This window comes from Apus apus, chromosome Z (genome assembly GCF_020740795.1).
Source record: "Apus apus isolate bApuApu2 chromosome Z, bApuApu2.pri.cur, whole genome shotgun sequence".
Taxonomy (NCBI): domain Eukaryota; kingdom Metazoa; phylum Chordata; class Aves; order Apodiformes; family Apodidae; genus Apus; species Apus apus.
Window position 1 is genome coordinate 38,292,851 of NC_067312.1, and position 288,358 is coordinate 38,581,208.

The window sequence follows — 288,358 nt, forward strand, 5'->3', positions numbered from 1 at the left end:
TTGTTTCTTTATTTTTTTATATTCTAAGCTATAATTTCCACTCTTATTAGTATATCTAAGAATTATTGCATTGATATCAATATAAAAAGCATCCAGACCACCCAAGTGATACTTGAATCTATCTTTTCCCCACATCAATTACATAGCAAATTAATGTCTCCTAGAATATATTTAATTTTTTATTTAATATGATAGTTATTGGATAGTAAACTCAAAAGTTTTGAGATCTAACAGGGAAATAGGAATGCAGGGACTCAATCAACCCCTCTGCTAGCCCTTGAAAAGCTTTCCAGTTGTTTGTGATTTACATATTTCATGTGTTCTGTTTTAAAATTCATCTGAAATTCTCATTGCTGTGGGTGGGAAGAACAGATATATGTCATTAGTAAGACTAAGTAAGCTCATGCATTCCATGCATTGCGTACTTCACAGGACTTTTTGTGTATAAATGCGTCTAGGCTGAATACTGACACTATAGACTCTCAACTTAAAGAATTGGTTTTGGATCCTTAGAAGGACAGGTTTTCTTGACTTGAGACTTTTTACAATCTCTCCACAGTTCCAAGATTGCTGTTCCCTCAACCCATTCACTGTTGTGTCTGCCTTTTCCACCTAAATGTTTAAAATTAGTTTTGACTTACTTTTAAAGGTAAGGAAGTGTGTAAAAGAATTGATTGCCATAAGTGCTCGGTTTAAAATAATAGTTCTGGTTAGGGTATATTATCACAACTTCTTGTCCTTTTTCTGTTTGATATTTGTTCTGTATATGAGGATACTTGAACATATTAAAACATTAGTGTGCTTCTACTGTGCTTTCTTTTGCTTTCTAATAGTAAGAACAGAAAGAATAGGCAAATAAATTGAATAACTCAATAACTGATAAATTAGTAGAGCAAACCTTACTTTTCTGAAACATAAGCATACCTGCTCAGTTATGTCATTGATAGTGGAAACAAACTGCTCATTTGTCAACATAACTTCACCACTGTGACTTTTTTGGCCTTCATGTAGCACAATCAGATAATCATTAGTATCTCAAATGCCATTCTACAAAGCAATGTGAATTATTTGTGTACTCTTCAGAATTTAAGTTGGGAAGGAGATACAAAATTTTCACATTAAGCAGGAGACAATACGTATTTCAACACCCTAACTCCACAACTGTTTGATAAACTGAAGGACAAAAAATAAAAGGAACAAGTTGTAATATTTTGTAATTTGAAATCAAGGTGTTCTTGAAGAATTAAGAACAAATGTTCTCGTCTGATCACAGGAGATAAAGTGTTCCTGAATACAAATCCCAGTTTATTGAGAGGAAGATGATGAAAAGCAGGGAAAAGTTCTACAGCATTGATACAGCTGAGGATCTACGTGATCTTGTGGCTAACTTGAAGGACTGCGGGGAAGTCCCTGTCCTTTTGTTTGTACCTTTTTTCAGAACATAGTTTACAGGTGGAACTTGCTAAACATTCGGTGAGGAAGCAAGCAATATAAAAGCTGTCCACTGTGTCTGAAAGGTCCCTAAGTATTCTCTGAACATTCCAAGTTCTTGTAGCAGACAAGCATGTAAGTTTTTTATCTGCTCTTGATGATAACTTTCTCAGGGCATTTTTTGCAATCTCCCTGTGGACATTCCATCCTTCTCCATATTTCTTATTGGAAGTCATACATCCATCATTTTCAAAACAAAGTTATAAAGATCTAATCTGCCAACAGATTACTCTCCTTGTATTTCTAAAGCCTGCTTAAATTTATCAATGCCAAGCAGAACTACCACTGGCGTGGATCCCAGATTTGTTTGAAATGTGTCTCCATATTTCTCTCTTAATTTTGTTAATATTATATTATGATCTTCTCCAAGTTGCAGCAATTTTCCAGAAATAGGCCAAAGAGTTGGACACAGAAGCCTCTTAATACATTTCTTATGTGTTGTCTTCTACTTTATAGGAACAAAGAGACCTTCAAATACAAGCAGCCTACCATCTTATAGCATAGCAATGCTCTGAATATTTCTGTGTATGACAGATCCTGAAATTTAAAGTGTTCAACAGTGTGTGCCATAACACATACAGACCAACTAAGCACACATGCTCCTATGAGAAGTTAGAGAAAAACCTAGTTACTTGTTATAACTCTACTTACACTTTATAAAACTCTTCTGAGCATGAAGTGCTTGAAACCCCCTTTACTTTCTACATTGCTAAGAAGCTAAGAATCTACAGTCTTCATTGAGCCCTAAATAAAAATCCAATAAAGTTCTTTAATACAAGGTTTGTGGATCACTGGAACAGGTTGTCAAGGGGGGTGGTGGAGGCCCCATCACTGAAGACATTCAAGGTCAGGCTTTATGGGGCTCTGAGCAATCTGGTCTAGCAGGACGTGTCCTTGTTTATTGTAGGGGAGTTGGACTAGATGACCTTTAGAGGCCCCTTCCAACTCAAAACATTCTATGATTCTGTAGCATCTAAACAGTCCCTCAGTCTGCATGCAGTTCTGCCTGAACAGGTATTTTTACTTCTTGACACTGAACTTGGGGCAATTTTAAATTGATCACAAGTGAAATTTATGCTTGTAGTTTACCCTTATGGCAGAAATCAGAGTCTAAGCAAAACAAAATAAAAAACCACCTTCAAAAGCCTCTGGTAGATCTCTGTGTGCCTCTTCCTTCTTGAATCACCCGGTGTGTGTCCAGCTACAGTAACATCTATGTTCAGAAGGGCTATGGCTATGGCTCTTTTTATGCTTCATTGGAAAGTAACAGGTATTGTGTATCTTCACATTTTAACCACTTGAGTTTGAAAAGAAGTACAATCACCCAGTGTTTGTGTACAAGCATTCTACTAAGCACCAAAACATTTACTTTAAAACAAAACAAACAAACAAAACCAAAACAAAACCAAAACCAAGCCAAAACAAAAGAAAAACAAGCATAACATGTTACCCACTTTGATTAATCACTTGAGGGAAAAACCTGCCATAGATTACATTCCTGAAATCAAGAGGTGCTTTCAAGCTGTTCCAGTTTGAAGAAAGCTATTGCAACTGTGATGGTACACTTGGGCCTAAAGATCCACCATTAGCACTTATAATTAGAGCCATTTATACTGCTACTGAAAATCAACAGAGACCCCAAAGTGGAGCCCCTCTGGCTGTATAGCATATATATGTCTCCACAAGGGGAGTCTGGGCTTTTCTGGTTTGAATCCCTCCTCAGTTTTATTTTTTTCAGGTGTTTGTAAATAAAGAAGAGTCTTCCATGAAAAATCACTGATGAGATAATAGGAACAAACTTTGATCAGACTGCAGATTTGATCATACAATCTACTGTCAACCACAGCTGAAACCTTCCAACTCTTTTAAGTCCAAACCATGGTGTAAAACCAAGTTATATCACTGAATTATTACATCCAAAAGACATCTGGAACTGTGTGAATGGGACAGCATTCAGTCTCATGACTTAACACTAACAGCACCATTTATAATCTGGCTTACCAACGCCAAGGTTTGCACACCAAATAAACCCATTTTTTGAATGAGAGACATTCTCACATTAAAGTCACTTGTCATAACAAAGCAGCCTGGCTTTCTCACTTTTGCACCAAGTGTCATTGAGAGAAGAGAAAGGCTGGAAAAAGGACAGCAATTTCATCTAGCCAAGTCCTGGCTAATCACAAACATTAAAGTATAATGACATAAGAACCAAGCCTTGAAGTCCTTGAGTGGTGAGTTCAGCTGACACACCCTTTCATGCCTGTAGCTGTTCCTTCCTGCATAAGTAGGCATGACAGTTTGGAACTTCTGACTTCTGACCTCTTGTCTGCCAGTTTATCTGCTATGAACACGTTACAACTCACCCCAGAGCAGCAAGGTACTTAAAGGTTGGAGCACCTGACCCATGAGGAGATACTAAGATAATGTTAGGGAGAGGTCTTCCTGGTGCCTTTAGCTATCTGATGGGATGTCATACGGAATATGGAGCCAGACTCATCTCAGAGGTGCAGAGCAAGAAGATGAGAGGGAACAGAAGCACAGGAACTTTCTGTTATATTTCAGGCCAACAAAATTTCACAGCAGGATGGTCAGTGACCAGGCTCCTGCAGGTGCTGTGCAATTTCTATGCTTGGAGATATTCAGAACTTAGCCAGACAGGGCCTGTCTACCTTGGTGGGTCCTCCTGTAGGTGAAGGTTGAGCTCAACCTCCAGAAGCGTCTTTAAATGGAAGTTGCTCTGCAATTTTCTGCTTGCAACAGAAATTCCACCAGACACAACTAAATCCAGTATGGTCACATACAACTATTTAAAATCCTGAAGGCAAACCTCCCAAAAAATCTGAAGCATTCAAACAAAACAAAACAAAACAAAACAAAACTCCAAAAATCGTTTTTACTGGAAGTTTTGGTCTATTTTTCATGAACTTTTGCAAGTTCTATTTTGTAAGCTTTCTTTGCATTTTTGATACATTTAAAATGCATTAATATTTTCTGATTACAACATTTTATAAATACCAGGTCATCAGATAAGATTATTCAGTCAACAAAGTCCATTGCAATCTAAGGTAAAAAACAAAAATCAGTAGAAGTGATAGCACTGAGTAAGAATATGGGATGGGACTTTTGAAAGTCTGCATTGAACAGGTCCCTGAATAGCTGAATGAAATGCAGACTAAGTAAATCCCAAGTCCTAGTTGGCATAGTGCATAACATTTAACCATGTAATAATTATTAGTTGCAAATAAAAGGTCATTACTTAAATTCAGGGTGTAATATAAATAGAAATTCTGGTTTTAGAGGCTCCCTACACATAACCAGAATAAGTTTCTACGGTCCAGAATCCCGTATGTGTGTATCTAAGTGTATGTCCCAGGTATCTCTGCTTCCTTTGCTTTCTGAAGTGCACAGTTGGCCTTTGCAATGGCAGAATGTTTCATTAATCATTCTTGCATGTAGAACTTACCCGCAGTTCAAATAATATTTCTTCAATTTAATAACTTAATTTTTTTTTTTTTTTTCATTTAGTTAATGTCTGGGGTCTATTCTGTATTTGTTATACTGGAACACATCCCCTTTTGTAGGATAGAAAACCTAAAATTAATTTATTTGAAAAAAAATATTCTGTAAAAAAGTATGAAAAAATGTTACTGCATCTTTTTTTTCTTTCATTTTTAGTTACTTTTCCAAGTAACAATATTTAGCAATAACAAAAGAGCAATAATCTGGTAGACCATTTTCTGAATTCTTTATTTGTTTCTCTGCCCATGGAACTCACTTTCACATAATTAAGTTTCTATAAATGCAGAGCTTGATTTAATAAAATCTTAATAAATTATTTTAAAAGTAGAGATTTCACCTGGTTTATACCTGTAGTGATGAAAAAAAGCAGACCATAAGGAGATTACTCAAAAGAAGAATATATTACAGATTTTAAAAACTCTCTATATATTTGGATACACACAAGATCTCAAATGGAGGCAATCCTCTTGAAGAAGAGTCTGACACCAAAGCAGTTGTCACAGTCTTGAGTGGAATAACCAAACAGAGAAAAGAAACACACAGATAAAATTGTTGTGATCTTCCTATCTGCTCCCAAACACAGGAAACATAAAAATGGAGCTTCAAAGTTCCTAAAACGTCTTTGGCTTTTTGTTAATAACTCTTTAAAGCAACAGCAGTTTCTTTTCTTTTAAGTGTTCAAAAGGGTCTTGGGGGCTTAGTTGGTTGGGTTTTGTTTTGCTTTGTTTTGTGGTTTTTTTTTCTGATAAATTTGCAGATCTTTGATATTTATCTTTGCAAACTATCTCTCAACTCAAAGATGCTTCCTTGCAACACCAGGGAAACACATACTTGGTATGCTGAATAATGCTCAGATTCCACACCCCACTGGAAGGACACAAACCGTCTGGAAGCTTTTTGTAGTATCTTTGCTTTGTTCACAGCTTGGAAGGTGAAACAGTAGCAAAAACATGACTGTATGGAATATAATCTGTAAAGGAGAGCAAGGTACAGTTAGTACTCAATCCTTGAGGATCCTGTAGATAATATGCAGCCCAAATGTAATCTTAAACACCCTATGGCTGTCAGCATAGTAGAAATATCCTGTAGCAGAAGGTCTAAAGTAAGAAAGTATTTGAAAGCAGAGGAAAACAGAATCAGAACAACAAACCGCAAACAAAGAAACAAAAAGAAACCCTTAGCGTATTGCCCTTGAAGTGAGTCAATAGTAGGCAGAATAGAGGTGTGGGCAGCTTTTGGGTCATCATTTTATTTAGCAGTGAGAATATTTGACTGTTTGTTTTGACAGATTCACACTGATGAAAAGCATAACTCCTTTACCCAAATTCCTATACAAATAGCCAATACATTATAGACCACTATTTAATGTAATTTTTGCAGTATTTTCCCTTAGTATCCTGTGCACGAATCCAGAACAAGAAATAAATCTCCCAAGAAATGCATTTGGGGCTTTATTTCTTGTGTAATTTTTCGAATGTATTCAAAATAATTACCTGCCTTGACTCAATTTCGGGGGGGAAAAAAAAAGTCCTTTCAAGGACTTATCATTTATTTTGTACACCAGAAGGAGGTGCAATTGATCTTTTAGTGTTCTCTTTCTTGGTTTGGTTTGGGTTTTGTTTTGCTTGTTGTTTGGTTGGTCTTGGTTTCGTTTTGTTTAAAATTTAACCTTCCACACTTTGAGTGCCAATAATGTTCCATGGACTTTGATGTTTTTCGTTGGCAATTGATTTTTGGCCTTAGATTCAAACAGTCAATATTCCTTATATTTTCCTCTTAGCTAAGATAATTCTTACCTGTTTTTTAGATAGACAAACTGCATTCTTTTCTCATCAATGTTTCATTTTAATTGCTAACCTTACATCCCATGTGCTACTTGTGCCAATGCAGAGAGAAAAACAGGTAATGAGAAAATCCCCAAGCCACTTTCACAATACTAAGATTTTTTTTCCTTGTGAAAAGTATGGAAATCTCATTATATTAGAATGGCAATAATAAAGGGTGAAGTTAATGAGATAATTCTGCACTGTAAGAAAGGAGTACTATTTCAGTGTGAAGACCATTTCTTACTGCCAGTTATCTCAAAGTTATTGATAAAAACCTGCATTATGTATTTTGGACTAGTTATCACCCATCTTGCTCTTTGATATGACAGATAAAAAATACTTTCCTTTTGTCCTTGGTAGGGTTTATCATCCACAATATGTAAGTGCAAACCACTAGTCTGATTGAGGAAGTTTAAACAGTATTTATATGCTAAAGTACTGTTATAAACCACTCAGCAAAACCAGTTGCATTTTTATTTAACCGTATTTCTATAATACATCTTATGTGGTAGGAATGAAATAAACTTATTTCATTTCCTGAATTTTGTCTAACATTCACTATTTTATGGAAAAACACTATTCCACAAAGTGTTATGTCCTAAAACATCTGCTGCTGGTAGTAACAATGGTAAGAGTAAAACAAAGAACACAAAACAGTTTAGAGACTCAAAACACGTCAGAGCTTTCTGTGACACTACAGACAAACAACTTTTCTTATTTATGTATAGTTGCTGTTTCTTCAGTTCCCATATGCTGACTGCCAAGAATCTTGAATGTTAAACTCCCTGTTTTTTATGTGAAAAAAGTATTGCCTCTTTTCAATCTGATCAGTTACCTAATCCTCAGGATGCGGCAATTATTTTCTATCTCACTTGTGTTTTCCAGTAGGTGGAAAACCTGAAGACAAAAGCAGGACTTCTACTATACCATTCCTTGAACATATCTACAACAGCTCCAAGGTTGTGCTGTTCCACCTAAAATGTAAGCAATTTGAGTTCTTCTGCTTACAATCTCTTGATTCTTTTAGTCAGCATTTCATTCTGAATCTCTTCCTTAGCTCTTCCTTTGAAAGACACACTAACAAGACTAATCTGAGTGAGATGGTAATATCTTTGCCCCAAAGCTCCCTTAAATGGTGCCTTGCTATCACATTTTTGTCTCAGTGTTTAGGCCACTTTACTCAGTTTCCTCTCACACCTCTGTGTGTGTTTGAAGTGTGTTGGCTTTCATTGTTTCAGCTATCTGGTCTTGCAATTGACCTTTATTATTTCTTCTGTTTACTCTGTGTGAAAAGGCATGGTTACACTGCCTTGTAAATTTTCATTCAGCCTTTCTATACAATAAAATTATATTTTTTTGTTCCTCATATCTGTCCCAATTTACTTATTAATATCTTTCCTGAGGTTAATAAACTCTACTAACTCATCCTCCTGTGATGCGAAAAAATCTGCAGTATTCTGTTGCTTTAAAGTTTTATATTGTTGGTTTTTTTGTGGCATTTTCAGTTGTTTGTTTTTCATTTTTTTTAACACACAAATAATTAAAAAAACAAACCAACAAAACAAAACAAAAAAACGACCCACAAACCGTAAGAAAGGCTCATTGCATTTTTAATTTTCTTATCTTCAAAAGACAAAAATATATTTAGAAGAAATGTGAATTCTTATTTGTATTTTTAAGGAGTAGGTAATGATTCTGAACATAACAACAACAATGAAAAAATCATGTATCTGGTAAAGATAGGACATGAACTGAAGTCCTAATCCTTTGTTGATGTAGAATTGTGCTCCCTGTCCCTCCATGATAGATGCCACTCAAAAGTCTTCTCTTTTGTATAACATTTATTTATTCCATAGTGAGGCAGTAATGCTGGATCCATCCTTATTTCCTGCATTTGTTTTGCTACATGTTGTAGCTGATTAATCTGTTTTAAAAGTCAGTGCAAGCCTTAACTGCTCCCTAATGGTGACACTGGCTAATCATTCCAGTGAACACTTTGTCCTCCTGAGAAAGGCCATTTCAACAGCTCCACATCTGCATTCATTTCCTACCCCAAAATGATAATAACATGTTCGCAGAAAGGTCAAGATTAGTTGGTGCGTATACTCTGTGCCTCAGCTTTAAAACCATTGGATCACCACAACAAAGCAGAACCCCTTCCACTTTCAGGGATCTGCTTGCACTTCCCTCACTGAAAAATGAACACCAAAAGCACTGCATGAGTGAGACATGTAGCACATCCAGCCCACTAACCTGTCCCAGTGGTAATGTTCACTGGATGCCAATTCAGTGTTATCTCTGCATAGAGACAGAAGCTGAAACTACTAGCTGCTGGTGGCTCCCATCACTGTTCATGCAAGCATATTCAGTTAAAAACTTTCCTAGTTGCAGCTATTAAATAGTCCTCGCAGTTGCAATGTGATCAATTTTCAGCTTGTTCAAATAGGTGCTAATTCATGTTTCTCATTGGAAGTTAAATGAATGGGTGTCAATCAGTTCTTCAAAAGATTGTGGACGATGAGAAACCAGACAAATTAACTATTTCATGAAACATCCCATCCTCAAAGTTAAATAATTCTGAGGCAAGAGATTAATATTTGGAAATAAGTACCTCCATGTCATATGAAAAAGCTTTGTTGAAAAGCCTGCAATTAAGTATGAATCATGTGAATGCCTTATTAAAATAAATTCCATTTGGGAATGTAGGTGGTCCAGAAGCAATCTCTTTGGCCACAACTGCAGTGAAAAGAGCTCTGTGATTTTCTGGGAGATCCTACACCACTTCACTTGTTAGTTTGTTTTATTTCTCTTCCAAAGCAAACTACTGAGTTGCGTCTGACACAAAATGCAGGTGGGGTCTGGAGTGTGTCCTTCAAGGAAAAACCTCATAATATTGTGAAGAAACTGCACTTTCACACCATCTTAGCAGGCTTCATTCTTTCATGTCATCCATCTCTGCCACCAGTACTCCTGAGGATGAGGAGAACAGCTTCACATTCTTTCAAGAAGTTTGGACTGAAGCTGCATACATAGAAAATGGCATCTTTAGGGCATGGGAGAGCCACAGTGTGGCTGAAGACACTCTGCACTTCAAAGGCTAGTCTTAAGCAGCGTGGACAAAATTCACTCTGTTTCATGCAATCCCAGGGGCCAAGGTAGATGACTTAGGAGGTCATGACATAGCATGTTAGGAAGAGGAAGTTTGAGTTTTGTATTCTAAACACTCCAGGAAGCCAGCAGTTAGGACTCCAGGCGGTGTTTTCTTCTTACCTTTGCCTTGGTAAAGAAGCATTTTTACTGACATTCTCTCTTCTGCCAAAAAATTATTATTAGGTCAGTGTAGTGCTGTAGGGAGAAATCTCCAACAGGAATTTTGACTCAGGCTAAGGTCAACCTTACACTGATTTTGAGTCTGCAAAAGTACTACCTTGTGAGTTTAAATCAGTGCAAAACTTTATAATTCTTAGTTACATAACAAAAAGTAGATGCAGGAGACAGTCCAGCAAGGCAAGTAAGTCATTAGCGGTCCATGAACATGAAATTACTTTATGAGACAATTAAGGAACTCCCAGATATTGTTCAAATAAAACAACAATACCATTTTATGCTTAGCAGATAAAGAAGCAAGTTCATTCTTACTTAGATTAGCACCTGAATTTAAGTTGCATGTAAAATCTTCACACCACCACTACACCTGTATCCCTTCACTGGTGTATTATTTATGTGAAAATCTGGCTAAGAGCAAGATTTCCAGATGTCACTCCTGAATATAAGCACTGTTTAAGCTACATATCAACACAGAGAGGCAGCTTTACAGTTGTGCTCTGTCTGTATAGTCTTGAAAAAGTTCTAGACATATCCCAAGCTGGTATAATAGAGAAAAGCACAGTGAGCAACTATGAATGAGCAAAGAAAAACATTCAGGTGAAATCTTAGGATAAATTAGTAAAATTGTTAAAAATAGTAAAATTGTAAAATAAAAATATTATAGTGTGTAAAAATAGTAAAATTGACACTTTCACAGAAAGGACATAAATATTTTCAATAGCTGCCACCTGATTAATCTGATTCATCTCCATTTTGAATGTCTAGAAAAGTATGTTCCAGAACCCAGAAATTCACTGTCATTAAAAGTAGCAAAATTGAGCTCATGAGGATTCCACAGTCAGACTTGTCCTCTAGAACATCCTCCATCTGATGCCCATGATTTCAGAACCTAAACTAAACTCTTCCTTGAAAGTGGTATCTCTTCATTGCTTCCTTCATGGTCTCTTCTGCCATGTTTCTTTAAAGGTGAGGACCTTATCATGATGAAAAACTGGCAGTTCTAAACAAAATTTAAAACATTAGCACAGATATAGGAATTTTTATCAATGATGGGACAGTTCCACTTCCTGCTTCTCTCTGTTACTGAATTCCAGAAGCCAACAATATTTAGAAGAATTGCTGCAAACAGATGATAGATGCATGATAGGAGCATTTTAGACTGGAAAAATACTAAACTGTACAAACAGCTATAATGTGTAATCCCCGATTTTTCATTTATCATGTTTGATGGCAGATACTGATTTATCACATTTAATTTTAATCTCCCATGTTGAGTAGAGAATGATTGTTTGAAAAGCTAAACAATAATATTTTCAAATAAGGGCAATAAAAAGTATAGTAACCTAAGTATGAATAACCTTCAGGGATTTATGAAACATCTTTCAGTAGCAGTAGGCTGAGAGTGGGGAAGAACAGGACACCCATTCAAGTGTTTCACAAGGAGTTAGAATGTCCTGGTTTGAGCTAAGATTAAGCCAATTTTTCTTTTTACTGATTTTTTTTTTTTCCTTCAGTAAATTTTCTTTTAACTAGTCACAGAACCTTCCAACTAGGGCTGATAAGAGAGGAATGTTTTTCTAACTGCTAGGTCTTCAAAGTCACACCTTTACTCTGCCGGTTCAGACACTACAGGGAGATCTATGACCCCCCCATAGGAGGCTGAGTTAGACAGCAAAACTGTCCAGAGATATTCCATTCCATATCTCTACGTAAGCTCAGAGGAAGGTCAGAGATCACAGAAGACAACTTCCTTCCTGCTTCTTCTTCCCTTCTCTTCCATCCACAGCTGGTGTCCGGGGAGGACTCCATCCATCCATCACCGTCGACCCTCAGGCTCGAGCTCTCCTGACCCTCATCACTCTGTGCTTTCTCCAGCAGGGGCTTCGGGATTTCTTGGGACTGTTCCAGCTCAGGAGATGCTGTGGGAGTTGCTGGGGGTGGGGGATGTGAGAGGCTTTTGCACATACCTGAACTTATTTGTATATAATTGTATATATTTTCTTTTATCATCAGTGTTTAATTAAAGCTGTGTAGTTTAGTTTTCAATCCAGCCAAGTCCCTCTCTTCATCTCTCTCTCTTTCTCTACCAGGATGGGAGGGTAGGGGATCAAGAGTGTTGTTGAACCTGAGTCAAATGGTGACATAGAAGAAGACAGAATATTTTATTCTTCAGGTTATAACAACGGCTGGGGGATTGGAAATGGAATGTAGGAAGCAGGTCCGTATTATCTGTATCACTTAATTACCCTGTATTCTGGCCCTTAGTCAGGTAAACCAATAGCACCATTCTATTTACATATACTTAGAAAACCTGAACTTTAAGTCTAAATTAATGTTACCTTTATTTTTTTAATGGGCTTGAAAGTCTATGGGTTATAATGTATTACATGCTCCAGTAATAAGTCAGTTTACTAACTATGGTCTACTGGCAAATAAAGCTGCCTGTGAAATCCCGTCTTTTTATTTTTAATTCCTTTGTTGGTTGTGGTGGTGGTTTTGTTGGGTTTGGTTTTGGGGTTTTGGGGTGGGGGGTTGGGTTTTTTTGTTTGTTTGTTTCTAGTAAGATTTTCCCCTTGATGTAATGTTGATATTTACCCTTCATTCTTTAGCTGTCTTCTTCAACCAAATGTTTTCTAGGCATTTTGGAAAAAAACCCAACATTTTACCTTTTTAACTACAATGATGCATGAATAAAAGCTGCTAGGTTACTTGACACTCAAACTTTTGTTCCTTATGGGAGCATGTACTTGAATATCTACACAAGAATTAGTGTTAAGCAGTTTAAGCAGTCCTCTTGGTTTGTTTTTAGTTTGTTTTTTGTTGTTTTGTTTGTTTATTAGTTTTACTAAGGAGGGTTACAGTGTTTTTCAATTTATTTTTTTTTTCTTTTTGAACCAGTGCTCATTCAGAAATCACTCAGTCCTGCTATTGTATGTAGAGAAGAGAAACTTGTCTGTGGTCAGGTTGTGCATATGCAAACTGATTTACTAAAATATAGTTAATTTCTACTGTGCTATGTGGTTTTGATTCTATTTCACATTAACAATTCCACAACAGCTGCTTGGTTATTTTGATTTTATTTTTTAATGCTTAGTGAGTCTGAAAGTTCCTTGGTCAACCACCAATGTAAGAAGTGCACGCACAGGCACATCTTTGCTGCATCTGTGACAGCATGAAGGGTACAACTGTAATTGAAGTCTAGTCCTTTTTTGGTAAATATATGTTAGCTCAGAGCTTAATACTTTTAAGTATCCCACATTTTGATTCTGGCACTTTTCTCACTTACACCTCTTATTTACAACTGTTTAAGACCTGATTTACAATACTAAAATGGAGGGTTAGACAATAAAAGAAGTAAAAATGCTGCACACACCTTTTGCTCCTCCAACTCCCACCCTTCATTTTTTTGTCTGTTGGAGATGGCAAAAGGTAACCAGGAATAATGGCTGACCTTTCTTTGCCTGACCTACAGTTAGAATATCTGGAGTGTTAATGACAGTAACAACCTAGATGTATGAAAATAGAAGTATTTTAGGAAAGACAGATTTAACCTCAGAAGAAAAACTGTTACAACTATTGAGCATAGTCCTCTGTAAAATGAATAGCGATTGTATCCATTGGATTGAGATGTCACTTCAGATAACATTTTGAAAGTGTTACCAATAACTATTAAGAGAAAACTAAAATGCAGGAAGAATGGCAAGCAACAGCAAAAAAACCCTAACTTATTTTTGACAGTTGGGAATGTGACCAAGGCAGTTTAGATAATATAACAAAAAATCCAACCTCATCTGCTTTCATGACCACAAAGCCTAGAGGCTTAATCCTGATTATAAAAGCTATAAATGGAAATAATTCCACTGTTAATCTGGATCTCTTAGGCATGGATGTAAATTAAATGAGAACTGAGCCCTAAATTATTTTGTTTTTCTTTAATCTGAGAGAGACTCTTTACAGCTCCTGCCCTGGCAAATCCTGATCACATGCATAGCATTTCAAATGGTCTAAGTGCACTATGAACAGCAACGAATTGGCAATATCAAACTATTTATTACTGCAGTCTTTCAATTAACTTGAGCAGATTTGAGGCAATTAAGGAAACTGAGGCAATCTGGAACTTAGGTCTTGTATTTATCAATGGAAATAGTGAATAGGTAAGAAGGAAAGGACTTGAACTTTTTCTAAACATTTTCTAATAATCTGTTATGTAATTTTTATAGAAGATCCTGTATTCTTTTATCATTTTTTTCAGGAATAAACACATTTATATCCAAGATAGGCTGCATGATAATTAATTTTAACAATTTATTAATCTAGTTTTGAAGGAGTTTAGGAATGTCATTTGAAAGAAAATATAATGCAAGAAGTACTGAGTATTAATCTTGCATATGCCAAAAAGCTGCTGTCGATACCTCAGTAATTAATAAAGCAATGTAACGGAATCTCTACAGTACTTTTAAAAATTACATTTAATCATGATGAACAACATATTAAAATTCCAACTATAAAGCAATGTATGTCAGCTGACTACATAGTCTTAAAAAATCTTTGGGACACTGTGAATATTACTTCAGTCCACGTGCCACCTGGGACCAGTAAGTCTTTCAAGGCAGAAGACATTTTAATACAGAAAATAGCTGATTTTAGCAGTCATACTCAAGTGACATTTTTCTGATAAAGCAGATGTCGTAAGGAAAGTCTAAAACCCAGTGAAACATGAGACTTCCTATAGGTGATAAAAACCAACCTCAAGGAATGACTAAACAGACAGCTCTCTATCCAGTAAAAGCTCTTCTTCAGTTTTATTCCAGGTAGTCATTCAGAGACAAAAAGAGCAGCAGAAGTGCTTTTAATTCAGACACACTGCTGTCTTCAAAGACAGCAAGAATTGAAAAGAGAACTTTTGAAAAATCAGGGTTCATTTGTATGAAGAAATAAATAAAAAAAAAATCTTCGTGTGGCAGGCTCCTTAAATAGCTCCAATTCAACAAAGCTCACCATGAGAAGGTGCAAACAGATCCCCTCACAGCTAACTTCTTTTCTTCTTAACAAAAAGTCGTAAACAACAAACTCCAAGACAGTACTTTAAGCCAGTAATTAACATGAACATTTCAGTTTGAAGTACAGGCAGATCCCACCTACCCCGAGCAACTCCAATTGTCCTGTTTGGGGTGTCCTAGTGAATCATTCACTTCAGAGCCAACCTGTCAGCTCATGTATGGGCACAGCCTGTACAGTGCTGCACTCCAGGAGCCTCACTCCTCTGTTCCTTCCATATCTGACACTTTGTAACTCAGATGTTTTCCTGACTGCTCTGGTGCTGTTATTTCTAGTTGCAAGGGCACACATTGTAAAAAGTAGGACAATAACTAAAGCATTTTCTGTAGAATTGTCTTCTGTACTGATTTTCCAGCATCTGTCAAAAACTCATCCACTACTTTTGTTCGGAGGGACAATTTTCTAGTTGAATTATTTTAAGGGAACATGGCTGAGTTTTTAGCTAGAGATTTGTTTCTTTGATATGAGTCATTATTTGAAATAAGTAAGATTTTTGGGAAAAAATCATACTTGGGAGAAAAAAAATCTCAGAAGAAAAGAGAACATAAGGGACACACAGAATAAAAACTGTGCCTAGAAAACAGTGAGGTAGTAAGAACTGGACAAAATCAGATTCCAGTTAGAGAAAAACACTTGCTAAGTAGTCAACAGCATGGCCCTGAGGCAGGCCTCCAGGACACGTGAAAGACAGATTAAAGGGTTGGAAAGGAGCAGTCACCACAACTTTTCTTAGTTACTGCTTTGAGCACTCAGGGGAAAAATACTGAGTAAGTGACATAACCATATTAATATATTAATGAGCCATTAGCATACTAAAATTCACAACCACAGGCTAGAGGGTCTTCTGCTAACAAGTCCTGCACTCTTCAAGCAGGAATAGTGAAAATCTTGAGCATTGCCACTTCAAATGGAAGTAAGGAATGAGTTGACCAATAGCATGTGGCAGTGATAGAATAAAGTTAGAGATTAAGATTTTTCTCATGTTTTTGGGTATAAAAGTAGCACTTGTGTTTTAGGAAGATGAGCATACTTTATGGAACACCCTCTGCTCCCTGTTCTGTGCAGACCTGAATATTAAAGCAAACAACTCAACACTGTGTGTGGATTGGCTTCTCGCAGACCAGGTAACAGACTCTGCTTTGGGGACAACAACTTAGCAAAAAATTCAGCAGTGTTGTGCCTAGAATTTTCCTACACAACTTTTTCCCAGAAACAAGTGTTTGTAGAAAATTGAACATTTAAACATTTTTCTCTCTCTTACTGAAAATCTAACTTACAATTAACACAGAGCATGTGTTAAAGTTTTGTATTATTTCCCAGATAAGTAAGCATGTTAAAGATTTCCTTTAGGGTGTCAGATATTTGTTGCTTACCTTAATTTCCAATATATATCCGGACAAATTCAGCTGTAATTTTTATGCTGAATACATGAGATAAAATGTTTAACACTGAGCCGAAACCGATACACAGTTCAACTCAAGAGGCTGTTTTGTCCTAAAAAAGTATGATAATAACAACAACATCAATAATAATAACAATAATCTAAATAATAATAATAATAATAATAATAATAATAATAATAATAATAATAATAATAATAGTAATAATAGATTGTACTTCAAAATTGTTACACCTCCTCAAAAATTACATCTATTGTTTCACTGCCATAGACGTATGTATACCTAAAATTAAAAAAATAATAATAAACAACTCACTTGTAGATTCAATCATACCAGACACTGTTTAGAGGATGGACTTGTCTGAAGGTTCTTGTTAGCTTGACTTGGCAATTGCTAGTACATTTTACAGCAGAATGAAGGCCAAAACTGATGGACCAGTGTCAAACTGTCCTTCATACTCTACTGATTTGCAAATGACTGTGTCAAAAGGTTATAAATAACTTGGCCATTTTTCCATATGTTAACATACTGTTTCCGTAAGGGTGTATTACTGTCTACCAGGAGATTTAAAGAATTTTTTGAACATTATAACACCTTATTTATGTTTCTCAGGAATCCACTCTAAAACTAATGGAGGCACAAAAGCTATTGAAGTATTTGGAAATTGCGAAAACCTGTGCAATTGAAGTTGCAAAAAAATCCCATGCCTAAAATGTAAATCACTTCACATTATAAAGGCCTAACCTTGTTCCACTGCTGGAGTAGTTTAACAGTAAAGTGACTAATCTCATTGAGTGGTGCTGATGTTAAGCTGATATGACATTAGCTTTAGGCATAAATCTGCTGGGTGCTAATAAATACTTTAGAGCTTCCCATGGTCTGAGGCTAGGGGATAAAAAAAAATTTAAAAATGCTTCACCATTCATGTAAACTGCACATGTAAGAGTGGGTAATGTAGTCACAATATAAACAAGAGCTGGCATAATTTATGCAGGTTGTACAGGATTGCTAGAAGTAGCTGCTAAAATGGCTGACTTCTCTGGTGTGTTCACATCTGTTAGGTCACTAATGCCTGTACTTGACAAACCTTGGTGACAAAAAGTTCTCAAGATGTTCAGGAGGGATTGTTCTCATGTTCAAGCAAGTGACTTACACCTACCTGCCTGCTCCCCCGGGTCTGCTCCTACTCTGTTGGAGCACAATAGAGCTGCCCTTGATGACTGGCTCAAAACCTTCCTTCCCATGAATGTGGCAGTTATTTCCCTTTCACATAAATAGCACTAGGAAAATCCTAAAATCCTAAATAATAAAGCTGTTGCTTTAGGAAATTACTGCTGATAACAAGGGTAGAAAACAAAATGCCACATGTGACACCAAAATTGAAGATACTGATTTCCATGCCGTCTACATCTCAAAAAAAGAAAGTTTAGATTTGTTATCTGCAAATCCTCAGTGATTGTAAAATACTAAACTGGATAGTGCACTAGTACTTATAGTGCTCTTTTTCATGCTCTCTGAATTCTCAGTTAGGTGCCTACTCATAGAGACTCACTGGCTTCTCACATGCAAGATTTTCAGAAAAATGTTTTTTTTGGTAAAATGTAAAATCTAATGTAAATGTCATTGTTGATTAATCACAGTACCCATGGGAGTTAGCTTAGCCCACAGGAAGGTACATGTTATGTTTTCTTGTTACCATGGGGTTTTTTGATAATAAATTTCCAGGGAAACTTGTAATTCAGTTAGAGTATCCACTGCCTTGTGAAAGCAAAACCTAATTCTGAATTGTTTGGTCCAAGAAGTTTCTGACAAATATACAGGAATGATTTTTAATGGCTTGATTTCACAAGTTTCTTCTCAAAAAACAATTTTTTTAATAACTTGAAATTATTACACCAATTATTGAAAAAACTACTTTGATAAAAAAGGAGAAGAATGAGTAGTTCTATGTTATTCAGTGGAATTTATGCTGTCATTATCTTACCTTCAGATAAGTGTGACAGAAAGTTTTTAGATGTTGTAACTTCACTGATTCCAAAAGTACCAGTAATATGAATGTAGTTTCTTGTTATTTATACTGTGTGATCTAAGCCTTTCCTTTTTCCACATCAGACTTACACCAGAAATGCACATTTTTCTTTTGTTTGTTTGTTTGTTTGTTTGTTTGTTTGTTTCTGGGTGGGTTGATTTGGTTTGGTTTTTTACATGAAATGACTGTGTGTAAGATGATATTTGGGGTTTGCTTTTATGTATTCTGGAAAACTTTTTGTTTTCCAAGAAGATGATTCTTTTTCTTCTGCAATCATTCCCATTACAATGTCAGTGTGGAAAGGACAGACTAATCTAACCCTTTTAGAAAGATATTCCAGCAAGCAGACTGGCAGAATGTGCAAGTTGGGGCTGTACGCCTTCCTTATATCCTCACTACTCTTTCCTCCCTGATCTTGACCTAGAGGTTAACACACTTAGAGCCTTCCTGAGAGCTGAAGAGACCAAACACTTGATGCCTAATCCTTTGTCACTCTAGTTTCCAAAGTATCACAGCAGTTGTAAACATACATTTCTGGCAGCCTTTTGTGCCAGGATACCCATGGACAAAGCCGTTTGTTACAACTTCACTTACTCAAAGAATAGTGATACACTGGTCTGGTTTAGTGAGACAGGACTGTCTACATTAGCTTTGTTTAAATACATAACATAATCTGTGTATGTAACACGTTTAAAATCTGTTCTCTACAGAGTTTTGCCTCTGTGCGCTCATACTTCAGCCAAATTGTCATCGCTTTTTCCTTTCTCTTCTATTCTCTCATTATTATCACTTTTCAGTTTATTTACAGTTTTCACCTGGATTTATGAATGTGCATTAAATTCTCTTTGATAAGAGAGAAAAAATTCTTATACAGTGTATAAAACCCATTTCAGAAAGAGAAGATAACTTACAACTTTGTAAAACTGGTATTTCTAAATTACATGTGTGTGCACAGGTGCAATACAGAAAGGTCTAACAGTTAAAGCTGGCAAAAAAGAGACCAACTGTACTTTTTTTGTCTTTAAAAATCTCTGTGTCTTTGTAATAAATATTGGGAATCACAGATTTTTAACTTCTGTGTTTTCTAGTACAAAGATAAAGAATGCATGAGCAAGGGTGTGTTATGTTCTAGATAATCAAATACAAGAATAGTGAAACAGTCACCTTTTTGTAATCCTTCATCCAGTTCAATGCCTTTGACTCCAAGCAGCACTGTATGTTAACTGTAATATACCTCCTGTAAAATACTAATCCGTAGTGTGAGATTTACAAGTGAAATACAGCAGCTTAAACATACCTACTAAAATGTGACTATTAGATTCAAGTCAAGATGAAATCTACCCTACTCAGAAAAAATGATGTTTCGTTGATTTTGCTTTACTAAGGGCAATAAACTGCCCCTATTTACTTTTCTTTTCAGTAATATTTTTTCTTATTTCATTTTTTTTTAGGAATTTACAGTAGCATGGGAAAAAAAATTCAGCTGCCATATAGCTATATATGTATTCCTCCAGTTCTCTTTAATTGCATCTAAATCCTAGTAACAGTTTTGTAGTTTCCATGGGAAGAACTGTTCAATGGTAAATGAAATTGTTACTTTTGGTTTTTAAATTACAATTCACATTCTTCTTTTTTGTTTTCTTTGTCAAACAAGTAGACTTGGGCAGATGTTAAAGTAGAATATACCTAAGTGTAATTCAACAGCCTCTCATGTGTAAGTAAACTCTCTAGGTCATGGGGACCTGGATCTACACACACATCTACAGAAAGAACATTCCTGTAATTGTAGTAACATGTAGTCAATGGCATGTTCATTATGATCTGTTGTAGCCATATCTGTTTCCAGTGCTAAATGTTAATGTCTTCAGATGCCCAAAGGTACTTAGTGACTGCAAAAATACAGATGTTTATATACTTAGGACTCAGAGTCAGGTTCTTTTTAATTTGGCTGTGTCAATGGATGCATTTTGAGAGATATTTCATGTGTGCCTCTCATTCAGCACATACCTCCCTCCCTGCAAAAGCAGCAAAAAAAAAGCCAACAAACCAAAACACAAAACCACAACACCTCTCTGTTAGACAAAGATGTGATAATTTTTAATGTAATTTTTCCCTATGTGAAGCATATGTGTCAAAAAAATCCTTGGAAAAAAAGAAAATAAAACAAACGCCAAGAAAACCTGTTGCAAAGTTCTGAGTTCCTTTGGCTGAATTTGTAATCAAACTCGTTTTTGGGCTTAGTCTGAAACAAGGTGTTGTAGGGTCCCCCTTTCCCATCATCTCTCCCCAGCTCCTTCTCCCCTGAACCTAAGCCCGGGCTGTGTCCTGGCACCCTTTGCTTCCAGCGTCACTCCCCTTGCTCTCCCAAAACGTCCGGGGTGGTTAGGATTCATCAGGTCACACCTCAGCCTGTCAAGACACGGCGCCTCCTTTGCCCTGCTTCAGCCCGTCGCTTCATTTCATCTGCACAGAGCCTGGCGACGAGCTGGCCTCGTTAGACTCAAATAACCATGGCCAGCCAAAAAGAGCTGGCTATTTCCTTCCCACTTACCTGCTACATCCCCTCAGCTGTTATTGGACCAGCCATCACCTTTAGTAACCCCAATCCAGTCCACAGTAGAGAGGCAAGTACATACATGTGCAGGCACATGCAGCCATTGAGTCCAGTAAGAGAGAACCTCTGGTTTTGAGCTGAGGGTGAAGAGAACCAGGTTACACCCGCACCCTTTGCCTCACCTGACATCCTCCTTTCTCCCTGTCCTCTCCCAGCTCTACAGTGCCTGCAGAAACTACCCTTTCCTCTTTCCCCTCCCTTGGTCTGTTACTGTGTTTTCTTCATGACTTTTGTCTCCTTCAATCTGACTCATCCCAGCATGCCCTCCTTGCTGTCATCACCACCTCTTCCCTTCCACCTCCATGCCTCCTATTGATTCACTAGTTTTTAACACCCCTCTTTTCTCCTGCCCGGTCTGAATCTCGAGAGGAAACATGAGTTGAAGAGGTGAGGTCTCACTTCTGGCAAACCCTGCTGCCTCATTAGCAACACAGCTCCATTGTCCCCTCTGCCTCCTGCTGGCTTCTATTCCCATCTCTGCACATGGGGAGAGGACAACTCTGGCACAGAAATGTGGGATTCTTGGCCAGAGTCTTCTTCTGGGGCTAGGGCAAAAGGGTGAGCCTCTAAACATGACATTACACACAGTACATAGACAACTGAAACTCTTTATTTCATACATACTCGATATTAGAGCTGGTCACCCCTTTTTTATTATATGTTGCCCTGTCAAGCCCAGCAAATAACTTAGTGGTAACAGCAGTTTAAGAGCAGAATCAGTACAGCACTGAATGTATTTAAGATCACTAGAGAGTCAGATTTGTGTTTTTACATAGGAAATCTTCCAGAGAAAAGTCTATTAAAAATGCATTGCAATATATTCTATATAAAGTTGTCTACACACAATAATTTATAACAGTAAAAGTGAAAAGTGAAAACCTTTTGTGCACAAACATAAAATCTAGAAATTACTCTGCTCATAGCTGAGTAAATAATACATTGTTTTTACACTGAGAACATACAGTTCTACTTTCTTCTTTGTTGCATACGTGTCTATTTCTAACTTCTGCCATAAGGAAAGCAACATTTAAATTTGTTTGGTACTGTTCAACAAAACCTGACATTTTCCTGGCATTTTTGTGAGGCTTAAAAAGAACAGATTAATTTCTTCCATGGATAGTTTGAATGCTATTATGTTGGCAAAAATAACTACATCAATAAATTGTGGGTATATGCTGGAGAAAGCTGTTGATAGCAGAGCAATAGCTGGATTTTGAAATCTGAGCTGTTCTCCAGTGGGTGCTGAAGTATTTCCTAACAAGAAGCAAGAATATGACTTCAGTACAATATTGGATTGCTTATATCTCTTTGTTGTTTTTGCAAGACATCTTTGCCTTTTATTGGAAATGAACAGCAAAACTGTTCTCAGGCTCTTTTTGTCCCCTTTTCAGCATAACTATAACTGCATCTCCTCCCCTTGCCTCCTTTTTCTTTTCCTTTCTCCATCCACTTTAAGTTGTAATTTAATCTCTTCCCACTCATGATCTCTTTTCTCATTTTGGCACTCCCTCCATGTTCTTCCTCTCATTAGTTTAACTTGAGTTAATTAGGAATAGTAGGCAGCCCTCAATCTGTTATGTGTTAAAATAGAACAATCCAAAACAGAGAGGCACAGACACAACTATGTGATTTCATTGTCTACGGGAGACAGAAAAACAGTGGGGATTCTCTTATCTAGACTAACATCTTCCCAATTGTTAATCTAACTGGCTTAAAATGTTCTGCAAATGCAGATTTAGGATAACAATCTTTTCGTGTTTCCTTTACTTTTTTTTTTTTTCATCATTGGCAGGAATGAGTGAATTGGATTGACATGGAGGTGATAGAGGAAGAGAAATAGTCTACATGTCAAAATGACAATGTATATTACATGGTTAACAGAATGAGTGGTACGTGCAATGGCTACGGGTATTTTCATCTGCTGTGTTGTACAATGAGCTCCTTTTTTTTTCCCTAAATGTATCATCAAGATCACTCCCAATTCAATGCCGATTAAGTGTTTGCCTGAAGGATCTTTTTCTATAAGTAATATTACTTGATAAATGTGGAACTGAAGTAAGAATCTAAATATTCACTTGTTGCTATTACCGAATTGTAGATATACAGAGGTCATGCCTGCTACTCTGACTGTAGTGCTGATCACAGCTTTTAGGACAGAGTGTGCTGTGGAAGTGAACTATAACAGATCTAAGAAATCAAGCCCTGATTGTAAAGGTAAGGCCTTGCACTTTTAATTGACTACATGTGGTACTGTTTGAGTGAAATGCATGCTCAGGAAAGAAAAGTATAACTCTGCAAATATTACAAAAATACATACCTGTATAAAATCTATATATGCCTGTGTGTGCTTGTATGCTTCTGCATGTATATGTAACTACATAAATACATAAAGTTTAAGCCTTCAAAAAGAGCTGTGTAAGATTCATGGGCTATCAACAGCCACTTTTATGGCGATGGTTACATTAAATTGCTAATTCCATATGTAAGTGTCTGAATGCATATGAAGATGCATGGCAGTAATTAGTGTTAATAATTTATCCATTAATTAGCAATGCTAATGCAAATGTGCTTTGAAATTAAAAGAATTCCAGGGGTCTTTTTGAAATCTGATATCCAGGAAACAAATGAAAAATCTATTTGAAAAAGGGAGGAAAGAAAGACATGAAAGTACTGCAATCAAAATGTCATTATATATATTTAGAAAAATTAATTTCCTTTATGCCAAAACCCATATCTTCATGACAGGAAAAATATCACACTAATGGGGCACAAAAAGAATGTGTAGTGAAAAACAAAATACAAGCTTGATTATCAGAACATACAAGAATGTTCAAAGCACTGGAGAAGATAAAAGCCCCTAGGAAAGATGTCCTTGGCAGTTTATTTTTGGAGTGTTTGTGGGAGTTTCTAGCTGGACAGAATCAATGTGAGACCAAATAAGGAGATGTTGCACTAAGTTTAGGGGATTTTTACAGTTTACGGTTAGTATAGTGATTGCTTATTTCCCAAAATATTAGCACAATTATATGAAAATTGTACTGGAGCCAGTGAGGAGAAACAGATTTGGCCCTTGTAACGATCTTTTGTTTGATCTTTGCTTTATATAATAATGTAAAAGTGCAGTGATGGGTGTTGGTGCAGTTTACAACAAAAATGAAAAATACTTTTATTTTTCCATGTAATTAAAAGAATTTACAGTAACTATTCTGTTTCAATATTGATTATTAAGACTGCTTAATTTACACATTTTTTTTCTTTCTATAAGTCTGATAGATCACAATGTGAAAGCTGCACAAGAAAAAGTTATAAATATGTGATTGAATAAAAATCCACAACATTATAAATTTATACACTGGATGGTTAATAATTTTATAATTTTATGCAGTGTTGACTGTATCTAGTTTTACATGGATGCTGAGGCATCTTCAGGAAGCCATAAAACACCTATGAACTCACACATAGAACAATTGTTTAGTCAGAAAGTAAAATAGAAGGGAAATTAGTAAAACTAAATTAATCTAACATCTATCTAAGAGATACTACAAAGGATATAGCTGTAGAAAAGCAAAACATAACTGCCATTGTACCACACAAGGTAAACATATTGGTGATTTTTCAAGAGCAACCATATTTACCGCCCCCCCCCCATGAAGCAGATTAGAACCACAGTTTCTGTTGTTCCTCATTGCTTTCCCCATGTAAAACTGATGTGCAAACTCCTGAAAATGCTCTGTGCCTGTAACAGCAAACATTTCAGTACAACACACACAAAATCCCTGTCTTCCATCAGTATATATACTGGCATGATAAAAGTAGGACAAAGGTGGTGCTGTGGTCTGAAAAGAGCAACTTTAGTATATAATAAATTATGACTAGTATTTGCAATGACTTGAGTAGAATGACCCTAGAAGATTGTTATGCAATGCAAAGAGAAATCCATAGTCCTGAGTGTTTCCAGTTCACTACTATCTATGAAATTTAGTCCAGACAGGATTTCCACAGCAAGCTGCTGTTTTGGGTTTGAGACTTTGTCAAAGCTGTGGAATACAGGATCAGATAATAAACAACCTACAGTGCCAAGAGTAAGTAAGTCTTAAAATGCACAAATAATGCAAGGGTGTCTGTGTCCTGTGAGAGTTAGTGTCACATAGCTATGCATTCATGTGTTTATCTAACCATTTGGTTTCATTAAGATTTTGGATGATGTCTGTCTTATTTGACAGCATTGTTTTTTTTCATCTTAGTACAGCAGCCAAAAACCTATGAAGAAAATATTTTCCTATTTTATTCAGAGATACCTGAGAGGTTTTATATGTTAGTACCTGAGAAGATATCTGAAATTATTAGGAAAAAAAAATGACAGATTCTTACAGTAATGGAGTCACTCACACAAAATATCCTTTCCTTTTTTGAACCTTGACCATCCCTTTTCACAAACACTCCCTTTTAATCCACTGCATGGTATTACATAGATCAAGTGCTCACCATCAGGCATAGCACTTTCTATCATGAATGTCCATGCTGAATTTTCCATATTGGCTGTCCAGCTACAGATACAAATCTATTTGACAAAATGTCTTTACATGATACTCAGGTTAGTATCTTTTCTTTATTTTTATCATATTGTTTAAGCCTGAATTTCAGTAAACTAAAATAATTTGTCTTGCTCTCTAACTTCTATTGTAATTAATAATTATTCCAGAACTTGTAAAGACACTTTACTGCACTAAGTATAAACTTTTTAGATCTAAACAAGCACCTTTTCTTACTTTGTGGTCAGGTCAGGGGGGATACGAAGAAGAACTCAGAATTTTATTTGGAGATATTTGTGAAGTTATGGCATTGTCATGTGTTTGGAATTTTAAAACTTTTTCCAAAACAAGATCCCATTATTTATTTTAAGAAATATTCTTTGTGGTCTCTGTATAAACTGAACAATGAAATGTTTTACAGAAATATGATAATATGTTGTCAGTGTGTATTATTTAACTAGCTCTACACTGCAGTTCACTACAAAATTAAGTACTGGATAACATGCAAAAGGAATGGTTTTGCAATGCCATATTAAAACTTCTTTACTTTCAAGTTCACTCTATCAATTTCCACAGAGCCAGCATGACCAGATACCTATTCCTCTATCATAACAAAAAATCCACACAAAAATAGTAGATTTGGTTTTCACTCGCATTTAAATACACAATTTGTACAACTGCAACTACACTAAAACCAGACAAGACACTATAGCCCAATCTAATAAAATGTTAGTATTCTTTTGTATTACATGTGTTAAACAAAGAAGAGAAAGGGAAAATGCATCATGAGACTAATATTATTGTAAAAAACTTCTGCATTTTTCTTTCAGAAGTTCTTATGTTGATTATCCTTATGAACCTGTTCTCATCTTGCAATTGTTCTTCCTCTTCATTGCAAATTACAGCACTTGAATATCATGTAGTTTCCCCTCCAAGAACAGATAATCTGTACTTTTTCCAAGAATGATCCTATGTAAAAACAGTATTTTGTCCATTTTTTCTCAGAATTGTGGCAATATTCTCATCCATTATGAATTAAGTATCCTTGGCAATGGAGTCTCCTTCGCTGGAGACATTCAAAATCCACCTGGACGCATCACTGTGTGGTGTATTCTAGGTGACCCTGCTCTGGCAGGGGGTGGACTAGATGATCTTTCAATGTCCCTTCCAACCCCTAAGATTCTGTGATTCTGTAATGGAGGACACTTTACAAAGCAATGAGTTTCTGTTGCTAAGAATTTATAATGTTAAGAAGATATTCAACAAGTCTTGCACATGTACTACACAATTATTACAGGTATCTTTTTATTAATACTCTTTCATTTGATTTCTGAAATGAAATCAGGTACACGGATATGGTGATGAGCTAAAGGCAGAATAAGCTGATATTGATAAAAGACAGAAAAAAGGGAAGTGAGTCTTGTGAAAAACAGACCACAAAGTGCGAGGATTCACAGATCGTAAACTTCATCCTGATATTGCAATTGAATTAATGCTTAGAGTTACTTGTGAGAGAATAGCAAAAGGGAATATATTCTTCTGTACCGAGTATTCCAGCTGCCAGCTTTACAACTTGTAGTGTAGTGAAGTGATTTAAAACAAGGCAGAAGAAACACAGAAGTATTTCAAAAAGCCATGAAAGAGAAGGCAAGTTTCAGTGTTAGAAAAAGAGCCGGTATATGGTCACAACTATGGTAATTATTGATTAGAGTAAAATGGAAGAAAACCGATTTTTAAAATACATTTGCTGCAGTGTGAGCCCCAGCTCCCAGCAACTGGTAAGTATTACAGTGGCTTTAGGAATATTTCTCTTTGAAAGTCATATCACAGAGGTATGGGTGCTTATGCACTGAAAGAATGTAAAATGTCTGCTTGTGCTTTCACTGAGGTGCTGAAAGGGGGATTTGGCTATCATTAAACTGTAATGGGAAGTCACATTGCAAACTAAGAAACTAAAATTTCCTGCTGAAGTCTTTTTCTAACAATGCTGCTTATGTTTTGTCAGCTGGTTTAATAGTTCAAGATATTCCATTCTCTTTGATTCTGATGCATACCTTAAGCCACAGTAGCTAAGTGCTCATATAATCAAACCCATCTTTATCTTCATTAGTGTACTAAGTTTTAGCTTGTATGTAGTTTGATAATCTTTCCTTTCTCACTTGCTACTGACTCCAGTATCTTTGCTTTTTTACTTTTGGTTTCGTAGAAGTTTTCATACTTGTGTGTGCTGAATCAGTATGAAATTCAAGGTGAAACTTTGAGATAATAGAATTTTTACTTAGTCTTAAGTTGAAAGTGTGCATCTTTCCTGGTGATTATAGGAAAGTAGTTTTAAGCAAACCTTATCCTGAGTGAAACCACTGTGAATTTATGTTGGTTGTGAAAGGCTAAATACTCTCTCCCATGGCCTGCAAAACTTCTGTGTCAGTGTAGTTTGGCAAGCTAACTAAACATGAGAGTGTAGCAGTACTTTAGCTGTTCAAGCTGAATTTATAACTTTAACTGTATACACCTTGTTTTTCAGAGAAAAATTGTAAAGAATAAATAGTAACTCTACCCTCAACCGCAGTCGCCTGCCTGTGATTCATTTTTGCCTCTCTGCTTTCTCCAGAATCTGCTGATTCTCCAGGTGAATTTCAGTGTATTACTATCATTATCACCACTATAGAATAGAACTTTGGAGTATCATTCAGTTAATGCATAATTTGTAGATTTTTGAGTGCTTAGTATAAGCATACTTACTGTGCATAAAGCTTAACATTCTCACTACCAAAGAAATGTCAGTATATGTACTTGACAAGCCTCAGTTAAATGTTGAAAAATGCACTAATATGTTATAAACATGTACTGATTCACCTTGGGAATAAGAAACCTTGGTATTCTGAGCTGTTATATTCTTCCTCGCACACAGTGACAGAATCACAGTGTTTTTAATCATCCTGCTATCTAGTAGATATAGCAGTCAGACCAAAGTAGATCTCATTTTATTATAAAATTTTAAAAAGATGTTAAACTCCTCAGAGATTTGCTTTAAAGGTCTGAATTGGTTTCTTATCTTCTGATGCTTTGACAGCAGCAGCCAGTTGATGTAGCCCAAAATTGGTGTAAAAATGGAGTGTATTTCCATTGTTAATTACATAGATTACCAGTGGCCTGGATCCAGTGATGATCAGAGCAAGCAAAGTAATGTGAAATCAAACAAGACAAAAAGCAGTGTGATACTGATACTTTTCACTGCTAAATTTGTTTGTAGAAAGAAAAAAACAGCGCACACCCCACATCTCTATGACCGAAAAAATAACCCAAACCCAAAAACCAAGAACAAACCAACAAAACCAGCCAAACAAACAAACAAGGCACACACAAAAGAAAAGGCCACAAAAAAAGAGGCAGATTAGAGAGAGAAATGGTTTTGTTGCTCCTGTTTTCCTAGAAATTGTGTAACCACCTTAAAATATTCTGAGTAATTTTTTTTCTCAGAATTACGATTACAGACGACACTGTCCCCAGGTCAAACATTCTTGCTCCTTAGAGAAAGGTATAATTTTTTTTTTTTCTATTTTTCTTCTTAGAAGGGACACAAAAGGTATTTATTTAATTAGTCCCAAAAAGAAGATATAGTTTGTCAGTATCTAGAATAATCCTCATATATTTACAAATGCACATACGCATGTAACACATCCACAAATCATATTTTTAATTTTGGATGAAACCACATGCAGGAATGTGGTTTTCTTTGTATATTTGGTTCCTTCCAGTATTTATTTTTACTGTGTTCGAATTTGTAAATTTTTTGGCTAATATGTTTGTGTAACAAAGCAGGAAATTATTTCCCAGAACATGTTATTTATCTGATTTCTTTTATTAGGATGTTGTCACCTTTTTTTCATCCTGAGTTGAAGGGATCTTACAGAAATGACTAGTATCTTTTGAATTTGTCACGGAGCACATTCCTTTTTAAGTGCAGTTATTCAGTGAAATGGTACACAGGAGTTAAAACTACTCCTTCACAAGACAATGAGAAAGTTCTTGACAACATTCAGTTGAAGCTAGACTAATCACATCATGTTTCTAAAGATCATAGTCAAGTGTTTAGTTGTTAATTCTCACTTACGAGTCATGTTAATGAGAAGCATGTGTACACTAGTACAATACTTCTATTGGATTATAACAAATGCAAAGTAGAGCAAAATAGGAATTACAAATGACAAGCTAACTACAAAGAGTAGTTAGACAAATTCACTACACCTAAACTTGAAATTAAGACAAAAGCTACATGACAGAGTACAATGTCAATCTTACTAATTACCTGAAAACGAGAGTACATTCTAGCAAAAATGAAAACAGAGATTTGTCCTAATGTGCTGAAAAAGTTTTATTCTAGATTGGAAGTCAGATTCTGAGACCTGCTTCCCCAGAGCACGTGCATGCACAGATCTACAATCTGGTTAAAGTCCACTTTTCATTAGAAACACTGACCTCTGATAGTATCCATAGAAACCTTCCTGAAATTTACAAATAAAGAGAGGTCTTGCTTCATGTAAGTTGTTTGTTTGTTTAAGTTAAACTAAACAGTTTGGAAACAGGGGAGTTGGAAATCGATAAAAATCCTCCATTTCAATACAAGGAAAATACTTGATTGTCATGTTTAATTTGGCAATGCTGTATGATTAGCAATTGTGCTAAGTTATTTTTTATTCTTAGCAACGCATATTCCTACTGCAAATATGGTTCTTTCCTAGCGTTTCTCATTCCACTTCAAATGTTATAAAGTTTAGTTTTGGGCCCAAGATTGCTTGCCCATATAGGTGGTTTCTAGTCAACTCCGTAGGACCTTTCTGGTAATAGTCAGAGTAAAAACAAATTGCAACAGATGGGGAACAGGATGACATAAATGAACCGTTACTGATTTCATATTAAGTTTACACTAGTTCAGTGGTAACTTCAGTAGAAATTTTTAAATTTCTTCTGCTAATAGCACATTTTAAATCATGTTGTAGGAGTTTACAACTGTGATGTATAGAAAAATCACATTGATTCTTGGGAGAGAAAGTTTTTCTTATTTTCACTGCAGAGATCCAGTGCCTAAGACATCTTATACCAGAAGATGAAAAAACAAATCTTTCCAAAACACTGTAGTTGTGCTCACGCTGATTATCAGCATCAAATACTAACAGCAGAAATAACAAAGAGAGTTACAAGGAAATTAAGGAGAACACACTTAGAAAATTGTTTCAAAATATCAGAAAAGAGGTAGATTCAATATACCCCTGACTTTTTTTTATTTTAGCTGCACAATAATTGCTTTTAGATGATCTTGAATACTTCAAAAGTAGAAAGTTATTTTCACATGTGAGGGTTTCATAACTGAAGAACAAAATCCGAACTGAAGAACATAGCAATTATGTAAAATCTATTGAGGCTGTCTAAATCTTGGCTTTGAAACAAAGCTTCATGGAGGAAATGCTGAAAATTACTTGGCAGTAATTGTTGCTAACAATGCAGGTTAATAAATAGTGTTGGGTCTGATTCCGATCTAACCCTGACTAGTTTTGCACTTGCATGAACTCTATTGATTTTCATCAAATTGTTTATGACATTCACTGATAAGAGCTTTTATTTGCAACCTGTGGCAGAAAATCTACCCCTTATTCATAATCAATTATTTGAGTAAACTTCAAAGTTTTCCACTACTTATCATATACTCTCATTTGACCTGTATATTAAAAAATAGTTTTAAAAAAATTAATTTCATTTTTAAACAATTATCATTTCTTTTAAGAGAAAAAACAGTAACAATTATGTTGTTCTGGCACATGCAAAATGGACTTTATTTAATGTCATACTTTCAAGCATGTTCTAGAGACAAAACCAATAGTATAACAAAATTATATTCAAAACGTAGAAGTTATTCTGTGCTTTCAAGAGTGCCATGTTTGAAGCTATAGTCAATAAAACTCCACTCATTTAAGAAGAAAAGTATTGTTGTGGTAATATTTTTATCCCTTCTCATTTTTACAGACCAGATAGTCTTTCAAATTTTATCAAAGCAGTCTTGTAAAAAAGATATAAATGTTCATTAACTTTCAGCAAATAGTTAGAAAAACAATAGACCATTATTAATGTTTTAATTGCATAATATCCTGTTGACACAAAAACTACTTTAGCCTGAGTGAAAACAGCATACTTGCTGTTTGCAAGTTGCTAATTTATGAATGGACTGTTTCTATGACCTTAATTTTGTAAATGTTCAACATCATGATTGAATAATAAGGAGAACTTAATAGAATAAGAAAAATTATATTGATATAGATAAAAAATAATTGCTTATGTTGTATATTTTGGTGCAAATGCAGACATGGACTTCTATGAGCCAGCTACAGTTTTTGGTATGCTTTATCCCAGTTTTGTGAGAATTTACTTCTCCAGAAGTGCAGATCCATTTTTGATGCATCAGACTGTAATGAGTTTTTGTTGTGGTTTGGGGGGTTTTTGTGTTTTGTTTTGTTTTGTTTAAGTTGGTTAATTGGCTTCTTCACAAAAGCTGTAACTGCTTTTACTTTTGTCTGAGCTTTCTGATGATAAACAATTTTTTATGAAAAAACAACTACAAATCATTTCAATTTAAGGAAACAAAGTATATAAAAATATATTACATGTGACAAAATTCTTCCAAATTCTAAGAAATGCTGTAATGTCAAAATAACTAGTACTTGGTCTTCTAGTTTGTATTACAAAGAAAATTGTTTCCTGTGGCCAAAACAGGTTCTAGAGCTAAATATTTTCTAAAATTGTATTAATTCCTGTAATGCTACTCTCTCTCTCTCATTGCCCCTCAATATAACCAGTTCCTTTAATGTTTCCTTTATTTTTTCTTTGGTGCTTTTTAATATTGCACTTTACTCATTATTTAATATGCAAATTTCCCTATATACAAAGACAAAACATCTGTTCCCAGAATCCATATGCAGTATGAAACATGTTACAGAAAATGCAGGCCACAAAGAGCAGACATCCAGGTAGCAGAGAGATGAGTGTTCAAAAATGTATATAGACTGGTATACATGCTTCTAATAAATAATTTCACTCTAGATAAACCTAGCTAGATTTTAAAGTAAAATTCCTGTTCTCCTAGTCAATGTTTTAAAGAGCAAAGACTCTTTGGCAGAGAGGATGTGTGTATCTTCTCCTGAGGGCCTGCTATCCACAGAAGTGTACTGTCAAGATTTATTTGCACTCCAGAAGCAATACAACAGTTCATACATGGTAGTAGGAAGCCCTCTCTCTGTGGTGGTGGGAAAAATATAAAAAGTGAAAGCCCTCTCACCTGGCAGTATATATCTCCAGTAACAGGTAGATTAATTGACTTAATTTATTGCCATCAATAATAATCATACACCTATGGGATACTCTTCAGTTTACTGGGATACTGAGCAACTCCCCTGGAGTGAGAGGCCTTGTGCTGTAAAATATCCTGTTTCTTACCACTGGTTATGGAGGCTTGCTATGCCATTAGATCAGACATAGATGGCTGTTTGGGTGCAATATATATTGGCTGAAGTGTGCCATTGGACTAATCGTGATATACCATGTTGTCTCACCTCATCAAAATCTGAGATAGTGGGAACGTGGCTGTTTTTCTAAGGTGATTTTTGACTGGTTTTCTTAAGCAAACTTGATCTGCAGAGTCACTTTCAATGTGCTCTGCTCTCTCTTTCTCTGTGGTCATACTTCTCTGTCTGTACAGCTGAGCAAAGAGTGTCTGGTCTGTGTATGAAATCAGGAATTATCTCGCTCCACTAGCAGGTGGGGATGTATGTGAATGGAAAAAAAAACATCCAGTTGTGGGTGCACAAGCTTCTGTGTAGGAGCAGAGGAATGGAGGAGTGTTCCATCTGTCAGCTGTATCACTCCATGAACTTTTAGCTAACAGAAATTTTATAATGGCTAAGAAATGTTAATTGTGCTCAGAGATACCTGTATTCATATAAAAGGAATGCTTGGATTTTCAGAAATGCAGGATACAGAATGTGCTGCTAGAGCCAAAGGAATTTGCTCAGCTGCCTTGAAAATCTTATCATTTTGTACTTCAGTGCTACACAGTTGGAGTTATTAGAGCTTGTATGTCCTACCTGCCTTTGGAGTCTCCATTTGGATTTTGCTCCAGTTATGCAGGTTTCTGATGTGTTTCCCTTTCTACGTCATGCTAAACAGTGTCCACTATTTTTGTTCAACTGCCATTAATGAGATGTCATAAGAAAGATTAACAAAGTAAATAAAACATTTCAGAATGAGAGTCCAGTAATTTCATGAATCTCAGTGATTTCTGCTTTTTAAACTTAGTTTGGTGCTTTTGACATTTATGTCTTCCACTCCTAACTTGATGCCAGTTTCTCTCCATACCAGCAGGGAATATGTGTGAATCACTGATTAATTACCTTTCTTAACTCCCTATATAATCTGAGTTTGGAACATGTGGTTCAGCTGATCAGGATTTTCAGTAACAACTCTGTTGTCTCAATAGAGATTTTTGAAGTGTTTTTTTAATAAGGTTTTACAAAGTGTAAACATACTTAATCATTAAAGACTATGTCTAATTCAGCACAGATGATACAATACAGCTACCAACATGCAGAGTGCAGCAGCCTATCCAGTACATCTCCTATTCCAGGGAACTTTTCACAACAGTGCCCTAAGTTGCTATGGGAGATTACTCACCTTTGTGTAGCAATTATAACTTTTTGGAGGTTACCTAAGTTGCTATGCCACTTTTTAGAAGGCATAATTTTTTATGTTCAAGGTGTCATTCTGACAGATCATCAAGAGCCAATGATATGCTATTTAGAACATTCCCAGAGCTGTAAATAGCAAAAACCAAAAGCAGACAACATCTACTATCTATTTACCTGCAATAAAATTATTGCATTGTCCTACATTAGGGGTGGTTAGAGCTGAACATATGCAGTCTTATCTGATCTGTGTAGCTTTGACCATGTCTAGTAGAATAACTAGATTTCTTTAATGATCAAATAGATAGATTTTGAAGGGCAAAGTCTACTTTTTGATGAGACCCATGGACCTAAATGTCTTACTGCTGATTACAATCTCAGCATTATACAAAGAGTAAGTCACCTGTCCCCTATTGCTGGCAAATGGAGACACCCAGACTGTGGGAACTGGGAAGATAGTTTGGCAGTCATTCAAAGAGAAAAAAAAACAACCTGTGCCTGCTTCTGGGGAAAAAAACAAAACAAAACAAAACAAAACAACAGTTTCTGGCCTTTAGAAAAGTCAAAGTAATTTCTGTACAAGAGATAATTCTATTCTCAGAAAAATCTTCTCCTACAATGTAACATAAATATTTCTCTATTAAATGCTGGAGAGGAACTTCTATAACAAATACATAGTTTTCATACATTAGCACAGCATACACTAACATGAAAATACCAAATGGAATCATTAACATTCTGGTCAAATAATTTCCTTCAACATAGGCATGGAATGCCATTTAAGCTGCACAGGGGTTTTAAGGACACTGATACGACTTTGGCAAGGTGACATAGGATCTACAGGACTGTCCTGGACTGACATCTCAGGGAAGCTAGGGGACATCAGACTGTTTCAGACAGTACTAATACTAGTATTGTGTTTAGGGCAGTGAATCCAGCCACAGGTTACCTCTGGATGATTCTTGTGACACATTGATTTCATTAGTTGGATAGCCAGCTCTGCTTTCATCTTTGTCCTGCTGGCTATTAAATCGTATCTCATATAATATGGAGCTGAAACAAACCTCAGTAATATATGCCAAATAGTTTACATACCTAGATTACAGTGAACCCAACTAAAAAGTAACTGCTGACAATGTTGGCGATATCTCGCTGTGTGATCACATCTGAGGAGAAAGGTTACTTCTTGAACTCTGGAACACTTTGTTTGGTTAGTTATTAATTCTTTTCTTTTTTTTTTCTTTTCTTTTCTTTTTTTTTTTAATCTTTGTGAAGAAGCACATGGACAAATGATTTACACCTCCCTCCAGTACAAAACTTTCATTTAACTTACTGACATAGAATGACATGTCAGGCCTGAAGTTCATGCAGTCCTTGATCACGTGTTTTAGCACCACCAAGGCATCTCATAGCTTAGTCACCACTTGGCTGGTGAGCCACTACTGTTTGTTTGTTTCTCTTTGATCCTGTATTGATTAGGGGTACTCAACAGGTTAAAATGGGAGAAATGTTACACATTGAAGTGTAGAAAACATTATCATATAGTCACATAATAAATCATGTAGTTCTCCAAGGTGTAGAGAGTCTAAGGCACATTCCTTAGCAGTGAAAAGACAGCAACAAAATCCAATCAAATGATTGACTAAAATACATGAAAAAAACCTGGATAAAATTTAACATTTGCCAATAAAATATTAACAAAAAAACCTATGTAAACTTCCATGTACAGTATTTGTAATATCTAAGAGTTGTATAATTCATTGTCTGAAAGAACAATATAGTACACCAAAGCTATAGAGATTCAAATCTACATCTTTATTTAGGTGAAATATGTAACAGTAGTGATGCAGGATGGGGATAAAAAGTAACAGGATGAAAATAGCAGGAAGCTGTAACAAACAGAAATATGGAATTTGAGGAAAAACAAAGAATTTCTACACTAGGCTAAAAGGAATCCTGCACTGAAAGCAGATAGGAAAGTATACAATGAGAGATGACTGATTTGTCATGAACAGCTACTCTAAGCAATAGTTAGAATTTCCTAGAAAAAGGGGGGGAGAAGTCAGGCATTCATAGATACGACAACACAGACAAGTTAAAGGAATTATTGAAATTAATGGTAATGCTTGGAGCAAGTCTCAGCAGATAAGGCCTGATGATAGGACAAGCAAATTGCTCAAGACAGCAAGTAACCTTTTAAAGAGATGAGACCTTTTAAACAATATGCAGGGTTTAAAGAGAAAAGAAAGGACTCACAGAAAGCATGTTAGTGAAGGTGATTCATGCAATCCAAGATTGAAAGAAGGAAACAGAAAGGAAAAAAGAGGGTAAAGTATACATTAAATGAATGAATGGTGTAGAAAAAAATTCTATGATTAGCAGCATGTTTGAAAAAGCTGAAACTTATCACTCAAGGTAGTATCTGAAAAGCCTTTCTAAGAAGTTTTCAGGCTGTGTTTACAGACATGGGAAGAGGATAAATGTTGTCATTTTCCAAAGAAGCCATTCACTCTAGCTCAACCATAGTAAATAAATAAATAAATAAATAAATAAATAAACTATAAGTCAGGAAAATCAGAATTGCAGTGGTACCTAAATATTAAAATTTATTTAGAACACTTCTGCTCGAGAGAAAGCTTTATGTTTTGCTTGAAGCCAGACAATTCCCCTGATCTCTAGAGGTCTTACATCTCCACTTAAATCCTTTCTAAGTTAGGCAAATCTGAACACTTATCAAGAGAGTTAACTAAAGACAAACTGTCAGTTATTGGAGAAATGAGCAACAGGAAGGTTATTATAGGAGACGTTAGGTCTAAACCAGAAAATTACATGGAAATTATAAATTTTTAAAAATAGAAAACCACAAAAAATTGACATGTGAAGATAGCATTGAAAAGCTATATTCCAAATAAAAGTGAATAAACCCTATTTAGACCTTGGTTTTTTCATAGAACTCAAAGACATTCTATAAGGCAGGTAAACATTATAACCCAAAATGCTGAAGCCTGAAAGTGCTCTTCCCAAAACTTTAAAATATACCATTCTACATTGGGATATCTCAAGCCAGCTAGCTGAGGCAGAAGAGCTGAAAGATACATCCAAAAGGAAGTAACTGAGCTGGTGACCTTGGATACAGTGTTGTAGCAAAGGAAATGGGCTTCCTTCCTTCACATGACAAGCTGAATGGCTGAAAGTTGTTCCAAGTCCACACAGCTCTTTACATCTCCCTGAGAGATGACTATTGCACGAAAATAATTTTTTCTTATTCATAAATTATTTGGAATTTCCTAAGGCCGGAAAATCTTGCTCCAATGATTTGTTCAAACATCAGCAAAATCAATTACAATTATAGCATTGTCGTGAGCTGTGGGGGGAGAGAAGATGGACTGTTCCCCACAAACATGCTGTTTAATTCAGAAGGTATGTTCTGTACAAGTAATGCATTGTAAGATTAGTCTCATGATATGTCCTGGGTCATCCATCAGTTAAAAGCAACAAAGACTCCATTGCCAGATGCTTTAGGTGATACATTAATTAACGCAACTCAGTGAGTTTTTCAAGCATCTGTGTAGTCTCAGTGAAAGCAACAAGATCATTTCTCTTTATTTCTATGGCAAAGTCCATTACGCCATATCAGAAGCTTAGCGTATAGAAACAAATGTTAATTTAGTCCCTGTTTGTTCTGTTATACCACTCATAAGAAAAGGGATGTCTTAATGAAGAATTCGGCTTTATCAGAGATAGGTTTCTTATTGAATGATTAGAATTGGACATCTATGCCCTAGTGGGTTCCACTCCAGCTAGAAAAGTTCTGTCAAAGAATTTGTTTGAAAGGCACAAATTCAGATTTTCCAAAGGACACCACAGTACAAATGTCGTTCTTAAAATTGTGGTACATACCACCAAACCCCAAAAACCAAGCTTTGCTTGGTACTACCCACAGAGTATTTTTTTTCTGGATGTAACAATTTTGTCCTATCTTCACATTTCTTGATAATATGAAGGATTTTGTATCACCATATTCGTTCCTCTACAAAGCAGGTGTTAATTACAGGAATTATAATGTGCTTTGAACATATTAAAGTGTGCTTGGTTTTAGTAAATGCTTTCCAGCTCAGAGAATTATTCTTGCAACTCCCCAGTGGGAAGGGCTTAGTTTGCTTCCAGAGCTAACAAGTCTGTCTTCACATTTAGAGCTGCCTTCAAGTACATAAAGAACTTCACTTAAAATCTGAGGAACTGCCTACTGAGACAAAGCAAGTTTACAGGTAAGGCGAGGAGGCCTCAGACTGTTTTCACCCCTAAGAAAGTCATAGAATCATAGAATGATTTGGGCTGGAAGGGACCATAAAAATCATGTAGCTCCAACCCCCATGCCACAGGCAGGGACATCTCCAACTAGACCAGGGTGCTTTAAGTCCCATCCCACCTGCCCTTGGCTAAGCAGATTGTCTCAGCAGCATTTGCTTCATCACGGTCTCAACTCAGTGAAAAGGCTGTTGCTCTCGGTCTTAAAAATATGTAGTGTCATTTTCTTTTTGCAATGAATTCTTTCATCCAATCATATTCCTGTATGCAAATATACCATAGCTGGTACAGATAAAAAAGCACAAATAAAGCTAAGAGTTCAGCCAGGACAAAAATCACTGCACTTCCTTTATACCTAATTTCACCTGTGTTTCAGGAACGTCCTCAAACTCCTCAACTGAAAATATGAAGAAGCAAGGTTCAGACAGCAACCCTGCTCCAGTTCTGCCAGCTCTGCCAGAACCACTCAAAGATCTGAAAATTAAGTACACCAAGGTTAGTAATGTTTGTGTTTCTTAATTTTTTCCCAGATATTCAGCTCAGACAGTACTTCGTACTAATTTTAATCTTGTATGAACCATAGAAGAAACTGTAAATCAGTGCTTAAAATGTTTATTCTGACCTGCTTCTGATAGAATGCATATTGGTAATTAATGTTCAGTGATCCTTTTAACCTAAGTATTTCAGGAAGTGTGCAAGCATGATAGAATAATTTCTTATTTTAATTCTGGTGGGTGTTGTTTTTCTCCTGAAATAACCTTTCTGCAGTGAATTTATCAGGAAGTTTAAGTGAAGCAAAGAAGGAAAAAAATGTGTTGTTATATTACTTTTCAGAACAGCAAGAACAAATTAAAGTGTTAAAGCCTTGCATTGTATTACAATCATTTGAATAACTATACTAAATAAGCTTATGTAAAAAGTGATGTGTGAAAATGAAATTAAAATAAAATTAATTCCCCTTACATATTTTTCTTAGAGATAGTGAATCTGTTTGTCAGTTTAAACAAGTAAACAATCAGTGAAAGAGATAAAGTCTGACATCACTAATTGCTCAATATTAACATAAACTTTTTGTAATACCAAATTCTTTCCATATGCAGTTATAAATACACAGATAAAGAATGTCTTAATCCAGACTTGTTTTCCCAGCTTGAAAAGCCCCTTTGCCTGTTTTATATCATAGTACAGAGATATCTGCAAGAACTTTGAACAAACTGTTGGCAGAAAATATAGAAACTCTGCCCTCTGAAATTTTCAGGTAGAACAATTATTCAGAAAGGACCTCTTCTCTTTGAGACTCCTCCTGTTATTGTTCATTTTTCTTCTCAGTAGCATTGCAATGGAAATTAATTTCACTTTCTAAAATCACTGCTGCTTTTCCAAAGGTGAGGTGTTATGTGATTACCTAGATTAGTCCTTTTAAATTTCCTTCTGTCTTATTTTTTCTTCTTGGAAAAAAAGCCCAACCAAATTTCAATGCATTTCTTTCTTGAATAAATCACACAGGACCTTACTTTGTAAATATTTAACAGGCTATGAAAGCTCTTTTAGCTCTCTCTACTGCTCTTCCTGTCTCAAAAAAGAAAGAAAGAAAAAAAAAAAAGGTAAGTCATGGTGTTGTTCCTGGGGCTACACTGCTACGTGTTTGATTTCTCATTTTTTCCAAAGCAAAACAACAGATATGGGAAAAATATCAGGTCAGAAATATTATGTAACTGAATATTCAAGACATAAATTCCTATAAACATTTCTATTCTTCTAAAATATTTAGTTAGCAGTAGTTATTCCATTAATACAAAAAGCAATCACAAGAGAGAGAGCATGGCTGAAATAACAGTTGTGCACAATGAAGGAGATGATCACACAGCAAATGCATATTTATTTTGCCTTGACAATAGATAAAATTTCCTTAACAACTGTGTATAATGTGAAACTGTATGAAAGTGCAATGCACTTGCATGCAAAAGTGTGTACTTACCAGTGATCAAAACCAACACACCCTTGTGGAAGGTTATTTTTGCAATGTTCTCCTCCTTTCTTCAAATATTACACAGGATTGTCTGAAAGCCACAGATGTGTACTGAGGGACAGGATAATAGAAATGTCATCCCACAATGCACTAAAACCTACCCATCCTTTTCCTCTCCTATCCCATACATATTAGAATGTGGGATTGTTTTTACTAGTTACATTGGATAGATCAAGATGAGGGAAGCATTAATTACTGTTAACTTATTAGCTTTCTGTCTGAAACATCTTAGATATCAGGAGATCCCTCAGCTCTGGAAACTCAACTTTCTCTTTTTCTTCCATGGCATATCAGCAGTCCTCACACAAGTATGTGAAGAAAGGTCTGCAGAACATGTTCCAGTGACTTTCTTCTTAATACACTCTCTGTTTTATTTTCTATGAGAGGGATCACTTGGGGCCTTTTACTTCACTAAGTATTTCCATATGTCTATGGATCTATAGGTTGTTACAGCTACTTTTCAGATTATGCCTTTCACATATACCGTAAAACTAAGCACTCTTCAGGGAATTTGAATTTCAATAATTTTAAACATTTAAATTAGCTTGGATGTTAAACCACAAAGTGATCTTGGATTTGTTTCATATCTGAACCTCCTTTAAAGATACTCCAGTAAGCTGAATGAGTCTTGGTATCTGACTACAAATGTACTAGTAAATATTTTACTTAGTCAACACTGAGGAATTATACAATGATTGTTTGACAAATTATTTCTGTCATGATGTTTTCACATAGACTAAGCCCTGAGTTGGTGCTTTAATCAGAGAAACTCACACTGTTGGTGTCATTCCCTGGTTTACTGTCTGCATTAGAAAACTTATGAGCAGTCAGCTGAAATTTGGTGACTGCTTTCAGTTCTGTGAAACATGCAGCTGTTGTCAAGAAAACCTTTATTATAGCAAGAGCTGTAGGATATGTGGGGGCAGATTTATGGTGGGAAGACATCATGGTTTTTCTTGTACTGTAAGTCTGGAAGTTTCTGGTATCTAACGAGAAGATAGTGTAGACATTTCATTCCATATTGATACGGTTTGACTCAGGTTCGACAACTATTTCCCTTGATCTCCTCCCACCCAGGTAGGGAAGGAGAAAGAGAACGAGAGAGAGACTTTACTGGATTGAAAACTAAACTACATAGCCTTAATCAAACACTAATTAGATAAGAAAATATATACAATTATATACAAATATGTTCAGGTGTGTGCAAAAGCCTCTCACCTCTCCCCACCCCCGGCAACTCCCACAGCACTCTCCCTAGCTGAGAACAGTCCAGAAAAATCCCAGAGCTGCTGCTGGAGAAAGCAAAGAGTGATGAGGGTCAGGAGAGCTCAAGCCTGGGGGTAGATGGTGATGGATGGACGGAGTCCTCCCTGGACACCGGCCATGGAGGAAAGAGAAGGGAAGAAGAAGCAGGAAGGAAGTTGTCTTCTGTGATCTCTGAGCTTACGTAGATACATGGAATGGAATATCTCTGGCCAATTTTGCTGTCTGTCTAACTCAGCCTCCTACAGGGGGGTCACAGATCTCCCGATGAGCTGGCAGAGTAAGTTAGAAGACCCAGCAGTTAGAAAAACATTCCACCATTTATTATCATTCCTAGCTGGAACACTCTGCTACTAGTTATAAGAAAGCTTACTGAAGGAAAAAATAATCAGTAAAAGGAAAATTGGCTTCATCCTGGCTCAAACCAGGACACATATTTATAAAGCTACTATTAATAGCTAAGTTTAGGACAGTCCACATTTTAGATAGTTCTATTACTTGTTTTAATAACACCTCTGTAGTATGGGTTATAGTTTATAACAATTATAGTGAATTATCTAAAAATATTTCCCTGGAAAATAATAAGTTTATAGATAGAAGCTGAAGCTGAGATCACGTATAGGACCTTCACAACATCAGAAACTAACTATTTTCTAAATTACAATTTTAAGTCACCTCTACAGTACCACTGTGGCTTGAAATCTTGCACAGACTTTGCATGATATTATAGAACTTACAAAAAGAGGATCCTTGTTCTAAAGAAGATGCAGCAAGAAGTTATACTTTATAAGGTGATGACATCTAGTGTAGAGGCCCTAAAATCTATTTTATCAGAGCTATGGCATGGCCCTTCTGAGACAAAGCTGTAGAGAGTCAAACGCTTTATTTCCTCATTCAGTACAGAGACAAATATGGCACTTTCCACCCAGTAGGTACTTTCTAAAACGAACTCAGAGTCCTTTTTAAATACTCAAGTACTGAAGGGAAAAAATACACTGGGTTGACAAAAAAAGGCTAAGAGCAGATCTTGTCTCCTCATTCTCTGCTCAGGTCATTCGAGTGACCAAATCAGCCATTTAAACAATAACAGAAATAACTGTAATCTTGCAGGTAAATTCAACTCCAAATGGTGAATGTTATCAGATTATCTGAACTCTAATGAATCTTTCCAGGCAATCAAGATTTTATTGCACTTCGACACTGGTAAAAAAAGAGAGCCACAGGGCTTTTGACTGCAATAGCCTGTTACCTGGGCTTTTAAATACTAAGGTTTAGTAGTGTACAGTGTCACTTAGAAGAAATGTGTGTTTCCAATGCAAAGAAGTATGAAAGTCAATAGCTCTTTGAGTTGTTGAAATAAAATGCTACAAGTGTGGGGAAGAGTGGCTGGAAAGCTGTCCAGCTGAAAAAGACCTGGGGTTGCTGGTTGGCAGCCAGCTGAACATGACCCAGCAGTGTGCCCAGGTGGCCAAGAAGGCTGACAGCATCCTGGCCTGCATCAGGAATAGTGTGGCCAGCAGGAGGAGGGAAGTGATTGTGCCCCTGTACTGGGCACTGGTGAGGCTGCACCTTGAGTACTGTGTTCAGTTCTGGGCTGCTCACTACAAGAGCATTGAGGTGTTGGAGTGTATCCAGAGAATAGCTACTATGCTGGTGAAGGGCCTAGAGAACAATTGTGCAAGGAGCAGCTGAGGGAACTGGGGTTGTTTAGTTTGGAGAAGAGGAGGCTGTGGGGAGACCTCATTGCCCTCTACAACTACCTGAAAGGAGGTTGTAGGGAGGTAGGTGTTGGCCTCTTCTCCCAAGTAAAGAATGACAGGACCAGAGGAAATGGCCTGACATTGTGGCAGGGGAGGTTCAGATTGGGTATTAGGAAGAATTTCTATACTGAAAGAGTGGTCAGACACTGGAACAGCCTGCCCAGGGAGGTGGTTGAGTCAACATCCTTGGAGGCGTTCAAGAAATGTGTAGATGTGGCACTTCAGGGCATGCTCTAGTTTGGTTTTGTCTGGTTGGGTTGGTTTTTTTTCTGTTGGTGGTTGGACGCTGTGATCTCAGAGGTCCTTTACAACCATGACGACTCTGTGATTCTGTGATCTTCTCTCCTAAAAATGCCAATGATATAACAGTTACAAAATGCCTGTAAGACCATTTCTAAACCCTTGCAAAATCAACTTGCAGCCATCATCCTCATGGATAGGCAGGCATCACAGACAACCCCCTGCACAGCGTGTGCCACAGAATGGTAGGTCTTTTGTGTTTATGTCTGAAAAAACAGCAGAAAAAATAATCTAAGCTGCCAATAGAGTTCTGCCTGACAGACAAAACACCATAACTTATTGCAAGATGATCCCAAATGTGCTTTTTCTAGCAAAACAGGGGAGTTGTCAGAGGCTGCTGTTGGCTGGTGTTTCAACATTCCCTGGATTCAGAGCTCCACATCCCATTTGGTTGCAGCATATGCTCCACAGCATTAAATGACCATGGCTGCATGCACTTCTATGACTGCAACTACCTGCAATATATGTAACACTGCTTATAGGAAGAGTTTTGCCTTTTTCCTTCTCTTTCTTATCTTTCCTACCTGCATATGCAAGACTGCTATCAAATTCACAGAAAACATCTGGATAGTTTAGTTTTTACAGCACTGATACAATGATTTATATATATTTAATATAATGAAGTTATGTTTTAAATGGGAATGGTATTAGAAACATTAATAAGAAAGATATTCTAAACTAATATTATGGGTGATAGTTTTAAACAAATACATTTAAAACTTCCAAAAATGGCATGTTTTGCTATTATGGCTTTCACAGACAGATATGAATTTGGCATAATGTAACATCATAGCAGTGTTATGTTAATATTTACCTTTTACTTTGTCTCTTCTTGGCAATTTAGCTAGTTACTAAAGATGGCTTTTTCATATTAACCATTTAACTGCTGTCTTGCTCTTTCATAACAGTGAAACTTTAATGTGCATAATCCTATAACCACCTTCATCACGTATCTGGAATTTCCAGGAACTTAAACATTTATTTCCCTGACAGCTTTTGCTAAATCATGAGTCTGCTGATCAGTCCAGATGTCTAGAGACAGCAATGACACTCTGTATAGCGTGCCCATATATAAAGAGTCTGAAACACTGGAATATATTAGTAGCAAATTGTTAGCATATCCATTTAGGAATAACACTATTATTGGACTAAATAGTTATTACCAAACTATTTATCAATTGTTAACATCCACACAAACAGTCAGCACAAGCAATTTCAATACAATGCAAAAAATCTCTTCTCTGGAGCCTGTGGCGTTTTCATAACACATGATTATGGTGGTATGGTTTAAATCCCAAATCTGTGTGACAGAAAGAATTTATCCTGCATTTTTGGTGTCTTCACTTCGTTCTGCCCTGAGTTACCTATCCTTTACAGTGACTTGTCTATCACAAAGTATTACCTTGTTTTTTATTATCTTTTTTTTCTAATACGTTCCTGCTACATTGAGCAGCAACACTCGGTCCTTTATCCTAAAGGAAAGAAAACAGGAATCACATTTTTCTGCCAGCTGGTCTTAAAGCTAAGGTCTAGTGACTAAAGGTGAAGCAGGATGCCATAACCCTGAAGACAGATAGGCTCAGTTTCAGCACAAAATACCTGGTACTGTCAGTCAGAGCCTGCCATGGTCTTGATGATGAGCATGATCAAGATCTGCAATTCAAGAGAAGTGAGGTCACCACTCCCACCAGAAGGTCAAAGGTGGGCTCAGGCAGCCTGGGGTGGACACCCTGTTTCAGCACTGACCAGAACCCAGAGTTCACAAAGAGAGTTTTAAAAAGAGGGTGACAGGTACTGTTAACGTTGGACTGTATATATTATCACATACACTTTAAAGAACAACCTACACAGCACTTGGTAGCAAGACAGCAGGTTCTTTTCAACATCTGTGTTATGTGTCGTATCTTTCCAATGAGGTTTTCCCTTCTGTTTCAAGGCTAGCCTACCGAGTAAGAAATAAAAGTTTAAATCCCTGACAATTTCACCAGCAATTCTTCAGAGATTGGCAGGCTTTAGGGCAGTGCAGAAGTGCAGATTCTATTTTGTCTACGTTATATTTTGCACTTGTGAACAGAGACAAGTAACTAAAATTTCATCCAGAAATCCTTAGCCTTCACGCTGTTTGTCGTCTAAATTTTTACAGCTGTGTAATGCCATAAAACTTCTTAGTAATTATGGCTGAACCAGAGTACATTTTCAGTAGATTGCTTTATTCTCTGCTACTTAGCAATTGCTGAATCAAATAAATTTGTATCCTTAATGTGAAGGAAGAGAAAATTCAGAAATATTACAGTTAATTTAATAATGTTATAAAGTGCATCCTTTAAAAGGCAACATTTACCTCTTTAGGACAGCATTTACAGTGCCATATTTTCCCTTCACAGTTGAAAAATACTGATTTTTCAGGAGCAATTGCAATGGCATGTTGGTTTGTTTGTTTTTTTCAATAAAACAAAGCAGAATAATATCTACAGATTTAATCAACAGTCTAACTAATACTCAGCAACCAAAAAAAAATAGAGATGCAGAACTGCTCACTCCAGAAACTCTCTTTGGACACCAGGAATTTAAACCTCTCTGGTTTTGGTCTTCAGCACATGATACAGTTCCTGCTTCTGAAGGGTGAATCTAGTTGCCTTTCTCATATGACTTTAGGCTTTGGTGACACGATCCTTAGGTAATTGGTTTGGCTGTCATTGTTCTGTAGTCAGTATGACTGTCTTCTGTATAAGGTGATCCTAGCCATTTGTTGTTCGGTGAAAAACAGAAGAACCTCTTCTTAATCTCTAATTATCTTCTTCCTGTAACATGAAAATAGAGACATATATTTGCTTGGTTTTCACTCTGCTTAAGTGGTTCTTTCTCTGTTTCCTTCAATTGACTGTGGTGGGGCTTTTTAAGTCTTGATTTTAATTTCAGAAAAACATACCATCAGTTATTTTTTTGTTGGGATTTGTCAGGAGAGACTGAAGAGGCATCAAAGCAAATCTCAATAAAAGTGTTCTCCAATATAGTGCATGTACTATGTATATTAAATCCAAGGATTGTTTCAAGTATGTAGCAGAGATGCCTTTTATCTTCACTAACCTTGTGAGCATATGAAACCCAGGTAAGTAATTTAGGGCTTTTACATCACAGACTTCAGTTTGAAGGAGGAAGGACCCTTTTGTATCAGTACCTATTTATTATACAAAATAAATAAATAAAACAATGGAATTTAAAGAGAGAAGTTTTTACTCTCCAAAGGATGTTAATGTTAAATAAGCTGTTCCTGGTTAAGTGCATATGTGATTACTCAACTCTTCAGAATAATGCAGAAACAAGTACTCCATTTTTTAATCAGGTACCTATCAATTAGGCAGCTCTCAGCTGTGAAAGGTAGATTTACACATCAAAACAGGTAACAGACAAAAGCTATGTAGATGTTACTAATATTGCTGTGCTACTTTTTCCTCTGCAGATATTTATAAACAATGAGTGGCATGATTCAATCAGTGGTAAAAAATTTGAAGTCTTTAACCCTGCAAATGAAGAAAAAATCTGTGAGGTTGAAGAAGGTGACAAGGTAGGGTTTTTCTTGCTCTTAACTCTAGCTTTAAATGCAACATGTACCTACTTCACCCCATGTACCTTCTTCTGCAAACATAATTATTAGATTTTTTACCAAGCCTTAATGTTATGTGTCAACAGACACTGAAAAACTGCTTTACTCTTAGAATCTTGCTCATATGAAGAAAGTTCTGAATATTTTTTTTAATTTTTTGTTAATAACTGATTGTTCTTGCTATCTTTGCAAAGTGTTACCTGTCTTGCACATGAGCAATAGTGACCACACAAAGATGTCTGAGCAAGTCTGCGTGAATTTGGCTTTTCATAATTTCATATAATTAATTATGTGTTCTTCAGATGCCTTTTACTTGCTTTTCTTTAGTTTCAGTTACCTGTATATAGTGCTCAGGGTCACTGAGATTATTTCAGGCTTTATTTTGTCCCAGCCTAAGAGTTTTAGAAGTGTGTTGTTAATTTCTGAATCCTATTCCACTAAAACCATACATGCTTTTGACATAAAATGCTATTTCTTATACCTCTTCTCTACTCAGTGTTAAAAAAAAACAAGACATATTGCAAAGCTGATACTTTATCATCTTCAAATTAAATTACTCATGACCTGAAACTGCTCACTTATCATTCAGGATTTTTTTAGCTTTCATCCTTACAAGCAATCGAACAAATCATTAAATATTCCGCACACAGGTTTGCAAACTAATGTGCAATGACAAATAGTATTAGCTAAATTGCAAAGTGAAATGTACAAATCTAGTAAATTACACAGTCATTGTGAACCTAATATTCTAGAGCCTAGTCTTTAGATAATAAGCCAAGATATTTTAGGAATTTAATTTGTGTGTACAATAGGGTTGACAAAGGGTTATACACTGCCTTGCAGTGGTATTTTAAAAAGCAAGTGGAGATTACAAAACACAGACACACATGTGGGTGAGAACTGTTTTCCTTTCAGTTTGATGGCTCTTTCAAGCTACATTCACTAATCCTAAAGGCTCCTGGGAATAATAAAGCAGCTCAACAAATGGTCAGTGGGATGTAAACCAAATGTACCTTTCTAAAAAGTCTAAACTAGCTGTGAAAGGAGCTACCAGTCTTTGTACTCGTGGTATAGATTAATGTACCCAAATTAAACTTCATACAGTGGAAGACCATCTTCTTTTTCCTTACTTTTCATTCACAGCTCTACATTAACTTAGTATTTTTTTTATTGGTTTTAATTATTTCTGCACTTGTAGTTGAAAGAACACATGGCACTGTATTAAGGTTTAATTTACATAATTCACACAAGTACAGCTAATGGTTTCCCCTTTTTTCTTTTCCAGCAAAGGCAAAGGCACACATCCCAAGTGATATTTGCAAAGCTGTAGAATATTTGTGATAGAAGGTGACGAGGGGAAAAAAAAAAAAAAAAAAAAAAAATTCTTTTAATTCAGTTTTCTGGGTCACAGATGAATGATGAGGTATTTGGCAACTTTCTGACCAGTTCTGAAGAAAATTTATTCTTTTTGATCTGGTAGATTTCATCTATCTCATGTAGGTGACTGGTCAGTATTACGTTATTGTAATCACTGTGCTATTTGCAGAAATACTTCCTGTCTTTCCCCAGATGTGCTGTAAAGAACTTCGGGAAGTTTTGTGGACGTCATGCCTGGTCCAAATGACTTCCCCACTTAAGTCCTGGCTTTTAAAAATTATTTGTTGACTACAAAGATCAGTTACAGATTCAAGATCTGGTTCACATTCAGGACAATTGAGTTTGATGCTGACTTTGCTTACTTAGTTAACATTAACAGTGGTTTCCCCAGAGGATATTCTACCAATCAGCACTAAAAAATAAAAAAAAAGGTTTTAAAGAAATTCTTTAAACAAGGCATGTAAATTGTTCAAGTAAATGTGTCTCTTTTTTTTCTTGATTTTTTAAAAATGTTTTTAATTTATTTTTTTTTTAAATACCATACAATAAACCTCTATTGTTTGTAACAGTTTTCTTGGGAAAACTTTTACTAGGATTGTGAAATATAGAAGAATTCCAAGACCTAAAAGCCTTTTCTCAGGAGATTTAGAAATTGATATTTTATGTCCTGGAACACCCTTGCACAGAAAGAGTTTTATATAAGACACTAAATTTTCCAACTCTAGTGAAAGTCAAATGATAACTAAAAAATTATGCTATAAAAACATTAATGGGCAGGCAAATTAGTGTGCTTAATGCCAAGGTAATGCTTAGCTTTCAAAATATTTAAATTTAGCATTTAAAACCTGGTAAATTAGTAAATGGTTAAAATTATTTTAAATACAAATGTTCTTTAAAACTTACAAAATCAAATTCACTTATTTGTCTTACAAATTAATTTATGTTTGTTTTCTGAAATAACCTAAGGAACAGAATTTTCCTTCCTGATCTTCATCACACCATCAGACACATTTGGATAATGTGGAGCACCTAAATATTTAAACTTTCAGATTTGAGCATCTTTTGTACAAAAGGTTAAATTGGTGGATGTATCCCCACTTACAAAACTAGAAGGCATAGTGTTTGAAACTCTGAATTTTAAAAACAGAGTTCCTTAATATATTTTCATTTTAGAAACTTTGAGAACTCACGTGTTTCCCATACAACTTCACATTGCTGAAATGAAAGCAAAAATGTTTTAAAGAAAATAACCCCAAAATTACTTGTATTATTTCTGATTATATTTGGGTTGGTGTCTCTTATTTGTCTTGCAAAACACCTTGCACATTCAACAGACAATAAGATTGATGACAGAGTCAATTATTCATTATAAAAGTTTCTCTGTTTTCTCCACAGGCAGATGTAGACAAGGCTGTTAAAGCAGCTAGAAAAGCTTTTGAGCTTGGGTCACCCTGGCGTACAATGGATGCTTCAGAGCGAGGAAGGCTCTTGAATAAACTAGCTGACTTAGTTGAAAGAGATCGGCTGATTTTAGCTGTGAGTATGATACATGAACAAAAAGACTGGGAAAAAAGTCTATGTCTTGATTTTCAAAGCAAGATGCTAGCAAGTGTAACATGCTAAATACTTGGAAAATCTGACCATGTCAATACTTGTTTTTCATCTGGATTGCAAATGGCCTTCATTAAATTACTAGTAGGGCACTCTGCCCTACTAACAGTCCACATCCACAAAGTACTTGAGTATGTGATTAGCTTTAAGATGATGCTTAAGGTGCCTCCAATGGATGCAATTTCAATTGCTGATTCATAAGGACACACTAACATAGACCACTTGCTTAACACTTGCCTGAATCAAGGCCTGAATCAAGGCCCAAACTCAAAGCCTGGCTCAGCTCTTACAGGTGATACAAGTTAGAAACAAGAAAATTTTGAATGTCATGGCTATATATTTTGTTATCACTTTGGTCCTTCATTAACTTCAGTTTGCAACTGGAAATGAGTGAAAAAATCTTAAAGAGAAACAAAAGGAACAATGAATTACTTACTAGTAGGAAGAACATGGAAGGTGAGTAATTAGGTCCCATGTTTACCAAATACTGAGTGTTGGCCATTTTACCACTCTAAACAGCAGACACATAAGCTATAGCACCACCCGCTACTGATTGTGGACTAAGGCGACAAAGAACATTTGAAGGAGAAATGCACAACCAGTTCGATAAAGTGTAGTACCTCCTGCTCTTGTTTTAAACCCCACAAATGATGCTGCCATTAAGATGATCTCTTCGCTATTTCAAGCAGCTCCTGGAATTAACTTTTAAGCAGAAAAAAAATTGCCGCCTTCTGCCAACCATATAAAAAATTTAAGAGACCAGGAGGAGTATCTGACACTCAAGATCATCACTCAATCTGATTAGTCTTCATTTGAAGTGTTTAGCATGAGATACAAACATCACGACTGATAAGCTCATACAATTTTAAACCTTCAAAATATATAAAACCTGCAAAAAAATATACTGTCCATTCTATTGTCTTTATGGCTGCACTATAGGAAGAGAGTGTCCCAAGCAGGTTTTTTAAAGACAAATGTAAATTTAAAGGAACTGAGGTTATTTCCTTGGACTCCAAATTCTGCGACTGCCAAATTAACAGTTTTTTCAATCAAGCTATTTCTCTAAATGAATCTTGTCTACTTGACAGGAGAAAACTTAGGTAGCTAAAACTCACATCCTCAGAAATGCTGGATTTATTGCAGTTGAGAGAGACAAAATTTAAGAGTTACATTTTTAATAGGAAAAGCATACCCCTTGTCTGTTGAACAGTGGATGAGCTGGTATTTCCTTCTTTATTGTACAGCCTAAGGCACTACACATGCAAAGAGAAAGGGAAAACAATCTTTTTTCCACAGGAAATACGAAGCATTAAGTTAGGGGTTTTTTCCCACTTGCCATTTTTATAGTATGAAAGTACTACTTTTCTCTTTGATCCCTCCCAAATTTCTGTTTTAATGACTTAGTTTTTATTTCCTGTATCTTCTTCACATTATTGACTATTTTTTTCCTTTTAGATAAGGTGTGTTAGAACAAAGTGCTTTTCAGACTTCATCAAACTGAAGAGATATTTTCTCCCCTCACAGCTTACCTTAACTGCAGAACTAGTAATATACAATAGCAAAGAGCTTTGTAAACACTAGAGGTCAAATTAGACCTCCAAAGTTCATTGAAAATGCATTTTTCTGTGTTTGTGCATCTGACCAGGATCAAAGTTAGTCCATTTCAGTGTTTCATGTAATGGTAAGATTACTCTCCTGAAGCTCCAGAGGTTCAACAATCCTACAGGCAGGCTGCTGGAAGAATAAGGCAAAGCAGGGTACTGAAAGTGTCACTGAGAGGTTTCAGTCTCTTGGGAGCTATAGAGCTTGCAAGTTTGAGGCCAGACAAGATTTTTCTCCCATACTCAAATAGAACAACTCAGTGACAGATATATTGCCTAGAATGACAAGGGCATATCTCTTTTAATCAGTTCCTTGATGCTCAAAGTCATCAAGGATTGCTGTCTTCTCCATTTGTTCTGTACTCTTCTTGAGGATGAGATCTGCAATATGTCAAATACAACTGTGGATTTTACAGGGCAGGGGTAGTGAAACACTGCATTTGCAGAGTGAGTCTGCAGACTCAGCCTGAAATGTTAAGGAGCATACATATGGACAAACAAACTAACATATTTAGAAAAAAAAAGTATTTCTAAGACCTCACTAGATCTTGACACTATAATTAAGGGTTTTCCTACTAATCATACTAACAGGATTGCTCACAAATCTGAGGGTCCCAGTGTTTCTGTGCTGGAAAACTTGAGGAAAAAAAATCTAGCAGTGTCAAGATGATGTTGACAAAATTTCAGAACTGCACATAGCCTTTAACTAGATGTCCCAAAAATTAGGAGTATTAAAATGGCATTAATCCAAGCCACTCTCCTTAGATTTGGCTGGAAAACAAGACTATTTAGTGCCTGTGACTCTGTGGGACTGTTAAAACACTGTGGGTAGAACAGAATTGGTTAACTGAACAGCTATATATGTTGAATTAATATTTGCTGATTATTGTTTTCAAGGTTTGTATCGGCCTGGCATGGAGAACCATGGTACGGAGAGTCAGGCCTGGTTTCATACAAGGCTAGCTAGTTCACTCAGTTAGTAGTTAGCCAATCAAAGAGAGTCTCTTCTCTAGAAATATTTGTTTTTCATAGTGAATTTTTCTCAATTAAAAGTTCTTGATGGCTCGGATCTTTCCTTTGCACAACAAACACTCAAGACCATTTATTCCATGCCTTAAGTCTTCTCACTTGTGTAAGCTGTTAATCATGCATTTATTGTACACCTAGAAAGGTCTTCCCCAATAATTAAAAAGCACAGGATCCTAACTTAATGCGACAGTTATTTCCAGGAAATTACTGCCTCCCTTTGGTGTCAGTGTGAACAGGCTGAGGGTGGCCACTTACTTTATTTGCATTAGTTATTTGTGCAGTCTTCTAGCTCATCTTTTCATCTACACTTGTAGAACATTTAATATAAACCAGAAGACTGTAACTGATTCAGATGAGAGAAATGTTTGGGGATTTTCCAGAACATCTCACTATTACAAATGTGTCATGATAATGCTATCTGCGTAGCCCACTGAATAAACCATATGGAAAATTCTCATTGTTAAATTGCTGCCTTGGGTTTTTCAACTGCCAAATATCCTTCAGATTGTAATGAATGTAAATGTTTTTACTAAAGCTGAAAACCTTTGAACTAAACAACCAGAAGCTAAATGACAAAGTGCAAGTGTGAGAACCATTATCAATATTTGATATTAACCCTGTCATAACTGCTGTTGTCTGCAGACAATGGAAGCCATTGATGGTGGGAAACTCTTCTCCACTGCCTACCTAATGGATTTAGGTGCCTGTATCAAAACCTTACACTACTGTGCAGGCTGGGCTGATAAAATCCATGGGCGTACTGTTCCAATGGGTGAGTACCTTTGTGATAACAGAAGTACAGAACTGAAGCCAACGTGATCAGTTTGCTGCCTTTTTCTGAAATTCATACAAACCAAAGACTATCTCAAATAAAAAATATTTTTGATAGTTCTTATTGTGAGTTATTTCAGTTTATTACTAAACACTTTAACATTGTGATTGTTTTAAATATTTAATGCAGTTATTCACATTTATTTCTTGTTTTATACAGCACTAATAAGTAGTATTTATTGACTAAAATATTTTAGCCTGTATGTACATGTAAGAAGTCTGGTAGATTACTTTTGCATGGCACTATATAGTTCATGCAATGGTACAGTAATGAAAACCAGAAATTTGCTTATTAACATTAAGATTACCACAAACAGTAATATTTGTTTTGGTTATTGGATAATGTATTAGGAAGAGTACTAAGAGATAGGAATGAGGAAATTTTTCTTTATTTTCCTGAAATTTCATTTTGTTCTCTCTCCCATTAAGTAGTTCTATAAAAATATTGTTTCTAGCTGTCTTATCTCAGAAGGACAAAGGAAAGAATGGTAATAAAGAAGGAATTAAGGAAAACTAGAGTGATAAATGTTTCCAAATTTTTGAATCACATAGATCTCTATACTGGGCTTAAAGGAACACATGTTTATTTGAATCAAAGAGAATTTTATACTTAATGGATTTTATTTAATCTAAGATCTAATATTAAAAAATGTCTGATACGTACCTAGGATTGCAAGTAGCTTTTAAAAGAGCACTTTCAAAAAAATAAGGTGATAAAAGAAAATAGAAATGAGGAATGCAGATAGGTGTACTGCACGTACCATACTAAGAAGCAGAGTTATCAGTGCAGAAAGTTGGTCAGACTGCCAGAATCAAACCTTGGAGCTATGAAAAAAGTAGATATTGAATCCAGATGTACCTTATGGTTGGATTTTTGCAGAGTTAAGATTTTGAAAATATAATTTATCAGGAAAATTTTATCCAGCTAAGTTTGGTGTTCATCTTTATCTTATTTCTGATTTAACTATTTCTCACAAATGTTTTCTCTGAATGTCTAATATACTTCTTTTTCCCGTAGATGGAAACTTCTTTACGTTTACAAGACATGAACCTATTGGTGTGTGTGGCCAAATTATTCCTGTAAGTTGGAGTCATTTATGTAAACCACAAATATTAATGTTACAAATGGAAATGGTTTCGAATGTTTTTTTCTGTGCAAGTACATTTGTGAAACATTGTCAATTAGAAACTTTGAGGTTTTGAAAGAAAGACACTATGCTGAATACCTATCAAATTCTGCAACATGGAGTTTTTGTCAGTCTGGTCCACCCTTGTCCTTCTCCTTATATATGAAGACAAACCAAATCTCAGAAGATTGGTTGATGGATTATTTTGAAAGACAGAATTGTGTTATGTTGGTACTGAAATAATTAGAAATAAACAAGTAGGAGAGGGCAATATTTCATAGAATAATAGAATCCTGGAATCAGTCATAGAATCATAAAATCACAGAATCAAAGAATTATAGAATATATTGGGTTGGAAGGGACCTCTAAAGGTCATCTAGTCCAACCCCCCTATAATAAACCGGGACATCTCCAAGTAGAACAGATTACTTAGAGCCTCATCAAGCCTGACCTTGAATAGCTCCAGGGATGGGGCTTTCAGCACCTCTCTAGGAAACCCATTCCAGTGATTCACCACCTGCATATTAAAGAACTTTTTCCTAATGTCCAACCTAAATCTACTCTTTCCTAGCTTTAAACCATTACCTCTTGCCCTATCATTACACGCCCTAGTGAACAGGTCTTCCCCACCCTTCTTATAGGCTCCTTTCAGGTATTGGAACATCCCCCTGGATTCTTTTCTTCAGGCTGCACAACCCCAACTCCCTCAGCCTGTCTTCACAAAAGAGATGCTCCAGCCCTCTGATCATTTTCGTGGCCCTACTCTGGACACACTCCAAAAAGGTCCAACCTTCTTGTTTTGGGGCATCCAGAGCTGGACGCCGTACTTCAGGTGGGGTGTCACCAGATCAGAGTAGAGGGGCAGAATCACCTCTCTTGATCTGCTGGCCACAATTTTCTTGGTGCAGCCCAGGATGCAGTATTTACAGCTTTCAGACTGTAATATTTACAGCCTAAAAGCCATAAGCTTATTAGAACCTGCAATTTGTGTTGTGCTTTTCATAACATCCAGAAAGCTGGATCTTTATTTATGACTAAGATTCACTGACCGTGACAAATAACACAAACAGTGTGTCCAATAAGCATAGTGATACTGAACCATATGTTCTCAAGGTCCTTTTAGGAGTGTCTACATTCAGTTCTGGAGTGTCTACAAATCAGTTCTGGAGTCACTGATTTTAAATGAAGATTCAAATGATCTGCCTGAGTCTAAACATCCAAAACTCTAAGGAACTCAATGTTTAAACTTATTTGTGAGATCTACACATCTTGAATGGGTTGCAGTGAAAATGGTTTAAGCACTAGACACACCTAATCCATGCAGCTCTTTGCATGTGGTAGGTGTGGGCAGCTTGACCTGACCTGCTTGACAGTTTACCAGATTCTGAAAGAGTCAGCTTGTCTATTAGGTTTGCTCTGATATGTGGATCCCACACATGTTCCTAATGTCTTTTGACTGAGCTTGCAGATTCGTTATCACTTTAGAGTACTGGACAGATTTAGAGAACATCACTGGAACATGAACGCAACCCCTAGGAGAGCTTGGAATTTGCTGGTTTAGATCCTCTCGTAGGTCAGGCACAAAATGTTTCAAGTAAAACGCTCTGAGTCAAGATATGCTAAAGAACTAGACACACTAGATGTGGTCAGTTTAAATAAAATTGCATCTTGGAAGCATTAGCAGTTAGTACAAATATTAGCTTCCCTAATAAAATGTTCCAGGACTTCTGACTATATTCTGTTTTCTCTCAATTGAAATGTGAAACCATCAAGTTAGAGGTTTTTATATAAACCAAAAACTTTGAAGACTATGTGACTTCTACAAACACTTTTGCTAGCTCAGCATTTCCATTTCTGTTCCACTCATACACAGTTCTGCTTTCATGATGAAGATTGTTAAGCCTTACTTTGTGTTATTTGTGCTCCTGTTATTTTTGGAGGTGGGATGAAATTAACATGAAATAAGGAGACATGAGTGCTTCTAGAAGCCTTTCTGATATAATAGGTAACTGTTAACTGCTTTTTTCCTCACTTTCATAATGGTAAGACATACTGTCTTTTGTGCTGAGACTTGTGGAGTCAGTGCTATTAGAAATATATTTTGAAGGGGCTACATTTTTTTCTCCAGCCACATTGTCCCTTATACTGCTGAACATGGTGTCCAAAGGAGTAGCTGCTCTACAGTCTGGCTGGACTGACCACAATAGAGGTCAGTGAAACCTCCAGGAAAAGGGCAAGGGCAGCCTTACATGTTACTGCCTTATCTCCTTTAGAAAACAGAACTGATGATGGGTGTGATAATTTAAGATAGCAAAACTTCCAGTTTCACCACTAATCCAGAAATTTTCTGTAAGGCTTTGTTAGAGGAGTACACTTATTGCTTCTTGAGCTTTTAACTAAAACCTTGGATCCCCTGGACACATATACCAAAATCACAGGTCTTTGTATAACATGGCTCGCCAGTTGCTTTTTCAAAACATCTTCACTCTGAGAAAAAATAAACAAAGAGTTCAGCCACCCAGTTGAAAATTTGCTCTATTATCATAGAAACAGCAGAGGCATTTTCTTGATGTATTAGAAATAGGATACACCTTCTTTTCTGTCTTTCAGTGGAACTTTCCATTGGTTATGTTCATCTGGAAGATTGCCCCTGCCCTTTGTTGTGGAAACACAGTGGTTGTCAAACCAGCAGAACAAACTCCACTGACTGCACTTTACATGGGTTCCTTAATTAAAGAGGTAAGTCAGCAGCAATGGAGTTTTTTGCCCTTCTCAGAAATCTAAGAGTATACTGGAGCTGAAGTGCCACAGAGATGTTATAAGCCAGGCTGCCCTCTGCAAGCACTTCTCATTGCATGTCTAGCCTTGTACTATGGAACTTAACCTTACTGCAAACCAGTGAACCAAATCAAGGGCAAAAGCATGCATATCTTTCAACTTAGTCCACACACACAGAACACTAACAGTAGCAATCTAGTAAACTTCATTCCTTGGCAAAACATGTTTGTATTACAATAGATACCTTTGAAAGTCAAAAGCAAAGAAGGAATTAAGAGCAGAGTACTTAGAGTTGGGTGGCAATTACTTTATTAACATAGTTAGCACAGAAAAGGACCTTTTTTACAACTAATTGTTTTACATTATTTTATTTTTTTTTTGATTGAAAAACTTTTCATCCATCTGGGTTTATTATTAACTGGGAGCTGTAAAACTGAACTGGTAACTGCTGCCAAACTTGTGAACTCCCTTCACACCGAAACTGGGAGAATACACTTTGTGCTCATAAACACGAGGAGTATAGTAGTTTCTCCAGAGTCTCCAAAGTTACATTGATCTTTGTGCCCAGCCCAGCACACACCCAAAAAAGAACAGTTTAAAAGTTTAGTTATCTTGCTTCCCCATAAAATCAACAAATGTAATCTAACATGTTTTAAGAGTTGGCGCAGATGTCAATAATCATCAATGCAGTAACTTTGCAGAGCGTTAATAGAAATTACTTGGCACATTTTATTATTCTGCTTCAAAACAATGATTCAGCAGAGTATACTGACTGGTTATGCATTGATATTTCACAGAAACTAAATGACTATCAGGAAGGAACCAAGGAGCCAAGTTATTGCATCATATAGTAAATGGTATTAGATAATACTGGGAGGAATTAATTACTTCAAAAAAAAATCAGAGATGCCTTCTCTATTAATTTTTAACAATACGCAACAGAAATAATATTTCTCTGAAAAAGACAACTTTACAGGAAAAGTAACACTATTCTGCTCCTAGTCTAAAGAAATGTAGGTTTTAATATACTTATTGCCTCAAAGGAAGTCTCATAAGTGGGAATGTGATCAGTGGCCTTTTTTGTATACACACTCACAATGATTACAGAATGGTATAATAGCAGAGCACTTTTTGGAAAAAGGCAAGATTATTCTCTTTTCACCCATCCATCCCGTGTTCAACTGGAAGAGAAGCTTAAGTATAAAATTGTTACATTTGGTGTACTATCTGGTAGATTTTTGGTGGTTTTAAAAAGACAAATATTTATTTTACTAAGTCCTTTGAGATTTATTCACATAACTCTAGCAAGCTTTATTTTACACCCAGAATCACCCAAATAAAGCTGGAGCCCAAATCCCTAAAAATAATCAAAACCTCAGTGATTACTTCAGTAGCTGCTTTAGACTTGTGAAACTATCTGAAGATTGAATTTAGCTTTCTACTTCTTAAGTGTCCACATTAAAAAGAATATATTCACCATCCTTCACAAGGCTCCTTTGATAATATGTAGAGAGTAGTTTCTAATACAAACATGGAAATCAAATGCCCAAAGTAAGACAGTGTGAACTAGTCACATAAAAAATGCTCTCACTCTTCTCTACAAATTAAGTACAAAATACAACGCTAAGCAAATTTAAGGACTTTCATTATCATATCAATTCCATGGTAAATGTTAATCTTGAATATCAGACGAGCATAAAAAGCACTGATGGAACAGGTTGAGCATGACCCTTACATGACCCCATGTAAGGCACTGAAACTAGAACAAAAGTAATTGCCTGGTGTTCATAACACAGGAATGAGGTTTAGGAGCTGTAACTTACCAGCTGAAATTCATATTTTTTTTTCAAATGAAAATGGAATCTTTGCTTGTAATTCCAAAATCTCGTTTAATCCTAGACTCATTTAAGTGAAAATACAGGTGTATCTTTCTGTTCTTTTAATTCTATGCTTGCTCTGCTTTTTTTAAGTGCTGTTAAGATCACATAGTCATTTCATAAGCCAACAGAAAATCCAGCCACAATTTCACACATCTGTGGAAGTTTGCCTGGCAAGCTTTTGGAATAAAATAACCTATTTTGCTTATGAATGGAACATTTTAGGGTTAGTGAGGAAAAAAAATAAGTTTAACTTGGCCCTGAGGAAAAGCCTCTTTAAATAGAAACTTTGCTAGATACTGGAACTGTGCATCCCTCAGGTAGCCAGTTTGTTCATGTTTGGTAGCTGATCTGCCTCTTTTGTGGTAAAAGCCTTCATGTTGCCCACTTTTTACTTTCAAATTATGTCCAGAGGAAGAAACAAAGACATTAAGTTTTAAGTACTATTTCCATAATTTTTCTTAATAGAATTTCAGTGTAAGTCAGCAGATCGTTAATTAAAGTCCATCATTATAAGGGACAATGAGCTGAATTAATTAACCACACAGGATGATTCAAATAGCTTTAATGAAGGAAACACAAAATTAGGTAATAATTTTTTTTACATATCTGACTGGGGGAGAAAATAAAAATAAATTTATTCCTTGTTAATGACACTGAAAAACCACTGAAATTAAATGTAATTTTGGGGTTTTTTTGTAGAGTCAGTTTAATAGCCTAAAAGACAGGTGAGGGAAAGAGGGTTTCAATCCTGTGATAATGAACATATTTGGGGCTCTAGGGCTGGGAATAACTGTATGTCTGTGAAAAAGTGGCTGAAGAACTGAAAAGTAAGACTAAATGTGGCATTGTTCCCCAAATTTACATGGCTGTCTCTTCCAATTCAGGCAGGATTTCCACCTGGAGTTGTAAACATTGTGCCAGGCTTTGGACCAACTGCTGGAGCTGCAATTTCTCACCACATGGATGTAGATAAAGTAGCTTTCACAGGCTCTACAGAGGTACTGTAATAACTGCAAGAAAATCTAAGCAGGAATGTGCTCCTCTGATTCCCAGAAATCATGTAATATCTAACATGTGCTATGTAACTTTTTCCTTTCTTTTGGCTGCTGGCTTGTTAAACGAAGTCTGTTTAATGATTTGTTGGTTATTATTAACTTTAAACACATTTAAACAATGTTTGTTTTGCAGGAAACCCTTCAAACAAAGGCACTCCATGAGATACAATGGGTTCTAGTATAACAAGGCTATTTTAAGTCTCACCCTTTAAAAGAAAACATTTACAAAATTTTTGTTTGCTTCCTTTTTTAAGAATAATTATTTTTTTTTAATGCAAAAAGTTAATCAGGCGGTGCTCCATTGTCTTCAATTTTTATAATAACTGGATGGTAGGAAGGTAATTCAGAAACCTCATTCTGCACACACTTAGATGAGGTGTTGGCTTTTTTTGGTATTTGAATTATACTGATGATCACCTCGGTGGCTTCAGAAGTTTATTTGAATATGTATCAGTTTAATAATTGAAAGGAAGGTCTCACTGTTACTTTTTCCTAAGCTTTGCTCTGAAGAATTGTGAGAGATATGATGGAAGACTTCTCAGTATAAACATAAGTAAATTGAAGGGGTGCCAACTGGTCTCTTAACTTCTCGGATGCACACTCCAAAGTTAAATATCATTGCTTCATGTCAATGATCAACACACACTGAGTGTAAGAACTATGCTTACTCTTATAAAACTTTAGGACTAAAGTAATGGGAAAACAACCTAAAAAGCTGATATCTGAGAAATATCCCTCAGATGTTCCCAAAGGACCGTAACAACTACAATTCTCGTGTCCCTCCAAATACAGGTAGATCAGAGAGTGTGTTAATGGACTGATGACAGCCCTCTTCTTCTGAAAATGTTATTTACCAGCAACAAATGAAGGCAGAAAGGCTGGCAGAAGAAGGAATCTACCTGACTGTGCTACATTTGAACAGTTACACACCAAATCCACAAGGGCTACGAGCAGGTTTTCCTTTCACAGTTTTCCCATGACAATTCAGACTAAGTAGTTCCTTTAATTACGCCAGCATTGGAAAGAAGCAGGGTAGGGGTTCTGCTTCGCAGTGTCCATTTTCAGCTCTTCCTTCTTCTAAAGAAGAACCTGGAATAAGGAAAAGGTGGCCATGCAGGCAGTGTAGATATTTACTTTTTCTCTGATACACTTTGTACATCAAAGGGCGTCTCCATGTATAATATAGGAATTTGAACATAATTAGAGTAACTGGCAGAGTAGAAACTAGTGGCTACTTTAGGGTACAGATACAAGCAAGTAGAGTGGTGGCAATCAAAAAAGCTCCATACATCCTTGGCAGTAAACACGAGTGTGTCTATGAGAAATTGTATAAATCGTTCCTGGTTTGTAGACTGCAAGTGACCTGCACCCTGAATCTTGTTTTCAAATATTATTTTTATTTATTTATTTATTATTTCTACAATTACTGGGATAGTGGACAACTGTGAACTTAATTTCACTTTTCAGGAACTCATAAAAGTGTTATTGAGGTCATAATAAAATTTTGAGATGAAACTGTCTTCTCCCTACCTTCTAGGTTGGCAAACTGATTAAAGAGGCAGCAGGGAAGAGCAATCTGAAGAGAGTTACATTGGAACTTGGAGGAAAAAGTCCTAACATTATATTTGCCGATGCAGACCGTTAGTAGCATTTTTATCATACAAACCCAATACTTTTGCAAGTCCCATGTTCTTTTTCTTGTTTTTTGTCTATAAATTACCTGTTTAATGCAGAAGGAATTTTTAATGTTTTCTGGTCATGCCATTGTTAAGAGTTAGATTGCCATCAATAATTGGTGGCTCCTGAATGGATATGAACCTAAGACAACCTGTCCACCCTTACTTTAAGTAAGGATCACCTTAATGGAGCATGAACACAGAACCAAAAGCAAGTAGATCAAATGCATACATGTTTATTAGATTTCTAGGTGAATACACCTCTTAGTACTGTTGATAGAGCACATAATGTTGCATCAGTATTTCACATAGAACAGCTGAATGTGTGTTTTTCTAGGTGTATCTTGATACTGTGGATTGATAGCTGTGTTTTAAAGGTCCATAAAAATAAAGACTGTTAAAAAGGGAAATGAGAGGGAGTGACAAAGATTTGTAAAGAATATATGACATGAGCATTCAAGATTATGATCTGATGAGCTCCACATTTCTTTGCAGTGGACACTGCTGTGGAATTTGCACATATTGGTCTGTTTTACCACCAGGGACAGTGTTGTATAGCAGGATCTAGGATTTTTGTGGAGGAGCCTATTTATGATGAGTTTGTCCGTCGGAGCGTTGAACGAGCAAAGAAGTATACTCTTGGAAATCCTCTGTTGCCTACTGTACAGCAAGGCCCTCAAGTAAGTAATGTTATGTGTTTCCAATATACCTAAGACACATCATCAGAGTTCAATGTACTTTGAAATATATTGTTGCATTAGCATCAAGGTTAAGTACAGTTGTCTAGGGGTCAGTCTGGAAGACTGGGAGGAAGAAATTTGAGTGATGGCTATTTGTGCCACTACCACAGACTTAGGGGTGAGATTTCCTTCTCTTTTCTACTTCTTTTTATTATGGAATGGGAACAATTATTTAGAACTGAAATACTTTGGGAAAGCTTCATGCAACAGCTGTGAAAGTGCAATTACGAAAGTGCATATCAGAGACTGCTAACATTATATTCAAATAGTGCCACTGTGAGTAACTTGAGGGTTTGCTGCTATCAGTTTTAGAATATTGCAAAACAAAAATGTATAATTTTGTACTTTTTCCTGCTTATTTTAAGAGTTTATACCAAGAGCTTCCCCTTTAAAAGAATGCTAAATGCAACATTAAAAAACTCACAATGGTGTGGATTCAGTGGATCACACTAGAATATTGTTAAATTGGATTTCATCTAGATTCTTATTCCCATATCAACTTGTGCGATAGGATATACACTTTCTTGGAAGAGCAATTATGCACATATTTGTCACAGAGTAATGGAACAGTATGAGAGACAAAGCAAAAGCTAGAGACAAAGCAACACCCACACAGTTCATAATATGTAAAATGTTCTTCCTTGGTTATCAAAGCAATTTTGTGTAATCAAAGACACTAAGTACATTTGAAACCGCATTCCAAGACAAGCTTTGGAGAATTTAAAAATAGTGCAGATGCTCTTTTGATATCCAGGGTGTCTTGCTTACAAGCTAATATGTTCAGCTGAAGAATTTAAATGCCAGAGGATGGGAAGATTGAAACAAGTAACCTTCAGGGGTCTGGTGTACCACTAATATAAAATTAACAAGAATCCACTCTCATGTTATTGTGGCCTTACTGAATTTGAAATTCATGCTAACAATTCTAACATTCTCCTCAAGTCTTCTAATTTGCCTCTCTCGACCTCTTTTATTTCTTCTTAGCATGCCGAAGCACAAATCTTAACTTTTTTCCCAGGTTAGCAAAGTTTCTCCTTCTAGAACTAGTCTGATGAAAATGAGTAAAAAATTGTAGCAATACAGTTTCTTTTCAGGTAATTATGTTAAATAACTCAGTTTGTCTTCAAATTCCTTGTTGTGCTTTGACTAATTATTTCTAGAAACATAGAATGATAGCCCATATCAGAGACATTTAATGTGCTCTCCTGTCACAGAGTCTCCTCAAAAGCTCTATTTGTCCTCCAGTTCACAGGCCCTCTGGGGCAAACACCTCTCTCAGACAGCAAGTTTGGGTAATACTGCACAATGGGTATCAAAGAAGAGCAAAAGGCCCTAGAGGAATGCAAGAGATCATATATACACTGATTCACACATTATTAAGAAAAATAATGGTGATGATATTTGTAACAAAGGAACGACTGACAGCCATGCAAGCTATATCGTCTAAACCTCAACTTCAAAATGTTTATCCAGAAGACATATTTGACCACCAGGGTAGCAGAAATTTTCTGTCTTCACCATGCACAAAGGTCATTGTTTGAAAGCAAAATGACAAGAGGAGTGCAGTGAATTTAAAATAATGTGTATATAAATATCCTTATAAATCCGTACCCTTATAAATCCATATCTTTATAAATATGAGTTTTTATCACAGTTTTAGCTGAATAGTTGCTAAGTCTAATATGCATTAAGGATTGACCAGAACCTTTGCAAACATTATTGTGTTCTATGACCATGATAATACCTATTGCTTAAACTGAAATGTGACCTTTTTATTGCACAAATAAGAGAATATGATACAAACCTGCTCTGCTGACTTATGAGTATGATCACAGAGAAAAAGCTTCTCTGCCACAGTCCCTGCCTGTATCAGTAAACTCAGTATCTTCAAGAATCAGTGCTTGAATGGATGAACTCCAAAAGAGTGAAGGAAAGAATAATAGAAATGGAACAAACTAAATGGTGTTAGAGGCTGCTACCAAATGAGCTTTAACATTGAGTTTTCCTTGACATAAATGCTATCTTGTGCATAACTTCCCTTAAGGCCTGAAGTGATGACTGATTGATTTGGAGAAGGGAAGCAAGAAAAACAATGTGTGATCTGTTTCTAGTCCCCAATTACACTATTTCCTTTTATCCACTTTTTCACTGAAAACTGAAAGGGATTAGAGAAATATAAGCCACTATTGCATGGTAACTATAAACTCCTTTTCTAGCTGAAGGCCATGCATTTTCCTGTACTAAAGAGCCAAACTGCAATATGCTTGACATGTGTTGAATTTGTAGGCTTGGGTGAGTGGAGGGGAATTGATTGGCTTCATGCTGTAAACAATCTGCCATCTGTGTTTCTTAAACCACAAATGTACATGTCTGTATGCCACTGATATATCAGAATGGACTGAAACAAGCATTAGGTTTCAGTTATATTTTAATGTGGTTGCTCTTTAACTAGCTCAAGTAGTTTAGGAAAATAATATGGTCCAACTACCAAACCTAGTGAAGTGTCTTACTCACTAGAACAAGCCCTCTGTTATTTTTGCAGAATCAAGGTCAGCAATTTTTATTTTGGTGAACCATTTGCAGCTGATGAGAGTACTGGTCCAATTATGAAACATATTCATTGTATAGGTTTTTTGCTTGTTTGCTGGTTTGTTTACCTAAAGAAAAACAGGGTATCAGTCCCTCTACAGCTGATCTTCCTATGTTAAAATTTCTGATTACTGGTCTATTTGAGAAAAGCCTGCAAAGTTTTGAGAATTTAGAGACAGGAGTGTTTGCAGAGCTCTCCAGCTGTTTCACTTCAACACATGTGATTGAACAAAGCTGGAACATTGTTCAGTTTTGGCTAATGAGTTAGAAAAGCAATACTTATCAGTGTGTGGTGTTTTCATCCCAGTAACGTATTTTTCTTTAGATTGATAAGGATCAGTTTCAAAAAATCCTGGAGCTAATTGAGAGTGGGAAAAAAGAAGGAGCCAAACTGGAATGTGGAGGAGGTCCATGGGGAGACAAAGGTTACTTCATCCAGCCAACAGTTTTTTCTAATGTTACAGATGATATGCGCATCGCCAAAGAAGAGGTAAATAAACTCTTGGCAGTCTATATACTCACTGGAGATTGTCTTTTAAATGTCTGTACAAATATCCATTTAGAAGGTCAAGTGGCTACATAAAAACATTCTCAGTAAATCTGTTATTTTCTTGGTTTCTGATGCCTGTTTCAACAACTCATTGGAGGTGGGGGAGAGAAGTATGAGGCTAGCCTGCCAATAAAGGCTCCAGCTTAAGCTGACAGTAGATAAGAAATGTGAGGTTCAGACTGTACGAATCACCCCATACTGGCCACGTCTTACATAACAGTCTCGGAAACCGTAACAAAGAAGCAAACCTTGAAGGCACAGGTGTGAAGTCTTTGCACTGCTTAAGGAACCACTTATGGTGGGGGTTGGACACAATATGCACCAACCAGCTATTTTGCAGTAAGTTGAAATAGTTAGATTGTGCTACCATGGGCATTTTGCTGGTGGCAATTAACACAAAGCAGAGTTTTGCCTCTGCAGGGTTTTTTTTAACCTAGATCAGTTTGCAGAAGTGTCTACACAACACGGAAGGAGCTTTCACTGATCCAGCTGAAGTGCCAATTCCAGGGCAGCAGCCATCATCTCTAAGGAATGGGGGAGAGTTAAGAGTACAGAGACATTGAGAAAAACAGTTTTGTAAACAGAGCTTCAAAGTACAGTCAGGGTTTCTTCTCTCTGGTGTTTGTTTTGGGTTTTTTTGACATTCATCTTGATTATTAACTGCTGAAATTGTGCTGCAGTTGGTGTTCATTACACTTCTTTGCACTAAAAATCTCCTTCAAAATTGTTACAAACCTAAATATTGCTTTATATAGCAAGAGGTACTGCTTATGCCATCTGCTGAATGCACCTATTACATTCAGCAAGAGTCACCAGACTGAGTTAAAATTAATAGCAGAGCATCTTTAGTTAATTGTGAAGGGGAGAGAGCTGTAAAACAGGAGAGCTGCATGAGAAATAATTTTGATTGTTTCTGCCAGGCTGGGAGGCAGGTAGGAAATTGTAGAGAAATTTGTTTCTTCACAGTTCTATTAATTTCCATTCGGTCAGCAGTAGAAAAACTGCTTCTTTCACACTATTTTGAGTGTATTAAATAATGAAATACAAGAGACAAGGCAATTTAAAGAACACTCATGTTCTGAAACTCACAACTTGAAAAAAGAGGGAATGATCAGTGTTTTTCTGATCTATGTAAATCAATCTCTGCAACTCTAATTAGAAACTAACACTAAACACTTCCCAGCAAAATCAAGTGGAAAGCTCATGATCTCTGGGAATAGCATTAATTAAGTGTGGTAATGCCCCCGTAACCCCACAAAGCCTTGGCAGTGTATGGTAGGCATGGGAACCTCTGGCTGAGGACAAGGAGTAACAGTATTAGGAAAGCTGAGCATGAGGGACTACTATCTCATGTAACACCCTTATGGAAAGCAGAAATAGTTGTTTCATTTTGTATACATGCCCAGTTATGCAGCTACCTGCAGAGATAAATGTCTAACAGAAAGTTTAGGGCAAGGAAAAACTTAATGTGTTTCTCAACTCTAAAACCAGTGCTTATCACAAAAATACCAATTTCTTGGTAAGCCGCATAGATATGTAATATACTGTGATTCAATGCTAACTACCCTTGTGGAGGGTGTCTTTTCAGCTTTATTTATTTGTTTTCAACATTTACAGTTTTAGTTTTTTATTTATTGTTTTATGAATAATTTTACAACAAGCTGTCTTGGTTTGCTCCATACTATGAAAAACTGTTCTGAGATGTACACACTTGACTGAATGAATCCACGAATAAGGTGAGCTGACAGAAGTAAATTTTCAAAATATAAATTATTTACAATAGTAAGTGGTACTAGTCTCCTTCATATGTTTGCATGTGTCTGAAACAGATATTTGGACCTGTTCAACAAATCATGAAGTTTAAATCTGTAGATGAAGTTATCAAGAGAGCAAATAATACTACGTATGGCTTAGCAGCTGCAGTTTTTACCAAAGACATTGATAAAGCACTGACGTTTGCAGCTGCTCTTCAGGCTGGAACAGTATGGTAAGTAACGGCTTTTATAACTCTTCTTCCAAAACTGCAGGTGCCAATGGCAGTAATTGCAGAACATTTTAATACTTGTCTGAGTGGTATACTTTTATATTTAAATAATATATACTTTAAAATAATATGTACTTTAAAATATAAACACATACATTTAGATTTAATTTCCTTGTCATCTTTAGAAAGGCAGATTAATGCCATCCTCTCGTGTCTCTCTTCTCCTCACCTTCCTGTACTTAATGGGCTGAAAAATGAATGTTTCTGTAAGTCATCACACAACTGTCCTTTAAACTTAACCTGAAAAAGAAATTTGACTTGCTAAAAATTAAATAATACAAAAGGAAGTAGAGTGAGACTGCTGCTTTCCTTTCCATTCAGGATCTGGACATAGATCAATACATACTTAATTTGTGGGAATTGTTTTCTGTACTGTGTAAAAAAATTATCTGAAGTTCTGTGGCCATTAAGCTGGGCAGAACAATTACCTGTGGTGGAAAAGATTGACTAAATGTGGTTGAAAAAAAGGAAGGAAACGCAAGGGAGGAGGAACTGCTACATGGAGCTGGAAAGGCAAAGGCTGAGAGATGCAAAAGTGAAAGCTTGGAGGAACAGTAGACTGAATCTAATGATTATCACTGACAGAGACCTGCCTTTCTCTACAGTCATCTCAATACTTCAGAAAGCAAACAATCAATTTTACTTGAATGCAAAACCTTTGTCAATTTTACATTTTATCTGAAATAACTTGCAGTCAAAATTCTTGCCCAAGCATTGTGACCTAAAAACATGTACTTTCTAAAAAGAGGTTAGCAGTTTTGACTTAGGAGTTGATATTTTTTTAAGTGGAAGAAAATTGAAAATAAATGTGGAATCTTTGGGTTTTTTCTCTTACATGATTGTTGGTCTGCCTAAGAATTGTCAGTCATAAGCAGAACCTCTTATGTTGAAAATGGGTGACTGGCAGAAGGAAAAATTATAAGATGTGAAAACAAGGAATATCTGATTTTACAGTGTTGCAAGTCAAAAAGTGCTTCTCAGCTAGGGAACAGTATGCACACTCTGCCAAAACTCTTCAGACTAGAAATTCCTTTGTGAAATTCCTTTCTTCCTCTTTACTGTATTTTTGTTCTCAAACACAACACAGAATATGGTTTAACATTGAGTAGAATGTAACAAAACATCCTAAGTATATATTGAAATGATCTTGAATTTACCTATTTAAAGAGTACCTGCACAAGACCTAACTGTGACTAGTACTTAGTTTGAGAGCTTTGAGTTAGGAAGGAATTTTATCATAACTATCAGCAAAAGTCCGTCAGTCTGCTTGAAGACCCTTGACTGCCAGAACCCTGATCACAAGTGTAGTTTCTGATAATGCTTTTTTTCTCTGAATCTTGAACTAAAAATAATTTTCCAAATATATTACTCAGATTCAGTTTGTGCATATCACCACAGATGTTTGGTTTTGTGGGTTTTTTTACAAGTGACAGAAAAACATTGATTTTGCAGAATTGAAAAAAATTTTTTCACTGTCCAAAGTAATTTTCCTGTTCTTCCAGGGTTAATTGTTATAGCGCAATGTCTGCTCAGTGTCCTTTTGGAGGATTTAAGATGTCAGGAAATGGGAGAGAAATGTAAGTAAATACTTCTAAAAATGCAGACTCACAGGAACTGCAAAATGAAATGCCAAAGCCGTGCTTTAAACATTCCTAACTAGGATGCCATTTGAGATTTTGTCAGATGAGTCTAAGGAGTGTTTAGAGGCTTCATGTTGTCAGAGACAATGTCAAGCAAATAATTCCTTTATAAAACAAATAAAAAAATTACTGAGATACACACTTTTCCAAAATGACTGGTTTTAGTAACTTGCAGTCTACTGATACACAAAACTGATCATTGTGTTTACACTTTATCTATATATATAAAAAGTGCCATTGGAATGAAGATATATACATGTGTGGTTTATGGAATCTCTTTTAAATGCTACACTTCTGAAAATGAAAATCCTTAAGCTAAACAAGGGTTGTCAGTTTAAATGTCTTGTGACAACAATGTTTTTACAGTATATTTCAGCTTGCTCAAAAGTTATGAAAAAATAATCTCTGTAGCCTTCACGTTTGGTCTTTTTCCAAACTAGAAGTGGAGGAGTATACAGAAATTATAAACTAATCAAATTCTTTCAAACCGCTAAGATTTAGTCCTATTTCAGTTTGAATCCTGTCCTGTCTTAGCTTAGTAGAAAGCATGTATTTTAAAAGCAATAAGTAAAAATAAAAATATGTACATTTTTATGCAAAGTACATTTAATGGATTATGTAAATAATTAAAAATGTGCAGGTAAAGTGCTTCAGAGCTTCTTTTTCTCTCTCTTTTTTTTTTTTTTTCATTTTCTTTTTTTTTAATAGATAAAGGCTAGAGGTTTCATGATTGCTCCTAACTGGACTCAATCTTCTGCCACTGACTTCAAAGTAAACAAAGTTATGTCAGTGCTAAGAGCTTTAGAAAATGCAACAAAATATATTAAAAAAAAAACCAAACACAAACAACAACAACAAAAAATCAGGCTATTGCTCTCAAGGACTTGTATTTTCTGAGTGCCAAAAAAAGCAGATCATAACTTCTGAATTACAGACCTTTACAGAAATATTTTGGGCTTTATTTGCCACAATTAGTGGGCCAATAAAAATATTCCTGCTAAAGGGCAAGGAAGGGATTTTCACCAAATATGTCTGCCATGGAAAATGGATTTGTAAGTATGGGGCAGTCAATTTGAAGAAAGATGGTGTGACCAGCAGGACGAGGGAGGTGATCCTGCCCGTCTACTTGGCCTTGGTGAGGCCACACCTGCAGCGCTATGTGCAGGTTTGGGTGCTGCAGTATAGGAAGGACACTGAGGTGCTGTAGAGGGTGCAGAGAAGGGCAGCTCAGCTGATTAGGGGTCTGGAAAACCAGCACTATGAGGAGAGGCTGCGGGAGCTGGGGCTGTTCAGCCTGGAGAAGAGGAGGCTGAGGGGAGACCTCATCACCCTTTACAACTAACTACCTGAGAGGAGGTTGTGGTGACATGTGTGTTGGCCTCTTCTCTCTGGTGACCAGAGATAGGACAAGAGGAAATGGGGTCAAGTTGCACCTGGGGAGGTTCAGACTGGATATTAGGAAAAAATTCTTCACAGAAAGAGTCGTGAGGCATTGGAACAGGATACCCAGGGAGATGTTGGAGGCACCATCCCTGGAGATGCTCATAACAGGGGTAGATATTGTGGTTAGAGTGGTTAGAGGTTGTAGGGCATATGGTTGGACTTGATGATCTTGAAATTCTTTTCCAACCTTAATGATTCTATGATTCTATGAAATACGCAGTTGTGAAACAATTGTATTGAAATGATCAGGAATTTAGTGTGTCAATCCATTGAATTCCTAGAATCCCAGAATAAAATTGCCTGTATAATTCTTCGAATGATAGTAACATTGTGAATTATACTACTGAATGTCATGTACTAACAGAATGCGTCTTCAAAAATGAAGAGAACCAGTAAACATTTTCCCACAACATAAGAGTCCTGAGCACAGATTTCTGATTTGCGTACATAAGGTTCTTGTAAGACGGCAATGAGAACTGGATAGCATCATACTGTTGCAAACTGCTATTCTATAAAATAATCAATTATGTCTCAACCGTTTGAGTCAGATGTCAAGCACCTAGGCACACAAGCCAGATTTATCTTTTCATGTAAAACGTAAACATGGAATCATGCTTAATAACATGTCAGTAAGATTTAAGTATTTTTCATTGTCTGGGAGATTTCATAGTGGATTAATTTACTTGAAGTGAAGCATCTATTCTTTGACTCTGAAAAAAATTCTTGACATCAGAGGAAGGCATTGCCAAATAACTTAGTGAGCATGTTTCTGAAGACTTAACATGTGCATGATTTGCTGCACAGAAAACCAATTTAGAAATGCACTACATTGACTAAATGTGATTCTTTTTCACAGCTTTTCAAAAGGCTTTCAACAGCAGTCTAGCTGCATAGATGTCTTCCAAATATGTCCACTATACTTGTTATACATCTGGCCAAATTGCAAAGCACCAACAAAAATCCCATCCATGATATAACTCATATAAAAAGCATTATGACTAATATTGCTTTTGTTTTGTTGTTTGTTTTGTTTTGTTTTGTTTTGTTTTGTTTTGTTTTTCCTAGGGGAGAATATGGCCTTCATGAATACACTGAAGTTAAGACTGTCACAATCAAAATCCCACAGAAGAACTCATAATGCTGCTGGAGATGCAGAATTTAGCATCGTCAAACAAATCTAAAAAGGTTATCTGAATTCTCAAAAGTTTTATATCTCAAATTATTCATTTACCTTTTTGCTTTCTGATTGTATAAGTTACATGCTTATATTAACAATATAAAGAATAATGTAGAAAATTTTATGTGACTAACAGAGCAAAGGAAACTTTAATGTCTGGTACATAGCTAACTAATTTTGAAATTCATTGTCATAAAGAACTATTTTTTATTTTCAGTGAAAAGTCTCTCTAGTGCTATGAAAATGCTCCTTTTTCAATATATCCTACAAGTACAGCTTGAATTTATGTGCTTTTTAAAATGTTAGATGGCAAGCTCTTCTTGCATTTTCTTTTCATTGTGGTCTTAACACAAAAGCACTTACAAGTAATAGCAGGTAGATACTTTTTTGTGTCTTTCAAAAATACTATACTACTTCTATATGTATTTCTTAGACTACTGAATTTGTTCACCATACTATAAAAATGTAATCTGGTAATATTAAACAATATTCAAACCCTAATATTGTTCCATTCATTAGTCTTCTCTGTCGTACTCTTTTACCCCTGGGCACTACGTAGCACATATTTTATATCCTTAAATAGGCACTACTGTCTAATGGACTGTTTAGATAATCAAAAATACACTGTGTTTGCTATGTGGAGACTGAAGTCCCTAATTATTTGACAGTACTATAAACAAAAAATATAAACACACAGAACACTCAACAATGTGCAAAGAGCCAGCATATGGCCTTGTAGTGATAGGTATCCTAAAAGTATAAACCGAAAACAAGCAAGAAATACTGAAAGGATAGAAGAAAAGGAGAATTGAGGGAAGACAATCTCCTTTCTGATTTATACCTGCTCCTTTTTGTCCTGTACTCGTACGCTTCCATGTAACTTCCATGTTTTCCTCCCTCCTCTGGTGCATAGTTTCCATTCATTCTGTATTTTCAACCTCTCCTTTTCATTTAGTTTCTTACTCTTATAAAGGCCCTCTGCAGATATATGTGTTCCAAGCTGATCATAATCTCTAAGGCCTCTTGGTCTGCACAGCCCCAGTGTTTCACAACTGTCTGTTGGTGCTGCTACCAGCCACCAAATAAGCTCTGGGACAGTGGTCAACAAGCACCGAGCACACTTGCTACTGACAGGGCAGTACTTCCTGTGGACTGCATCCAGAGCCCAAACTAAAATTTTGCTAGAGAGGATCAGCCTCACTATGACCGTACATACACTCTCTGCCCCTTAGTAAAACAAATTTTTAAGCAGTAAGCATGGAGAATTTGCACAGTATTGAAAGGAATGAGGTTTTGTTCATTTGGATATGTTAGTCAATTTTTAATTGTATATATATTTTTATTAAGGTATTTAAAACAAGACCCAGATTAATCTTTCATCTTACGGCCTCTATACTGTCTTTTCTTCAAAAGTGTCAATTCCACATTCCCCACATTTTCCCTTTGAAAGAATTTAATTAGCAATTGATGTCAATCAAACACAACCCTGGTTCAATATCAAAAAATTATAAACAAAATAATAGAAGAAGGATAACACAGACATGTGAATCAAAAGTAAAAATGTTCTAGAGCAATAATTAGCAAACTTCCCCGCTCCTGATGGCAACAGTATTTCTGATGCAGGCCAGGATGCTGTTGGCTTTCCTGGCCACCTGGGCTCATGTTGAACCAGCTGTCAAAAAAGACCTCCAGAGCCGTTTCCTCTGGGCAGCTTTTCAGCCACTCTTCCCCATGCCGGTAGCTTTGCATGGGGTTATTGTGACACAAGTGCAGGACCCAGCACTTGGCCTTGTTGAGCCTCATTGAATCGGCCTCCGCCCCCTAATCCAGCCTGTCCAGCTCCCTCTGTAGAGCCCTCCTATCCCAAGGCAGATCAACACTCTGCAAGTTTGGTGAGGGTGCACTTCATCCCCTTGTCCAGATAGTTGGTAAAGATATTAAACAGAACCAGCCACAGCACTGAGCCCCAGAGAACACTTGGGGAGCATCTTTGTTATGTCTTTGCATCGTATCTGCACATGGGTATAGTGGCTTGAAATCACTTACTCTGAGTATGAATAAATGACGACTGAAACTCCATTGATATTACACAGGTAACCAAGAAGATCCTTTCTTTCTGGGCTTGAATCACTACCCTATAACTTCTGCTACGCGCCAAAGCAGCACCACTGAAATTTACTGGGATGAAACATGAGAGGATTAATACCTGATCTCTATATAAATATTGCTTATAAAGTCAGTGAAGCTGTAGTCATAATTTCACAGAAAATTAAAATTAACAGTAGAAGTGAACTTGCTGCATTTCCTTTCTAAAGCTCGTGAAAACTCACCGCTAACATCATCAACAATTATTAAATATATACTTTATGTTTGGAAGGAAACAGTAGTATTTTTCTTATAGTTCTCTCAGGCAGTGTGTGCCTGAGTAGAAAATCTGCAGAAAAATCCCAGCAGGTTCGAATGGGACTATGCCTTTTTCCAGTTAACTACCTTTCTATCCCCTTAATACTAGTGAATGCATACTTTAATTTTCAAGAAGGTATGACTACTGAGATATTTTTATAGACTTTTTGGAAAGTTACCTTTCAGGCAATTTTATACCATATAGAAAAGCAAGTCCTAGAAACATGGAGTAATTAAAGCCATTGTCTGGCTGTCACAGAGGCCATCCCTGCCCTGATAAACTTTTTTCTTTTTTTTTTTTTTAAGAGAAGTGAAGCTGTTGAATGGCAACAACAGGATAGAGAGACCCTTGGGCTATTTCAGTCAAAACAGTGAAGATATAAGGAATTCTTATTCTAAGTCAAGAAAGAAAATTGCTGGTAATCCTCACATGCCAGCTATCCAGGTCTTAAGACAGACAAGAGAATATATGGAAAAAATATTCAGAGCAAGAAAGGCATCTGCCTTGGATAAGGAGTGAAAATTCCCTGATGAAGTAGGTTTTAGGGAGGAATTTGAAAGATGTGAGATCGTGGCAGGCAAAGGGGCTTATGGGGAGGAGGATATTCCATCAGAGACACAAAAGATAAGTACAGAAAAGACAAATGCAAGAAAAAGAGAGAAACGTGAATGGGGCAATAGCAGAAATATGAGTGTGATGAGGAATTAAAGCAAAGCTGAAGATCACCTTGAGAGACTGTAAGATCTCATAGAATCATAGACTGGTTTGGGTTGCAAGGGACCTTAAAGATCATCTAGTTCCTGTCCCCACTGCATGGGCAGGGACATTTTGCATTAGACCAGGTTTCTCAGAGTCCATGCAGCCTGATCTTGAACAAATCCTGAGAGAGAGAATCCACAAATTCTCTGAACAACCTGCTTCAGTGTCTCACCACCCTCACAGTAAATAATTTCTTCCTACTATTAAATCAAAATCTACTGTGTTCCAGTTTAAAGTCACTACCTCTCATCCTATCACCACATGTCCTTGTAAACAGTCCCTCTCCAGTTTTCTGGTAGATCCCCTTCAGATACTGGAAGGCTGCACCTGGCCTTGTTGAATTTCATGCAGTTTGCACGGGCCCACCTGTCAAGCCTGTCAAGATCCCTCTGGATGACTTCCCTTACCTCCAGTGTGTCTACTGCACCACACAGCTTTGTGTCATCAGCAAACTTTCCAAGGGTGCACTAAATCCCATTCTCCATGTTGCTGACAAGGATGTTAAACAACACTGGTGCCAGTGCTGAACCTTGAGAAATGCCACTCATCACTGGTCTCCCCTTGGACATCAAGCTGCTGACCACAACTCTCTAGGTATGACCATCCTGCCAGTAACTATCCACCAAGTGGTCCATCTGCCAAATCCATGTCTTGTCAGTTTGGAGACCAGGATGTTGTGTGGGACAGTGTCAAGTGTTTGGTACAAGTCCAGGCAGATGACATCAGCTGCTCTTCCCTTATCCACTAATTCTGAAACTCCATCATACCAGGAGATGATAACTTGACAGAAAATTTGTCAGGCGGGATTTGTCCTCGGTGAAGGCATGTTAGCTATCACCAATCACCTCCTTATTTTCCATGGGTCTTAGCATAGTTTCCAGGAGGATCTGTGCCAGATCTGCTCCATGATCTTGCTGGGCACAGAGGTTAGACTGACTGGCCTGTAGTTCCCTGGGTCTTTGGGACCTTCACCAAACTGTCATGATTTCTCAAATCTGATGGACAGTGGCTTAGCAACTTCATCAGCCATTTTCCCCAGGACCCATGGGAGTATCATCAGGTCACATGGACTTGTGCACCTGCAGGTTCTTTAGGTGGTCTTGAACCTGATCTGCTCCTGCAGTGGGTGGTTCTTCATTCTCATAGTCCCTGTGTTTGCCTTCTGTAAACATGTCTTCTATTTCCTTCCAGAGAGGGTGCACATCTACCTTTTTCTTCCTTTTATGATTGACCTACCTGAGAAAGCTTTTCTTGTTGCCCTTGAAGTCCGTGGGCAGATTGAACTCCCTCTGGGCTTTAGCTTTCTTAATCTAGTCACTGTCTGTTTGGACAGTTTCTCTGATTCCTCCCAGGCTACCTGTGCTTGCTTCCACCCTCTGTAGACTTCCATTTTATGTCTGAATTTGTTCAGAAGCTCACCCATGCAGGTCTCCTGGCATTCTTTTTCTGCACTCCTGAGCTTGGAGGAGGTGATCCTTGAATTTCATCAGCTTCTTTTGCCTCCATGAATGTATCCCATGGTACTCTATCAGTCAAGTTCCTGAAGAGACCAAAGTCTGAAGCCCTTGACAGTGAGATTCCTGTGGGCTTTCCTTGCTGCCCTAAAGATCTTGAACTCCATCATCTCATGGTCACTGCAGCTAAGGCTGTCCATGAGCTTCATGTTCCCTACCAGCCACTCCTTTTTAGTGAATACAGATCCAATATAGAACCTCTCCTCCTTGGCTACTTTATCACTTGGAGAAGGAAGTTACCATCAACACTTTCCAGGCACCTCCAATGCAGTTTATGTTTTGCTGCATTGTTCTTCCAACAGATATCAGGGTGGTTGAAGTCCCCCATAAGGACCATGGCTTGTGAACGTGAATCTGCTTCTATGTGTCTTCCTGGTCAAGGTGCCTGTAGCAGAGCCCCAGTATAATGTTCCCTGTCCTTGTCCTCACTTTAATCCTGATCCATAAACTCTCAGTCAACTCCTCATCCATACCCAGGCAGACTTCCATGCACTCCAGCTGGTCATTGACATAGAGGGTGAAAGCTCCTCCTTGTCTCCCCTGTCTGTCCTTCCTAAAGAACCTGTAAGATATCATAATTCTGTAAGAGTTAACATGAATGGCTTTAATAGAAGTGTTCCCCCAAGACCATCCATCATCATGTTTGCTGTCAGATTGAAGTTGTCTTGCCTGTTCCTTCTGCTCTGCCTTGTCTTTTTCAAGTCATGCTCCAGTTCTCTTGGTGTTAATGTTGTCTTCCATCTATTTCCTTACTGAAAAGTGAGTTTTAAGTAACTCCTTATTAGGAAAAGTCTACTTTAAAATAACATAGCAAAAAAAAGTCTGTGAAAATTTAGGAATAATTGTTTCCTGTGAACTCAGTGGGAGGCCTTAAGAACTGAATTATAACCTTTGCTATGCTGAGAGAAAAACAGTAGTTTGATTAATATGCTGATCTGGAAACAAAAGTTAAAGATCTGGAAGAACAACATAAACAGAATCAGTTAAAAAAAATGCTGAATTGTCTTGTAGGAAGGAAATAAATCACTTATTGGATAAAAAAAATTGGACAAGCATAAAAATCTAATAAACAGAACTGACAATTGGGTGGTTTGGCTGTTGAAAAGTCAACTTGTTAAACAGTCCTCAAAGGGCAGAAACAAAGATGAGTCACAGAGGGTATAATAAAGTGGCCATGCAAGAGGAAGAGACCACAGCTGCTTTTTTACATTACTAGCAAGCATTGCAGACAGAATTGCAAGAAGTATTAACCTAAACACAATAATGTTGTCCTTGATGGCAGCAGAATAGAAGTAGATAATTCTTTCAAGAAAAATTGTTCATACTGAGGGTTATTGAGAGGCAAGAAAGCTAGAAGAGACAGCAACAAGGAGAGTGTCTGTTTTATTATTTTATATCCTCAAATTGCTTATAGTTCCTTGTGGACCATGAGATTATAACTAATAGCTTGACAATTGCAAATGTTCAATACACCTTAGTCCAAGATGGGTCTGGACATAAAGAGTGATTTGACAAATTCTGACAAGCATTTCAAGTTATTAAACAAATCACTACAACTGGACACCATCACTGACAGCATTGCAAAATCTCTTAGCCACCAGTACCTCTTTCATGGACTAGCAAGAAGCTTTGATAATGTAGCATGATCCTGGGATGGTGCAGACACCACATTCACATCAACAACAGTCAACATGTTTCTTGCTTTAATTACAAGGGTGGTGGGTGAAATACCGTTGTTTTTTCAAAATCAAGTGCAGTAGACTGAGATAACCCAGTTCTTTATGACCTTGCCTGCTGGAGCAGCGAGTTGAAATAATTGGGTACCTTCTAGTTGTAGTGAAAATATCATGACTTAGGGCAATCAGTCACTCCCTAACTGTAGCCAGACTCTGTTGTTTGCTAAACATACCTGAGAACCCTCCTGTACTGATCAGAAGCCCACTTTGAAATTTGGCAAAGATTATCTAATTCAAATCATGGGCCTTATGGAAAAATATTGACCAAAGTAAATAATCTTGAGACCTTATAAATATTGGTCCAGAAAGGGAGGCCCTTTGAAGCTCTCCAGGGTGGCACCAAGTTGCTACTTGTGTCACACAAAAGAATTTGGTCTGTCTGATGGAAAAGAATAAGTAGTCCGATACTTCTCATATATACAGCAAAAGATCTAATTATATTATTTACTATAATTTGATCTCATGGGTGAATAAATGGTATATTTCATTATAATTTTTTGTCATGCATTTTTAGGATCTTCAGGTACCAAAATTAACATCTTAACATAGATTAGCATCTATATCTGTGTGTGCATGCACAATTTAGTTGAGAAACTTAGAACTTTAATTGAACCTCTGTATTTGATTATAAAAAACTGTTTATTATTATTAAGTATTGCTAGAATATAATAAAATCCATTTTTGTTATTTGATATCATAGTGTCAATCAATCTTAATTTACTGATATTTCAAATCACACCAGACCCATAATTAACACCTAGCTACACAGGATATTGAGAAGGCTGGGGTTCTCAATTACTTCTTTGCACTAGTCTTCTCTGGCAAGTGCTCCAGCCTCATTGGAAAGGCCACAGCAGGTGAAAGCAGGGACTGGGAGAATGAAGCACTCTCCACTGTAGAAGAATAGGTTTGTGACCATCTGAAGAACCTGAAGTTGCATAAGTCTGTGTGACCTGATAGGGTCCATCCACTGGTGTTGAGGGAGCTGATGGATGCAGTTGCTAAGCCTCTGACCATCATATCTGAGAGGTCACGGAGGTCTGGTGAGGTTTCTGACAGTTCCTGGAATGTGTTTAAGGGTCATTTGCATGTGGTGTTGGTGGATATGGTTTAGGGGAGAACTTTGTAGAACAGGGATGATGGTTGGACTCAGTGATCCCAAAGGTCTTTTCCAACCTGAATAGTACTATGATTCTATGATTCTATGGTAACTGGAAAAAAAATCACGTAGCCTCTATTTTTTAAAAAAGGGAAAAAGGAAGACCCAGGTAACTACAGACAGGTCAGTTTCACCTCTGTGCCTGACAGGATTGTGGAACAGATCCTCCTGGAAAATCTGCTAAGGTACATGGAAGTGATTGGTGATAGTCAACAGGACTTCACTAAGGGAAAATCATGCCTTACCAATTTGGTGGCCTCCTATGATGGGGCTACAGAGACGGTGGAGAGTGGAAGAGCAAGTGACGTCATCTACCTGGATTTGTGCAAATCATTTGACACTGTCTCATACAACATCCTGGTCTGCAAACTGAGAAGACATGGATTTGACTAATGGACCATTTGGTGGATAAGTAATTGGCTTGATAGCTGCATGCAGAGAGTTGCAGTCAATGGTTCAGTGTCCAAATGGAGGCAAGTGATAACTGGTGTTCCTCAAGGGTCAGTACTGGGACCAGTGCTGTTTAAAAGCTTTGTTGGAGACAGGACAGTGGGATTGAGTGTATCCTCAGCAAGCTTGTTGACTACAATAACTGTGTGGTGTGATTGACACCCTAGAGGGAAGGGATGCCATCCAGAGGAACCTTGACAGGCTGAAGAGGTGGAACAATGCCAACCTCATGAAGTTCAACAAGGCCAAGTGGAAGTCTATGCAACCCGAGGCACAAAAACAGGCAGGAGGGAGAATCAGTCCCAAGGAAAAGGACTTGGGGGTGTGTCCCTAACAGAACAAGATAACAGATGAGATGTATATGCACAGATCAAGAATTATTGCATATAGCACTGGGGTCTTCAATCCTTAAAGTAGAAGACACAAGCACAGTTAAATTGTGGGGAAATTGGAACAGGAGTTGACGTTTGAATGCAAAAGGTATTTTAACAATAAATTTTACTACTTGTAGCTAGATCAAATAATAAAGATTAACTATTAAAATATTAGCACCTTACCTATTATCAAGTTTTATACTTAGAACATTAATTATAAATTTTGAAAGATCCTAAAATCTTAAAATTTAATGAGGAAAATTACTTAACATTAAGTATGCTAATAAAGGTGGTGAAGGAGTTAGTATTTCTCACCCTTGCCTGGCAGCAGCTGGGTGTCCCTGGCTGGGTCTTAATTCTCAAGAATTAATCTCTCTGGCAGGCAACCCTCCTGGAGATGAGAAGATCCAGCACACCTCCTGGGAAAGTGTAAGGGAAATCTGCCATCAAAATCTGTTAAGTCACACTTTCATAGATCGGTATTAAAGTCACCTCTTTCTGATATCTTTTTTGGTGATGCTTTTAGCGACCTGCAAGACTTTTCATTCCTGTCTATGACAGACTCATTCATCACAAATGTAGCTCTGGAAACAGATTCCTTTGTATCATCATGCCTTGCCAAATGATACAAGGTGTGAAGGCCTTACCTATGAGCTTCTTGCAGGTTTACGACTCCAGTAATATGGATTCTACATTTATTCTGAATAAAGATCCTTATTACACAGAGGGACCATGCTTAGGACCAAGGAGCACACTGTGTGGTGACATCAAGAACAAGACTGGCAAAATTTGAGCAAGATTAGAGTTTCATTGACCTTGGAAGAGAAGGATGTCTGAGAGCTAACTGAGTGAACCAAGTGAGAACAAGCAACACTGTCCAAAACTAACTATATTTAAGAACCAAGAAAGACTTTATCTGAGTGTGAAGAAACAAATGCATCACATGAACATTATACTCGGACTATAAATATGTCCCATGCATAAGCACATTAACACATATTTTAGAGCTCTTATTATGGACAAACAGCAGGTATTACTAAGCACAGTGCCTATTAGACAGTTGACTAATCACTAATCACCCATCAATATAGCACTCATTTTTTTAATGAGATGCATTTGTTATACGTTTACTTCTTACTTGCTTCATTCTTACTTTTTTTTCTGTAAATATTTTGCTTACAAAAATATTAAGGAATAGCCCTGTGCAACGGGCATACAAATATGAGTTTACATGTAAGGTATTTTATTATGGGATGTATTTACAAGAACAGAACATGAAATAGCTTCATTTTATACAAGAAGATTATGCATATTTAAAACTTTGATGCACTGGCAGGCAGGAAGAAACATACATATGCTTTCTCCTTCACACCAAACTGACCTGTCCAGATTCAAGGTCATAGCAGTTTCCCTGACTCCTTCTGTGCCTAACTTCCCTAGCACATAAGCAGCTGCCTGGGATGACAGTAGGGTGACTCAGCTTGACTTGGATTTTTGTGTGATTTTAATGTCACTAATGCATCGAGGAAGAAGAGATTCACAGCTTGTTAGAAGTTCCTTCATGTCACAGGAAGAGCTGTAGGGGAGAAGGTATCTGTGTGCTGAAGTGATCAAATCCTAACAGAGTGAAACTTTCCCTAACCATCAGATCTATCGGAGACTGACACAATTTTTGAGCTTTTAATCAAGCACTCAGCACTGTCCATGCTGGGACTGACTTGAAGACAGAGAGAAGCCTGAACAGTCTATAGCCTATACGAACATTTCGGTCCCATCCACTGAGACGTTTTAAACTGAAGATTTCTAGGGGTGTCAGCTGTCACTAGCATTCATTTGGACAGCTCCAGATATCCTTGAGATTCAGGCAAACATTTTCTCTGAGCATTGCTGTGCTCTGAATAGAAAAATCAGATATTCAGTGTGTTCTGATGCTTTACTTTTTTGCCATTACTGCTTTAACTTCCAAAATCATGCTTTATCTGAAGATGCATTTTAGCTCTTTAATTTTTAAACAAACCAAATAGACATATTTAAATCTGATCTTTCTCTTGAAAATTGCATAGCATAAATTTTTCTGAGAGTGAGATTTTTAATAATAGTATTCATTCAGGGAAATGTGTAACAAATGTGAGGACAGAAAAAACAGCACATAATTTGAGTGAATCCAGAAACAAGTTAAATATTTAAAACTAAAATTCTTATTGTATAAATAAGACACTACATGATTAAACAGAAAATATCTGTTTACTTTTTAGCCATTGTGCTCTGTGTGAGAAAACTTGCTGCTCTAAACTACTGATGCACAAAACTCTGAGTGCAAGTGGCAGTGTATGTGTGCACATGGACTACAACCACCTAGCAAAATCCATAATGCCAAGGTGAAATCTTGTTCATAACAATCAGATGAAGGCAGAGGGACTCCAGTGAATAATGTGGAAAAGATTTTATTTCCCAAAACCTCTATCAGCTTAAAAATTAAAGCTTGAAAAAATAATCAGGAGCAAAGATAGAAAGTAAATTAAGAACCTTTTCTGAGAAGGGAGACAATATACAAGCTCACAGAGAAAAAAATAACCTGTCAAAATAATACCTGCGAAGGATTTATACATTAAAAAAAAAAAGGTTCCTAACCTCAGGAAGCTGATGGCACAACATCGCTTTAACTCACCTCATCTGTCAGTGAGGCAAGGAACATATGAATGGACAATGATATAGCTACTGCAGAGCCAGGAAGGATCTGAATTTAACATAGGATTTACATATTCTTTATTCTATTATCTGCCTGACAGAAAACCATATTTTTTATGCTACAAGCCCATATATATTATGTGTAGAACTACAGTACAATTGAGTTAATTTCTTTTCTTCTGTTTTGTCTTTTTTTTTTTTTTTTCCTTTTTTTTTCTTTTTTTTTTTATTAAATTTGCATTGACATCCCTCCTAGAACACAACTGTGAACTCCTGGAAGACTGGCAAAACAACTTAAAAGTTACCCTGCTCAGGGCTGGAGTCTAACTGGAAGGCATTCTACTGTCCATTATCATTTCCAGGAGGTGCCCTGAGCTCTCAGTATCCGAGTGGGCATGTTAAGAATTTTATAGAAATGACATTTACAAAATGGCTACACATCGCAGAGACTAGAGGCCAGCTTCCTGCATTTGCAGGAAATGACCCCTATAATCACTAGGCTCTCCAGTCATTCTGGCTCAGTCTCTGGCACAAAGATGTTTTGTTGCACATGAAACAGAAGAAAAGAAGACAGTGCCATCTAGAGAGCAGGCTGCCTCATCGGCATTTCCTGAAGGGAAAAGACACAGGGACAAGTCTGGTATCAGAGATTTGAAACTGGAGTCCTGCACTAGGAAATCCATTCACCACAGAGACCCTTGGACAGAAAAGGAGAAGCACTGGCCTGGCTGCTCACACATTGTTAGTCATGCTCTGCAATGATTACACATTTAAAGCAAACATTGTGTCAGCAAACTTCTGGCATTCCCACAAATTTTCAGTTGATCTGAAACTACCAGCAGCCTTAGTTCTGTCAACTTTGCTACTGCAGTTGCTCGCGTGGACGCGAAGTATCTTATGTTGCTATGACCTCTGCTGGAGAAAAGACCAAAGCACATGTACATATTTTTTTTTTCTTAAGCATCGGGGAAGGAAAGAAAAATGGTGCTTTTTACTTTACTGTATGTTTTTAAACCATTTCTTATTATGCATTCAAGTAATAGATTAAGTCATATCTGATAAGACATATTGATGTGAAACTAATGGTTAAGTGCTCACTAAGCTAGATGTTCAGTTTACTAGTAGGGGGGAGTGAAGGGGAGGGGAGAAGTACTCTTGAAAAAAACCCAGAATACATTTGTTTCATCCATCTTGCAAACAAAAGGAAGGAAAAAAAGGTAAAGGTTTTTAACTATCAGATTTAAATTCAGCTGGCAATAAATTAATCCCATGTGTGTTACAGTGAAATCATGCTTTGTATGGACAAATCATGAGGACAAACTGTTACTTTATACATTTTAGATTGGTATAATCTCACTGGTGGTTATTGGTGTTTTGCTGAAGATTTGGCCTTCGTACTCTGAAAACCTCTGAAATATTTTTTTGCCCCGCGATTACTATATAACACTTTTTCTCATACTTCTATTAATTTTTACACCTCTTTTATAAGGCTTTTTCTAGTGGAAAAAACAAGACTCGTCCCTTCTCAGAGATGCAAATTAATGGCATTAATGGTCTCTTAGCCATATGCCTCTCTCTTGGCTAGCTCATTTCATAAATATAGCTTTTAGTTTGTGAAGTCAGTCACTTGAGGTAAGCACAGGTAGTTTTGTAGTCAGAAAGTTTGAAATTTTAAATTAATATTTTTCATTAATAGAATTTATGTTAATTGTGAACTATTTGCTTTAAGAATTATGCCATTTAAGTATCTCCAATATATTTTTTTTGTTTCCTGCTCCAGTATTTTGAGATAATGGGTTATAATTGTTATTGTGATTGGAATTTTTTTCTTCTCATCTAATTCAAAGAAAGAGAGGAAAAAAGTCTTCAGGTTCAATTTTTTTAGGAAGTTCTTTGCAATGAATTACAGATTGAAGTACTAAAATCTCTCACCACAGCAGGGAGGACCTGGCAAGGACACAGACAAAAGAGTCAAATGTTAAGCAATAAACGTAATTTACTGCAAACCTCATTCATGTATGATAGCAGTGCACATATTCTAAGAATATTCTAAGAAGCAGAAAATCAGCAAGGTTTTTAAATTCTCCTTTCTTCTGCTATTTCAAGATATACAGAACTGTGACGTTAACTGCATAGAGTTGTATGTACAAATACACAAAACATCTTCCTACAAAATATTAAGGACAACAAAAAGAAGGCTCAGATAAAGTGTGAAGTACTCCTTTTTTATTATTTTGCTAACACTTCAGCAGATGTGGTTCACAGCTTCCTGTAACTGTGAACTGCAGCTGAGATGTTACACCTGAAAGAAAAAAAAACAAGGTTGTGACACAGAACACAGGCTCCTTTCCTTAGATTTTCTTGCTAAGCAGGATAAACTAATCAGACACCTGTAGTGCAGGTCAGTATATTCAGGTAGAACAAATGTTCCCTCCCAGACATATAGGGAGCTGTTTTTTCTTCCTACACTTAATTATTATTAACATGAAACATTTTTCAGCTCTTTAAGCTAAAATCTTCTAATCATGTAGATACAAGCAAATATATACTGAGAATATTTATACCCAAAGATGATACTAGTAGTACATTAGGACCTTAACCATAGTAACATTTCTATTTGGAAGCTGTCAGCAGGATCTGTTTTAGACAGTAGGACAAAAACTTACAGTCATAAAAATATCTTGGTCTTGTGCCTTTTGTTAACAGACATATGTGAATCCTCTGAATAACTTTGCTCTTTTGGGAAAAAAGCCTCCTGTCATGTACTGAATGCATATAGGAGCTGTACATAGGATTTGGTGGCATAGGATTTGGTGGCTGCATGTGATAGAGTATGGCCATGGAGACACAGCTTCTTGCTCATGGTACTGAGTGAAAGAAGTTAAACCAAAAGGGGACAGAAAAGCAGTGGGGCAAGGCTCTGACTTTTTCCTTTGCTGAGTCGAAGAAAGAACAACTGGCTGGGCACAAGATGTGGCACCCCTCGTCAGACCCCCTCCTCCCTTCCAAAGCAGTGACTGCAGCAGCCAAAGCCCTGCAGTTTCACACAGTCCAGTTTCACCCAAGGAAATATTTCAGTGAGTAACTGGCTAGCAGCCATGATGGCATTTCAATCTCACAAACCATTACCATGTGTCCTGATCTCCTTTCCCTTATACACAGTTTTAGCATCACTGCTTGAATCAGCCATGTGAGACAGAGCTAGTTTGCACACAGCTGTGGCCAAAGGAGATGAGTTTCCCACCTCAGTGCTGCACGGCAGCATCCCTTACCTGTCAGAGGAAGCTCTGTGAGTGTCCTGTGTGGCTTGCAAACCCCGCAGCACTATGCCTCTCAGGAAGAAGCCAGCAGGCTGACCCACAGCTGGACTGACATGGAATTTCACCCTTCCATCCTGCAATTTCCTTAGATAAAACAACCTGGAAACACTTTATTTCCACCCACCAGGCAAACAAATAAAAAGTGAATGTTCCTCCCCATGGTAGCTGATTCACCAAAGGAGTGTAGCAGTGACTCTGTGGACTACCACAGCCTCCCTGCACCAGGGCAATGAGAGCTGCAGCATTTTCCTCACACTCACAGGATATGCACTGAGTGCTTATGTGTTTTATATCTCCAAACTATGCGATAGTTAGGTCCCCCTGCCATAATGTAACCACTGACCTCGATGGTAAATGCTCCTTCCCAATTACCGGGTGATAAGCAGCCTCATGAATGCATTAGAGACAGTAGCTGATCTGAAATGCATGTAAGTGGGTAGGTAACATTAGTTATGCAGCTCAGACACAGACATTTTAGTAGTCCAGTCTTTAGAAAGTGTAAAAAGCAGGTAAAGTAGAGTTGGCTATGCAGAACCTTCAGTCCCAACCTGAAGGTCATTCCTAACTTAGGGAAATACTAATTTTCATAGTTTTTTTATAAACACTGTGCATGAATGGTCCTTGGGTTATCACAATCTTTTCTATGGGATGTAAAGGAATATTGCTTGTGTCATCATACCTTTACCCGTTTTTTTGGGGGTTTTTTTCGGTCATTTAGTGATTTCAAGGAATTCATGCAGCATAAAGCTTATACTGAACTCAAATAACCTCATTTTTCAATAAAGGACAAAGAAGATGGTGCGGAGTTCATCTGTAGCCAGAATGAGTTTAACAGCATGGTTTTCCACAGAGGACTGAAAAATTACACAAGGGATTCAGCATAGATAAAAACTTCACCTAATTTACCAGCGAGCATTTTGTGTTTTATTGTGGGTTGTTTTTTTTTAAAGTAGGGTACTAAAATATTTCCTTGTTCACAGAATCATAGAGCCACAGAATGGCAGAAGCTGGAAGAACTCTGAAGTCTGAAGATCATCTAGTCCAATCCCCCTGCGATAGCAGGATCACCTACAGTAGATTACACAGGAACAGATGGATGTTATGCATGAATAAGATGTCAGGCAACTAAACAGAAGAACTAGACCAGGATGCAATGAAAGCACAGCTTCATGAAACACAGTGATGAAAGACCTTTACTTAGAAGTACCAAAGAATAAGAATAAATACTTCATTTTTGGTCAGTCTGATGCTGATCACAGGTATATCTAGTCTTGTTATTCATGTTGGCTATTACATGCTCATCTCTGCATATACAGCTGCATTCTGAGAACCCATTTATTGTTGAAAATCAATACAGCCTATAGATCTAACAGAAATTCCTCATAATAATTTCAGCTGGTGGATTCCTTGCTTGTCTCTCTCATTCATGATGTAAAGCAATTCCACAGAAGGATATACTAAGCCTGCTGGTAATGAGAAAGCTTCTCAAATCCACAGAAAATTCTCACTCCTCAAAGAACATGGAATTCTTATTAAGATCTGTGTATGTAGCATAAACCTACTTCTAGATTTTCAGGAATGAGACAGCATCAAAATCAGTTTACAGCTCAAATTTATTCCAACACACTTTGAAAAACTTACATGTATCCCCAAGCCATAAGGCGTCTTAAAATGAGTTTCTTCATCTATTTTATATATATAAAAAAATTTACTTTTTCCTAAGTAATAATCAGCATTTTCTTACTATGAAATGTTAACAAACAGTGAACTAAAACCTCCATGCAAATCAGTGTCTGATGACAGACCAATATCAGCTTGTAGGAAGAAGTTTGTCTCAAAAGCAAGAAAGCCCTAAAACCCTGGAGCCCATGCCTAGTTCAGTAAGATGACTGGCAACCTTCTAAGTTCCTGCACTAACAACATATGCAGTTTAAAAATTAATCATGTTAGAAGATTTCAAATTAAGACAGTTGGAATTACTGTACTTTTTCCATGTGTCTGAAGTCCACAAATCAGAAATCTTATCTGAGGAAGATGAAATCGCTCACATTGCACTTAGTTGTACTTCCTCTAACTTAAATTACAAACTTGCTGCACTCCAGAAGCAGACATGTCTTGGGATCCAGTCCTAACCCATTTGTCCTTTCCCTAAGTAACAATGCATTTCCAGTCTGTTTGCTAGAAAAGACTCTCCTTTGTAGTTATTGCAATACACTTATTTCTTTATTTTGTTGTCAGTGCTTGGTGTTTACATACAGAACAGCCGTGCTGGTGCTCACTAAAGGTCTGATTGACGTAATATGTTATCTCAAGGTCATAGTAGACACTTATGGAGGCAGTACAAGAGTCAAGCATAAAGTGAACAAGCATAAAGTGAACTTTCCCTGGGTTTATTTGAGCTGGAAATTGAATCTGGATAATAATGTTTTATGGGGATAATATGTTGGGGGGGTTTGTAAGGTTTTTTCAATATGTTCCACAGTTTCATTATATGGAAGTTGTTTTGTGATATCACAGACTTGTGAAATACTGAGATAGAGTTACTGTTTTTCAACTGTACAAAATGGACTTGTATGATACTGAAGGCCCCCAGTGGAACTGCATTTATTTTTTAGAAGACAGTCAGTTGACTAATTTTGTTGTAATTAATCTTGTGACCCTTAAAATAATTACCAAAGCCCAAATTCTGGACTAGGAAATAGAATCAGAACATAAATATAAAGCTGTCTCAGTAGAATAATCAACATGAGCTCACTTATGGTCTTGCATGTATCCTGTATTTCCACAAGACCTATCAGACTAAGAGCCTGTTCCACCATGGACTGTAAAGAGGGCAGTACAAGTATACAATCATAAACCCACAGAGCAGATTATACAGCACATATTCTTATGCAATAATAAGTGTCTCTGTGGCATAACAATCCTGGTGAATATTTGGAGGAAATTATTGCATAACTGTCTTACCTTTGTTTTTCAAATATGTTTTTCTGCACAGGAGACATTTCTTCACCTTTTTTTTTTTTTTTAATTTTAATCTTTCAGAACATGATAAAAACATTATTTGCTAAAAACAGTGCTATAATCATAGAAACACAGAATGGTTTGAGTTGGAAGGGACATTAAAAATAATCTAGTTCCAACCCCCTGCATGGGCAGGGATATCTTCCACTAGATCAGGTTGCTCAGAGCCCCATCCAACCTGGTCTTGAACACCTCCAGGGATGGGGCTTCCACAACAGTAAGTTAAATTTTCTTCATAGCAATAGGCAGAATATTGCTTTTCTTTTACCTTTGTAGTACTTTCACAAATACTTTAGAGGGAAACATCCAGCTTTTGAAAATATCCTAATTTTCCCATGTACAATCTGAAATTTTTGGGGAAGCATATCTGATCTGCAGAAAATGAGCAATATACAGTGTATAAATAGAACTGACTCTCACAGAGTTTATACAAAGCTGTGTTTGCAGTTTACTGTGCTTCTAAGAAACAGGAAAAGATGTTATGGACACAATTTCAAGCTTCTAAGAAAATAATCAACTGAATGCAAAATGTTTTTCATTCTTCTAATAATAATCTTCTGATAAATATCCCTAAGTTTAGTAACCTATTGACACAGGTAACTCATTTTTGCAATGCTTCTAAATGCAATAAGACATATGCAGTGGGGTTTTTTCCTAAGCCTCCCATCCTGCAAAAACTGAAGCCCGTGGGTAACTTCTATGCACTTGAAGATTTACAATGCACACAGCAGGGTTTTGCACTTGCAGGAGTGTATGTGGGGTTAGGACCATTCTTCTGTCCATCGGCAACCTTCATCAGATCACAATGTGCCTGAGGCACTTTATCTGTAGTTGGGAGGGCCCCTGGGAACTCCTGGTTGTGGCCCCGGGAAGCGTGGATTTCCGGGTGCATAGCCTGGTCCTCCATAACCTCTGGGCCCCGGTGGCCTCGTCACAGCTATGGAGGGGGGAGGAAGGTTTCCTCCTCTGCTTTGTGGGGGATAGTGGCCATTCAGGGCAGGACCTGGATGCTGGAGTGCCTGAGAGGAGCTGGTTTCTTGAGGCTGGCCTGTCTTCTTTTCCTCCTTACCATTCTGTCCTTTCTTGTCTGAAATGTGTTTGGAGAACAGAATTAAAAAATGAACATATAAACCAGACATTCCCTGTGAATGAAATCCTGCAACCACCTGTCAGCTCCAGAGTGTGGTGTAAAGTCTGGGCCCTCCCTTGCCAACATCCTGAAATCTGGGGTAATCCACCTTTAAGATTTTTGCATCCCCTTTTCCCTCCAATCCTTTCTGCAAGGCCCCAATGGAGGAAAATTAGGTCTTCTTCCCAGGTAGCTAGATGCAACTAGATATCATCTCTAAATGATAATGCAGGTGGAAATTTCAAAGTTAAGCAGGCAGGTTTTGAAGTTGCCGATATGCCTTGTACAGGTTTCTTACAAAGACAGATATCTCTAATATCAGTTTCTCTAATAGCCTTGAATCTGTACTGGCTGTTTGCATGGATGATGGGCAAACTCAAGCTGTGTCCAGGGGAAAGGAAACAGCCTGCAAAATCCTACAAGACAGATTGAAACCTGCCTGACCATGCTAGGCTTTTTGATAACAATTTCTACCTTAATATGTTCCCATATACCTTCTCCTGCTGAACCTGGCACAGAGGACAAGTGCTGTCCTGAGCAGTCTTGGATCAAAAAATTAAGATAGGAGGATGCAAGCTTTGGACCTGACTGGTTTGTGATAGGTAAGAGGGATGAATCACTAACATTCCAACCAGGGTTTAAGTGTTTGGGGTTTTTTTGCAGGGCTGAGATCTTGCAATTCGTTATAGCTCCATTATAGTTTTTTTTCACTTCAGTGTCACCTGGTGTAAAATCATGTTACAGTATTTCTTAAATAAGCCAAAGAAAGAAATATAGACTAGAGATTACTTGTGATTCAGTGTTGTAAATATCTTTCAGGAGATTATGGCAAAAGAAGCAGACAAGACAATGAGGAAGACTATGGTTAGGCATACATTAATTCCTTATCCTGAGGAGATCAAAACAGTCCTTACTTTGGTTTGGTGTGGATTCATCTTGCTTGGCTCCTTTTTCCTTTGGCTGCGATGCTTCTGTCTCAAATGGATTTTCCTCTTGTTCATTTGACTTTTGTGCCCTTTGTTTATTTCTTCTTTTATTTTCTTCTGCTTGCTAATGACGGGGAGAGAAAGAGGGCATCTTTCAGTGACCTGAACAGCTTCTCCAATATTTTGTAAAACCAAAAATCAATAATTCTCTGTTCCTTACACTTTGTAGCTTCTTCTTCAGTTCCAAGTTAGATTCCTTGTACGATTTGGATGTAGCATTGAGATAATAAATACTCAGGCTATATTTAAAGAAAAATAATATTTCTTGTTAGGTAAAAATTTAAATATAAAGACCCTTAGAAATTTCCTATAACAGGAACTACTGTTGTACTAATACAAAATCTGTACCTTTTCCTCATTTATTATGCCTAATCAGTAATAGTATTTTACAATGAAAAATGTGCTTCCTTACATTATGTAAGGAAGAAGGTTCTGTTATTTCAAGGGGAAAATAAAAAGCTAAAATAAATTATGCTGTCTATTAATAGTCTATATTCAATCTTACAGTATTTAAGGAAGATGTTCAAAAAAGTTATGCTTCACTATGAAGCGTGTTCTAAAGAATAACTTATACAACTTAATTAACTGGTATGACGCACCTTAAAAATGAGGAAGTTGTACTTACAAGAGCTTTTGAACTAATGCAATAGGCAAACTCAAGTGGTGCCATGAAAACAGCCAAAATAATAGCTTTCCATTTCGATTTTAAGTAATGATCTCCTTATTCTACTAAACAAAAACATAACTGCATACGGTAATTTTCTTTTTTCAGTGTATTGTATCACTTTTGTGGTAACTCTGTGAAATCAGTATTTCTCACCATCCTGATTTAATTAGAGAAACTCTGATATTAAGACTTCAATTGATGCAAGCAGTAAATAACTCATCTACATATGCTGTTATCTCTGCTTTTTCTGATTATGCCTTGTATTTTCCCTCTATTTTTTCTTTCTTAATTTGTAGTGTCTTTGCCTTGGACCATTCCAAGAAAGGAATGATGCTGGAAAAAAAAAAAAAAATCAGTAGCAGCTGACCACATATTTCAGAGGAAAGTCTGAATTCTTTGTTTTTCTAGCCAAAGGTTAAAATAGAATATGATGTTAAGGAACCTTGGCAAGATTTCATCTCAGAATTTCATCTGCTCATGTAAAAACCTTCTTCAATTTCTATCATTTTCTGTAATCTTCTCTATATTTATTGGCAGTGTTAAATCCAAGCTGATATCTACAAAGAATTAACTTTTAGTTCAGCAGTATGCTTAGGAATCCTAAACATGTATACAGCAGTTTAAAATGCCTTTATAGAGCAGGATTCAACACAGTTTCTGAGAAACATTATTCTGGGGTTCATTGCCAGGAACTGACTTAAAAAAAATCTCAATTAGCCCTGTTTCATGAAGTCTCCAACACCCTGTCTCACACTCCTGTCTCGTTAGCATACAGTACATTGTTTGTAAAGGAAAGGCAAAGGCACTGAAGATCAGATGCACTGCAGGTTACTGAGAAATAACAACTTCATGTTAGCCAAGTTCCTATTGGATGTGCTGTTCTGCCTCCTGGACAAGCCAATAAAAGTCACAGCAGTTCAGATACCCTAGAGGCTTTTGCATCTTAATAGCTTTGCCACTATTGCAGGAATGACATTTTTGACAAGCAACAAAAACAACAACAAAAAGACACTGAACAAAAAAAGATATATTAATACCCTTTGTGCAAATGCACTTTAATTAGGATAAAATAAAAAGCTCATTAACTCTTCAAGTTCTTCACCACAGGGCAATCAGTACTGTGTTTAATTCAATATTCAAGCAGTGACAGTTCAGAATGAAAGAAACTCAATATACCTTAGATTAGACATACTTTGAGTTAATAGTCTATACTTACACCATCAGCAATATAAAAGGTAGGACGAGTCCAGGGTTAGAGGCATAGCCAAATACTTTCCCAAACCAGGACGGGAAATCATGCTCCAGAGTTTCTGATATTACTTCAAACATTCTAGTCTTCCCACTGTTAAATAGAAAGGTTGACAATGTATCACATGCAAATATGGTAATGTCAGTTCAGTAGTAAGAACATATAAGTTAGTCACATCCCATCAAACCTGAGAAAAGGACAATAAAGTGTATGTTAACAATATTTAACACTCAATACTCTGAAAGGAACGTTGTTTAAAATACATATTTATACACTTACATATAAATATATATTTAAATATATTTAATACAAATATATATGTAAATATATCATTTATGTATTATATTTGTTATTTCATTGTATGTTATATATAATTATGTAATAATTAAATGTAAAATTATATATAATTATATAGAAAAATATACATTATTATTTATATTATATTTATGCATACTTTTATTTTATTTATATATTTATATGTATTTATATGTATTTACATGCAAGTATTTTCATTGTGTTAATAGATTTTGCCTGCAGTAACCACCAAGATTATTTCTCACAGAATCAATGTACTAACTTCTGAACTCTATACCACTAACCAAAGAGTGAAGTGCAATTTGTGCTCTATGAAGTGCTTGCAAAAAATTCAAATCCCGTCTTTTTATGGTCAATAAGCAAAAAACAGTCTGCTTGCAATTCATTTCTATTCTGCCAAATTGTCTTTTCTCTTTGCTGTGTACCAGTGCTATAAAAGTTAGTGTCTGTGTTTTAGGAGGGTTTTTTTATGTTTTTACTGTGATGTAATAATTTTCATGCATAATTGTCCTATGGCCAGCTTATCTAGGAATTTTTTTTTCTTTAGACCATTGACATGGTTTTTCTTACAGAATTATTGCAATAGATGTTCCAAAAGTCCCTTCCTGCTTGTTTTGTTAAGGAAATGGTTTCTTTTTGTTAACATAGAGCCGTACACTATCAATATTTTTCCACTGGCTGCTCAATAGTAGCATTACCTATACCCGTGTTGAAAGAATATTCATTAGTTTCAAACCTTCCTTCATTAAAAGTTACATTGAGGTTCCCATATTTTCATGAAGAACAAAGTATCTGTAGGTTTGACAGAGAAAAGGTTGCAGGCACTATTTTCTTTCTCATTTTGAAGAATTATCTTACCATTTCAGAGTAATAGCCAATTCAACAACTGCAGCTAATCAGATCTGACTCAAGATGTCTTCCTCTGTACTTTGTTTGCTATGACAAATAAAAAAAATCTTACTTGGCATCACTGGCTTTGTTGCTGTTTCTTCCATAAATTGGAGAGATTTTCTGTCTCAATGGAAAACTTGACACGTCACGTCATTCTCACTCTTAGGTGGCTGTGACTATTGCAGGTGGCTAGAAACAATTCCCAGATGTTTTACCTTTGGACAAATTTTATGTGGCAAGACTTCTGCTCCTTTACAAAGTGCACTGGGGATTATGCAGATGTCATTTTACTCACAATAGTAATGTATTATTAAAACCTTTCACTAGAATCAGCCTTTTCCTATTCTCCTACCTTACCTTACTAATACTTTGTTCAAAACCTAAGACTAAAGTCTTTTAAATATTTTCATTTCAAATATTGACTGTCATCATGTAATTGTGACTGTTGTATGTCATACTGTCTGGAAAGTAAAATTATTAAAATGGTTCTGGATTTTTCTAGTAGTGTGCACAGATAGTGTAGTAACATCTAAACTATCCTAAGTATAAGGCACATATTTGCACACACAGGGCAAGCCAGAGCTTTCAGAAGGAACGAATGAACATGGAGGACGTGCAGACTTCAGAAACAGATTGAGTTTCACAGTGGAAACAGAGATGCTTGAAATAATGTGTCAGCGAAGGGAGTCACAGCCATCACTGCACCACACCAGAGTTTCTGCTATGCCTCTCCTACAGGATGTATGTAGACACTTCGAGAGAGCCATCACTCTGAAGCCAGCAGACCAGAGGGCATAGAATCATAGAACGGTTTGGATTGGAAGGTACATTAAAGATCATCTAGATCAAATCCCCCTGCATTGGCAGGGACATCTTCCACTAGATGGAGTTGCTAAGAGCTCTGTCCAACCTGGCCTTGAACACTTAAAGGGAGAGGGCATACACAGGTACTCTGGACAACCCATTCCAGTGTCTCACCATGCTCATAGTGAAGAATTTCCTCCTAATGTCTAATCTAAATGTAGAATAGAGGGGGAGAATCACCTCCTTTGACCTGCTGACCATGCTTCTTCTGATGTGTATCAGGTCACTGCTCTTCTCTTTTAAAATAATTTCTGGGTTAATTACTGCAGTAATGACAATTTTTTTACATAACAACTGACTGAAAAAGTAGATTTTCTTTTCTACACTTCAGCTAAAACTTTCTTAAAGAATTAGTTTGATTCCAGCTTCAGAAATTATCCCCAGTGAGAAAGGTAACACAATTAAACACTCAGTCTAGAACGTGCCAACACTTACTATAGAAGCTTTTTTTCAATACTGGGTCATTCACTGTGATGTGATGAGGCATTTCATTACATCAATAACAAAAGATGGATGTAAAATGCAAAAAAATAACCTGAAAGGACCACAGTCAAAAGATGGTGGGATGGAGACAATGGTATACACAGCAGGCAGAGTGGAGAGAAAGAGAATGAAAAGCAGCATGGCCATGTAGAAGTTATTGGATCTGGAAGCCTTGAAGACCCTCTCTTGGGGGACATTGCAGCACATCACTGCCCAGCACTGCAGGTACATGGAAGTGTGGAGACGGAACACATTGATCGCTGGGAGACACGGAGCATAAAAAGATCCCATCCTAGAAAAGTAGACAAGAAAAGAATAACTACATTTATTTAGTACTTCAGCCTTCCTAAATATGCTACCCATTCCCTGTATCAATGTGCTTTGCAGCCCCACACACTGTGTACATAGAAAGCAAGCTCAAAAAATGATATTTTTTTTTTTTTTTAGTGGTCTTGTCTCTTCAGCATTACTTTAAGAAGAATTGGTGTTATACTCAGATAATTCTCCACAGGAACTTTTTATTTCAAAGTTGAAAAGCCCTCTTTCTCTGCAATTATCACCTGGTGAAACATCATCCACTTTTTTTGCCCCTTTAGTTAAAGTAGCATCTCACTTGTGTTGTATGGAAAGGATAGCCCTAAGGGTAAGTATCACCAAATTAATCTAGTTTACTCTTTCTTAGTTTTCTTAATATACTAGAACCATTTCAAGAAGTATCTTTGATGCTTTTCCACTTATAAAATAGGAAATAGATCTACATGGTAAAAAAAAAAACAACTTCCATGTACAGAAATATTATGATAGACTTGTATTAATATCTCTCCTTCTGCTTGTCATATAACCTCAATTAAAAGATGAGGGCTTGCTAGTCTGCAGTTGAAGGGAGAGAGCACTTCATGGCCCTGTTCCTTACCTTCACAAAAATCACTTGTAAAATACTCTTCAGTTTCAACAAGTTCCAAACTGTGTAACTTAGGGCTCCTATAATAATATTATATGTATTGTATATAACAAATGTATAACATTTGTTTTATGGTAGAAGAACTGTTTTACAGAGAGGACTTGAAAATTATTTGCATCCCACTTGCTTTGTGAAAATACAGAGGAAGAAAAGACAGTTTTCCTGACCACATGGTCTCCTTCGTACACAAAAATAAATTCTCTCCTACATGCCTCTTGTTCCCTTTCTAGCTCTGTGACAGCAGCAGCTCACCATCTGCATCTCAGTATTTTTATGCTATTTCAGATGAGCACAAGCATGTGCAATAGAGTTTGTAAAGCTCAGATAGAAGCAAAACCAATTTATCCTGTGTATGTACTAATGGTAAACAAGGTTTTGGCAGTGTATGTTTATTATCATTCAGTAAATCTTTTTTTAGTCTTCTGATGTATTTGCTTTAGGTTAAATCATCAGACATTATTTTGAAAAATGTTACAGTTCTAATGCCTTCCTTAGTCCTGCCAAAATCAATTAGCATGCAAATGTGGTCTCAACTCTGCAAAAAGCAGTAAGCAGAAGGATGCTGTATCTAAATAGCACCACAAAAGCACAAGCCATGATTTCTGTGCCAGAATGTGCAAATTGGGGTATGGCAGATTCAAAGAGCAGAATCCGTACATATAATGAAGTATAAAAATGATAGGTATAAAGAAGTTTTATTAGAGAGTCAACCTGCTCACCCAGTCCTCAATGTCTTTCAAATAAATAATGATTTCCAGACTATATTCCAGAGTGTTAATTACAGCAGTGGAAAGAATAAGTGCCATCAGTTGTGTATAAAATTGCAAGCAGAATTTATGCTGCAGCTTCATAATGTTGAGACTGAGAAGTGTTGCCAATCTGAAGGCAGATAGCAACATACCAGTTGCAAGCTAACCTGTGTCTCTAAAGCACAGATCACAATCTGGGTGCCTCACGTGCCAGCAGCAGAGCTGGACTCCTTCCAGCCCTACTCATATGGCATGCTGCCCCTAAGAGGCCATAGGTGGTACCATGGTCATCCCCAGCAAGATAGCCACTTTCAGAGTTAGATCATGTTGCTGCTGTCAGGGCCATCAGTGCATTCCCCCAGCAGGGTTCGTTTGCAAGGGCTGCAGAATATTTGCAGCCTCTTTCTTTGCCATATTTCTGCAGCATTTCTTTGACATTCTCATGACACAATCTTTGGGCTTTACAGAAGTGAGGGCTTTCAACAAGCAAAAATCTGATCAGCAAATTCATATGAATGGTGAAAAATTAGACCTTATCAAGAGCTAACTTTGACAAACCATCAGTGCTTGAGGAGAACAGTTCCTGAGGAAGACTGAGAATCTTGCATGAGAGCTCTACAACTCTGGTGTTCTTTACCACTTATGTAAAGTCCAAAAACAGGATGAAACATAGACTTGTTCTCTAGAGCTTAGGACTAATACTGCAGCAGTAAAATTTTATATACATTCACATGCCTGCACAGATAAGCGTACATAGATTTGTTTAAAGGCCTTTCTTCATAGGATATGTGAGAAAAGCTATTTTGAAAAGCTGATATTCAAAGCAAAACACCACAGTCCAAGTGCTTGCTCTAGCAAGCAGGCATTCAACAGAAAAGATGAACCATCTGCACAGCTTTTTAGTGGTTGATCTTACCATCTCATTGTAAAACTGTGTTGCATGTCTCCCTATAACCTTAGCCCAGAACTACTTTTGAAGTGGTCCCACTTATTTCAGTGTACTGCAGTTTGATATATATTGCATTACACTTCCATCAGACTAAAGTGATGGATTGGGATCAGCACTTCAGAAAAATCTTTCTCGGGTACAGCTAAAACCCGCAGTCCTGCAAATGCAACATGCTTTGCCACACCTACCAGATCATGCCCTGGTTAAAGATCAATCCCAGCACGTTTCCACTTATATCGAACTCAGAATATGATGGCTGAAAGAAATCATACAGATGCTTTCATTAGGTTTGCACAAAGAATTTTATGATGATTTACAGTAGATTAAAACTGTCCATTCCAACAGCAGCAGCATACTGACATAGTGTTGTAAGGCCTGTTGCTGCATCTTATCAGTGAATCATGGCCATCAGGCAGATTTTAATTCAGCTGGCTCTATTTTGCTGAAAAATATGTTGCAATTTGTTCAGAGGATGGAGAATTGAAAATAGTTATGGCTACTGAGTACATTTTAAAACAAAAAATCATAATTTTCCCACTGAAGTGGCTAGTGGTGGTCATCTAATACCAATAAAATGCAAGCCATGAGGTTGCTATGATTTAATTCCTGTTTGAACTATAACACTAGATTTTTAATTCAAGATTCAGCCATAGGGTTTCATTATCACTTTGTCTGCTGAAGCAAGGACTGTATAATAAACCTTTGTTTCCAGTATAGACACATGAATATTGTAATAAAATAATTATTTTGTCTTATAGCTCTAAACTATTCATCTGACTCAGTCTCTAACTGATAAACACTTCCATCTGCAAACATTGAATACATCACATTTGAGCAACAATTGAAATACATACATCCATAACAGTTTGGGTGCATGTGCATCGGAAAGAAACTTTCTAGTAAGAAATCATGGTTGTAAATTTTTGTTTTATACCTAAATATCTGATTTAAGCATGTTATTCTTATGATTTTGCATTGTGAAATTTTATTTAATCAGCTTTTTAATAAAAGAACTTTGCTACACCACAGTTGGTGACTTGCATATCGTTCAACATACTGGGTGGACAAAAAGTTCATTAAATGTGTACCTTCTAGATGCTAATTACATGGATGACTAACAGAGGGAGGAAAGGGCATGAGATACAAAAATAACTATTCCCTTATGGCTGAACCAAGACAAAACTGTGCTAGTAAGATCACTAAGTAAAGTCACAATTTGTAATTGTACTATGTTACACTATTATACAGTATGTTATACTGTTGGAATATTTAGAGCTCATACACACTTTCTTTGTGGTTTGCATATGTTTACAACAAACTGCTATATTTGTGTTGCATGCATTTATGAGTTTTCTTCAACACAATGAAAGATTTAATAGATTAGTAGTATTCAAAGTGGAAAGCAGTTGACTAAGGAGGAGAGCTGAATAGAGGGATAGAATATCATATGTGACAGATAAACAGCATCACACAGTACCAAATAGTGTGTAACTACTCTTCATAACATAGTCGCTAACATTAACAAATAAAATAATTTTATGTTTAATTTTAAACAAACAAAAGAAAGTGTTTTTCCACAAAACATGCAAGTTAATTCCTGGAATCCCTTGCCAAAGGATGTTTTGGTTGTAGAACACTTGGGGTATAAAAAAGCCTAAAAATTAATGGATAAAAGGTAAATCATGGCTACTAACCACAGAGACACAGGTAGAGCTACTTTCCAAGTAAGATTTTAAGCTAAGATATTTCCAGAAATTCAATTATTTCCAGTTTACACTTACACACTTGGCTGTTGTTGCAAGCAGCTTATTGAACATGAGGACTATAGTGGAAAAGATCATTATAACCATTCTTAAATACTGTCAAATAAAAATGGCAATAACAACTTGGTTTCAGCATCCCCTGTCAGTAGATGTGTTGTTAACACTTTGAGAACAAAGATAAATACCATGGAGATAAGAAGTCCCCTCACTGCTGGATACACATACCACAACTTCTCTTGATGATGTTGAAGCAATTGTGTGTGGGCTTTGAGGTTCACTCTCACTGCTTATTGTCTCTCTTTATGTTCTTTACTCTGCATGTAGATGAATGAAAGATGGTTTCTGTGCTCTTTAGTCCAGATCCTTAATTAAAACTCCTTTATAGGCCCTGTTCTATTGATTGAATTACTGTGTTAAATTCCATTAGCATCCCTGGCAGTAGCCTTCTATGAGGAAGTAACTAGGTGGATTGATGATGGTAGGGTGGTAGATGTGGTTTATCTTGATTTCAGTAAAGCATTTGACACTGTCTACCACAGCATCCTTGTAGATGAACTGAGGAAATGTGCTCTTGATGATCCGGTAGTGAGGTGGATCATGAAGCAGTTGAAAGGAAGAAGTCAGAGAGTTGTGGTCAATGGGACATAATCTAGTTGGAGGTCTGTGACTAGTGGAGTCCCTCAGCGATCGGTACTGGGACTGGTACTGTTCAATATTTTCATGAACGACCTGGATGAGGGAACAGAGTGTAATCTCAGCAAGTTTGCTGATGACACTAAACTGGGAGATGTGGCTGACACACCAGAGAGCTGTGCTGCCATTCAGTAAGACCTAGACAGGCTGGAGAGCTGGGAAGGGAGAAACTTAATGAAATTCAACAAGGGCAAGTGTAGAGTCTTGCATCTGGGGAAGAACAACCCCATGTACCAGTACAGGTTGGGGGCCGACCTGCTGGAGAGCAGTGTAGGAGAAAGGGACCTGGGGGTCCTGGTGGACAGGAGGATGACCATGAGCCAGCAGTGTGCCCTTGTAGCCAAGAAGGCCAATGACATCCTGGGGTGTATTAGAAAGGGTGTGGTAAATAGCTCAAGGGAGGTTCTCCTCTCCCTCTATTCTGCCTTGGTGAGGCTGCATCTGGAATATTGTGTCCAGTTCTGGGCCCCGCAGATCAAGAAGGACAGGGAGTTGCTTGAAAGACTCCAGTGCAGAGTCACAAAGATGATTACTGAGTGGAACATCTCCCTTATGAGGAAAGGCTGAGGGAGCTGGGTCTCCTTAGCTTGGAGAAGAAGAGACTGAGGGGCGACCTCACCAATGTTCACAAATACGCGAATGGCAAGTGTCAGGAGGATGGAGCCAGGCTTTTTACAGTGATGTCTAGTGATAGGACTAGGGCAGTGGGTGAAAATTGGAACATAGGAAGTTCCACGTAAACATCAGAAAAACCTCTTCTCACACTGTGAGAGTGCCAGAGCACTGGAACAGGCTGCCCAGAGAGGTTGTGGAGTCTCCTTCACTGGAGACATTCAAAACCCGCCTGGACACGTTCCTGTGTGATGTGCTCTAGGTGATCCTGCTCTGGCAGGGGGGTTGGACTTGATGATCTTTCGAGGTCCCTTCCAATCCCTAAGATTCTGTGATTCTGTGTAACAAAAAAACATGAGCAAAAATGAAGTATAGGTGTTTATGGATGAATGTATGCATCTTCAATTGACAACTGGCACTCCCAGTTCAAAACAAGCTGTCCTACAGTTCACTGTGTGGTTCCCAACAACAGGAGACTGCAGTCATTTCCAAAAAAAATACATCTATCCAGCTACTCTGGATAACCAAAGTCGCGAGAAAGAGAACTAGGGACCTGTGTCCGGAGAAGTCATCGAACAAAAATTCTTGCATAAAAACCAGCTGATTCAAGAGTACAAAGCAAGACAGAAGAGGCTTCAGGAAGCCCAAATGGAAGGCCAGTCATCCTAGATAAAGAGTCTGTCTAACAATCTTCAGAATGTCTTTCAGGCTTGCACTCATTCAAGCTATTTCATTAATCATGGATATTCTGAAAGGGATAAAGTACAGCCTATCATTTCAACATCTTTGGAAAAAATTCTATCTCAGCTACTTCCTGTCTGGTGTAACACCAATTACAATGATTCATGTCTTCCCCACATCCGCCCTTAGCTATTGCAATGGCTGTGGAACATCCAAAAATAAAAGGAAGCTGCAGATGCAATTTCAGTACATGAAAACACATGGTTCCACAAGTTTTCTGGTTCTTTGCCCATACTGTGTTCAGATTCTTGCATGTGATACTCATATTGCAAGTATTTTAGCTTGTTTGTCCACAACCTATCCGGTTGGTAGCCTTTGTCTCCAGCCACATACCAGGCCTATTTGACACACACCATAGAATTAGCAGGAAGAAATCTAAACCTTGCTGTAAAGGCTGAAACTTCATAGGAGCCAGCCAATAACAATGAGATTGCTGTACCGGAAAAGCATTATTTCAATAGAAGCCACCAAAACTTGATCTTTCTCTGAAAAACTATAATTTCCTAAATTGATGCTTTTAGTAAAAGAAGAAATTTTTACATATATGTTATTTCTGGGCCACTCTCTGTCATCTTTGAATGGTTACAGAGAGCAGGAGAGGTGTCTGAGAACTGGAGGAAGGCCAATATCACTACAGTCTTCAAAGAGGGCAAGAAGAAGGACCCAGGGAACTACAGGCCTGTTAATCTCACCTCTGTCCCTGGGAAGATGATGTAGCAACTCATTCTGGATGTCATCTCTAAGCATGCTGAAGAACAGGATGCTATTGGAAATGGTGAACATGAATTTACCAAGAGTAAATCATGCTTGACTGATCTGCTTGCCTTCTATGACATTGTAACTGGCTGGCTAGATGAGGAGGAGCAGTGAATGTTACCTACCTTGACTTCACCAAGGCTTTTGACACTGTTTCCTGTAACATCCTCATTAGAAATTCAGGAAGTGTGGGCTAGGTGAGTGGACAGTGAGGTGAATGGAGAGCTGGATGTGTGACAGAAGTCAGAGGATTGTGATCAATGAAGCAGGATCGAGCTGGAGGCCTGTATGTAACTGGTGGTTTCCCCCAGGGGTCAATACGCAGTCTGGTCTTGTTCAGCATATTCATCAATGATCTGGATGAGGGGACAGAGCAAGAAGTTCACTGATGACACCGAACTGTGAGGAACGGTGACACTCCAGAGGGCTGTGCTGCCATCCAGCATGACTTGGACAGGCTGGAGAGCTGGGCAGAGAGGAACCTAATGAGGCTCAACAAGAGGAATTGTAGGGTCCTGCACCTGAGGAGGCAGAACGTCATGCACCAATAAAGGTTAGGGGTAGACCTACTGGAAAGCAATTCTGAGGAAAAGGATCTGAAAGTCCTGGTAAATTATCCACAAGCCAGCAATGAGCCCTTGCCACCAAGAAGTCAAATGGAATCCTGGGGTGCATAAGGAAGTGTATGGCCAGTAGGTCGAGTGAGGTCATTCTCCCCTTCTGCTCTGTCCTGATGAGGCCACATCTGGAATTCTCCATCCGGTTCTGGGCTCCCCAGTTCAAGAGAGACAGGGAACTACTAGTGAGAGTCCAGCAGAGAGCAACAAAGATGACTGGGTGATTGGAGCATCTCTCTGATGAGGAAAGGCTGGGAGAGCTGGGTCTCTTTAGCTTGGAGAAGAGAAGACTGAGGGTAGACCTTATTAATGCCTATAAGTATCTAAAGGGTGGGTGCAAGGAGGATTGAGACAGACTTTTCAGAATTCCCAGTGACAGGGTGAGGGGCAATGGGCACAAGTTGGAACATCAGAAGTTCCATTTAAATATGAGGAAAAACTTCTTTACTGTGAGGGTGACAGCACTAGAACAAGCTGCCAGTATCCTCACTACTACTTAAGAAGTGAAAAAGAAACATCAGACTTTAGATTGTAAGCATCCTAGATGATTAATTAAACCTGGCTCATTTTTGTATAAAAGAGTGAAAGTCTCAGCTCCTAAGTGAAGAGTTCTACACCCATTTATGTTATGACACTTTCTAACTTTACTTAAGCTAAATAATTCTAGCAAAAAATATCTATAATAAGATTTCTAGAACAGGTTCTCTCGTATTTTTCTGTGCATACACTGGACGCCTCTGGATGCTAGAAGACCCTACCTGAAATCTCATAGGAATCAATGAGCTTATACTCCATGTAACAGAGGATAAGTCTTCAGATTAGAAATGTACACCCAGTTTTTTTACACAATCAAATGTAAACAACAACAACAACAACAAAAAATTCCTAAAGCTACTGAAGTCTGAAGAATAATATTAAATCTGAAGAAATATTAAGACATAAGCAAATTCTGATAAAAAAGAGCAGATTGCCATTCAGGGATTTTGGAGGTGATATGCCTAGCCAGCTTTTAATTCTGTAGGATTGAAAAGGAAATGCAATTTACTACAAAAATTTGAAGTGATAATCTGACAAAGATCTGACTTAAAATAGCAAATAAGATACTTACAAATCCATACTCCAAGTCCCAGCACCAGCAGTAATTGAAAAATCTAACAAAGACAGCTCTCAAGAAATCACCAATTAGAATTGTGATGTATGTTGTCATCGTGTCAGAGACTGTCAGCCGCACAAATTCCTGTTAAAGCAACATTTTATTTTAAGAATATATTTCATCAATTAATAATTACATTAATAATGAAACAGTGGACTTGATCCCTAATTTTGCTTATCCTGCTTTGACATCAGAAAACTGTGATCCTCCTCTACATTCACCAATTTTGAAAAATGTCAGCAGAAAACTGCCTCTTTTTTGCTAGAGGTGTCCTTTGCTCTAGTTTGTGGTCATGTTATCAGATAAGAATTCCAGGGTAAGATCAAACTGGGAAAGGCTTACAGTGAAGATTGCTGCTGTAAGATAAATCTGAGCTGATACCTTAAACTGCTTTTGATCCCTTTGACTTTGGGAAGATTGATTTCTCAAGGAGCACCAACTCCTAGTGAATATGGAGGAGAAAGAAGAAAATTCTAATGATGATCCTCTATTCTTCTGCTTTTACTTTATTAATTCCCACTAAACCCTACTGCAACAGGCCTTACCCCAATACCAAGGCTATTGGGTATATCAAGCCAAAAGGCTATTACTCTCACTGATCTGAAATTAATGAGAAAATTAGTGCAGTGATGAGCTCTTGGTGTTCTTAGCTTATTATTCAGTATCAGTGAAAGGAACAGGGGGGCTGTACGGGGACTCTCTGCTCCCTGCTGTTGATTTATTGAGTCAGAAGTGAAGATAAGCAGATGATGAGACTGTCAGAGTGAGAGAGCAATAGCAAAAGCTGTGATTTGGTGGTGAAGTCATTCTCATGCACCAAATAGCAATGGGGTATGACTAGAAGAAAGGAGGATGTTAGAAAATTCTTTCAAAATGACATTTTATATAAATAGATCAATAAGAATAAATGTTCAACTGATTTACAGTTAAACAATTATTGTTCTTTCACCAAATGTTACTTGGCTAAAGACAGAAATGCCTACTCAAAAGAACACTGTTATGAGTATTATCTTACATGTATTTATTTGTTGAGTTACTTTTTTTTCCCTCTTTTCTATAAATATGTTGTAGTCAGAAACTGATTATGCCTGATGAAAATTCTAATCAGAATTATTGCATTTATTAGGGGCTGTGATTAATCTAGCTTTTCAAAATTGCTAAACAGGTTTTGCAAGACTAAAATAGGATGAGGAAGAGGAAGGTAAATGAAGAGAATAGTGAAAAGAAGGGGGGAAATGTTTTCAGTGTTGTCAAACACCAGAAGAAAGAACTTCCTAGGTGGAGTCCAAGGAAAACCAGATAATTTTTTCTCAAATTTTGAATTCAGGAAAAAAAATCTCACATTGGCTTTTCCTGACATTTTCCCAACTTGATATCACTTCTTAGCAGAAATAAAAAGGATTTAGATACGACATCTTGTAACAGACTGAGTTTCAAATAAGAGCTAAAATCAGTTACATTACCTGTCCTACCATTGTTTCCCAACATGGCCCTCTGGGGACATCTGCGGGATCCACTTGTATTGGAGGAGCAGTTGAATTTTCTGGAATAGTACCATTATACAGACTGGCTTCCCATATTGTCATGTTATACTTGACTATCTTTTCTTCTTCCAACTAAATAAAGAAATAAATTAGAAAACAAACAAACAAACAAACATGAGCTTGTTACCAATTCTCAACCTTTTATATTCCAAGATTCCCATTACCTGCTCAGGCATGGATGTGATTTACAGTACCAAAAGAAAATAACATCTTTAACTGACATGTCTGTCACTGGCTGGAAATCCTCATCCTTTCCCAGCAACATATTAAAAATAATGAAGGGAAGTAAATAGCTTGCCTTGAGATTGATTTCATCCATTAGGGCAATAATGAAAGTGTAGAGATTGCCAAGAAAAAGAGCAAAGATTCGTCCCAGCTGCCATCTTAGAGCTATGCGAGGGTGGTAGTTTTCCAGAGAACTAATTACATCAAATAAAGTTGGGCAGAACATTCCTAAAAGTGACATAACCATGTTCACCTGAGAAGAGGGGAAAGAAAAGAAAAAGAAAAAAAATATATTTGAGGGGAAGATGTATTTCCATTACAGCTTTTTATTTGGTTTTGCTTCAAAGAAAAATAAAATCCACTCTAGGAGTCAGACAATGCTCTCATAAAGGAAGAAAGGGAGGAAAAGTCAGTTGTAATCTACTGCAGATGGATATATGAGATCTTTTTTTTTCATTTTACATTTCATTTAAATCTCCAAAATAATGAGGTTAGTTATTCTGCCTAGAACCTACGTTTTAACCTGAAGTGTACTATCAGAGAGCTTAGCAAAACCTATTTTCAGTACTGTTCTATGCTACATCTACACCACATGTTCCAAATAGACACATAGATGCATTCCTATAGAAATACTACACTAAGTTAAATTTATCTGAGATGTAGCAGAGATCTGAGATGTCACAAAATTGTAGAATATATCAAGTTGGAAATGACCCATAAGGACTGTCCAGTTCAACTCTCTGCTCCTTGCAAGACTGCCTAAAACTAAAATATATGACTAAGAGCATTGTCTAGATGCTCCTTGAACTCTGACAGTCTTGGTGTCACAGCCATTTCCCCAGGGACCATTTTCCAGTGACTGACCATCTTCTCAGTCAAAAACCTTGTCTTCTGAACTTCCTCCGAAAAAGCTTCATTTAATTTTCTCATGTTCCGTTGCTGTTCATGAGATGGAGTTGGTCAGCACCTCCTGCTCCACTGCCCTCCATGAGGGTTGTAGATTGCCATGAGATCACTCCTCACCTTTCTCTTCTCCAAGGTGAACAGATTAATGGACCTCAGCTGCTCCTCTGAAATCTTGCCCGCAAGGTCTTTTACTATCTTGGTCTCCCTCCTCTGGGCACACTCTAATAGCTTGATGTCATTCTTATACTGAGGTGCCCTCAAGGTGGGGCAGCTCCAGTGCAGTGTTAAGTGGGATAGGCACCACCATCCACGAGCCAGCAATGCTGTGCTTGATGCACTCCAGGACATGGTTTGCCCTTCTGGATGCCAGGACACACTGTTGATTCATATTCAACTTGGCATCACCCCAAGCCCCCAGATCTCTTTCTGTAGGGCAGCTCTCCAGCCTCCTGTCCCCAATTTTTTTTAATACAACCAGAATTAACCTGTCTCAGATCGAGGATCTGCCACTTGCTCTTGCCAAATTTCGTACCACTGGTGATTGCCCAACTCTCTATTCTACTTCAGAGCTCAGGTCTTCACCACAGAATAAAATTCAAATGAACCTAGCTTCCTTTTGCCTGTTTTTTTTTTTAGAAATTTCTAATAACATTAACTCGTAATCTTAGCAGTATGGAAGTGGAACAAGTTTACTGGAAGCAACCTGAGGAAAACAGGTAACTACCTTTTACAGAAAGTCTGAAGTAGTACATAGCTTATAACTTCTACAGAAAAGGGAGTCATTATACTAATGTAACATTCCCAAGTGATTGCTGATTTCTAGTCTACTTGAACCTTTGGTTATAATTCATCACATCAGCCAAAACTGAAAATAATTGAAGAAGTTTAAGAGTGCAGCTATTCAATTTCAATTTAAAATAGAATTTCATTACAAAGAGTGTGTCTTTAAGGGACTAAAAATAGTTAACAAGAAACAGAAAATATTGTCTCAGTCACAAAGGTTTTTGGAAAACAAGAAGATGATTATTTGAGATAAATCATAATTAAAAAAATAAGTTAAAATAATATACTCAGTCACTTGTTCACAGAACTCTAGTCTTCCAATTTCTCTGAAATTAACATTCTTCTGTCATGCTGGAATACATTTTGCTAGAAATATTATAAATTTTAATACATATCTATCTTCTAGCTACCCAGAGAGTTAAGATTACTTTTGCTTCTCAGGCATAATATGGCAGCAGAAGGGCCCTATGCCAACAAATAGATTCATTCACTTAAAATATATATACATTCTCACTCCTAAATAATTTCATCCATGAGACTGGTGTTCTTAATGAAAATAAATAAATTTATTTTCACTTTTTTACTAATCTTGATTTTTTTTTAATGATTTTTCATTAATTACTGGATTTTTGCATTTGTAGGCAACTGGTGGTGCATTCTGTTCAATTTTTGGCACTCTGTAGGAAGTATGTAGGTTGTTTTTTAATGATTACAGGATGTCATTGATGTATCCTATGTATTTAGATAACATTATTTGTAACTGGTATTACCTTATTAAAAGAAGTCACCATTGTCTTGTAATACCCAAAAAAGAAACCAACAACCAAAAACTTGTAGAGACCTTCTCTTGAAGTACTTGGATTTACAAGTGAAAAAGGCAGAATTTATATTTTAATCTCCTGCCACCTTTTACGTTATGATATTAACCACTGTGTTTGGTTTCATACATTAATGCTTTGAAAAAAAAAAAATATCCTTTATGAGAATCGTGGGTATTCTTATTTTTTGGTACTTCTAGAAGTCGATGAGATGTTTGTGATCAAAATATTTGATATTTTATTCATTTCAATTGCAAACTATAATTGTAAACTTTTTTATCCTAATGTCTTCAAGGTGTCTAACTTTTTATGACATATATTGTCTCAGTCACCATTAAACCAAAGAGTTTATGCCTAAACATGCCCCAAGATGACAAAGCTGCAGGAATCAACTGCAAACATACATGAACAGTAAGTCCTAGAATCCAGACAAAACTATTCAGTTTTGTTACTTGTTCAGGTAGCCCCCAGAGGGTTTCTCTTTGCCTGAGATCAGTCTTTCTTCAGACACATGCAATTTTTAATGTTCATAGCCAAATGTGGTTTCTACTCAACTCATTAGATGTACCTTTGTTCTCATACTGGAAGACACAGTGAATATGCATTTTGGAAGAAAATCTCTGTCCTCCAGGCAGTTTAAAATGTAGTACCTGCTGACTTTGTTTAAAGTTTCCTTGTTGCTGCATGTGAGAGGCAGGACAGAAGTCACTGCTTTTTGTGAAAAGATATACCAGAAGAGGAGCAGAATGCCAGCATGCATGCCTGGTACAATTAGAGTTGGTAGCCAATGTGTTCTTACATTCACTATCTGCTAAATTAATCTTGATAGCCCTCTCTGCCCAAGTGGGACAGAATTGTCTCTAAGAAAGGAACAGCAAGCAAGATTCTGGTTTGAAACCGTTTTCTGTCTGTCTGTGACATTAGTCACTCCAAATACCAGGTCTCTGCATGACAGACTGAAAGCTAGGAAATTACAAGCTTTTCCAGCTGCTGTGAATCTGGTAAGAAATCCTGTGACAGCGATCACAACTAAACACCAGCCCCCCAGCATATTAAACTGTGCCAACACAACATTAAATATTGAACATTGACTCCTTGTTGGTTAACCGATAAGTTCATTAAAAGTAAGTAGACTACCTAAAATAAATCATAGCTTCTACTGAAAATGGTTGCAATAGTCATAGGTTTAACTAGCACCTCTTGCATAAAACACCAATATTTTCCTATGAAATAAAGTGTAATTAAAAAACCAATAAAATTAGAAATTATATTTCATACTAATAAAGCTGTCTGATTATTGCTGGAATTAAATGGAGCATTAATGACATAGCTTAATAGCTTAAGTACAAATGTACTACATACCTACTACTATGAATATTGAAGTAACTAGCAGGATATTTTTGGCTAAAGCTTTATGGGGCTTCCAAGATCTGAAATGTTAAAGCTTTTTTTTTTTTTTTTCCTGGAGAAAAATTATTCTAAATCAGATAAATCAGTCTGTCTCACAGAAGCTTCCTCTGCTTTGAAGAAGCCTAATTTTTAAGCAGTACAATAATATTTTTGAGAAAACAGGGTACCTCTGCACTAGAGATGTGCTTATACTACTTTCTAGCTCTGCAAAGTATCTTCTATCAAATGAGAAAAGTCAATTTTGTTTAGCAAATTTAATTCAGTTTTAGGATTCCAAGGGAATGAGTGGCATTATTCTCTATTTTACCAAAATTTCTTCAGTTGTGAGGAAATTGTTACGTGGTGCAGAATCATTCATCCATGACCACTCACCAGGCCATAGCCATGAATGAGGAGCATCAAAGACTGGTGAGATCCTTTAATGGTCCCAGTCTGCCTGTTTCCACTGATTTTCTGCTCCCCATGACACACTAGACAATTTTCTCTGAACTATGATCTGACAGAAGTAGGTACTGCCAATACAAAGAAGGAGTCTACAAACTTACAGCATTATGACAGAGGAAGATAGAGAGAAAAAGGTCTTGCCCACAAAGTCACCAGTGGAACTTTACTAGGCTGGGAGCTTCAGGAACAGATGATAGGAAATGTATTTACCCCGGATTACTCCAAGAACACCGTAACTATTTGTAAACATTTTTTAATCCCTTAATACATCCACTGTGATGAAAATAAATTTCTTACACAAGGAGTTTAATATTTTTATAAATCATGTCAATTTTTACATACTATTGCTTGGTTTGTATGTAAGAGCTGCACTTTCATTGGGTCTGAGTAGTCCATTAAGTGTTTATAGGGGTTTTTCCTGATCAAAATCTCCATTCATTTATTAATGACATAAACAAGAAATCTTGATCTAGAGAATAAGAAAAAATTTAAATGGCTGTTACAGAGAAGTCAAATATATTTAGGGAATTAAATATTCATATCCAGTCAAGGGCAATACTTTGAACATCACACATATGTTCATTGGCTGTTATTAGGAAAAATTCTTTAGCTGACTAATGGCAGTGTTGCCTTATCTGCTCTCCTTTAGAGACATATCTGCTCCACATCTTAGTCCTGTGTCTTCTTAGCAATATTTTTTTGTAAAGCAAACAATTAATGTAAACATGCTTATGTTAAATTACTTTCCAGATGGCAGGATAAGCTAATATAGCAGATTTCAGTAATACAGTTCTTGTTAATACGAATCAGTTACCACACCTTTCAACTGAGACAATGCCAAATTCCTCCAGAATTGTCTTCATCTGTTGTCAAACTTTGAGCTCATGCTGCTTTAAGCCAAGTAGTTATTGTAGATGGCTTTTCTTTCTCATCATATCTAAATGTGCTAACTTCTATCAAGGAACTTCGCCCAGTCTTAACAGCCCCATTTCTGTGTATTCCAGACTTGGAATGCTTGAGTTTTTCAAGTTACTTTCTTGGTCAGATTTTGGTGTTGAAAATTAGGGATTTATTTCTTCATTCCATTGTAGCTAGCATCTTTTTATCTTACCTCAAATCAGGTATCTGCTTTGCACTGTAGCTGAGAAGATGAACTTTAAGTAACAAACAGCTACTTTTACAACACACACAACAGTGTTTTTGCTAAGAAATAAAACCTGCCCATGTTTTAATAAAACACAATCACTTTCACTGCATATCTCTATCATGCAAGGCTGTATCTGCTCTAGAAGAAAGCAGATTAAGCACAAAAAAATGTAACTGGGCTGTTGGACTGGGCAGTAGGAACTGAAAAGAAGGAGCTTTGACCTGTTGTTATACTGCAGAGTTGTATCCATGAAGCTCCAAATAACTTTGGGTATGCCACACACCAGTCACTTTGCTTGGGCCCATTCCAGGAGGAAAACAACAGGAGAGCAGGCTCATGGAAGAGATCTTCTGAGTCCACAGAGTGGCTGGAAAATAGCCTTAACAGCACAGAGGAGTAAAGGTAAAGGCCTTAAATGACAACTAAATACAAAAGGACATTTGAAAGAACCAGTCAAGAGATAGTAATTTTAATGACAAGGTAAGCAAAGAGAAAAGAACAGTTCTTTTGTTAGGTGTTTACCACACACACACTTAGAGTATTTAAATTCTCAGGAAAAAAAGGCAACATGCAGAGTAGAGGAACACAGCTTCAAACGACATCTATTTTAGAAATATGAAGCACGAACTTCATTTCTTTCCCACCACCCGTAGTTCTCCAGACCTTCCAGGGCAAATTTCTGAGATCTTCTGACGACAAAAAAGATGAGGTAGCCACTCCCAGCAAGTGTGCATAGGGCTAAGAAGTTAGCAAGAACCCTCAGGAATCGGGTCAAGTGAATATTTTCCTCTTTTCGGCTCTCCTGCTCCTCCAAAATTGCCTCCTGCACTTGTTAAAAAGAAAATAATTTTATGAATACTTTAATAGCCAAGACCCCACATCTCTCCCTCAGTTGCTAGAAGACAGTTAAATAATTCACAAAGATATGAATGCACACCTGGGCATCATGTTTTGAGATAAGGTTATATTGTATAATAAAATCTGTTTCACACTCTAGTATATCTTTCGAGGTCCCTTCCAACCCCTAGGATTGTGTGATTCTGTGATAGCCCAGAGTTTGCTTGCTTCCATTGTGTGTGCCCACAGTGAGTCATGTTAGATCTGCACTCACGCACCAAAGAGAAACCAGCATGTTCTGGGAGCTTCCAAGGTGCTTAGAGTTTGAGTGACTCAGAAGGATAAATGTGTAACTAGTTACAGACACAGAACTGTCACACTTTAAAGATGTGCATTTGTGAGAAAAGAGCAAAAAGTTTATTCTGGAAGTCAGAAATCCAGAAGGAATTAAGAGACAGTTTAGATACAGGAATCCCCAAAAAGGCAAACAGTGCACAGCTTCAGCCTGCAAAATAAAATCTTTGCCCCAAGTTCGCACTGTGCCAGGACTGATAGCTGTAAAGACTAGTGTAACTACAATCTCCAGCTCCTGCATTTGCCACCAGAAGGAGCTTTTGCTCTGAAGCGTCCTCATGAAAAAGGAGTTCGGTTACAGCTTCTCACTTTGGCATAGAGACAGTTGCCCAGAAAGGAATCTGCACGCTGGCATTGTAATAGTTAGTCTGCATGATTCTGCTTTTCTTATGATTTGTGTTTGTTACATAAATGAAAGGAGATTACAGCAGCTCCTGAGAAAAACTGACCTGAGTACACGGGCAGGGAAAGCTCACATAGCTTCAATGCTTTTGTTCAGTATTTCTTCAATATTTGTTTTCCTGGGGCCTTTTCTTTTTACTGAGTTGGAGTGCTTTTATCTTTTATGCTAGCAGTTTGGAGAGTGGGAAGGGTGGTGTGATGTATAGGCTATATCAGCACTGCAGAAAGGAAAGGTGTCATGTGTGATGGGATAGTGCAGTTAGTGCTTAGTCCTCCAGCTCCTGTGTCGTGTGTTGTCAGTGTGACTGCAAGCCTAGCACCTTTCTTATTATCTGCCAATAACTTGCCAGGGTATTCCCTGTACATTATAATACTGAAAATTAAATTTTCCTTTATGTGTTGCACTGGTGTGTTCCAGTGACTCCAGTGTATAAACACATTCTTTAACATTCAACAGATAGAATGTATCCCCTTCACTGTTTTCACAGCAGTGCAGTTCACATCCTGCTCCAGATTCTTCATAAAATTACTTTTGAAATCAATATACCCTATAAACTGGAAAGAGACCTATGAACACCTCGTATTGCTTTGCAAACTGGGCTATATTTCATAATTGTTTGAAAATAAAACCTTTGTACTAAACAAGGAAAGTAATCTTCCTCCCCTACTGAAAAGCAAGTATATACTCAAAATGCCGAAGCTAATTCTTCTGATATGATAGCTAGCCATTTATAGATTATTCTATTCCTTTATTTTACGGTATCTCTTCAGTATAGCAAGAGAAGATGATAATTTAAGGTTAGCAAAATATCACCAGTGTTAAAAAAAAAATGTTTTTCAGACAAGCACCACAGAAACTGTGAGCCATCAGTGGTGACAAAAAGGAAAATATTATTTTTACAGTCAAATATTTTTTCTAAAGCTAGTACTGCAGTCACAGAGAACACAAAATACAGTATCAATGTTATTCCTTCCACATTCAACAGGAAAAAAATAAGATTACAAATGACAAAACGCAGACTCAGAAGGGTACAGCTACCTAATTCTAGTTTAAGATTCTAGGCCTTATGCAGAGCGAATACTTGACTTGAGTTCCATCTGATTCGCACCAGTGTGAATGACAAATCAGGTTACCTCTCCATACTGAGCTCTATTTTACCTTAAAGCTTGTTGTGATGGAAGCAAACTTGTTATCTGCTGTCTCAGGATTGCCAATCAGGTAGTCCCAGCTTGTGAACATTTTCCAGCTGAAATTAAAACTAGTATCATCACCACCACCATCATCATTTACATTCTTTGCCATTCTACAAAAGCAAGAAGGACACAGAAAAAGTTGTTCTAAGTAGGTTCTGCTGTGTGAGCATTATTTTTAAATTATTCCTCAATTCTAACATGGTTATGAAAAAAACAGTATTATTGTTGCAGTCAATCATGTTATACTAAATCTGGAAAGTTCAGTCTGAAACAAGAGAGGATGATGGAGATCTTTATATTTAGACTATTTATGAGGTCACAACAGACATTTTGATGAGAAATAATGGATTTGTTTCATTAACACCTCAGAGGAATTCTGCAAGATAAGAAACTCCATAGGAAAACAGCATCAAGAAGACTTCTCAAATAGAAAGCTGCAGAGCATTCTGAACTGCAATAGAATTGATTAGAGACTTCACAAAGAATAAAAAACAAACAACAACCTGAAAACAAAGAAAAAACCCTCTAAAATAAAAAGCCAGAATTAAACCTGGTTATACCACACAGAAGCATAACTAAAATACAGCTATCTTCCCTTTCATCTCCTGTGCACTTATAAATGAGATTTGTAAGTGTCCACAAACATAAAATTATTTATTCAGTTATTTTACTTGATTTTGACTACTAATTTCTCTGTTTCATAAAGCTGTCATCTGCGTAAATTATTGTGGTATTGCTTCTGCATACCTTATCACTTAATTCAAACTGTTAAGCACAAGGATGGAGTAGTAGGGTACAAACCATTTAGCCTTCAGTATTGTATTGATTGCTTGGTCAGGAAAAGGCAACACCTGTTTTATATTTCATTAACACAGCTGTTATGTTATTAATAGCAACACATTCAACATACCACATTTTCAAAAGTCCAGTAAAATTTGTATTCTCAAATCTAGGAAAAGAATAGTAAGTAGATAATACAGAAAATCCTTCTGAGCTGCCATAAACTGACACCAGGGTTGAGTCTTTTTGTTATACTGCTTCTATACAGAAGGGACAGAGACCGTGAAAGGTTCTTAGAATCTGCCTTGCTGCTGGTTTCTAGACCACAATAATTCTATCTCCAGAATTCCTAAAGAAATATTGAAGAGTCTTGTGCTTGAGATATCCTTTCTCTGAGACCAGAAATGTTTCCATTTTATGTTATGTAGTGGAAAACATACAGAGAAAAGGCCTAAATATAAATATTCCTCCTAAATAGGATAATAGTGCTTATAATTCTCACTGCCTCTTTCACGTAGACAATGTCTTTATCAGATCTCGGTGGAGAGCAGAAAAATGCACCTCCTGTACCTGGAACAGGAACAATCCTGTGTGTATTTCCTTCTAGAGAAACAGCAAAATGCAGAAGATTGCAAGAACTGCTCAGAAGATTACTTACATATTGGTGAGCATTACAGTCATGTGGCCAGATGGGAAGTGAGCATGTACAAGGTATTTTTATCACAAGTACATTGCTTTGTTTGGACCAGAAACTATATGCTAGAAAGATTAGGGTTCTTAGGTCTGGGTGACATTAATTGAAATACAAGTATTTGAGACTAAGACTTTTCTGATCTTCAAAACTATATTATAAAAAATATTTTAAAATACATTTTCAACTAAACCAACTGATTTTTTTTATAGTAGTAATTTATTCCTCCTCCAAAACTACATATAGGTAACTGAAAACTTTTTATTCTGATATGCTTCTTGCTCTATGCAGAAAATAATGCAATATTTGAAAAACAGAAATGAATGAATCTAATGGTCATGTAAATGAAAAATACTAGATTCAGCACAAAAACATGGAAGAAGATTAACTGCAGTTTTCTCTGTATTCACAGCTGTCCTTGAATCTTGACCTGCAATATCTGTTTTTTTGTTTGTTTTTTTGTTTTTTGTTTTTTTTTTTGTCCTAAACATCTTTTAAAGCCACCACTATAGCTAAATATTATTGTGGGAGGTGGTCACATTGCTTGAATCAGGAATATTAAAAGTTGTATTCATTAATGTCCTGACTCCTTAGAAACTTCCAGAATTCTAACAACTTATTCCAATAGTGAATTTAACTATAAAATAATAATTTTATTTTTTTTAAATTCTGATCCTTAGACAAAATTCAGGTCCAGAATTTTAGAGCCAGAGACTAATATATCACCAGTTGTACTACCTAGTCCCTATTTCACTTAGCCTTGTGTTTTCTCCTGTTTAAACATTAAGTTTTTATGTTATATTAAGCATAGTTTTCACACTGCTGGAGATTATTTTGCATTCCACAGGACATTAAACCGTTATTATGGCCAGTAGCATTAATTCTTCTGCACCACTTGACAAATGTGATCTAACCCCTATAGATTGGCTGAGAATCATTTACTGCTGACTGTGAGTTGCACACAGAATTATTTCCCAAATGTTACTTTCTTTTTTATCTTCTCCCTTCTTAAAAGATTTTAACTCACATAAGTTATTATTAAAGGTTCAACATTTAAATTTCCTGGATGTTAGCTGATACTCCGCTAGGTGCAGGGTATTATGAGAAAATGGACTGACAGCTCTGTTCCTTGTTTTTGCATTCATTTTTCACTTTGAAGGTGCAGGAAAGATATATTTTGTTACTTCAGGAAATATTTTTCCCAATTTCACAACACTGCTGGCTAGAACCACAGACAAATACAGGCTCAAGCTATCTTACATTACTTTGACCTTGCCCTGGATCTTGCATTTTTTTGCCCTTATATCTATCATATTTTTTAAAAAGGTAGTCCCTGTGGTCAACAGTGAAACCATCTGCCTTTTTTGAATGTACTTTATTCCAGAGCCAAGGAGAACTTACGTTCGAATTACAATCATAAAGCTGTAGCCGATAGTTCCAACTCCAACAAGGAAGTATGAAAGAGGCATCCTGAACTTGAGCCATCCAATTGTCCTCTGGTTATTGTAATAACCATAGAAGAGTACAGAATACTGTGCAAAGCCCTGAAAATTCAGCAAAATTTATAATGTCACAACCATTAAATAGGTACATAATCAGAAATTGTATCAATAACAAGGTACTGAAACCCTCGTGTAAATGCGTTCAAAACAGTTGTAAGCATCAATATAATAATTCTCACAGGATGGAAAAATCCCTCTGTTTATTTAGAAAGATTATTTCATCTAAGCTTTCAAATCTTTTATCTTTAAAACTCTTCATGGGCATTCCATCTACAATTCAATGAATCAAACCTTTTTCATCCACATCTTTATTATTGAAAAAGCAGTAACAATTTGGCTTAAAAAATTTGTTTTGCAAATTACTCGCAGATAAGATGCCATATTTAAAGCTTAATTTTTGCATTTCTATCATGTCTTTTTCTAGCATATTTAATATAAAAGTGTCACATGACTTCTCAACGGTGTTGTCTGCTGTTCATTACATGATCACTCAATATATATTACCAGTAGTTAGTTGCTTTTCAAGGATTGTTATTCAGTGTGCAGGGTTTTTCAACACTTGGATTCCAAGGCTGTAAAAAATACAATATGAGTGTACCTTCTTTCTCAGCAATTCAAACTGTATCTCCTTGTCTAAAAATCTTAATGAGAATTACACTACCTTCTACAGGTCAGATAGCTGATTTTTCAAAATCACTTATTGGTACATGGTTAACTGTTAGCAATTGCTAGTATCTCATATGATCCAAATAAGTGAAGCTTCATGACAATCCTCAGGTTAGGGCAAGAACTGGCATCCTAGAAAAAGACGCTATGCAAAGCCTTTACAAGAACAGCTTAGCTCATGCAGAGAAGTGGCAAGGCTCCAGCTGGATGTAATGATTTCAAGTCAAATACAGAGTATTTGGAGTATTTGGAAATGTAATAGGTGGATAAAGCACGCATTATTTTGACACTAATACAGTAACCTGAGGGTGTTGTGAATTTTAAAAGCCATTTACTTCTGTTCTGCATTTCAGTTGCTAATTGGCTTAAAATAAATAACATCTTTCACTTATATATTGGTGCAAAACTTGCATTTATTTATTGTAGCTCTTACTCTATATGAAATTAGTCACAGTGCTATCTGGAAAACCTAATATATAATTCTAAGCTGAAAATGAAATATTTATAAATGATAAAAAGAAATTCCAGTGTCTCGATTTGGTAATCAACATATCTCATTTTTCATCTTAGCAGACTAGCTTTGAGACATGCCTACACAGAATAGATAATAGCATGTTCTTCTCTAATAAGGGGAATACTGTTATAGAATACATTTATTACTAATTAATAGTAAAATATCTACACCAGTCAGGACACATTCAAATTCCATAGCATATCTTTTGCATTTTTTTGTTCATTAAATACATCCTATAATTCTACCTTAGCCCAGGTTTCAATACAGACTAATGTGGCTCTGTAGAGCCTTTTGGATCCTTCAGATTATTGAAATTATTTTTAAGTCACTGTGTCCACAAAGTCAGACTATTCCTTCATTGTGTGCAATTCAGTATGTTGTTTCCTGGGCTTTGACTGTCGTATTTCACCATAAAACTTGAAATATTTTTAGCTGTGTAAAGGCAGGAATGCATAGAAGATCTCTTTCACTCTTTTCTGAGCCTAAGATAAAGGAGGGGTGAAATAAAAATATTGGTCAAATACTTTGGTGAAATTAGTCTCATTTTTAAAGGTCTGGCTTATTATCTGAACTGTAAAATATACAACGTTAAAACTGAAGTCCAAGTAAAATATATAAAAATCCAAACCAGTTTCACTTTGCAATGTCAGTAAAAAGAATAGAATTTCAAGTGCACAAAAGCATAAGATAGGTTTACTGTCTTAACAAATAGTGGAGTGTGGGATTTAATTTTTTTTAGGGTCCAATAAAGTTTGCTAATGTGGGTCCAATTATTTATAATTTACTTGGTAGTATAGAAGAACTGGAGCAGATGAAAGGTACTGTTTCCTGTCTCCTGTTTTCACTATCTTCAGGGAGCATTCCTCTATCTGACATGCCTCAAGAAAATTCTTTTTGTCCCTGAGTGTTTTAGGGGATCTATCCTTTTCACTGCTCTATTCTGTGTTTCTTATCTTCACATTGGCTCTTTGTGTTAACTGCTACTCTGTTTTTTACTACACTTTGTTCTTAAAAGCTGTCAGGTCCTGTCACTGTCAGTTTTATAAAATTCCCCTCTCTTTTCACCACCTGTTTTCATTCATCTTTTCTCAAATACACATATTTTTAAAACCTTATTCCCATTTGCTGTCAAAAGCTCTTCTAGTCTCTCTTCTCTTTACAATAACTCCAAGTTATGGTCATTCCTTTTTCTCCAATAGCTCACTGATGTTTTGATTTCTCATTTTACAATACTTTATCCTTATTTAACTTCCAAACTATAAGTCTAGATGTATTCTTCCTGCCACTCAGATATACAACTCGTGATGAACAAGATGTAATATTATATTATGCAGTTGTCAACACAAATGTTACATGTTTTTTTAAAAAGATATTTCTATCATATAAAGCAGAATTAGTCTATTCACATAGTTTTGTAGCCAAAAGACAGACAAGCGTTTTCATTTCTACTTATTATTTTGTTATTTTCTTTAAATTCAGTTGTCTACAGTTAATTAGCCTGAAAGATTCACTTGTTAATGAGAAAACGGGTATATCTAGTCAAGTTTCTTCCAATGTTATGTCAGTTTATAACCTGATTCTTCCTCCACTGAGAGCTGAAAATTGACAATAGACCCAAGGAAACTAAATAAAGGATCAAAATCTAGCATCATCTGAGTCTCCCCATAAAGTTATTGAGCCACAAACTAAGGGATCTATGTGTCACAAGGTTAGGAATCTCTCCACACCTTAACCATACTAAAAGATGGCAATACTAACAAGAAACACGGACCCTGTATCCTTTTTATGCTTTTTTTTCAGGAGAGATCAGAGCTGAGCTCCTTCTGGAAATGGGACAGGTATGAAAATCTGCCCGTGCCCCTCCTGGCATTGCTCCACAGCCTGCACAGTCCTCCCCACCTGTCACAGGTGGAATAAAATCATAGAATCATAGAATCAGAATCATCAAGGTTGGAAAAGACCTTCAAGATCAAGTCCAAACATCTACCCTACAACCCCTAAACACTAAACCATCTCCCAAAATACCATGTCCACTCATTTTTCGAAAACCTCGAGGGATGGTGCATCCACCACCTCCCTGGGCAGCCTGTTCCAATGACTCACGTGGTCCAAACCTACATGGAGAGGCCACTTGTAGGTGAGTCATTCTACAGACAGCTGGAGAAGCTGAGCTGTAAACTGGAGGAATCTGCACCTGAGTTTACATCTCAAAGAAATGGGTCTTCTTCCAACAACGTATTCATGCTCGCTGTTTCTGAAACAACTCAAGTGCTAAATGATACATATATGCATAACTCTTTGAAAGTCTTGGTACTTCTTATACAATGGAAAGAATGCAGCAGATTGAGGAAGAAATCACACTTAGTTCCATGGATGCTGCTTTCATTAATCTGAAGGAAAATCTTAACTAGATGATCACACTGTTTCACAGGTGAAGAGCCTCTTTATAGGCCACTGACTGCATGCTACAGAGAAACCTGACAGCCTGGTAAGCAACATTGTGTCATACCAATTTATCATCAGCTGACTTTATGCAAAGTTGCATCATCTTTATACAGAAAGGTTAACTACAGAGACATGCCAAGTGCAAAATTAGATAAAACTGTTGTTTTCAGGAAGAAAAGAAGCACTATGACATGTTTAGAAATATACCATTATCTTGTCAGTACAAGAGGTATAAATTCTCAGGCTAAATCCATCACATCAATGGTGAAGAATAATGGCATGCTTCACATGTGAGCTAAAATGCCTGTGCATTCTAAAATTCAGAACCTTAGGCATGTAAAAACAGAGGACCAAATTCTCCCATAAGAAATGGAAAGATGATAGCCAGGATGTAAATCCAGCTTTGGGGCTTTTTCCCATGTGCCTTTAGATTGCTACATACACTGAAATGTGCACATGGATATTGAGCTTCATTATAGGTTTTGACTATGCACAGAACTTGTGTAACAAACATGTAAGTTAATTCTATTACCATTTTCTTCTGAACTATTTAATATTAAATCTCTGAATATTAATTAATTAATTAAAAGCTCATAATAATCAGAGAGACATGTGAATATGTACACATTGCAAATTTATGCACTTACGCTAAAATCCCAGAGAGTAGCAAAGTTCATAGCAGTTGCTTCTTCAGCTCTTGGGACAGTTTTTCTAGGTAAAGAGCCATATGGCTTTCCCATCAAAGCCTAGGAAAAAATAATAACAAAAAAAAAAACAACTGCAATTTACATTTTAAAGCAAAATATCAAAAGGAAGGGAAAGCAATCTATCATTTCTTAGCATTACTTGTTTTATAGGCCTTAACTGCTTAGTGAGGATGACCTACTTCTGTAATTCTTTCTGAGAATACTGAATGGTGCCTTGGAGACCTGTAATATTTATTTCTATCACAATGCATGTTTTAGTCAAGACACTTCACTTGGCACCTTCTTAGTCCCAGTTCCTCTCCTTAGTTCTCCATAGAAAAAAAAAAAAAAAAAAGTAGGTAAGCACTGTCCCAGATGACAGGAAAACACTTTTAGGACACAACCTAAATACATTTTTCAGTCATGTCTGTTTCAAGACATCTCTCCATGTGGTAACAACTGTCTGCGAAAGAGTACATTTTTAAAGCCTTAGTACATCTTAATACTTGTAAATGGAGCATAAAGAGATTACAAATATTATTTAAATGTCCAGTCCTGTAAAATCTCACTAAAAAGACAGAAATTCACATAACAATTCTCAATGATAATGTAGAAGATTCCCACCTCAGGCACCATTACAAGTCCAAAGGTCAGGCCAAAGAGAATCATGTTTACTCCATACATCCAACGCAAGAATATGAAATAAGATGCCACTGATGAGCCAAAGTGACCTATAAATACACAAGATGTGAAAAAAGGGCAGATAAGTTAGTCTTCTTATGTTATTTTACCTTTAGATGAACTTGCTGAAAATTTACTTAAAATAAATAAAAACAGGGGTGTCTTTTCACTGTCTTTATTATCAGAAGTCTAATAACTTTTTTTCCAGATAATGTAGATTAGCATTCACTGACCTGGCAGAGAAAACAGAAACAAAAAATATTAAAGTATATTTTATAAAGAGTATTTAGTATCACATAAAAGTTGTGATATTTACCAGCATTAGATCCTCTAGCAGTGGGATTCAAAGCAAATCACACCTTTTATTTTTATTTGTTGTATTATGTGGATTTGTAAGCATTGTTGACATGTTAAGCTAGCACCAGCCCAGTTTTAGTAGGAAGCTGCACAGAATTAGCTAGTGTGGGTAATCTTTCAAAGGGCACAAAGTACTTAGAAGTTCTGTTTTTGGAGTGCTCACCAGAGTTGTTCACTAGAGAAGAACAACAAAATCTATAAGGGTTTGTACCCTTTCTTTCCCTTACTTAGCTATTTCTGTGTTTCACATGGAAGTAAAGACAGTCCCATCACCAGGTGCACAGATGAAGCCTTGGACTTCACCTGGTCTACACCTCTGACCTAGACCCATGCAAAGAAGAAGAGGCTGCAGGGGAAGCATCAGTCAGGCCAAATAGCAGTAAGAGGTCAAATTCAATCCCAGCTTGCTGCAGCACCACCCTGCTGAAGGCAGGACAGCTGCCAGTCATGTTCATCATATCATGGACTGCATCCAGGATGATCTTGAAGAGAAGGGGACTCCCAGATGGCTATAATTACTTCCCTTTATTGTGAAAGCTGTTTGTTCTCTTTGAGGAATAATATTTCATCCTCAAATTAGTCTCCTTTTTCAACAGCTTTGCTTGTATTCAGAATTTTTTATTCATCCCATCCCCTCACCCCAGTGAACTAGATAGCTTCTGTTGTCAACATCCATATCAGCATCCTTTTTTGCTAGATGACTATCCTATTTACACATGTGCAGATACTAATCATAGATTAAGCTAGATAGATAAAGCATCTGAAGTCAGGGCCTTCTACAAAAGCAGATATTTAATGCATAGGTGGATAACTGGTAGAGTAATTGTCTGCTGATAATCTCTGTTAGTTTGACATAATAATATAAGGCTTTATTTTAGGTTCATCCCTCTGAGATAGCAAAATACCAGATCTCATACCCATTACCAGTCCTTCACAGGTGAAAAAGTGATCTTTTAACAGTTTTCTTCACATACAGTCAGGTTAAGGGTGCACTCAGATGGCAAATATTGAGAAGCAAATCTCCCTGTTCAGAGGAGTTTACACTGTTTTCACACTGTTTACAAGCCCTGTAAGAGATTCTTCCATTCTGTAAAATAAGAGATTCTTCCATTCTGTAAAATGCTGAGACATAAATAACCACATTTTACTGTAGCAACAAATTCAGACTGAAGGACAAGGAAGCACCCAAGAGTGAATGTGTGTGAGTGAGGAGGCCAAAGGGGGACCTGTGGGCTCACTGTGAAGGGACTAGTCCAAGCTGTCAGACTCCTATTGTGTGCATGTGATTCCTTGAATGGTGTGTGGATGCTCTGAAAGACATTTGTCCCTTAACAGAACTGAGCCAGCTCATTTTGCATCATCAGATATCTAGGAGTGTTCCAAACAGCCTACATTACCTATCATAATCTGATGTCTGCTGCTGGTTTCACTGTACTGTCTCCTCCAGAAATGAGCTGTCATGTAGACAGTGCTCCCTCAGTTTCCTTTCCATAACCATATTTTGCCGCATGAGACTGCAGCTGATGGAAATTAACATGATTAAGAACTCACCACAGACAATGCTGTCCAACAACAGTATATTTTAAAATACTGGTCCTGGTGTCCAAGCCTATTGCTCAACCATTTTTTTCAGCCACTCCTCAGTGTTTTGGATGAACTGAAGGATTCCGTGGTTACATGTAACATGTTGCCTACACCGACAAGATTATCTAAGTTTTTTAATGTCCTGCATTTAACAAGTCCAATGTGAAGTCTTAAACAAAGACTTTTTTTCTGCCAAATTCTTTATAAATACTACCATGCACATCCTGTTCACAGCCTGATGCCATGTGTTTAATTCAGTAGTGTTATTGTCCTTTTTCAAGGAGCTGAACTGAGCCTCAGAAGTCAAAGTCATTTGTGCTAGCAGTCGAAGAGGATCCAGGTCCTTGTTCAGTTTAGGCCATCTGGAAACTCACTTCTCTGTGCAGAGTTGTTTCTGAGTTACTTTAACACAACTGCACATCTGAAGAGAACAATTATTAAGAACATTTTTTTTTCCCTGGAGTTCAAGCAGACAAGCTCAAAGCTGAATCTCTTAAAAAGGTGGCTGCTCCTCCTCCACTGTGTTCTGTATTTGATGTCTGATCAAATTTAGAGATTTTGATCAGCATCTCAAATAAAAAATGGTTTTACAAATTCTCTCACACTGACTCTACTAATCTAAGGTTTGGAGAATGCAGAATAATCCTTGGCTTAGCACCAACAGTTTAATGCCAAAACTCTCTCTTTTACTAAACTTGATATATGACCAATGTAGTACATGTCCTACCTATGTATAAACTCTGATTACTATTAGATTTTCTCTGCTCTTCCATTGTACACAGACTAGCTTTTTTTGCCATTTCAGTTTCCCTCCCTTCTCCTTTTTTAACATCCAAACGCCATCCACACCCTCCGCCACCTTTTTTTGTTTTTCCTGGGACTTGCCAGCTTTATCGGCATCATCATTAAAATTATCTTGGTCTTAGTTCTAAAAATTCGCTGATATGAGATACATGCTGAGAGTTACTTCTTTGGATTAAACAGAATAAAAAATTAGTGACAAACTTATTTCCCTCAGCAATATTTCTGAGCTGTTCCTTTAAAATCAAGCCTTATTCTTTACTATAGAGTTTTGGACCAAACTGTGGTTTAACTGTACTTCTTGAATTACCATCATTCAGACAGAGGATTATTTCTGTGAGTAAAAACAATTGCAGCTTGCCTTAGCAATATGCTGAACAGAACCAAAATTAATAAATAAAGAATAAATGTTACAATATTACCACTTGAGATTATGAAAGGTACTATTCCACTGTGATTTTTGGGATCTTACAGGTGACAGCAAAAAATGTTACTCATTTCAAATAACAATAATACATTAAAAAAAAAAAAAAAAAAAAAAAAAGACAGGAAAAATGACCCTGTTCTGTTTTTCCATTCTGATTTTACAAGAAAAGAGATACATCTGCTGGAAATCACTACTAGCAGAACCATTTTTGCTGGGACTACTCCTCTGCAGAAACTTGCAGAAACATGGCTCTCCCAAATCCTCAAGATGTCTCTCATGTCTCCAGACCAGCATACATCTTGCTTCTGAGTTTGATTTTAGCTACAGCTATGCAGAAGCTTTTTTATAAACTCCACTTGAAGTGAATAGATAATCTGTTCAGCAGTCTGTAGGCCGTATGTTTAAGGACATCCTCTTAAAGTGTTATTTTGCAGTCCAAACTCTACAAAATTCAAATTTTATCATTTTCCTGTTATTCTACTTCTCTGTTTATTGCTTTTTGATGCAACCCACTTCTTCTTCCAAAGGCAACTTATCTAAAATCAGTTTCCATTGCACTTTCATCTGCATTTCATCAGTGGCAAAGCTTCTGATGGTCTCTCAGATATCTATGCAGTTAAGCCAAGTTTCCTTCAAGGAGAGGGCTGCAGTTTAAATTCACCACTGGAACTGAAACACAAAACTTATTTGTGCCAAAAAACCTACTCTGAAACATACTTGGAGTACTAACTACACTGTTTTGTTTATATTTACACCTAGTATATGTGTTCATCTGACCCCACAATTGTTTTCTCTGTGTTGCCTTATGTGGTGGAAAAGTATAGAAATAACACCCAAAAATACCTCTTAAGTAAGTCTTAGGATGATGAAAATACACCTCAGAAATTATTAATATAGTATTAATAAAGAAAAAATAAAGTGAAGGTTTGCAATGGCTAAATCACAAATCCAGTTTTCCAGGATTAATTTCAACAGTGGCTCCTGAACTTTTACCTGTAGATTGAGGATTTTTGTCTTTAAGGTGACTAACATTCTCTCAAGGAAATTTTCAACTATCTATAACATCAATCTGAATAAATACTAATGAATAATAAATACTCTATGATTTTATGCTACCCATTGAATACTGACTTTTATTTCTAAAGTATCAGAAAATAATTTATCATTTTTGTATGCACCAGGAGTAGCGTACTAGATGCCATGAGTACTTACTTTCAATCTCCTTAATTTTCATTTCCCAGGGTATGCAGGCTGTCTTAAAATTCTCAAAATCTCTTTGAAATTTCATCCATTTCTGAAAAGGGTCAGAGATTAGATAGATAGATAGATAGATAGATAGACAGACAGACAGACAGACAGACAGACAGACAGACAGACAGATAATTTTAAAAACACTAAACAAAAAAACCAACAGCTACAACAAAAAAAGTCATCACAGTGCCCAGATGCTCAATTTCATCTTGATCTAATGTAAAATCTTCATTGTCCACAATATCTTTTGGCAGAGCCCACTGCAATGGAACCACTAGCTTATGAAGAACCATGCATATTATTTTGTTCTGAATATGTCTCCTACTGGCTTTCTGTGAAGCCTCTTCCACAAGAAGAATGATTAAATAATCCATTCCTATCATGCTATTCCTACATTTTTTTTAGAAGTTTTTTTCTGATAATTTAATTTGTTAATTATTTTTTAATTTGTTAACTCGGTTCTGGAACTCAAGCTGTATCATTTAATTAACTAGTCTATCCAGTAGTTTACCTGTTGGATAATTTCTGTAATTGAATTTCCTTTGCCCAGCTGAGTTTGAAAACCTAATTATTTTTTGTGAACATTAATGTTAATGAAATGTGACTACACAGCTACTTGCAGAAAATCCAGTCTAACTAAGGGCCATAGCAAGTAATCCTTTCAAATATTCTTACCATCATTCTGCATCAGCATCTTAGTTTAGGGAAAGTATGTTTTTTTAACTGAATTTCCCAAACTGTCCCAATTTACCAGACTTATATTTGCACCATTAAATAGAGTAAGGACATAAAACTGAGACAAAAGTTGTATTTGAGGAATGTACTCAAGGAGCATACTATTCCAGATTCATGGCTACCGGGTACTTAGTCCTTGGGACTAAACAGAGAATAGGGTCCTCAGCAACCACTCTTGCCTTTTGGTCCCAGTCCTACAGAGCCATATTACTTCCTATGAGATATGTGGCTGTGGAGCCTTGGCTCAGTGGGGTTTCCTCCAGTATTTGTTCTGAGTGGCAGAAAGACACTATTTAATCCTTCACATAGGACTGTCTCAAGGAAAATAATGATCTTTGTGTTTAGTCACAGAAAAACCCAATCTACACCAAGAGAAATTAACTTCCACAAGGTATTTAACTACTGCAAATTCTCCAAAACAATTTATTTTCTTCTTCATGACAAGTCTCAAACAAACTGTCAACTTGTTTTAGAAATCTTTCCATGTGAGGGCAGTGGAAATAAGAGCATTAAAGTGCAAAGAAAGACAAAGAACTGTATTTTGGCAGATGATTACTTATGACAATAATCTGCTAAAGTCTCCTAATTTGGATTACATTAAGTTAATGAAATAATAAATTTACCTTGGTCATCATCACTTTGTATGCATAGAATTTTTTTCCTTTTCCTTTTCCAAGAGCACCTTCAAACTTGTCCACAAAAACTTGAGCTTCCCTGGAAAATGAGGGCAAAAGAGAGGTATAGAGGATATTCTGATGATGATATGGCATACACAATAGCAATGTAAATTTTTTGTAATTTTTAGAAAGAAAAGCTCTAAGATTTTGTATTTCACACAAGACTAATCAACAGAACAAGCAACTTCATGAATCCAGTCTAAACCAAGTGTATTTGAGCTCCAAGATGTGCCTACATCCAGTTAATGCTATCAAATATTTTCAGTCACAGTGACTTTCTTTTGCAGTTCAGATGCTGTCTGTGCCACTTACAAACTATTATTCCTTTTGGTTCCACTTAATAAAAATTGTTGTCTAGCTGCTTAAGGAAATTTATTTTTATTTTTTATTTTGAAGATATATCTACACTGAAGCTTTGGTTCCACTGTGTCTACCTTTCTCAATACTAGATTTAATTTAGGCCTTCAGAATTTCTGCATATTTCATCTGTAACTGCACCAGTTTGAGAATAATTTCTTAGAAGTGTAGCTTCGGTGTTCACAAAAGACTAAATTTTGGTTTATAAAGATACAGAAATTAAAAAATATCCTGGTGATACAAATATGAAAATAAGATTTTAAAATTACTTTAAAAAGACATAATATCTATGGATTGAATAATAAACAGAATAGATCAAGAGCATACTAACATTTCCTCCATTTCATCTAATTTTAATTAATAAGTATGACTTTCATGTGCGTATCTATTGAGAATATATTCCCTAAAGGCTGAATGTGCTGATCTAAACCACCAGAAAACAAACTAAAAATTCTTAGTTGTCAATGTATGCCCAAGACTGTATAGCTATTTTATCATTGCACTAGATGATTGCAAAACACTGTATATTACATTATTACACTAAGCACTTAAAAAAAGGCAGACTACTTGGAAAATGTTAGTTGTGATCCACATCCCACCAGAAGTGTTCACTAAATGTAATTAATTATCACGATTCTGTCTTCTGCTTGCGTATTTTAGGTAAGCCAGCAAAAATTTTGTGTTAAAGTGCAAAATCTGCAAATGGCATTGGCAGAATAGCAGTGTAGCTGTGATAAAGAATGTCAGGAGATTTAAGTCAATCCTAACAGCAGGTGGCAGTTTCCTCATAAACTTAGCAGTCAGTGCTGGAGCCGTACCATAAAAGAAGCCAGAATCAATAAACTGGATATATACCCATCTCCCAAATCAGCATATTGTATTCTGGAAAACCTTATACCACCACATCCATCACTAGGTAATTCAAGCATTGGAGCTTTTTAATGAAAAATTACTGAAATCAAAACCTACAGAACTCTAGAATATCTGTGGGTTTATGTGCCTTTATTGTATAGAATATACACAATGCACAAAATACAAGTTTGGAGTGGTTTTTTTTATTTGTTTTGGGGGGTTTTGTGGTTTTTTTTGTTTGGTTGGTTTTTGTTGTTGTTTTCAGTGAACAAAGTTCAAAATTTAAGGGGATAATATGAGAACAATCATTAATCATAAAAAAGTATCCATGGTGGATATGAACATACTTTTGCTGTAGCTGGGTACAACAGATCTCCACAAACATATTCTGCCATAACATTAAGCTAGGTCAAAATAAAAATAAACTTTCCACAACAAAAGTAATAAAAAGATTTATTTTAAACTCTTGATCCAAACCTTCTGGTGACTTGTTTGAAATGTCATTTTACAAAGTTTCTACAAAAAATAGTCTTTCTTACCCCTGTCTGTCTCCTGGACTCTCTAAGCAATCTTTCATGTTAGAGTGTTAGCAGTATTTAAGCTTTTTCTCCAGGGCAAATAAAAACACTGCTTTTTGAAGGTGATGGTCCAGATCTCCAGGTTTAATGTTGCTGACACTCCTGAATGTTTCCCTGGGTTTGACTTTGCCAGTGGATGAGGTTTGCTTCTTCCCTGTATCTCTTCTTCCCCACTCCAGTGTGCGCTGGTTATAGAACTGTTATAAACTGTCCCTAAATGTTACTGCTTTATAATCTGTCTCTCTGAGATTTTCATTACAATAGCCTGTATTCAGCCCAAACAAACCAGAAATTTATCTGATACCAGTTAAACTCCCTCCTGTGTGGTTACGCATGCAGTTAACTGAGTTACATATGCAAGAATGAAGCACAAAATCAGTTGGATCCATGCATGTACAATATTTGTGAAGCTACTTACACGTTTTGTGAAAAAGTATGAAGAAACTCCTGTCTTTTTTTATATGTTGCTTTCCTGCATTTACAAATTTGTGGTATAAATCTTGGAAAAAATCAACTAAGACCAAATGGTGGGCTTATAGTATTATTTTAGTTTTCCCTTTACACTGTGTTTGCATTCTAGTCTAGTTTCAATACATTCTGATTTTTTTAATTAATAGGACTTTTGCCATTAATGCCATTTCACACTGACCATGAAAAGAAGATATTTCAAACATGCATTAAAAACTGTGGTTATTAATATTTTCCATCCTTGTGAAGTAATAGCCAAAATTGTCACATAGTTAATAATAATCGTATAGTTAATAGAAATTAAGCACATGTTACATGGCCCAAAGGGTTGTAGTGAGTGGAGTCAAATCCAGCTGGCAGCCAGTCATGAGAGGTGCTCTCCAAGGCTCAGTGCTACAGCCAGTTCTCTCTAATGTATTTATCAATTATCTGGATGAGGGGATTGAGTGCAACCTCAGTAAGTTTGCACATTACACCAAGTTGGATAGGAGTGTTGATCTACTTGGGGGTACAAAGGCTCTACAGAAGGACCTGGATAGCTGGATCAATGAGCCAAGGCGAATTGTGTGAGGTTCAACAAGGCTAAGTGTCGGGTCCTGCACTTGGGTCACAACACCACCATGCAGAGCTACAGGCTTGAGGAAAAGAGGCTGGAAAGACACCGAGAGGAAAAGACCCAGGGGATGTTGACCGACAGGTGGCTGAACATGAGCCAGCAGTCTGCCCAGATGGCCAAGAATGCCAACTCAGCACTGATGAGGCTGCACATCAAATACTGCATTCAGTTTGGGGCCCTTCACTACAAGGATATTGAGGTGTTGGAGCTAGTCCAGAGAAGGGCAACAAAGCTGGTGAAGAGGCCAGAGAATAAGCATTATGAGGAGTGTCTGTGGGAAATGATGTTGTCTAGCCTGGATAAAAGGAGGCTGAGGGGAGACCTTCTTGCTCCTTACAACTACCCAAAAGAAGCTGTAGTGAGGTGGGGGTGGTTTCTTCTCTCAAATAACAAGTGAGAGGATGAGAGGAAATGGCCTCAGGCTGTGCCAGGGGAGATTCAGGGTGGATATTAGGGAACATTTCTTCATTAAAAGTTGTCAAGCACTACAAAAGACTGCCCAAGGAAGTGATTGATTCACCATCTCTGGAAAAGACATATAAATGTGGTACTCAGGGACGTGGTGGACTTGACAGTGTTAGTTTAATTGTTGGACTCGATGAACTTAAGTATCCTTTCCAACCTAAAATATTCTACAATTCTATGATTGTTATGGAGTTGTAAATAATGGAATTTTTATTTATTTTTAAAATATTTTCTGAAATAAAAGAGTGAAAGTCTTCTTTCAGTTTTGGCATAAGTGAACTCAAGGTATCTCTCACTTTCTACAAGTATGTCTGCTTTTTGTTGTGTGGTGGATTTTACTATTAACACTCTGAATAACATTTTAATGCTACTTACCTAGACAAACTAGGTCTTACAAGGGAACCCACCACATTAAAATATACAGAGGAGTTATTCAGTGGCCCACAGCAACTTATCTGTTAGCTGAATCCATTAATATTTGCTTGACTTAAAGATCTTATTTAATTGGTGGTTAAATACAAATCTCAATAACAACTTGATTCTATGAAAAATCCCCACCTGAGTTCTAATGGGATATCTGAGAAGCAAACTCAGTGAGGAAGCAGAGCTTGAAAGTGGTTCTTTGAGTAATGGTGCGGAAATATGTGTGCACATATATGCAAGGAAGTAATACAGAAAACATAGCTACCAGACGATGGTCTAGCCATGAAACAAAGTACGTTTTCCTTCTCCTCCTCAGCCTTTTTCCCCTCAAGATCTCTGCAGCAGGTTAGTTCCACTGGGTTACTCCTGATCTCTGTGGATTTGTTGGTTAAGGAGACATTTGCCTGACTTCTGCTTAAGCTTTCTGGCTTCAAAAGTTCAGCAACAACTTGGCATCATTCAGTCAACGAACAGGTTTGCAATGTCGTTTTCCCATGAGTAACACACTTTTTTTGTTAAATTAAATCCAATATTTTACTTAATTCAAGTTTCTACCTTGATGTCTAAAAACTGCCTCACTCAAAGACCTCTGTGCATCCCTGCAGACTTTTGCCACACTTTGTCCTTTGCTCCAGTTCTTCCATGCTAATAATAAAATGTGAGGACAGAAATAACAACCAAGTAATAAAAAGCAGTCCTAAATGTATGCAACTCCTTTAGAAACACTAAGAAGTACCAAAACCACATACATATACATATGCATGCCTACTTGGAAGTAATGCAGCTTCACTAACATGAGGACGTGTCAAAAACAACGCAGAGTGACAAAACTGAGCTTTGTAATCACTGGTATCATGTGTTATAGGTAAATTACCTATATCACAAGGTAGGCCAAAGTGTGCCCCGTTAGCTAACTGTGAATTTAAAGAAGCTTCAGAGAAACCTTATTAATTGAATTACAGACACAAGGAACTAATAAATGTTGCATGGGACTGGGCATTATTGTCCCAGAGAAGACACAGTTAATTATTAATACTAGGTGTGGAGTTACAGCTTCCAAAGTGCTAGGTGTACAGTGCTTCGGGCACTTCAATGTTGCAGCGAGAGGATGAATTACAGCTCTCAGAGGTTCTTGCTAATTAATAGGATTCAAGTGGATTGCTCACATTTTTCAGTAACAGTTCAGGAAGGTTTCAGTCTCCAAGATCTAAAAACTCAATGAAAAGAAGTGTCATATTAATACTGATCACTCAGGACTTCTCCAAGTCTTTAAAAGTTGGCTAAAAACTAACTGCAAAACAGCCCTTGTCAGGCACAGCTCACTCAAAAAGCATTTTGGCAGTAATAAAGGGCAAATTATAGTGTTATTTAATACCCAGCTGTCTTCAAGGATGTCCAGGCTGGCCTCCAGGAGTGTCAGTATGTCCATAGTAAGAGAGATTAAATACTGATTCATTGGAGTACAGAGAGTGCATCCAAAGATGAGGAGTTTCCACCATCCTGCACATACACCTCATGTATCTCTAGATTTTGTATACTTATAAAAAAAAAAAAAAAATTCTAATTCATCTGTCTTGATTAGTAATCTAATTCCTGCAATAAAGTAAATTATAGTAAAAAAACATGAAAAATCACCACATTCTATTCTGTCCCTAGCAGACAGAATACTTTTCTTAGGAAAAATTGGAAGTTGCCATGGCTCTCTTCACAGTCTGTATAAAATTGGAAGTCCTTTAAAAAGCCTAAGCTTGACATTTTGCTGCCTTTTAAAAAAATATAATTTCATTTCACTTGTTTTAATAGTTTACTAACTGGCTTGTGAAACATCTCCCATAGAAAACACACAACAGTACCCAACAAACCATGTAAACCAGTGGAAGGCAAATGAAAAGAATGAGAAAGCTTTTGTGAAGGAGAATATTTGTCTTGGAAATGAGAAGTGTGGACTTCAGCCACATTCAGGCTCTCAACAGCACAGACTATGTCCCCAGCCTGCAGCCTAACATGTCGAATTCCTATCGCCTGGGAGAGTGGTGATGCTGTTTCCTGTATAACACTTTTCATTCCTCACTATTTTCACATCTCCAGACCTGTAAAGATGTGACCATACTGTCTCAAGGTGTAGTCAGAAACAAGTGCAGTTAGACATCTCCCATTAGACCAGGTTGCTCCCTCACACATTCAAAAATGTGAGTATATATTAGGGTTTAGTTTTTGTTTTGTTGTTTTTTTTTTAATTCCAGTTGTTTGCTGGATTTATGTGTTTTGAGTGCTGAGTTATGCATGACTGTACAGAACAATTACAATCTGAATAAGATTGCCTGTAATAAATGGTAACTATTTTTGGAATCTTGTTTGACAGAGAAACAACAATAAAAGTAATTCCTCACTCAATAGAAGTAGATTCAAAGTAAATAAGCTAATATGAAGAACTGTAATTTGCTTTTGGAAAACACTTTTTTTCTAGCGCAAATTAGCTGATAATATGCTTCCAAGCCTCCTTCATGGAGGGTTGCAGCAAAGCATAGAAAAAAAATATTGTTGCAAATTGCCATAAGAGCACATTGATATGCATTTTTTACTAAAATTAACTTTATTATGTCAGCAAACAAAACTTAATGCATGTCTAGTCTCCCAGTCTCGATTTCATAAATATAAGAATTCTAAACTTGATAAACTACTGGAATTTTAGGTAGAATTGCTGCCCATGTTGAAAGTACAAGCACCACTTCACCCTGAATATTAATAAAGAAATTATTAAGAAAGAAAGTCAGATAAAAGGGTGGGATTTTGAGAACTGAGTATTAGTTTGATTGAGAAAGCTCAGCTCGGAGAATTAAAAAAATGCAGTAATTTAACACAGTGAGGATGACTAGAAGCACTAATCCATTTACAAACATTTCATAGCAACACAGATTTTTGAGGCTGGAAAGGATTAATATTCCCATTCCTCTGCTCTCGAATGGATGGCATAGGCTGAAGATGTTCATTCAGGAGCTCCTGATTCAGCCACAACTAGTGGCTGAGCTAAAACATATGTAAATAACTGCATATCTGATTTAGAGGCTTCTGTCTGTATTAATCATCATTTACTGTCACTATCAATGTGTGTGCCAGTTGTCCTCAAATATATCTTTTTTATAGTTTAATATAAGCAGATTGAGAGAACCAGCTGATGTTAATCAGAGACTTAGAATCTTTTGGGTTGGAAGGGACCTTTAAAGTTCATCTAGTTCAACCAACATGCAATGAGCAACTTCTTCAACTAGATTAAGTCTCTCAGAGCCCCATCCAATTTGACCTCGAATGTTTCCAGGGATGGGACTTCTACCACCTCCGTGAGCGACCCATTACAGTGTTTCATGACCTCATAATAAAAAATTTCTTCCTTATATAGAATCATACAATAGTTTTGGTTGTAATGGACCTTCCAGATCATTTACTTCCAAACCCCCTACCATGAGAAAGGGACATTTCCCATTAGACCATGTTGCTCTAAGCCCCTTCCAACCTGCCTTAGAACACTTCAAGTGGTACGGCCCCCATCACTCCATTGAAGAACTTGTTCCAGTGTCTCACCAACCTCACAGTAAATAATTTATTTCTAATATATAATCTAAATCTACACTCTCTCAGTTCAAAACCATTACCACTTTGTCTTTCTGGGCTGCAAGAGCACATTGCCAGCTCATGTTGAGCTTCTCAACAAACACCTACAAGTCCTTCTCCTCAGGACTACTCTCAATCTCCCAGCCTCTATTTGTGCTTGGGATTGACCTGACCCAGATGCGGGTCCTTGCACTTGGCCTCATTAAACTTCCTAAGGTTCACACTGTCCCACTTCTCAAGCTTGTCCAGGTCTCTGGATGGCATCCTGTCCCTCAGGCACATCAACCACAACACTCAGCTTGGTGGTGTCTGCAAACCTGCAGAGGTTGCACTTGATCCCACTGTGTCATTGATGAATATATTAAATAACACTGGTCCAAATAAGAACCCCTGAAGGTCACCACTTGTCACTGATCTCCATATGAACAGTGAGCTGTTGACCACTACCCTCTGGGTGCAACCATCAAGCCACCAATTCCTTATCCACCATTCCTCATTCTACCCATCAAATCCCTCTCTCTCTCGATTTTAGAGAGAAGGATATTGTCGTGGACCATGTTAAAGGCCTTGCAGAAGTCCAGATAGATGATATCTGTAGCTCTTTCTTTGTCTATGGATGCAGTCATTACATCATAGAATGCCACTGGGCTGGTCAGGCAGGACATGCCCTTGGTCAAGCCATGTTGTTTGTCTCAAATCCATTATGCGCCCTACCATTGCTTCTAGGAGGATCTGTTCCATGATCTTCCCATGCAGAGGTGAGGCTGACAGGTCTGTAGTTCCCAGCAGCCTCCTTCCCACCTTTTAAAAAAATGGGCACAATGTTTCCCATTTTTCAGTCACCAGGGACTTCACCTGACTGCCATGACTTTTCAAAATTCAGTGAGATTGGCTTAGCAACTACATCAGCCTATTCCCTGTGGACTCTCATCAGGTCCCATAGACTTATGCATGTTCATGTTCCTCAGGTAGTCATGAATCTGACTTTGTCTTACAGTGGAAGTTGTTGAGTACCTCAGCTTTCTCCTTCTCGGTTGTTACCAGTTTAACAATTGTGTTCGTTAGGGTGGGGAATGGTTTCTTTGACCTCCCGTTTCTGGCTGATATACCTGTAGAAGCGTTTCATGTTATTCTTTGCATCCCTTGCCAGGTTCAGCTCTAGCTGCTCCTTGCCGTTTCTGAGCCCATCCCTACACAACCAGGTAGTGTCCTTGAACTCCTCCCAGCATACCTGTCCCTGCTTCAACTGCCTGCACAGTTCCTTCTTGCCTTTTAGTTTGACCAGCAGGTCCCAACTCAGCCATGCTGGTCTCTTGCCTTCTTTGTCTGATTTCTGACACCTGGAGATTGACAGTTTTTGTGCTTTTTGGAAAGCATCCTTGAAGATCTGCCAGCTCTGTGCTGCTCCCTTGTCCCTGAGGGCAGTTTCCATGGGGGTTCTATTGACAAACTCCTTCAACAACTAAAAGTTTGCTTTCCTAAAATCCAGGGTCCTGACTTTACTCTTTTCCTGTCCCACATCCCTCAGGACTGTGAACTCCACCAGTGCATTATCACTGCAGCCCAGGTTGCCTCCAATCTTGACATCACCAATTAACTCACTTGCACTGGTGACCATCAGGTCCAGTATTGCATCGCCTCTGGTAGGGCTTTCTGTTACTTGGCTGAAGAAGTTATCCTTGATGAACTCAGTCACCCGGTTTGTCTACACCTTACTATGCTACTTTTTCCAGCAGATGTCAGAGTAGTGAAATTCTCACCACAGGACAAGAGCCTGTGAGCTTGATATCTCCTGCAGCTGGAGTAAGAAGGCTTCATCACTAGGCTCCCCTTGCTTGGGTGGCCTGTACTAGACACCAACCACAAACTTCCCTTTGTTGCCTAAGTCTCTAATTCTTATGCAGAAGCTTTCAACCTGTTCGTGGCTATTCTTCAGAGACAGCTCTTCACACTCTGTTTCTTGATGTAGAGGGCAAAGCCTTCACCCCTCCTTCCTCACCTCTCCCTTCTGAACAGCCTGTAGCTGTTGATAGCCACAGCATTGATAGCCAAGTTTCAGTAATGGTAACTAGGAGATAGCTTTCTAGCTACATGGTGGCTTCCAGCTCCTCCTGCTTGCTGACCATGCTGTATGCACTGGTGTAGAGGCACTCCAGTGGGGCTGTTGTCTGTGGTACCTTCTTAGAGACACATCCCTTAACTCCTATGATATTTCACTGGTGTTTCCCTGTTGGCTCCTATTATCTCAGGAGCCCCTGTCTCAACTCCATAACACTTCAAGTGTTCTCCAGTGTATCCAGCACATTCCAGAGCAAGAGGCTAAGGGCCCTCACAAGTACTTCATCCCTCAAAACTTGGTGCATCATACCACGGCTTGTTATGAGCAAACCTGATGTTATTCTACTTCCCCTTCAAGTCTAGTTTAAAGTTCTGTCAATGAGCTCCACAAGATCTTGGGCAAAGGCCCTCTTCCTCTTTTGAAAGAGAATCTAATCTGATGCCAGAAAGCCTGGTGCAATGTAGACCATTCTGTTATGGAAAACCCCAAAATTCCATTGGTGACACCAGCCATGGAGCCATGTATTAATAGACTGGATGTGCCTGTTTCTTACAATATCACTGCCTGCAACTGGAAAGAGAGAGGAAAAAACTCCCTCTGCTCCAGACTCCCTCACCAACTGTCCCAAGGTCCTGAATTCTCTTTTGATGACCCTTGGACTATGTCTTGCATCTTCATCACCACCCATATGGAAGAGCAATAAAGGGTAACAGTCCAAGGGCTGTGCTAGGCTAGGAAGTTTCCTAGGAGCTAGGATACTAGGAAAGCTGGGATAGAAGAATGGATATAAAATAGCAGCTCTGATCATGGTAAAAACTCAACAAATTTTAACTTTATGGGCATATGTATCCTTCAACTATAGACTATGCAAAATAAAATAATTGCTTTCTGAATATCTAATGTGTTCATCTATCTTTTCTGAAACTTCTTTCACCTTCACAATTATTCCATTTTACTTCTCGCACATACTCCATTCTTTTACCCCCTTCCATGTTGCCTTCTTTCACAATATACCTTCCATGTCCTATTTGTAGCTGTACCCTTCACAAAATAACCTTACATTCTAGAAGGAAAAATATTTAGACCTTCCCCACCATATTTCATATTATCTCTCCAACCATTATATCTGTGTTTTGTAGCCATAACAAAAGCTGTCTGCAGGAGAGACCATCTTTTCTCTGTTATATGTGTCTAGCAGAACATGATCATGAATTTTGCCAGTGTTTGGGTAGTACCTCAGTGAGTGAGCTATTCAAAGCAGAATGTGCACAAAAGTTTTGACAAAATAATACATGTCTCTGTGTTTACAGAGCTTCCTGTGTTTGGTAGAAATATAACCATAAATAAAAACGTAGCTTTTAGCCTGTAGCTGTAGTGTTAAGTTTGCTAGGGCAAAACACAACATTATAAAAGACATAGATAGAAATGCATGAAAATGTGAGCTTATTTTCCAATCAGTTTTCTTTTTCACAAGTTAAAAATAAAATACCAATTTTTCTTTCAAAAAAATTAGACTAGGAAGATAAATCCTCTCTTCCCACCCCAGAAATCTTGAGGAATTCCTGAAATTATGTAATATTTCTTGAGTGAGATACTAATCTTACCAATGGAAGAGTTTACTGACATTAATCTTAATGAAGAAAATGAAAGATTTTGCAGGGGAGTGTAAAAGAAACTTAAAGAAAAATATACAGGTTTTCCATGTTTGATTTGAGATCTGCAGACACAAAAAACCACTGATCTGTAATGCCATTTACCTCCACTTTCTATGAAAGCACACCTTGTGACAGTGAGATTACAGATAGTTTGAAGTTAATAGTGTCAGCAGGTCTAAAAATAAAGTGAAAGTTCAGAAAAACAGTGTGAAATGCAAAGCAGGACGGCAGATGTTCAATGTGGAAATCAAACCATACTTCAAGACAGACAGCTTCTTTTTCATCTTCCATGGCTTGTTTCGTAGTGTGGCAATTAGTTTCTTTTTTTCTTCTACCTCTTCCTTCAGTTTAGCCAGCTCCTCCTCTGTAATCGGCTCCTCCTCAGAGTCAGAATCGGAGCTTCAAACAAAAGCAGGAAAAAAAAAGTCACCAAAACTCAGAAAGGACAAAAGTTTTCAGTGTTAATTGTATTTAACTTAGAGACTACATAAATGCTTCCACTCTTGCACAGAAAGGAGGAAACTATTCATTTAAGGTTTTTATTAATTTTAGTATGAAAGGCACAGCCTGCACATGAAGAGCAGAGCCCTAACTGAACGAGCACTACACTCAGAGGATCCCACAGAGAGTGGGCAGCTCTCCTGGGGAAGTGTCTGACAGCTATTGATGGTTCCTGCGGGAGTAACCAGCCTCCTTAGACTGCAATCCAAACTCACAATGTGCAAGTGAGGACACTATCATTGCAGCCATAAAGAATGAACTTATTCAACCACTTCAATGTGCCACAGGAGACAGAAGAGACATGATGGCCACAACAAAGCTAAGTTTAAGCACCAGAAGACAGCCCATTCACTGGTCAAGCCATTTTTCTGATTTGAATGTTTGAAAATTTATTGCAGCATTCTTGTTTTTTTTTAAATAGTTTTCTAGTTTGTTTTGGGAATGGTTCAGTCCAGCTTTATCACACAAGCTATTTTCAGGAAGTTTTGTTTATAATTCACCTTTCTGGGAGCTTGATATTCAGAATCTGATGTCAGAGCTGGATGATTCATTACCTAAGTCACCTAATTCTATAGTTTCAATCTTTTGGATAACTAAAGAATTATAAACTTTTTTTCTACCAAACCAGATAACAGCTAGTTAAAGATTATTGTGGCATGAAGGACAAAAGGGTTTATCAGCAAGAATATTTATGAAAAGTTTTTTTTTAAAAAAAAAAAGTTACAATAAAAACAAAATTGTTTTTGTAATAAAGCAAAATAAAAACTTCTCAGTGCTCATTTACCTTTAGTTTCGATGAAATACACATCATTATAGAAAAAGTTATAGAGGATCAATAAAATTTTCAGACACATACGAGTAAATTAGCAAAAGAAAGAAGGAAGTTCTCTTAGTTATCAGATGCCCTGTTGTTAAAGACTTCAATGATATTTACTGAAAATACTGTCATGTTAGAAAGCTGAATCCATCAGCCATAAAGATTCAGACTTCATGTGACAAAAAGCAATGTCAAAGAAAATATAAATCTACAGGATAAATGACTGCTATAGAACACCAGACATATTTATTGTTATTCTGTTGCAAAAAACAAGTGAAAAATTATATCAAAACTTAAGTCAAATGGATGAAGGTCACTAAACAGATTTGTGCATTAAATTGTGAGGCATTATCATGCAAAAAGAGTCCTGTCTTTACAAGAAAAGAAAGACTAAAGGAGTCTGGTTTTAGAGAGCTTAAATCCTTAGTTGTTAAAATTAGCTGGTTTGCACTATGCAAAACAAAAATAAAATGCTCAATGTAAAGGATTTCCTTTAAAAGAAGATTGCCAGGCTATGCAAAACTGAAATATGTAGTTTTACAAGACTGCAGTGGGAGAGGTGGGAAATATGAGTGGTAAGTGCTAATGAAGTGAGCTTACTGAAGAAAGGAAGCTGAGAACAACACAAGAAGTAAAGCAGGGATAATATTGGCTCTTTTCTGCATTGCCCATTACAATTTTGTCTTTGCAAACACATCTTCTCTTTTATTTTTTACTTTCTTTTAGAAACAGGAAAATACTAAGTCCAAATTTCTAAACATCCTTCAGAAATCAGCATTTTTAAGAGCATTTACACTAAGCAATCAAATTCTGTGCAGTTACAGAAGATTTATTTTTTTTTTTTAGCTTGAGTGTTTGTACGCTATGAGATTCAGGTCAGGAAATCAGAACTCTTCTGGAACCAAAACTCAGCCTTTCACGAAAGATTGTGACTCATGCGTTATAAGGCCAGAAGGGTTCACTGTGGCATTCAGGCTAAGACAGAACATAAAGCAACACAACATAATTTCAAATCAAGCAGCCATCTTCCTTGGCTCAAATTCAATGCACACAGAGCATCTTTTCCTAAGTCAGTAGAGCTGTCGAAATCAGCTGCACCTCCTTCAACTGCATACATAATGAATTTGCTCATAACGTTTATGTGTTTTCGTTTTATGCCCATACTATACACCTGTGTTTTGGCTTTAGTTTCATCTCCTCTTTGCTGCTCTAAGTGGTTTATGAAATCTACTTTTCTCATTATTTTTGTAAAAGCTGTGCTATAAAGGGAAAAATTAATATGAAAATATTTTCTTGGAGCTTCAGTGTTTTCAGGGAAAAAGCTAGCAGGACTTTAAGAGTCTAGTGTGATGAGTCAATAAATTTGGCTACATTTCTTCCTAGTTCTTTGTGAAAATTCTATTTTATTGATAATGTTATGACATTCCGTGGCACTCAGTGCTCTTGGTCAACTGTCCTGCTAGCAAAAGATGCAGTGCCTGTACTGCTTTAATACTCCATGTGTCTCTGGAATTTTGCATAACCTTTATACTCTTGACTAAGCCTACTATCATTTGATCTGCTCACATACAGACCTAAACTTCAGGAATTGCACAGACTATAAGATTCCTTCTCTGAGGATTGGTACCTCAAACGACTACATTCAGTTTCTATCTAAGACAAAACAGTCACAATTAGACAACTGAATAAAGAAGAAAACAGCTTTTGAATCTGGGAATATCACAGGTCTTCACAGTGAGACTACAAGGATCAATTTATTATATTTGGGGGATCATGCTTATCAACAGTGTAGAGCTGTTCACACCTTTATTAGCAGATAAGGATCAACCACATCAACAACCAATAGCATCTAAGACCAGAAGATGTAAAATTCAGTCAGAAATAACTCCATTCACCATGGAATTACCCTGTAAAACTCACTACCACAAATTAGCAGAGATGAAATAATCAGGTTAAATGAAAAAAAAAAAAAAAGGAAAAGGAAAACTATTAACACTGAATTAAACTAAGATTCCTCTATTTCCTCTATGCAGAACAATTAGGGCATAAAGAGGTTTCCCTAATCTAAGTGAAAAATAGGGGAGATAAAGATGGTAACAGCACCAGATTCTACTGATTTCTACTGTGACCTAGGCAAAATGGGCACTGTTTACAAATTTTAGCAAAATCCAAAATGTCAACAGCAAGTACAATATCATGACCCTACAGAATGATATCCCTTTCAATTTTACTTGTTTCTTCTTTTTTTTTTTTCCTTTTTTTTTTTTTTCCTTCTCAACTTCTTGTTTTATTCTTATCATGCTTTTTCATGCTGAAATGTTTTGGCAATTAAACAGCTACACCAGCAAGTTGTACTTTTAAAGAGTACTTAGCATTTATTTTTGATAGGTCCTCACAGATTTACTAGGCGGGCTGTATTTATAGGTTGCCACCTTTCTGTTCTGTCCTCCAGGTCCATAAATCCTTTATCGGAATTACAGCTGAACTGATAGCCAGCCTATTCACAAATGTGGTCCTCCAGGGATGGATATTTGGATCATAAGTGGCTTAGATGTTGGGATCAAGAGCACCCTAGTGAAGTTTGCTGACAGCACCAACATGAGTGGAGAGTTTGACACTACAGAAGAGAAAGACACCCTTCAGGAAGCTTATGAAGTTCAGTTGGGATAAGAGTAAATTCCACATGGTAGCACATAACCCATGAGTGCAGTTCAAAACTGGATCCACCTGGCTGGAGAGCAGCCCTGTGGAAAGAGACCTGGGGTTCTTGGTGGATAACAGGCCCAACATGAGTGAGCAGTGTGCTGCAGGGGCAAAGAAGGCCAACAGGATGCTGGGCTGCATCAACAAGAGCATCACCAGCAGAGATCAAGAAGTCATCATTCTCCTCTACTTGGTGCTTGTCAGACCACATCTGGAATATTCAATTCATTTCTTGTCCCTGCTCTACAAAAAGGATGCAGACCCTCTGGAGAGGGTCCAGAGAAGGGCCAGAAGGATGATCAGAGAACTGGAAGACCTGCTATATGAGGAGAGGCTGAGAAAACTGGGTTTTTTCAGCCTTAAGAAAAGAAGGCTTCAGGTAGACTTAATTACCATGTTACAGTATTTAAAGGGTAGCTACCAGGAAGATGGAGATTCCTTGTCTACAAAGAGTCACATGGAAAAGGGGTAATGGGCACAAGCTGATCCTTGGGAGATTCTGATTGGATACAAGAGGTAAATATTTCACCATGAGGACAGTCAAACAGTGGAATAGTCTCCCAGGGGAAGTGGGGGATTCCTCCCCCATTTAACAGTTTTAAGTCTCAGCCTGACAGGGTGCTGAGCCATCTCATATAAACTATAGTAGTACCTAGAAAGATAGAACCAGATGGTCCTTGAGGTCCCTTCCAACCTGGTATTCTATGATTCTATGGTTCTATGATTTTATTACAATAGCATGAGAAGCAACAAGGAGCAGCAGAATGCCAGCATGGCAGAAAAATAAAAAATTATTTTCTGCAGTGTCCTGTGTCAGTGATGTCTTCCAAAGACCTCAGGTTGCATTAAACACTTTGGAAATGTGAACAGTAATATTTAGAGGCAATGAGTGCAAGACAGACTAAAAAATCCCTTCTCAGTCCCTTATTCTGGGTATTTGAAATTTTGGCACTAAACTTTTATAAAAAGCTGGCTCAAACCTGACTGGGAAACAAGAACTTAATCTTGTGAAAAGTGTCAACATTTTAGTTATGTGCTGGAAATAATATCTTAATTATTATTTTTTGGCTTTTGGAGGCTTGAGGCTTGGGGGATCTTAGTTTTGGGAAAGGAAAAAACAGGAGAGATCTCACTTGTCATTACGTCCCTCTGTCATTTACTGCCTGTCTCTGTCACTTTCACTCTTTCTCTAGAGAATAGCTCATAAATTTAGGATACTAAACTACAGTAAGTACCCTGGCTTGAGTTTGGTTCTGGCTGAGCAGATTTTACCTAATCCTCAGGATATCAGCCACCCCAGAAGGGTCTGGCTGGTCATTTTGTGAGATCCAACCCTGGACCTGTGATAAACCCCTCACTTCGTTCCACCAAAGTTGATATGGCTTTGTGGAAAGTTTTCATTTCACTCAGCCAGCATTTCCTCATTGCAGGAGAAAAAAAACACAAACCAACAATCTGTAAAATTAATGCAGGTTTTATGTAAGATAATCATGGTTCTATATTAAAAACATAATTTACTGAATTACCCAGATCCTGATTTCTTTTTGTCTTTTTTCTTTTTGTTGGCCTTCTCTTTTTTTCCTTTCTTATCAGACTTTTTTTCTTGTTTCTTTTCATTTTTATCTTTCCCACTTTTACCAGGTTTCTCATCTTCCTCCTCTTCGCCATCTTCCTTGGATTTTTTATTTGCCTGGTTCTTCCTGTCTTTTCCAGGGTCCACATCAGAATCACTGCCCTCATTTCCAGCTGCTCGTCCTCGTCTACGGTTTCTGTGCCTGCGTTGCCCAGCTCTCCTGGCCTCATCTTCATCATCCTCACCCTCGTCCTCCTCACCACCATGCCTGGTTTTTCCTCTGGCATGTCCCCTTCTAGGTCTTGCTTTTGCTCTCTTTCGTCCTTTATCTAGAACACAGGAAAGGAAAACAAAACAAAACAAAACAAACAAAAAAAAAAAACCCACAACAAAACCACCACAAACCACCCTGAGAGAATGTAGCATGTCAGGAGGAGAGCTTTTAGCCTCCTTCATTCATACAGCTGATCAGAAAACATCTGAGTGTGGCTTTAAAGTAGTCCAGACTACTGACCTGTTCCTTTGAGATTTTCTTCATTCTCAACTGCACTGCCTTCTTCATTGTCAACATCACTGCCATCTGTGAAGTGAAAACAAAAGTCGGGGCATGTGAAGTGTGGATCAATCATTAGGAACATAAGGAGATTAAGAAATTCTTGGCAATTACAACTTTGTACTGACACCATTTCATCAACCTGGCTTTTTGGAACATGGCAAATAGTTCTCAAGAAATAAGATCAAGACAGAGAAAATAGTTAAATTTTTCTTCAGTACACCAAAGTGTTGCCATCAAGAACTCCCTCTCACAGAAGAAATATGTAGGACAGAGGACCCTCAAAAGAAACATGATAGCAATATCCTAAGATTTGGAAAAGAGCAATGAAGATGAAAATTCTTTTCAGATAATTCTCATGGATTTTCTTAAACCTGTAAAAGATAGGCACTGGTTGAGATAAAAAAGGTTAAAAGAATCTTTTTCTTATATGGCTGATTGGAGGGCATGAAGCTTCCTGGCTGCTTCATGACTGAAGAGCACAGTCGCAGAAGAAAGAGGAGACATACTCTCAGTTCCAGCAACAAAAACCTCCAAGCACAGTGACAAGAATTGACCCAGCTAACTCGTATGCTGTACCACAGTTCTCTTCCAGCACTCCAGAAATAATAAAAACATTGGAGACATTGGACACATTTGTTTACAGAAGCAACTAGCATTTCTGCTCAGAAAATTATTTGGCTTGGGGTGGATCTCTTGTCAAAGTTTTTCAGTATCAATATGTTCAACAAGACATGCTATCTCCACTGTCCATCAATGACCAGAAAAGTATCCAACCCGTTTGTTTGGGACACTTTGAAACTGGGATGATACATGTATATAAAAGAAAGACAAATACTCCTCTTTTTCATGTGTATTTTATACACTGTAATATTTAATTAATACACTCACTGCAATAATTGGCACTCGAGGAATTTTTGAGCTTGTGCATGTGGGATAGCACTTGAGACACATCAGCGAAATATATAGACACACATGGTAGGAGGAGATGAATGAGAAGATGAAGAAATATTATGATGAATAGACATAGACAGCTGTAATTCCAGTCCTTTATACCATGAATGTTCCAGATGTATGTTGTCTAGTTTCCCCTCTCCACAGGTAGGACAGGGCACATGTAATGATCATGCGATAATTGCATGTCTCAGGCAAGAAGAAGCTACAGTTGCCTTCCTTCTTCACTGATCTGTAAAACTTTTGAATTTTTCTCTTTATATTCTTTCTCCATCCATTCCTTAATTCTCTGGTTCCTTTTATAAATGTTATTAAGTCACTAGTGATTAACTGAAAATTTATACATAGATCAGTTTATGTAGGGACTGCTCTAGTTACTACCAGGCACAACTTCTTAGCTTTATCCAGTTTCAAAGAAAATAGTAAAATATGTAAGGCTGCAAGCAAGAAGGAATCTAGGGTCTTGTTTCACTGTGTGTGCAGTAATGAGCAAAGGGTTATTTTTGTAAAATTTGACAGGCATTTTAAAACTGTGACACATGTAGGCAGTCTGAGTTCCCTCCACAAAATACTTCATTGTAATTACATTTTCTAACCTTTCCAAATAATCTGTACAATATTTTTTTTAAGTCTATGGAAAATGGTATTGTTCAATATCATCAGTGCAATGTGAAAATAAGTGCTCCTTTGTTCTGTTTAGACATATGCCTCCTGCTGTTGACAGTAACAGGATCTCCATTTGACAAAGATCATTACGTTGCTATTGAAAGCCTGCAAAGATGAAGACAGACATCTCTAAAGAGATATTTTTCATGCAACAATAGAGCATGGTCTTTTATCACAAATAGTGTTTTTGCTGATATCCTCCAAATAAACAGCACTTCAGTGGTACAAGATTGGCCTCACTGCAGATTCTGTTAAGCACAAAGAACAAGCAAACAGCTGCAGGTTTATCATATATACTGAAACATGTATTAGCAGTGAAAGCGTATCACGCTCAGGCTGACATCATATTGGTGTAACAGTGAAAGTGATAATGGACTATGAAATGCAGAGGCTTAAGCAGGGAATGAGTCAGATCTTGGGGTTTAATTAATTCTGCTAACAGCAGAGTCACATACACACAAGTTTTAATGTAAGATATCAGATAAAAAAAAAAAAACACAAACAATCAAACAACAAACTTTTAACTAATCAGTAGAGTTCAGACTAATTGAAGAAAGTATTGAGAACACAACTAGATGAGTGTGTATCTGAATTATGACTCCTGCATGTTTATGTCTTTTTTTCATCTGAATGTTCAGGTGCACAAGTGATCAAGAAAAAGATTTTAAAGAAATTAAGAAAGAGCACAAAACCAAACGAAGTATTTATTGCCACAAAACTAGTGTAGAAAAAGTGACAATGATTACATGGAATCATGCAGCTAGAATAATGGTGGGTGCTACAAACACCATTTTAAATTATAGTTCCTGAACATTCAGAATTTCAGAACATTCCTGCCTCCACAGGTGCATGCCCATAAAGAGATTAAATGCATTGAGATGAAGAACGTTAGAGGTTTGTCTGTTTCGTTCTGCTGTATCCACAAAATAAAAGATCTCTGCTAGGTCTTGGGGTATGATGCTGAAAGCATAATGCTAGAATTTATTTTAAAAAGAAGCTGGAAGCCTAGGAGGACAGGCCAATCCTCCAGTTTTCTTACACTCTATTTTATTTCATGAGCTGTGTCACTAGCATAAAAGCTGAAGCTCAAGGTAGAACTGAAAGTTATTCCCATGCTTCAGCTGCCATGGCAGCTGGTGCTGTTTAGGAGGAAAAAAATCACTGAGGAGGGGTGATGAAGGAGCTTTACCACCCCTGCGGTCTACTCTGAACAATGTATAAGCATGCATGCATGTAAGCTACATAGCTACCCCTCACTGCACCCACATTACAGCTACCCCAGGAGACTTGTAATTCAGACAAGCTTAATAACTGTCTTCTTGTGTTTGGGGGTTTTGCATACATCATTAAAAGACCAATGTTGTTATTTGGTTGGGTATTTGAGCAATAAGAGTGATAAATATTAATTATTGCATTTAACATCATCATTATCATTATCATTATTATTAATATTGTTGATATCATTATTGTTGTTGTTATTCTTAGTAAGCTATTTCAGGTAATTAACTCTCTCACACTTTTCAAAGAGAAAAGCAAGAGGCTATGCACCTCATAACTCGGCACTTCAGCCACTTGTGGAAAGCCCCGTCCTGCTGAATTATTGGAGATGCATTTCAATGATACACAAAATACATTTTGTGGTAACACTAAATCTAAATGCAGTCTAGCACTAAAACTAAATGTTCTTTTTTAAGCCACAACATAAAGAAACAATAGAGTGCATTCCTCAGGCACTTTACTATCCTGTAGGAAAGCTCAGGAGCATTTTTGATGCTCTGGTATGTTAACATTGAAAAACATATAACCTTTGATGCAGGAACAAAATCAACACTATGTGGGATCCTATTAGGTCTACAAACTTGTCTTCTGCTTTTTTAAATGGATCTTCTTGTGATCTCATTTATCAAAAGTTCAGAGAATCCCCCACTAAATTCAACTAAGCCTGACTAAAGCCCTGTCTAGAATTACTTGTAGTTCCAGAAAAGGGTTGATAGGACCTAATTTCTTTACAATATTAATATTCATAGGGCTAATATAAGGTTATTAGGCTTTGTGTCACCTACCTCGAGTGAAACCTCAGATGTTTCATCTTCCAGAGTGCATCATCCTGCCCAAATAACACTAATATAATGAAGTTTATTTGGAGTTATAGACCATAACTCCTTATGTTCTAGGAAACCCAATCACTTTCTGATTTTTTTTCCACAGTAGTTTACAGGAAACTTTCTCATCTTTCTAGACTAAGGGCAGGGAAAGCGTAATCTGAGTAAGCTATCATTTTACTTGAAGTCTTATTTATGTTTTAGACTATAGACGCAAATGAGCCAACAAGACTAAAGGAGGGTGTCCTGAACATGGGCTCAGACTAACCTGCAAGTCAGACACTGCGGTGAAGACAGAACATCAGGTACCTCAGGCAAGAGCTCAAAATGTTACTGGTGAGGAAATTAAGGACATAAAAAATGCATAAAACTGTAGGAGTGATTGCTATACAAGTTGGCCATTTAGCCTATTGTGGGAGCTGTTACATCCTTATTTTCCCATGCTGTTTGTACAGCTCACTTATCAGAGGGTACTACTCTGATTTCATGTTTTGGGTTGTTTTTTTTTTAAATTGTTTTATACTGACAAAGTTTATTTGATCTTTCACTGTAAGTGGGACAATGATTCTTGGAGTTACCCCATAAAATATGGCACATTGTTGCAATATACTGCTCACATTACTACTCTGTAAAACTGTCTGCTGCTAAGCAATTCTGCATGCTGGTGCCATCAAAACAATTCAGTGGTACGTATGTAAAGTAATACATAATTTAAAAAATTCTATAGGACTTTTGCATGTCTTACAATATAAATTTCTACTTTCTTAATTAATTGCCAAGCTAATGAATTGTCTCATATGCAGATAGAGTCTTGCATGCAATTATTGTGTCTCCCTCTGGACTGAACCATGCTGCATTTTTTTCAGTGCTGGAAAGACATCAAACTAGATACCTAACAAACTGGGTGCCCAACGTGTAGAAATGTTAACAATGCAAGATCACATTAGAATACAAAAGTATGTAACGTATCAGTTAAAAAGAATAGGAAGAGTTGTATAATATTCAATTCTACATATTTACATACATTTCCATACTATTGTGTCTGATCATATAAATATGAGAGTGTCTCACAACTCTTCTATGAGGATAAATATTACTAGAAATAACAGCTGTGAAAAACTCCAAAAATTATATACCAAGATCTCACTGAAAGTCTATGGCAAGAGTAAATTGATGTAGACTCCAACACCCAAGATTTGAGATCTTAATACTATAAACGCCATACTCTTAATGTATTTCCAAATTTTGAGGAAAACATCTTGGTCCGCCTTGGGCACAGGAGAAGGGGACTTGAAACATAGAAATTACAAATAAAAAATGCATTTATAGATCAACCAGAAGACACAGTATTTGAGAGGGTGTTTGATTTTTCTTCTACGTTTTTCCCAGTTTGTGTTGCAATTTTTTCTTCCAGCGGGCTAAGATAAAAATCACAACCCCAGAAAATATACTGTCCAACAATGGCTATGAATATATGAAGTAAAATAACAACTCCTCCTCAGTACATCCACACTAGCAAATACTGTGCTTATTATTCTGAATTGACGAGGTTGTAAATACTAACTAGGCAGAATATTTATGCAATGTCATAAAGCCACTAGCGTCTTGGAAGATTATTAGTCTTAATGGATATGCTGTGTTTTGTAGACTTCTACACCCAAATAGTTTCCACAAGTTGTCTGAAAGGCAATAAGCTTTCTCTCTCTACAGATTGCCAGAAAAGAGAATTTACCCAGTCAGCATTTGAAATTTACAGGTGAGGACCACTGGGAAAAAAAGGAAATCAGTCAATCCACATCCATAAATTCCTCATTTATTTTCCACTGATAAGAAAAACTACAAATGTTCTACTAAAACAACCAAGTCTGAGCTTGCATAGATCAAGTTGGGACTGTGCCTGGCACTGGGCATATCATCTGATTACACTCTGCTCTTTCCATTTTCCTTCAGGACTGTATTTACACAACACAAGGTCTGTGTGTTGTCTCTCAGGTTGCAGGTCAGGCACAAACAGAAGAAAATTTCTCTTAAACGAAGTCCTCTTTCAGGGATAATTGTTTACTGAACAATCCCCGTGCAATAATTTCAGGCCAAACCTGATTTTGCTACAATAAAACTGACAGAAAGCAGAGGAGCAAAATAATTCCATGAAAAATCCCTCAGTATTTCCCCATCTTCAGGAAAGCATGGATAACAGTTTCCAGGCCACTGCTCCTTACACCTTCTGTGGATACACTCATATTTCCCTACCTGTGCCAGACAAAGACCTAACTAGGTAGTCCTTTGACCTGTACAAGACTAGAGATCTGACAGCCTTGCAGGACCCACTAATCAGAAGACAAGTCAATTCAGTCAGATATCTGCAAGTAGAAGGCAGATGACTATAGCAAACTAAGAACCTTGGTATTCTAAGAATTTGTTCATTAGAATTGCTTACAGAAATGTTTATATTCTGTGGTCATGTTTATTTTGTTTGTTATTCCGATTAAAGTTCTGCTGAAGATGGTAAGTATTTTGCCTTTGCTGTATTAAATTATGTGCTTCTCTCATGTTAAAATGAGCTCCATGAGAATGTACTGCTTAAAAATTAAATTGGTCAGTAAAGAAATTTGTAGAAAAAAACTGGAGGAGAAAAAAATAGTATTTAGGTCCTCAGACAACAAAAGGAAAGAAAAAAGGATGGGTTTTTACAAGAAATTACATATTATATTCTGCCAAAATGCTAATCAGTTCCTTCTGATGTTCTCTGTGGAAACAGAATCCATTTTATTACTATTGTGCATTACAAGTTTGGATTAAAAATATAGAAAGTACCATTTAATAGTACTTGCTCTGGTATCTAGCAAGACCTAATGAATTCGTTCAGAAACCAGTTTAGAATAAGATCTCTGGCAATTTTCTTCTATGCCGAAGAGAGAAATGCCATACCACCCTCATATGAAAAAGTCCCGTATTTTGGAAAGGGCAGTATTGCCCAGGAGAACTGAAAGCACTTCCCATAGCAAAGAGTTGACTTGCAGTTTGCCAGAATAAGCCATTAGGTGTTACCAACCTCAAGCATGTCTTACATCCAGAACTGTGCAGTCTCAGTATAGAAATATTGCTAATCTTAGTATGAAGAATGTTCGACATTTCATCTGAAACACTGAAAGCTATATGAAAAGGAGGCATTGTCTTTGTGCCACCTATAGAAGCCAGAAAATACCCTTGTGGTTTTTATTAATCTTCCCTACAAACTGTGTATGAGAGCAAGACCAGTGACAGGGCTGTGGTTGCACTCTTTTGATTTACTAAACAGTGGAAAGCCACACTGCCATGTCCCAACTATCCAACTCACAGAGCAAAGCTGCTCTCAAAAGCCAAGTAAAATACATTTCTGAACAAAAGCTAATTAATTGTGACAAGATTTTGTATTAGAAGAACAAGAAGAAAAGAAAACTTGCACTGTTGAGCTACATGCAGAAAACTAATATCTGTTTTAAATGCATAGTTATAGCTGTAATTACCATTTCCTCCAGTGGTTGGCTCTTCATGTTCAGGCATTGTGACTGTATTTCATAGGGCTGCTCCAGCTGCTACCGTTTGAAGGCTGAGTGGTTCAAGATGAAGTGTGGCACATCAGCATCGTCCTGTCTGTCACTGAACGGATGGTGCTGGTGAGGTTTCACGGACTGAAATATAAGAAGATACTAATTTCCTAACTGATAAATGTTTCATGAATGTTTAGTTTACTATTTAGGGTTGGCATGCTAGGGTCAAAAGAATTCAAGAAGTTGTTCACCTTCTTTATTATTGTCACTGAAAAAAAAAAATTAAAAAAAATTCTCCTGCAATGTATTTATGATTATGTTTAAATTCTCAAATGTCCTACTGATCAAGGATATTGCACATTTTCCAGTCAGGTACACTCTAATGCTGTATACAAGTATATAGTTCAGCATGTAGAGGATGTTAAATGGACTTTTTTCTTGTTATGAATGGCAGCTTTTACCTTAGACATATTTAAATATAATAGTTTTAACAGGCAGACACTGATTTAAAACACCCTAGCAAAAGGAGCCAGATGCAGATATAGCAGCTGGTTTATATTTGCACTTTCTTGCATTTCCATTAAGACTCCTTGCTTTTGACTTTATGCAGATATTACATCCTAACTTTACCATTTTTACCCTAATTCACCTTGTAGCTACACCACTAGTCATACTTAATGGTGAAATTAAGCAAAAATTTAATTAACAAGACAGGTCATTCTCAGAAGTAGAAGATTTGAAACAACTTGCTACAAATAAAACAGCATGTTACAAATAAAACAGCATAAAATACACTCCTTGATCTGTATTTGACTAGCTAATTCCTTCATAGCTTCCCCTGTATTCCTGATCTTGAATTATTTCAATGTAACCAAGTTTGAAAAAAGGAGTAATCATCTGCAGAATGTTCCACATTCTCACATGTTTCCTGAGTGGTTTCTACATCTTCTTACCCACATAATTATGAAAACCATTTGTTTTTCCTTGGAGCTCTCATTCAGATGTCTGAAGGAAGATTATCTGGAAGTTTATCAAGTGATACTGGCTACCTTACCTTTTCATTTTCAGATTTTACCACCAGGGTTGGTCTGTGGTTTGCTTTTTTTTTAATGTTGACAATGTTTGTGGGTGGTGTTTGGACTGACTTCAAATTCCATTTACAAAAAAAACCCCACATCTAGGTGCTTAGTCCTATTTCTGTTGGAATATTAACATCCTCTGTTTCAATATTCCCAAAGAGATTGTCTACATTTACAATTATAAGATGCCCTGTGCTTTTGTCAATATAACATGTTTTCTGAATTATTATTATTTCCTTTACTGCATTCTCATATTAGACATCATAAAACATCCTAGCTCCTGTGTTTTTATACAATTGGAAAAGACTTTGAATGCCAAAAAGAAATGCAAGAAAGCATTAAGATAATCTCTGAATATCCACAGTTAGACCACATCTAATAAGCCATGGTTTTAATAACTTAGAATAAGAATAATAATGTTCTAAAAAATCAGTTGGTAGACCTCTGTAATTTAATAATAGAAAGAAGAACACCTTGGGAGGAATGATGAGTATGGCATTCAAGTTAATAATGCTCAGGTACTTGCGAGAAGAAGCAGTTAAAGCATTGCTTTGCAGTTGCAGTGAAATCAAGACCACAGTCTTGATGGAAGTGTATATGTCTTAATCAGAAATTTAAGTTAGGAATACCTCACTTGAAGTTATTAGCCACACTGGGAAATATTTTACTGGATGTATGAAAAGGGATGTATATTGAGGGCTCATTTATTAATCTTACCAACAAAAATGACATTACATGAATACCAAAATGGCAGAGAATATTTTTATATATATATATATATATATAAATAATTAAGGTCACATATACAGTCTGAATGTAGTCTCTGGGTGAACATTAGTTATAATATAGGTGGATTGAACACTCCATTTTAGTTGTTTCTCAGGGTCTCCTGACTCAGACAGCAATGAGATTTAGTTAAATATCTTTATCATAACGCAATCTTTCAGCATAGATAAGCCTCATACAGTTTGCTTTGTGGTTTGCTTTTGTGGCTGCAGAAGTTAACAGTTTCCATGAGTTCCACCACTTGCTGCCCTCAGCAGTGTAACCACTAAGACTGTACACAGGGCTGCCCTGTAGACTGGGTCACTAATCAAAGCAAAAAATAATTTTCTTAAGTCAGCTTAGTGCAGTGATCTCATCCACAGTACAGTCCCACAAACAGTTCTAGAGGCACAGAGAGGAAGTCAAATTATGACATGACATGGGAAAGGGCAGCCAGGGTCAGGAAGCTCAGAAAGAGGATGCAGACCTTTGAAGGGAGACTTGCCCCTAGTGATAATATAGCATGGAGCTAGGTCCTGTGTTTCTGTTTACCCTTGGAGACCAATACTCGGCAGAGATTGAGAACAAATGGTGTCATTTTGACTTCATGGAATCCGACGGCTTCTCTAGCAAAGATATAAATAACTGCATAGAGAGCACAGACAGTTTTAATTTACATAAGGTTCTCTTTACAGCACATCAGTCTGTAAAAATAAAAAAAGCAAATCCAAAAAAATTAAAAAAAACCAACTCCACACAACCTTAAAATTTATTTAATAAATACTTAATAGCAAGAAAATCAGAACAACACAGAGTGGTTTTAATAAATAATAAATAATTGCCCCAGTGCAGGCAGGTGTCAAAGAACTGGGTTCATTCATAAATTAGTTTATTGAACACTGCAAATATTTCTATTATTGGCAAATATACTACATTTTTCTTTTTTGTTCAAATCTGTATCTTCTCATCAGAGACGTTTACATTCAAAGTGTTGAAGTATGCATGGCACAAAAAAGATGAGGATGGAAATTTCCTCCTGAATTATTCCTTTATCACAGTTGAAACTCATGGAAAAACATGTAAGGAAGAAGTGGAAAGTATTGGTTCACATATCCTTCCTCATACAGCTAAAGTGACAGCCAACTAGATAAATCCATCCAAGCAAATAAAGATGACACCAACAATCAATGACATAACCATGTTTAGTACAAGTATTAGTGCCTCAGGAAATCTGCAAGCACCAATTTTGCTTATAATCAGCATTTATTAGAGTGCCACAACCTATTCACAAAGAAATAACCACTAAAACTCCTTTCCTGTTACTTCTGCACATCAGTTGTGAACCCTTTCTATCACATTGAAGTGCCCACAATGTTGATTTTTCCATGTTTCAGGGTGCATTTTCCATCCATTTCTAAACATACTGCAAATCTTAGGGTAATAAATTATTTGCTGTCAAGGGAGTATTTTCAGGATAGGATTTTAAAATGCCATTTTGTTTTGAGGCATATAAAATATATACTCTGCCCTGTCGATGAACATGGTAAAATCAGGCAGCTCTGGAAGGAGATAGAAAAACCAGCTGAAGTCCTGGCACTGTAGCTTGAAAGTTAAAATGCCTTTTTCTATGTAATGTAATAAACAATGTTACTCTTTCTCTAATCTGCTGCATCCAAATGAGTCAGATGAGTCTGAACAGCATTAACTGGAAATTCTGTGCCTACCATCCTTGTTATCCCACATTATTTCTCAGATGAGTGGATGATTATGCCAGTCATGTCTGACAGCAGCGGGAGGTTGCACCAGGAGGGGGCCGAGGACAGACACAGGTCAAAACCTCTCTGAAGAACACCATCCTGCAGTAGGGCAAGTAGAGCTGGCTGGTGACAGTGGCACTGGCGGAACCCTGGCAAGGCTGGGTAGGCACAATCAGGTGCAAAGCACATTGCTTATTTTAATGCAAGAAACTTTCAAAAGCCAACTTATATCCTTCTTGAATGTTAACTTCCAAATCAACATGTCCAGCTCTTGAACACAGATGTTACATGGGAATGCAATTTAACAGAAGCACAAGTAACCTTATTCTGATGTCACAGTGGTGTTCACAGTGTAAATAGCTACAGCTTAAATTGACTTGCAGACAAAACCTTATTCAGGTACACGTCTCTGAGCACCTTATGAAAAAAAACTTATCAACTAAATTAAAAAAAAAAAAAACTACAAAGAATTCCAACAGACTGCTGCAATTATTGTTTAAAAAGCCTTTTGTAGCTTTTCTGATATTTCTGAAATACTGCATTTCAAGTTTCTCTGATATACTGAAAGTTAAATCAGAAGAAAAGCAGGATGTATTTTTCATTATATTTTGGTGCTCTTTTCCTGGTAGACCTGATCGCCAGGTTGAGAAAAAAAAAAACATTAAAAGCCTCATGAAGAAGCAATTTTTTTAAGTTTTCTAGACAATTAATGTGGATCACAAGTAATTACAGTGAGTATAGAGTATATGTGATTTATAGGAATAATACAAATTGCTCTTGATCACTGAATCTGTCCTACTCCATCATTAATCAGAATGTTTTATGAAAAGATCAAAAACATCTTTAAATTTCTAAATGTTCATTTGAATTCTGCCAAATTATCTTTATTTTTTTTTTAATTAGAAAGGGAAATAGTTAGCAGAGCTTCTCCTTACCCATATGCTCTGTACTTTAGATCACTTCTGAAAATTTGTCACTGCAAGCATTTGGGAAGTTCATCTGAAGCGACATACATATATTTCCTTTAATGGTAATGTTACTTGAAATCATGTAATTCTACTTAGAATCATATTCACGTCTTTATCCTAGCCAAAATAAATGGCTGACTAAATGGTTGTTAATGCAGCTGCTTTCTTGAGTAACATCTGATATCACACACTGCAACTATGGCTGACTGCTCTCAGCACCTGCTCAGATAATTGCATTTGCTGCTTAGCTCTGGCTGCACTCAATGGAGGAACTCCAGATTTATTTCTTGGTGCAACCCTTTATTGGTTAATTGTCCTAAAATGAGGCAAAACTCAAACACTAATTGTTACATGTTTTGCAGTATTTATTTGTATGGGAAGTGCAGCTGGAGCACTAAAGGGGTTGGATAGAAGTTTTAGCCTGCACAGGCTGGCTGAGGGAGGATGTACTCGGGAGCACCAAAATCCTGAGTCTTTACAACTCCACAGCCATCAATGCCCCATGTAAGTCACAGATCGGTTCACCCTAAATACCGTGTCCGCCTTAATGTGCTCTACTACACTAGATAATACTTGCACAAGACATAGAATCATAGAATCATAGAATCCTAGGGGTTGGAAGGGACCTCGAAAGATCATCTAGTCCAACCCCCCTGCCAGAGCAGGGTCACCTAGAGTACATCACACAGGAAGGCGTCCAGGCGGGTTTTGAATGTCTCCAGAGAAGGAGACTCCACAACCTCTCTGGCCAGCCTGTTCCAGTGCTCTGTCACTCTCACAGTAAAAAAAATTTTTCCTGATATTCATCTTAAACCTCCTATGCTCCAACTTGTATCCATTACCCCTTGTCCTATCACTGGTCTTCACTGAAAAAAGCTTAACTCCATCGTCTTGACACTCACCCTTTACATATTTGTAAACATTGATGAGGTCCCCCCTCAGTCTCCTTTTCTCCAAACTAAAGAGACCCAGCTCCCTCAGCCTTTCCTCATAAGGGAGATGTTCCACTCCCTTAATCATCCTTGTGGCTCTGCGCTGGACTCTTTCAAGCACTTCCCTATCCTTCTTGAACTGAGGGGCCCAGAACTGGACACAATATTCCAGATGTGGCCTCACCAATGCAGAATAGAGGGGGAGGAGAACCTCTCTTGACCTACTAACCACACCCTTTCTAATACACCCCAGGATGCCATTGGCCTTCTTAGCCACAAGGGCACACTGCTGACTCATGGTCATCCTCCTGTCTACCATGACCCCCAGGTCCCTTTCACCTACACTGCTCTCCAGCAGGTCAGCCCCCAACCTGTACTGGTGCATGGCGTTTTTCTTCCCCAAATGCAAAACTCTACACTTGCTCTTGTTGAACTTCATCAGGTTTTTCCCCGCCCAAGTCTCCAGCCTGTCTAAGTCTCTCTGAATGGCAGCACAGCCTTCTGGTGTGTCAGCCACTCCTCCCAGCTTGGTGTCATCAGCAAACTTGCTGAGGGTACATTCTATGCCCTCATCCAGGTCGTTGATGAAGATATTGAACAACACCGGTCCCAGTACCGACCCCTGAGGGACTCCACTAGTCACAGGCCTCCAACTAGATTCTGCCCCATTGACTACAACTCTCTGACTTCTTCCTTTCAACCAGTTCTTGATCCACCTCACTGCCTGATCATCAAACCCATACTTGATCAACTTATCTACAAGGATGCTGTGGGAGACGGTGTCAAATGCTTTACTGAAATCAAGATAGACCACATCTACCGCTCTACCATCATCTATCCACCTAGTAATTTCCTCATAGAAGGCTATGAGGTTAGTCAAACATGACTTACCCTTGGTAAAACCATGTTGACTGCTCTTGATGACCCCCATCTCCTTGATATGTCTAGAGATAGTGCCAAGGACAAGTTGTTCCATTACCTTTCCAGGGATGGAGGTGAGGCTGACCGGTCTATAGTTACCCGGGTCCTCCTTCTTGCCCTTCTTGTAGACTGGAGTGACATTTGCTATCCTCCAGTCCTCAGGCACCTCTCCAGTTACCCATGACTTACCGAAGATGATGGAGAGTGGACTAGCAATGACCTCCGCCAGCTCCCTCAGCACCCTTGGATGCATTTCATCCGGACCCATCGATTTATGGATGTCCAGATTATGCAACTGATCCCTAACCCAATCCTCATCTACTATGTCCTCACCTATCTTGACTACTTCTGGGGTTATATGAATCTGGGGCTCATGGGAAAAGCCTGCAGGAGTAAAGACAGAGGCAAAGAAGGCATTCAGCACCTCTGCCTTCTTCATATCCTCTGTCACCAGGGCACCCACCTCATTCAGCAGTGGGCCTATATTGCCTCTGGTATTAGCTTTGTTGGCTATGTATTTGAAAAAGCCCTTTCTACTGTCCTTAACCCGACTTGCAAGGTTAAGTTCCAAGGAGGCCTTAGCTTTCCTAGTTGCCTCCCTACATCCCCTGACAACATTCCTATATTCCTCCCAAGTGACCAGTCCCTCCTTCCATGATCTATAGATTTTCCTCTTCCACTTGAGTTTCCCCAGCAGTTCCTTTTTTAACCACGCTGGTCTCCTAGCTCCCTTACTAGATTTTCTACCCATTGGGACACACTGATGCTGTGCTTGCAAGAAGTGGTCCTTGAATATTGTCCAGCTATCTTGAGCCCCTTTACCTTCTAGCACTCTGTCCCATGGGACTTCCCTTAACAATTGGTTGAGGAGGCCGAAGTTTGCTCTGTAGAAGTCCAGGGTTCTGGTCCTGCTGGAAATTCTGTTCCTCCCACACAGGATCCTGAACTCCACCATCTCATGGTCGCTGCAGCCAAGGTTGCCATTGACCACCACTGCTTCAATAAGGCCCTCCTTGTTGGTGAGCACAAGATCCAGCAGCGCTCCTCTTCTAGTCGGCTCATCCACCATTTGCATTAAGAAGTTGTCATCAATGACATTATCACTCAAGGAACATAATATGACTACTTCCCACTCCAAGGCTTCATTGCATTTTTCAGGCATCCTGTTTGCAAAGGACTTCACAGGCACAGGTGGCAGCTCAAGACTCTGCTTACCACTGCACTTGTCAGAGGTTGTGGAAAGGTTGCAGTCCTCCTCAGGGGCTCATGTCTTTGGACCTTTGCATGTTCTTGGAGCAGAACTGTCTGTATCTCATGAAGGCATTAAAATCATAAGAAGCTCTGAATATTCATTCCCTAGCTAACATCTGCACCCCACTCTGGTTGGTCTGCTCCCATGGCAAGTGGCAAATGCTATAAAACCAACAAGGTCTGCTCTTTTTTATTATTTATTTATTTTATTTTTCAAAGAAGACATAGAGCAAAGAGCACCAGAACCACATTCCATCATGGTCAGGAGTTAGAAAGTAAAATCTTCAGTGTGAACCTTCAGCAAAATAACAAAACCTTGAGGTAAAAAAGGGCAAATTCTGCAGAACAACTGAGGGCATGGTGCCTTTAGCCAGAGGAAGCAGTCTATTCAGATCCCCCTGTTTACATTGCCTGTAAAATTGAATTAATACAATACGAATCAGAGGCAGGAGTCCAGGGAAGAATAGTACAACGAGTAGTCAATTCAAAGACAAATTCTTCAGCTAGTGAATAAGTGTATTAGTAACACTTCTCATAGTCCTCCAATACACTTAATCAGTGCCTGCTTCTGAAGCTTATGAGTATCCTGGAAGGTCAAGGTCAAACAAGCTAAGCACATGAGCAGTCTTTATTGCAGGACTGGAAACTCTAGTACTAGAAGAATATGGAAAAAAAAAAAAAAAAAAAAGTTTTCATGAAGGGAAAAAAAACAACACAAAAAACCCAAAAACATACTACTTAGAGTCTTTTCAACTACTCATATGGCAAATTTCCCATATAACCCATTTACATCAGGGCTATTACAGAATATGAAAATATGAGAGGGATGTTATTTTTTAACCTTCAGACACATACAGCTTTAGTTTTTTGAGCTCGTGTGCCAGGATGGATGCCAGTGTCAGTGAAAATACCAGTCTTTCATAAATGCATCTTCCTTTTTGAAACTATTGACTCATTTTCTATTGATGTCTTCAACAGCTGCTGAGCAGTGATAAGACATTTGGAAACCCTGGACAAACTCATACAAGAGCTTAAAATTTTAACAAATGAACTGCAGGCTACAGGTTTCCTAAACTACCAGTGGTCTCTTCAGACACAAATCCAGCAACTTAATTGATTAAGAAAATAAATATGCTTGTATCAAATTAACACAGACCAAACCAAGGACAAAATAAGATAAAATGTTTTGAAAACAAAATATGATGGCTCACAAAAAACCACACATGTGTACAAGTTGCAATAACCAGTAAAATACTAGTGTGCTCCAACCTTGGGCACACAAACCAAACCTTTAAATACATGCTTGAAAACATAAATTCACATTCTTATTAAAAAAATTAAAATAATAATAATAATTAAAAAAAAAAACAACTATGAAGTTTAACACCCTTGAAGGAATGATTTGCAACATAAAAAATCCTTTGAGAAAATATCACTAAATGTAGCAGAAACTAAAACTTGTCTTAAAATTACTATGACTTGGGCAAAATGCAAATCACCAGCTACTTGAACAATTACAGAAAAGTATACCATTATGACCTGCAAGGCAGCCTTGGTAGTTCCTGAAAGACAAAGGCAATTTTGCAAGATCTTTTTTAAAAATATCCTTTTCCTTGTTCCTGAACACAGTGGTATTGTATCATTGTTTATCAAGGAAAGATCCTTGGGGAAAGCACAACGTTGCATTCTTGAGCAGTGATGACTCCAGCACTGGCATGTTAAGATGCCACAACCAAACATATATTATCAGTGATAGTCCTGGCATTCCACATCCAAGCTCTCTCCTCTCCTCTCCTCTCCTCTCCTCTCCTCTCCTCTCCTCTCCTCTCCTCTCCTCTCCTCTCCTCTCCTCTCCTCTCCTCTCCTCTCCTCTCCTCTCCTCTCCTCTCCTCTCCTCTCCTCTGCTCTCTTCTGTTTCCCCCCTCTCCCCTCCCCTCCCTTCCCCCTTTCCCCTTTCCCCTTTCCTCCTAGTATTTCTTAACTCCTTGGAAGTTTCACTAAATTATGTTCATTGATTTAATTAATACTCCTAACTTCTGAAGAAGCAGAAAAAGTTTATTAGTATATTACTTCTGTCATTCTTTAACTCACACACTAGTGAAAAATGTCAGGAGAAAGACTTCATACATCTTCAAAAAACGTCACAGTTTTTAAAAATATGCAAAGCTATAAACACGGGAAGAGTTGATGGAAAATAGGTCATACCTCTAGCTGGTAGATCTATGGATAAATACATTATATGGATAGATAGATTAGACAGATAGATTAGATAGATGATAGATAGATGATAGATAGATTAGATAGATAGATAGATAGATAGATAGATAGATAGATAGATAGATAGATAGATAGATAGATAGATAGATAGATAGATAGATAGATAGACAGATAGATAAGATAGACAGACAAATAGACAGACAGACAGAGGTGTTATTAAACTATTTGGATTACAATTTGCCGTGAGAAGCTCCAGGCCGTGAAGACCTCTTCCTAGAAGATGCAGTTTCAGATGCTACCAGTAGATGGCAATGCATGTGAGTCCCTGAAGGCCACGGCTGTAGTCACACTTTTCACCGAGACTGCAGCTAACAACAGGAGATAAAGGCTCTGAAGACTTCTGATATTACACACAAAGCTCCTCTTTTTGGCTGTTGTTTCTGAGAGCAAATGGATTCTGATGTGTGCAAAATGCACCATTCAACAATCTGAACTAGGTAGAAAAGAAGAGATATATGTTTTATACCATCTCTTCTTCCATCTGGGTGGAAAAGCAGGTTCATACTCAGAAGACACATGAATAAATAACCCAAATGTGGCTGTAAGTCTTGACCAGTTTGGGAAACTGTTCTTACAGAAACAATATATACCAACAATCTGATACAGAAAAGACAGACAAAAATACAGAGACAGGCAGTTGAACAGGAGTAAGTATTTTCAAATATACTGACCTTACCATCCACCTCCTCCTCCACCGTCCCCTCCTCTTAAACAAAGTTTTCAAATAAAGTCCAGTTTTCTTCTAATAGTCAATCACATACATTTATTTACCTGTATCATCCCCCTCAAATCTGACTATTACTCCCATCCTCATCATCACATTTGAAGTTTTCTACTAAAGTGTATAAAGATACATAAGGAATAAGCAAGAGAAGCTTACAAGCTCTCACCCAGTCCCAGAGATACAACATCATTGGCATAAGCAGCAGCTGGTGGGATGAGCCCTGCAACTGGTGTGCCGTGAGGGAGAGTTACAGGTTCTGTGGGAGAGACAGGCAGGGCAGGTGAGGAGGGAAGGGGGTGACACTCTGTGGAAGAGATGGGGTGGGTCCTATGGCACTAGCAGCTGGTGATGACACAGTGGAGAGCCTCTGGGTAAGGATGAAGGGGAAAGAAATCAAAGTAAATGTGGTTGCTGGAGTCTACTGCCAACCACCCAGCCAGGATGACAACACCAATGAATTATTCTACAAGGAATTAAGGGATATCACTAGATCAACTAGATTTTAACTTCCTAGACATCAACTTGGAATATCATATGGCAGACACAAACAGGACCTGGAAATTTCTGAAGCAAGCTGAAGATAACTTCTTGGTGCAAGTACTAAAGGAGCCAACTAGGAAAGGTGTCCTCCTAGATTTGTTGTTTATAAACAGAGAAGAACTCATGGAGAAAGGGAGATGGGGATCCTAGTGGACAACAAGCTCAACAGGCTTGAACAGTGTGCTGCTGCAGTGGCAAAGGAAACCAACAGGATGCTGGGCTTCATCAACAAGGGCACCACCAGCAAGGATTAAAAGTCATCATCCTACGCTGCTCAGCATGTGACAAAACACCCCTGGAATACTGTATTCAGTTCTGGTCCCCATTACATGAAAAAACCTGGACAGGCTGGAGAGGATCCAGGGAAGGGCTGTAAATACGATCAAAGGACTGGGAAGCTTGCCATAGGAGGAGAGGCTGAGAGGGTTGGGTTAGTTCAGCCTGGAGAAAAGAAGGCTTAGGGGAGACCTCATCACTACATTCCAGTACTGAAAGAGTGGATATCAAGAAGATGAAGACTCCAATTTTAAATGAAAAGATGAGTGGTAACGGGTACAAGTTACTCCTAGGGAGATCCTGATTGAACTTGAGAAGAAAAGTTTTCATTATGAGAACAGGCAGGCATTGGAATGATGTTCAGAGGGAAGTGATGGCTTCCCTCAACACTGGACACTTGTAAGACACAGCTTGATAAGGTGCTGGGCTGTCTCATCTAAACTGTGCTCCTACTTAAAAAGGCTGGACCAGATGATCCTTGAAGTCTGTTCCAACCTTGCATTCTATAATTCTATTATTCATGGGCAAATTGGTGGTTGGTGGTTGTCTTGCTCATAGTGACCACAGTGTAGCTGACTTTCAAATCATTGACAACAGAAGAAAAACTGCCAGTAAAACTTTGACTCTGGGTATGGGGAGAGCAGACTTCAGAGGGAGTCTGAAGGTGCTAGTAAGGAAGGTCCCTTGGGAATCTGCTTTTGAAGGTACTGGGGTCCATGAATGCTGGCCCTTTTTTAAGAGCCATCTCTTAAAAGCACAGGAGCAGGCAATTTCAAAGGCTCAGAAGTCAAGCAAGTAGGGCAGAAGGTCAGCTGGGCTGAGCAGGGAACTTTTTCTAGAACTTAAGCAGTAAAGGAAAGTGTATGGACATTGAAAGCAAGGACTGGTGACACAGAACAACAGAGATACTGTTCAGTACTGTAGAAAGAAAATACATATGGCCAAAGATTAACTGTAGTTCAAGATGGCTAGAATTGTGAAGGATACCAAAAAGACTTTTTTTAAATATGTCAATAGCAAAAGAAGAATCAGAGATAACATTGGTCTATAGCTTGATGAGGTCAGTCACCTCAAAAATAGGGAAATAGCCACAACAAGCACATTAAATGCTTTCTTTGATTCTGTCTTCAAAACCAACTTATTCTTGAAGTTTCACAATATTGAACTATGTTCTAGCTTCTCTTTCAAAAGAATAGCTCTCATAGTAATCCCATAAATATGTTTTTAAAACTACAATTGCAAGAAGGTATATGTAAACATTCTATATGTTGCTATTTAGGCTTTTAAGTTCCAAACAACTGTGTCTGGCACATATGAATGAGGTGCTGATGCTTATTTTTATTTGAACGCACATTGGACCCGGACTTGAAGAATTCTAGGTGCATCTAAGTTATCAGTTTTGCATTTTTTATTTTTTTTCAGCTTGCTGCTGCTCACTGCTGCTTCTTCTTTTTTCTCATCTAGGCGGTAATCCTGCTCAATATTTCATTTGTCTAGACACACCCCTGAAGGTGTTTTAGAGTGATTCTGCCTAGCTGCATGGAAAAGGAACTGCTACTGCTTGGGAGTTGGATCCAATAGCTGAATACTGGGTGACTTTAGGCAGAGCACCTCATCTCTCCATGCTCTTGCTTCCTCATCTGCCACCAGAAGATATCACCTAGCAATATAAAACTGTATCAGAAGAAACTAGAATCAGAGAATCATAGAATCCTAGGGGTTGGAAAGGACATCGAAAGATCATCTAGTCCAACCCCCCTGCCAAAGCAGGGTCACCTAGAGTACATCACACAGGAAGGTGTCCAGGCGGGCTTTGAATATCTCCAGTGAAGGAGACTCCACAACCTCTCTGGGCAGCCTGTTCCAGTGCTCTGTCACTCTTACAGTAAAAAAAAATTTTCTGATATTCACCTTAACCTCCTATGCTCTAAATTGCATCCATTACTTCTTGTCCTGTCACTGGTCATCACTGAAAAAAGCTTAACTCCATCTTCTTGACACTCACCCTTTACGTATTTGTAAACATTGATGAGGTCACCCCTCAGTCTCCTCTTCTCCAAGCTAAGGAGACCCAGCTCCCTCAGCCTTTCCTCATAAGGGAGATGTTCCACTCCCTTAATCATTTTTGTGGCTCTGCGCTGGACTCTTTCCAGCAGTTCCCTATCCTTCTTGAACTGAGGGGCCCAGAACTGGACACAATACTCCAGATGCGGCCTCACCAATGCAGAATAGAGAGGGAGGAGAACCTCTCTTGACCTACTAACCACACGCTTTCTAATGCACCCCAGGATGCCATTGGCCTTCTTAGCCACAAGGGCACACTGCTGGCTCATGGTCATCCTCCTGTCCACCAGGACCCCCAAGTCCCTTTCCCCTACACTGCTCTCCAGCAGGTCAGCCCCCAACCTGTACTGGTACATGGCGTTTTTCTTCCCCAAATGCAAAACTCTACATTTGCCCTTGTTGAACTTCATCAGGTTTTTCCCCGCCCAAGTCTCCAGCCTGTCTAGGTCTCTCTGAATGGCAGCACAGCCTTCTGGTGTGTCAGCTACTCCTCCTAGCTTGGTGTCATCAGCAAACTTGTTGAGGGTACATTCTGTACCCTCACCCAGGTCACTGATGAAGATGTTGAACAACACTGGTCCCAGTACCGACCCCTGAGGGACTCCACTAGTCACAGGCCTCCAACTAGATTCTGCCCCATTTTGACTACAACTCTCTGACTTCTTCCTTTTAACCAGTTCTTGATCCACCTCACTGCCTCATCATCAAACCCATACTTGATCAACTTACCTACAAGGATGCTGTGGGAGACAGTGTCAAATGCTTTACTGAAACCAAGATAACTAGGTTGCAGTAAGGAAGAGATAGCCAGCATTACTCCTCCAGAGAATTTGCAGCCTGGCTACATTGGTGCAGTGTGAATAAGAGGATACTGTAATCCTTTTGTTTCTTCTTTTATTTCTGCTTCTGCATTTTCTATTTATATTTCACAGTGCTTCTTTAGGAATTAGCTCAAACATACAGTAATGGCTGGGGTTTTTGTTTGTTTGTTTGTTGGTTGGTTGTTGTTTTTTTGAGAGTCTGCGAGCATGAAATAAAACCTTCAGAAAGTGTAATAACCTTCTCACGGGCTACAAAGAGCCATTGTCAACTAGAGCCAGCAGAGTGCAGTAGAGGTTCCCCTTATAGCTAGAAGAAATCCTTGTTCAGGTGGACATCAAAGCACATGCTTACCCTGAAACATGTGAGCAGTCTCATGCACAAAAACGATTAGCCATTAGAGGTTTAAGCGACTAATCTTGTTCCTACTTACGAAATGGCATAAGCATGAGGTGTTTGATCCTCAGCAAAGCCAATGGTGAACATCACATGAAGAACAGACCATGTCAAGGTCAGTGACGAGAGATCATCCTGACGACATACTGCAAAGAGTGACCGAATCAGAGGTAGAGATTTGCAGGAGTGTTCCCACAGATGGCAGGGCATCGTTGCAATTCACCATTTCACTATTCTGGTTTTGGACATATAACTCCACTGAAAACCAGTTTCAAACATATAGAAGTAATTTAATTATGAAGTGAGCAAATCTCAAATACTTTGTGGGAATTATTTTTTCCTTGTCTTTCCTTACCCTTATCCATTTTGCTTCATTAGAACTGATGATGAACCTTTTTTTTTTTTTCTCTTACCTTCTTTTGAGCTTATTATCTTATAAGAAAGTGGTCTCTCCTTTGCTCCTTTTGTTTTCACTCCTTCTTCTTGCTCTCATAATTCAATTTTTTAAAATACTACATGGATCACATATTTTCAACCAAAAAGATTGATTTTGATAAGATGAAATGTGAATAGATTTCATTATTGAAAGATCTGAAGAATTTGTACAGTAGGGCCTGTTCAATCATAAAATGCACCAGGGGAATCTTGCAAAATTACAGTGCTAAATTTTATGTATAACACCTACTGCATTTGCTCAGGCAGGACACAGACAGACAGACAAAAAAAGAAAAAAAAAAAAAAAGGAATATCAGTATTAGATTATTTTCACAGCTAGGATTTTAAATTGAGCCAGACTAAAACAAAAACTACTTTTGTGCTAACATGCTATTATTTCACTGGATTTACTTTGTAAACTCAAAACTTCATTGCCATAATTATATAACACAGAAGACAAAAAAAAATAATAATAAAAACAAAAACAAAATCCCAGTTCTGCAGATGAAAATGTACATATATTATGGATATATATTTAATGAAAATATCAGTATCTATATTATTGAATTAACAAGATCAGTTTACCTCCCTCAGTTCTTCCTGAAGGAAAGAGAACAGAGATGGTCCTCCACAACGAGAAGCCTAATTGGTGTGCTTTGAATTGGTCAGATTTAGTATAACTATTGGTGACTGTTTCTCTATTACTTTGTTTTACACCAACCTTTTGTATTGGGTTTGTGTGGCATGGTTTTCGTAGTGTGGGGGCTATGGGGTGGCATTTGTGAGAAGATGCTGGACCCATGTCCAAGAGAGCCAGTTCCAGCTGGCTCCAAGACAGACCCACTGCTGGTCAAGCCTGAGCTCTTCAGTGACAGTGGTAGCACCTCTGTGATGACATTTTAAGAAGGGGGGAAAAGTGCTGAGTAACAGCAGCTAAGGGAGAGAAGTGAGCATATGTGAGAGGAACAGCCCTGCAGACACCAAGATCAGTGAGGGAGAGGGAGGAGGTGCTCCAGATGCCAAGCAGAGATTCCCCTGCAGCCCCTAGTGAAGACCATAGTGAGGCAGGCTGTCCTCCTGCAGCCCATGGACATCCACAGTGGAGCAGATATCCACTTTGAGCCCCTGGACGACCCCACACTAGAGCAGGTGGGAGCAGATGAAGGACGCTGGGACCCAGTGGAGAGCCTGTACTGGAGCAGACTCCTAGCAGGACATGTGGAATCGTGGAGAGAAGAGGCCACATTGGAGCAGGTTTGCTGGCAGGACTTCTGACTCCATGGGGGACCTGGATTCAAGCGGTCTGTTTGTGAAGTTCTGCACCCTGTGGGAAGGACCCACGCTGGAGAAGTTCATGGAGGGCTGTCTCCTGTGGGAGAGACCCTGCACTGGAGCAGAGGAAGAGTGTGAGGAGGAAGGAGAGGCAGAGACAATGTGTGACAAACAGACCACAATGCCAATTACCCATCTCCCTGCACCACTGAGGGGGAGAAGGTAAAGAAATCAGGAGTGAAGTTGAGTCTAGGAAGAAGGGAGTAGAAGCGGAAAGATGTTTAAAGATTTAGGGTTTATTTTCTCATTGTTCTGCTCTGACTTTGATAGGTTGTCCTGGTCTGAGCCAGGATGAAGCCAGTTTTTCTTTCGCTGATCCTTTTTTTATTTCAGTGAGCTTTCTTCAACTAACAACTGCGTGTTCTGCTAGGTTGATAAGACACTGGAATGTTTTTGTAATTGCTGGGCTCTCAAGGTCGTGCCTTCACTCTGCCGGCTCAGACACTACGGGGGGATTTGTGCCCCCCCCTCCCGTGGGAGGCTGGGTTAGACGAATAGCAAAACTGGCCAGAGATATTCAAAAATATGTCGTGGCTTTCTCATTATTTGTGCTGATTTATGTTGAGTCGATATAAAGAGCAGAGCTATGATAAAATGTTTTTCAGGTTGATTACCACCTTGTGACATTATGCCAATTACATCAATTAACTATACTGATCAGTGCTAGCTATAAAAAGCTCACATGTGCTACTGTTTATACAATGCTCTACGATTTAAAAATCAAAGTCATCCTTCCGGGTTTTAAGCACACTGCTCTGTCACGTGAGGGCTGTGCCACTCTTGTAGAGGATGCCAAGTCTAGCTAGGTTACTCATTGCCTCATGAGCTAAGAAAACATTGTGCTGGATTAAAAACTAAATCAATTTTTGGTAAACAAAGTTATCAGGTTCTTCAAAGGGCAATTATCATAGCACAGGTATGTGTGAGGGCAAATAAAGTCCTGTAGACATATTTGCTTATCCCGAGGAGAGAATATAGAGCACAAAGAAAGATATTCACTCAAATGCACAAGATTCACAAAGGATGTTTATGTAGTTGGGCACTTAACACCCACTGAAGTTAGAAAGAATGAGTCAGTCAGAGGCAGTTCCCAATGATATCTTCATTTAAGCACCCAAACACTGTGCCACACTAAATCAGTGAGCTCTCATGAAAGTACTAGCACTAACAATATCAGCCTCAATGGTGAGTCATTTGTACTGAAATGTGTGGCAACACATGTTGCAAAGGCAGAGACCGCTTCTGGAAACCATTCTAGGTACATTTTGTATAGTTATTTCCTTCTAACTCATGGACTTCCTAAAAAAACTGTATGGCCAGACACTTAGGTCTTATGCTAAAAACCTATTAAAAAATGGTGAGTTAAAAGGTTTGCCCATGACATAGGCCAATCTCTATTTTTGATGGACATCCCAGCAATGTCATTACTCTTCATTTACATATGAACATTTTAGAAACATTTTATAAAAGTGGGCAAGAGAGCAATATTTTTAAAAACCATAAGGAAAATCAAGATCCTCTGTCATTTTTGTCATCTTCAAAAATATTCTTAGGGCATTTTTCAAAGTAATGCTCCATTCTTTCAATGGCTTGTTATTTCAAAATTGGTTGTGTACTTTTTGCACATATAGAAATCAGAATAGATTCTCTGGGCCAGACCAAAGGTCCATCCTGCCTGCAACAGTGGCTGTAAGCACAAGCTCCAGAAGACAGGTATCTCTGACTCTTCCTTCTAGTGCCCTCCTCACAGCCTCTCACCTTCTTCAGTTCCTCCTGAGCCTGACATGGTTTCTGTGCATTAGCCTACTCTCAGGGAACTTCTCTTCCATTAATTTGTCCCTCAGTCCGAGCATTATTTTGGTACCCTTCCACACCCTGACCACTATTAGCCTGAGGAACCACCACCTCTGCAGCACTGTGACCTGAGGACAAGCCAGATTGCCCTGACATCATCAGATGTGGCTAGCCTCTGCCAAGTCCTGCCCCATGCTGTGCCACGCTTGGGCCAGCTGAAGCTCTGCCATTGAGTTGCTACAGAACTCAGTGGCAACACAGGCACAGCAGGGTGTTTTTCTGCACTTTTTGTGAACATAAGCTTCCAAAAAGTCTTTTCTAAGTAGCTTTTTTATCTGCTTGTCAAACTGGCAAGAACTAGATAATAGCCATCCGCATATATGTGAAAAAATTTCAAATGCTTTATTTTTGAAAGATTCAATTTGAGCTAATTTTGTGTGCTGGGTAGTGAATCAACAAAATTATTACATATCAATAGAAGAAATATTCTAAATCCAGAATTTTGATGGGACTGATGCCACTGACATAATGGCATGGTATAAGGACAAAGGAACTATGGCTAGTTTTTCCTGAGGCAGTAACAGTGAGAACCTGTGGGGACACACGTGAGTCATCACGAGTTACAGTTAGAGATGACTACTGAGAAGTGAAGCAGAGGCTATGTGAACCCTTGGGATCTCTGTACAGAAGCAAGCACAATTCCCAGAACAAAAGTCACATATTGCCATTGGGAATTAAAAGGCTGGGTCTTGTTTGTTTGTTTGTTTGTTCACTCTTGCTGCCTTTTTTTCTTTCACTGATTGCTAAAAAGAGAAGAGAAAAAAACAGCATCTACCGAGCCTAATGAACAATGTTTTCTTCTACAAGGAGTGATGGGGGAGTTTGGCTTTTTACATGCCAAAAAAATTACTAGAGCAATCTGCTTCACACTATGATGTTCTTGTGTGCTGGGAACATGATTTTTCAGTGCTCATTTCTAACACCCTGAGCTGGAGTGTGGACACCAGTCCTGCTGATTGGGCCTCTGTTTGCAGTCCCCCACCGTTTCTCCTCCTGTTCCCATCCCTCTCTCTTGACCTTGGGTGGTCTCACTGGCTGAGATTCTGGCACAGGTACAGAGACTCAGGATTAGTTAAGCATTTTTTGAAGTTTTGTTTATTCCAAGGAGCAGAACAGGTATCTTTAGCTGAGACTCACTGGACGGGGCTGAGTCAAGCATCGCCCATCCCTGTCGTATCATATCCCAAAACTCCTAACTGTGGTATAATGGTGCTCATGCTATGCATGCTGCAGAAATTAATGCCCTTACACAAATGATGTTACTGAAATATAGCTTCATCCTATATCTCCTCTTGGTCTTGGCTCTCTCCCCTTTTCAATTACCCTGTAGCACATGACTAAAACTTTTCCTACCCTTTTGCCCCACCTCACTTCTGTTCCTCTCTTCTTTCTTTACCTTGCAAAAAGCAATTCCTCCGACACAGAGCTCTGATCTGCACATCTCTCCAGCAAGACTTTGTCGTTCTTTTGTGTTCAGCTAGCTAGTGTTTTGTGGGGTTTTTTTGTAATTGTCACAGGTCGGTTCGGGGACAGAGGCAGGAGACACTGGAATTTCTCAGTTCACTCAAGGAACCCCTGTGATTACTTTCTTTAAGCAGCCCCTATGGGACAACTGAATTCTTCAGTTCAAGGTCTGAGAAAATTTACTCACTCTCTGACTGCAGATCACAAAACCTTCCAAGACACAGTCCTGCAAGCAGAAAGCAGAACGGTACAGTTTTAAGCAAGGTCCCTATACCCTTTAAGCACATTCACCCATCCATGGTAAAGGTAGCCTGGAGCAGCCACGATTCATAATGCTGCAGCATGCACCAGATGGATGTTCACTGACATGAAAGGAGCCTACAAGAAGGCTGGGGAAGAACTGTTCACAGGAGCATGTAACAAAAGGATAAGGGATAATGCTTTTAAGCTAGAAAAGGGTATATTTAGGTTCGGCATTAGGAAAAAGTTCTTTAATATGAGGGTGGTTGATCACTGGAACAGGTTGCCTAGACAGGTGGTGGAGGCCCCATTCCTGGACACATTCAAGGTCAGGCTTGATGGGGCTCTGAGAAATCTGGTCTAGTTGGAGATGTTCCTGATCATTGTAGGGTGACTGGACTAGATAATGTTTAGTGGTCCCTGCCAACCCAAGACATTCTATGATTCTATGACCTTTCTAAAGAAAACTATAGCTCCTGGTTTGGGTAATTAGAATGTACCACTTCACTGCAAGACTAATAAAGGCAATCTAGTGACTACTTTTTTTTTTTTTCTTGTGGGGTCAGCTAGATTTTGCCAACGAGGTAGAAACTGTGTTACCACATGAGCCTCCATCCTCATCAGGGGCAGTCTTAGGAAACCACAGCATTTGCCTCAGCTGTCCTAAACAGCCACTCTTCTGCAGGAAGACGTAGGCCCAGCAAATTTAACAACAAATCAAACCCTGTTGTGTTACTAATGGTCACAGACACCTGCCTTTCCTCTAATCCCCTTCCCTCAGGCTACTGAAAAGAGGGTGGTGGCAGCTGTCCCTGGTCCCCACTCCTCAGATGCCAAACAGCTGCGAGGGTTGTCCTGATCTGAACAAGTTCACTAACATCCTGTTGCTTTCACATCCACCATCTGGTGTCACCTGCTTGTAGTGCAGGCAGGGGGGACAGACAGGGGAAGTAATCTGAGATGGAGTAGTCAGTTCCAAGAAAGCTCAGAAGACAGGGAGAAAAAGGATAGCCCTACTCTGCAGACTTTCAAATCATCTTTTGTTTGGTGCAGCTCTGTTTTTATTACGGTCTTTGTGCACAGTAGCTTGAATTCTCTTCCTTTTCCTGCTATGTAGAAGGTTGGTGGGTAACCCTGAGGACTTGGGGTTTGAAACTTTGCAGGCCTTCAAAAATCACTTATGAGTACCTAATGATTTTAAGAAACCCCTTGTTTCAATTGCATGAGTAGGTACTCAGACAAAAACAACTTTCCTGTCTGTTTGTAGGCATGGATGGTGTAGCTCAGTGTGCCTGGAGGCCACAAAACTCTTCTTCTTGAGTCTTTAGCCAGAGCATCACTCCAGTGGCAGTCACCACGGTAACAGTAACCTTTGGGCCACCCAGAGATTAACCCTACTCTCAGATACACAGAAGTGTGTTCCTGTTGCCCGTTGTAACTTCTTAAACCAAGAGTTCAACAGTTCTGCATCTGTTTTCAAAACTAAGTCATCATTGAAGAAAAAGTAAACTGGTGCTCAAATCTGCATCAGAATTTCAAAACAAATATTGTGCAATGTAAGAAATTACTCATTTGTGTTATTACAGGGTTTTTCACTGGTGGAGCTGGATGAATTGAACTAAAATAGAAACAACCATCAGCCACTTTTGAACAACTTTTTCAACCCAGTGACAACAGGAGTGTCTGCTGAGTCACCCCCGAAACTGTCATCAAAGCCACACCTCACAGTTTCTCCCCAGCCAGTAGGAAACAATAGTCTTCAAAAAGTCACTTCCCCTCTCTGGTCTGGATTACCCAAGAAATGAATCAGATGCTTGCATGCAAAACCTGAGAGTCATTTGTTCTTGTGAAATAAAAAGAAAAAAAGAAAAAAAAAAAAAAAAAGGCAGAAAGCTGAAACCAGTAAATTAATTTAGCAGAGTAATGGTGTCTGTTTTCCATGCTGCTGCTCTGGCTTTAAATGTATTGCCTAACAGTCAAAGCATTCCTATTTGCCATCCAAAAAAGGCACATTATGTGTAGTAGGCTGCTTCATCTCAGTGTGGCTGCCTCAGTTTCTGTTTGTGATTCAATTTCTGTCTCTGTTTTACAGCCCCTGGCCCGGAGTGGAAGGATTCCCATGGGAAAGGAATGGGCCTCACAAATGCTGAACTGGTAACAACCTTGAAATTACCAGTAGAAGGCCAAGTAGATATCTGTAATCCCAGCTGCTCTCCTGTGTTGAAGAACACAGAGCCCAGCTTAGTCAAAGCAGGGCCAAAATGAGACAAAACAAGAATGAACAGATAAACAAAATGGTTTGTTTGGAGAGAAAAGGGTCTTCTTGGTTTTTTCTACTGTTTTGCTTTTGTTCTTCAATAAGGATTTTGGAGATATGGATATATGATATATATGGATATATGGATCTGAATATCAGCTTCCGTAATTGACATCTTTAGATAACTTTTGCTTTAAGAGTGGAATCAATTCCATCCATGAACTGGTTTTCAACTACTCTACAGTCTTTAGAATTGCTACACAATTGTAATTGTAAGAATCTGATCACAGTTTCCTGAACAAGGACACAGACTGATTCAGACTACTTGTAGCACTTTTATTCCTGGATGTTTACAAACTTTCATCTTACAAAATGTTCTCTCACTTATGTGTTAGGAAACAGCAGATGTCGTATTTCAGATTTCTTTTCTTTTCATCTGACACATCTGCTGAGAGGTGAAGTAAGTTAATTTAAAGTAGAATCAGAAATATTTGATAAATGCTGTCCAAGCAGGTCATAGAAAGAAAACCACAGAAGCAAGTGAACTGCTACAAGACAAAGTATAAAGTTACAACTTCTGAAGATTAACTATTGACTGGGTAATAGCTACCAAAAAAAACAAAAAACAAAAAAACAACAACAAAAAAATCACAAAAAAAAACCCACAAAAAACCCCACAAAACCAACCAAACAAACAAAAAAAACCCCACAACTCTCAAAAGCCTGTTTGTTCAGATTTGTCCAGAAAAACACTGCTGGTTGGTTCCCACAGTTTCTTCAACACTGTCAGGTTGGGGTTTTTAGCACAGCCAGTTCCCACACTTTTTGAATCCTGCCCAAAATCTGGAGTGGTCAAATCCTGCCCAAAGAGAGACTGTTGCAAACAAGGCTGAAATGTGTCTCAAATAACTTTGTATACTCAGTTGCAAACAGTTTTGTACATGTATCTCTGTTTTAGCTAACTCCATATTCTGTTTGAAACCTGAAAGAAGGGGTAGGCATCACTCACTGAAGTGCCTGCTTCAGGTAGACAGGAAGCACAGTAAGAAACTTTTCATTTGAAACTAGATCTCACTCAGCAAATCCTTAGTCTCTGCTGTGTTCAGAGGTCTCACCATCTGCTAATGTGGTATGACTCTGAGATGAAAGTTTGAGGCAACTTCCCTTGATAGACCCCTCAGGACTTTCTCTGAATCCCAGAATGATTTCTGGTTATAATGGCTGAAATCATTTAGCCATCAAATTACTAAAAACACAGATACAGATTTGCTCATCTCTCCCAGCATGCAATAAATTGAGTAAAAAATTTTCTCACAGAGTTGTATACTGTGTCATATGCAATGATCTCACAATCAAATCTGAATACATCCAGACTAAATGTAATGCTGCATGACATTGTGGGCCTGCCAAAATAGACTTACTAATCATGGAACAGAAGAATTCTTGTTAGGGTTTCAAAGCCACTTCAGAAGTTTATTAGAATGAGAAGTTAAGTCATGGAAGGGGGAAAAAGTCAGAGACAACAGCACTACCCAGATATGTTAATCATTCTTTTAGTATGTTCACGGCAGATGGTAGGGAGAGGGTAAAATGAATGTGCAGGATTTCTGGCAGAGCAGGTCTCATTTTGTAGCTTCCTGAGCATATATTACAGTCACTGCAACTTTTTTAGGCTTTGTTTTCCCTTGGAAAGGGAAAAGCAAGTTACAAAGCCACATTACAGCATGTTAAGGTTTAGCGGGCATCAATAGTCTTCATTAATGGATGGATAATAGCTACATGTCCTCCACAAAACAATAAAATTAGTACATTGATGGCACATGATAGTAAGGAGGTCATTGGTAACAGCCAACATGACTTCACTAAGGACAAGTCATGACTGACAAATTCAGTGGCCTTCTATGACAGCATTACAGAGTTGGTGGATAAGGGAAGAGCAACTGATGTCATCTACCTGAACTTGCACAAAGAGTTTTATACTGTCCCACACAACGTCATTGTCTCTAAATTGGAAATACATTGATTCAATGAATGGACCACTTGGTGGATGAAGTATCAGCTAGATGGTCACACTCAAAGGTTTGTGCTCAATGTCCAAAAGAAGACCAGTGGTGAGTGGCATTCCTCAAGGTTTGGTACTGGGACAGGTGCTGCTTAACATCTTTGTTGGTGGCATGGATCACATTGAGTGGATCTTCAGCAAGTCTGCTGATTACACCAAACTGTGTGGTGTGATGGACACACTGGATGGAAGTGAGGTCATATGGAGAGCTCCTGACTGGCTTGAGAGGTGGACCCATGCGAACCTCATGGAATTCAACAAGGCCAAGTGCAAGGCCCTGCACATAGGTTGGGCACAAATACAGGCTGGGCAGAGAACAGATTGAGAGCAGTCCTGAGGAAAAGGACTTGAGGGTGTTGGTTGATGAGAAGCTCAAATGAGCTGGCAACGTGCACTTTTAGTCCAGAAAGACAACTGTATCTGGGGCTGCATCAGACAAAGCATGGCCAGCAGGTCTAGGGAGGTGATTCTCCCCCTCTACTCCCACTTCTTAATATCCTCTCCTGTAGAAAGAGATTGCTACTAAGATAGCTTTTCTTCCCCCTCTGGCTGCACAAAACAGTTTATCTCGCAAAAAATCTTTACTCTTTCATCCACACTAGACCTCTGTTGAACAGCCTCTTCAATTGATTCACATGCTTACCTTCTATGCCTTTGCATTTCTTTACACAACTCACATCAATGATGTCACCGTTTGACGCAGGATTGACAACAATGTTCTTGATCCCCTCCCCCTCCCACCCAGGGAGGAAGGAGAGAGAGAAAAAGAGAGAGACTTGGCTGGATTGAAAACTAAACCACACAGCTTTAATTAAAAATTTTAAAAAAACTAAAACTAAAAAAATTTAAAACTAATGATAAAATAAAATTGCATTCACTGGTAAAAGGGTACAGTCTTTTATTTTAATCCTTAATACCACCATTCTTAAATCTCATTCACTGTTTATGTAGTTAAGCTCTTATCTTGATGCCCATCACCAAAATACTTGATGTTTCACAAGAATTAAGTTAACGATAATAAATCTCTCATCTCTTCCATCAGGTAGGAGTTGTAACATGATTAGGAATAATTTAAGCCATTGTTATTCCTTGCTTCCCCCTGGGCAGTGAAAAATCTTGTTGACTGAAACATTAGTAAACAGGAATATGATGAAACAAACCATCAATGTAAAATAATTGGGGTTTAAAGCCTGAAGCATTTATAGAAATGCATTAGTCATACTTTGGAAATCAATCAAGAATTTGAGGAAGGGAGAGCAGAAGGCTAGAGAGTCCAAGAAGTAAGCAAGGACTAGCTGTAAATAATTTCCCTCAAGACAGCTGGCTATTTTACAGTGCATGAGCTGACACTTGTTTGTTTAAACCCTGTGAACCCTGTACAGGTTTCTGCTAGTCAAATGTTTTGGAGGTGGAGGCAGATGCTAGTGGCAAAGATTACACCCTTGTTACCTCCGTCAAAGAACAACATGCTCTCCCACACCTTTCCGCCCTGGGGCTGGCACAGGGACAGTCAAGCAAAGAGTTCTGTTCCTTAACCCTTAGGAAACAACTGGGTGGCAGGTGGAAATGGTCCTGGACAACAGCCTGCATGTCCCCTCAGGTCATGATTACCCAGACATTTGCTATGACTCAGGAGTAAGACAAGAAGAGGAGGGTGGGACAGGCTATTTTGAGGTTTCAATTTAGTTATTTCCTGCAAATTCACAGATATTGAAGGAGAAAGAAACAAATGGAATTGGAAGGTTTCTCCTCTGTCTTAGCATCTGTGCTCCTTCCCTCATTTTCATTCTCTGCTGATGTTACTATTTCACCTTTTCACTGATTTCTTTTTTGCTGGAAATAAGTACTTCAGAAAAAAATGCAGAAAAATTAGCATTGTGCCCAGTGAAACTGCCCTGCATAAATGTAAAAATTAAACAAACAAACAAAAAAACCCAGAAACAAACAAAAACTAAAACAAACAAACAAACAAATAAAACACCCTAAAACTTCATACAAGGAATGCTTTAAACAGTTTCTAAAACTGCAGGATCTAATTATTTTCTTTTTTTTTTGTCAGTGACTTCTGGGTACTGAGGATTCAAACATCTCATAAATTAGATTCATTCCTCTGCAGGTATTATTTCTCTTTTAATATTACTTTGTTATGAATTTTAAGAAAGAAAACACCAGAAGTGGGTGCTGGCAGAAAATTATTTCACAGCATTAATAAATCTCTCAAATCCCAGTACTAAATGTGAGCCATAATGAACATGTCAAATCACTTAAATGTCTTTGTAATGTTCTAAGCCCACTTCATGGTCTGCTCCTGCTGCAACACAGGTCACCAAAAATCAGCCTGCTGAAGTCTGCCCTATTTTAAACCTGAACTCAAAACCTAACTCAAGTTAAAAACCAACTTAATTTGGTTCCAGCGACCTGAGACAGATGTCTTCTTCCTGAGACCACAACATCACAAGACACTCTTGTTTCAGTGTTAAAGTAGAAATGTTTATTCATGCAGACAAAATTATGGCCCAAATTTTACCAGGAGGACAATGAAGGCCATACCTAATTGCCAGCTGAAGTGAGAAAGGTGAAGTGAGAATAGTTTTTGAATTAAGTGCACAGAAGGTCAATGCAAAACCACCTTTTCACACATATATTCTATTGCTATAGTAGTGCCTTCATTCCTTTACTTTCATAGTTATGTATATCACTGGAAGGAAATAAGTGCTCCCTGATGCCCACTCCTTGCTGGAAAGGAAAGAGAAAAATAATAACTTGGTCATTTTTACCGCTCGTCCAAACTTCCTGCTGAAAACTTCCCAGATTAAGTACATAAAGGTGGCAGTTTCTCCAAATAAAAATATTAATGTCTGATTTTTCCAGAACAAATGCCCAAAAAAACATTATTCTTATTGAACTGCTGTTTTTCCATGACACCTCATTTAAGATATCCAAGTAGCAACTTACAGGACATCGAAAGCAATAAAGCCAACTATGGAAAAAGAAGCACATTTGTACAGTGAGCTGGTTCTTCAACATCAATTTAAAATAAACATTCATTACAGGACTGGAACTTTGTTATTGTTATTTGAAGGGATGAGATGACTGTTAGAGAATTAACAGGTTAATATATCTAATGCGGGGTAATTCAATGGGCTGCTCTGGAAGGAATATGATAAGGCATATATAAATTTTCAATAATTATTAACTAGGTTAACATGACAATTTGTGTGTGTGTGCGTGGGATAGAGATATTATTCTTATGAAGTATTATGAATGTGTCATATCTGCAATACTGATTACTCATCTCTGCTTGCAGACAGACTAAAAGTACTTGCTCTTAAGCATATGTACTGATTTAGTCAGTGCACGCTAAGGGATTAAGTGGAGAATATTGTCATACAGGGCACTGACGATTCAAATATTGCAGCTCAGTGAATGAATTCTGTTTGGCTTTTTTAACCATTGTTTGTTCTGTTGTGATACAGTGACTTCATCATCTCAAGAAACTAGACCATGAGCTGGAAAACCATGTCCACAATTTAGCTAGTATTAGCTCAGCATTACATCCCAGGAGTCCTGAGTTTCCATGTGGCAGGGAAGACATCCACACTTCTGTAGTATTTTTTCAAAACAACTGAAACATTTTGTTCAGAGGACCCTGAGGATCCTCACAGCTATGGGTGCTGGACTCTGTGGCATCTCCTCTTCCTGATGGTCTTACAAGTGTGAAAAAGAGCCAGATTTTTAAGAATACTGACAGCTATGGATGAATTAGCAATTTAAAAGTTTTGAGAGGCTCAAATTTATACCTGCAAACCAAGAGTGTGAGGACTCAGCCAAAGACACCATTTCCAGTGCTTCCACTTCTTCCTCAGAGATCCTAAGTTTTGAAAGTTGCCAGAATCAGGTTTCAAGAAAAGCATTTCCCTTCCTCCTGCTGATGCCTAGCACTTGGCTGAGGCAAGCCACAGAAAAGAGCTGAGATGTCCTGACTACAGAGCTGCATCCAAGGAAATGCTTCCAGTGCTTCAGGCTTCCCAGACCTCAGATGACCTGCACACATGGCCAGCCTACAGTCTAGATCATCACTTTGGCTATATCTATTTAAATAGGAAAACTGCTAGTCTAACTACCAGAAGATGGTAAATGGTTCCTACCAAGCAGGGAGCCCGACTGACAGTTCATAAAGTTGTTCTAAAGCCTTACAAGCTTGCTTTTATTTTCAATAGAAAAGCTTTGGATTTGAGCAGATTCTCAAAATATTTAGGACCCGGAGGTCTATTTACACTGGTTGAATTAGTTCTGAAAACCCAAGCTTTTCATGGAATCAGAGAATCATAGAATCATAGGGGTTGGAAGGGATCTCTGAAGATCATCAAGCCCAACCCTCCTGCTGCAGCAAGAACACCTAGAGCAGATTACACAGGAACACATCCAGACTTGTCTTGAAAGTCTCCAGAGAAGGAGGCTCCACAACCTGTCTGGGCAGCCTGTTCCAGGCTCTGTCACACTCACAATAAAGAATTTTTTCCTCATGTTGAAATGGAACTTCCTGTGTTGAAAGTTGGTGCTGTTTCCCCTCATCTTGTCACAGGGCACCACTGAAAAGAGACTGGCCCATTCTTGACATCCACCCTTCAGATATTTGTAGACATTAATTAGGTCATCTCTTAATCTTCTCAAGTCAGCCTCTTCCAGTTTCTGTCAAGTGTTATATCCAATCTATTATCAGCACCAAAGCTCTGTCAATACACCAAACATCACTAGTACTGAGCAGTGCCAAGAATTAAGTTTAATTAAGGATTTTCACTTTTTATCCCTTTGTAAAGATAACAATCCAAAATTTCAAAATTCTTCAGGAAGGAAATGCCAAGACCTTGGGAGAAAAGGGAAGTGTTGGAATGGTCACAAATCTTAAAACAATCCTGTATTAATGTCATTTTTTCAACAGTTATATTGCATTATATATAGTATAAGGTCTATCGTACTTAATACTTGAAATAAAAAGTAATTTATTAGACACTGTAGATTTTCAGCTTAAATAATTATTGGGAAATCTTCATATGGTTCAAACATTTTCCTGCTCACTTTTTTTTAAGAGAAGTTCCAGCCAGTAACATAGGCTTGATTTCTTCCAAATTTTGATATTTAAGCATATTTACTGTGCATTTTCCAATGAAAAGCTTGTCAGAAACATAGTCTTGCACATTTTATTTTTGTTTTGTTCAGCCATAGCAAGTACCAGTCTAGATGTATAGTAAATACGTTCCTATTTCATTTATTTTATATCTACCAAAGTACCTACAGCATATGCCAGTGTACACTCTATGTGAACTCCAACATTTTCTGAATGTAAGTATAAATATTTTCCAGTTCAGCACATGCATAAACGTGTTGCACATACCTCCTTAAAATAAATTTTATTTGAGAGAGAAAAATGCATTGTGTTCTAGTTTAAAAGCAGGGAAGATGGGGGTGGGGAGGAGTTTTCTATTCAACTCTGAATGGAAGAAAGAAGGATGCTCTGCTATCACTTAAAAGACATTTGTGCAAAACTGCCTGTAATTTTATAGTTCCACAGAGACTTCTCACAGTTCTAAGTATTAAGCAACACTTACATTTTAATAACAATTCCCCAAGGGACTGTGACAACTGCAAGGGCTCGTGGTAGAACTGCACAGTCAGCCATAAGAAAAGTGCAGCATTAGCATGGAGCCAAACAGTGCTGGTGTGGTACAGTAGGTCAGGCTATCTTTAATTGTTTATGCCCAGAATACTATTTTTAAAAGAGTCCAAACAAATCATATTATCCTGAGTGAACAGGGATAGGCTTTACTAGCCCTGGAGAAGGAAAACTGCAGAGGGTTTTATTTTCTCATGTTGTTAGTTCAAGGAAGGCCAGTAAATGGCCCTGAACTTTGGAAATATGTTCAGATTTAAATAAATGAAAAAGTATTTTCTGAATTAGGGCTAACATTGAATATTAACGAGGTACTGCAAATTTTTAATTGCTGTATTCTATTCAGTCATCTGAGCTACTCATTACTGCAAGATTCTAATTTCTATACTTGCTCCCTTTATCCAAGGAGACACATGGGGAAGGTATATGATGTCTTTATATTTTGCAAAATTAAATAACAAGGCAACAGCATACAACAGCATACAACATACAACAGAAAACTGACAAGACAGACCATAACAAATTTTTAAAGCTTGGGCTGCTAAGCTGCAATACAATCTGCATGCACACTGTGCACATGTAAAATAGTTTATTGCATATTGTGTTAGTTTTATTCATTTGTAATTTGTTAATGATTAAAATGTGCTTGGCATACAGTTACCACAAACAGAGAAAAGACAGTTTGAACACACACACACACAGCATCACAGCATCACAGAATCACAAAATACTAGGGGTTGGAAGGGACCTCTGAAGATCATCGAGTCCAACCCCCTTGCCAGAGCAGGACCAAAATAAACTGAAAACAAAATAAAACAGACAAACAAATAAAACTAGGGCAGATCACTCAGAAAGGCATCCAGACAGGTCTTGAAAGTCTCCATACACATGCATACACACATAGTCTTCTTTCATGCAGTTTGAGAGAGGACTGGAATTTTGACCTTATGTAATGTATAGCAAATAAGCAAGTAGCAGCTAACTGTTAGACCAAAAGTAATTCTATCTCACAATAGCCAAACTCAAAAAATGTGGCTTCTCTATTAAATGTCTGTTTTCATTACAAAGAAAGCTGGACAATGAAGACAAGAATACTGTGAACAGAAAAAAAGCAGTTTACTCCCAGTTGTTACTCTCATCTCAGCATTGGCTCTACTTGTGTTCAGCATGACAGCCTGGTTTTATTTTCATGGACTTAAATTATCATTTTCCTCACAGAGCTGCTGAGGAAAAAGAATTGTGGTAATTGTGCAGCAATTAATGAAGCAGTGAGATAAATGTCCTGTATTTTCCAGCCATTTGCTGACAAGCTTTATGAATTAGTGTTCAGGGAATTCACAGTCTCCTGGATCTGCAGCATCTCTAAGTACTGTGATGGTGTTCAGTGGGCCTGGCAGCTCAGCCTTCAGACTTTGATAAAGTCACAACCTTGGTCTGTGGCATATCATGGCAATACACAAATCTTGCCATCCTGTAGTCAGCCATAACTTGGAACAGACTGGGAAGAAAACAGAACTTCTATCTAGCATAATTAGTCTGGGATTGGTAACTAATTAGAGATTTTTTTATTTTTTTTCCAAGAGATTGTGGTAATGAGATAACGTTGTTATGATTTCACCATAAGCTTAAAGCTGGAGCCTGGGTTAAAAAAGGCAGGAGTATTCCCATCCTGTTGAAAGCCTATAAAATTTATTAAAGAGAAGCTAAATTCCAGTGCCTTGGGCAGAACTATTCTAGCTTTGCAATCACATCAAACAAGCCAACACCTCTCTAAAAAGCAGTCTAGAGCAGCTATAATTAATAAATACAGTTCATTTGTGCAAGCCCGTTTATGTCAGCAGTATCAACCAAAGCTAGGTAGCCCAATACAGAAAAAGATCTAGAGCTCATCTGCTTTATTTGGTTTACATCAAGATTACATACTTCCTTTTAAGTGTACCATCTGAGCAATAGCTTTCATTTTACAGTGCGTTAGTGCTTTCAGACAAGGAAGGTTTCCTTGATTGGCATGAAATTCAACAAGACCAAGTGCAGGGTCCTACACTTTGGCCACAATAACCCCAGGCAGCTCTACAGGCTGGGGGAAGAGTGGCTGAAGAGCAGCCCAGAAGAGAGGGATCTGGGAGTACTGGTTGAAAACCAGTTGAACATGAGCCAGCAGTGTGCCCAGGTGGCCTGGAAGGCCAATGGCATCCTGGCTTGTATCAGGAATAGTGTGGCCAGCAGGAGTAGGGATGTAGTTCTCCCCCTGTACTCAGAACTGGCGAGGCCTCACCTCAAGTTCTGTGTCCAGTTCTGGGCCCCTCACTTCAAAAAGGATATTGAGGTTGCTGGAGCAGGTCCAGAGGAGAGCAATAAGGCTGGTGAAAGGACTAGAGGGGAAGTCTTACAGGGATAGGCCGAGGGAGCTGGGGTTGTTTAGCCTGGAGGAGACTCAGGGGGGACCTTATCACTCTCTTCAGCTACATAAAGGGAGTTTGTAGTCAGGCGGGGGCTGTGCACTTTTTCCAGGCAACTAGCAACAAGACAACAGGGCATGGCCTCAAGCTGTTCCAAGGGAGGTTTAGGTTGGATATTACAAAGTACTTCCTCATGGAGAGGGTGAGTAGACATTGGAATGGACTTCCTAGGTAAGTAGTGGAGGCACCATCCCTGAATGTGTTCAAGGAAAGGCTGGATGTGGCACTTAGTGCCATGGTCTAGCCAATGTGGTGGTGTTGGTCATAGTCTGGACATGATGATCTTAAAGCTCTTTTCCAGCCTTGGTAATTATGTGATTCTGTGATTCTCTGATGGCTTCACTTGCTTATAACAGTACTGACTTCCATTCAAAGTGACATTTTCTGAGCAGTCAGATGTGGCTTATGAAACAACTGACAAGTGCCATGCCCCACCTTGAGATCACACAAGAAAACCCCCGGGAAGTTATCCTTCCATCTCATGATCAGACCCTTTTGAACCATCAGTGCCAGTGAACAGCAGCAAGCACAGCAGAGGTAAATCACAGGGCAGGCCAACAGTCCAGCCATAGGCACCCTGCGACCAGCCTGAGCATGTCTGATGAGACACTGATCTCTGCAAGCTGGCCACACATCAAGCACACTGCTAGCCAACAGCTGTGACAGTAGCTTCAGTGGCCACAATCATAGGTTCCTCTGTCTCATCTGCAGCTGCTCAGGAAAGAGCACAAGCATGAGGCCAAGGAAAAGGAAGAAGCCTGGGTAGCTGCTTCAGCGAGAACACAGAATAGCTTCCTTTGGCACACTGTTGGGCTGGGAGCAATAAAGCAGCATTGTCTGGGCGAAGCAGGTGGTGCTGCAGACCCAGAGCAACCTGTTGGTTGCAGAAGACAAAGATCCATGCATTTCAGCAACAGGAACATACACTCATGAGACCTCCTTCAAGCACCTAGAGCACCTGGCAGCTCACAGTGCTCCACTACTGCTGGCAGGTACTAACCAATACAGTGCCAACAGGCTGACAAGCACAGCTGTTGTGATGAAAGTGGGCACATCTCATGAATTACAGATATTGCCACTGCCTTGCCCTCAGCAGCCCTCAAGATTGCTACTGACTGTTTGGATGCACGGACATTACTGTGTTTTTTCTATCTGCTTCTGAGTCTTTCTGTTTTCTTCCAGCTACTACAGCTGACAAAGACCTGCTTACACCAGGAACAGTCTAGCAGTCACCAAGGCAGCTGCAGGGTAGCTGCAAAGCATGTATTTGGGAAATAGTGATCCCTGGTGTGCAATATCAGTTTCAGAATTCAGTTCTGATGTGCTGGCAGCAATATTGTCAGGACCAGAGCAGGAAGCATTGCAGAGAGAGAAAGACACCGGTTTTCCAGCTGGCCTGAGTGCACTAGGAGGTGCTACCTCCTAAGGGATAATGGACAAGGATAGTGTCAGGGATGTCTCACATGGACACTCACCTGGCAAAAGAGACTTTGACTCACGTACTAGGTCACTAGTCTGAGCTTGTGGGGGATGATAGCACTAGCCAAGGCCATGCTCTCCTGGGCCCATGCTTCTGTTGCACTTGCAGTGCATATTGAGGGTACAGAGGTATGAGATAGACTTATGGACAAGAAGGTGATAAACATACTTTCCTGTGTCATCTATTTAAGCATTGTGGCCTATTGGCTCAAAGAAACTATGGCTACTCACTGTGAAATACCTCATTAGATGCTCTGAAAAATGGTGTTTTCTTAAAAGAATGGAAGAAGAGCTCTCTCTGCCCAGAAGCTTTCAGTGTGATGGGCAAAAAGAGAAAATCAAATTACATTTGAACAAACAATAGCTCTGTCTTCATTAAACAGCAACTGCTAACGTATTGTGCAAACCGGGGGCTTGAAATGTAGGATCAGACATCTCAGTTTGGAAACTTTAATCTTCGAGTTCAAAGATCCCTGTTGCCTCTTCGAGCCACCCTGAGAACCACAGAGGCTGTAGGAGTTCATGAAACACTAGCTTCACCTTCAGAGGAATCAAAGCAATTCAGGTTCATAGAATCATAGACTTGTTAAGGTTGGAAGGGACTTAAAGATCATCAAGTTCCAACCCCCCTGTCATAAGGACGGATCCCTGCCACTAGACCAGGTTGCACAAAACCTCATCCAACCTGGCCTTAAAAACCTCCAGGGATGGGGCATCAACAACATCCCTGGGCAACCCATTCCAGTTCTTCACGACCCTTACAGTGAGGAATTTCTTCCTAATATCTAACCTAAATGTCCCCTCTCTCAGTTTAAAACCATTACCCCTCGTCCTATCACTGTCTTCTCTGATGAAAAGTTGCTCCCCAGCTTTCCTGTAGGCCCCTTTCAAGTACTGGAAGGCCACTATAAGGTCTTCCTGGAGCCTTCTCTTCTCTAGGTCTGAACAGCCCCAACTCTCTCAGCCTGTCTTCATAGCAGAGGTGCTCCAGGCCTTTGATCATCTTGGTGGCCCTTCTCTGGACCCTCTCCAACAGGTCTACATCCTTCTTGTGCTGAGGGCACCAGAACTGTACACAGTACTCCAGGTGGGGTCTCACCAGAGACGAGTAGAGGGGCAGAATTGCCTCCCTGGCCCTGCTGGCCACACTTCTTTTGATGCAGCCCAGGACACAATTGGCTCTCTGGGCTCCAGCACACACTGGCAGCTCATGTTGAGCTTCTCATCTACTACCACCCCCAAGTCCTTCTCCTCAGGACTGCTCTCTAGCCATTCTTCCGCCCGCCTGTATTTGTGCCTGGGGTTGCACCGACCCAGGTGCAGGACCTTGCACTTGGCCTTGTTGAATTTAATGAGGTTGGCACTAGCCCACCTCTCCAGCCTGTCAAGGTCCCTCTGGATGGCATCCCTTCCCTCTAGGGTGTCAAACACACCACACAGCTTGGTATCATCAGCAAACTTGCTGAGGATACATTCAATCCTACTGTCCATGTCTCCGACAGATGTTAAACAGCACTGGTCCAAATACTGACCCCTGAGGGACACCACTCGTCACCTGCCTCCATTTGGACATTGAGTCATTGACCACAACTCTCTGGGTGTGGCCATCCAGCCAATCTCTTATCCACCGAGTGGTCCATCTGTTAAATCCATGCCTTGTCAGTTTGGAGACCAGGATGTCATGTGGGACAGTGTCAAATGCTTTGCACAAATCCAGGTAGATGATGTCAGTTGCTCTGCCACCATCCACCATCTCTGTAGCCTTGTTGTAGAAGGCAACCAGATTGGTCAGGCATGACTTGCCCTTAGTGAAGCCATGTTGGCTGTCACCAATCACCTCTTTATTTTCCATGTGCCCTAGCAGACTTTCCAGGTGGATCTGCTCTGTGATCTTGCCGGGCACAGAGGTGAGACTGACCAGTCTGTAGGTTCCAGGATCTTCCTTTTTCCCCTTTTTAAAAATAGGGGATATGTTCCCTTTTTTCCAATCAGCTGGAACCTCACCAGACTGCCATGACCTCTCAAATACGATGGACAGAGGCTTAGCAATTTTATCTGCCAGCTCTCTCAGGACCCCTGGGTAAATCCCATCAGGTCCCATAGATTTATGCACCTTCAGGTTCTTTCGATGGTCACAAACCTGCTCTACTCCTATAGTGGGGGTAATTCACTCTCCCAGTCCCTGCTTTCACCTTCTGTGGCCTTTGCATCGAGGGACCTCCAGTTCCCCTCAGAACAGTATCACCTTTCACCACCACCCTCCTCTTGCTCTTCTCAGAAGCAGTCCTAATCTGAGGAGCTGGTTGCTTTGCCAACTTCTTAAGAGCAGTCCTACTGCATCGAGCTGGCAGCTGTGGCAGCTCCTTGGACAGGACTTCTTCAGCATCCTTGTTTGACTGGTCTCCTATCTCCAGAGCCCTGTATCTGTTCTGTAAGGGCACCTGGAAACGTGGTGAGGGTCTGGTGAGAACTCTTCTGCTACCCCTAGCAAGGACCTGCTTCTATTCCCCCCATCCTCTCCTAGTTCCCGTCCCTCCTCCTGGTGACAAGATGGCTGGGGCTCTTCTACCTCTTGTGAAGCTACCACCTGCTGCCAGCTCCACCGATCTATTTCCCTTTCACGTTCCCATATGGTCCTTAACCTCTCCACTTCCTGCTCACTCACACTCTGAGGAGCCTCCGTGCGTGGCTGAGTTCCAAGGCCACGCGGTTGTCCCGGCGCTGCCCCCACACGGCGCTCTGAAAGGAGCTGCCGAGCCCTGCCGGGTCTCTCCGCTCTCCCACGGGCTGCCCTGGCTCCAGGAACCCTCCTGTCCATCTTAAATCGGTAAAGGTTGCCGTTAAGGCAGAGCACCCGCCACTGTCCCTGGTCCCTCTTCTCGCGGTTCCATGGACCACTGTTTTCATTCATTATAGGAGGAACCACTAGCTGAAGGGTTATGACACTTCAAGGTATGTTTCTTGCAGGAGACAGTCTTTCCTGCCTGCCAAAGGGCAATCCTCACCAAAATTCACTGCCCTGCAGCGCTAGTCCTTGTACTGATACTTTGCAGAGCAGCAGCGAAGATCTTGCCAGCCCCTGCGTTTGATAAACACTTCCCAGTGTCCAGGTCTGTGAAGTCTCCTGTATACACCTCTGATTTGCAATCTTCCTTAAAGCACTACACAATATACCTTCATCCTGATTCACTTTGTTTTTTCTGCTTTCTCATGGTCTCTCACTTTTCATGGCATAAAGAGGGAAGATTCATTAATGGAATAATGTCAGTATACAAGACAAATATTTCTAATTAAAGACAATGCAAATGCAAACCTGATTAATATTTAGCAATAGGGATATTTTTTAGCTGCTTTAGTATTCCTTGCCTATAATCTATCAGCAGGGCCTAGATGTCACAGTGGGAGCAGGGGTTGTATGTTTTATGACTGTGTTGTGGGGTCCTGGATCATCTGCAGGAGCCTAGATGAATATCCAGCTGCATGGCAATGCCTTGACAGGATGAAATACAGCCCACAGCAGCCCCTGTGCCCTGCTTTCCACAGGAGGGAAACCCAAGCACTGAGGCCAAAAAGAAATCAGAATGCTGTGCAACAGCTTCACTGATCGGGGTCAGGACCCAGGAGGCAGACTCCAAAGTACATTTGCTCTACAGGTAAACACAACTTCCTAAGTAGTGTCCTCAGCTCAGAATGACATCCCTTCCACCCAGACTGTCCACTACACAGTCTCTGCATCTGGGTAGGACATCAGTATACGATGTCCTACTTACTACTGAGCTTATATGGTCTGGAGTAGTATCAGCTGCCTAAAGAGATTACACATGGTATATCATTAATATAGATACAATAAAACTGTTGCTTTGCTTGACAATACCTCTTATTTTTCCCAGCTATTATTGGAATTTGAAAGTGACAGATTCTTACAGGCAGTTGTTGTCCATGCACAGGGTTTTCAGAGCCTGCTACAAATTGGACTTGAGGTTAATGTAAGGACAATCAGAAACCAAAAAGAAGAGGAACAAGAAAGCATGCTTTGTTAGTTTATTTATGCATAAGATCTGCTTTTGCAATAACTTCCCAGTTCCCTGAGTATAGCAATTTTCCTTCTTCAGCAATTCTTAGGTTTTGACTCCATGCCCTGATGCCTTTTTGATTGTTCCCTATATGTTACCCCTTGAAACCCATGCTTCTCTCCTTCATTTCATCATGCTCACATATGTTACCAAACATTTGTTTGCACATGTTGTTCAGCATTTAGCAGCAGTGTTCCAGGAAAGCTCTGATAAATTTTCAATGTAAATTTTCTGTTGCTCATAATTCAGATTTTATAACAGGAAACACAAAGAATAGCAATACAGCAACTGGCACTTGTGTTAAACTAGAGGAATATGCTACCTACATTGAGATACGTTTAGATCAATGTAGCTTGATTTACTACTAAGCAAATTAAACATGCACAAAAGTCCCCAGGTACAATCGATATTTACCCACAAAGTTAATCTTTCCTTGTTGTGCTGTCTGTGCTGCTAGGACCTGCTCATGCAACAGTGAAATCAACTGAAACTTATTCAGAGTTAATGAAGACCAAATTCTATCCCAAAATTGTTGTTGTGAAATAGAAAAGGAGGTCAAACAGAAATGCAGACCTACAAATCTAGAAACTATGACTTGGTACATAAATCAGCCATCACATTATTTGCACAGACTGTCATAGTGATGATCCACCCTACGGCAGCACTGCCCACAGATTTTTAACCCATTTACACCAAATACACATTGCCCACGTCATTGTTAATGTCCCTGGCCTACAGACACTCTGGAAAATTCTACTCTTCCAGAATAGAGTTAGCTACAGATACCTCCCAATTTTTTATTTTATTTTTTTTTCTTAGTAAATGCCATATATTGTGAGGGAAAAATACACTATATTGGACAACATATCATAAAGCGTCTATTTTGTTTAACTGATGAAGAGCCTTCCCAGAAGATTATGAAAAGCTTTGATGGCTCAGCCAAGGAACTGATAGATATGCAGAAAAAAAGGGTGGGTAGGTAGCTGAGCCACTCCCCAGCACCCCGTTGCAGACAACACCAAATCCTGCTGTATATTGACTGTGGGTCTCTGAGCTAGTAATTTGTGCTAAGCATTTTATCTACTTGGAGAAATTTAAGTGTCAAACAATGTTGGCATAATTATCTCACTAGAGCTGTATCAGCATAAATCCTTGCATGAACCCTCTCCTTCCTGACTAAGACTGCTCATATGGGAATTTATTCCAGGATAACTATAGCACTATAATTAGATCCATGTAGTTCTACTGGTAAAAATTCCAGTAAAAAAAAAAATAAATCTAGAATGTGCTGTCAAAATTACTAGAAGAAACAAAAACAGTTCATCTTTTCAGCCAAATTTATTTGCTGCTATTTCTGTATATAAATTAAAATTAATTTATTCTCTATATAATGCAGTCTGGCATTTTATCTTTTTCTATGTCCGCAGTAATTGCCCAAAAACTTTGTATCAAGCATATGGTAGTATAATGTAACTCAGAACCCAGAGAATCAAAAGGCAATACAGACCCCCAAAAAAGACTCAATAGAGCTCGGTGAGCTACAATTAAGGGGGGAAATGGTAATTTCCCCATTTTTACTAATTAAATGTAATCAGACCTGACAAGTAACTGCTCCCCCAAGGGGCTTATTGAGTCTGAAAGCTCTAATTCCAGTTTAAATCAAAGGACAAACAGTTCCAAAAGGAATCGAAGACAGCATGGTCACTACTGGAATGTTAAAATATCAGTCATCTGAAACAAATCAACTGATTTCTTATTTGGCCAGTTCTTGTCATGATGGAAATCCCTGTTCATCTCAGTTCAAAACCATTCTTCTCCTCTGCCTGCACTCAGTAATTTGCTCCTTTCTCCACAGTCAGCAACAAACTGTGGAGGTGGAAGAATGAACTCTTTCATAGCAAGAAAGAGAAGAAAATAAAACCCCTTTCACTGGACATATTTTGCTCTTGGTCTCTCCATTTTCCTGAGACAATGGCTGCCTACACATTTTTTTTCTATTTTTTAGAAAGAGAAGGCAAAATAAGAGATTATTAAAGTTGCAATGGTCAGAGAGAACACCCTTTTCATAGCACATCTCTCACCTACACAATTTTAACATCCAGAAAACAAGATCTTTCTCAGTTATAAGCAGGCACCCGCTTATAAGTGCTGGGGGCTCCGAACAGGCACTCGTGGTTTGACATCATCTCTACTTCTAGGTTCTGAGGCCTCCAAGCTGCCAGCCACTGCAGCAGGATGTGTGGCTATGCCCCTGATGGGGACCATGGATGACTGACATGAGTGCAGGACACTGCCATACTGGAACACAAGTTTGGGGAGCAAAGCCAGCACTCCTCACCTCCATGTACACATGGGAATGCCAGAGTAGCCCTGCTGCACAGGGTATGTGTTTAGTGGAGTGATGCACTGACAAGCTGTGCTACAGCAGTGTGGTACAGGCAGTGGGCTAGGCAGAGCTCCTCCTTGTGCCGCAGTACTCTCTGTTCCCTTGGCTCGCCAGACCCACTCTACTGTTGTCACCATCATCATAAGACATCACAGGCATTCTAAGTCTATGTGGGTAAAACTATAAAGCAGAGACCAAGCCAAGCACTGAGGTTCCCCAAAGCTGCCAGTTATCTCCCTTCAAGACATTACCCTACTAATTAGAAGAATCAGGGGAGCTAATGGTGGGAGAAGGAGCTTGCCCATGTGGAGCAACCTGTGACACTAGGGCTTTCTTTTTTCTTTCAGTGATGCACCAAGAGGTCAAGTAATGATTTCCATATAGATTCCTGGATTTTTTTTTAAGAGGATCCAAATAGAAACTTATGGTTTTAATTACAGCTGGTGGAGCTGAAAGATTTATTCCATCTTCTCAACCCCAAAGACATTTTTCCATGAGACTTTTATTTTAAAAATATGTTCTTACTGTTGTTCTGAGTCTTTTCAAATGTCTGCTCTTCTTCAAGAATGGAGTTCTAGGCTGTCTCAAGGGCTTTGTTTAAATATTAATTTATTTTCTTCTCCAACATATTCTTCCCATTCAAGAAATACTTTGTCATATACTACATGGCCTGGGTACTCTGGGAATTTTAGCAGCTCCTGAAAAGTGTGAGTTCTTAGTTCCTCATAGGGTAGGCTCAAGACAGCATCCCTTGGAGAGCACTGAGAGGGAACTGGGAAAAGGCTGAATGCAATTCCCATCCAACTGAGAAGCAGTTAGCTGCCTTGAGAACAAAGGTTATGTTCACTGGCAGAATTGAGACTAATCTAGCATTATGGGCCTGGAACTCTGATTCTTCTGGGAGAGTTTTCACATTTATATTCAACCTCCTAGACTAGAAAATGAGGGGAAATGGGAGAGCACTGTATGTCATCCAGGAAGACAGGCTGATAGCCCAGGCTTCTTTACACATCTCTGGTTTTGTTTTTAAGCAATTTAGAAAACTTAAATCTCTTGACCAGTCACTGCTGTAGTTCATAGAGATGAGAAAAGTGTTAAGATGCCTTTTCTCTGCTAAGGACCCTTATGAAAGATGGTCAGGAGAGCTTAACAAGATGACTTCTTCTGTTTAAGGGGTATATTCCTTTTTAAAAATCCCAGGAAGTTACCTCCCTATATTTCCAGCTTCCTCCACTCCACAAGAAAAGCCTGATGTAAGAGAAAAGCTAAGAATGCAGTCAAACACTGAAGGGTTTATAAATGTTAAAACAACCACAGGCAAAAGTCTGAGTAGAAAAAAATGTATGCAACAAAATAATTAAAATAATTAAAGCTGGTATTTTAATGCCTAAGAGGCATAATCAAGGGGCCTGAACTAAGGCTGCCCAGTAACCCCAACTTTTAAGTACTAGATTTCACAAAGCTCATGTTTCTTTCTCACAGGCTTCCACTGTATCCACTGTCAGCTTTGCTTGTGGCAGTATGGAAAGTATAATTTTCTTAAAAACCTGATTTCAAAGACAACGGTGAAAAAACCTGATTTTTTAAATGCTCTAAATATTTTTTGTAGGGAAAAAAGAAAGAATCAACCTATATTAATTTGCAGAGTTTCAAGTTGTATTAAATATGCCTGTTCCTAAAGTCAAGGAAAAAAGTGATAGTTACAGTGACTGTGAAAATATACACAGCTTAGCACTCACTTCTGAATTTCATAACAGAACCACAAAACCTTCTTCCTAGGAAACATATATATCTTAACTCCCAGCTGTTATGCTGAAAACCTAGTCTGACTGCTGATACTTTGGAGCTGTAGCATTTCCAGTACAATAATTTATTTTTGTAAGAGCTTATCTTATTTAGCAAAATTCTGCTGAGCTGATAAATAAAGCCATTACTGCTAAACAGCAGCAGAAGCTCCTCACAAGTGTACCAGCATCTTCCCTCCTTTCTGCAGAGGTGAGTGGGCACAAAGATCAGCAAACAGAGTCTGCCAAATTAAGATGGGAGAGTCTCTGTGAAACAAATCTAACACAGATACACAGGCATATCTACAGCTGCTTGGTTCCTGCTACTCCCAAATCCAGGAATTTTGCTTAACAATCTCTGTTTCCAACTATGAGATTGGCTAGTCTGGTGTAGGTCAGACTCTTCACATGCAGAGATTCTATTAATACATATGACATAAAATTTCTCATTAAATTACTCAGTAAAAAGAGAGAACCAGCTGACTCACAAAGTGGACATTGCCACCACTGATGGATCTTAAAAAACAGGTAATACTGAAATACTTTAAAAGCTTCTAAAACAAGTGCAAGACCAAAGGTCACAAAGTCAATATGCCTGAGTGTTACTACAGTATTTCATCATTTGTCACTGGTTTCAAAAGGCTTGTTTTAACAGCTGGGTGATTTCAGGAAAGCAAGGCTCTTTATGGTTGTACTTGATGATCTTCAAAGTCCCTTCCAGCCAGGATGATTCTATGATTCTTCAGGCTAACCTTTTAATCTTGATTTCTTGGAGTACAAATTAGCTTAAAAACAAACAAACAAAAATGCAGAAAAGCAGACTTTCAATAGTTAGATCAAGCTGCTAGCTTCTCTGTGAGTGACAACTTTTTCCTCTGAAGTGCGAGCTTCTAATGCTAGTGCTGAATTCTAATGATAGTAAAGTTAAATACAAAACAAAACAAAAGTACAGATATGCAGGATGTATCTATTTTGCTATCAAATACAATCTCAAATCCAAATTTCCCAGTTAGAAAAAAAATAGTTTCAGGGTCACTGGGAACTGCAAAAAGCACGAAAACTAGGAATTGTACATGTAACCTAAGAAAAAAGCAGATGAAAAAATCTTTAGTGAAACACTGGATGTCCCAAGTCAAGGGAGCCACAGATGGACTTGGTGACCTCTGAGGTCTTTTCCAACCATGATGATCCTCTGATGCTGTAGATATGGATGAAGATGGTGCCCAGATTTTCAGAAATCTTGCAATTGTTGTTAGCAGATGCTAAGATCCTTCTGCGGGTGACAAACACTAATATACAACTCCTGTCCATTCCCTCAACAAGTAAGGGTTCATTTTATATCAGACGTGAATCAATGTGTAGATTTATGGTGTAATGATCCCCAAAGTTAGAATATGCCATAAGACTTCACAAAAACTTTTCAGTTAAGTAATATAAGTATCAATGTATATTGAAAACCATGAACATTTCTGGGGGTGGGCAGGGGGGCTGTCATCTTTGGAGATGTAGGTGAAAATCAACACATATAAAATATGCATGTTTAGATACTCCAAAATTTAATCTGGTCTAGTAATTTGCATTGCATATCAGACATAGAGTGAGTCACAGTAATAACAGACATGGAAACAGAAACTGCTTGCAAACAAGCTGCATATCAAAGATGAATATGAACCTTTGCAACTGGTTTGTTCTTATAACTTGACTCTTTCTGGACTCAGTTAAATGCATATTTGAATAACACTGTTGTTTTTAGAAATATGGTCAATGGGATTATTTCTGCCACCAGCCCCTGTGAGATCCCAGATAACTCCTTCACTTGCCAGGGTATGATCAGAGCACCATATGGTCCTTTACTCATCCTCACATCACCATGCAATAGGTTGCTTCCCCTGTGCTTGACCTACACACTCTGATACCCAGTTAGTGTGGTGTAATTTAAAATGGTTCTGACTTCAAAAAAGCAAAGAGTGAGGCATTTTTACACTCCAGAATTAAAAGAAGCAATAGATATGCTACAGTGGCAAGGGGATGGGGCTTGGCATCCATAGGTATAAGCAAGAAAAGAAGGGAATGTGACAAACCTTCCCAAAAGGCTTTTCAGCTCTAAGAGTAATAAGGAATTGCATCTTTTCTCCAAAACATAACAGCAAGTAAAAGGCAGAGAGGGGAAATAAAGCAGTAGTCATACAAAATTCACTGCCTAGACTCTTAAGAATTAATTTGAAGTTTTAATTAGGGGGAGAAGACACTGGCACCAGGTAAAACACCACTGAAAGGCAAACAAACACAGCTCACTGGGCTCTGCATATCTCTTGTCTACACTTTCAAGCCTGTAACCAGCTAGCATTCCATTAATTTCCTTTAACAAGAGCCATGGTTCATGACTGTAACCTCCTCAAAGTCATTAATCCACTGGCTTGGCACAAACACACACAAGCATGACTAATTTTACAGTTAAATTGAGCAGAGACTTTGCACAAAGTGCAAACAGGGGCCAGAAGTGTGGAAAGCTTTCCACCACACTCCTGCCCAAATCTGGGTGCTAGAAAAGGCAGCAGCTGGCTGACAAGCCAAGTCTTTGTCTGCTTTTGTTCCTAGAGCACACATCAACCCTGCTACAAAACAGTCACAAGCTGACAAGTGAGTTGGTACGTTGATCTACTCAGCCCAGAACTGCTCACTAATTTCAGGCCATTTAATAGCACCAAGGCAAGCAGAGAAGCTGAAAATAAGTGGAGGCCTCAAGTGTGCACTGACTCTCTCTTTTAAAAGGAATGGTAAAATAAAGTAGTGTATGTGCTAAGCTGAGTTTCTAAGTCATAAGCTAAAACATTTTAATTTGGTGTGCCTGATTTTTAATTTTACAGTATTTCTGCTAATGGCTGCAGTGCTGCTCTACAGCCAGAGCAGGGAGCCTTCATACAAGCATGAATGACAGCAAATAGATTGAATATGTGGGTTAAATGGCAGGGTTGTTGTGATTTCTGTATCTCTGGAAGGGGGACATAGAATTATAGAATGGATAAGGTTGGAAGGGACCTTACAGACCATCAGGTTCCAACCTCCCTGCTATGAGCAGAGACACCCCACACTAGACCAGACTGCACAAAGCACCATCCAACCTGGCCTTAAAAACCTCCAGGGAAGAAGCTTCCATAACGTCCCTTGGCAACCTATTCCATTGCTACCCTCATAGTGAAGAATTTCTTCCTGATGTCTAACCTAAATCTCTCCTCTTTTAATTTATAACCACTACCCTTTGTCCAGTTTCATCAGAGAAGATGCAAAGTGGGGAAGAAACCCTGGGCCACAGCCCAGGCCAACATGATAAGGCAGATGGTAGAGCTAGCTTTACTTTCCTACTGCCTTTCCATGATCCTATTTTCAGTACAGGTTTAAGAGATAGACGTCTTGGAAAACTTCCATATATAGCATCAATGAAAAGCTTCTGGTACACTCCAAGATAGAAAGGTACCAAGACCCTTGGGCCGTTCTTAGGGTCTCCACAGATATATCACTGGTATCATCTTTGAAACCTTTCCCAACTCAACCTATTTTCTGTGCAGCAGACTCATTGTGTCTAGGCCTGGACTAGAAATATAAAAAAGGATCTATTTTCCATTCGGTGTAGTTCAGTCAATACAGCTTAGCACCTTTGAGGGACCACTAAAGCCTAAACTGAAAAAAAGGCAGGTAAGCTGTGTAGGCTGTAGGTAAGCAAATGCCATGAGGATTTTCCCACTGTGTTGTTAAGCAGAGGATGAAGTGCTCAGGCAGGACACTCTCTGTTGCTCCTATAATACCATCTTGCTGACAGTGTAAATCAAATTTCCACCAAGTAATGACCAAAAGGCTGCCCTGAACTGACTCACTCACAGCCTCACCAGCCATGGACAATCCCCTGCTTATGCCCTGGCTGGCAGCAGTGTTTACCTGCCCCCAAGGAAAGGTCTGGTTGCTCTCCCTTGCCTTATTGTCACAGGGCAGAGTCCCAGAACCTGAATTTATAGCAGAAAAAAACAACATAACTCCACACAGTACTGGGGTTAATTTTGCTGTGCAGAGGGAAGTGACTGATGCCCAATACTCAGCCACAAAAATTTCTGTGTGTCTGTTGGTAGGGCAAGGAGAGATGCTATGACTAAAGTTGACATTATTGTCATTTTCTATGGGAATTGCTCTGAGAGGGTAAAACTAGAAGAAAGTCTGTAGGTAGAATTTCTATAGATTTTTTGTTTTCCATTCATTACTACGGTGTTGTGAGCCAATGCCAGGGGGGCTACCGGCTGTCAGGTGCTTTCATGACTTCCCCCCCCAATATGGAGGGGCTGTTGAATGAGCCCGAGGGTCACACATAGCACTTGCCTCTCACAGAGGAACGGCCGCTGCAGGACTGTGTTTTAAAGTGGTGGTTAGAATGTACCCCCACCAGGCTCACAAATTGCTGCTGAGACCAAGGTTTACTACATGAATTAATTGGTTTATTAAGGGTTAACACAAACTGAGGGATGATGTTTAGGGAAAATGTAAATGTAAATGGCTATCAGTGATATATATATATATATATCACATATAAATATATGCTATATACGTATACATGTATATGCATATATATAGTAAGAAAGTGTCCTTTAGGGAGGAAATGCAAAAGGCTCTGTGCTTTTAAGGCATTCTCTCCAAGAGAGGGCTGAGGACCAAAGGGAGGAGGCAGGAAGCCCTGACGTTAGACCTCCTTAAGAGGTCACGCTGTGTGTGCAAGTATGAGGAGAGGAGGCCCCGTCTTGGAAGGCAGGGCGGCAGGTCGGTGGTGTCGGAGGGGCAGCCTCTCGGCAGCGGGTGCAGCAGCCGCTGGTTTCCCCTCAACCGGCAGCAACACGGGGAGGGGGCTCTGGCCCCGACCCCAGGGCTCGGGACCCCGGCACACTCAGCGCTGAGGCTCAGGCTGGACCCAGGGCAGGCAGGCAGGCTCCCAGCACCAGTGTCCGCAGCAGGGGGGTGTCCCAGGCAGAAAGCGTCCGAACGAGCCGCAGGGAGGAGGGAAGGGCCCACCTGCTGCACTCGCCGCCTTTGATACCCCCTGACCCACCTGTCCCCTCAGTGTCACTGCTCAGAGCCAGTGAGCATCCATGAGCCCCAAGTTAGGGTGGTGACTACCAGGGGCAAAGTCTGACTTGTTGTCCATCCTTTCTGTCCCGTACCACATCTGTTGTTTTGGTTTCAGTTGTCCTTGAGAAGCAAGTCTGGTTTAGTCCATTAGCTGGGAATAATCAGCACAAGGCCTTCGCTGGCTTAGAAGGCATTTTGTTTAGACTTATGTGGGAAGAAAAGAACAGTTTCCCACATCCAGTTTCATTACTTCATATTATTTTATAATTTTATCCATAATGACCTTAATCCTTGCTGCACTTAAGACTAACAATCTTGAAAATGTTCTGGGATATACAGCCTCAAGTGTAGTGGGTGTACACAGTTTCCTTTAATAGTAAAACAGGTATTTTTCCCAGGGTATAGAAAACAAAAGCAGATATGACAAAATGCACATTATAATCTCTTAATGGTTCAGGTGCCCTGATGCCCTGAGGCTGTTAATGTCATCTTCTATGCTTTGGCATCTTTGGTACCTTCCTTTGGAAGAAGTATCACAGAACATTAGGGGTTGGAAGGGACCTCTGAAAATCAGAGTCCAACCCCTCTGCCAAAGCAGGACCAAAAAACTAGGGCAGATGGCTCAGAAAGGCATCCAGACAGGTCTTGAAAGTCTCCAGGGAAGGAGACTCCACAATCTCTCTGGGGAGCCTGTTCCAGTGCTCTGTAACCCTCATATTAAAGAAGGTTCTTCCTCATGTTGAGGTGGAACTTCCTATGCTTGAGTTTGAGTCCATTGCCTCTCATCCTGTCCCAGGGCACAAGTGAAAAGAGGTTGTCCCTGCCTTCTTGATGCTCAGACCTCAGGTATTTATAGACATTATTTAGGCCCCCCCTCAATCTTCTCCTCTCTAAACTGGAAAGCCCCAGGTTTCTCAGCCTGTCTTCACAAGGCAGGTGTTCCAGTCCCTTAATCATCCTCATAGCTTCTGTTGGACTTTGTCAGGTAGATCCCTGTCCCTCTTGAACTGGGGAGCCCAGAACTGGACACAATACTCCAAGTGAAGTCTCACCAGGGCTGAGTAGAGGGGGAGGAGAAGTAATTATCTTTATTGCCTGTTCACCATATCATCAGTCTCCCTGAAACAAAACAACTGGTATTTGGTATCCTCTGCCCACAGCTGTTTCCACAGGTTTCTGGTTAGGCTCAGTAAATGCTGCATTTTTCTGGCTTTGGCCCTTTTCTGTTGTCCTAATTGCCAGTATGCAATGCTCAATAGTTTCTGTTTTGATCCACCTGTCAGTCAAAGTTTCACCATCAATTACAAAAGGAACCAAGTTACATATGTGATAATATACTAGCCCTAATTACACTTCTCTGTCAGCCATCATCTTTTATAATGACTTCTTAACCTTAGTTACATCATTTTAACTACTTTGGGATTATTATTGTGAGACTAATAACAATCATATTTGTGTTTCTTTTGGTTCTTCTTAGAATTACTCAGCCAATTTCCTAAGCACCCCTTTATCTCCACACACATCTTTGATCCTATCACTACTTGGATTCAATTCCACTTTACTCATTATAGCTCCAATATTGATAAGTATGCCAGTCAACTGACTGGGCTATGCACTTTGTGACTCAAGTGAAGTGGGGCCCTAAAAGAACCCTGGATCTCAGCGTGTCATCTGAGTTTGTACCTGATGAGTAGCTCTGGGGAAGAAACAGAAAGTGGCAGATATGACCTGTTTGCTGGCTTTCAGGCCAGTAGAGATGTGCATTTACTGGCAGACTCCCAGTCTGCCTGCATGCACCACACTGCCCCAGTAGCACATGGGTGCCTAGGTTCCCCATCTGATCTCCCATCCCTCTGGTGTACCCATCCCACATGGCAGCACTTCCACTCCTAACTCTCTTTTTTTTTTACCAAAGATTGTGCTTTTCCACTGACAATAGGGAAGCACTTTTTATCTCAAATGGTTTCATAATTTTCAAAGGACATGGGAAGAAGGTTAAGTGAATCAAAACAACTTAGAAGATGCTAGTGTTATTGTTAAGCCTGCAAACAGGTTACAACATAGACATCTCTGTCTTTGGTAGAGAAAGCTTCCCCTTACACAAAGTTTGCAATATTACCCTGACAAATCACTCCTGTTACAGCAGAGTACCTCTGGCATTAGTGCAATAAAAACTCTTTCCTATTCCTCTTACAAAGGAAAGACTCCACATGGAAGAAAACATAGTTTTGTCATTATAGAAGCAATGGCTTTCTTCAATGTGTACAAAAGGACCTTGCACAGCTTCTTTCTGAAGAGTCAGTGATGGTAGAGAGGTCTTGTAAAATAGCCCTGCAAGTGATCTGTAAATGTCATTACTGTGAACTTGTGGACACAGAACTGGGTGAAGCAGCAAGGTTCTCAATTTCAACAGGACTGAGAATCCAAAGCCCCAGGAGTCCAGTGCAATCTGATAATTTTTGAGTTAAGTCCTTGGTGGCTGTCTAGCTCTAAAATCTGCTTTAGTCATAAAATGTGAGACTTAAAAAATAAAATGTGATGCTAAGTCAACATGTTCAACTAAAGTTTGGTACATAAATACGTACTTACATACTGACATGCTTTCTAGAAGTGTTCAGCATAATTCCCACTTTGATCCCAGTACAGCCAGCCCTCTTCAGATCCCTAGCCTCTAGGGCTTTCTAAAAGAAGAGGGAAATATAATGAGATGATCAGCAGAAAAATGACTATGCATTTAATCTAGCAATACTATAGACCAATATGAACATCACTGGAATTTTTTTCATTTCAGATTAAAATGCAAGGGAGCATGCAGCACTACCCAAAATGGCAGGACAGTCTCCAAGGGAGCCTGGATAGACAGTTCTCCCTGCTGCATCGGCATTCCCCTTCTGTATCGTTGTCTTCTATTCAAGCTCAGGTAAACGCTATCTTTATTCTTTTACAAACAAATAATCTTTATTATTTTATTTGTAGTAAGTTTACCAAAGGGAAAAGCAGAAGTCAGAAACTGATGCCATCAGGTATGTGCAAGAGGTCAGTTATGCATAGAAAAATAAGTCTCCTTGTGAAATGAAGAGACAAGAAGCATAAAGTTTTCCCCAAGTATGTGGTGCCTTTCAAGTGCAATGAAGGAGATGCTTTCTCACATTTGCTGATTTTGCTAATGTATTATGTTTCAAACTGCATTCTCAGTAGTGATTGCATGCTTTTTCCAAAAGTATCTTACTTTTGGATGAATAACATGAACGACAAACTGACAGATTAATGAAAATTACCTGCATCTGGTTACATTTACAAGACTTTTAAAGCAGATGAAGTTACAGAGTTTAAAGACTTGCAAAACAAGCAGACATTACCTTATGAAAAGTCTGAGGCAAACAGCTTCTGGCTGAAAGAACTTCATAAATGTTTTTAAATTCACAGCTTCAGTAAACAACTTCTGTTCCACAGCAGAGAGTCACAGAATCTTAGGGGTTGGAAGGGACCTTGAAAGATCATCTAGTCCAACCCCCCTGCCAGAGCAGGATCACACAGAGCACATCACACAGAAACACGTACAGACAGGTTTTGAATGTCTCTAGTGAAGGAGACTCCACAACCTCTCTGGGCAGCCTGTTCCAGTGCTCTGTCACTCTCACAATAAAGAAGTTCTTCCTGATGTTTACATGGATCTTCCTATGCTCCAGTTTATACCCACTGCCCCTTGGCTATCACTGGACATCACTGAAAAAAGCCTGCCTCCATCCTCCTGACACTTGCCCTTAGCACATTTGTAAACATTGATGAGGTCACCCCTCAGTCTCCTCCAAGCTAAACAGACCCAGCTCCCTCAGGTTTTCCTCATAAGGGAGATATTCCACTCCTGTAATCATCTTTGTGGCTCTGCGCTGAACTCTTTCAAGCAGTTCCCTGTCCTTCTTGAACTGTGGGGCCCAGAACTGAACACACTACTCGAGATGCGGCCTCCCCAAGGCAGAATAGAGGGGAGGAGAACCTCCCTTGACCTACTAACCACACCCTTTCTAATATACTCCAGGATACCATTGGCCTTCTTGGCCACAAGGACACATGGCTGGCTCATGGTCATCCTCCTGTCCACCAGCACCCCCAGGTCCCTTTCTCCTACACTGCTCTCCAGACGGTCAGCCCCCAACATGTACTGGCCCATGGGGTTGTTCTTCCCCAGATGCAAGACTCTACACTTGCCCTTGTTGAATTTCATCAAGTTTCTCCCCGCCCAGCTCTCCAGCCTGTCTAGGTCTCACTGAATGGCAGCACAGCCTTCTGGTGTGTCAGCCAAACCTCCCAGTTTGCTGTCATTAGCAAACTTGCTGAGGGTATATTCTGTTCCCTCATCCAGGTCGTTGATGAAAATACTGAATTGTACTGAAGGAGAAATTCTGGGGAGCAAAACTCAGACCACTGATCAATTAATGGGAGGAGATATTCTGGCCCTTGTAGGTCGTAAACCATGGGAATAGAATGCAGCTAGGTGAAGTGGAAAAGCACTGACCCTGAGAAGCAGATAGTAAGAAGCCGCAGTAAATCTAACTAAGGCTATATTAGCAGAGGAATGTGCTAAGCCTGCGTTTAGATAAGGAATCTTGCGCTTAGCTAAAAAAGTAGCATTTTGACAAAGGCAGCCGATATGGAGTTACACTGAAAGCATGACTGGCGCGTGAACAGGTTAAGGGAACCAATGAAACAGGAACAGGATAAGCATGGACAGTGAAAATGTGTATAAAACGCAGCCTGTGTATAAAATAAATTACATTTTGCTTGCATCAAGCTGCGTCCCATCTCTCAATCGCTGCGTTGTACCAGTCCCAGTACCGACCCCTAAGGGACTCCACTAGTCACCAACCTCCAACTAGATTATGTCCCATTGACCACAACTCTCTGACTTCTTCCTTTCAACCAGTTCATGATCCACCTCACTACCTGACCATCAAGAGCACACTTCCTCAGTTTATCTACAAGAATGCTGTGGGAGACAGTGTCAAATGCTTTACTGAAATCAAGATAAACCACATCTACCACCCTACCATCATCTATCCACCTAGTTACTTCCTCATAGAAGGCTATAAGGTTGGTCAAACATGACTTTCCCTTCATAAAACCATTCTGACTGCTCTTAATGACCCCCTCATCCTTGATATGCCTACAGATAGTGACAAGAAGTTATTCCATCACCTTGCCAGGGATGGAGGTGAGGCTGACCGGTCTATAGTTACCCAGGTCTTCCTTCTTGCCCTTCTTGTAGACTGGAGTGACATTTGCTATCCTCCAGTCCTCAGGCACCTCTCCTGTTGCGTACAACTTACCAAAGATGATGGACAGTGGCCTAGCAATGACCTCTGCCAGTTTCCTCAGCACACACGGGTGCATTCCATCCGGACCCATTGATTTATGGATGTCTAGATTGCTCAACTGATCCCTAACCCAATCCTCATCTACCAAAGCAAACTGCTTCTTTATCCTGACTTTTTCTGGGACTAAGAACACTGAACTGGCATGCAAAGAATTCATTTGCAGGAGATGAAACTGTCTGCTATGGGAAACCAGTGGCTGTGAAAATTAGACTAATCACAGAATCACAGAATGTCTTGGGTTGGAAGGGACCTACAAAGGACATCTAGTCCAACTGCCCTACCATAAGCAGGGACAACTCCGACTAGACCAGATTGCTCAGAGTCCCATGAAGCTTGACTTTGTCCACAAATAGACCTGGGAGGCCTAGCAGGGTCTGTACAGCTACACAGAATTTGGTCACCACCAAATTGCACTAATAAGGACATTACTCTGCAGTACTGAATCAACAGGGGCTGCAAATCCACCTGCTTAATAATGCAGCTTGTCTGCTTATCTCAGCCCTCTTACCCCATAATCTGTCCACATTATAGCCACAACTTCCATCTGTAGATAGATTTTTTCCTTTGTGAAAAATGATAACTCGTTGACTCTCCAGGACTAAAACCTGGTCACCTTTCAGGCTTTCTATATCAGAATGATTGGTCATACCATATCACAAGTACAGTTTGATCTTTGCCTGGGAAATGCCCCAAAATACAGAGAAATCTCACAAGGAAAAGGGAGGCAAGGTTAAATTGTCGCAGTAAACCAAAACAAAACAAGCAAACAAACAAAAAAAACCCAACAAACAAAACACATGCAAAAAACCCACAACACATTAAACACAGAGTCTGAGAGAACACATCTGACTCCTATTTTAATGTAGCAAAAAAATCCAGAAAATTAAGATGATCAGGAGAAGTAGACTACCAGAACTGCACTTTTCTCAGGAAAATAATTGTAAGGAAGATGCACAGTTGAACAAAGCAAACAATCTGTCTTATCTCAGTCAATAAAGATAAAAGAAAAAACACCCAATGCCCCCAGCAGCTAACTGATGCTTTGGTATAATTCGCTAACACTTTAGAATGACATCTTCAACAGTGCTCTGAATTGCCATAATTCTGCCTTCATCCCAGTTTACAGTAAGAAAACATAAAAGTCATTGGAATTTGTTCTTTTGACTGTGAAGCAACAAGAATTAAAACCATGGAGAGATTTTCTACATTTCCAACATCAGTGTAACTTAAGCACTTTTTCTCAGCAATCATTCAGCTATTCTGAATCTCCATTGATGTAACTAAGACCAGAACTGGGTCCAAGAAAAAAAAATTGAAAAAAAATTATTTAAGTTTTGTGGATTTACCTATGACATATTTTCACCCAGCTGAAATTACAGTGTGCTACCAAAAAAAAAAAAAAAATCCATTAAAAAAACCCAAAACACCAAAACCCAAACATTTGGAATTTTACTGAGAATCAGATTTATCTCCCATACACACTTTTGATACAACATAAGAGTCTTTCATTTTTATTTTATTGATGCACATATATAAGTTCAACAGGCTCCTTTTCCAAAGAACGCATAGACAGCCAAGATTGAAATGGAGAACATGAAAGAGAATAATGCAAAATATAAAGCAACTAGGGAAAACTAAGGAGAGCCCTCAAGGGCATTACACAGATCAATAGTAGAAAAATATTTTAAGATCATGAAAAAAATATTGAAGTTAGTTACAAGATCTGAAATTAATCTATTCATTATTTATAATAATTATAAAAAATATTATAAAACTCATTTACCAGCAATAAAGACTTCAATAAATTAACAACGCACATATCCATTTCAGGACACTGGGCTGATAATGTTGCTAGTGAAATTATGTAAACTTTTTTTTTTTTGTCAGGCAACAGCTTCTGACAAATCACTCGGAAAGCAGTAGTTTTATTAAAATGCACATCTATTTCTACTCATACTACATTCTGCAAATTGCATACTTCACAGATGTAAAACATGACTATGTTCATAAAGCTAAGAGTTAAGTCTATGCAACAGAGCTTAGACAGGCTGAGATAGAAACAGCACATCCCCAGCTCATACTCTATACTCATATTTCAGCACACAGCCTGTCCCTGTGGACTGGCAGCAGAAGATTCAGGAAAAAGATTTAGATGAAAGAGAAAGGTCTCCAATTTGATGCACTTAAAGTTGAATATTCATTGCTTAATACAACACAATCAGTGTTTGCAATATATGAGTCTTGTTTAAAAATCTTTAGTAATTGCTTTACAAAATCAATTTTATTTTTTTTTTAAACACTACTAAACATGTATGAAATCTAAGGTGCCTCTTGGTGTACAACACATTGTTATTTCTGTGAATGCTGTGAAAATATTTTCTTATAGCAACCGGATTTGGTGGGTGTGATTGACTGACACAATTTAGATCTATGGTCTCCAAATTTTTTTTAGTTCATCCCTATTAGTAAAATGTTTCTAAGCACACCCACACACAAAGTATACATGTATTTATTTATAAGTCATTAACTTGTGTTACTAAATTTCTAGTATTTTCTTCCTGCACCCCAATGGACCATCTCATGCATCCCACTTTGGAGACCACTGAGCTAGATGACCCAAGTAATTTCAACAACTGCAGTGCTTTGGCTTACACAAAGCCCTGGGCTTCTTCCTTGCAGCACTGCAGAAAACAGTTTGATGCAGAAAACTGTAGTCCTTATGGTCAGATATAGTTAGCCACTGATAAGTACAGGCTGTCAAACTAAGGATTAGGTTCTGCATATCCATTCTGATTTTAAAACAAGGCAGCAATTGGAGAAACTAAATTAGTAGCCCCGTGAGCCACCGAGTAATCCATTGATATAAAACTATCTAAAGCACCATCAGAAAACAAAGCACAAAAGTATTAATGTATCAAAGTATTCAAGAGAGATTTTAAGGGGTTAAAATGAGACACATGACAGCATGATGCAAGGACATACACAAAGAGCAGGCATACTATGCTCTATAGTTCATACTATGCAGAATGAACCGATACATCTTCGGAAGCCCATTAAGTTCCAAAGGTTAAAATTAGTCTGGATAAGACTGAGGTGCCTTTAGCACAATGAGGAAAGGAAACTGAGAAGCAGTGGCTAGGATCAACACATACAGCATAGCCCAGGCACTTTTCCACAACGTTCACAGAGGATCACAATTCAGCATGCCTTAAATTGAGGCCTGCTCTGCACTGTTCAGGTAATTTAGATTATTTTTATCTGCTTAAGAATGCCGACATTTCAGTCACATAAAGGTCTTGCTATACCTCAGTATATATTTTATTCAGTATAACTCGATTTCTGTGACATTTTCCAAATTCAACTAACTGGGACTTCCAATGAATACAAAATACAGAAGATTACACAATGAATACAGAAGATTATCCTGCCAAGCGCATTACCATTTTTCTACAGCTCAGACTTGCATCTTACAAAAAGCAAATAGAACCAAATCTGTTCAATTTGACAATTAAAGCCCAGAACTACTTAGGGCTTGACTGTCTAGGAGATAATGGCTTTTGCCATGTGGTATTTCCACTGGTCAAAGTTTAACGAAGACAGTAAGCTTAGCTGTTCAAAGAGAGTGCATGCAATAAAGTATTTTCCATGCACGCACCTTGTGGTGAGAAAGCTTACACAACTGGAGTGCTATGATGGATGGAGTTAAGACCTTCAGGAGAGACAGGCAGGGAAGAGGAGAAAGGGACCTGCCTTCCACATGAAGAACAGCTCAGATGCATGGGGTCAGGCTTGGGTAAGAGCTTGTGGGTCAGGGCTGGAGAAGAAGTTGCTAAGCATGACGCTCTGGTGGGATGTCCTACAGACCCCTGACCAGGGGTAAGGAAGTACACTGAGCTTTCTCTCCTGAAGAAGTCTCTGTGTCACAGACCCCCATCTTCATTGGGAACTTTAATGTGTCTGGACACCAGCCATCCAGGAGATTGCTGAAGGGTGTCAAGGTTAACTTTGTGTTACACAGTATTGAATGCACCAAGTTGGATGGATGGACAGTGGGTGTTGTTGTAGTGACCATGAAATAATGGAGTCATGTTACTGAGGAGGGTGAGGCAGGAAGGTGAGTAGCAGAGGACAGATCCTGAGCTTCAGGAGAGCAGACTTGGGGTTGTTCAGGGAACCAGAAGGTAGAATACTATGGGAGTAAGCTCTGAAGGAAAAAGAATACCAGTAAAGTTGATTCTTCTCTGAGGAGAGCACCCTCAAGCACAAAAACAGTCCACCTCTGCACTCAGGAAACCAAGCAGACATATCAGGAGGACAACCTGGCAAAACAGGAAACCCATGTCAGAGCTCCAACACAAAACAGGCATCATACAGAGAATGGAAGCAGAGGCAGCCTACAAAGGGAGAAACAAGAAACACTGCCTGGATGTCTAAGAACTGTATCGGGGAAGCCAAAGCCCAGCTGGAGTTGAGACTTACCAGAAACATTAAAGGAAACAAGAATTTTTATGTGGTCCCCCACAGCCTCTTCCTGGAGAAACTGACTCATTTCAGCCTTGACAAGTGGTCTGTGGATGGGGAGCTGGCAGATGGACTGTACCCAGAGGGTGACAGTAAATAGTTCCTCCTCAAATTGGCAGCTGGTCACCAGTGTGGTCCCCCAGGGATTGATATTTGGATCATAAGTGACCTAGATGTTGGGATCAAGAGCACCCTGGTGAAGTTTGCTGATAACACCAACATGAGTGGAGAGCTTGACACTACAGAAGGGAGAGCCACCCTCCAGGATGACCTAGACAGGCTGGAGGACGTGGGCTAGGAGGAAGTTTATGAAGTTCAATGGGGATAAGTGCAAACTCCACCTGGTAGCACATAACCCCTGACTGCAGTTCAGATTGGGATCCTCCTGTCTGGAGAGCAGCCCTGTGGAAAGGGACCTGGGGGTCTTGGTGGATAACAGGCCCAACATGAGTGAGCAGTGTGCTGCAGCGGCAAAGAAAGCCAACAGGATGCTGGGCTGCATCAACAAGGGCATCACCAGCAGAGATCAAGAAGTCATCATCTCGCTTTACTCAGCACTTGTCAGACCACACCTGGAGTACTGCATTCAGTTCTGGTCCCTGCTCTACAAAAAGGATGCAGACAGGCTGGAGAGGGTCCAGAGAAGGGCCACAAGGATGATCAGAGGACTGGAGGACCTGCCATATGAGGACAGGCTGAGAAAACTGGGTTTGTTCAGCCTTAAGAAGGCTTAGAGGAGACCTTATTACCATGTTCCAGTACTTGAAGGGTGGCTATCAAGAATATGGAGACTCCCTGTTTAAAAGGAGTCACATGGAAAGACACAGAGTAATGGGTACAAGTTGCTCCTGGGGAGATTCCAATTGGGTACAAGAGGTAAATTTTTCACCACAAGGACAATCAAACATTGGAATAATCTCCCAAGGCAAGTGGTAAATTCCCCCAAATTGGACATTTTAAGTCTCAGCATGACAGAGTGGTGAGCCATCTCATATAAACTACAGTAGTGCCCAGAAAGGTTGGACCAGATGTCCCTTCCAACCCAGCATTCTGATTCTCTGATTCTAAGAAAATAGTCCACTATTACATCAGAAGTAAAAGACTGAAAAGAGAAAACATGGAACCACTGCTGAATGGAGTGGATGACTTAGTCACAATCCCCTCTCAAAAAATTACTCTGCTCTTTGAACTTGGAAAAAACAAGAGAAGTTAATGGCTTTCATTTGAAACTGTTCTGCCTTCATCCTCTGCACTGCCATTGTAAGAGAGGCACTCAGAAATTTACACTCCAGGGCTACTAGTAGAGCAACTTGTATTTTTACAATGAAATTTACTGTCACCTTCAATTTTGTTTCTTGTCATAAAATCTCTCCAAAGGGAAAATAAAATATATCACAACTTCTTTTTCCAGTTTTCCCCTAAAAATGATAGTCATGCAACTCTCAGTGGAAGTCTTGAAAGTAGTGACCTCAGAAGACTTTTCTTTTACATCATAAATCAGGGAGCTGTGTTTAAATGTTTTATTGTAATAGTTGAAACTATTTTGCCCTACCAAGCCCCAAAGTTGAAGGTAACAGTTTTATTATTCCAAACACTGGTTACAGAGCAGCTGCTGTTCCGTAGCAGAACAGCAGCCTTCTGCACCAAGCAGAGTGCTCTGTGCTTCTGCAGAGTGTGCTGTATTGCAGCACTGTGCAATTCCATTTCCTCAAAGCTTTTGGGACTCAGGAAACACCTCTCTGACAAAGGAGGAAAAATATGAGTTCTACAAAACACATCAGGCAAAGAAGTTTTCTGTGGTTTATTTTCCATAGAGCCATGCATTCCAATTCCTGCTGTTTTCTTCAGACTAAGTGGTTTATAGGCCCATAAGTATATGCCTCAGTATATTGTTGCCTTAGAATATGACTAGAATGTGACAGAAACTGCATTTAAGAAAAGTTGAATTACCCAGAAAACTTACTTAAAGGGCATTTGAATTTTACAGCTGAAGATACTCTGTCCTTAAAGAAAACATACTGTGCTAGTATGATTCCACGAATTTTCCACTTTCCAGGAGCACAGCCTTAAAAAAAAAAATTACTGCCCTTCCTGTACTGTGACAATCACAGAATCACAGAATGTCAGGTGTTGGAAGGAACCTCAAAAAATCACCCAGTCCAACCCCCCTGCCAGAGCAAGCTCACCTAGAGCTGGTCACACAGGAACACATGGGTTTTGAATGCCTCCAGAGGGGACTCCATAACCTTTCTGGGCAGCCTGTTCCAGTGCCCTGTCACCTTCTCAGTGAGAAAGTTTTTCCATATGTTTACACGGAACCTCCTATGCTCCAGCTTGCACCTGCTGTCCCTGATGTCCTTGTCCTATCATTGGACACCACTGAAAACAGCCTGGCTCCATCCTCCTGACACTCGCCCTTCATGTATTTGTAAACATTGATGAGGTCACCCCTCAGTCTCCTCTTCTCCAAGCTAAGGAGACCCAGCTCCCTCAACCTTTCCTCATCAGGGAGATGTTCTACTCCCTTAATCACCTTTGTGGCTCTGTGCTGGACTCTTTCAAGCAGTTCCCTGTCCTTCTTGAACTGAGGGGCCCAGAACTGGCTGTTGGTGTGGAAAATAAGACTATCCCCATGGACCAGCTTGAGGAAAATGAAATGGCTCTGGACAGGAGAGGGGTCAAGCTGCATATTAGCAGTGGTGTCCTGAAGTCTAGGCTATGTGGAGAGAGATGCTTAGGGCTTCAGTCCTACATGTCCTCTCTGAACCTGACTGCTGCGCTGGACAATGCTGGCACCTGCGAGAAGGGTGGCAAAGGCCGAGGCAGGCCAGGGCACGAGCGGTAACGTGCCTGTCGGATACAGGCCGCAGCTCACCTCAGCAGCCTAAAGCACACGTGTTTCACACGACGCCCTTGTATCCCACGCGTTATCTCGCCCTGAGAAAAGTACATTTCACAAGCGCGAAAAAGCAAAAATGTTGGATCAGAACAGCTCGGAAGAAGCAGGACTGACTTCTCTGCACCGTCATCTAGCAGAAAGAAACCTTCACCCAGCAGGCTGCCAGCCCGGCCTCCCAGGCTCCTCTGCCACCACGGGCTGCTCGGGGGGGCTGACAGCCCCTCACAACCTGCCCGCTCTCTATTTGCTACGTAAGACGTCGATTCACTTTGCGCGTGGGAAGGTGTCAGCAGACAAGGGCGACAGGACCCATCCCGGCCGCTCGCCAGAAGCACCTTCAGCGCCCGAGGTAGGCGTCCGCATCCACCCGGAGGCCGACCCGAGAGCGGCGGCTCCGCCCGCGCAGCGCCGCCGGGCCCAGGCCCCGCCGCCCGGGCCGCCTCCCGGCGCCACGGCCACGCCCCGGGCCGGGCGGGGCGGCCGCTCTGCACACGGCCCTGCCCGCTGGCAGGCGCTGCTCTGTGACGCAGCGGGCCGGCGCGCGGCCCGTGCCCGCGGGCGGCCCGGCGGGCAGGCGGAGCCAGCGTGCTGGCGGGCCGAGCGTGCGGGCCGCGCCCCCCGCGCTCCTCGCCGCCCCTAGGCTGCACCGCGCATGCCCCGGAGGCCGGCGGGGGCTGAGAGGAAGGGGGGGCGGAGCCGGAGCCGGTGGGCGGGCACGGCTTCCTCCACCGCCTCCTCTTCCTCCTCCTCCGCCTCGTCTTCCTCCTCCTCCTCGTCTTCCCCGCCTCCCTCCCGCCTGCGCCTTCTCGCCCTCCGCCCCCAGCGCACGGCGCGTCTCGCCTCACGCCGCCGCCGCCGCCGCCGCCAGTGCCGCCGCCGCTGCAGGAACAAAGGAGAGAAGTGGCGGTGCCGCCAGCTCCGCGCCCCGCGCTCTCCCGCCCTCCGCTCTCCTGGCAGCCACCCGGAGCCGCCCGCCCCTCCTTTTCTCACACCTGCCGCGGGGTTTCTGGCCCCCGCCGGGAACAGGTAGGTGAGCAGCGACGGGCTGGGCTGGGCTTCACAGGACCCTCATGGCGGCGGGCTGTCCCCGGGCCTCCCCGCGGGCCGTCTCGCCGCCCTCCGCCTCTCGCGGCGGCCTCCTCCTGCCCGGCCCGGGCGCAGGGGGAGGCGGCGGCACGGGGTGGTGTGGGACAGCGCCGGCGGCCAGACAGTGAGGTTTCCGTGGCCGCTGGCTGCAAGGCCGCGGGGGCCGGGAGCGGCGCGGGGCCTGGAGGCGGCCGCGCCGAGCGTGACTCAGGCTTGTTAGGAGCGGCCTGGCCCCGCTTCCCCGGCCGGTCACCCCTGCACGCTTCTCAGCCCGCCAGCCTCCGGTCATTTGTGTTGCGGTATCTTAGGCGGAGGAGACGGGGGGCAGGCTGCAGGAGCAATTCAGAGGTACCGCGCTGCGGGCGCTTGGCAGCGGCTCCCCTTTTGTCTGGCTCACCCAGCCGGGGCCTGCGGGTAGCGCCCCGCGTCGGCCCGCCTTCTCCGTGCCGGCCCCTCCGCCCCTCTTCCCCCGAACAGGGGGGGAAGATGAACAGCAGGGGCCTCGATGAACCCGCTTTGTTACGCGTCCGTGTTTCTCTTGCGTAACTGTGGGCGCTCTCCGAGGAGAGGACGTTGATGCGAGGAAGTGTTTAAGTCAGTAAGCCCACGGCTGACGCCGTTCCCGGGTGTCAGGGTTGATTTCGGTGGGCGTTGGGGGCTTTATTTCCGTCGTTACCGGAGCCCGGCGGGAGCTCCCGGTGGGAGCCGGGCTGTGCCGGGATGGCCCCGTCATCGCCTCGGGGGCGAGGGGCGGGCTCGGAGCTCGGCCCCTGTCGGGATTTACGCTCCGCTCTGAGTTTCGCTGCTAATGGCGAGGACTAGCGGCGTGAACTGCTGCTGGAGAGAACGTGTTGATTGGAAAGGCCCCTTCTTTTTGTCCCAGGGCTAAAGCACCTGGTACGACTGGTCGCAGAACGAGGCCTTTTTATTTTGTACTACCGCTCTCCCAAGGAGAATAGTTGGGTTTAACCGCCCACCCCCAAGGTCGCGGGGGGCATTTGTGACCCGGCGGCCGGCCGCTGGCTGCCGCCCCGGTTCGCGCTCAGCCGCCCTCCGTGCGCGCTGGCGGGGAAGATGGCTGTTGGGGGCGACGGGCGCTGCGTGTCCTGGATTGAAATTTCAGCGTCCGCACTCCCCTTTCGCCCCCTGGTAGGGAAGGCTAATCGGATTTCGTAGGCTTTCTCCTCCTCCCGCCGCGGCTCGCAGCCGGCTGCCCACGGGAGGCGGCCGCAGGGGGCGGCCGGAGCGGCGGAGCGCCGGGGCCCGGCCGGTGGCGGGCGGCTGACAGGCGGAAGCCGGGCCCTGGCCCACGTGACCCGGCGGGGGCGGCTCAGCTGGCCGCCGGAACGGCGAGCGGAGAGGGGCAGGACGGGCCGTGGTGCGGTAGCAGAGCCAGCCGGGCGAGTGCGTGGCGGCCGGGTTCCTGCTGGCGGTAGGCGCTTTTAGAAGAAGCAGGGGTGACAAGCCGGGCACCTTGCAAGGGTTGGAAAAGCAGGGCTTCCTCAGCCTTGGGTAACGAGGATTTGACCTTTCAGTTACGGGTGTGCATTTCAAGTCGTGAAAGAAAGTGCTGACAGAGGAGCTGCGGAGACTCCTGTTTGTCATAGGTTGATACGCGCCTTAACCCCCACAGCTGGATTTAGTGAGTGGTGAAACATATTCACAGCATATTCATTTGGAAGTGGAGCCAGGACGCTGAGGTGTGTGGTAACGGTGTGTTTGAGAGCACTTTAAGCTTACCTGCCTAATACAAGGGCAGAAGTACAATCTTTGTTTATATTATAGACATAGGCATACAATATAGATGACCAAGTTTTTTTAGATTTCTCTAGCTTGGTCATGGTTTGTTCTGACTCTTGACTGGTATGTATGGCTGTAAAACTACCAGATTAAGTGTGAAGCTGTTTTGTAGTCTTGAAACTATCTATTCTGTGAAAGTATTACAGAGACACAAATAATGCAACTATTTGTACCTGGAAAACGAGGCTTCCTGACCACCAGCAGGCAAGCAGATGAATTTTGCTTGTTTACTTTTTCCTGCCCTTGTTTTACATTGATTCTAGAAAATGAGTTTAATTAGACAAAGGCAGCTGTCAGTTGCAGTTTCATACTAGTTGAATGTAAGTTTACTACTTGCAGTATGGGTTTTCTTAGTTAAAAGAAGTATATTTTTCTGTACACTGTAACGAACTTCCTCTCTGCATATTTAACTTCTCACAAGCATCAGCAGTCATATATCTCTTATAATCATATAACCACAGAATATGCTGAGTTGGAAGGTCCCCATCAGGATCATCGAGTCCACCTCCTGTCCCTGTGTAGAGCCCCCCAGGAATCTCACCAGGTGCCTGAGAGCATCATCCAAATGCTTCCTGAACTCAGGCAGGCTTGGTGCTGTGACCACTTCCCTGGGGAGCTTGTTCCAGTGCTCAACCACCCTCTGGGTGAAAAGCCTTTTCCTGATAACCAACCTAAACCTCCCCTGATTCAGCTCCCTGCCGTTTCACCCAGTCCTGTCACTGGTCACAGGAGTGAAGAGATCAGGACCTGCCCCAGCTCTTCCCCTTCTGAGGAAGCTGTAGACTGCAATGAGGTCACCCCTCAGCCTCCTCCATTAAGAGACTTACTGTGACTGATTCTTATTGTGACTGTTCCTGAATAGGAAGACAGAAATCTAGAGACTACACTAAAATGTCTCCAGCTGCCAGATACAATATTTCTAGTATATTTAAATTATGGGAGGAAGAGTGCAGTATTCTTAAGTGTCCTCAATTTTTAGCAGATTGCTTGATTACTGTGTTCCAGTTTTATTGCCCTTGGGAATCAAGGATTTGGTTGCTGTTCAGTTTTTCTACTAACCTTGCCTGGCAGAGGTTAACCAGCAATGAAGGTGAAGTATTTTGGTTCCCAGCTTCTGCAGTTCATGGCAGAGAGTTAGCATTGTCTGCCATTGGGAGGCCCAGAGTCTTGGTATAACTATATTAAAGAACTTGACTGGCATTTTTTGCCTGTTTTTTTAAATGTGTAGGCTGTGTAGCTGAACATACTCAACAGTTTGAAGTTGTTTTTTTTTTTCTTTTGGAAGAATAAAACCTGCTCTAAGCTTACGGTTTGAAGGGCCCATTGTACACGTGTTGTTGCCAGTTAGTACTCCGTATCAGGTTTCATACACAATTTAAGCAGTGTTCAGGACCTTGTTTTGGAAATTCCTTCTAAAGGTACGAATACAGACTTTAAATGGCTACTGCCAATATTTCAAGGATTTTTATTCTGTTTGACAAGTGTATTGTGAGAGTAGGAACTGCTAAAACCGGAATTAACAAAGAAATCATGCAAGATCCAACATTTTCAGTACTGTCAGATCTACTGGAGTTGGGGAAAAAAAGAAGCTATGTTACTTCCAAGAACTGTTTGGTAGACGTGAACTTTGTCTTGCTTATTCTGCATATCCCTGTTAGTGCACAGTTTGGTAATAAAGGGCTTTTTTCACTGTCTAATTGGACTTGGTCATAACCTGTACATGTAGCTCAGTGCCCAACAAGTACATTATTACTCAGTATTAGTATGATGACACTTGTCTCTTAAGGGTTCGTAATGATGTTACTTAGCAGTAAAATTGCAGTATTGAATGATATGTTAACATCCATATAACCGTCTTTAAGAATGCTGATACCACTTTTGGAGGGCAGAGTGAGCTGACATACTATAATTCTGTGGCACTATAATTGATTTTGGTGACATGCCAGCATCTAATGCAGTTCTTGGTTTTATTTACAGCATCGAAATGACTCAGGAGACAAACCAGACCCCAGGACCCATGTTGTGTAGTACAGGATGTGGATTTTATGGAAATCCTAGGACAAATGGGATGTGTTCTGTTTGCTACAAAGAGCATCTTCAGCGTCAGCAGAATAGTGGCAGAATCAGCCCAATGGGTAAGGGTGCACGGTGGGTTGGTTTTGGTTTTGGGTTTTCTGACTTCTTTTAAAATAAAACATATTATGAGGAATCTCAGTGTTTTTCATGAGAACTTCTGAAAGCTTTGTACTAAAACAGTATCAACGAGAATACTGCTTTAAATCACAGTAAAGATAAAAATACATTTCTATGTGATGTGTTCTCTCCTGCTTGGCATTCAGCCAGAACTTGCTTTTCCACTTATCTTCTGTAGTTTGGTTGTTAATGGTGTAGCCTGTCTTTATGTAAGAAATAATATGCAGGATTAGGGAAGATTGTATGCAGACAGCTCATAGCTGTATATGAGAATATTTGGCTATATTTTGCAGTTTGTTCATGACTGACTTGTCAAATTCCTGTTACATAGGAACAGCCAGTGGTTCAAACAGTCCTACCTCAGACTCTGCATCTGTACAGAGAGCAGACACTAGCTTAAACAACTGTGAAGGTGCTGCTGGCAGCACATCTGAAAAATCAAGGTAAGATGATGGTATTTGAAGTTTGAATGAGCTGTGAGTGTGCAACAAGTTGAAGGCCTGCAGCAATCCTGCCCTATTGCAGTGAGTTTCTGCAGAAGAAAAAGTGACAGTCTACCCCACAGCGCTTTTTAAATCTCTGTAAATGAGAACTGATGAAAATATTTGGTGTTGGGCTGCTACATTTAAAAATACTGTTTTGATTTATCTAGGGGAGTATTTGCTACAGGTTTGACTGTTTTCTTCTAGGGAAACTAAAATAGAGTAAAAAATACGTTTTGAATGTAGTAGAAGCAGGGATCAGGAACATGTTTCAGTAGTCATTCAAGACGTAGCTATTTAATGAGTCTGGACAGTTTAAGCTTATATTATGAATGCAAAACTAACATAAATTATGTGTTCCACTGTATTTAAACAGAAATGTGCCTGTTGCCGCTTTGCCTGTAACGCAGCAAATGACAGAAATGAGCATTTCAAGAGAGGAAAAACTACCGCCGAAGACAGAGACTGAGCCAGGTATGTTTGTAGAGTAACACTGAGTACAACTGGTGACTTAGTGGAGGCTGAGGGTTTATTTACTTTCAGAGTATCCTGTTGTTAGTGGTGGTTTTGAACTGTTAAGGTGATTTTTAAGGATGCTTTTTTGAGTATGCTGTCATCTGAATCAAGAAAAAGGTCTCGTGTTGCAATAGTTTTCAGATGCATGTTCAATGTTAGTAAAAAAAAAATAAAAAATTATACTTGTGAGGGTGGCTCCCAAACCTTTGTTTTTAAAACTAAGACACTCTGAAATTGTGTTTGGGCAAGGTGTTCAGTTTTGAAGTCAAGATGTTGAGATTTCTCTATTATCTAGCAGTACAATTCTTGCTGACTCATGGCACTCAAAATGGCTTGTGTTTGGAGAATGGAGTTCTTAATAAATTCCATTTTACAGAAGAGTGAGCCTGTGGGTGAAGGCAATACGTAATTTAAGATAATGTCAAAAGCTGCTTAAGTTCTTTAATTGAGTAATCATTAAATATAAGCAAAGCATTGTTCTGCAACTGTAGGGTACTTGCAGCCTTAATTGCTGGGTGTGACTTGTCAATTTAAAAGTATTAATCTTGTACTGGAAGGTTTCAGCTGCAGTAAATAAAGCGTAAACTATTTATTGGAGGAAAGCAGGAAAGAACAGCTTTCTTGGCTACAACTAGTGATGTAAATTCATATAAATTTGTTCCAATATCTTAACACACCTGTTCTGTGCTTACACATATCCACATTAATTTAATAGTTCTGAAACAGTCTTAAAAACACTAACAGCCAAAGTTTAGTAGGAAATCTGTTCACTCAAGCTGAAGAAAAATCCATTTTTTTCGTTTAAGTCAGTGAGGTGAAAATTGCAGAAGATGCTACTCTGCACTGTGTAGAATTTTTTTATCTAGATTTATCTTTGAAAGCAAAGTCTGCTTGAACACCGGATACTTAATTTCTCTGTATTTGTACAGAGGATGTTACAATTTGCAGTAAGTCATGCTAAATCCAGATTCTGTGATGCGAGCTGAGATACAGTTAGAGAATAGATAGGGGTTTTCATAATTAATAGACTGAGAGGAGATTTTTTGAAGTATTAACTTAGTGTAACTGATATCACCTGCAGAGGCTTTCTTTATGCAACTGAGAAATAATTCAGACTTTGCTACAATATTTATAAACCCATCTGGCTTTGTTATGAATTTCTACCTGATATGTGGCAAGCAGGAAAGAGGAATATGAAAAATGGTAGCAGTGGTGAAGTAGTAGGTGACTTTACTGTTAATAGAACTGCCAGGAGGAATTTGTCACTTGGCCAGGTGTGAAAAACAATCTTCAGTTGTTATTATTAACATATTACGTGTTTTTCAGGTACTGTGGGTCATCTGTGTAATAGGTAGTGTTCACACTGCACTCTGTTGATCAGAATAGGTGGGAAAATCCAAAAGCCACTGAAGATACTTAAGTATTGTAAATAATATCAGAGTAAAAGCTGTCACAAGTTTGTGTAGAGATCACTGGAAAAACTGCCAGAGAACTTTAAAGTGTCTGGAAAAAAATTGTGGAACAAAACTGCCTGCCTGAGTACATACCGTAACCTTGTGAAAGAGCCTCAGCTGCTGCAACACCCGAGTTCCTTTTTAAGTATTACGGTTTGACAGACTGTAGACAGCATAGGATAGTGTCATTGTTTACTGTTTTTAGTGTTTGTTGGACATCTAAAATAGTGTTGACTGTATTCAGTGGCATGTTGAGTGCTGTCTTGCAGGCAGGAGAAGCTGTTCTAGACTCCTAATAAAAATCCCTGTCACATCTGGACTAGTTGCATTTTTCTTCTCTTCTTTTTTCCATCAGCATCCAATATGTTTTCGTGTCTCCCCTCAAGGAGGACCTGAAACAATGGCAGCTAATTTGCATTGGCTTATCATACTGTCTATAAGGTGTGATGCTACGGTCATGAAAATACAGCATAGTTGAAAGCACAGTCTGATCCTAGCAACTGAATTTCATAACCATCCATCAGACAATAACAGATCATGATCAAACTATGTAGCCTTCAAGCAATGTAGCTTGCTCTCCTTTTATGTTTTCAACAGTATGAAGTCACGTTCTCTTCTGCCGGGTTGGCATTAGCAGATGAAATTTTGGATATTTCCCTTAGAAGCCAGAAAGTTAATAATACAGTTACATTTGGCCAACCAATTTTCTTTTTTTAGCAGTCTGCAGCATAAAATTATACTTGTTTACTTTTGGAATTGAAGCAACTGACTTGAGAAGGTGGTGAAGCTGAGAATGATGAACCGATTATGCTTAAAAGGCTTATTTTTTCATTGGTGGTGGTTGGATTTTTCTGCTTTTTTTTTTTTTCCTTTGCTCAAGTAGAGATTACAACCTGGATTTTCATTCAGAACAAATCCAGTGCTAAGACAATCAATTATGTCTTAACATTTGAAGAAAAAAAGGGTATAACGAACCTAGCTGGTTGTAATTCACAAGTCTAGTGTGTTATGTTTTCTTGTAACTTGTAGTTTCTTAGTTTGACTTGGTGGTTGCAGTTTTATAATTGAACAGTGGCATGTGTCCAGTGCACTTGAGTGTTTTAACAGCTCATAAGTCAGATATCTAAAGGTCTTTATGTCCAGACTCAAATTTGTAAGTGAGCGCTATTTACCAGAATACTTTCAATAGGGTTTGATACTCTTGTACACTTTTTGTTAAGGATTGAATTCTAATACAGTCTTGACCAAGGTCAGACTATACCCAGAGCATTCTAGAAATGTGATTCATAGTTGCTTTATTGCTGTGCTAAGTTACAGGAACTAGGTGCAAATCCTAGCAAACTCTTTTCCTCCCTTGTGTTACACTAACAGAGCAGTGTATCTACCAAGTTGGTGAGGCATAATGGAGCCCTTCCTTAAGAAGGTTTGGTTTTTTAGCAGGTATTCAAATGGAAATAAAAGATTTGTACAAAAAAGAATTGCATAGTAACCACTAAAAATAAACTGTTTTGAAAACAAGTATTTTAAACAATAATTGTTTCAAGTTAGAGCATATTTTTAGCATTTTCTTGTGCTTTTTTTTGGTCATTACCTTGCTGAATGAGGAGCCCCAGTCAGCTTGATCAGTGTTTCCAGGTGTAATTAGTAACAGTATGTGTATCACAGGTGTGGAGTTGGTTGGGGTTTGTTTATTGTTTTGGTTTTTTTTTTAAACCCAGTAATAGCTCTGGTTTAGGGAGCAGTGTGATTTTTGTAAAGCCACAGCTGCAGAGTAGCACTACTTACAAAGAACCAGAAATTCAACCCACTATGATCTTGTGTCAAATGCACATTTTAGAAATACCCAGATACTGTTAGCTTACTGCATAATTCCATCCATGCTGTAGCTTACTCTTTCTGTTACTGAAATAATTAGCTTCAGAAGACAGCAGGCAATGGTGACTGGCTTACTTGTCTCTTGGCTTTCTACCAAGCCAGTGTAATTATAGAGTTATTTTACAGTTATCCTGCATTCAGGTTGAGACCCTGTTAGGGATTACCCATACATATATTATAGTAGAACCAGTTTGCTTTATCTGATGTGTACAGTGTGTTGCAGGTAATACTGTAAGATGCCAGTTCATGAGAGATGGTAGGCTTAAGGTGGTCACTACATAACATTCCTCAGATTTTGTTGTAATGAGTGTCTTGTTAATTCTGATTTGTTTTCACACATGGCTATAGTATTTTAACATGTTGCTACCTCTGGGTAGTTCCTTTGTGGTTGTTGGTATAATTGTCTGATGTAACAACTGTCTTATGTTTAAAATAAATAGCTCATCTTCATGTTTCCCATGTCTGCTGTAACTTCAGTAGACATCCCTGATAGAAACAGTTCTGAAACAGAACCAGTAGCCTCTTCTAAACCTTGAAGCTGTCTACCTTGGAAAATAAGTCTGGGGACCCCGCTGTTGGTCCTGTGCTAGCTGGTCATACGATGCTGTTAGTATTTTAACAGTAGTATAGCACAGACATTAAGTTTTCATGGCCATCAAGTTAAACCATATTCCTGTGTGATACTGTGATGGGAGGGTATTTTTACACTGTGTTAATGTAACAGTAAAGATACTCAATGCACCTTTTGCTTGTAAGACTTTGTTCTGCTGTTTTGCTTACCACTAGTACTGTGAAAGTCATGCTGTTTAAGCTGTTCATATCTTATTTTGGTTAACTTTTGTTTAGTCAGAGAAGTTTCTAAAAAGTTCTTTGTGTTACTTTGATAAGCCTTTCTGTTTTTTTATATGGGGAGGGTTAAAAGTAATATTGCTTTATTTTCATAAAGTTTTATTCAGTTGAAACATTGGATTCATTCCTTTCCAGTGGGAAATCTTGGTGGGAAAATAGCTGCAGTAGGCATGCTTTTTTTGCAGCAGCCATACATGTTTATATAAGGAAAAAAGCTGGTTTTAGAGTGTCTTAATTTTGAGTGGCAGTCCCACATAGTCACTGTAGCTTAATACTTTGAGTTCTGAGAACTTTGTTTTCTAGTTTGTAGGATGTTTCTGTGTATAGGTTGAGTAGCTCTTGTGCTGTGGCATGGAGCTAACTTGTCTCATCAGTGGACTTTCTGTTTCTTTGTTCCTTCTGTAGAGACTCGTTGGGGGGTGTTTTCAGGCCCCTCTCTAATACTAGGATTACGTTAGTCTTTATTATCCTAGCAGATTGGTGATAGTCTTCCTGGTGCATGATGGTAATGCATGTTACAGTGCCCAGAGGTAATAATTTAAGACCAAGATAATAGTCAATATAGACCTACCTAGTTCTGGAAATCTGTTGCCCTTAATTTTTTTGCCTTTGTAATAGTAGAACTGGTTTGGTAATATTCCAGTTGAGTAAACCTGATTGGGTAACCTCAAGAGGCAAAGGTTGGGAAGAAAAATTACCAAGGTAGTGAAGAGGGAGGGGTACATGTCAACAGGAATTCTGTTTAAGTGATAAAACCTGTTTTAGTGGCGAGTGCTTTGCTTCAGCTGAACACTGTTATATAGAGGAAGCAAGTCTTCAGGCACCAGTAACCACTGTTTTCCAACTTTCAGAATTTGTTCAGTTATTCATTCCATGGTGATCATAGAGCAATCATTTGGAGCACTTTGCCTTATGATTAACACTCTAATTTCTGGCATAAAATTAACTTTATATGTTGACAACTGAAGTTGTACATACCCCATTGATGTTGCTTCTGTGCTAAAATAAGCTGTTGTCAAGATATTTAACTGATGTACCTATATTGACTCCTGCTGTCATGACAAAACAGCTACAATGTATGGTATTTTTCATCTGAGCCACAGGCTGATGAAAATGCATTTTTATTCAGAGATTTAAGTAAGGGGCAGGCAGCATTGCGTCTGTCCTAGTCATTATTCAGAAGCACATTTGTGAAGGTTTAACATGATAAAAGCTCATCATCAGACTTAAATCTCCTGGCATAAAAAAAAAACAAATTTGAACATTTTAATTTGGATTTAGAGATCTATGTCCCATCATGTCTTGGAACCTTTTAGTGCCCATTACTGCACATAGTGTACTGCTTTTCCTTCTTGGAATGTGTGTTAGTTGTGGGGGAAAGATCTTGTTAAGCAGCCCTTCCAGGAAATGTCCCTCTACAGTTTTTTTAGGATCAGTTTCCAGTTCCTGGCCTGCCAGTTGTCAGTTTCTGCTTGCAACGGAAGAAGTATACCTGTAGTGTCTTGTAACGTTTTCCCTTAGGTGGGTTTGTTCTCAGTGTGTTTGTACACTGATCTGTTAGGCTAGCTCTTTGCCTTGGTGATTCTTGGGAAGTTGCCGTTTCCACTTCCTTGTTCCGCCTCCTTTTCAGTGTGTTAGGCAGTCATAAGGGTTGCTTCTCTTCTTGTTTTTATTATCTCTTGGTGCGTGTTGGACGTGACTTTAATTATTTAGGTCAGTGTTGATTAGTCTCTTCTGCATTTTCTTTTGCATCTGATGGAAGCAACATGCATGCTCCCAGGACTCATAAGATGGTTCTGATGGAGTTAAGGCTTTCCTCTGACTATACGCAAAATTGCAAAGTATGCTTTGGTTCCTCTTTTTCATGTTCCATGGCTTACAATGAGCATTTAATTTTTAAACAAATTAGCAACACAACAAATCTAAAAGGAGTTTAACCATGTGTTTTAGGAGGCATTTGTTTTTTGGTTTTCTTAAGGCCAAGGGGCATAGTGTCCAATAAGTTTACACTGTGATACTGTTGCGTTTTAACCTGTTCTTTGTTTACACACATTCAGATTAAGTGATTCTGAGCATTGCTTTTCTTGGGATTTAAGGACAAATTCAGAGAATCATATGTCTTCATGTAGAAAATGTTAATCCTTAAGACTAAGAAAAATTGTTTTCTCAAACAAAAGCAGCAGCAGAAACTACTCCAAAAAATACTAACAGCAGTAGTGATTGTAGTGCTAGTGCTGTCATAGTTTTCCAAGCCCTCAGACCTGACAACATAGCACTGACACTGAACTTCCTAAACTTTTTTAAAAACAGGGAAGTGCAGGTGACAAAAAATAAGGTAGTAAACAGCCTTAGTTCTTTGTCAGGACTGTTGCTATAACATAATGTATAGGTAAACTTTTTTTTATTATGAGTAATGAAGGTTTCTTGTAACCTCTGGGAGCTTGTCACTTCTTGTTTAGATTATGAAGTCCTGACTGGGGGCTGTCTTGTTTGAATAGTAAATTGTGATGCTTTTTAGGTGTTACCAGTAATAATGAGCTGTATCTTAGAATGCCTATGAACATGGTAATACAAACCCATTTCTTGATAACAGTTAAGTCCATAAAGCTTGTATACCCCCCATTTATTCTGGAATGCATTTTGTAGGGTTTTTTTATTTTAGAACAATATATGTCGTCATACAGCTGGGAGTCTACAGAAAACTACCAGGAGCAGGTGTTAAAGTTGTGTACAAAAACACCTCTCAGATTTTCTCAATTTCAGTTTGGATATAAGTAAAATATTCTTTTTTTCTAAGTTTGATTGAAAAAAAAATAATTTGAACAAAAGGAACATATTCATGAAAGGTCACACAAGGACAGATTTTTGTCCTTCAGAAAGTGATGTCTTGAGTTTTGTCTGAAGGTGTTAATGAGAAAGGTAACTGAAAAGTTACTCATTTTGACTATACCTACCTGAGCATTGAAGCTGAATACAGTACAAAAATGCAGCTATTCAAGTGTAAATCTGCATTTTGTTCTTTAAATTGCTGAAAGTGTCAAATGTGAGGGCTTTTTTGAACTGTGTTTTGTAGCTGTGTTTCGGATCTGTCACAGAATCAGTGGCTTGCTGGCTGTTGTCTTTGTGAATTGTTTTAGCTGTCTGACCTGACAACTGCAGAGGCAGAGTAACCCAGTACTGTTGTAGTATCATATTCTTGAATTTCGTTTGTTACTATTAAAGTCTGTATAGGCATCCCCTCTGTTCAGTAACTTCAGCCCTGAGAGTAGTTACTGTTTAGATTAAACATTACTTGATCATAATATTTTTTAAAAAATATTAAATACGTAGATGGAACTTCTGGAGTGCTTTCTAAACCCTTAACACCAGTATACACCTGTACAGGTGTAACAGGTGAATGTCTTATGTTCTCTAGCTGATGGAAATTTGGATAAAACCTGGTTGTCTTTTGTAGAGTCAAAAAGGAAGAATAGAGTACCTAAAAATCCCTATTCCTGATTTGTATTTTCATAGGCTAGTTTATTAAGTACTTCTGACAACAAACATTCAGGTTTTTAGTAGGGGAAATTAATCCTTAAGAAATGCATAAATGCTACTGAATAGCTAGTGAAGTCAAGAAAAGGCAATTCAACCTTTATTTCCTTTGCTTGCCTCAACAGTTGTTACTCAACCAAGCCCATCAGTTTCTCAGCCTAGTACTTCGCAGAGTGAAGAGAGAGCTCCTGAACTACCCAAACCAAAGAAGAACAGATGTTTCATGTGCAGAAAGAAGGTTGGCCTTACAGGTGTGAGAATACTTTGTCAATTTTGAACATATGTCTATGACTTAAGAAAGTAACTGTAATATTAAACTTACCTGGTTGTTTAGGGTCCAAACAACATAGTACAGGTCTTCATTTTTCTTACTCTGTCTATCTACTCATGGCAAAGACATGTCTTTACAGCAACTAAGCCCTTAATTTACAGCTTTATTTAATATGAAGCACCCTAGTGACATTGCTTCTTTTTCTTTGTACAGGATTTGACTGCCGATGTGGAAACTTGTTTTGTGGACTTCACCGTTATTCTGACAAGCATAACTGCCCATATGATTACAAAGCAGAAGCTGCAGCAAAAATCAGGAAAGAGAATCCAGTTGTGGTGGCTGAAAAAATCCAGAGAATATAAGTTAACCTGCTCATTAAAAGACTGACTGACTTTGTTTGTTTTTGATATATCCTAGGAAAGCATAAAAGAGCAGGTGCATGGCCATCTTCCTTTGTTCTCCAAAGTTTTACTTTTAGTCTTGTCTGTCTTAATGATATTTAAGAATGTTTGAGTGTTTGTTACAGGCAAAATTGGATAGATACAGCCCTTGGAAATATGCATGCCCTCATCAGAATGTAATTGGATGATCAGAAACTTGCCCAGGAATACACACAGAGAGGACAGACTCTCTAGCTCACGTGCCAAACAGATGTATGCTGTCTGCATGGTTGCAACAGATCTGCCTTGTGAGATGTGTTTGAGGTATATAATCTCTGGCTAGCGTTATGTGCCTGTTTTGGAGAAGAATACATCAAAAAGGTTGGCAGTCTACTTCTGTGATTTAAAATCTCATTCTAATTTGAGTTTCCACGCTCCGTTGTGTTTTCCAGCAGAATGAAAACTACGTAGAGGAGTCCACCATCCCAATAAGATAAGGATTGGTGCCATATTTAAGAAAGTTGCTTATGAATTGCACTGAGAAGAATGGAAAAAATCTGATACATATTGAGAAGAAAACTGTTTTGAGAGAGATAATACTGATTTTAGAACTAAATAGGTTCCCAAAGGAAATGTCCTGCTTGGAGCTTATGAACTGGCCTGCAATTGAGTTGTTTGCTTTTCCTTGATTATCTAAAAATGTTTTGTAGCACAATATTGTAAGATTGGTTTACCAAAAAAGTCACTTTTTTTTAACCATACCACTGCAGCTCTATGAAGCATCACGTCTGAGTAAGTTGCTGAAGTATTAGAGCAGTTTCTTATTCATATACTACTTACATTCTGTGTGTTCTGAGTTCAAAAGAATATTAGGACTTAATTTTCTCTAGTTTTAAGTGTAACAGTTGCACTGTTCTGCATGGAAAACCATAGCCAACATGGCTGCTGTAGACTTCAGTTGTAGCTGGAACCACTCTTGGAGGGCTGCTTTATAATTTTGAATTGTACTTGGATGTAGGACTGTAGTGTTCTTGGGTGTATTGCATGGGCTGCATTATCTACAGCATTGTACAATAACAACTCTAGAAAAGGCAGTATATTTCACTGATGCTTGTCTGGTAATATCACTTCTGTGTTATAATGGAAGGGTTTTTTGTGATGTATGAAACTTGTGTTTTTTATATAAACAACTACAGTTTAGACTAGTGTTGTGATAATACCTGTTCTCATCTGTAAATAGTTATGTATGTATACAAGGCACTACTCCTGAACCTTCTTATTTCTATCGCAGTGGTCAGTCTTAGTTTTTACTTCACTATTAAAAGCATCAGGTTTTTTTGCATTTAACTATGTTCTGAGTTATTAGATATGCAAACATGTACAGATAGTTCATATTTATGTATTGCACATAATCATGCTACTCAGCATCTATGCTATATTGTATTATGTAAATAATAAAAATCATGTACAGAAGGAAATACTTCCTTTTGTGATAGTTCATTTGTTTTAGTTATTGCTGTAGTCAGAAAGTGACATTGTAGAGGTAGTGGGGCAAAGTTACAGATCTATCAAAGTTACATCTATGCTTATAGATGTCTCTATGCTTAAGCCTGTCTGTGTCATTGTTTCTTATTTGGGTATACCAACGTCTTGTAAAGTAGCTTACATGAGCAGGTAGAATACATGTAACTATTTAATGGCCTGACAAAAATGCCAGTAAACAACAACATGCTTAAGGCGAGCAAGGGAAAGCAATAGCAATGAACTTCAAAAGTTTATTTTCCTCGGCCTACAAAACTTCTTTCCAGTGGATCTGTTATAATAGAGCCAGTACACTGACTATTGCCATTATGTCCACATCTTTATCGGCAGACCTAGGTTGAGTAATTGCCAGGGTCAGCATCCAAATACAGATGTTACATATGCCAGATTTATCCTTTCCAGTGAGGACAGAGCACAAAGCATACGTTGCCTTGGAGGAAGACATCTTCACTGCTGGATAATGCATAAAAATTGCTTTATCAAAAATGGTAACGTATATCCCACTAGTCAAGCTCTTACATTGTAAGATACTGCTAACAGCCACTGTGTATAATATTCCCAATAAGGGAACACAGGCATGCTTTGGGGCTTCATTTTCCAGGATTAATTTTATAATTCAATTATGGAACTTCTTTGAAGCACCAAAATTGTAACTTTTCTACCTTTTGTATTAAAGCAAAATCAGCTACTACACTGCAGGACAAAATGCCTTTTTTTTTTCCTCTCCTTTTTCCTCTCCTTTTTCCTCTCCTTTTTCCTCTCCTTTTTCCTCTCCTTTTTCCTCTCCTTTTTCCTCTCCTTTTTCCTCTCCTTTTTCCTCTCCTTTTTCCTCTCCTTTTTCCTCTCCTTTTTCCTCTCCTTTTTCCTCTCCTTTTTCCTCTCCTTTTTCCTCTCCTTTTTCCTCTCCTTTTTCCTCTCCTTTTTCCTCTCCTTTTTCCTCTCCTTTTTCCTCTCCTTTTTCCTCTCCTTTTTCCTCTCCTTTTTCCTCTCCTTTTTCCTCTCCTTTTTCCTCTCCTTTTTCCTCTCCTTTTTCCTCTCCTTTTTCCTCTCCTTTTTCCTCTCCTTTTTCCTCTCCTTTTTCCTCTCCTTTTTCCTCTCCTTTTTCCTCTCCTTTTTCCTCTCCTTTTTCCTCTCCTTTTTCCTCTCCTTTTTCCTCTCCTTTTTCCTCTCCTTTTTCCTCTCCTTTTTCCTCTCCTTTTTCCTCTCCTTTTTCCTCTCCTTTTTCCTCTCCTTTTTCCTCTCCTTTTTCCTCTCCTTTTTCCTCTCCTTTTTCCTCTCCTTTTTCCTCTCCTTTTTCCTCTCCTTTTTCCTCTCCTTTTTCCTCTCCTTTTTCCTCTCCTTTTTCCTCTCCTTTTTCCTCTCCTTTTTCCTCTCCTTTTTCCTCTCCTTTTTCCTCTCCTTTTTCCTCTCCTTTTTCCTCTCCTTTTTCCTCTCCCTTTTCCTCTCCCTTTTCCTCTCCCTTTTCCTCTCCCTTTTCCTCTCCCTTTTCCTCTCCCTTTTCCTCTCCCTTTTCCTCTCCCTTTTCCTCTCCCTTTTCCTCTCCCTTTTCCTCTCCCTTTTCCTCTCCCTTTTCCTCTCCCTTTTCCTCTCCCTTTTCCTCTCCCTTTTCCTCTCCCTTTTCCTCTCCCTTTTCCTCTCCCTTTTCCTCTCCCTTTTCCTCTCCCTTTTCCTCTCCCTTTTCCTCTCCCTTTTCCTCTCCCTTTTCCTCTCCCTTTTCCTCTCCCTTTTCCTCTCCCTTTTCCTCTCCCTTTTCCTCTCCCTTTTCCTCTCCCTTTTCCTCTCCCTTTTCCTCTCCCTTTTCCTCTCCCTTTTCCTCTCCCTTTTCCTCTCCCTTTTCCTCTCCCTTTTCCTCTCCCTTTTCCTCTCCCTTTTCCTCTCCCTTTTCCTCTCCCTTTTCCTCTCCCTTTTCCTCTCCCTTTTCCTCTCCCTTTTCCTCTCCCTTTTCCTCTCCCTTTTCCTCTCCCTTTTCCTCTCCCTTTTCCTCTCCCTTTTCCTCTCCCTTTTCCTCTCCCTTTTCCTCTCCCTTTTCCTCTCCCTTTTCCTCTCCCTTTTCCTCTCCCTTTTCCTCTCCCTTTTCCTCTCCCTTTTCCTCTCCCTTTTCCTCTCCCTTTTCCTCTCCCTTTTCCTCTCCCTTTTCCTCTCCCTTTTCCTCTCCCTTTTCCTCTCCCTTTTCCTCTCCCTTTTCCTCTCCCTTTTCCTCTCCCTTTTCCTCTCCCTTTTCCTCTCCCTTTTCCTCTCCCTTTTCCTCTCCCCTTTCCTCTCCCCTTTCCTCTCCCCTTTCCTCTCCCCTTTCCTCTCCCCTTTCCTCTCCCCTTTCCTCTCCCCTTTCCTCTCCTCAACTTCTGAACCTAAGAATGCCCTCCAACTGAATATTTGAGGAGAACATGTCTTTTTTGTGATACTGTCATGACTAGAGTGTTTCAGGACAGGTAGCAGTACTGATACTGATAGTTCATTATTATGATAGTCTCCCTGTTTTTTCATCTGTAGAATGGCTGTCCTTGTGAAGAACTGTTGAAATAATTGGTCTCAGTAGATAGGTGCAGGAGAGTATGGAATGAGAAATCCCTAATTGCTCTGTAAAATGAACTATATTGTATATAAGTTGCCTGCATTGGGGTGTGTCTGCACTCAAAAGTAAGTCTGAAAACTCCCCTGAGCTTCATTATTTTAACAATTTATGTATTGCCTATAGTATAAAAAGAGCAGGTAGTGTCAAAATAGGGGTGTGGGGGCAGTATTTCAACTTGAATGCAAACACTGTGGGTGCACTTTCCCTTGCAGGGTAAAAATGTACATGCTCCTGGTCCCTGCTATGCATTTGAAGACTGGTACATATTCCTAAAGTAAATGGCTAATTGTCATGGCACAGTCAGCTTCAATACAGTGGTATTAAAAATACTTTGAAAAGAGTAGTCTGGTCTTAGGTCTAAACACAAGCCATTCATAAAGCCTCTGTAATTTGCTCTTTCAGTTTACTGTGGCAGTTACAAATAGTATACCCATCTTCCAAGAAAGAAATGTGATTGCTTCACATGACACTGATACTCATTTAATGTTTGGCTGTTAGACAGATCTTCTTAGCTTACATATAAACACACTATTCTAGGAAGAGTTTTCCCCTGTCCAAAGCAAGTTTAACAGATGATATGGACTTGTTTTAGTTACAGAACAAAAAGGAGCACACTAAAAAATTAAATTAAAGCAGCTAGGTGACTAAAACTGTTAGGTAATCTTGCATATGTGAAATACTTGCCTAGCTCACTTTACGGCTGCACATACTATGTTCCACAAGGTTCTGTGCAAACTTTCTTACAGCTTTTATTGCTGTTTGGAGTGTTTTGACAAGCTTCCTGTGGTGTTTCTGACCTGTTGCTGTAAGGCCAATGAGCTGCCAGATGACTTGGTTGATTATGGTGCATAAGATGCCATGGGGTCAAGAAGCCCTGGCTATCTTCCTGGCAGTTTAGCCCTTTGAAAAATGTGCTTCTGATCATCAGTTACTCTGCCACATGTTTTGGAAGGTCATTATGCATAAGTATGAGGGCATGTGTTAGACACTTGTGTTTGTCATGTTTATTAGTCTCATTCGCTCAAAAGATACTTAATAAGGATTTGACTTACGTCTGATGTCTATGGTGAGTCAAAATGCATGTCAGCTTCTCAGCACTCATGGACAGTTCCACAGTATAACCTGATACGTGTGTGTGTTTGAAAGAGGAAGTGCACAGCAAATAAGGAAATTGTTTTGTTTCAGGTATCCAGGTATGTTAAGTAGCAATGATTCAGTAAGACAAGGAACTTTGCTCTCTATGGATATGTGGTTTTTGTTTTATTAGTTTCTCAGGCAGCCAAGCAATGAAAATGTATTTTCTCACAAATTACTTGTTACTGACTCCCTTGATCTTTTCTGTAATGATACTTTAAACACACAGAAAATGTGATGGACTGTGCCCTGATTCAGAAGGCACAATAGGCTCTGGCAGTACATCTGAAAGTATCTGGATGCCGTTGGAATTCATAACCGACAAACCCAAAAAGTTAACTGAGGGGAACAGTTAGAAAACCAGGGCTGAAAAAAAAAAATTAGTGACAATCTGTGGAAATGTTGCAACAGCCTAGGAGCAAAGTTCTCTCTGTGACTGCAGTGAGAATTAGTTATCTCCACTCTGAGGTCAATATCTAACAGAAGAGAATTATGAATGCCATTTCACAGTGTTGAGTTGCTCCTTAATTTACCATAAAGTCATCTGCAGAATATGTTCAGCCTTTAACTTGCCTACTGTAGTGGTAATTTAGTGGTCACCAAAGAAGAAACAGGGTTGGGTTTGATGTTTTGGCCTGAGTGAAGAAAGTACAGAGACCGTTTGTGCTTTACAGGGCACATCAGCACACCAAACAGAACCAAGGACCAGATTTCTGACTCGTATACATTTAATTAAGAAGAAGAAGCAAGTCTTGGCACATGGGATGCAAAATAGCAGAGTATCAGCAGTCTGCAATTTAAATTAATTTATATTAAATTAGAGGTGTAAAACTGTTAGAGATAGCAGTTCTGAAATAAATGCAAGAATCAACATCTACAATGACAAGTCAAAACACCATGGCTTGATTGCTTATTTGTGTAGGCATAAATCTGTACCATTTAAAAAACCCAAGTGTGATTATTGGAATGACTGGAGTCACAGCTTCCTGAAGAAGCTGTCTTTTGGCTTTTGTACTAGATGACAAGATGTAGGTGACAGATATTTCTAATGCCAATTTCATTTCAGTGTGTGTTTTTCTCCTGTAAGCTTATGGCCACTACGGTAGCAATGTTGGTAGCTGGTTTTCTCGCATGACTGTTACTTTGTCTGAAGCCCCCTGAGAAAGATACCTATATCTTTACTAAACCTCTTTGTAGTCCTAGCTTTTTTCTCCCTACATCTACCATCAGCTCACAGCATTTATTCTCAAGTAGCAATAAGCCTGGTTATGACAAATTCAGATTTATTTATGATGGGGAGGAAATAAAAAGTACATAGGATAATTTTAATCTACTATTGCTCCTGAGTACAAGCATGCAGGGTAGACTACCTTGTGTATTAGTATTAATTAGTGCTGACCCAAGTCAGGTTAAGTCTTGCAGTTAACTGACTGTATGGGCATCTGAGAGGATTGTAGTATGACCTGCCTCTCTCTCTGCAGTCATTTCACAGTGAGGTTACCCATGGCCCATGCCAAGCAAAGGCATTTCCGGAGCCTCTTCCCTCCTTTTGAGTTCCCTTCAGGATGTCTCCAATAGTAAAAGACTACCATTGCAGTGTGATGCTATTTGCAATCCATGCACAGGCGACAACATTTTTCAATTACATTACTGTGAGTGTGGAGCAAGCTCTTTGTTATTTTTTCTAATTGCTGTGCATGGCTTGTTTTGTGGGGTTTGGGGTTTTTTGTTTGATTGTTTTTAAAAATATATATTTCTAGGGGATTGTATGTGTATCGAGGAATTTTATAGCTAAAGTATAAAGTGCCTTTCTTCCAGTTAACATTCCATATCTCAAAGGATTCATCTGAACACAAGCCTGATATGTGCAGTGTCAAATACTGTAGTTAAAAACTGCATAAAATCAGCTTAAATATCAGCATAAGATGACCCTCCTTAATGATAGACCAGGGCCATGTTTGCTAAATTAACCACCAAGGCTGCATTAGTCATGAAAAATGTTTAAATCCAAGGGAAGCATTAGTCACTGACCATGTAATATAGCCAAATTTCCTTATATAATTGGACTCGGCACCTTAGCTTCCCACCGCTTCACTTGCTAAGCTACCTTAAAACACTGCTGCCATTCAGTTTGTTTTGCTTTCCTTCATACCCAGAACCAGCCAGCCTCACCATGATTTGGTTTGTTGTTCAACAGTTTTAAAATGCTTTGAGGGTTTGTCAGGATTCTGAAGTTGTTTTGATAGGGCTGTGAGCACTGGTGAAGGTAAGCCACTTTTAACCTGCTCTTCCTGGTTTTTGTGTTTCCGGGTTCTCTCTATAGCTCCTTCTGGCGGCACAGTCGTGAAATCAATATAAATGGAGGCAACGGGACCTAAAGGATAAACTGAAGCCACAATTCAGTACGGGGCCCTGCTCAGAGCAATGCTTTCAGCTTCATTTTCCCACTGCAACCATAGGTACCTCGGTCCTTTACCCAGTGTATGAAATATGTCATTAAATGTGCATTTGGGCTTCTCTTTATTGGTTGATTTTATGTTCAAATTTCATTTACAGTGGTCTTTACAAGTAGTTAATGCCTTTTGTTTTCTGAAAACATTTTGGTGGTGATATCAGATTTTTTATATATTCTTTTGTGAAAGAGGTTTTAGAAGCACAAGATGCTTGCCAAGCTACTGCATGGCAAACAGGTAGGTGGAGAAATGCTCCCAACAGCTCAGACCTTTCACATCCAGGGACCTACAGTGCCCCTCTAATTTTTTTTGCCTGATTGGCAATTTAGCAATAGAGCAAGACAGGATGAAGTCCCAGTGTGAATCATCACTTGAAATATCACTGAGGTTCTAGTACAGATCTGAGGAAAAGAAAAGCAATTAAATTCACTGTTCCTTGTTCCTTTTTCCTGTTTATCTACTCTTGAGCTGACACCATTTTTATTGTAGAATTGAATGAGGTTTACTTTAGTAGGTCAGTGAGAAGTTGGGCACATGATGAATATGCCTTGAGTTCCCAAGGTAGCCTGTGAAACAGTTTGTGCACAGGACCATTTGACTTTGATAATGCTTCTGGGAGACCAGGTCAGACTAGGTTTAAACAGGATTAGGCTAAAGTAGATTTTCCTTAGTTGTATTTTAAGTAGCATGGGATTTCTGAGGGGAAAGTTAGTTTATGACCCTGGAAAAATCTTTATCCTTTTCAGTCTGGTTACAAACTTCAGAGTAGGACTGAGCTGGTTCATTTGATTGCTATACCGTACTTGTCTGACGTGTAATGTCCATATGGATTTGTGTATTTCTACTAGAAACTCACCTTCTAACTGACCTCAGACCAAAGGACCAAAGACATTTTGCTGCCAGTTCAGTCACCATAATAGCTTCTATAAAGTTCATCAAGTATGATTTAGTCCAAGGAAGAGGCAGAGACAGGCAGGACAAGTGAAACCACCTCAGACAGGTTTATATGATCTGCTGAGGACCAGCAGTTTCAGTATCAGCACGGAGACTGATTGGCTGGTAGCTTCAAGCATGTACCAATCATGCAAAGTTTGGCCTTTGCCGAGCCGGCTTCAAGATTTGCTAGCTGACTCCAAGCCCTGCAGGTTGCAGAAATAGGTTTACATTTGATTTAAGGTGATATTTTTGCAGATATAGCTAATTTAGTGTCTTAGATGTAAGCACTTGGCAATAAATAAAGGACCATCAGTGGGAATAGTTCACTGGCTTCTCCGAAAGATTTTCTAAGCCAGAGTTTGAAAATCATATTATGATAGGAAGTGGCCTCGAGGTACAAGTTAATTTACTCAGTGTTTCACGTAAGCAGAAGTTGTGTTTAATGGTTTGTCATCTGGTGAGGGTGAATCACAGGTCAGCACAGACTCATTTCATAGTGTCAAAGAGCCTTCAGTAAACAGAGGCATTTAACACTCATCTGCAAATAGCTGCCGGAGACCAAAGGTTATATGAGTGAACAATAATAACATTAGGACTTTTACAATCCTCTTCCTCTTTGTTTCATAGAGCCCTTCACAATGGCAGGTAGAGTTGCTGTCCCCATTGCAAAGAGGCAAGGACAAAGCATGGAAGGGGTCAGCGAGAGCACAGCCCTATGGTCCTGGCTTCAGCTGAGCTGTATTTCCAGGCTACTGCCACCAGCTGCTTGAATCTCCTACAGCCTTAGCTTTTTACCCACTCCACCCTAACATATGCATTGCTCTCTGATTTGTTTTTTGGCCAAGTTATCCAAGCTAAAAAGGCACACTTTAAAGAGCAATACCACAGATTGCAGAGAGGTTGGTTGAATTGCACTGCCAAGAGCAGAGGTACAATATCTGTGAACGCTCCAGGTGCAGACTAGACCCATCTTTCAGCAAGAGGAGCACATTATCCATGTCCTAAACTGCCCCTGGGTACATAAAGCAGCAATGTCAGTGACAGGTTCCAAACCCAGCTCTTTTTTCTTTTTTTTTTTCTTCAAGGGAACCTCTGCTGCATCCCTACTTCCCCCAGCTTCTTGGGTGGCAGCAGCTCCTCGCTGTCCCCAAGGACAGGGAGGGCCAGGGCGGTGCAGCAGCCCTTTGGTCAGGGCCTGAGCAGGCACTAAGCAATCCACACTTCCATCACATTTTGCTAGTGGGCAAAAACAAGAGAAGCCTAGAGGTAACAGCTCCTATTTTACCTCACAGCAAGCACTGCCCCAAAATGTCTTTGTACTTCAGGATGCTTCTTCAGAGGAGTTTGTCTTTGATCAAGCTATTAGAAGTCTTCAGTTCCTGGCACTTCAGCTCAGGAAACAACTCTGTCAAGCCAAAGCCAAACTAAAAGCAGCAATAGGCAAGAATACCCTTACTCTATTACATTTCTGCTCACAGACCTCAGGAACACCTTCATGCTGTAACAAGCTTCTGCAGCAGCTTCAGCTGGCCTTAGCTTTCCTCTTTCATTTCATCCCCCCCCTCCTCAGGCAGTACTGTAATAGCCTGGAGCAAACTCTCTGCCTGTGGGTTTCTTAAAGCAGTTCACAATATTTGAAAAGCTGCTGGGGAGCATTTTTTTTAAAACTAACTGCGGTAAAAGGTTATGCCAAGAATGTATCTCTGTAGAACATATTTGTACTGGAGAAAGAAAGTTAACATACACGAGGCCTGCTTCTGAGTGTAAGTAGTATTCTGTTTGGGACTACACTCAGAGGGCTATTTTTAAAAAAAGCTGACATAGGAATGTCACTATTGACTGCAAGTCCTAAGCAGTAGGATAACTCCCACTTTTTTTCCTGCTAACGATGCCTTTTTTTAGGGCACATTTTACTAGCATCAGTTAAGTCGCTGACTTCTCTGTATTTTTTTTTAACCAAATACAATTTAGGTGAAGTACAGGCAAAAAGATTGTATTAAATCCATGTGTTATCCCAAACCTGTTCATTGTAGTTTATTGAAAGTCTGTTGTTCAAACACAACTCACTGTTGTGTAACTCTGTTCCACATGACAGATGGATCTAAAAATCCCTTCCCTTTGCTCTCCTGCCTGAGTTGTCTGAGTGCTGAGAAGTGAAGCCTAGTGTTTTTCAGAGATCAGATGCATGCTTTTGCTTTTTTAAAACCATTTGTTTATGAAGTATTATAGCCACGAGCATAGCTGATATCTCTTTAGTTTCCTACTTCAAGGAAAAAGCTGTTCTCAGCCAACAAAAGTAGCCTGTGCCTCAGCTCCCTGCTGACTTGTCCAAAAGTGATCACCCAGTAGGTCCCAGCACTTCACAAAATGTGCTCGAGAGAAAGGCTGGCCAGGACAGCCCTGGCAGAGCTGTCTTAAGGCTCTAACTAACCAGCATCTAACTGGCATCTTAAGGTTGAAACTAACTAATGTCTTAAGGTTTCCCTTTGAAAGGCTACAAACTAAGGACAATGCTACCTCATCCTTTTAGTTAATCATCAAGCACATCAGCTTGTAGCAGAACGTTTCATGGCCAGGTAAATATTTGGGACACTTGTGTATATTTTATCTATGCTGCTAGTGCCAAGATCCAGCACTGTGAAATCAGACCTCTTTGACTATATCGTGCTGAGCACCAATGCTCAGAAGGACTTAGAGTAGTCCAAAAGGCTGTCCGAAGTGCAGGTTTATTCACAGCACCCCAGGGTCTGTCTATGCCAAACCACCACTGTGATGCTGGATGAGGTATTTTGGCAGTGCGTGGATGCAGTCAGCTGCCAGGCCCTGCCTGGACCAACCAAGCCTGTGCCAGGACCAACCCAGTCCCTGCCAGGTGCATGGCAAAAGAAGCAAGTATTTATGCCTGTTGCACTGCATCTGCGGGTTCCCATAATGCTGGGACAAGTGCATAAAAGATGGAGAAAATGCTTGAAGTCAGCCAGGTGGAGCTGAGCCTTTATGGAGACAGGACAGCAATCCCTGCACCAGCATGACTCCAGCAAAAGTAGTCTCATATGCCCACAGTAAGGAAAGGTTGATTTTTCCCAAGGGATGCTGACTTGGCTTTTACCTGTGCTCAAATGTGCCACCAAAACCCAAACAAAGCATTGCAAGCTGCCGTGTGGATTGCTCCAGTGAGGGAGTGTTGTGTCTCAGGTGCCTTTTTTGATTTTCAGAGTGGTATTTTTCCTTCAAAAATATGAAGATGGAATTTCTGCCATATGTGAATGTCCTTTATAGGACTTCAACATGAATATTGCCCATATCTGACCTGACTTGTGAGATTTTAAGGCAAAGTTTTCCTAGCTGCCCATGCAAACTGTAAGGGGAATACCACAAACAAGTAAGGGAAAATACAAAGGAAATTATTACTTGACAGGGAAAGGGGGGAGTACTTTTTTCCTGTTTTATTTTTTGTTTTTTTTATAAAGGTTTGCAACCAGGAATTTTATGTCATGTTCAGGTGATACAACATGAAAACAGCAATAAATGAAATAATATGTTCTACTTTCATTATTATATGATAAAATATTAATATAAGAGTCTCAAAGTCCAGCATAAAAATATTTTAACTTCTGGTGCCATGTTCAGCTATTATTTTCATATTGAAAATGCCATGGTTCCCCTAAAGGTGATCACCCTCAGCACAGTGAGTGGACTAAGGGAAACACAGAGGGAAGCATGGAAGCTGTTTATGCCAGTGAGAGACACCACATAAATCATACTCATACTTGATATTGTCTGATTATTAGTATGCATTTGTTGAGCAGTGGGGGAATCTACTTATTAAATACCTCTTTGAAATCCATTAGATCAGTCCACACATTTTGGAGTTAAACATGTAGAAATTTAGTTAACTTGGTAAGTAACCATCACAGCAAAGGCAAAAGATCAATGAGTGCATTTAGCACTAATATCACAAGTAACGCTTCAGAAGCCTGGCTAAATAACAGAACAACTCAAAGCATTTAAATAGGTAATACTAGTAACTAGGGTGAAGTGGTCTTTGCTGAACAAGCAAGACTCCCCTGTATAACAATTTTCCCATGCTGTTGAAGTTGGAAGTAACTGGTAAATTCATGCCTGTAGAAAGGTTTAACTCTCCCAAAGCAGCATGAACTTTACAGAGTGGAGCAATATGATGCAATCTTTCACTGCCTACCAAAGTATGCATTGTTGTCAAACCCGAGTCAAACGGTGACAACAATTTACCTCAAAGGTGCCAAACCTGCTGGACTTCTGCGGTGGTCATCTCCAGGATCCCGGGACTGTCAAGACACCTAGCTCAGTCCCTTTGCTATCATTCTGTAAGGAAGAACACAATTATCCCTTTAGGTGGATAGATCCGGCAAGCAGTGGCTGGTGTGCCATTGAGAACATACCTGCTTTTCCCATCAAGAATGTAATGCTGTCAACAGCTCTGGGCTTCCTGAGCCCACTCCCCTTTGGAGTAGTTTTTCAAAATAAATTCTTTTAAAAAAATGAGAAAAAGGTGGGGTATTTCTGTCCTGAACGCGGAAGGTCCTGGGGTCACCAGTGTGGCCACTGAAGTCCTCTGTGGTATCATGGAAAAGGTAGAATGTAGGAACAAGAGAGTTGTTTCAAGGTACCTTGATGCTTAATATGATCAGCAGGATGTACAGCTAACATTTCCCAGGTGAAAACGGAGTTTGTTTGCAATGGGTGAAATTTTTTATTTTTTTTTCCTTTACTTTTTTTTCTTTTCATTCAGTCGTATTTTGGTTAGCATAGGCCACTGAACAACCATTAGTTTGCAGCAACTTTCTGCTGCTGACAGCCTAACATAAACTTAGTGGATACCCTCAAAGTGACACTTAATGAATTAATTATAGGAACAGCTGTTTTTTAGTATCCCAGAAAACTGATTCCAGACTGATAAGGGTATACAGAAAATCTCTGCTCCCGTGGTCTCCCCAGCTGAGCACTTACCTCACTTTGCTGCTCCAAGATACAAACTATTTCACTTGAAGGCCATGCTGGATACATCTTGCTGGTTGCAAAAATTCCCTCTGAATAATATTTTAAATTCCACTGGAATCGATAAAATACTGGAAATAACACTTCTGTCAAAAGTAATTTTTCCACCAGGAAATATATCACATCAGATTTTACAAGCAGCTCTATGCTGCAGCAGGGCAATTGCCCGGCTGTTTTTGCAGGGAAAAGCTGGTCTCATGTTGCCAACTGTGAGGCAGAATCATTTTGTATCTTCACTGTTTGTATGACCATGTTCCTTTGTGGAGAACTTACAGATTTCTGCAGTGCTATCTCCCTGGAGGGCACTCTCCTGCAAATCCCTACCATAATTTCAGGTGATCCCAGGCCCAGCCTGTGCCCAGGCAAGGAGCAGAAAGGGTGCCTTGGACCCCACTGTCCCAGTGGTTAACAAGTTGCCCCCATGCTCTCCATACCTGAAATCACCCAGCAGTTTAATGAGATGATGCAATAATTAGGTAATTCCGTTTGCTTTCTTGTGTTTCACAAAGTATTGTTTTTTACTGTACTCATAGTGTGTCTCACTCTTCCTGCACCATCAGTTGTGCCCGAATACTTGCATCTCTCATTACAGTTTGCCATCCTGGCCAGAAACAAGTTTCCCTTGTGAGCGTGAACAACAAATGCTGCTCACTCAAGCAGGGATTGAAAATGTTCCTAAAAACATACATAAAATAAATTACATTGTAATCCACTCTTCCTCTACTTTCTTGTTTGGGGTGAAAAGGGAGCAAAACCACGAGAACTTTACTATAAAAACAGCCTTTCTACTAGACCCCAGTTGCACTGAATAGCTGACTGACCTTTCCTCCGACGAATAAAAGTAACATTGGAACTGGGTCTGGTCCTCTTTCTCCAGCTTCTCCTTTCGAGAGGGAGAAGGCACTTCTTTTTCCTGGCAGAGGGCACTCCCCAGTTACTCGGTAGTGGCAGTCATCACCGAGATCCTGCTTCACTCCCTCCCTCCTGCAGCTCCAGGGAGGCGGACACTGCAGAAGGGCTGCTGGTGACCAGGGCCACAGGCTGGGCCAGCACCAGCCCACCACAGACACCTCTTCAAAGGAGATTTTCTACCTAGTCATATTTCCACAGGTTGCATTGAAGTTCACTTTTGGTTTTCTTTTTAGAAATCCAGTACATTAGCTTTCCTGAAAGGGGCTAACTTAGGAAGGAGCTTTTGCCATCAGCCTGGTGTTGCTGTGACCCTGTAACAGGGAAGAATAATCTAGATCAAGATTCCCTAAGGCTGCATCAAAGGTGAACTGCACATATAGTGTCTACAGCTGGGGAACCGGAGAGGGCAGAAAGGTAGAAATGGGCTTTACCATTCCTTCTCCCAACCTGTAGCTCGTAGTTACTGCATGCTTCTTTTTTCATCACCTTAAAATTGTATCTACTTTCTTCTCACCCAGCAGCATCTGTCTTTGTGGGAAAAGGCTACCAAACCAATTCCAGGTGTTTCAAATTAAATCCCATTTTTGCATGAAAAACCTAGAAAATCATAAAGAGGGCCAGCTTCAAGCACAAGCACTGCTGCGTGTTCCACAAGAGAGCTCAACCACTAAGCCTGAAACAGATCCTGCAGCCACACACGTATGATTGTGCAGGCAACTTGCACACTTACAGGTTCAGAATGTGTCTCATGCTTTCACAAGCTGTAGCCTTCAGCATTACATCCCATGTAGCACCTACTTGTTAGACAATAAACATCAGGTAGCTCCACAGATCCCAGAGAGTTCACATTACTTTTTGGTTTGGTTTGGTTTTTATAAGGCTTGGGTGGGGTTTTTGTGTGGTTTTGGGTTTTTGGTGTTTTGTGTTGGTTTTTTTTTAATTTTGTTTTGTTTGGTAATGTGTTTTTTTTTTGTAGTAGTAGTAGTTTAAATTTTAATGCAATTTTCATGGCCTAAACACCAGTGAACTGAGTACTCCTTTGGACAGGTTGTGTACTCTTCTCCAGTGCAGATCTCAACACTGCAAAAAGGCTGAAGGGATATTCAAAGAACTACTGGAACTGTGAGACAGCGCAGAGCCTCAGATTCTCACTCCTTTGCCTACTCTGGATTTCAACTGTTACTCCAACTGTCTGTATGGGTCATATTTTTTTAATGAAAGTTTATATGTCACTGGAGTCAAAAGTGTGAAATGGCAGTAAGCATGTAGGGCAATGACTGCATGTTGCTTGCAATCAGTTGTTTCTCTAAGTGATCCACTGTACTTTGAAGGTGTGGAGATGCTCATGGAAGGTGATGGCATATGATACAGAGATAAGGCATTATTGGAGGGCTGTGGCTCAGCAGTGGGCTAGGAAAACTGTAGCTGTCCTGGCAGCCCAGTCTTGAGAAGTCATGTTTCAGAAGCCGTGCAAGGATAGGGGGAGAGCAGCACACGTGTGTACCAGCTTCCACTCACAGCCTGTCCCCCACTGCCCCTACCCTGGGCTCCCACTGGTTGAAAACACCTCTGTAAGATACAGCCTTGGAAACAGGGTAGGGAAAAGCAAGAGGAAAAGGAATGTTTCTTCCATTTTTTTCTCCTTCTGTTCTTCTTTTCAGTACTTATTTTGTTCTTACTTTCCTTTTTCTCTATCAATTTCCTCTGCAACTCCTCAAAGAGCTTTAAAAAGCAGGGCTAATATTACCAACCTCTGTTCTTTTTGAAGAAAGAAAAAAATGGAAGTGCAGAGCTTTTTGAAGGTTGTTTATACCATGTCCCACCTCACACTGCCTCACCTCGTATCAGTCCTACAACACCTACAGCCAGATGTGGCAGCTTCTACAGAGAAGCAGCAGCTCCCAAAACAAGCAGAGGTAAAACCAAGAGCTGTTTGTGCAGATGAACCACTTTGAGATCGTTTTTGTATCAGAAGAAGTGCAAGTATAGCAATTTGAATTTAATTTTATCCTTCATAGTTTGTGATGGTGTTGAAGTGAGGATGCCCAAGGCAGCATTGAGGTGAGTATGCCCCAAGCGATGGGGAGCCTGGGAGTGCCAGAAACTCTGTTCAGCTCCCTGCTCTCCGACAGGCCTCCAACAAGAGTTTGGGCTGCTCATGTAGGATGGCTGAGCAATAGGGCATCCAAGAGACCTATCAAACTGCTACCACAGAGCTCAGCACAGAACCACACTTAAGGGAGGAAGCCCCTGTAACAAGCATGCAGCATAAGCGCAGTGTCCTGCTGTTCTTAGCTACTGTGCCTGGAACAACTCTAGCCCACCACTCCAACCTGCTTTGTGCTTGTCCTCGCTTTCGGTGAGACTTTCAGCCCCACAGGTAGGTATGAGATGAAGGCCACCACTCTCTCAGGATATGGAGAGGTCAGAGCAGAGACTTGCAAAAGTCTAGGCTTTAAAATCTGCACCTCTCTCTTACAATAACAGCATCTACTGCACACAGTTCAAACTATTCTCATTTCCCTCAGCTATCCCTTGCAGGAAGTGAATCTTCACGTAACAATGCTGGAAATGCCCCAAACATCTGCAGCCTCTCAGCTGGGTTAGGGAGGAGAGCTCAGTGCTGGCTGAAGTGTGCTGCAAGGCAGTGCTGCTCTCATTTGGCACATCTGTCTGCTGTTTCAGAAGCCACAAAAACACAAGAATGGTGACTCCTCTAAAATAAAAGCTCAAGAACAGTTTTAACAACTCTGAGTTAATACAAGAAGCATTAGCACTGCCCACAGCTAGATGGAATTTATATTCTCTATGAATTTTCAGAAGCATTGGGTTATTTACAGGCATGAACCTTCACCAGTGTGCTGGGAGGTTGAGACTTGTTTAAGTGGGGGCTGAGATTAAACTTTAGCTACCGTTCTAATACCTCCAGGTTCTAAGAAGCAAAATAGGTTTTGTATTTTGAGATGGTACCTCTAGGACAAAATATGAAAGGAAGAGGCACTGCTCATATTTCATCTGGAGTTAATGCAAGAATGCAGTCACACACTCATTACTTTGGAAGTAAGAAAGCTAATTACAGAGTACAACTATAGGGCAAACAACCTTCATTTTGCGTTTTAACTGTGCTTCTAACTCAGGAACTATAAACCTATTAAGCTCAGTCATAAATGATTCAGTATCTGACCACAAACCAAGATGATTCTTTGTATTCTTTTTAATAGCCATGGGGAAAGACTGATGAAAATTATACTAGTAATGTGTTCCTGATTATTCAATGGCACTTTTTTTAAGCTTGCAAATTCTGTGTTCACTTGTGCATGCTGTGTCTGCATCAGCTCAGTGTAGAGAAACAGACAATTGCAGCCCGAGATTTACTGGACACATACCCAAAGGCTCTCAAATTTTCAAACTGGCTCATAAACCCTCTACACCGTAACAACTGTGCGCACATCTGGGGTTTATAATGCTTAAAATAGGTATATCTCAACATGATATTCTAGGAAAATATTGCAAACGCATTTCTTACTGTTGTTTTTCAAAATAAAATGTTAAGTAGCAGAATTTTTACACTGAAAGCCTAAACATGCCCTTCTATTAAGAACAGTGGTTTATAAAGTTTTCTTTCACTTTGCTTTTCTCTGTAGTTTGCTTTACTTCTGCTGATAAATTGATGAAAATACAGAACAGCTTTATTTCTCATGCACATAATTTTGCATACACTGGTAATAACTTGCACATAATTTCAGCATACAAATTCTCAGTGTGTAATTAGCGGTTCTCCTATGGCAGGGCTTTTTTTAAGAAAATTCACTTCTGGTGAGTTTCAGAGCTGCTTAGAGTGGGAGCATTTTTATGCCTAAGCTTTAAAAAGTAAGAAAGTGAATAAAAACACATTAAAGGAGATGTGACTCTATATGCTTGCTGCTGAGCACAAGAAGAAAGCATTTCAGGATAGTCTACCCTGACATAAAGTAACAAAAAGGTTACTGAAGCATTTGCTTTGATTTATCAAGCGAACAAATCTGGCAATAAGTTTACATTTAAAGCTGTAAGGTTTTTGAATCTGCAAAAAGATCCCCTAAAATAACTTTATGCATACTAAGCACAGTTTACAAACCCCTGCAATGGGTGTGCCTGAGTTCTCCAGGAAACAAGTAAGTTCTATGCATCTCCAAGACTTCGTTGTGTACTGTGGTCTTCTCTGTAAATCTTTATTAGTCAGCTTGCCACCTTTCTCTCTCTCGTACAAAGCCAAAGACATGAGGGTTGTTGTAAACACAAGGCCTCTTTATTTTGTTCCAACTGTACATGACTTCCAATTTAGCATGATCAAAACCAAGCAGAACAGTGGAAATCACATCTACCATTTTTCCAAACACATTGCTCTTCCTTGAAACTACACAAGTACAACAGGAAGGATAAATTCAACAACATTAACTCCAGTTAGGTATTTTTCACAAACGAAAGAATCAGAGCCTAGGAATAACTGACAATGAGCAGACAAAACTAAGGGCCAGGATCAGAAAAATATACTCCAACAAGATGTGAACTCTCCTTTGGGGAAAAAAGGCTTGTCTTGAAGTGAGGACTGCAAATTTCCTTAGCTAAGGAATATATGCAACCACATTTTAAAGCTTCATCAGCAAAAGCTGTTAAAGGAAAAAACCAATCCCTGAAGCTACAAGGCCAGATAGGACACAGAGATCAAAGCCTTTAGTTGTCACTAAGGCTGGTCCCTTTCATTGAAGGATTATGTCCAGGGAGTTTTTGTACCTAAATGCACTTGGCTAAGCAAAGTCTTTGGTGACTTAAGTGCAGATCAGGGTAAAACATTTTTATGTTTTAATCACCTGCTCACAGTTTATGTCCTGGTCTTGGCTGAGTTTAATTGTTGCCAGCTGATTCAAGTCATTAAGCCAAATCACTTCGCATAAAAGCTGTGCAAACATAATAACATCTACCTTATGGGACAAATCTTTTGAGTTGAAGTGCTAGGTGGGTGGGTGTAAGATTGCTTTTGAGACTTACCCACCTCCCCACTTCATTCAATCAGTATAGTTATTTTCAAACTAAAACCAAATAGATGAGAAGCCACAAACTGAAGCCAGCACTAAAACCAATAAACACTTCGGAGTCCTGATCAGGAGACGAAGTTTGAGTCTAGGCAAGACTCTTGGATTCACTGCTACATACATGCTACATTCATGCCTCTGCAGAAGCCACAGGGGACCTCATTGGTTGAAGCACACTGCTTCACTGCATTTTCCAGGAAAGAATTTCTCCTGAAATTTCCAGGAAAATGCCCTCCAAAAACATTGCTCAACCTTTTGAGAAAAACTAACAGTTCTCTTAACTTTACATAGCAGATTGTAATTGATGTTGCTGATGTCCTTTTGGCTTCCCAAGAATTGGTTTTTTTGCTGCTGTTACTGGTTTGTTTTGTACAGAGCCTGGCAGATGTCATTTGCTGACTTTTCTGTTTAGAGAAGCACAACCTGTTGCACATATAGTACAAGGGCTTAAGACCTCCCCCCAACATCAAGCCAAAGTTCCTTGAACCTAGAAGTTCACTACTAGGTATATGCTTGTGTAGTTTAAAATCTGCTGTGCCATGCAGGGTGCTTAACTTTAAAACCTGTTTTTTTAAACCACTTATTTTCTAGTTACTCTGGTGACACCAGATGCTTATCTTCCAGTATCAGACTCAGTCGTCACTGCGCCAGGCAAGTGACAGGGACACACAGGAGCAGAATCAGAGATTCTTCCCTGGGACCAGACTTTTTCAGTCTCTGATCTGGCCAATGCCAAATATTTCACAAGACAGATGGTGATAAAGCATAATGTGTCCTTGCATTAGGTTTCTTCTGGAGTTGCTACAGGTAATTTTTATTTAAAAATTGAAGTAAAGGTTGAGAGTTTGGAAAGTGTTATGTAAGCATGCTATTACTAGACAGAATTTTTTGGGCTTGTATTATTAAGCATGGAAGTAACTGCTTTGGAAATCTGCTCTGTTATTGATTCTCAAAAACTTTCAGAGGAAATGAGGCCCATGATTTAACAAAACATGTCCTGAAAATGTTTCTTCTTTTCTGAACGTTTCCCACCTAAAACTTCACTGACATGTCATCTTGTTTTCATCAGTTTCTCTGGTCTAACTTCTTTCTACCAGTATTCTGCAACCACTCTTCAAATTTTTCCAAATTCCTTTTTTTCCCAGTTCTTTTTAAAAATTTTTTAAAAAGCCTTTTTTTTTTTTTTTTAATTAAACACCTTCTATTTGTACACTATCATTTTAGAGATGAGCTGATCACTGCTGCTTACAGGGCTGCAGATAAGGCAGCACCATTAATGCATACAAATCCAATATTTTAAAAGCTGTCCACATTATAATCTGCTATGGATTGTTCCTGTAAATGCTTAAAGCAGCATTTTTTAACAGCTTGTCTGAGCAAAGTTGTTAATATCTATTCTTTTTAAAATTGGGATTTTTTTGAAAGAACTTAGGCTTTTTATTTTTCAAGAACTTGCATATTCTTTAAAATGTATAATCAAGTATAGTTACATTCTCCTTCGCTTAGAAAAATGGTAGCTATTTAGCAAGAGTTATTACCTTTTTCTAATATTCATTGCATAATAATAATTAAAATAAAAAATACTTATCTGTAAATATTTTAAATGAAAACATTACTATTCATGTTGGCTTTCATAAAATCATTATAATTTTTAATTCTGGAGTGTACGATCAGGCACAGAATTTTAAAGGGGTCACTTTAACCCTTCTTTCTCTAAGAGAAAGTCCACTTACAACAAAGAAAATGTTCAGCACATTAAACAAATACACATTTTATCCCCTGCAAATCCTTTTGATTGCACAAAAAACACAGAATAAATATATAAACATTTGGCCAAGGCAACATTTTAAAGTGCAGAACTCCACTTGCCATACATGAATCATTCAAATAATGCTGCATAATATATCAGCAATACTTACTAGCATTTCATTAATCAAAACCTGAAGCAACACAATGAGATCAACATACAACAGCAATTCAAATACATTCAGTTTCTAATAAATAACTGCTCATCTGAACATAGGACGCATTAAGCATATTGCCCCAATAAGCAAGCTTTCCGTAAACTACACTTTTTAAAAAAAATTTGTCTGAATGGTGTGCTATCATTGAACACACAAGACACATTTTGAAACAAAGATCCCTTTCAAAATCTGGCAACAGAACTAAATGGGGAGTGACATCTGGAAACAGTTGTGTGTGCATGTTTCCAGAGGTTTTATCTGAAGTCAGTAGCACTGTGTCGATTTATACTGACTGAAAATTATCCCTTTCTTTTGTTCCATGCACTCATCTCCCTTTAGCGTTTTGTTGTCTGACTTTATACTTTTGGGGTTTGTGTTTTTTTGTGGAAGAGGGAGGAAGAGGGAAGGAGGTTGCTTTAATTTGTCTTCAGCTACTAAGTTCTGTGACAATGAGGAGAGATGGGGAATAGTCCAAGTACTAGCCTCCATTAGCATTTTGTTTTGAAACAGTTGTGGTGTTCCGAAATGAATTCCTAATCATCTTCCTTCTTGAGTCTTGGTTCAGTTTGCAGGGTAGCTTTGGTACACAAGGATTAAGTTTCTTTTGGAGGAAACTGCACTGGAAGTTCAGATGCATGCCAAATATGCTCTAGCCTCTAAAAGATACATTAAGAGACTGAACCAACTGTTTGGCCTGCTTCAAACTCCATATGCAGTGGGGACATTTATACAAGGAAAGAGAATATATGTGGTCTCAAGCTGCATATAGAGTAGATGTATGATTCTCAGCAGTAATTGCTTTTATCTATTGATCCTCTCCTATTGCACCAAGTGTCTTGGGAATCTACATACAGCCAAATGTGTCAAGGACCAAAACTTCACAGGGGGATACTCAGTGACTTTCCCAAAACTGCTTCAGAGAAGTTTAGGTCCTACATCATGTAAGACCTTAGCATTTCTGTGCATAAGCCATCATCTACTAAACAAGCTCTTGGGACTACCTCAGATGACCCCATGTAAACTATTTTTTTCTGGCACTACAGTCTTCTCCATTCAATCCTATTTAAGATGCTGCTGTTAAAATTACCTCCCAGTTTATTTGTTATAACAATTCCTCCACTGGCGTTCTCTCACATAAAATTCAGGTTTCTCTCCTTTACCTCCAAGCACCTCAGCATTTAGTCTAATGCTATCAGTCTTGGTTCTCCATCCTCCCTGTCTTGGGCACTGCAGGATCGTGCGGGCAGCCTGCACTGGCACCAGCACTACCTGCAGGCAGAGCTCCTCTACCAGCTGACATTCTTAGAAAGCCGATTCTTCATTTCTAATTCTGGGCAGTGTCTGGATACTGGACACTGGTAAAACTATAACCAAAAGGCTGAGTTCCTACCTTTTGCCTGAATTTAACAAGAATCAAACTGCTCATGACACAGCCTATATTCAGATACAGAGCTCACTGGCAGCAGTTATGCTAGGGATTCCCTTTGTAACTGGGCCAGCAGTATGGTGTTGAACTTGTTGGAGTGTTTCTGTATTTCCAGCCCCACAAATCTTTTATGAAGAAATGCTGAACCTTATTCCTAACAACACTTCCAAACAGTGAGAACACAATAAAGTCAGAGACAGTTAAAACTACCACTAAAATAAGAGCACTGATTTAATTCATAGTGCTGGAAGTGAAGAAGTAGGTCACAAACATAAATTCTACACAAGGCTATGTAACCTTTCTCTGCTCCAGAGAACATTCTTGCAGGAAAGCCAAAGCTGAAAACCATGCAACTCCCTAAAAATAGTTTCAAACAGTAACTGGGAGGATTAAAATGTGTCTCACAGGTCTTTGGTTTTGGAATGTGACATTTGGTCAACTGAATTCATGTAAAAATTTCATGAGGAAAAATGCTTCCTGAATCAGGAAATCAAGGTAAAGAGCTGAAGATGCCAAGCAAGTGTGCTACTACCACATAGATGATTGGGGCACATGAAAAACAAAAGGGTTAGGAAAATACCCTGATGGAAAGTGGAAATCTTAACGCTTAAATCTTGTCTCCAAAGGCTTGAGGAATCATTGAGCAGAATGGATAGGAAGGTTCTACCTGCACAAGCACTTGGCACAGTGCGGTGCCCTGTGGAGATACCCAAGCCAGACCCCCATCAGCAAGCCATGCACCTGCGAGTCCACACCCCCTCATCCTGCTCAGAGGGGTACTCAGCTTCAGAAAATAAACCACACTGAAAAGACTCTACTGCTTTAGGTGCCCAAGCTAGCTTTCACACTTCTTCTTGACCATTTACTGTCTCATGCAGGCATTACAATACATGAGCACTGAAAATGCTTTTAAAATCAGAAATGTGTCAGTGGTGTTGGGCCAAGAACTCTTTCAGAAGTAGACCTGAAGTAAGACTCTGGGGCAGTGACCTGCCTTGTATTTTGAATAGTGGGAAGTCCTGTACCTTTGTATCACCAGGCAGCAAGACAAAAGTGTGAAAGTTAAATGAAATCAAAGGAGTTTGAAGCAGGCCTTAAAACCATATTAAACACATGTTTATAGTTACTCAATACAATATTGCCTCTATTGACACTGAAATTACAGCTTACATCCCTTGTGCTCCAAAAATATCAAAAAGAAACAAGAAATACCCTGAAACCAATCCTCCTTAAACTAATCTTGGGAAAAAAAAGTCTCTGAAAAAATGTAGGGAAACATATGTTTTTTTAAAAAAGGAAGTCACCTAGATTTCCAAGTCAAAAAGGGCACATTTTTTTACCTGGAATTGTACAGGGCTGGAATTATGGTTGCCATATTGAAAGATACAAAAGAGCATGTTAAAGCTGATCTGCTTTTTCCAGTGCTTTTTCCACCTCAAGTCAAAGGTCCTAATGGCCAGAAATAGTCCATGTCTCCTGGATTTTTTTTAAATCTGCTCATTTCCCTTACAGAAAGGAGAAGGGACAACGTATCATCCTGTCTGAACAGTCAGGAGTAAATGAGCTCGAGAGGGTTCTGAAGGAGGCTGAACTAGATGAAGTACTCCAAGTCCAAAAAAACCCCCTTTATTTACTTGCCATCAAGTAGCCTGCCCAGATCTCTTAGTGCTTGCTGCTTGCTTCTAATTGCACACAAGTTTCATTCAGCTGTCACTCCGCTGAAGATAATTCAATGAAGTGGGTAGAAGATCAGGCTGACAGCTTCCAGACACTAACTCTGTGGAAATGCACTTTCAGCTGACAGCATCACAGCACAGTGCAGCCCCTTTGCCCTCCCAGCCTTTCTAACTGTAGCTAATACCCTGTTTCTTCTTTGGTTCTTCTACCAGCCCTCTTCTGGCTGCCAACGAATGACAAATCTAAACTCTTTGATAATAAGGATCCTTATTTACTTATAAATACACATTTCTTATGAATTTTTTCTTTAAAAAATAATCTTTTAAGTGAAATAATTACTTAAAAAAATAAGCTCCTAAGGAGAACTGAAAAATGTTCAAAGTGCCCCAAAAAAGTAATTGATTTTTCCATACTTTGTGTTAACAGGCAATGGCATTCTTCTGTGATATTCATTATGTGCAAAATCAATTTACTAGTCCTGGCTTTTTTTAAAATTCAGATGCATTACAGATAATCAGAGCCTTATTGGTCTTTGTAATGCTTCCTACACTAGTATTAAACAGAACAGCACGTGTCCTCATTTATGAAGGTATTTACTAAATCCCTAATCAATGCACACATGTTGCTTTTAGAGATAAATTTAAAAACTTGTTTCCTTTAGAATTATGACAAATTTGGTAAAGTAATCCTTTAAAGGTTTAATAAAATTTCTAACGTTTGCAAATTTAAAACATTAAACAAAAATGAAGTGTCATTCCTGATGATCAGGCACTGTGTTTAGTCAATCTTCTCCAAATTGGATGCAGAACGATCAGCAGAGTATTTTGCAAAAGGAAAATGGATTTATACTGAACTTGAAAAAGGAACCACTTGTTTTCCAGCCACATACACTTCAGAAATATTCCGATCATCACCTGAAATAACACGGTCAAAACAGAGATTTGCACATAAGTCTATGCATATTTATTAATTCAAATTATGCAATTAAAAAATAATCAGCCTCCAAGAAGTAAGAAAGTTTTGTTTTGGAGATAAATAGTCAGGTATACCACAAAGATTCAATGGATGTTTGAACTACCTACACTTTTTTAAAAAAATAAACATGGCATTCAGCTGCTGAAATGGTGTCATGGGTTTTCTATATATTTAGTAGATTCAAACCCTGAAAATACATCTGTAGAGAAAAATGCATCTGTGCAGCATCTGAATTAACTCAGGTCCAGGCAGCAGTAAAGCTGGTTAATATTAATACTAACAGATAGTAAAATTAATGTTTATATACAATGTAAAGAAAGATATTTAATTACTGTAAATGTGTATTTAATTATGCATAAATGCATTTGTTATTAACCTCCACATTAATTTTGGCAATTTTTAATGTACAAAACAACAAGATAATTTTATGTGGGCTGAGAATCAAAACATACCTAGATACAGGAATTTCTGGAGAATGTCCTATAAAAAAATGGGAGAAAATCAAATTCAGAAAGCAATTATCTGCTATCCCAGATCATAACTACTTGAACCTTGAAAGAATTGATAAAAATATTTTTCTCCAATATTCCTATTAACAGTCAAATAAAAACTTAACTTGCATGTTTTCTCATTAAAAAAAAACATTCAATAAGGAGGATGTACATCTCTGACAGAAAACAGTGCACAAATATGACAATATAAACAGGTATGTCCACAACACAATACTTCTCCTTACTTTTTTTTAGAGTTGTCACATTCATTTGCCTCTTGAAAAAGAAGACAAAATTGTCAGCATTTTTAAAGTTCTAAGAGTTGCTGATTTACCTAAAGAGGTTTAGAGTTAAACTGGACATCATTTTTTTCCAGAGTTATTTTAATTAGGAAGAAGTTTTAAAATGTAGATAATTTAATCTAATCCAGATTATTATTTATTACTTATTGTGTCTGAAACAAGTTAAGGAACAACTACCTTATCATGTAAACCCGCATTTCTAAGTCAATGGTGACATTCAGAATAGAGACAGCAATAGACAGCCTGGCCACTTCAGTAAATTCAAATAACTTGGTTGTTTGCTTTTTTTTTTATCATAAAAGGCTTTTCCATGAGAAGCATAAACCAATATTGTTTATATATTTGCATAAAAACTGTGCTTTCAACTCAGATTAGCCATTTCAAACTCTTGCTTAAATTTACCACAGCAGAGAAGTCAAGGCAACCAAGCCTTCATTTGAGAACAGGCTGCCATTTTTGAGTTTGAACTCCAGCTGCTCACTAAAACTAAATGGCTTTTCCTTGGCTGCCATTTGTCACTGCAAATAGCCAATTTTAGTTTACCAGCTTTGGCTAATAAAATATGCATTAAAAAATGTTACATGCTCTTTTGCTGATGGGGATATGGGGCGAGATTCTAAAACAACCAACCACTGAACTTCTGGGCTGAAGCACAGACAGAAGCAGTGTAGTACACCTGATTCCTGTTACTGGAACAGCACTCAAGAAGCTTAGTCTGGCTTTATCATGGACCTTCCCCACATCATTTTTTTGATGATTAATCCTATTGTGATTACCTCAAAATTATCAGCAGAGAACACGTCAAAAGGGCTGTCTGAAGCCTTTGCGTTGATTAGCAGTGCATCAAATTCTTTGCCAACTTCAAAGTTTCCAATCACATCGTCTAGTCCTAGAGCTAAGGAAGAAAATAAGCTGAAAATCTTCAATACAGCCTTCTTTCCACTGGGTGGAAGCACCTGGCGGCTTACTTAAGATGTTCATAATCAAAACTACACAAATTTAGATGAATACAAGGAAAATCTTTAAAGCAAATTCAACAGTGAGTACGCCAGCATTTCAGTTCTTAAGCAACTTCTCAGTAAAAACATGTATATTTTAGTTATTTTCTAAAGGACGTCTGTTCAGGGTAAAATAAAGTTGTCTACCTACTGGTTTCAACTAAAATGGTATCATATTCCTTTAGGTTTGTGAGCAGAATGCAATTTTTAGGTTAAACACAAGAGGGTGACAAGTGTTTAGGAGTCTCAGCAAAGCAAATTGTTGCGAAAAAGACTAGTTCATTTAAATTTCCACAAATTGTACTCGTCAGGCTAGTGGAAAGCTGTACAAGTAATTTATCCTCTACCCTTGAAAGTGATTTAGTAAAGATAAAACTGCTCAAAATCAATATATAAAATGCACACATTACTAAAATAAACTATAAAAGATAAAAAATGTGCAACAGTGGCTGGGAAGGGTAACCATATAGGAATTCAGGATTTTTTATGTTTTCCTTTCCATATATCTGCTAATTTATAATCAACTTTTATGAGAACAGTATATATTGTGGGGAAAAAAATTCTTCTTTGTTGCCACCTGTCCATTTTCTGTCTTCTCTATTCCCCATGACACCCTCCAGAAATTCAAATACCATCCTGAGAAGACCAGTTTGATAACATTTTCATTATATTTTTCAAACTTTCATTAGTAGTTCGCAATGGTGTTTTCTGGCAGCTACAAAAATGTTACACTGAAAAGACTTGGGACCAGTTCTTTAGCAGGTAGCCAGCTAATTTCTGCTAACTGAAATAGTAATGAACTTTCACTTATGTGAGGATAGGATTTGCTCTCTGATAAATTACACAAGTTCCACTAAAACTTTGCTGATTGTATAAATCAGCATGTGCATACTGGTCAGGACAAAACAGGCCAGTGAACCAGGATAACCACTACACTACATGACTATATTCTGCAGATGCATCTGTGTCTTAAAGAACCACAGTGCATATTTTGTTTAAACTTTGTGTTTTTCCCTGGCTGAGAAGTGATTTGCATGATGTTTTGATTTGCTGGGGGGACAGTGACAAACTCTTTCACTGAGAATTCAAAAAGAAGAAACAAAATTAGAAACTGATGACAAACAGTATGCATGATTTTATAGCAATTGCTCAGCTTTTCCTCCAGGTGTTGGCTACTGAAAAAACAAAGTCTTTCCAACTGGTGTGATAGACATGCAAGCACTAATGATTAAGAAATCTAAGGATCTTTGCAAATAAAATATACGACCCTGAAAAATCATTAAGATTCTATTACTAACCTCTCAACATCAAACCAAATACTCCTTGACAATGAACCAAGTATGGGTATGAGAGACTGAATGATAACTCTGCACAGCAGGTATAATTTTGGACTTCACTCTCGCACCAGAAAATATGTGAATTCAGCCACATTTTAAAGGCAGGGAGACAATATCAAAATGAGCCATACTTCTCTGTGTACATTTTAAAGAAATTACTTCTTACCTTGGCTTCCTCCTAGAGTGGCTAGTTGAAAAGCTTCTTCAAGAGTTAGTCCTGTTTCATTCAATTTATTGATCTGAAGGCTATTAGATGCCATCATTGTTTTCCTGATGGCATCAAGCATAGAAGCTGAATATCCACCGGCAACATCTAGAAGGGGTCAGACTCTTAAAAACAAGCCTTGGGAATAATTCTCTGGATTAAATTTCTATGAGATTTCATTAAATGTAATGAATTGTCAGATGTGATAAACACAAAAAGTTTTAGTGCTAAACACTGTCTCTGAATGTATAATTCCTAATAAAGGTGCTCTCACATAGGAAGTCGGGTAAACATAGCTCAATAGAGAGCAACAGAAACTTGAGAAGTTGTTGTTTAAGTCCTGTTTACTCTCACAACAAGAACAAAATTTTCTTAATTAATTTTTTCTTTTATTTTTAAACCCTTTTGGACCAGCTCTAGTACTCCATTCTCTAGATTTCATTACTCTATAAGTAACAAGGGGAAAAAAGCAGGTCCGTAAATCAGAGGCATGCTGACTTCTAAATAAGAACAAGTAGCCACATTTTTATATCTTCCAATGGTTTAAAACAAAACAAAACAAAACAGTTTTCATAGCAAAATACCAACCTGTGCCAAGGCCAAGCTTCACATTGTGTTTCAGGACATTTCGCACATTTAAGACACCACTGCGCAACCTGGATTGGAAGAAGAAACATGGTCTGTGCGATACACACAGAGGAAGTTCAGGAAGAGCAGGGCTGCAGAGCCATTTCATAAAAAAAGCTCTCAGAACATCTGTAGCAGATTTGGTTTATTAAACTGGGATAGGGTATTTGCATTCATAGACCTGGAAGATGGGGTTTAATCACTTCCCATTTTCCCAAAACATATGCATATTCTGAGAGACATTACTGAATCTGTCATTGACAGAAGAGTCAAAAGAAACAAATATTTTAAAAATTAAATAAATACATATATATGACTATAGTGAAATATCACAAGTCAGTACAAACCATATCATGCAGAAGGGGAGCATGAATGGTCATGCACAATCCAGTTTGTCTCTTCCAGTGGAATGGGGTATCACATATATATATATATAGCTTTGTAGGCTAGACTCAGGGTATTGTGTGAACAACACTTTTATTTAATTACACACCTTTTTTCTTTTTTTTAACTTACGAAAAATTAGAATTGGGGCAATGTGAAATTGCAGCTCCACGAACACTAAAAAGTTTCAGCTCTTCTTCAGAAAGATAACAGGCATGAGCCATCACTGTCTAAATAAAAACAGAAACATTAATTTACTCAATATTGCATTACATAGAATCAGGGAATCATAGAATAGTTTAAGTTGGAAGGGACCTTATAGATCATCTAGTTCCAACCTCCCTGCATGGGCAGGGACACTTCCCACTAGACCAGGTTGCTCAAAGTCCCATCCAACCATGCCCCTGGGCAATCTGTTCCAGTGTCTCAGCACCCTCAAAGCAAAGAATTTCCTCCTAATGTCTAATCTAAATCTCCCCTCTTCCAGTTTTGATCCATTATGTCTTGTCCTCTCACTCTATGCCCTTGTAAAAAGTCCCTCCCCAGGTTTCCTATAGGCCCCTTTCAGGTACTGTAAGGTGCTATAAGGTCTCCCCAGAGCCTTCTCCTCTTCAGGCTGAACAATCCCAGCTCTCTCAGCCTGTCTTCATAGGAGAGGTGCTCCAGCCCTCTGATCATCTTCATGGCCTTCCTCTGGACCTGCTCCAACAGCTCCATGTCCTTCTTGCATTGAGGGCTCCAGAACTGGACACAGGACTCCAAGTGGGGTCTCACAAGAGTGGAGTAGAGGGGTCCCCCACCAAGTGAGGAGAATTGCCTCCCTTGACCTGCTGGCCACATTTCTTTTCATGCAGCCCAGGGCATGATTGGCTTTCTGGGCGGCAAGTGTACATTGCTGGCTCATGTTAAGCTTCTCAACAAACCCCCAAGTTCTTTTCCTCAGGGCTGTTCTCAATCCATTCTCTGCCGAGGCTGTATTTGTGCCCAACCCAGGTGAAGGACCTTACACTTGGCCCTGTTGAGTTTCATAAGGCTGACATGGGCCCACCTCTCAAGCCTGTCAGGATCCCTCTGCGTGGCCTCCCTTTCCACCAGCATGTCAACCACATCACACAGCTTGGTGTCATGAGCATGTTTCGCCTTGTCTCTCCAAATATTTGCACAATGTGGGTGTATCTACTTCTATGGAATATTCTTTAATTTAAATAATCTAATTTATGATGTAACAGATGATGGCTTTTCTTCCTTGAATACCTGACTTTAAAAATAAGTTTACAAGCAGTATACACAAAACATAGACGTATAGGATACTATCATTTAATAGGACATAAAACAATTATTCCTAGGCAAATCTACCTGGATTTACCTCATTTGCCAAATGCCCAAAGAGAAGAGCAAGAGTTCTGTTGGGCCTTGCAGAGAAGGAGAATATCACAGCGACTGTTCCCACTGAGCATTTCCTAATAGCACTGTACCCTTCCCATCTCTATTCATCAAGCTCAAACGTAACTGAAAATGCCATGAGAACAGCCACATCTTAAGGTCAGACATGTGGTAGCTGTTGAACTGTATCTCTGCTGATCTGTACTTCTTTTTAAAAGGAAGGAAATATTTCAGCCACAGCTCTGAAAATGTATTTTTAAAACATTAAAAAATATATTAATTTGGTGTCCTAGTTTTGTTAGTATGGCAGGGTGGAATGTCTGTGGTTTTGTTACGCTTGTGTTTAATATAATGCTTCGCCAAATAACCAGAAGCCTGGCACCAGAAAACACTGATAACTCTTTCAGTGACCTTTTTCAGTGCTGTGCATGTAAGAGTCTCACAGAATTAAGACCTGTGTTTTAGCAGCACTAACATTGTCTGTAGTACCCTGATGCAACAAATCAGAGGGCATAGGACTGCATGAGAGAACAAAAGTTAATATTGTGTATGTCTTTGAGTAGTCCATATTGATTTCTCTGGTAAAAAGGGCTATAAATAAGTAATTTACTGGGCTACATATTCAAACAGAGAAATTGGAATTCAAAAGCTCCTTCCAAAGTTGTTCCCAGATGCCTTTTATGCCTCTGAACATTTTCTCCTAAACTTTTAAATCAATTTGACTGACATTTAAGCACTCTCACTGATCCTATTCACCCTTGCACGGGCTCCCCACTGTTTAATACAGTGTGCCTTGGCCCTCCAACCTATACTTAGTGTAGGCTGGTATCAGATCTGCTTGCATTAATCTCATCAGCATAAAGCTTTAATGGATTTCAACTCTTCAGGTCACTGTGCTTCTCCATACATGGTAAAATCAGCTAATGAGTTGAGAGTACTTTTGGATAGTCCAAACAGTAACTTGTACCTGCCTCAATATGAGGTTCATACACAGAACACAACAGGACAAACTCAGTTTTCAAAACTGCCAAAAATTAAGTTGGTCCTACCATAACACCACAGAACAAATCTTCAGAACACTGTAACATAAGGATAACTGTGTAGTGCCCAAGAATTACCTGCTCCTACAATACCTGCTTTACCTAGTCTCCATGTGATCCCACTGCCCCAGTTCTTTTTTGAGTCCTTGGAAAACGGATCAGGGAGCATGAAATACCTTTATTGTTCACGTCCCCTAAAATGCTTGGGAAAAGTGTGGACTTCTGTAAAGTTCCAAAACCTTGACTAACACGTGTGCAATGGAGAACATAAAACCAATGTACTTTCCCCCAGATGGCAATGACCGTGATAAAACGATACAAAGTTTTCCAGTAGCTACAGATAACCATCATATTATCTACATAGATAAATCTAAGCTATGCTGTGGAAGTTTTTATGCAGCTACCTTGCTGGTAAGCAGCTTGTTTTTATCATACAATTCAGTGTAATTCTGGTAGGCAGGAAACATGTTTTCCACAAGTTTGAGTTCTTCTTCATTCTCACTTATGTGACTCTGCAATAAGAAAATACATAGCAATTAGTTAGTTAAATAGCATAAAACTTGCGTTTAAAACCTTCTGAGTGACCTACCGGTGCTAAACGTATAATGATAGAAGCCAGTATTTGTAAAGCCTTTAGTTAGATCTAGTCCTTGGGTTTCTCTTCTCATCACAGAGGTCGCTAGGACCCAAAGGAGTAGCTCCATTTGTCACCTTAAAAGTAACATGAGATGGCCATCCCAGTATTTTGGTGACATATCAGCTCACTTGGTATTTAGCAAATGTTAAAATAATACATATGACTATAAGGTAAAAGAAAGAACCAGCCTACCACAGAGTAGACCCTAAGATCACAGTAACATGCTCCATGTATCTTCAGGTGGACTGATTAATTCCTGGTCTCAGACAGAAATCTGTTCCTCCTGTACACCCACTAGAGCATGTATTTTCAAAATGCTCACTTCTTAATGACAAAAAATCCTAATGGAGGATACCTTTAAAACAGCATGTGTTTAGAACTGTGCAACCAAAACAGAAACATCTTGAAACTTCAACCAACCTGTAAGCTTCTAACAACTATGTTGGCGATGTTAAATTAAAATACAGAGATGATAAATTTTTTACCTACTGAAATCCGTTCTGTACAAAACAGCAGATGACACAGAGAGAGACAGATGTAGTAACCTTGTACAAGAGAGATACTGGTTCCTGGTCTCCTAGTGACCATGGACTGGGGCTTACTTGAACTGTGCATCCTTCCAGCTATGAGCCTTCACATTTCATGTGCAGGTCACAGAGTTCTTGCAGTGTACCATTAATAATTTCAGAGGAATATAATAGACAGGCTCCAAGATAAGAATGTGGTTTAAGTGTTCTGCTGAATTATGGAAACTCCCTGGTCTGTATGCTCTCTACCCAAAGTATTAAAAATGTATGTAGAGCTTTCAGAGCTTACCTGCACATGGAGATCCCGAGCCTGTGCTAAATCACCAAGTGCACACAGCAAATCCTCTGTGCAGGAAGGCCCAAAGCGGGGGGTTATTATAGGCTGTACTCTTGGATACTGAAAATATTAAAAATACATTACTTGGATTCTATATCTGTATCTCAATAACAGTAATTAAGACAAGCATTTACACAGCAATTGCATTTTGTCTCCATCAATTCTTGCTTACTGTATCCTTGCCAACTCAAATTAAGCCTTTCTTACTTCTATTAGAAATTTAACCACAGACACAGGGAATCAAAGTTATTTCTGAAAACAGTTTTAATGAAACTTAGTACAAAAGTTGTTTTAATTAGAACTTTTCCATTGAGTCACTGAGATTTCACCAAACTTCAGGGGAAGCACTGGATGCTTTTTTGTATTTGCTGACAGCCCAGTATACATTAAGATAAATAAGTCATATGAATGACCTGACATTTTTCTGAGTTTTGCTTCTGTGAATATCAAAGATATAATTACGCAAATCTGCAGAGTTCTGTAAAACCCCAGTCTCTTTTTGTTCCATCTTCTCCACTCCTGGTAGAAACAAACTGCCCTTGTACTCCCTAGTTAGGAAGATCAGTGGTAGCACCAGGTAAGTTATAAAGTAGAAAACAGCGAAGAAGACATCAAGACTGGAGCTACAGGTGTTTACTTTCCACCTTGCACTTCTGGATCAAAATTTTCATTAAAAATAAACAATGACATTACAACTCCATCTTCAGTCAACCAATAGCGGTAAATGTGACACCACTAAAAGCATATAATAATTGAGTTTGCAGTTTCTCATAACTTTCTCCCAGATAAAAGGAACTCAGGACTTCTGCAGATTAGTTGACTTACTCTACTGATACAGATAATTTAGACATTAAACTCTAGACAACTGTTCTTGAATATTTTGAGATACAAATGTCAAGAAATTAAGGCACTGAAAACAAAAGCCTGATAATAAAAGTATCCTTACTTGTAGCATTGGAGTGTAAACCTCTACTTTTACCTCAGGGGTGTAAACCTGAATTTCTTTTGAAACACAGGGGAAGACATGTGCTGATCCAAAAGACAAATTTGTTAATGGATTAGTAAAAACATTAATTTCTGCTGTTAAGAACCTCTTTTACTGGTCTATTTATAGATCACAGACTAACTTCTAACTTTCTTTAACAGAAAATTGTCTTTTCTAGTTAGCAGAATATTTTCAAGTCAGTACAGAACACACAGAGAACATTACTCTGCTGTCCTCTGATCACAGGAAACTGCATTTACTGCTACAAGTCCATTTCTCAGCAAGATGGCAGCAAAACATTTTTCGGAGTAACAGTATTTGTCTACTACACAGAAAGATGCGTATTTCTTGATTTGTCACTAAGCCATCAGAATTTCTCAACAGGATCACTATTTCATATATTCACACAGCACCTTCTGAACACAGAGATAAATACAAAGGAGAACTCTACTTACCTTCTTTTCCAGTAGCTCTTTAACAAACCTGAAAAAATATTATGAAAAATAGAGAAAATATTAACCTACACACCATCTTAAGCATTTCAGACATAGATTATTTTTTTACAGAAATTCGGAGCAGGTTCTCAGATGAAATAAAAAGAAGGAATACAATGAAATCAAGAGAGTTACACCAAATTATATTAATTGTGAACTTCACCCTGAATATGCAGAATTTTTTTCATTTGCAATAATTAATTATAGACATAGGAAATACTCTGAGTTCTCACCGAAAACCAAATACCTGTTACATTAAATTCCTTGAAAACATAATTATAAGATACATCGTCAATAGTATAGAAAAAAGCCACACTTACATTTGTCCAGCCATGAATTTAAATTGCACCTTTAAATATATTCTACTATTTAAAATCCTGTTTTTAAAAGATGCTGCAATATTTCATACCTCACTTACAGTAGTTGCCTATGCCCTTGTTCACTTAAAGGACCCTTTATTTTCTGGAAATGCTTGCATCAGTGTTAGCATATAGATCACCTGCTTTATGGAAAATGCAGTATAGATTTACTTACTTTGTTAAATAAAAGAAGCTTCTTCAGGGATCTCTACAAAAAAACCCAAGCAGTCACTATGGATAATGCAGATGTGCAAATAAAAATTCCTCTGACTTTACAGGGAAGAAAGTATTTCAGAACTCATATGGTCAGTGTATGCAAGTAATTTCCAAAAGCCAGCTGGAGATGGGTTGTGGAAGGATCTCTGAATTTTTCTGTCACACTTTATGTTCAGAAAACCCCAGAATTTTGGTCCCGACAAACACTGAATCAAACTTGTGAAGTCGTTTCAGACTGACAATAAAATCATGCTGGAGGAAAGATTCACAACACTGAAGCTAGTGCTAGATGACCAGCTGGAAGTGAGAGACCAAAGCTAAAGTTCCGTAATGACCAAAGGAGTTTCAGCCCACCATTGTCTAACTTTGAGAGCCAAAATGCAATGTAAATTTGGTATCATCTGTCTCTCTCCACTTACCAATTCACCTGATTAAAAAATAAAACACCCCCTGGAGCAGAAACATACAAGTATAACTCTCAGGTACCAATCCAAAACCTTCAGATGGCTGTTTTCATTAATTTTCATATTCCTTGAACGGTGTCGGCAGTGTTTCAAAACTGAAATACCTATTTCAAAATAGCCTCTATTTTGTTGGCTTATGTACTACTTCTCTACGAGGAAAGAAACTCAGGTTCAAACCACTGTTTTCTGTCAAAGAAGAACAGATTTGGACATGAGTCCTCATCTTTTCAGAGGACTATAAGTATTAGTAGTATATAATGATTCTATATTTCAGTCTCCTAACGTTGTATTCAAGCAGAGAATGGAACATTTAAATTCTTGAGTTGAATTTATATTTAATATATGAAGCACTTGGAATTGTTTATTATTTCCATGCAAACAATATAAATACTTCCAGAGGTTAACTGTTAAGAACTTAAATCTGTAATACATTTTCTAACAGTGTGATAGGTCATATTTCTTAAGTTCTTAATTAAAAAAAAAAAAAAAAGAAAAAAGAAAGAAAAAAGAAAGTTGCCCTCTTAAAGAAAGAACCTTCCACTTTTCATCCTATTGCTGCAATTCAGTGGGTGTAAGTCCTCCTGAACCACGCTGACAAGTTTACAGCTTTTTTCTCTAGTCAGCTCTGGAGTACTTGTGGCACACTCTTGTCCAGAGCTGTGAAACATTTATTATTAAAACAATCATACCAGAAGAGAATTGCAGGCAGAAAACAGGTATTTAAATGAAAGCTATTTAGACAAAAGCTTTAAGAAGTATCAAAACTGGAAGTTCTGCCACTTTTAGGCCCATTCAGCAGGCCTCACACTGTATTATGAAAACTGGAGATTTACGTGAATGAAAACAAATGTTAGCTCAATGGAGATGACTAGTACTACATGTTTTTAAAATGAATTTAAATATAAACACCATCAGAAATCCATGACAATTTCTAACTTCTACTGGCATTCTTCTAGCATGATTTACAAAAATAAGATAGCAACTTCACACATGTCCCATAAGATGGTTATATTACTGTTAGGTATTTCTTTTTCAGCACAAAACTTGAAACATTAATACAAGTAAATAAGCAGTCCTGTGAGAAAAGCAGTATGTCTACTCAAGCATTTTCTGATCATGGATGAGAAAGACAAGGGACACCTAAGACTCCAGTCTTGGGTCCCCTCCACCATGCACATTGTCATGATTTGATTCTCCTTCATTCTCTCAGCTGCAAATTAATTTCACTGGTGTTATGCACGAGGAGAGAAGAACTACAGCATGTTTAAAATGCGGTATGTGAGAGCTCGCTCCTACAACTTGAATAGAACTTTATCCTAAGTGGGGGAAGGAAATGGTTCAGACTCTAACGGGAGTGAAAGAACTGACTCCACCCCACCATTCCATGTCAAGTAACATCACCTCCAAACACAGACCTGTGAAACAGAAAGAGGAGGCAGAAAACAGACAACAACATACACATACTGTCTCCAAACCCTAGAGCTGTAGTCTCTCCCTTTCTTTGGAAGAGCTAGACAGAAACAGATTGGGCTGTGTAGCACTTGGATATGCAGGAATTACCAGGACTGTAGGAATCAATAGTGTTGGAAATTAAAAAAACCTGTTCCTAACAAATTTACATACTTTCACATTAAGTTTTCAGATGTACGAAAAGGTCTTATTTCTAAAGGCTGTGGCATCAATTTAATCACCCTACCTTTCTGTCTCTTGGATGGAGTCAGCAGTAATCTCTTTGTACTGTGGCACGCTGTCATTCATATCCATGCAGACTTTGCCAACAAATGCTCGTTGACCAAATTTATCTGTTGAGATGAGTAGAAAATAAAACTCAGAACCACTGGTTCTCAAAGATTGCTATCAAAGCCTGTATTGAAATCAAAATAGCCAGGTGCACCCCAGCCAGTTTCATTTCAGAGGAACAGAATTCATGCTCTTGTCTTATCTTTAAGTTGGGACCATCCATGTGACTTTTATAGCTAAAAAGAAAAGAGGGGAAAAAACAACAACAAAAACAACCACAGAAAACAACAACCCAAAACTTCAAATAGTTCTCCTCTTCCACATTAGTACTCAATGTTATAAATGTTATAACTGAGGACTAGATTACTATAGTTTAAACACAATCACAATTTATAATGGCATTTTATGAATAAGACCACTGAAGCAGAGGATGAGAAACACAAGAATCAAAGTACAGTAGCTCTAGTAGATGATTAGTCTGAGCTGATAAAAGGCACAAAGATCTCAGCAAACCATCTTTCCTTAAGAGAAAGGAATGTGCATCCGAAGATGCCTCCCATGTGCAACTGGATGTAGGAAATCATCAGAGCTACTTCTAGCCCCATTTCTCAATATTTATTCATGATAGGACTCAGAATTCATGTGTAAGACTTAAAAGGAACACATATAACAATAAATTCTAAGCTTTTAAATGTGCTTGTAAAATAGATCTTTGTCCACTTTTACTGTCTGAGCTGTTGATTTACAATGGCTTCCAAGTTTTAGGTTTTCTTACAAAATCAGATAGGCTAGGGAATTTTTTATGGAAACTGACATTCTCATTAAATCGCTCTGCTTTGAGAGCTCATTGAGCCTTGAGAAATCCTGCAAGAATCACACATTTTCAAACAGCAGGCATTTGCAATGCTGAACAGAAGGGAGTAGTTAAGATCTTGACACAACTCCCACTGGTCTGGTTTTGGAGGGTGTGTAGAGATATTTGATGCTGATATTCAACTGAAACTTCAGAGTATCAGGAAATCAATGCACTGACTGTACCTCTTGTCATTTAGTCATTTGATCCTCAAACAGCAAAAGGTTAGAAAGAGTAGAAGTGCAGTGAAGAGCATCTCCAGCAGACTAAAATCAAGCCCAGCCAGCAGCTGATTTGGGAATGAAGAGATGAGCAGAAACAACAGTTTCTGAGACAGTTAAGTGAACATGTGTAACTTGGGTGGATCATGGGGACACAGCATGACAGATACAGTGAGTAAAAAACAAATTAGTAGAAAGGCAGATTCTGAGCTAGGGTAAAACTCCTAAGCTCTGTTTCCTTCAACTAACACAGTCTGCCCAACATCCTCCAAAACTCAGTTAGTCTTACCTGTAATTTCAGCAAGGAGAAGAGAAGTATCTGTGTAAATTGTTGCAAAGTAGCAAGCTGTAGTAGTGCCATTCTTCAGAGTTCGTCTCTATAAAAAGAAATCAGTTTCAACTGTATGGAAAAAAGAACAGTCAAGCTGCCAAAATGCAGAAGAGGCAGTTCAACCTGAAACTTCGAGAACACTTAGTTATTGCAAAAATGTGAAGTGGGAAGGTAAAACAGAGATTTTTAATTTCATAATAGCTTTTTTGAGTGTTAATAAATAGAAAAATTCCTCTTCCAAATCCACACATGATTTCAGCAATGGCTAAGCCCATAGAAACCAGTCTCTGTTTCCCTCACTCAAACTGGAAATAAATTATGACTTATATTTAGAAATACAAACTACTTATTTCCTAGTTTTGAACAGATCTACAATTTTCACTGTGAAGCACTGTTTACCTAATGCAAAGTGAGTCTTTTGGGAAAAGGAGCGGTTTCATTTGTCTATCTGATGTGGCTGGGAAAAATAGTCAGGCTTTAACATATAAAAACCTTTTGTTATCCCTGAACAAAAAGCAACAAACTTCAAGGTAAAAGTAAACTGAGAACAACTGCTTAGACTGTAATTTAATTATTTAGTTAGCTATATGGTTTGAAAGAAGAGGATGGTTGATACCTGCACATATTACTTTTGGAGGACATAACAGTAAACTAAGAGCCATTTAAAGTCACATTAAGCAATGATGAAATTTATAGCTTCACTTGATCTTGGGACTTATGCAGACTATATTGACTACTCATCCAACATACAGGTTTGAATTACTTTTATTTTTTTCTTTTATTCTGGCTACGATGTAACTTGAGTATTTTATTTCACTTTTTTTAGATATTATAGAAGATGGGACATCCAACACAACTTTTGAGAATGGCTAGAGCTAAATATTTGACAAACATGAAACCTAGTTCACTTTTCCATGCAATAGTCAAATTCAAACAAATAATTGGAAATATGTCTTTAAGGATTCCTAAAACGAGTCTTAAAAACAACATCATCACTGAGATAAACTACTTCTGTCTTTCTTAGACTTTAAAACCCAGAATTCTCTACTTTTGGATTCCTAGCAGCATTGCTAAATGAAATCTAAAAATACTCTGTTTCTAAAATATTAGCATGAAGGATTTGCTTTCCTAAAACTTGAGGGACCAGAGGAGGACCCAGATAAAATCTGGCAAATTTCACCTAATTTGCTGCTTTTATCATCTATAGAAAGTGTTTACTGAAAACAGAATTTTTATTTGAAAAAATTCACAATGTTTTTCATTATAAGTCCAAAAGTACAAAGACACATAATTAAGCAGTACCTGCTCCCTGAAGGTTTAATCCTGTTTCTAAGAGCTGAAGGTTATTATCAACCCTATCAAACATTGCAGGGCAAATGGTATCCTGCAGCATTTGGGGATTAAGACATTTTCCTGACCTTGTCCTATATGATACATATGGGGACAGCCTAGCTGTTCTGTTGAAGTTCCTACAGCTAACTTCCATCTCCTGCTGGCAGTTCTTTTCCAGGTGATGTTATTACACACCTTGCACATCGAGCACTTTAGCTGGGCTGATGTCAGCCAATCTGGAGTGGTGGGGCAGTAACAGTATGTTGAGGCACATAGCTGGAACATGAGATCACCCCTATGTTTTAAGTAGCTGCTCATCATTCGAGTTTGTGACTAAGCTGCTCCTACACATTTTGATTCTGGCAGATGGCAGAAATTATTTTTTTTTTTACTTGTGTAGCAAGGACAGTCTAACTATTTATCGCAGATTCACTGTATTATTGACAATACATGATGCCACAGTATCAGACAAATGCAAGGCAAGTTACGCTGCCAAATCATTTAATCTGTTAAGATATTTCATTACACGTATTAAAGGACACATTTGGGTTATGGAACAGAATCAGTACTCTGTAATATGACCTAGCTGTTTATTGTTCATTGGGTGGAATTTTACCTTAAAGCCTTTATATTGCTCAGAACCAGTCTACCTCAAACACAGTCTTTTCGCTTTGTGCTACAATACCATAGACAGACTTCATCTAAAGCCTCTGCAGTGAAAGATAATCCTGCTACAAGGACCTCAGCTATAGAAACGTCCTCCTTAATTGCTCCAAAACACCAGAGATTTGTTGTTTGTGTGAAGTACCTTTTTTCTTTAATGTAATCTTTGCAGAAGACAATTTTATAAGAGGCTTTTTATGCAGAAAAGGAAATATCCTTTTTTTTACTATGCTTGGTTATTTCTGCATTGAGGTCATCAGCCCCTGCTGGCTATACCTAACCCTGAGAGTACTCTTAAATGTTGTTAATTATTCTCAGATATCAGGAAAGAGTATAAATAAGTTCATTGTTAACCATGTGATTGAATGCACTGTGTTAACAGCAACAGCAGAATGAGACTGGAACTAGTAGGGAACAATCTTGGTTAGCAATTAGAACAGTGGCTATACTGTTGATTTTATCTTATTTTCATGACATTAAAAGATGATCTAATATTTCTGCTGATCTTCTGAAAACATACTTATTTTTCACAAATATGAATATCATCAAGTAGGTAAATGACATTTGCAGCACTTACCACAACTCTTGTGTACACTTCTTCTGCAAAATCACTGTCTTTGTATTTGACTTCTGTTGGGAATGTGTATGTAGTTAACCACTGCAAAAGAGGAAGATCAATTCTTGTACCAGCAAATGAATACTGAGGGGCATGAATGTGGGTATCAACCATTCCTGGCATGAAGAATTCACTAAGGGAAGAAAAGAAAATTATAATAGTCAAAAATGTCACAAAATTTTCCTCGCTAAGTAGTTTTGATTTAAACAGTATATCTGAAAATAATCTCCTAGAGTAAATGGCAAATACAGATTAACCTTCCTCAGCCTATCAACTCTTATTATACCACTCTCTACCCACCCTCCTCCTGTGGTATGAAACAGGTAACTAGTAACTTTTATAGTTGTAGCTAACTGACAGAAAAGCAATATGAGTATGATTACTCCAGTTTATCTTTAATATTTACCCAGACAAAATAAAAACAAATAAAGCCAAGCTGGCTTCACAATATCTAAAATTACTTCACTGTAGAATCCACCTGAATCCTAGTACAGATACATTTGGAATGCCTCTAGGTGCCAAACCATTATATTCAGAAAAAAAGTAACTTTCCATATCCCAGTTTTCCTCTACATTACATATGTGTTTATAAAAAATGTCCATCAATGAATTTCAAGGTTTAATGGAAGAACAGCAACTGTGTCTACAAATGCAGACACAAACACTGTTGAAAAAAATATCTGCTCAGTATCTGGACAGGAAAGGCATCTTTACAATGGAAAAGTAGCATTGTTTGTTGTCATGAAGTGCTCATGCAGTAACAGGGATGAATATATCAACATTACCAGGAGGTTGCTATAATTATTTTGTTTTGTGCTGGAAATCCATACAGTACAAAATCTCTCTCACTCCCCTTCTCCCTGACAACTGAATGAACAGTGATTTAGTCTCTTTCTAGTTCCCCTTCTTTCTATTTTCCTGAATGCTAGAAACGCTGAAAGATCTTTCTCCATGTCATCCATTTTCTCAGCACTTTCCATTTTCCTCAGGCTATTTTGAGTCAAGAAAACATCTGATGACTCGTATCTTCTGTATGATTAGCCTTCCAACAAAGCATACAGCTTCTTCAACAACTGAACACTAAAACAGAGATGCAGCCCTAGATTCTAAGACACAAGTAGTTTACTACTACATACAAAGCACACTAAGTACAATCCAAAACTATTTTACCTCACCAGAAAGGTGGGGGATTTCACTGGCTGAAGGAATAAGAAACATTAGAAATCCAAGGCTCTGTACTTAGTAGGTCTAAAACTTCTGATTTTATTAGGGAGCATGTCAATTGAGTTTTGTATCTGCAGTGCTACATGTCACTTACATTTACTAAGTCTAGAGTTTCAAGCTAGTAAAGCAAGCCTGCTGCTAACAAAATGGATATAAACTGTAATCTCAAGAGTGTCAATTACATCTGCACAGAAGTAACCACAGAAGAGGTGAACGAATGAAAGCTAAATACGGCATTTTGTTCTGTGCCCTATAAATCAGCCAGCACAATTCTGCCAAGGCTGCAGTCCCAAACAAAGGAATGCAAAACTCACACAGGCCATCCACCTTACAAGTCCCATCCAGGATGTGGGCAGCTCTTGCATTAAGAGCTCTCAAGCACTGAAAGGGAGTTTTGCCCATGAAATTTGCTTTCATGTGCTTCTTGCCAAAATGTATTCACAGACACTCACATTACTTCACTCAGAGAATGAACTGCATTTGCTGAAACTAATCTAAACAAAACACATACTGGTTACTCAGTTCTCTTATGTCAGATGTTTTGAACCCCCACTTCTTTATCAGTTGCTCTTGCTGATTTGTTTGTTCCAAAAAGACAATCTAAAAAAAAAAAAAAAAAGAAAATATAGTTAGATATTTTAAACCTGTATCCTGCATCAGCTTAACAGGAAGGCAAAACGAGTCCTATCTGTTTTTTACCCACTTACTACATAAGTGATAGGTTTGCATTGAGATACTTGTTCTTTTGGCTATCAAGCATGATTTTTAAATACCTACTCTCACTCCAGTGAATAACCACACCCAATTTGTAACCTGTAACAATTTGTTCATTCTCAAGTAATAAACAGGTAGAAAGAACCCCAAGGACTTCAGTGTACACTGGCATTCCTCTAACAGTATCATGCCAGCAGCACAGTGGTTTGCTGCAGAGATGTGCAACCACGTTACAGGAATGCAATTACAGTATTTAAAACCAGATAGGTCAAATTAAATTGCTCTGCCCATGAGTGTTTGGCCCCAGGCTAAGCATTTCCTGATTTTCTGCTCATGTCATTAATGTTGAGGGGGTTTTTTTATTATTTTTTAAGCACCTGGGAAAAGAAACTGAGGGGAAAAATATGGATAATACTGTCACTTCCCAGAACAGACTTAAAGCATGCCTAAGAACCTTGAAAAACACAAAAAACCCCACAAAAAAACCAAACCAAACCAAACCAAAACAAACCAACCAACCAAAAAAAACCCAAACAAACCAAAAAACTACAATCTGGAGCCTAACTCAGCCCCATTTGACTCCTAGAGGACACTGACTACTGCTGCTGAGTTCCTGTTGCCAAGCCAGAATTTTGGCACAATTTCTGCTTATTTTTAAATTCCACGGTATGTTAATCTACAGCTTGACTCTTGGCAGCCGTGTTCTCAACTCTAATTCTCTGGTCTGGCAATAACAGGCTCAACAACTGTCCAAGAAATAAAGAGCAGGAAGTCTAGGAAATGCAATGCAATGCCCACTACAGGCTCCAGGCAGGACTTGGGCTTCCTCAGCACTTGACAGAGCTGCTTCCTGCCCTGGCCAACGCCTATCTGTCTTAGGGCCTCGGGAATTCTTGCCTAACCAGTTTCTGCCAGAAACCAACTCATGCATTTTAACTCCTTTGGTAGAAGAGCTCATTCCTCTAATTTCAAGTGAGTAATCTTACTGCTGTACTGTACTGTACTGCCAGAAGAGGACCAAAGAGCACTATTTAGCAGTTATCTGCACACCCATTTTTTAACGTGTGTGACATTGTCGTTTGCTTTTTCTGTTTGTTTGTTTGTTTGTTTTCCTGTGGAAAGAAAGAAGCAAAGCCTGCTAAACTGAAGACAAGAAGTTTTTTCCCTGCCTGGTCTTTTAAATGCACATATGGCTTATATGACTTACGTTGTCTAAAGAGCAAATGTTTTAAACTTACAGTCAAATAATACCATGAAAATAAATACCATACTAGCAAAAACTGCAAGAATATTGTAGTCCATTAATATTTCACATAACGCAGCATCTCTCTTGTTCTAAAGAGGAATACAGCCAGTTTGACTAGCTATGTATCTGCAGAGGGCTTAGAATACAGACCCACTGAAATTTCTGATGAGCAATACAGAAAACATCACTCAGCTGCTGGAGTCAATATGGATGCAGAATGAGTAATGTTAGGGCTGCTGAATAAAAGCAAACAAAACAAAACAAAAAAACACAAAAAACCCACCAAAAATAATTTAAAAAAAGAAAAAAAAAAGGAAAAAGAGAGAAACATGAAACACCAGATGGCAAATTCTGGAAGCAGGCGTTGCCATGGAAAAGAAGTAGCAGAAAAAGTGCGTACAGATAAATAGAACACTTAACTCATGTAAAGATGAAGAAAATATGTTTTAAGGCAGCTGGACACATGAAACCAACTCTAAACTTGACACCTGGTCTGTTACTGTCAAAAGTGGCTATGGATGAATCAGCAAGACATCTGTATTCTTTTCAAGCAAACTTCCCAGCAGAACTCCTTGGTCACACTAGAGATGTTCCCCATTGCTTTAGGATGCATTTGTTCTGGCCCCGTTTCTAATACTGAATACTTAAAGGTGCTCCTTTACATTAGTTCTGGACCTTAACACCGTAAAATAAGAAAAAACTCTACGACAGAGTCACTACATAGTCAAGAGGAGCGCACAGGCAACATAAGATCTTCAGTTTGTAAAGAAGAATGTTAAGGAAAATAACCAGCATTTTGGGAAGGGTGAATCACAGAACACAGGATCAACAGCTTCTAGCTCAAGTGCCCAAACACTTAGATCACGTCTGATGTGCCATAAAGGATACAAAGAAGAGGAGCTGGGTCCAGCCTACTCTGGTGCTTAACTCAGGCCTTTTTTAATTGCAAGAGACACCTGAAGCTCCTTCATCAACGCATAACTGTTCCACTAAAATATTCATCAAACCTGATGTAGTAAACCCTGACTGCCTCCAAGTAACCTTGCTACCTAAAGAATGGAAAGTGAACTATACTGGCTGAAAGAATACAGGTATTTTTTGATTCAGCAGTGTCTGTTACTTTGTTTCTGGCGATAACATTCATAGATCAACATAGGTAAAGGGGTCCAATCCTTCCTTTACCTCTTACACGCTTCTCTCAACCTCCCTGTTCCCACAATGATTAGCTGACTTTTGCAATTAGATACATGATGTCTGTTGTTTGCCTAGTTCCCAAAACTGGAATGCTAGATGAGGAACAGGAGCACTTATTAGACTCAACTCCTGAAAGAACAGCCCAACCTGCTGAAAAAGGCTAAGCAACAAAGTCCAGATGGATGTTGGTGCCTTGGTAACTTCCTCCTTGTACAGCCAACACACATCATTTGCTATCCCAGCTGGCTTAAATAAAACATTCATGTTTGGCAGTACTTAACACTATTAACTCTTATTCCAAAACTCTTGCTCTTTTCATGCCTTCAACAGGTTTTATGTTACTACTTGTTTTATTTACTTAATATTCTACTCCACTAAGTTACCTATACCAACATTTTAGTGATACCTCATACTTTGCACCTGTCTCTATTTTTTTTTACTCTGAAGAATACTACTCGTTCTATTTACTGTTCCTCCAGAGTGCAACCATGCTGCTCTGCAAATGGCTCAGTTTAACACGGTCCTTATTTTACTAACTTAATGATAACTTGGGTCTTTACACCTGACAGCAGCATTTTCCTTGCTAAAGCTCCCTTTTCATCTACAAACAAAGCAGACAGAGCTTACATTTCATCTGTGCCCTTTACCAGCCAAGTACCCCCAGGTGCAGTGGGGGTCTGGGCAGTGTTTCTGTGGCACTGAATGTCTGTTTGTATCCCTTGGAGGACAGGCAGGGGGTCAAATTGGAGAACAGGACCTGGCTGTTCACAAAAGCTGATCTGTTCACCTTATCAGAGACCATGCAAGATTTTTCCATGACAGAATCAGCAACATGGGGCAAAAGAACAATACTTATTTAGTTGAACTTACTACTTGGGGAGAAATATTGAAATAGTTTTGGTGCAAATTTGGATAATAAAGGTAAGCAATTTTCTAACCACCACTTATTGAAAAGCCAACTCTTCCATGATTACAATGGAAATTCTGCATGAGGTGAAGTCATGAGTAATAAGCTGCAGGGCACCAAAACTCACCATTTCAGATCACGGAATAGTAAAACACCAAGATTTTTTACTAAAAAGAGAAAAATAATGCCCTTGTTACTGCACTATGCTGGAAATTCTGTTTTTGGACAATGATGTTTTCCTGAATTTATTAAAAAAAACCAACACAACAACAAAGAAAAACAAACAAACAAACAAAACCCAAACAAACAAATAAAACCACAAAACTGCATGGGAACATACCAATTTATGCCAGAAAAACAATAGCCAGTGAACCTTTCTTCACTAGAAGAAGGGTAGAGAATGACTGAGAGCAAAAATCCCTAGCTATAGTTTACCGAGGTACTTATTTTTCAAGAAAATCACTTGAAGGTCTTGATTTCCTAAGGATGCTATGTAAATTTTCCACAAATTGCCATTAGAGAGAGTGGGGTGAGGTATGAGTTCCTGCCTCCCACACTTGAGGTTATACAAACCAAACCCATTTTCATTCAGCTGTCATTTTTAGTTAACACCAGACAATATACAGTTATGTAAGTTTTTATTCCCCTCCCACACACCAAAGTACAGCTTCTCATAGGCTTCACTATGCCTTGAACCAGACTCCTCAAGAGCTCTAAGCGGGCAGTCTTGAAACATGCCCTTATGGACCTGTATGAACAGAGAAAATAAACACTGTAAGGGTTCAAAGTGTGCTTTGCACAGATTTAAACACTACTGAAACCTGACACACTGAAGCTTGTTATTTAGCTGCAAGAAAGAAATTTACCTTTTTTTAATTCTTTATAGGGTACCCATATATGTTATTGAGTCTGTAAGACATTACCAACCTACCTACACAGCATGCACTGTGAAACCAGGTTTCACCTGTGATATTGCTAAAGGAATGACACAGCTCCTCTGCCAGAATCGATCCAGCATTGTCAGTAAGTGCGAAGTTTGTTTGAGACTCGGCTGGTATCACTAGCACGGTGCACCCACGTCATCATCTTTCTCCTAACTCTGTATGGGTATATGCCATGTTTTTTGTCGTACAAGAAGAAAAACAGCCTCGCTCAGAAGGCTGTGCATGAGCACAGGGGGTACAGTGCAATTATTCACAATCACTATTTTAGAGAACGAAAAAACCTACCCGTGAAACTGAAAGAAAACTGAATCTGAAAGACTGCCTGGTTCAGGTGCGCTGCCGTTTCGGAAGTATTTAGCACACTTCAAAAACAAATTTTAGGCTACCTGCAGACTCGTGCTAAGAAGATAACGCGCGATCCCAATTATCTCCAGCTCCTGGGAGCACGAAATCCCTTCTCCGCGGCTCTTTTCTCTTGCCGACAGAGTACTTGGAGCGCAATTTTTTCCCACTTTCTCCCCACAGACCGGCAGAGACAGCCCTGCCCCTCGCCACCCCCGAGCCAGCACTCGGGACCGAGAAGGGTCATTTTCACCCCGATCCCGAGGGACCCTGGCGAGGTGCGGGAACACCCGCAGCCCCTCCGCCCCGGCTGGGGACCGCGGCTCGGGCATCTCCTCCCGGCCTCCCGGGCCAGCCGCCCCCGCAACAGCCCTTCCCGCTCACCGTCCCGCTCTCGTCCACCCCTAGCAGGTGTCCGTGAAGGATCTCCATGGGCGCGGAGGGGCTGGAGTGCACGAAGGTCCCCCTGAAGACGTGGGCAAGCGGCGGGCGCTGCGGGGAGCCCATGGCTGCGCCGCGGCGGACGCGGCGGGGATCTGCCGCCCGGGGGGGATGCCGCCCCGAAGTGTTTCCCGGCCCCTGCGGCGGCTTCCTGGAGCTGCCACCATTTCCCCACCCCCTGGTGACTTTCTCTTCGGGGAGTGGTTTCGGCGCAGGGAGGGCGGGAGGCCGGGTCGTGAGCGGGGTGCCCTAAACCGACAGCCACCCACCCCCCCCCCCCTCCCCAGGCGGTACCCCCCGCCCTCAAGGGATGGGTCTTCCGCAGTTTAAGAGGTGCAAAAGCCTGGAGCAATGCCTAGTGGGTGCTGGGATCGCAGGCACTTCCTGGGAAGTGGTGAGAGAGCCGACAACAGTGCCTGGCAAAACTGTACGAGTGTCTGGCAATTAACTTTTGCAGCCGACCTGAAGGCTGTAACCACTTTCAGAAGTGTCATTTACAAAATGCTATGTTTGTCAGCTTGCTTTGCCACAAGCTCACAGCAGCTTGTAGCCTGTTGCTTCGTGCCTGAAGCCCTAGGAAATCTACTGGACATTTTCAGAAGAACAGATCTAAGTTTAAAATACTGCCATTTTTGCGGTGGCAGTTACTGCTTTATTTCACGTGTTCTGTTGTACTCGGTGCTACAAGATTAATCTCTCAGACCATCTCAGTCCTTGGTCCCCGATTTCAGTAGGGTATGGGACTAGAAAATAGATGCCAGCTGAGGTGCCAGCGCTACCTGAATCCAGCAGCTAAATGCCTCATTTGGTAGAGATGGTCTGCAGAAAAAGAGAGAGCAGCCTCAGGAAAACAAAAGGCAAAGAAAAATTTGTTTTGTTAACCCAGAAAGCTTCACTTCCAGAAGCATATTCTGCTCCAACAGCCAAAGTGCATCATGAACATGTGCTAAGAGGATCGCTATTGAGAACAGTAAGACTTCATAAGGCCAGAATGGTGTACATCAAGGATAACACCATGAGTGTCCTCTGAATTCCCACTTGAAGACACCTTTCTTTATCAGGTTGTCAAGCAATGGGTGAACTTGGCACCAAGGGCACTGACACTGTCATTTGCAAAACTGGATTGTGAAATTTGTCATTCATAGTTTAACATTAAAAGACCTTTGTACTTCCCACTGTGCTGACACTATACAAATGCATAGCAGATTATCTTTCCTAAAAACTCACCAGATCAGTGGTGGGAAGAGAGAAGACTCAGTAGGAAAGCACAGAATTGATTTAATTTTGGTCTACTATGGGCATATTATCAGCCTTTTTCTTGCCTTCTTTGTATAAGACTGCTTCAGGTTACTGTGAAGCAAGTTTTAAAAAAAAACTTTACTTACTGACTTGCTGTACTTACTGACTCCAACTGAAAGAATATACCTTGACTTTGCTAGCAGCTTAGGCAGGCCACAAAGTGTCCAAAATGAAATGGACATGTGAAAGTGACTTTTGCATGCTGATATTGGTAGTTTCTTTTGGGACTTCTTGTAGCGTAAGAAAACTCCCAGTGAGATAAAATGGATTTTTTGAGACACATGGAGGATTTTATTGTATTTCTGATCTCTTTGAGGTGAGACAACAGCAAACAAAACAAAACACTTTTTTTTTCTTGCAGTTTAATCTTTGGATTCTACTTTGGAGAAGGAACAGGCATAAGAATCTCACATGCAATTCACTTTGCTTCCAACATTGTAATACTTCCGGCTTCTTTGAACAGCAGAGTAATTTATTATTGTTCGTTTTGTCGTTGTTTTTTTTTAAATAACACCAGATGTCTTTTAAGGTACCCCCTGCAAAATTCTTACAAAAATGTTTCTGGGGGGGACACTGCTGTTGTTATTAAGGCTGCAGCTGAAATGAGCTGTATTCCAAGCTGTGACCCCAGGTGAGGAAAACTGTCTTTTTCTGTATGAAGGATAATGAGTGAGAACTGGGCTGGTTTTGCCACTGAATAACAAAAGTTAGAGGGAGAACACCTGAGAAACAGGGTCAATAAAAGACCAAGCCCTGCAGAGTAAGTTCACTTGTTCCACCGGTGAACAGAAGAGTGGAAACCAATTTCCTGAGCAATAGCTACTACCCCGTCTAACTTGCTTCTGACCTTCTAGAAGCAGCAGGTCCAATTTTTCAAGGTATCTGAGTCCCACTCTATGCTGTCCTCTCTGGTATGCTGCCCTAGGCATCTGAGTGCTTCACTTAACTCACATCAGGCTACACACGGATTTCGGCTTCAATTCCTGAGCTCTTGTGCTGGCTGCTAGCCAGACACATACACTGCTCTCCTAAGTAATATTCAGCAGAACTCATGGTTCCTGAGAAACCCTTTGGTTGCATTTGGTGGGCATTTGGGCTGCTCCTGAGAATTTGAGACTGCTTTAATGCTGGTTTTCCATTAGAAATCTCAGGGATTTTCTCCAGCTCCCTTACCTAAAGAGTGATATTTACTCCATTGATTTCAGAGAGATTTAATCCAGCCAATATTTATGCATGAGAATAAAACTGAAAACACACCATTTCTTCCTTTAGCACTTTTAGGGAGAAATTCAATAAGAAGCATTTTTAGTGATATCTTTATTGCCAGAAGTGGGTTACAAACACTATGAAGTTTTATAATTTCAGTGTTAAGAGAAATTTTTCGACCTGTTGTGTGGGAGAGTGTGAGAGACTATGAAGTTTTATAATTTCAGTGTTAAGAGAAATTTTTCGACCTGTTGTGTGGGAGAGTGTGAGAGACAATGGAGAGGACTTGTAGAAGAATGGTTAACACCCTTTCCTCCTCTGAGAATTTTTTAAGTTATTAGTTTGCAAGTTGTACATGCATGCCCTAGATTTTAACATGGCTCAAGATGCGACTTCAGCCAGCTGTGAAAAACTGAGCGTTCTTTGAATATATTATGTGAGGATTACTCTAATGTATGTTTACTTTTGCTGGGACATGCTGGGCTAGGCACTTTGCCTCCTTGGATAGAAATATGATCCTCTGATGTGACTGTTATATTCTAATTATCTTAAAGAGTGATCAAAACAACTTGCTCTTTTTTGCAAAATAGTTGAAGTTCTGGAGAGAGATTTAACTTCATACAAAATACAAAATGTTTTATTTGAATAGCTTTTCAGAGGACATTTTAGCTTTAGAAACTCCTTGAAATTGTCATATCTGGATTAACGTATTTATGTTAAAGTACATAATCACTATACATGGATCTGCTGCTGTTAAAAACTTGTTTCACCATTCAGTACTTTTGGAGATTGTCTTTGCCTTCTAAATAAGTGTCTTCTAGTCAGTCACAGAAATGAGTCTTTAGGCTGAGTCCAAGCCAAAATCTTCAGGACTAGAATAGTAATCTGTTAATATACTTTTGGCAGTATAGGGACAGATTTTAGCAGGATGGGGCTCTGACCCATCTCAGTGGGAGGTGTCGCATCCCATGAAGGGGGGTTGGATCTAGATGATCTTTCAGGTCCCTTCCAACCCAAACCATTCTATGATTAACAGTTCTCCTTTTTGATCTCGTTTCACTTGGTAAGCTTTACAAAGCAACAATTCAGTGTCTTGTTTCAGAGCACTTATTCTCTTTCACCATCTGCGAAATACAAGAAAAAGGAACTTGTTTCTCTCTCCTGCTTTAAAAAAATAGTTGATGAGGTACATGTCACCAAAGAGAAGCTCCTGTCATTAGGACTCTACCGAGGTAAATGACTGCAGAGCCTGGGCATCAGATTACCATGTTTGTTCTGTTATAGAAGTGAATGTTCTTACTGCATTTTATGGTCAAAATGTACCTCATGTATAATTTGTAACATAGCAACTAAGTCAATGGAGAGACAAAATAGAATTTATCTGCTATTGAGTGATTTTTGTCTGTAAAAGAAACAGATGAGTATGCAGCAAATAATTGGGATTATTCAGAAAAAGAAAGAAAGTGAAGCATGATAAGTATCTGCTCTGGAGTTTGAATTTAAGTTGGAAACTAGGGTTAATCCAACACAGGCTACTTCAAGCACCTCATTTGCACTGAAACATTTATATGTTTGGCATCTGTTTACAATACTTTTTTTTTTTTTTTTTCCACCCCCAACTCTATCTAAAGCTGAAAATTACCCCACCCAAAAAGACTAAGAAGCAATGACGATGCATACAAACTCCATTTTATTTCCTGGCATGGGCATTCACTCTGCAGGTGCTGAACACAAAGCTTTTAGCCTTTGATTCCTAATTCTGCAAAGACTTGGAAAGGCAAGGCTCAGACATCTCCAAGGGAAGCTGGAGTTACCTTTTGATTTTTCCACCTCCAAAAGGAGCCAGTACTGCCACAGTAATGTCATATATTATAGCATCATTAGAATGTAGAGAGAGTAGATCTTACTCATTCCCTGTTATGTAATTACCTCAAGTGCAGATTGGCTCAATGGTAGTTTTAGCACTGATAAAGATTTTCTACTTTACCAACTTGTTCCTAGCAGGAAGTGTAGTAACAAAGGCAGAGGTGTTTTTATGACTACCAGGAAATGCTACACAAGTATTAGTAAAACTCATCTTTCACTGGAAATACAAGCATGAATAGACTAAACATGTCAAAATATTTTGTTGGCAAACTTGTTCTTGGTTTCCACAAGACACACAGGATGAATCAACACACATGCTAGACTTTACCTGATTGTGCTAATCTACGATGGAACAGATCTTAGGTTTATGGGGAAAAAATGGGACCAGGATGTGGTGTAGTTGCCTGAGCCTTTACACTGAGAAAACTTTATATGTGGAATCTCATTGCATGGTGAATGTATGTTTTCCTCAGTCCTCCCAGTAAATGGGGATGAATTTGGAAGAAACAGGCAACTCCAGGGTATCAAAACCTAGCTCCAGAACTCGTGGCTCCACCAAAACTTTGTTTTTTTAAACCATGGAAGAGTATCTGAGAGATGAGGTGTGATAGGGCCTGATGAGATTCATCTGTCCCAAAGGGGAAAATGTCTCTTTGAGCATGAGCTGTCAAGACTGAGAGAGCTTTAAACTGTAATTGGTGGGGGGGAGGAGATAACAGGACTGTAGCAAGTAAGCCAAGTGAATGGCCTGCATGGAATCAGCTGAGGGTGGCAGTGCTAGTGGGAATATTTACTCTGCTCCTGGGAGCTGTTAGGGTTCAGGAGTATATCTAAAATGCTTTTACTCCAACACACACGCAGTATGAGAAAAAAACAGAATGAACTGGAAGCACTGGTCAGCTCCAAAGCCTATTATATCACTGGTATTAGTGAGACTTGGTGGAATGAGTCCCATGATTGGGGTGTTGATATGGAGGACTACAGGCTGTTCAGGAGGGATAGGCAGGAGGTGAGGTGGAGGTATCACACTGTACGTAAGGGTGAGATTTGATTGTATATCCATTACAGTGATGATGTGGTGGAGAGCCTCTGGCTGAGGATTAGGGTGCTGGGAAACAAAGGAGTTGTTGTAGATATTGTAGTGGGTTTCTACTAACAATCTCTCAGCCAGGATATAAGCACTGATGGGTTATTCTATAGGCAATTAGGAACCATGAGGAGTAACCTAACATATCAACTTATTTAATAATGCATGCATCCAAAGCTACCCCTGTAAAAGAGTGTGATGGGTGGGTGCTGGCTGCTCTCGTGAGACCCCACCTGGAGTACTTTGTCCAATTCTGGCATCCTCAGCACAAGAAAGACATGGACCTGTTAGAGTGGGTCCAGAGGAGGACTACAAATATGATGAGAGAGCTGGAGGACCTCTCCTGTGAAGAAAGGCTTAGAGTCTTGGGGTTGTAATTCTCCAGAGCCTGAAGAAGAGAATGCTCCAAGGGAGACTTTATTGCAACCTTTCAATTTATATTCTTTCTTATATATATCTTATATAATTATTACTTTTAAGAAAGACAGAGAAAGACATTTTACCTGGGCCTGTAATTATAGGACAAGGGGTAGAAAGAGGGTAGATTGAGAACAGATATTAGGAAGAAATTCTTCAAATAATTATGGCGAGACACTGGAAGAAGTAGCCCAGAGAACCCGTGGATGCCTCATTCCTGGAGGTGTTCAAGGTTGGGTTGGATGGGGCTTTGAACAACCTGCCTGTGGCATGGGGGTTGGACTAGATGAGCTTTAAATGTCAAAAAAAACCCAAATCATTTTGTGATTTTAAGTATCTGCCTGCTTCTGAAGATAACAGTTGTCTTCTTTTTTTCCAAAGGTAATAACAATGGTCCAAATTTTATAGTGTGCTAGCTCTCTTGAATCTCAGGTTCGCGTCCGGGAAATACAGTAGCACACCCTACAATGTTGTTGTCACCTCCAGAAGGGAATCCCGACAGAATTCACAGAGTAATCACAAGACATCTCCCAAATCCAACACCAAGGCAAAATTGTTCTGTTGGAAATGCACCTGCAAAAGCTGTGTAGAAACCGTGGTGACTGGAGCATTATGAACACATGCACAAACAGCATACTGCCACTACTTGTCTACTTGTCAATTCTTCATGTTGGTCATATTAAGGGATTTCCTTTCTCTTTCAGCTTTTAAGATGAACCACTACAGCTGAGATTGTTAAACTGTGATATGTTCCATGGCTGTTCTCTTCACCCATGCATGTAGCTACATTTATATAAAGAAGAAGGAACAGTTGTGATCCTGTAGTCTGATAGTCTATGTACTATGCACCATTGGCAATGCCTGAGGTTATGCACGTTTGGGTATATCTTTAAGAAGCTCTTGATGCATAATTTGTCACTAATGTAGAATTCATTATGGCCTTTAATATGCCAAATTACTTTTACTGATAATTATCTTTCCTGGCAAAAAATAAAGGAAGAAAGTCATCATACTTATAATTTGAATTTGTTTACCTTGAATTTCCAGACACACAGTATTTTTAAATTGAGTTGAAAAACCCCTTAGGAAAGCTGCACTTTCATTGCAATCAAGCAGATCCCTTCACTCTCTCTTTGATAGGCTAAATAGATCGTACCTTTTGTCTTTCAATGTATAGTTTGTTTTCCCAGCCTTACATGTTCCTTATGTCTCTTTCTAGATCCTATGTCCATATCTTTTGCAAATTTTACCAGTGAAAATTTTGTATTTTCTTCCAAATGGCTGGTAAAAATAGTGTAAAGCCAAGCAGTGGTATCTGTACAATCCAAATAGAGACACACCATCATGTGCTTCCACATTTATAGTACACCTAGAAGTCCATCTGCTTTTGTATATGAATTGATGAGGTGGTCAACAGCAGACTGTGTATGGTAGCCAATTGTGTGTTTTAATTGATAAAACAGATCTGCTGAACATTCAGTGTAATTTTTTTTCTGAATTTTCAATAACTTGAAAACAGAATTGCTTTTTTTTTTTTTTTTTTTTGCATTTTATCACTTCACTGTAGCAGAAAATTCTTATTTAAAAAGAAAAAAAAATCAAAACCACTAGGACAGTTGCTTTTGTGCTTTTTTTTTTTCCCTTCGCTTTTAATATTCGTGGAAAAGAGCATTTAGATCTCCCATCCTAAGCATCTGCGTGCATCAACTGGCACAGATTAGTAAATGTCAGCTCTGAAATGCTTTCAGTATCAGCTAAAAAATGTATGAAGCAACTTGTCAAGCTGTCACAGATGAGGTAGGTTGAATGACAACCATCAAGGAGCTGAGTACCAGGGTTTGTTCAAGAGCCAACAGGATTGAAGCTTCTTCCCACTCACACTGCCTTGCATCCCTAAGCATTAGGTTTGCAAGCTCCCCACCTCCATCTCCAGCAGGGATGTCACTGCTGACCTAGTACAGTTGTGCAGAAAGTCACATAGACTCCCACTGTGACACTGCTGGGAGCTACCTCTCTTGGGTCTTACTGACTAAGGATACTGGGCATTCCCTCACACTTATCCCTACTCAGCTCTCCAATCTCGAGAACCTTCTCCCACTTTCAGGATGTTTCCTACAGCCAGGATCTTCACCTGCGCCTTTCCAGACTCCAGCCTTCCTAACCCAAATAGCGTGCATGCAGAAGCAACACATGTGAACACATGTGTCACTTAAGTGGTATCTCATGACCATCAATTTGAGGATTCAGGATGTGCCATCTGTATTTGGACTAGGTGTTACCAACATTTACAATTGTCCTCTATGCCAGTTGCAACTATCCAATAGCAGGCTTCACCTTGGGAGTGTAAAAGGCCAGTTTTGGACATCAGCTCTCTTACACACATGCATCTAATTATCTGCCACCTGCTAGCATTGACAACTAGGATATTTTTTCATCCATGGCACAAACAAGATTGTTTTTGTGATTCAGAAGTACTGTCATGACTCACAGGCCCTTTTGGTATGCAAGAATGAGACTTTAAATAGCACCCTGTGATAGAAAGAGCAGGCAAAGTGGCTCATCTCCTTTAAGAATCTGGTAAATCATACTCATTCACACATTTTAAGTGTTAAAATGTTGTATTTTTGTAGGCTTTTTTAATTAGATACAATAGAGAGGAAATAATCTGAGCCTTTGTAAATGGCAGTTAGTTTATGCAAACAAGACATGCTTGTGTTTCTCAGTTCTCCAAACAGTTGCAGAGAAACAGAGAAGGCACCTACCATGGAGTCTTGGTGAGTCCTTCATCATCTGGGGGAAGAGCATTTTTATCCTACTGCCTTGTCAGTAACAGGCAACTACCAGCCAAGAGTACCATTACTGCTTTGACTGTGTAATTTGAGGAAGAGGACTTCTACACTGCCTCTACAGCCACACTAGTTTTGATGTGTACCTACCTACAGCCCCAGAGGTAATGCTGGCAGAAAGACCTGCTGGGCTGAGGTGGAAGAAAATAAGCTCCCCTTAACATTCCCAGGAGAAGCTCTGTAACTCCCACAGTGTCAGCACTAATTTATAGTTTTGTTCTCAAAATAGATGCTAGAGAAAATGCTTCATTCTACCCTCTGCTTTTTAACTGTTTTTTCAAGAGACTTAGGCAAAACACTATCTGCTAAAAAGGGAGAGAGTGAGACAAAGAGCTCACAGCTCTTCTTGCAGCAACTATATGACTCCCAAGAAGCATCCCAATGCTGCTAGATCAGGGGTTGCATGTGTCTCATTCTTCAGTGGAAGCTCTGTCTAGATGGATTACAGCATAGAGATATTTTGAAATTGTAATATAAGTGCACTCCAGTATTGCAGCAATGTTTCATAAGAAGGAGAGCCATCTTCACCATGCAGAAGTGGGTTGCCAATATCCAGGGAGAATTCCAAGTAGCAACAGATCAACTAATTGGTTGTCTGTGATCAAGAGATGTGTGGTAAATTCTGGTTTTCTAGGCAACACATAGTATGTTTCAGAGGTGTTTGCACAACACAGCCAGTATGCCAGTGGTCAATGAGATACTAAAAAGTTAAATGTGTTTGGGCTATTCCAGAGCCAGGTGCTAGCAAAATCTGGAGTACTTTAAGTGGGAATTACCATACTCCAGAGATGCTAGGTTTGGAGTGTTTGCAGGAATGGTGCAGAACTGTGAAATATCCAAGACAGTTTCTGACTGGAGAGTTTACTGAACCTCCCAGCTACCTGTATTTATCAGTTGATGTGACTGGTGACCCTGCCCAGACTCTGACCTCAAAGTGTGTTCTGTTGTTGCAGAAACTAGGTCCTATGTGCATTTGAGATTTCTGAAGTGTGCTGGACTTGGCTGAACTGAAATAATGGGTAGTGATTTTGAAGTTGTTGCTGTTACACTTCCTGATTTTACCTTGGCTTTGTAATCGCGGAATTGATTTTAAAAAAAGAAGTGATTTATAATGAAGGCTGACCTGCACAGGGGGCCTAATTTGTATAATTCACTGCACAGCTGAACTGTCAGTTTTGAACTGAAAAAGCCAGGCTACATTGCCACAGGCAAGCTACAGAAAATGTGATCCGTTGAGGATGTTTCCCATGACAAAACAAAACCAGGTGTTACATTTATCTACACTTTCAGCAGTAAAATAGAGTAGAAATGCAAGATTTGTGTGTGTATTAAAGCTTTAATTTATTACTGATATGGACCCATTTATTTCTCCAGGGAGAAAAATTCATAAGGAATGCCTACTTTGTGAAGCAACATTGTACAGTGAATAAGTTAACCAGAAAAGCCAATTTATACTCCACTTTTTAGGCAACTGAATTTAGTTTTGAGATTCAGC

The 288,358-nt window shown here is 38.8% G+C and overlaps 4 protein-coding genes across 6 annotated transcripts; 2 read left to right on the top strand and 2 right to left on the bottom strand.

Annotated features, from left to right (window-relative positions):
- Window positions 1-22,337: 22,337 nt before the first annotated feature.
- On the top strand, window positions 22,338-73,438 carry ALDH1A1 (aldehyde dehydrogenase 1 family member A1). The gene is made up of 15 exons (XM_051643108.1): window positions 22,338-23,478; window positions 38,722-38,793; window positions 39,210-39,328; window positions 47,646-47,750; window positions 50,562-50,702; window positions 54,050-54,179; window positions 55,257-55,318; window positions 57,976-58,104; window positions 60,908-61,021; window positions 62,616-62,718; window positions 63,250-63,434; window positions 66,409-66,573; window positions 68,463-68,620; window positions 70,180-70,254; window positions 72,826-73,438. Exons 3-15 carry the CDS (start codon window positions 39,239-39,241, stop codon window positions 72,896-72,898), a joined length of 1,530 nt encoding a protein of 509 aa, XP_051499068.1. The 5' UTR covers window positions 22,338-23,478; window positions 38,722-38,793; window positions 39,210-39,238; the 3' UTR covers window positions 72,899-73,438.
- A 15,658-nt stretch (window positions 73,439-89,096) lies between these two features.
- On the bottom strand, window positions 89,097-213,822 carry TMC1 (transmembrane channel like 1). The gene is made up of 23 exons (XM_051643289.1): window positions 213,736-213,822; window positions 210,684-211,347; window positions 204,243-204,334; window positions 154,259-154,423; window positions 146,992-147,057; window positions 146,431-146,806; window positions 141,142-141,282; window positions 129,748-129,838; window positions 128,351-128,432; window positions 123,913-124,019; window positions 123,250-123,348; window positions 118,877-119,019; window positions 115,970-116,114; window positions 113,846-114,040; window positions 107,783-107,962; window positions 107,404-107,556; window positions 105,896-106,024; window positions 99,794-99,861; window positions 96,999-97,238; window positions 94,361-94,486; window positions 92,638-92,716; window positions 92,406-92,541; window positions 89,097-91,449 (listed from the first exon to the last, which is right to left on the bottom strand). Exons 4-23 carry the CDS (start codon window positions 154,293-154,295, stop codon window positions 91,184-91,186), a joined length of 2,859 nt encoding a protein of 952 aa, XP_051499249.1. The 5' UTR covers window positions 154,296-154,423; window positions 204,243-204,334; window positions 210,684-211,347; window positions 213,736-213,822; the 3' UTR covers window positions 89,097-91,183.
- Window positions 213,823-215,211: 1,389 nt separating this feature from the next.
- On the top strand, window positions 215,212-230,366 carry ZFAND5 (zinc finger AN1-type containing 5). Of its 3 annotated transcripts, none has more exons than XM_051643219.1 (6): window positions 215,212-215,474; window positions 219,312-219,469; window positions 219,859-219,970; window positions 220,386-220,483; window positions 228,363-228,488; window positions 228,722-230,366. In XM_051643219.1, the coding sequence occupies exons 2-6, from the start codon at window positions 219,319-219,321 to the stop codon at window positions 228,868-228,870; spliced, it is 636 nt and encodes a 211-aa protein (XP_051499179.1). In that variant the 5' UTR covers window positions 215,212-215,474; window positions 219,312-219,318; the 3' UTR covers window positions 228,871-230,366. The 3 variants fall into 3 exon arrangements, with proteins under 3 accessions (XP_051499179.1, XP_051499181.1, XP_051499180.1); XM_051643221.1 differs by lacking the exon at window positions 215,212-215,474 and adding an exon at window positions 216,947-216,966; XM_051643220.1 differs by lacking the exon at window positions 215,212-215,474 and adding an exon at window positions 217,018-217,234.
- Window positions 230,367-250,170: 19,804 nt separating this feature from the next.
- Window positions 250,171-278,313, bottom strand: GDA (guanine deaminase). Its single transcript, XM_051642888.1, has 14 exons — window positions 278,086-278,313; window positions 272,866-272,954; window positions 271,092-271,263; window positions 268,478-268,565; window positions 267,071-267,176; window positions 264,297-264,324; window positions 262,809-262,916; window positions 261,760-261,867; window positions 259,065-259,162; window positions 258,510-258,577; window positions 257,883-258,029; window positions 256,158-256,276; window positions 255,041-255,068; window positions 250,171-254,527 (listed from the first exon to the last, which is right to left on the bottom strand). Exons 1-14 carry the CDS (start codon window positions 278,206-278,208, stop codon window positions 254,457-254,459), a joined length of 1,353 nt encoding a protein of 450 aa, XP_051498848.1. The 5' UTR covers window positions 278,209-278,313; the 3' UTR covers window positions 250,171-254,456.
- Window positions 278,314-288,358: the final 10,045 nt, after the last annotated feature.

Coding starts and splice junctions, on each gene's coding strand:
- TMC1 (XM_051643289.1), bottom strand. CDS start 154,295: ATGCCTGAACATGAAGAGCCAACCACTGGAGGAAATG. Junction 146,807..146,991: donor AGAAAATCTCAAAGGAACAG/GTCAGTAGTCTG, acceptor CCTGTGTTCTAG/ATAAAGGACGAAAGAGAGCA. Junction 92,717..94,360: donor CCTTTTATATTGCTGATGGT/GTAAGTATAGAC, acceptor CTTTAAATATAG/CCTGAGTATTTATTATCTCA.
- ZFAND5 (XM_051643219.1), top strand. CDS start 219,319: ATGACTCAGGAGACAAACCAGACCCCAGGACCCATGTTGTGTAGTACA. Junction 220,484..228,362: donor GAAGACAGAGACTGAGCCAG/GTATGTTTGTAG, acceptor TTGCCTCAACAG/TTGTTACTCAACCAAGCCCA. Junction 228,489..228,721: donor AAAGAAGGTTGGCCTTACAG/GTGTGAGAATAC, acceptor TTCTTTGTACAG/GATTTGACTGCCGATGTGGA.
- GDA (XM_051642888.1), bottom strand. CDS start 278,208: ATGGGCTCCCCGCAGCGCCCGCCGCTTGCCCACGTCTTCAGGGGGACC. Junction 271,264..272,865: donor ATAAGAGAACTGAGTAACCA/GTATGTGTTTTG, acceptor TTCTTCCCTTAG/TGAATTCTTCATGCCAGGAA. Junction 267,177..268,477: donor TCTCCTTGCTGAAATTACAG/GTAAGACTAACT, acceptor TCATCTCAACAG/ATAAATTTGGTCAACGAGCA.
- ALDH1A1 (XM_051643108.1), top strand. CDS start 39,239: ATGAAGAAGCAAGGTTCAGACAGCAACCCTGCTCCAGTTCTGCCAGCT. Junction 55,319..57,975: donor TGTGTGGCCAAATTATTCCT/GTAAGTTGGAGT, acceptor TCTGTCTTTCAG/TGGAACTTTCCATTGGTTAT. Junction 61,022..62,615: donor CTTTCACAGGCTCTACAGAG/GTACTGTAATAA, acceptor CCTACCTTCTAG/GTTGGCAAACTGATTAAAGA.